Source organism: Notamacropus eugenii, chromosome 5, assembly GCF_028372415.1.
Source record: "Notamacropus eugenii isolate mMacEug1 chromosome 5, mMacEug1.pri_v2, whole genome shotgun sequence".
Lineage (NCBI taxonomy): Eukaryota > Metazoa > Chordata > Mammalia > Diprotodontia > Macropodidae > Notamacropus > Notamacropus eugenii.
In genome coordinates, this window is record NC_092876.1 from 34958539 (window position 1) to 35244541 (window position 286003).

At 44.9% G+C, this 286003-nt stretch overlaps 9 protein-coding genes and 1 long non-coding RNA gene across 13 annotated transcripts in view; 3 read left to right on the forward strand and 7 right to left on the reverse strand.

Moving 5' to 3' along the window:
* Positions 1-5844: 5844 nt before the first annotated feature.
* Positions 5845-13794, reverse strand: ANKRD65 (ankyrin repeat domain 65). Of its 3 annotated transcripts, none has more exons than XM_072608507.1 (5): positions 13418-13794; positions 13100-13262; positions 12306-12511; positions 10236-10785; positions 5845-7307 (listed from the first exon to the last, which is right to left on the reverse strand). In XM_072608507.1, exons 2-5 carry the CDS (start codon positions 13160-13162, stop codon positions 6840-6842), a joined length of 1287 nt encoding a protein of 428 aa, XP_072464608.1. In that variant the 5' UTR covers positions 13163-13262; positions 13418-13794; the 3' UTR covers positions 5845-6839. The 3 variants fall into 3 exon arrangements, with proteins under 3 accessions (XP_072464608.1, XP_072464610.1, XP_072464609.1); XM_072608509.1 differs by lacking the exon at positions 13418-13794 and having other exon boundaries at positions 5845-6710; positions 7077-7307; positions 13100-13379; XM_072608508.1 differs by lacking the exon at positions 13418-13794 and having other exon boundaries at positions 5845-6710; positions 6816-7307; positions 13100-13379.
* A 9028-nt stretch (positions 13795-22822) lies between these two features.
* Positions 22823-26268, reverse strand: LOC140504022 (uncharacterized). Its single transcript, XR_011966942.1, has 2 exons — positions 26182-26268; positions 22823-24584 (listed from the first exon to the last, which is right to left on the reverse strand). It is a non-coding gene; the product is annotated as an uncharacterized lncRNA (long non-coding RNA).
* On the forward strand, positions 25685-31224 carry TMEM278 (transmembrane protein 278). The gene is made up of 2 exons (XM_072608511.1): positions 25685-26387; positions 28466-31224. The coding sequence occupies exons 1-2, from the start codon at positions 26118-26120 to the stop codon at positions 28781-28783; spliced, it is 588 nt and encodes a 195-aa protein (XP_072464612.1). The 5' UTR covers positions 25685-26117; the 3' UTR covers positions 28784-31224.
* A 27240-nt stretch (positions 31225-58464) lies between these two features.
* On the forward strand, positions 58465-73057 carry VWA1 (von Willebrand factor A domain containing 1). Its single transcript, XM_072608513.1, has 6 exons — positions 58465-58832; positions 62328-62891; positions 67851-68129; positions 68442-68714; positions 70909-71178; positions 71612-73057. Exons 1-6 carry the CDS (start codon positions 58763-58765, stop codon positions 71641-71643), a joined length of 1488 nt encoding a protein of 495 aa, XP_072464614.1. The 5' UTR covers positions 58465-58762; the 3' UTR covers positions 71644-73057.
* A 5773-nt stretch (positions 73058-78830) lies between these two features.
* On the reverse strand, positions 78831-90032 carry LOC140504026 (uncharacterized). Of its 2 annotated transcripts, none has more exons than XM_072608514.1 (5): positions 89592-90032; positions 85127-85263; positions 82875-83778; positions 81572-81745; positions 78831-79350 (listed from the first exon to the last, which is right to left on the reverse strand). In XM_072608514.1, exons 1-5 carry the CDS (start codon positions 89663-89665, stop codon positions 79167-79169), a joined length of 1473 nt encoding a protein of 490 aa, XP_072464615.1. In that variant the 5' UTR covers positions 89666-90032; the 3' UTR covers positions 78831-79166. The 2 variants fall into 2 exon arrangements, with proteins under 2 accessions (XP_072464615.1, XP_072464616.1); XM_072608515.1 differs by lacking the exon at positions 89592-90032 and adding an exon at positions 89121-89365.
* On the forward strand, positions 90003-150269 carry ATAD3A (ATPase family AAA domain containing 3A). Its single transcript, XM_072608512.1, has 16 exons — positions 90003-90338; positions 96527-96603; positions 97224-97325; positions 99679-99738; positions 101848-101917; positions 104293-104458; positions 104949-105018; positions 124186-124341; positions 124692-124748; positions 125480-125605; positions 127016-127140; positions 128985-129036; positions 131238-131308; positions 133764-133931; positions 135077-135185; positions 149924-150269. The coding sequence occupies exons 1-16, from the start codon at positions 90131-90133 to the stop codon at positions 150098-150100; spliced, it is 1794 nt and encodes a 597-aa protein (XP_072464613.1). The 5' UTR covers positions 90003-90130; the 3' UTR covers positions 150101-150269.
* Positions 150270-155084: 4815 nt separating this feature from the next.
* Positions 155085-165359, reverse strand: TMEM240 (transmembrane protein 240). Its single transcript, XM_072608518.1, has 4 exons — positions 165254-165359; positions 164460-164566; positions 156699-156907; positions 155085-155323 (listed from the first exon to the last, which is right to left on the reverse strand). The coding sequence occupies exons 1-4, from the start codon at positions 165302-165304 to the stop codon at positions 155175-155177; spliced, it is 516 nt and encodes a 171-aa protein (XP_072464619.1). The 5' UTR covers positions 165305-165359; the 3' UTR covers positions 155085-155174.
* Positions 165360-167725: 2366 nt separating this feature from the next.
* Positions 167726-212669, reverse strand: SSU72 (SSU72 homolog, RNA polymerase II CTD phosphatase). Its single transcript, XM_072608516.1, has 5 exons — positions 212321-212669; positions 196850-196993; positions 172997-173136; positions 171379-171497; positions 167726-169199 (listed from the first exon to the last, which is right to left on the reverse strand). The coding sequence occupies exons 1-5, from the start codon at positions 212398-212400 to the stop codon at positions 169098-169100; spliced, it is 585 nt and encodes a 194-aa protein (XP_072464617.1). The 5' UTR covers positions 212401-212669; the 3' UTR covers positions 167726-169097.
* Positions 212670-270615: 57946 nt separating this feature from the next.
* FNDC10 (fibronectin type III domain containing 10) lies at positions 270616-275833 on the reverse strand. Its single transcript, XM_072608519.1, has one exon. The coding sequence runs from the start codon at positions 275395-275397 to the stop codon at positions 274621-274623; it is 777 nt and encodes a 258-aa protein (XP_072464620.1). The 5' UTR covers positions 275398-275833; the 3' UTR covers positions 270616-274620.
* A 4260-nt stretch (positions 275834-280093) lies between these two features.
* The window catches only part of LOC140504031 (uncharacterized), a 19128-nt gene continuing 13218 nt past the window's right edge, over positions 280094-286003 (reverse strand). The window contains 6 exon segments of the mRNA XM_072608520.1: positions 280094-281503; positions 282122-282187; positions 282281-282436; positions 282540-282607; positions 284895-285067; positions 285964-286003. The exon segment at positions 285964-286003 is cut by the window's right edge and continues 28 nt beyond it. Of these exon segments, the coding sequence (XP_072464621.1) occupies positions 281423-281503; positions 282122-282187; positions 282281-282436; positions 282540-282607; positions 284895-285067; positions 285964-286003 (584 nt within the window). The 3' untranslated portion in view covers positions 280094-281422.

The following is a 286003-nucleotide window of genomic DNA, read 5'->3' on the forward strand; positions in this document are numbered from 1 at the left end:
CTCGGAGGAGGAAGTCCATTTGAGGGAGGGTCCGATGGCTTTTATTGGTTGGTTGTTGTCTTTCGTTGTGGAAGAAGACCAAAATGACATCACCATCATAAAGTGGAATTTCAGTGTGTCCAACTGTGGCTGATCAGACCAACACGAGCTTGGAATGCTCTACTACAGGATGGGCACAGATTTTTTGGGGTGGAATTTTTGTGGGTGGATATCCCAAATTTGCACATCCTGCATCTATTTTGTACTGTCTCAATTCTGCTTTGCTCAAAGAGCACAGTACCCTTTCTAATGTGGGCACACCATGCTGAGCAGTCCTGTACCAGTGTCTCCCATGTTGCACAGTCAAATCCAAAGTTCTTGAGAGAGACCTTGAGAGTGTCCTTGTATCGCTTCTTCTGGCCACCATATGATCATCTGCCCCATGAGAGTTCTCCATAAAATAGTCTTTTTGGCAAGTGTACATTTTACATTTGAACAACATAGCCAAGACATTGGAGTTGCACTCTCTGAAGCATAGTTTGAATACTTGGCAGTTCAGCTTGAGCAAGGACTTCAGTGTTTGGTACCTTATCCTGCCAGGTGATCCTCAGAATCTTCCTAAGACAGTTCAAATGGAAGCGATTCAGTTTCCCAGCATGGCGCTGGTAGACTGTCCATGTTTCACAGGCATATAACAATGAGGTCAGCACAATGGCTCTGTAGACCTTCAGTTTGGTAATCAGTCTAATACCTCTTCTCTCCCAAACTTTTCTTCGGAACCTCCCAAACACTGAGCTACCTCTGACAATGCATGCGTCAACTTCATGAAGGTAGAAGGGCTTTACAATTGTGGCAGAAAAAAAACCTGAGAAAATTCACCCCCATCAGCCCCCATTCTCCTCCCCTCCTCATTCATCATAAAGATGAGCATCTTTAAACTCAACTAAATAGGTCCTCGGTTGTATTGCTGGCATGTTGCTGGGCCTTTAGTGGAAGTCTATCCAATCTAGGGAGGAAGAGAAAGTGAGGCTGGTGACCTGCACAGCCCTCCCTCCCTCAAAACAAAGTCAAGTGCCAGTCGTGTCATTATTTCTCTGATGGCACAGTCTTCTTCAAAAAGGAAGGACAGACACAAAAATCCAACCTAGGGCTTCTGCCTTGGAGAACTCAGAGACATTAGAAGCGTGCTTTAAGTAGTTGTATAGTTATAATAGGTCACATTTCTACAGGAGACAGTAATTCTGGTCCTACTCAATCTAACATGACTCTGAACTGCTAAATCTGACTGTCTTTTCTCGGCTCAGCTCTTCCTTGATTTCTCTGTAGCTAATGACACTATTGAACACCCCTTTCTCCCGGATACTGTCTTGCTTTGTTGTTTGTGATACCGTTTTCTCCTGATCTCCTCCCTGGTGATGGGGGTGAAGGGAGTTGCAGAGGAGCACGGTCTCTGGAGTTGGGGGTTCTCAGTACAAATCTCACCTCTCTTACCTTCCGCTCCTCCTATTCCTTCTCCTCTTCCTCTGTCCACATGAGGAGTCATATGTGGGTGCTCTGTCCAAAGGAATATACATTGTGATCACTTATACTTCACAAAATATCTTGAAGTTTAGGAGCTATATGTTTTTCTTCTCTACTTATTGGGTTGTGTTTTTGTTTTTTCAAAAAACTGGGACAATTTACTCTTTTGTCTCATGTGGTTTTCATTTTTGATTTCTTGAAATATAGCTCTGGAAAAGCAGGCTTTGAGAAAGCCCATTGGGATTCAAATAGAGCTACTTCACTATGCTATGCTGTCAAACCCAAATCACTCTGGCTCTCACTGATTGACCAAATAATAGGTCCCAGCCCAAGCCTCACTTGCTCATTGTTTGGGTTTTGATGGCTCAGATTGAGTGTAAACAGCAATTGTGTCTGTTCTGGCCAGAAACTCCTAGGGTCTTCCCCTCCTAGACTGATTCATTTGTGAAGACAAACTAAGGCATCTTTTACTTCAATTCTTACCTAGCCTTTAATCACTGAGTGAGTGTTGTTTCAGACAGACCTGGGAAAGACCTTAACTTAAAAAGGCCAAGGTCTCCCACTGCATCCTGGCCATCTCCAGTTGTTCTGTCCTATGTCTTACCCAGGAACCCAGATGACTAGAGGAGAGGATGAGGCTGATGATGACTGTGCACAGCCCTGCTTCACTTAAATCCAGTTCACTTGCAAGTCATCCATCACCCTCCTGATATCACTGGTCCTCTTTAAGAACAAACAATAAACCAAACCTCTGATACTCAATATCTGTGGGATATTTCATCTCCCTAGGCCTCAGTTTCCTCATCTGTAAAATTAGAAAGTTGAGATTGATGGCCTGTGAGGTCCCATGAAGCTCTATAGTGACAATCCTGCCTGTCTTACTGTTTCCTCAGTATCCTTTGCTGGATTTTGGGTCCATCTCCTAACTGTGTGTGTGTGTGTGTGTGTGTGTGTGTGTCCCAAAGTTCTGTTCTAGGGCCTCTTCTCTTCCTGTTTCCTCTATCCTTGATTTCATTAGCACTTATGGGCTCAAGTATCATTTCTTGGAGACTTCTGATTCTGTGGGTCCTGCCTGTGAGATGTTCCCTGAGCACTTGAAACTCAGCTTGTCTAAAATAGAATTAATTCTCTTGTTTTTTAAACCACTCCTCATCCAAACTTCACTATTTAGGTCCACCCCATTCTTCCGGTTACTCTGTCTTACAACCTTGAAATCATCTTTAAGTCTTTCCTTTCCCTCCCCCCATCACATCAATCACATCCTATCAGTTGCCAAGTCTTATCAGTGCTACCTTCACATCTCTTTCTTCCATTCCCATCTCTCTCTGTTCATACATACTCCCCAAGCTCAGGTCCCCTTTGCTTCTCACCTAGACTATGGCAGTAGCTTTCTAACAGGACTCCTTGCTCCTGGTCTCTTTCATTCATTAGTCACACAGCTGCCAAAATGATCTTGCTAAGGCACAAGTCTGTCTGTGTAAAGACAATCTTAACTTTCAAGATGGATGGACCTTAGACCTTTTGCCTTTGACACATTAAGAGAGACTTACCCATGGTCATAGCATTGGCAACAATACTGGAATTTGAACCAGGGTTCTCAGAGTGCCTCCCTGAGGCCATAAAGGATACAATACGAGCCCTTCAGCTGGCATTGGAAGCCCCCACCCTCCCATCCCGGACACCCTTCCAATTATTCCCTTTACATACTTCTGATTCATGCCCCATTCTTTCTGTCTCTTTGGACAGCCTGCCTCTGAATCCCTGCCTTCCTTGGAGGCTTGGCTCACACACCACCTCCCTAAACAAAGCCTTTCCTCAGCCCTCTCTTAGTTGGCACTTTACTAGAATGTACTCAATGTACTAGAATTCGAGATCCTTCATTCTTTGAGTTCCATTCTTTGCCAGTGCCTGGAACAAAACAGGTTCTTAAGAAATGCTACTTTTAGTTGATTCATTGTTTCCTTCCTCTCCAAATTATCTTGCTACTTGTTTACTTGTGGCATTCACTTAATAAATCGTTATTGCATTGAGTTTGTTGAGGTTTAGGGGTGCTGAGACCCTGAAACAGCGACATGTGGGTCTCCAATGAATTTATCCAAGCCTTCTTTCAGCCAAAGACATGGTTTGTAAGAACACAGGTCAGATGGGTGTGATCCTAAAAATCCATCATATTGACCAGACTCTTAAGGAATCTGAGCATTTGTGATGTTTGTATTGACAAGTAGGACAGATTGAATCTGAGAGATTTAATGGGGGGCAAGATGGACCCTATATGCAGAAAGACTGTGGGAAGGATCTAGGAGTGGCCAAGTAGTCTAGGGTGACTGGGAGGTAACAAAGACCCCCAAAGGGCTTGTTGGTGCCCCAGGTGAACACCAGGAACCTGGGTGAAGTGGAAGGGTCTAAATGATGGTCTAGGGTGGGGCCAGGTACAGACAACAAGCACTGGACTGGGTTAGAGATAGCAGAGAATTGGAGATTGGGCATGGGGCCAACAATTAATGGGCAGTTAATTAACTGGGAAGGGCCAATTAAATGCCAGCTGCTTCCCTGGAACTAGTAGGTACTTAATAAATGTTGATTAATTGATTGATTGATTTCTGGAGATACAAATACAAGTAATCAGGACAGTCCCTACCCTCAAGGAGCTTACATTCTAAGAGAGGAGTGTTTTGGTAGTGTTCCTTGTTCTATCATTTTTCAGAACTAGGGGTAGAAAGCTGGGTTGGGGGCAGGGAGAGGGGCAAGTCCAACAAGACCCAATAACTCGAGGATGGCGGACGTGGGACTTAGCTTAGTGGGTTTGATCAAGGACTTGATGTGGTGAATTCACCCCAGTCCTAAGCCCAGAGTCCTAGGACAGGACGGGTGAAATGCTTCACAATCACCAGGCCCATGGACCATATTTTACCATTTACAAAGCGCTCTCTTTAGTCTTTACTCTGTGAAAGAAGCAGTGATGGCTGAAGCAGAAGGTGGCAGCTGCTGCAGCTGAGCCTGCCCCTCCCAGGGAATTTTCTTTCAAGGCTGTGGAGGAAGAGACAATATTTTGGGGATTTCATTTCCACTCAGGGAAAAATGAACAAGAGGAGTCCTCCAGAACCTGACTGCTGTGGAAATCCTAACTAAGGGATATTTGCAAAGAAATCCAAGTAACCTTTACTTGTTACTTGTCTTTTTAATATTAAAAAAATTATATAATTGTGTTCCTTCATAATCCTACATATTTTATTGTATGCATTTAAAAACATGATTCTGAGAAGAGACCCATGGGCTTCACCAGACAGCCTTGGGGATACATGATGCAAGAAAAACCCCAAACCTTTAAATCCCCTACTAGAAATGGTTTATAATTCCAAGCAAAGTCATCATCTTCAAGCCTGCATGTAGTAGTGTTTAGAGCACTGGGCTCGGGTCAGGAAGCCCTGGGTTCAAATCAGACACTTAAAATTTGTTTGATCCTGGGCAAGTCACCATCTCTCCTGGCCTTAATTTCCTCATCTATAAAAACGAAAGGGTTGGACTCTGACCTCTTTCTTTTGAGCTCTTCCAGCTCTCCATCTGTGATCCCATCATCCCATGTTATATTTGTAATATGCATAGTGCCATGCCTGGCGCACAGTAGGCACTTAATATAAATGTCTGTTCTCCCTTTCCTTCCCAATGAGCAAGATGATGGAACAGTAAAGATTCACAGCAGAGATCTATTTACATAGTCTGATAAATGTCATGGTGTGCTAGAAGCTTACTGCTTCCTGGGGGACCTGGAAGATGAAGACATTTATCATACCAGGGGCTGTTTGAAAAGAGCTCATGATTTTTAACTGGGTTTCTTTAAGTCATTAAAAGCAAATCCCTGAAGTTGTATAGAGGGAGACATTCTGAACTGTTATTCCACACAGATTAGGTGTGAAGGAGTAAATGGCAATTCTGAACGGAGGAGATTGTGTGAAACAGGAGGGTAGAGTGAAGTGAGAGTTGATTAGTGCTTTGGAAGAGACCTGGGTGTGCTTTCTGCCTTATAAACACTTCTATATCTCTTGTACTATCACATTCCTCCCTGGATGTCAGCCATTAAAACTGTAGTTAATATGCAAACTTTATTACATCTGGCAATACTCTGCTTGGCTAAAGGAATCACAGAGATCAGCAAGGAAGAAATATAAAGAAAGTTACTGATACAGGCTGTTAGAGATATCTATCTATCTTAATTTTAAAAAATTAAAGAAAAATCCCTCTTCCATAAGTTTACCCATTTTAAGAAAAAAAAAACAGAATTTCTAGGATCAAGATCAGGGATTACATATAGAAATGGGAAGTCCAAGAGGCAAAGCAGAGGATCAATTAGTCAATCAAAAAGCATTTATTTACTTTGTCACAAACTTTTCCAGAGGGCAGTGGGTAGAGTGCTTGTCCTGGAGTCAGGAAACCTGAGTTCAAATCCTGCCTCAGCTGTGTGACCCCGGACAAGTCACTTGACCCTGTTTACCTCGGTTTCCTCATCTGTAAAATGAGCTGGAAAAGGAAATAGCAAACCACTCCAGTGGCTTTGCCAAGGAAAGTCCAAATGGGGTCACAAAGAGTGAGATATGACTGAACAACTTTGGAATCATGACTTTGACTGGCCTTAGCAGCTATGTGACCTTGGACAAGTCATTTTACTTCTGTCTGCCTCAGTTTCCTCAGCCATAAAATGGTGATAATCATGGCACCTACTTCACGGGGTTGTGAGGATCAAATGAGATGACACATATAGTGTTTTGCAAGCTTTAAAGAGTTATACAAATGCTGGCTATCCTTGCTATTAGGTAAATCTCAAAAGATTTATCTCAGAGCTGGACAGACCATGAGGCCAAATGTCCAGGGCCTTGGTTCACTGCTGCTCCATTTCTCTCAGGAAAAGGTAAACATGGCAAGTAGGATGGGCCTGTCCATCTTACTTTCAAATATTTCCAAATCCCCACCTTCGCTTGTTCCAGAGGGTCACCCAACCTTGAAAACACTCATTTCTTTGGGGTGCCAGTAAAAACAACATAGCTCACATTTTGTATATCACCATACGGTTTACTCTCCTCATAGTAATGCTGTTAGGTGAAGGAAGTGTTATTCCAATTTTACAGATGAGTACCCAGGCTTAGATGCCAACGCTATTCACCATCCATGTGATCTTGAACAAATTCCTGTACTCTTGTGGGTCTCAGTTTCCTCCTCTGTAAAAAAAAGAAAATAAGAGAGACAGTTGGATCAGTAATGTCCAAGGGCCCTCCCAGAAGTCCTGTGATCCTAAGGTCCTAAGCCAGCCAGTAGCATAGTACCACTCAAAGCTCTGGTTTGGAGATCTACATGAGGGGTCCTGAGCCCTGCCCAGCCTTGCATCTCTCCTCTTGGTCTTTCTGAAGGGAACAGAGAGTCTTGAGAGGACTGCCTGGAGCAGCAAGGTCTTCTGCAGTCTCCAGCCACTGTGTCTGCAGGCTGGGGCTAGCACCCCACCTTAGTAAAAGTTCTGCCATAGAGCAATGACCCTTCTCAACGGCCAAGTGCAAAGGGGTCTTGTGGAGCCAACCAGCAGCATTGACCTCTGCTCCCTGGTCCAGGAGGTAGCTAGCAACTGTAGTGTTCCCTCCCAAGGCTGCATGGTGCAGGGGCGTGAGATGTAGTCCGTCTTGGGTGTCCACCAGAGCTCCTCTCTCCACCAGTAGTTGGACCACAGGAAGGTGGCCAGCAGCAGCTGCCCGGTGAAGGGGAGAGCGGCCATGTTGGTCTGGAAGGTCCCCATCAGCACCATGGTCCAAGAGCAGTTTTACTACCTGGGAACAGGAAGGAGACTGCTTGGCTTGGTTGGAAAGCATAGAAGGATAAGGGCTATTCTTTCTGAACTCCATTTCAGCTTGTTAAATTCCAGGGAGACCATCACCCAGCAGCTTCATCTTTCTCAAGACCCACTGGCCTGGTCTGTGAGAGCCCCAATATCTTCTCAGATCAACCTGCTCCTTAAAGCAACCCCTGCAAAAATGAGAACTTTGTAGAGTCCTATTCTTTCCAGGCCTAAACTAGAGAAAGGAGGAGGCAGGAGACCAGGGTGTAAATCGTGACTCACCTTTGACCATTTGTATGACCCTGGATAAGTCTCTGAGCCTCAGTCTCTAAGGTGCCTGCTGGCTCTAAATCCTGCATTCCTTTCTGGATTCCTCCAGCCCACACAGCTCCCTTCTGCCTTTGGACACCTGAAACCAATTACTCAGCCTTTAGTCACATCCTGCCTGGTATTATCTCAGCTGTTTTACCTGACTCCCAACTTACCAAACTGGGACCTCTCCCAGGGTGGGGACTGGCTCACAGAGAAGATAATGATGGTGACAGGAAGGTTGGTGGTGATGGTTTATGTTCCTCTAATACGTTAATGTTTACAAAATTAATTCAACTTCACAAGCACCCATTCCTTGTATGGCCCTGTGGTACATTTGAGGAAAGGTGGTACAAAGACAAGACAATCCCTGCCCTAAAGAAGCTTCCATTCACTAGGGGAAAGTCCTCAGACAACTGTCCTAGAAGGTAGGTTGGACAAGTGTTACCACTATTATGGAGATGAGGAAACTGAGAGAAGAAACGGACCCTCTGATGGCCCCTTGCCTTTCCAGGCTTATCTTCTACTCCTTTCTTATACACACTGTTTGCCTGCCAACTGGACTCTGGTTGCCAACAAGTCCTATACTCTCCTGCCTCCATGTCTATGTTTGTACAGTTCCCTCTGCCTGGTAGGCCATCCCTTCTCCTTTTCTTCTGACCTTTGCTGCTAAATTCCTGTCTATCCTTTCAACTTCACCTCAAGAACTTTCTTGGAAGCCTTCCTTAGTCGCCTTGTCAGTAATGATTTTCACATAATTATTAGGTAATATACATAATACATAATGAGATATTTGTTTCATATATATAGATAGATACATAAATATAGATATATTTAATTTCCTCCCTCTCCACCCCACAACCGTGGCAGGAGATGTCAACTTTGTATCTGCTTCACTGCCTATTGCAGGAAATCCTTAATTAATGTTTATTGAAAGATTTACCTGAAGTTACATTGTCAGGTTGAAGTCTTGAGGATCTGGTTTCCTGACTACAACATTGGTGCTCTCTCTCCATCATATTACATTTACTTATTTTTCTTTGCCTCCTTAAAGGGGCCATCCCCTCACTACTTCTTAAACAGGCGTATTCACTGAATAGGTGTTACCTCACCTAAGTGAGTACCAAATAGGCCTTGGCCTAAAGAGGCCAAGGTCTCCCATTGTATCCTAGGCCATCTCCAGTCATCCTGATGAATATCAGGTCACTGGACCCAGATGGCTCTGGAGAAGTGAGGCTGGTGACCTACACAGCCCTTCCTCACTCAAAACAAAGTCAAGTGCAAGTTGTGTCATTATTTCTCTGATGGCATGGTCTTCTTCAGCAACGAAGGACAACCTGGAACACCCTCCTGTCCCTCCCCAGATATGAATAGCACAGGTCTAAGCACACAGAGGTATGAAGGATAGTGAGGAGAAAAAGACTCTGCTCCTTTTACCTTGGGAGGTGACAAGGAAATCATTCTAACTAAATCCTTAGGACCTTAAAATGGTACTGTGTGAGGAGGTGTCCTGTTTACAGACATCCTACTCTGACTGACCCACCCCACCTTCCCCAGGCCTGGAAGACTCTCTGAAATCACCTTCACTTCTTTTAAGCCTCAGTTCACATGTCCACTCCTACATGATGGTTTAACTGGTGCCCTCAATAGCTAGTAACTTCCTGCCCAAGATTTCCTTGTAGCTACTTATATGAGAACATATTGTTCCCCCCAGCAGAATTTGATCTCTTTGGCGGACAGGGACCTATTCATTTTTGTCTTTGAATCTGGGAACATCAAGTGCCTGGTACACAGTAGGTACTTAATAAGTATTTCAGATTTTCTGATTCCCCCTGGACCTTAGGGCAGAGACCCTATTCCTCCTCCCCCACCCCTATCCTAGGACAGATAACCCAGTCCACAAGGTCATCTGCATATACAGCATCCATGACCCTTGGAGAAGTCTCTTAATCCTTCATTACCCCACACCCTGTTATCCCCAAGCTGGGTAAACTTTTTAGCAAATAATTAAATGGACACATCTTCCTAGGTGCAATGTCCATGAACTCCAGCTGCGCTTTCAAGACCCTCAATGTGCCTAACTCATTTCTTCTGCTCCCCTTGTCTCCACTGGCTCAGGGACCTCTCCCCATCTACTCCCCATCTCATGAACCTCTCCTTGGCATAAGATCATAGCATTCCTAGCTAGAAAGGCCCTTAGAGATGACCTATTCCAAACCCTTAATTTCTGGGAATGTTTAGAGAAGGAAGATGATTTATCTGAAGTCACATGGGTAGCATTAGAGCCAGGGTTCAGTGCTAGGTCTTCTGACTCAAGGCAGAATCCTTTGTTTTTGCTCTGCCATTCAAATACCTTTCTCTAGACTATGACTCCAGAAAGCCAAATGAGATGGAAGGGGGAGAAGAGAGTCAGTATCTCCTCTATCCACCTCACCACCTGATTTCTAGCAATACCACTGCCTCCTTATTATTGGTCCAGTAGTTCACTACTACCATTAGCTCGTGACTACATAAAAAGCCCCTAAGGGGCTCTTTTGGTTGGAAGAATTGGGCCCAAGATGTTTGTTCCTTCCCCTCATCAAAGAAAAGAGCATGTCAGGAGAAGCCCCACCTCCTGGTCCCCCAGGTCTGAGGCAATGGTGAGGGCTGTTGCCCCTGTGCTGTCTTGGGCATTGACATCTGCTCCCTGGATCAGAAGGAACTGCAACGTCTCCCTTCTCCCAGTCCCTGCTGCCACATGCACAGGGCAGGGGCCTCCTGAACAGCTGATGTCCAGCGAGATGCTCTGACAGCTCAGAAGTTCTACCACAGGAAGCTGGTTCCCTGCAGCTGCCCAGTGCAATGCTGTCCACCCGTGAATATCTTCACTGGCAGCGTCCAGACCATGGGCGAGCAGTCGCTGGACCAACAGCGAGTGTCCCACGGCGGCTGCCCAGTGCAGTGGTGTGAGGCCCCGCCGACTCCTGGCTGAAGCTGGAGCCCCTCGCTGCAAAAGCAGCTCAGCTACCTGGCTCTGCCCCTGCCACACAGCCCAGTGCAGAGGAGTGACCAGTTCCTCGTCTGCTGCATCTACTGCAGCCCCATGCTGCACCAGGAACCGGATCAGAGGGATATGGCCACTCACCACTGCATGATGGAGCAGGGTCCGGCCTGCTGGATCCCTGGAGGAAGAATTATAACTAAGGTAGTGAATTATCCCCTAGATCCTCTGGGCCCCTCCCCTAAACCTGAGCCACAGGAAAGCATCTGAAGTCTCAGGCCCTGCTTCTTACTCTTTCTCCTTCATCCCTTCCCGTCTTCCAGCATATATGTGGGCAGAGGTAGTGAATCTAGGGTGTGTGGGAATTTTGGAAAATGATTTGCCATCTCTGACATCTGCAGAAGCAGACCCATTGTCCCCTCATTCTCCTCTGATCCCCTCCTAACCCCCAACCTTGCTCACCCTTTATTCACTTTCCCTCCCTCCCTTCCTTCTTTCTTTATTTCCTCCTTCCTTTCCTTTCCTTCCTTCCTTCCTTCTTTCTTTCCTTTCTTTTTTCCTTCCTTCCTTCTTCCTTTCTTCCTTCCATCCTTCCTAGACTCAGAACTGGAAGAGGTCTCAGAAACCATTTGTACCTTTTGTTGGTATAGGGCTCCACTCTACAACAAAATGTGTTCAGAGAATGTAAATTGATCCAGTTGGGCTCAAGCACCTTGAGGAGTCATGGGAGATGGGTCTGGGGAAAGGGGGGGTATCTCTGAGGCCAAAGCCTAGGAAGCAACATGCATGTTGAAGGCAGGGGCTGAGTCACAAGCCCCTTCCTGATGGATGCACCATTATATGTAGGCAGATGGGCAGCCATGATGAAAGGGAAAGAGCCTTCATTTTTAAGCATTTATTAAGTGCTGACTGTGTGCAGATACTGTGCTCATTATGGGAGAGATGTAGATTCTGAGATGTTTGTCATCACTTCATGACTGAATCAGGTACACTGGATATGAACTTCAGAGGCTACCTGGAGATCTAGTCCCAGTGCTACCTCTCAAGACAGACTCAAAGATTGTCCACTGGGAAGTTTTGCCTGGTTAATTTTTAACCTCTCTATCCCCAGAGCCCTGAGGGAAAGGAGATATTTTCCCCTGGAGAACAAACTAATATTAGCCCAAAACAAATACAATTGTTCAATGTGGGCCATTTGTGGGGTTTTTGATTCAGAGTATGAACATTCATATGTGTATGATATAGTAGAGAGGGGGTTAATAGCTCACATTTCTAGAATATCTCACCTGCATTTATCTCACTTGATAGTAGGTGATTAAGAAATATTGGGTAATTGCTGGATGACTCTTGGTAACAGCCTTGAATAGTACATAGGAGGGATATTAATACTGTCCACATTTTGTAGATGAGAGAACAGAGAGGTTGGGACTTGTCCCAAGTCACAGAGCTGATAAGTGGCAAACAGATCAGGACTTGATATGTAGGGAGATTTCTTCTGCTCCTCTGGCTGCCTAGAGCTGCCATGTGACCCTATATGGGATATGATACATCTTGGTGTGGTGTTGTGTGTTGAGTGTGCATCATGTGGATAGGTGTGCTACATTCATTTCTGCTTCACAGAAAGTCAAGCCCAAAGGGAAGCCTGAGCCCAAAGCCTCCATGCTGGGGTGCTGGGCGTAGGACTCTGATGGGGCTGCTCACCTCTCATTGATACAGGCCCCCTGCCTCAGCAACTGCTTCATCAGGCCCAACTGGCCTCTCCATATGGCCCCGATCACTTGACCTTGGCCCCAGTCCTTTGGGGCAGGAAGGAGGCTCAGAGGCCACTCTTCCTCCTGAGCCCTTTCATCCCCCATCTCCAGATCCATCCAGTGCCTGCCCAGCTCAGCCTCCAATTCTCTCTGCTCCTAGAATGAGGACACACAACAGCTGAGGTTTCAACGAGGGGTAGCATAAAGAATTCTATAGTCAGAGGTCACCACCTGACCCCCAAACCCACCTATGTATCAATCAACAAGTATTTATTAAGGGCCCACTGTGTGCTGGACACTGTGTTAGGCATTTAAGATATGGGGACAAAGAATGAAGGTTCCAACCTGGTACCTTTGTCTCCAGTCAGAAACTGACCCCAACCCACTCCCAGACTGACTCCCTAAACCCACCCCGGACTGTGCCTCAACTTCAGTCCCAAACTAAACCCTAATCTTGACTAAAGACTTGGTTTTGTCTCAGCCCAACATGGAGCTCTGGCCCTGTTCTCACTCTGATCCCTAACCCTGACTCTAGTCTAGTCATCTCATCAGTGGAACTAGACAAAGAAGAGACCAGATGCAGTCAACCACCCTTACCAAAGGAAAAACTTTGAGAGAATAGAAATGGAGCCCAAGGCCCACAGGGACCTAACTCTCCAAACTGGGGGGTGGGTGGGGGTTCTGTTGTCTCAACACTTTCCACACTAACCGCTCCCCCTCCCCCCTTGGGCTGGTTGCTGTCACCCTGCAAGGCTGAAGAGCCCACAGCTGGGAGCTTCTCATCCCTGGTTGACTTTCCCTCTCCATGGGCAGTCCCAACGTTGTTCCAGGTTGTCTACGGACGGTCCTTCCTCCTGGCCCCAAGGTTCCTGGGCAGGGCTGAGATTCCCTGGAGTTGCGAAGATGCCTGTGAAAAGTCAGAGCTAGGGAGCTGAGGGCCAGGACCAGAGCACACTGTAGGTAATAGCAGGGAGGTGAGGAGAGTCACTTGGGGCTGGAGATCTTACACTTTCCCTCCCTCCCCCACTCCACCCCACCCCACCCTAGTGCCTTGTTGTTTACCTGACAACAGGAGGGAGTCCCCCAGGGTGATCCTGACAACCAGCTCTCCTGCTGCCTTGGGTCAGGACTTAACCCACAGACAGACCAGACTCCTTTAGGAACAATAACAGGAAGGGTGTTGTGGCAGTCACCATGACAAGCAGGGACATGCTAGTCCAGCTTCTTATTTCCCCAGGGTGCCCACTCCTCCCCACTACTCCCTTAAGGAGGATTAAGCTTCACCCTCTGATCCTAGCCAGTCTGGCCTGGCTCGGCCTCTTCTCTCCCTCTGCCTAAGCTTCCCAGTACTCCAAGGGGGTGGGGGAAGGGACTTGTAACTTTGAAACTGTCCTATCCCCCAGCTCAGGAGTCTCCAGACACAGCATCCAGCATCTCCCCTCCCACCACTATCAACAGCGTTCTAGGCTCCCAAGGGGCTCTGTGTGATTTCCTGTTGTTAGATCATAGGTAATAAGAGCAGCTTGTGCAAACAAGAACAACTGGCTTGTTTAATTTTAATTTAAAGCTTATTTTTAAAAAATTCTATTGATATCTCATTTTTAGAAGCAGTACAGCGTCATAGAAAGCTGTCCTGAAGTCAGAAAGACCTGGGTTCGAGTCCCACCTGACACAAGCTAGTTATGTCAGGCCAGATCTCTCAGTCCCTTCATGTAGGTAGCTGTGGTCCGACATCACTAAATGGAATTTCTTAGACCAATGAATTCACGGGCCCAGTGACTGTCCTTCTATCTACATTTTTCTATCACTTTCATTTCTGAGTATATCCCTCCCTCCTCCCCCAAGTAGTGAGCCATATTTTGGAACAAAGATTTTTAAAGAGAAACAGGATAGAAAAAAATCAGTTCAGCAGATCTAATCAATCTCTCAGTTATACAGCACATGCAGGACTCCATACCCATAGTCCCCCACCCCTGCAAAGAGATAATTTCGCAGTTCATAAAGCTATATCTTAGGGAAGTCAGGGCATGTATCAGTATATCCATTTTATTTATGGGGAAACTGAGGCTCTGACTTATCTAGGGTCTCCAAGAGCAGGGTTTTAAACCCCAATTGCCTGATCCCTGGTCCAGGACCCATCACTTCATAGCTTGTCCTGGTTCTGTGGCCATTTCTTTCCTTAAAGATAGGATCTGAGCTGGAAATAACCTCAGAGGTTATCAAATTTGACTCCCTCCTTGTACAGATGCAAAAACTAAGGCGCCAGAGAGGGTAGCTATGTCACCCAAGGTCATACAGGAGTGAGCAATAGCCAGGATTTGAACCCAAGTTCTCTGACTTAAAAACCAGCACCATACTTCCTCCCACTGGCATAGCTGGGCCTCCATCTCTCATCTGCTCCCATGGATTTGATTATCAGCTCTTTCTAATATTTTATTTTTTAATTAAACATAAAACAATTTTTGACATTCATTTAAAAAATTTTGAAGACTCATGAAGGAAAATGCTAACCATATCCAGAGAAAGGACTTTGCAGTCTGAATGCAGATGGAAGCAGACTATTTGCTCCCCTTTCTTTTGGATGTTTTGTCTCTTCTTTCTCATGGTTCCTCCTATTAGTTCTAATTCTTCTTTACATCATGACTAATGTGAAAATATATTTAATATGGATGTATAAGTAGAGCCTATATCAGATTGCATGCCATCTTGGGGAGGGTGAGAAAATTTAAAACTCAAAAACTTATGGAAGTGATTGTTGAAAACTAAAAATAAATTAATTAATTATAAATTCTATATATTAATTATATAAAATTAATTACAATTATATATGTAATATATTACATATAATTAATTATAATATTGATTATTTAAAAAATCTTTGAGTTCTAAATTCTCTCTCTCCCTCTCTCCTCTCCCTCCTCGTTGAGAAGGATGTACAGTCATGAAAACCATCAGCTCTCTCTATATGACTCCTAAGTCTATATATCCAACCATCATCTCTCTCCTGGGCTCCATTCCCAAGCCACCGGTTCCCTGTTCAACATTACCTAGATGTACCACAGACATCTCAAACACAACTGGTCCAAAGTGGAACTCCTGTCCTGTGCCCTTTTTCCTCCTACACACACACACACACACTCACATATTCCAACCCCCCTTACTTCCTCACTTCCCTGTTTCTGTCATGGGTACCATTATCGATTCATTCTCTCAAGATCAGCACAGCAAGATCATCTTTGGCTCTTCACTCTCTTATCCTCCACAGGTAATCAATTGCCAACTCAACCTCCATGACATCTCTGACATCCATACATGGCCACCACCCTACTTCAGAACCTTGTCATGTCTCATCCAAACTATTGGTACTCCCTGCCCCCCCCCCAATCTCCCCTCTCTTTAACGAGTCCTCCACAGAAGCCAAACTGAAAGGACTGAAGCAAATATCTTCCTCAAGAAGTCTCAATGGCTCCCTAGTGCCACCAAGGTAAAAATGTAAATGGTTTTGTCATTTAAAGTTCTTCCCAATATGGTATGAACCTGTTTTTCTAGACTAATTTCATATTATCCCCCCTCATGTTCTCTTTATCCCAGCCAACCTGTTCTGCTCCATCTTCCCCTTACCCAACATTCCATCGCCTCTCTCTGCTCTTTTGCACCATCTCCTTAGGAGACTCAGCTCAGGTGCTGAGTCTCAGAACCTTTGCTGCTCCCCAGCCCCCAGATTGATGCTGCACTTCCTTTGCCTGAAATTGTTGTTTGTTTATTACATTGAGGGGTTTTTATGTTTGCTGACCTGTGTACGTGTTTCCATGCATTAAAATGCTAACTTCTCGAGGTCACGGATAGTTTCATTTCATTCCTCTGCGTGTGCAGCAATGCCTGGAAACTAGGCTCTTGTTGAACTGACTGGACTGGTTCTTTCTACAACTGGCTAGAATCCTGCACCTAAAATGTGCTGGGGATCTCCATCCCCCAGAGGCAGCCAGGTGGCGCCACAGTGCACAGAGCGCACGGATCTAGAGGCTGGAAGACCTGAGTTCAAACCCAGCCTCGGTACACTCACTATCTGTGTGACTCTGGCCAACTCATTTAACCTCTGCTTGCCTCAGTTTCCTCAACTGTAAATAAGAATAACACTAGCCCCTCACCTCCCCCATTATTGTGAGGAAAGTGTTTAACACAGTGCCTGACTCTGTAGGCAATATATAAATGTTTATTTCCTGCCCCCCCCTCTCCTGCCATCCCAGGACAGGATTGAAATGAGGCAGTGTGGTATGGTGGATTCAGATGACCGGAGTTTGAATTTCAGCTCTGCAATCTACTCCCTGCAGGACAAGAAGCCTCTTGATTCCCATCTCTGAGCCTCAGTTCTAAAAATGAGGGGATTGTATTCAATGATTTTAAAGGTTCCAGCCCTGAATCCTTAGGTTTTGTCAATGGCTCCTTTCTTTTGAATACCCTTTCCTTCCTTGGATTTACTGATGTTAATCTTTCTTAGTTCAGCCCCTACATATCTGACCATCCCCTTAGCTGGTAAGTGTGTACATCCCCCAAGGCTCTGTCCAGGGAGCATTTTTCTCTATATACGCTCTCTCTTACTGATTTCATCAGCTCCCGTGAGTCCAATGATCATTTCTACGTAGATGATTCTATACATGTGTGTGTATATATATGTGTGTGTGTGTGTATTTGTACATATGTACATATACACACATACATATATGTGTACATATACACACATATCCAGCCCCAATCTCTCTCCTGAACAACCCTAATCCCCCGTGGCCACCTGCCTGTTGGGCGTCTCCATCTGTATGTGCTATGGACATCTCAAATGCCCCTGCAGCCTCTCCCTCTGATTGACTGGTTCTTCCCAGAACCTTCATTTTAAAGAAGAAGCCTGAGCCAGCCATGTCTTCACTCCCCTCCAGGCCACACTCCTGACTCTCATGGACTTTCTCTTCAGTACCCCCTAGAGAACCTTCATCTCTTTCCTGCTTCCCCTTTTCCTGTTTTCTTGTAAGCTCTGTGAGGACAGAGACCACCTTTCTTTCTGCTTGTACTTCTATCCCCAACACTTACACATAGTAAGAGATTAGTAAATGCTTCTTTACTTGACTTGACTAACAACATATACAAAACAGAATTCATTATATGTCTCCCAGAATATATCTTTCCCCCAAACTTCTCTATTTCTGTAAAGTTCCTCATGATGCCTCCCTTCATTCAGTTTCTCTATCTTGGTCATCCTTGACTCTTTCTTCTTTCTCACATCCAATCAGTTGCCCAAACCAGCTAATTCTACCTTCACAACACCTCTAGCATATGTACTCATGACCTCTGGGCCAATTCAGGCCTTCTTCATCTCTCCTCTAGATAATTACAATACCTTCCTAATCTATTTCCAGTCTCTTCTTTCTTCAACCCATCCTCTATGTAGCTTCCAAATTGATATCCATAAACCCTTGGGCTAATTGTATCACTCCTCCACTCAAAACACTTTAGTGGCTACCTGTTGTTGCCCTTAGGATAAATACAAAATCCTCAGCTAGACATTTGAAGTCCTCTATAATATGGCTCTCACCTACCTTTCCAGTTTTATTTCAATATCACTACCTTTCATACATCCCCCATTCCAATCAGAATGGCCTGTTAGCTGTTCCCTACTATATATATTTGTCCTCCCATCTCTGGGCCTTTGCACAGTCTGTATCCCCTAACTGGAACGTATTCCCTCTTCTTCTTTACTTTCTAGAATCTTTAACTTCCTTCAAATCATAGCTCAGGGGCCATTTTTTGTCAAAAGCCATTTCTGATGCCTCTTAGAAATTTGCTACTTTGCATATGCTTTTTATTTGCTTATCTTGTACATTCAGTTCCTCTCCTCCCCTTTCAGCAACACAATGATCCAAGACAGTTCTGATGAACTTATGAAAAATGCTATCCACCTTCATCAAAAGAACTGATGGAGTCTGAATGCAGATTGAGACATACTTTTCAAAAAAGTTATTTTTTCTTGTTTGTTTGGTTTTGATCTGTGTGTTCCCCCCTCACCCACAACATGGCTGATATATCTGCACATATATTACCCATATCAAATTGCTTACTTTCTCTGGGAGAGAGGAAAGTAGTGAGCAAGGGAAGGAAGGAAAGAATTTTTAAAAAAAAGAATGCTAAAAGTTATCTTGACATGTAATTAGAAAGAAAAATAATAAATATTTAAAAAAAGAAAATGGCCTCCCTTGTGACCTTCTGGCCAATTCTGTTCTGCTTTTTGGAGGGACAGAGGAACTGTTGTGTTTGTCTTTTGTCCTTGAAGAAGACCATGACATTAAGATGATGACATGACTTGTAGTTGACTTTGATTTGAGTGAGGGAGGGCTGTGCAAGGTCTCCAACCTCACTTTCTTCTCCTGAGCCATGGGTCCAGTGACCTGATATTCATCAAGATGACTCACAAGAGTTAAGAGACAATCAGACCCTCAGACCCAAAGCTCAACTTTTAGAACCTCAGACTCAATGTTCATGTCATCGGTCAGAGTCTACTCCAATTAACTGGGGGCATTTCATACTACTTAAAAAAGGAAATGAATAAAATTACCACAAAAGGCTGTACCCCTGGTCTAGTCTCTCTAAAACACTTCCCAAGACAGAGGGGCCACAGCTACAGCACAACCTTGCCCAAGTAAGATAACAGGTGTGGTTCTGTATACTTACGCTAGGTGGCGATGCAACTTTGGAGAGCAAAGAAAGTTGGGGTTGAGGAATTCCTTTCAATTCATCACCTGGGATTTTTTTTAAAAGAAAACATTTTATCATGCCTATTATCTCTACCACACAGTTTTTTTGGCCCTCTCTAGACCAGTGTCCTTCCTGACAATAAGAACTAATTAAGCTAAAACACAGGATTCTGTCCTGATGGTCAAGGAGTGGGGAGAGGGGGGAGGACACCCTCACCCTCCATTGAGGGAAGAGATACATTTCATTATCTCTTTTCTGGAATCTTCACCATTTTTTCATTATTCAGAGTTTTGATTGCTTTCAGCAATCATTTCTCTTAGAACGTTTTAATCACTGTTTCTGTGCTCCATCTGGTTCTACTTACTTCTCAGAGCATCAGTTCATACATGTCTTCCAAATTTCCCTGAACTCCTCGTGTTCCTCATTTCTTACTGCCCAATAAACAAGTCATTGTCTTCATCTCCAACAGCTTTTTCAAACATTCCCTCAATTGATAGAGACCCACTTTGTCTCCAGGATCTCTGGTACAAGAGAGGGTTGCTATATGTGTTTTGGCTTATGAAACCCTGCTCCTACCCAAGCAGGGCAGAGGAGGGATGGACAGGAGCTGCTTATGGAGGGGAACAAGGCTCCTGAATGGCAGAGAAAATGCTGAGCTCAGTTTTGCATTGGGCAGGGCAAGAGCCTTCTTGACTTGGCTCTAGAGCTTCTTTCAGAGCAATTGGTGGACATGGGACACTCCAGGGAGGAAAGAGAAAAAGACTCTGGAAGAGCAGACGAGCAAGGAGCCCCTCCCTGTCTCTGGACTTTCCTGAGTTTCTAGAGACTGCCAGAAGGGACCGCCCTGGATGAGATGGATTCCATCGTTGTCTCTCCTTGTTTGAGCTCAGTCATTCTTGTATATTCTTGGTCTATTCTAACAATCCTGATAATTTGTCCAGTTTCTGATTGCTTGAATAAATGGTTTTACTCATCATTTGCTGTTTGTGATGGATGGACTTTTGGGTAACTATTGTTTGGTGGGAAGGGGATAAGCTGGTCAGTATAAGCCAAGGGCTAGCCTCCCCTTTAAGTGAGACCAAGGAAGCAGTTTTCCTTCTGAACTCAGACTCATATACCCCTAGACCAGAGAGATAGCTATTTGAGATTTGGCAGGTGGGTATAATTTGTCCCTGATACCCCTCTCTGTGACTATTGAAAAGTGCCTTCTTCAGATGGAGAGGGCCTGCCTAAGCCTGTCCTCTTTCCTCCCACCCCCACTCTTGCCCCAGCTAGCATCCTGGCAGGGTAGGCACTATGCATTGCCTGCATCCTTTCCACAGAAATGGACCAGAGATAGAAAGGTGATAGAATACACTGCTTAGACTACCCAGATAGCTGCTTGCTAACTAGGTACAGAACATCAGCCTTCTGATGGTGGGGGAGGGGGGTTAATGTGTTGTTAATGACAGGAATTCACATATTTACTCTTACCAAAGATGAATTTCAGAGGCAATTTCCACTGACTCATTTTCCACATAAAGGAGCTGAGGCTGAGGGAGATAACTCACCTGAGCTCATACCAAGGGTAAGCATCAAAGGTAGAATTTGAACCCAGGGCCTCTGACTCTTGAGATAGTACATGTTTCATTGTACCATGCTGCTTCCCCTTTCCCCTCCTCCTGTGTCTTCCACACCCATACATTTGGGGAACTAGCAAGCTTTATGAAGTCAGGACTGCCCTTGAATCACCTGGATTTAATCTTTAAAAGTGCTCCATCCACTTTTGATGTGTTGTTTCTTGACTTTATAATTCCAGGCACCTCCCCTCTAGCCCTAAGGAGGAAGCACGGGGGACCTGAAGAGCCTCAGTGGAAGACTGGGTTTTTGTCTGAGGCTTCCTGTCTTCCTCCTCCCTCTTTGCCTAGACGAGGATCTTGTGAGCTACTGAGGATTCTGAGCATCTTGGGCTGGCTGTGAGCATCCTAGCAGCCTCTCCAGGACGGACAGGATCTTCACCAGGAGGCAAGGACAGTCCAGACTCCATAAAGAAAGGCAGATGGAGCCAGCACAGAAGGTCCACCATCCCCAAGGGCAATATTGATAGTGGATTTTTGAGAAAATGGACTGACCGCAATTTATGCTACATTTATTGTTGTGATTTATTATATCTATTTATATTACATTTTAATGTTTTGTTTATTATCTATATTTACATATTTTATTTATGGCTTTATTATTTACATAATTTGTGCATTTATTTATATCATATATTGAAAAATATTTATTTATATAATCTATAAAATATATTTATTATATTTCTTTCTCTCTCTATGTGACTCTGAATGAACTGAACATCTTTACCCAATCAAAACAAATCAGTCCGGTAATTTCTCTTTATCCTAACAAAGCACTTAGTAGGAGCTTAACAAATGCTAAGTAACTGACTGATAAAGGAGATACTGAGAAAATCTGGGTGGTTAAGTGGATAGAGTTTGGGGCCTATAATCAGGAAGACCTGAGTTCAAATCCTGCCTCAGACATTTTCTACCTATGTGACCCTGGGCAAGTCACTTAACCTCTGTTGGCCTTAGTCTACCAGGGAAGTGGCAAGCCACTCCAGTATCTTTGGCAAGAAAACCTGCTACAATTGGGCTCACTACTTCTGAGATAATTTCTGAGGTGGTGACAAAGGGGCAAGTCTGCGAAATGACCAAAGACATTACTGAGAAAAGTATAAAAATTGTAAACAAATACTCTTGTAGCAGCTAGGCTGACAAACTGGCCAGATTGGAGGTAAAGTGGAAGGAGCAGATGAAAATCACTGAGGATGTGAAACTTCGCCTCGAGGAAGTGAAGAACCAGCATAGAGTTCAGTTGGTACAGAGAGATCAAGAAATAAATGATGTGACCTCACATTTGGAAACTCTCACAAGGGAGAAAGAAGAGCTTAAAAAGAGACTTGAATATCAAGCCAAGAGAGTCATGAAGGTCAGAGTTCCTGGCAAACCCTAGTGAGTGGCACCCCAAAGAGAGCAAAGTGGTCCTGTGCCTTCAGTGCCAAATAGGAAACTAGTTCTGCAGTTTGGAAATCCCTCTGCAACCAGGACACCAGATGGAGCTTTTTACCCAGATGAAGTCCAAAGGCCACTGTAGGAATGTTCTTTTGGGAATTGGAAGTCAAAGTAGTCTGTAGCCAGACTGCTCAAAACTTTAGTCAACCTCATGGTTTAGAAGACCCTGAAGACAGCGATGATGATGATGAGAATGCCTTACTGTTCCAGAACCTCCAAGGCAGCTTTTGCATGCTAATAGGACCAGCTCTTGCTTTTATTACAGCTTTGAGAAGTGTCTTCTGTAAATTAATGTTCTCTCTCAACTATGATCCAAGCAAGTTTGAAGAATGGGTCGAAAATCATTGGAAGGTGTGTCCCATGTGCAGCAAACAGTTCCCACCAGACTATTCCCAGCAGAGGTTCAGAAGGCACGTTCAGTCCCACTTTTACGAGAATGTTTTAAATTTTGACTAGAATGCCATTTTTATTATTCCAGTTTACCGTTAAAAAAAGATCCCCTCCAGCAGCTAAAACACATCTGATAGAACATCTACTACAGTTTTCTGGCCACTTTATGTTACACATTACCTATGTACAATGCAATAGAATTAGGGTCAGGATCTATATTTGGCTTATCAGCAAATAGCAATTTAACCTCTGTTTCTTTCACTTGCTTTAAGAAAAGAAATTCTTTGTGTGTATGTACCTTTATTTATTTTCTAATTGTGAACATTGTATCAATAAAAGATATAGGATTATTTTAATGTAACAAAAAAAATTTATGGTAGTAAGCTACTTAACAGACTGATAACAAGTTTCTATTGAATAGGTGACTGAGCATGATTAAATATTATGTAATAAAAATATTTCTGATATCAAACTTGCATGGTAATTATTTGGACAACTTTCAGAAAATGATATAGTTTATCATATAAACATACAGTTTTTTAATCCTCTTTAGAAGTTTAGGCAGGCAGATTTCAGAAAAACTTGGGAAGACTTATATGAACTGACGCTAAGTGAACTGAGCAGAACCGGAACATCGTACACAGTAACAGCAACATTGTGTGATGATCAACTGTTATAGACTTAGCTCTTCTCAGCAATACAGTGATCCAAGTCTCATGATGGAAAATGCTATCCACATCCAGAGAAAGAGCTACGGAGTCCGAATGCAGATTGAAGCATATTATTGTCTCTTTATTTTTTTTTCTTTCTACTGGTTTTCCCCTTTTGTTCTGATTTTTTTTCATAATATAGTGAATGTGGAAATATGTTTAATATGATTGTACATGTGTAGCCTATGTCAGATTTCATGTAGTCTGGGGAGAGGGGAGGGAAAGGAGGGAGGTAATTTGGGGGGAACTCAAAATCTTATAAAAGTGAGTGTTGAAAATTAATAATAAATAAATACATTAAAAAAATAAATTTAGATGCATGTCTGATAAGATTACGTGATTGCAATGTGGTAAATACCTCTTTGAGTTTGCAAAATGTTTGCCTTAGAATTAATCTAAGAAAGTACATCTTGCTTTAATCCACTATTTTTAGGAATAGAAATTATTTAATTACATTTTTTTGCAGTCAGAACCCTGTTGGGGTTAATGAATTAATAATTAATTTAATAATGGGAGAAGGTAGGATAAGTATAAAGGTAGGTATCAATCAAGGAAGAATATGTTAGGTGGCTGAAGGAAAGAGGAGGTCTGAGTCTCCCTTGAAGAGGGGGGACTGGGAGGGTCCTGACAGATCGGAATGAGCCTGGGTTGGACACTGGGAGGAGAGAGCTGCTTGGAGGTGAAGAAGCATCTCCAGTGAGACCCAGGATGTGGACCCTGAATTTCTCAGCCCGCAAATGAGCGAATCCTGATGCCTCATGAGCTTCTCACACCTATGCCCCATCTACTCTCCAGCAGCAGAAACTCCCAGAGGGACAGGTACCAGAGACAGAGGTCTGAGCAGGGCTGGAGAGGTACACTAGGAAGGAAGACCTTGGGAGGCCCAGTCTCATAATCCATTCTGGCAGACTGGCAGTTTGTGTTCTCTCTGCCCCTTTGTTGAAATATCAAGGTCTCCAGCGTCATACCTACCCACCTTCCATCCCTCTAGAATTTACCCATTCTTTGTCTCCTATTCTTAGTATTCCAGGGCTCTGGCCACCACTCTCCCTTTCATGCTCTCCCCCTTAAACCCTCCCCACACCATGTCAAACTGGGCAACATCTTTCCCTTCCCCCAGTCATGGCCCAAGATGCCACACACACACACACACACACACACACACACACGTCACTCCGTTTCCATCTCCCCCCAACTTCTTACCACTCATCTTCACTGTTGCAATAGCCTCTAAATAGCTTTTCTTACCTAGGCTGGCCTGTCTCCTTTTAAATACATCTTTCATGCAGCTGCCAAAATTATTTTCCCAAGGCACACGTCTGACCATGTTCCTTCCTTGGGAAACAAGCGAAAAAACAAAAAGAAAAACAAAGCAGACTTTTAAATGGCTCCCCATTACCTCCAGGATGAAATATTCACTCTTTAGGCTGGAACACACTTCCCAAGAATTCCCAACTTCTAGGACACAGGGGACTCCTCTCTCCTTCAAACCTCACTTAGTCATGGGACTGGGCTTGGGGAGACATAATCAGGAGGGTATAAAATAGAATGAGACCCCTGCGGGGGGGAGAACATATATTCCCTGCCCTCTCCAGAACAGTTCATGATTGGTTTTTTCCCTTAATTTCGGTCTTCCGGGTCTTGAAATGGACAGCTGGGTGGTACAGTGGATAGAGCATTGGACCTGGAGTCAGGAATCAAATCCAGCCTCAGACACTTACTAACTGTGTGACCCTGGGCAAGTCACTTCACCCTGATGGCCTCTGTTTCCTTATCTATAAAATGAGCTGGAGAAGGAAATAGCAAACTACTGTAGTATCTTTGCCAAGAAAACCCTAAATGGGGTCCCAGAGTGTCAGATATGACTGGAAAATGACTGAACCACATGGAACCTTTAAGAACAAATTCTTCCAAAAATGTTGCAAAATTATAAAAATGAAGTTTAACCAAAGAAAATATAGAAAACTCCTGCTTCTTTGCAGAAGTGGGGGATCCATGGATGTTGACCTTGTGCATATTGTCAGATTTCTTTTCATAAGTTAATGAGCTTTGATGTTTTTTTTCTTTTAAAAATTTATTTGTTCTTTGGGATGACTGTCTGGAGAGGGGAGGAGGGTGGATAAAGGGAGACATTTAACAATGTAAAAAAATCAATAAAAATGTATTTTAAAAAGGTGATTTTAGGGTCCCCTCTTTGCTGGAAAGGCTAGAGGGTCCTAGAATGGAATTGGGGGATGTTAGCCTCTTCCCAAAGGTAGGATGGTTTCCACTCTGCCCCTATAGCTGACTAGCAGAGGCAGTGAGAGACTTGAGGCATTGGCATCTGTGGACATGGGGTGAGGGAAGGAATTGTGGGCAGTGAGGAGGGAAGTCTGGTGGGGGGGAGGTCAGAACGAAGCACTGCCTTTAGAAGCATCACAATGAGCTGAGACAGCCTTTATCTTTGAGCTCCAAGCAGCCCTGGCTCTGCCTGCCTTGGATGAGGGGGACAAAGTGCTTGGGGGAGAGGGCAATGCTCCATGTGGAGACAGCAGAGAGCTCTTTGACCTGCAGATGATTGATCCTCATATCCCTAGGCTGGAACCTGAGCCTGGACCCCTCCAAGATGAACAGAGCAGTCTGGAGAGACAGCTGAGAGCTAAGGAATTGAAAGGGCTACGGAACGTCTGCCTTCAGGGACAGGACAGAAACTAAGACCCCAGAGAAAAATAGTTAGACTCTAGACTGCCTTCCTTCTCAGTACTTCAGCTGGAGGTAGGGGCATGCCCCAAAGAGAGCCAGTGAGTCAAAGCCACAAGGACTGAGGGGGCTGCAAGATCCACCCAAATTGTCTTCCTGCCTTCTGAAGACAGTGCCAGGGTCCACAGGATGTCTGATGCTGAGTTGGAGGCAGAAGTGGAGGATGGGGTGTCGGACACTACACCCATGTTACCTGGGTCCCGCTCACTGCGCCTGAAAGTTCCCCATCTTCACCCTGAGCCCCTGGGTCCTGCTGGGCGCTGCCTCTGGGCAATGATGCTGGCCGCTGCCAACCTGACCCTCCTCCTTCTCCACCTGCTGCTGCCCATTGCTGTGTTCTCTCTGGCACTACTCCCATCAGCTGCTGTGGTCTACCTGGGCTTCCACTGTCACTCCAGGGTGAGCTACAGACTGGAGAAAAAGGGGGGGAAGGTAGAGGAAGTCAAGGCCAGGATGGTGGGGGAGGGGTGGATAGACCTGAATTGGGTTCAGAGGTTGGCCCCAGAGGTTAGGGATTTAGAAGTGTTGGGGCCCAGGGAATGAAGGAGCTGGACTCTAGGAAAAGTAGGAGGGAGAAGTCTGAGATCTGATAAGGAGGGACCCCAGAGTCAAGGGTGGCAAACTGAAGGATGAGGACAATTTGACCCTGGGTCTTCTGGGATGGGGGTGGGTGGGTCTGAAAGCCCTAGAAAACTGGGGGATGGGTAACCAGAGATCCAAGGGCTCTCAAGGAGAGAGGGTGGGGGTAGTCTGGATTGTGATCTGGTCAGGGCAGCACCAACTTCGAAGACACCCAGCCCTAGGTTCTGGGGACTCTGGAATAAAAGGCAGGTATGCAGGACCTTGACACTTCTGGGGTTCAGGATTTGGAAACTGCCATAGCCTCATGGGAGGCCTCACAAAGGGGCTGCTTTTTTACTCTAAGGTTTAGGTAAGAGCAGGATAGGCCAAGGTGTCCTACCACTACTGCTTCCACCATTGAACCCTTCCAGAGAGACTGAGCTCCAAAGAGTTAAGAGCAGGCGGAGGTTTCATGAGGACTTTTGTCTCTGTGGGGTGAAAGACCTATTGTTTGGCATGAGGCTGGGAGGGAGAACCAGCTCTCTGCCCTCCCCTATTCTGGAGGACCTTCCCTCCTGGTACCAGGGAACACCAGATGGCAAAAGGCTAGGGCCTCCACAAGGGTTTAGGGAGCCAAAGATTGTCCTAGTCAGTGTGTATATGTGTGCTCGACTGTGTAAGTGTGTGTGTGTGTGTGTGTGTGTGTGTGTGTGTGTGTGTGTGTGTGTGTGTGTGTATGTGTGAGTGTGTGTATGTATGGGGGAGGTGTACTGTTGTTTAGCTGTTTTAGTTGGATTGGACTCTGTGGGGGGAGTAAAGTATTTGTTACCCTGCAGTTAATCAGTAAGTACCAAGCACCTACTATGTGCCTGGCTCTCTGTCTTCAGGTCCTGGAGATAAAAAGACAAAACACTGAATTGGGCCCTGCCCTCAGGGAGTTTACAGTGTCTAAGGGAAAACAACCTGGCTTCCAGTCTCCTATTTTCCCCTTTTCCTCTTCTCCTACCCTCTAACTGGGCAGCACCCTTCTCCCTTCCTCTTCCAGACAAGCAAATGCAAGGTAGGCACAAGGCAGATACTGACATACAAGGAGACGGGAGAGAGTATAATAAAAATAATAGATACCATTTATCCAGTGTTTGCTCTGTGCCAGGAATTGTGCTAAGTGCTTTGCTAACATGCTCGGATTTGATCTTCACACCAGCCCTGGGAGGTAGGTGCTGGTATGATTCCCATTTTACACATGAGCAAACTGAGGCAAACAGGTGAAGTAACTTGCCCAGGGTCACACAGACAGTAAGTGTCTGAAGTCACATCTGAACTCAGGTCTTCTCAGCTCTGGTCCTGGAGCTCTGTCCACTGTGCCACGTAGCTGGGGTAACTTCTCACCCCAAAATGTAATGATGAGATCTGCGACTAGATGGGGGAGGGGAAAGCTTGAAGGGGAGCGAGGGAGGAAGCTGGGGGGAAGGGGAGAGCTAATCTGCCTAGTAGTCAGAGAAGCAGATAAGGGAGAAGACTGAAATTAAAGAGGAAAAAGATATGGAGGAGCAGTTAAAGGCAGGTGGATCATGCAGTGGGAGGGTCTCCCCTCTCCTCTACCCTGCTCCTTTTGCAGCCAGAGGAGCAAATGCTGGGGAGAGGCTGGGGAGAGGTGGTGGTGATGGTGGTGAACTGAATAGGAGGGGATCCGGGGATTTCAAGGATAGACAGGGTTGGGAAACACTTCAGGACGGGGGCAGAGAGGTCCCAGGAAATCCCAACCCAGACCAGAAAGGTCTAAGAAAGAGGGGAAGGGTGCTGTGTATGTACCCCACCTTCCTCCCGCAGTGGAGGGTGCTGCATCTGGGCTCCATCCCCCCCACAGTGGAGCAGGGTGATGAGTCTGTACCCCACCTCCTTCCCTCCCTTTCCAGGTGCTGCGCTCAGAGTCCCGCCCGTGTCGGGCCCTGCTGGACGACCGCAGCTCATCTGCGCTCATTGTCCTGGGCTTCCTGACGCTGCCCCCTCTGCTGGTGCTGGCCTCAGCGGCCTATGGCCGTCTGATCCACCGTCTGTGCCCACTGCTGCCTCTGCCACCACCTCCCTGGGCCGCAGCCTGCGCCCGAGGCTCCTCAGCCAAGCCCCAAGGCAGTTGCCTAGAAACCCAGAGAAGTTGCTTAGAAAACCAGGGGAGTTGCTTGGAAACCCAGGGCAGGTGGGAGGGCGACAGGCAAGCCCGGGATTGGGTGTGAGTGACGTCATGATCAAAGAGCCTCAGCTCCAGATCAACACTCTGTGCCTCAAGTTTCTGAACACCCCACTCCAGGTCATCCCAGCTACCCACACCTCAGTCCCCCACGGTGGGATCTCAAAGTCATCTCTCATTCTCCTCTCCGAGATAGTGGAGGCCTCCATTTCCACTCCACCTCAAACCCTATGCCCTGCTCTCTGGAACTTTTAAGGACCTTCATCTCCCTGTTCAAGGGTACCTAGAACCTTTCCTCTCTAGAAGGGACTGAGTCCATAATCCAAGCCTTCCCCTGACCAGAAGTACCCAGTGTCAAACCTCAATACAAATGTTCCCTACTGAAAATCCTGAGATTTCCTACCCCTCTCCTGAGGGGACCCAAAGCCCCCTGCTTCCCAGGAAGGTGCCACGTACTTGAGAACCTCAGGAGGTCCAGTAGCCTTGCCCTTGAGGGAATCTCAACTGCTGATGACCTTGCCCCCATCTCCCTCATCAACTCATTCCTCAGAGATTCGCTACAACCCCAAAGTCACCTCTACTCCCCCAGGTTTCCTGGAGCAACTCTATCTTCAGCAGACCCAAGACACCCCTGCCCACTCAGCCCCAGAGTCAGCCCCTCCAGCCCAGCCTATCCACGTCCCCTTCCAGATCCCCAAACCATCAGTTCAGGAGGCATGCTTGGGACATAGATCCCATGCCATCCTGGAAAGGATTGGAAAGGACCCAATGAAGCACCTTTGTTTGTCCCTCAGGAACCTTTCCTTCAGCAGCATCCCCCACCCGCCTTTCTATTGTCTGCTAGGAGAGCCAATAACATTAGTGCTTCAGGCCCAACCTTGTGTTCTGGGTGGAGTAGGGGATGGGGAGAACTGGGCCTCCTGGAGGCATTGGGGGGGATGGGCAGGCAGGGAGGGGCATTCACCTCTACCTGATTCCAGATTCCCCACCCCCACCCCACGTCCCACCTTCAAACAGAGAAGGAAGGATTCAGATGAGATTTTGCTGATTCCTCTGCCTCCAACCCCAGCTCAGCTTCTAGTGCTCACTCCTTTCTCTAATAACTTTGTGTTTATGCATTTTGGGACAGTAAAATGGAAGCTTTTGGAACAGAAGGACTGTTTACTCCTTATATCTGTACCCCATCTCCTAAAATGTGTTATCTACAAACCACCTAGCCCAGTGCCTAGTACATAGGAAATAGGGGGAAGGGAGAAAGGCGACAAGCATTTACCTAATGCTTGCTATGTACCATGTGTTATGTGTTATAAAGGTATTTCAGAAAGGCTAGCACCTCTGGTGTGAGAGCTGCCAAATCCTTTTCATGGCTGCCTACCCATCTTTGGTGTCCACGTGATTCACTCATCTCTCACCCAAGGCTCCAAGAAGCTGAAGCATGTGCAGTGGCCACACCCTGGTTAATTGTCTTGGCAGAAGGGCTAAACCAGGTTAGGGGTAACTGATGGGTCCATACCCAACAGTGAGTTAAGGGGATGTCTACTCAAACAAAGCATGTGAACACTTCCCCTGTCAGAATGAGTGGATGAAAACAATTTGTTCTAACAGCAAGGAAGGTGGCTGAAACAGGTGCTGTGGAGTGCCTAGAGCTTGGGCAGATATGAAAGACGCCAAGGTCATCCATTGCATCCTGGGCCATCACCAGTCATCCTGACATTTATCCTGACACTGGACTTCAAGGACTCTGGAAGAGAGAGTGAGGCGATGACTCACTTAAATCTAATTCATACTCCAGTCAACATCACCCCATGGTGTCATTACCCTATTTGAAAATGCAGGACAAATACCAACTCTGTGTAGGACACTGTGCTGAATGGTTTGTTGATATTAGGCATCTCATTTAATTCTCACAATAGCCCTATGAGGTGGATGCTGTTATTACGTCCATTTTACAGTTGAAGAAACTGAGGCCAATAATGGTTAAGTGACTTCCCTGGCATTTCTTAAATACTTCTTTGGTTCAGATCATTGTCCGATTACTGCTTTTGTGGCTTTGGGAAATTTCCTTAACCTCCCTAGGCTTCAGGTTTGTCATCTATAAAAAGGGAAAGGGATGACTAGAGGATCTCCATGGTCCCTTCCAGGTACTGAACAAGAACCCTGTGAATTCAAGGGACTATCAAACCAATTGAGTAAATGCTTCAGAGCCTCTTGGAGCAGGAAGGGGCCTCAGAGACCACCTAGGCTAACAAGGACCTAAGCAAGGTCTCCTCTACCTCCTCCCCTGACAAGTGGCCATCCAGTTGCAACTTGAGGACCTCCAGGGAAGCGGAGCCTAGCACCTCTGGAGATAGGCCACTCCACTTTTAACCATTTCTCATTGTGAGGCAGTTTCTTCTGACTTGGAGCAGAAACCTTCTCTAGTTTCCAACTGATTCTAGTGTTGTCCTCTGCAGAACCAATCTAATCCCTCTTAAGAAAATGTCTAGATTGTGGCAGATGGCAAGATCACCTGGGGGTGGGGGGTGAGAGGAGTGGCAAAGGGATCAAGAGAAATGATATCTGTGGTTTCATTTGTATAGGGAACTCCCTCTATGAACACTCCCTCAATCAATACACCAGTGTGGGGTACTGGAAAGAACCGACCTCAACTGGAATCAGGAAGACTCAGGTTCCAATTCCATCTCAGCTGGGTGCCACTCTGGGCTTCGGTATCTTCAACTATAACATAAGGGGCATGACCTCAGTGATGTCTAGGGCTCCTTCCAGCTCTCAATCTGTGATCCTATATGGTTTGGCAACTGAAAAGTGACTTATCCTAGGTCACTCAGGCCATATGCAAAAAAGTCATCACCTGAACCCAGATCTTCCCAGCTTCTAGAACAGTGCTTCACCCACTATACCACACTCCCTCTCAGCTAAGAACACAAAAGGGAATGATGGCAGAATTTCTGTGTCCAAGAGGAGGGAGTAGGAAGGAAAAGAACAGGAATTTATTAAACACCTACTATGTGTCAAGTGCTTTTCAAAAAATCCATTTGATCCTCACAATAATCCTGCAAGATAAGTGCTATTATTCTCATTTTCCTTTTGAGAAAACTGAGACAGACAGAAATTAAGTGATTTTTCTCAGGGTCACAGAGTTAATGAGTGTCTGAAGCCATATTTAAACATGTCTTCCTGACTCCACTCCCAACATTCTATCTGCTGTGTCCTCTAGCTGCCTCATGAGACGCCATGCACATCCAAAATTACTGAATGACAAAGAAGGAAAAACAGAACAAGTAGAAAATCCCTAGGAAACACTGGAGGAGGGACAGATTAGTTTGTCCCACCTCCACCACCCCCGACAATTAACCATAGGAATTCGGGGAATTCCTGGAAGTGGTGGCTCGGAGGGAGAGAGATTTCTTCTGGAAGGCAGACTACTGAAGTGAAAATTGTGCTGAAAGTGGAGCTGAGTTCAAATTCCAGCTCTGCCAATACCTGAGTGACCTTGGACGGGGGAAACCTCAGTTTCCTCATCTGTAAAATGAGGGGATTGGATTGGATTCTCTCTTAAGTCCCTTCTAGCTTTAATAATAATAGCTAACGTTTATCTAGCACTTACTAGGTGCCAGCAATTTACAGACTTTATCTCATTTGAGAGTTACAACAACCTAGGCAGGAAGGTGCTTTAGAACCAGAATGGAACATACATGAGAAGTGGGAGCCTGTTTCAGACATTGTGAAACAGTGTGAATAAAGGCAGGAGAATGGAAATTCAGAGCTATCCAGCTTGGGGGGCTGTTGGGGTGTAAGCTCAGTTTTCACGTGGACAGTCTCGGGCAGGTAAAAGTGAGGACCTCTAAACCTCAGAGTTCTCATGAGGCCCCCCAGGGAACAGCTGGGGATTGAGGCGTGAAACACCAGCTATCTCGTGCATTTCCACCTCTTCTCAGTGGGAAACTTGCTGGGGAGAGCATCCCACCCTTGAGATTGGTCCGTGGTCTGAGCACACCTGTTGTTAATTAGCTAGGGGCTGAGAGCACGCATGGTATTCATGTGCAAACTATGCGGCAGGAGAGCTTAAGTAGGGACAGGAAAGCCTGAAGGCCCTCTTCTGGCTGTGGGGTCCCCTTTGGGGGTCCCTCCCTGCTCTTCTTGCTGCGGGGCCCTTGGAGGGAAGAGGGTCCCTCCCCTCTTCCACTCCCATCCTCTTGCTGTATGATCCTTGCCCCTTGGGAGGAGGAGGATTCCTCTCTGGGGAAGAATTCACCCTGCATATGGATACGTAACTAAGACCCTGAATAAAGCCTAACCCTTGTTTGACTCTGGAAAGTCTCTTCTCTCAATACGTTTATCCGATTGGCCACCGAAGACCAGTGAAAAGGTAAGAAGACTTGGGTAGCTCATCGGCCTCTAAGCCGAACACGGGGCAATCGATAATACCCCAGGAGAGGAAGAGTGGGAGGTAAGGAAGAACATTGAGACAATCGGATGCCAGATCGTGGGAAAGCCTTGAATGTCAGAGGCAAGAGTTTCCATGGAATGCCACTGAAGGTTTTTGGCAGAGGGAACAGTTAATTAAGGGAGATTACACTGGCCTCTTTGCTATTCCTAGAAAAGACACTCCATCTCTTGGCTCTGGACATCTTCATTGGCTATCTCCCATGCTCGGGATGCTTTCTCTCCCCATCTCCGTCTCCTGGCTTCTGTGGTTTCCTTGAAGTCCCAACTAGAATCTCACCTTTTGTAAGACACCTTTCCCAATCCCCATTAATACAAGTGCCTTCCCTCCGCTGATTATCTCCTAGTTATCCTGTATATGTCTTGTTTGTTCACAATTATTTGCATGTTCTCTTCCCCATTAAACTGTGAGCTTCTTCAGGGCAGGGACTGTCTTTGGCCTTTCATTGTATCCCTAGAGTTTATCAGAGTGCCTGGCATACAGTCAGGACTTAATACATGCTGCCTGGCTGATTGACTGGAGGGGAGGCTGGAAGCAGAGAAAATAGGGAAGGGGTTATTGCAACATTTCAGGTGAGAAGTGATGAGAGCCTTCACTAGAATGGTAGCCATCGACAGAGTTTATAGAGGCTGGAACGACAAGTCTTGGGATTAATTAGATTAGTGGAGGGGGCGGGACGGAGGGAAGAGTCCAGATGATGCCAAAATAGCACAAGCCTGGGGATAATGGGGCCACCGAGGCTGAGGAGTCTCCCGGAAGATAAATCATCCTCGAGAGTCTTAATCCCTAGTTTTCAGAAGATAAACTGGCGGCCCAAAACTGAGGGAGGGGAAAAAATAGGATAAACAAGCGAATAAAGATGGATTCCTGAGCCCTCCAACCTCCAGAAGGCCAGGTCTTCCTACCCAGACTGACCAGAAGATGGCGCCTGAAGTAGTGAAGGTGGCTATTTCCTGGGCTCTCCCCAAGAGGGGACTTCTGAGTTTACCTAGGATTCATAGGATGACTCAGAACCCATCTGGTCCAACAGCCTCATTTTACAGATGGGGATACTGAGGTCCAGGGATGTTAAGTGACTTGTCTAAGACCATACAGGTAATGGGGAGCAGAGGTTGAATCTGAACTCAGATCCTTTGACCCTAAATTCAATGCTCTTTCCAGGGTAGGGGGATTTACAGCTCTTCTGTTACATGCACATAGGATGGACCCCGGTATTCTAGAGTCCTTTGACTTTAAATGCCCGACATGAAGATGTGGGCAATAATTGAACCTGTATAACCTATATCCTACACCTGGGAGGAGGGGTGGAGGTGAGAGAGGGAGAGAGAAAATTTGCAACTCAAAAAATTTTTAAATGAATGTTAAAAATTGTCTTTATATGTAATGGGAAAAATAAAATGTTGTGCAGAATAGAAAAAAGATGCATGCAAAATGCCATAAATGAGCTGATGTGGCTCTGTGCTGGGGAGAGAGTGAATGGTGGAAACTCAGGCATCAGAAGTTTGGTATCAAGAGGGCCTTCCCATCGCCTCTGAGCTGCTGCTCTGATGTCCCACAGACAGGCTGTTTCTGATCCCCATCCTCATCGCTCAGCACAGACCAAGATGGTCCCCACAGCAGATGAACCCTCCTGATTCTCCCTCTGTCCCTGACCCCTCTCTTTATTTCTCCCCGGACCACCCTCTCACCGCTTCAATCTCCACCTGATCTCTCCCTGTGTCCCCTGTCTCTGCTCTGTCTGTCTTGTCTCTTCCGTCCTGGCTTTGTGCCTTGTCTCTCCTCTTCTCTCATGTCTCCCTCTCTCCTACCTTTTCTTTTCCCCTACTTACACCCCACTGTCTCCGTCTCATTCCTGCCCTTCCTTCTGCTCCCCTCCTCTGTGAGCCCCCTTTTCTGCCTCATCTGTGCCGTATCCAGAGTTCAGCGCAGGGCCTGGCTCATGGGAGTCACTTCATAATGCTGACTGGTTGATTGATACCTCTCCTCTATCCTCCTCATCTCTGCCCTGTATTCCCCTTATATGACCCCTCACTTTGTCTTTTCTTCCCACCCCAATCTCTGTCTCTAGGCAGGAAGAAGGGGAAAATAAATAAATAAATAAGAACACTTTCAACCACTAGCATTTCTATAGTGCTTTTTCTTGACCAAGCAATCAGCGTTGAGTGACTTGCCCAGGGTCACACGAGTAGTGTCAAGTGGATTTGAACTCAGGTTCTCCTGACTCCAGGGCATTTGCTCTATGCACTGCTTCACCTAGCTGCCCCGATGCTGTACTTTAAATTGTATTTTATACACATGATCTCACTTGGTCCTCATAATAACCCTGTAAGGTAGCTATTATTATCTTGTTTTATAGATAGCAAACCTGAAAGTGAGATACCTGCCCAGGGTGACATGGCTAGTAAGTGACTGGGGGAAGATTTGAACTTGGGACTTCCTGACTCCAAGTCCAGTACTTGTTGCCCTCCAGGGGAATCATAAGCTCATTACTTACAGCTGAAAAGGACCTCAGAGAACTCTCGTTTTGTAGATGAAGAAACAAAGTCTCTGGAAAGAGAAGCAACCTACCGCAGGTCACAGAGATAAAGTCAGAGAGGCTGGAAACCAGCCTCAGATTATCAGTATGGTGCCCTTTCCACTGAACCACCCTGCCTCTTAAATATTTTCAACTATGATTTCCCAAGCTTGCCCTCCCTTTAATCCTGCCCAGCATATGTGACAGCCCTCAGGCTCTCAATGACTACAAGGAAAGGCCAAAGAAGCAAACCCAGGGGACCAGTGAAGCCTTTGGCTCTGGCCTGGGCTGGCCTCAGGCTCAGCAAAACAACAGCTGGGGCCAGAGGGTGGAGGAGGGACCGAGGGGATTAGGAGAGCCAAGCTTCCCCAGCCCTGGCAGAGGCCAGACTCCCCTTTGCATCTCCCCTCCCCACTTTAGTCCAAAATCACAGTGAAGAGAAATCGAACATCTGGGCCTAAGGGAATCCACACTTGACTTCAGCCCACAGCAACGGTCTTGTTAGCAGTAGCACCAGCATGGGAAGCATAGAGGGGGCGGAAGGGGGCTGGAGGGGAGCCACTGCTGCAGGAGGATTTCCCAGGGCTGAAACGGCCCTCCTCAACTACCATTGTTTCCCTAATATCTGCTGGCCTCCTACAAGCCTAGGGTAAGGAAGGATGCCTTGCCCCACCCACCCCTAGGACCATCAGAGAGGCCTGAATCAAGGGAAAGGGAATTGTAGGAGGCAGGGGTAAGGGAGTCGTCGAGACCAGAAGCTGGGAGAGGAGGGCAAAGTTCACAAGTTTGAAGACAGGGGTGTAGAAAGAGGAGCAGGGGGTAAGGAGGTGATGGGCGGGGGAGGGGGGGTGGCTACCCTGTCAGGGATATAGGAATAGGAATCAGCAGGCAGTCTGGAACAACACCTTAAGGGAGGAGTGAGGCTGAGAGGAGGCTGGAGGAAGGAGGGAGCAGTAGGGAGAGGACAGAGTGTCCTTGGGACAGGAACAGAGCCTGCTGAGGGGACAGAAGGAGGGCAGAGGAGGGAGCACAGCTGACCAAGCAAAAGGAACAGCACAGAACTGACTGGAAGGGAGAAGAGGAAGAGGGATGGGACTGAAAGCCTCAGGCTACCTCCCAGCAGCCCCTCTTGGCCACTCTCTTGAGTCTAGCACATACAATCTATAAGAGGGGTTCACTCCCTCCTGTTCTCCTCAAGATAGAGTCCTTAGATGAGAACCACACTTCGAGGAGTCTCAGGGTTCCTATCCTCCATCAACCTTCTCTCCCTGCTCCAAGAGCCCCATTTCTCTTAGGATACAGGGAGAGGTGGGTGGCCCCTTCTCTCCCTTGGAGATCCCAGCCAAAGAGCTGGAATGTGCTTAACGGGTTTAATTGGCTGGCATCTGTTGCCTTATGAGCTGTGCATATGGGGAAGGGGTGTCTGGGCTTGTGGCTGAGGCAGGATGAGGGTTGCCCAAGGTATGTGCCTCACCCAAGGTGGGAGGGAAAATAGGAAAAGAGAGTAGGGTGGGGAAAGTGATGGGTATTTTGGGGTCCCAGACAAGACTGGATTCCCAATTGTCCCTATACTCACTACCTGCTGTGATATATGTGCATATCCACGTACATGTGGATATTTACACGCACGTGCATATTTACATATATACATGCATATATGCACACATGTGTGTTTTATGTATTCCTCAACCTATATCTCCCTTTCTAATCTGCCACCCCCATCAAGAAGGTCTCATGGTAAACATGATTTTCATTTCACAGATGGGGAAATAGAGGCCCTGTAGGACATATCCATGAGGATCCAAACCTAGGAATTTCCCTCTGCAGTGCTAGGGGAACCTGAAGAGAAGAGAAGGTGGAGGGGGTGCTAATGCCAAGAGCTAAGGGTGCATTGAGGGAATGGGGAAGGGGGGAGAGGGAGGAGGAAGGAAAGACAGAAATAGTGGACTCTCCATATCCAGTTGTCCCAAGTGGAGCTGGGGGCGGAAGGGGGAGTCCAAGACATCTCCAAAGGCCCGGAAATCTCACTGTAATTTCAGGGGGCGGCAGTCCTTCTGCAGCATCCCTTTCCTGAAGAAAGCTGGCTGGAAAACAGAAATTCCCCCCCCCTCCAAGACCCACCTCCCCAGCCCACATCCTGCCTGGGGAGGTCCATGTTGCAGTGACCGGGGGCTCACCTCCTCTTTTCCGGAGAAGTCCTTTTGAAAGGGAAAGAAGACAAGAGTTGCTGGGTCAGAGATTGGGTCACTCATCACAGGAGGAAGCACATGGTTGTCTATGTATTTGGGCTTGTGGACATGTGTTCCTCTTCCCTGGGACTCTGAGTGGAAGGGACCAGAATACAAGATATCTGAGTTGGAAGGGATTTCAGGGACCAATCAAACCCAAGAATAACCTCTATGATGTTTCAGACAAATTGTCACCTGGCTTCCATTCCCTCCAATGACAGGGAACTCACTACCTTGGAGGCATTCAATTCTAGATAACTCCTCATGGTTAGGAGATTAGATAGACGATAGATGATAGATAGATAGAAAGATAGATAGATAGATAGATAGATAGATAGATAGACAGATAGATAAACAGATGATTGATGGATAAGGATAGATAATTGATAGAAAGATAATAGATAGATGATAGACAGACAGACATAGATAAATAAATAGATAGATGATTGATAGATGATAGAGATAGATAGATAGACAGATAAATAGGTGATTAACTGATAGATAAATCAATTTCCACCAGTGGACCAGCAAATATTTAACAACTGGTTCTTTGAAGAAAAGTAGATATACATGACATGATCTTAACTTTAATCTTTAACTTTTAACTTTAATTAACATTTTCTCCATCACTTTCTGAAGTCTTGACAGTCAACAGAACAATTAATCAACCTTTCAAGGTATAAATTCTCACACTGAAAATTTAACAATCAGATCTCAATAGCAGACTCTAGCGTGTTCCAGTTTTCTACCTGCTAGCTCCTAGTTTTGCACTCTGGAGCCAAGCAAAATACATCTGATCTCTCCTTTATAGAAAAATAGCCTGGACTCCTAGCCCTTGGTCCTAGGACTTGGCTAGCTGACAGCCCAGCATCTCTTTTATATAAATAAAACTAGGATGGGGGTGGGGGAAAAGAAGTATATAATTGGGGCCTGGCACTAAGATTTGTCTGAAAAAGATCTGGAGATCTGAGAGGATATAGTGTGATATGGCAACCAAGAAAGCTAATGAGATCTTAGGGTCTGTTGAGAAAATCCAATACTAGAGAGGTGAAAATCCTCCCATCTTCCATCCCTGTCAAATCAAGTCTGTGTTCACTTCTGGGTAGCACATTTTATGAACTCCATTGATAAGCTGGAGCCCATCCAACAAAGGATGACCAAAATGTTGAAGGTATTCAAGATGGTGCCTAGCATAGCAGGAATAATGGTGAGCCTGGGAAGGCTTAAATGAACTGATGCAGAGTGAAGTGAGCAAAACCAGGTGAACGATCTCTACAATAACAACGCTGTAAAAGAAAACAGCTTTGAAAGACTTAACTCTAATGGATGCAATGACCAGGATTCCAGAGGACCAATGACCCACCTCCTGACAGAGAGGTGAAAGGCTGAAGAACACACACATTTTGGGATATGGCCAACGAGGAAATTTTGTTTTGTTTCACTATGTTATTGGCTACAGGGATTTTTTTTTTCTTTTTCTACTCAAGGGAAATGGGAGGAAGAAGAGGTTAGGGATAAGATTTTGGAAGAAAGACAAGAAAAAAGAGAGCTGTTGAAACACTTCTATTTAATGTGTATAATAGAAGGAATGGGCATCTAGGTGACACAGTGAATCGTCCCCCAGATCTGCAACTGGGGAGGAGAATGGGTATCTTAGAAAATAGATAACTCAGCTTTGCCCCCTCACTTTTGAAGCCTGAACACTGCACTGGAAGCCTGGTCATTGATGTTTGGACAATCTGGTAAGGGAGGAGGCAGTGCCAGATCTCTCAGGGCTGAGTTCTATAAGTCTATAAGTAAGTTGAGGCAAAAGTTACTGGACCGCTGGGTGGCACAGTGGGTAGAGTGTCAGGCCTGGAGTCAGGAAGACTCATCTCAAGTTCAAATCTGGCCTTAGTCACTTACTAACTATGTGACCCTGGGCAAGTCACTTGACTCTGCCTCAGTTTCCTCATCTGTAAAATAAGCTGGAACAGGTAATGGCCAAACCACTCCAGTATCTCTGCTGAGAAAATCCCAGATGGGGTCACAAAGAGTCAGACATGTCTGAAAGGACTGAACAATAACAAAAATAAAGGGAATTGTAGACTAGCAGGACAGTTTTAAAAGTGACATGTTGAATTGATTAGGCACTTCAACAAAAAGCCAGCTGTATGTAATGAAGACCTAGACAATTTAACAGATGATCTTCTTGTCCTAAGATGCGAATGTCTGCTAAATTTGGAATTTAAAAATAAAATTCTAAAAAATAATTATTCTAAGTAAAGTTTTACGTTCAGAAGATAAACCAGACAGCAGCTATGAAACCAACATGTTGAAATTATATACATACATGCATACACACACATACATATCTTCTTGAGGAAAGTGACATATATATTACACATGGACATACATATGCATATGATAAGCTTCACATAATAGAACTTAACATTGTATGCCCAATTCTCTCTATTTTTCTATGTATATGAAAATGCTGAGGTTTGTCAAGTACAGAAGAAGACATGAATAAGCTAGCCTGCTGGCCCTTCCTTATATCCAACGATCCATTTCCAACCAGCTTCCATGCCCATATCATTGGACCCTCTTTCCTTGGAATGCACAGCTAACTTCCTCCTAGACCTAGCTTAGATGTCTTTCCTAACTTCCCCTCACCCCACCAAGTTGTTAATACTATCTCCTTCTTGAAATTATTTTGTATACTCATTGTATATGCTCATTGATGTACATGTTCTAGATGAGCTCTTGCTTCACTTTGGAATCTATACCCCTAGCATGGTGCCAGGCACATAGTAGACCATGTAGAGACATATATTCCAAAATTATGTATGTTATATAATTATACATAATTGGATTGAATAAATGTATATGAGGTTTGATGGGAAAAGACATTCCTCTTGATATCTCAAGTGTCAGTGGGACAGGGTGGTGAGGGTAGAGGGCAGGTGGGATCCCCATGGAGTTGCCTTGAAGAAAGTTGTCCGTTACTAGGGGCCTTGGGCAAGTTCCTTTCCCTCTCAGTGCCTCAGTTTCTTCTTCTCTTAGATGAGGGGCTTGGACTCAGTGATCTCTCAGGTCCCCTCCAACTCTCATCCTTTGACCCAAAGGGGAGCTGATGCCAAGTCTGGGAGCCTCTAAGGACAAAAGTAGAAATCCTTCTCCCCACCATCAGTCTCCTTCCACTCAAGTTTCCAGCCAATGATTCCCTTTTATGCTGTGCACATTCAAATGGTTTCAGTCTGGATGACTCTTGTACCTTTGCTGCTGTTCAGTCATTGTTCAACTCCTCATGACCCCATTTGGGGTTTTCTTGGCAAAGATATTAGAGTGGTTTGCCATTTCCTTCTCCAGTTCACTTTACAGATGAAGAAACTGAGGCAAATAGAGTCAAGTGATCTGTCCAGGGTCACATAGCTAGGAAGTGTCTGAGGCCAGATTTGAACTGGAGAAGATGAGTCTTCCTGACTCCAGGCCTGACAGTCCATCCACTGGGTCACCCAGTTGCCCTGTAACTTTAGCCTCAACCAGACTTATACAACTCAGCCCTGAGAGATCTGGCACTGCCTCCTCTCTTACCAGATTGTCCAAACATCAATGACCAGGCTTCCAGCCCAGTGTTTAGGCTTCAAAAGTGAGAAGGCAAAGCTGAGTTATCTCCTTTCCGGGACACCCACTCCCCTCCCCAGTTCCAGGCCCGGAGGAGGAATTCTTCTCCAAGCTGGCACCCTGCCCTACTCCACCCTCCACCCCCACCTCCACACACAAGTCTATTCTTTCTCACACTCTGGACCATAACTGGGGGATCTCCAGCAGTAAAATTGCTTAGGGGTATCCAGTCCCTTGTCCTTCTCCTAAATATCATTTATTGGCTCCCTCCTCTCCCCAGACACCCAGGTCCAGAGACATCATTAGGACCCTGCTCTGAGACCCAAATCTGTACTGCTGGCTGTGGTGTGTGGAGGGTTCCCAGGGTTTGGGCAGAGAAGAGCCAGATCCCCAGAATCAGCGGTCCAGGGTCTCTTCTGGGCCTTGAGGAAGCAGCTAAAATCAGGGAAACTCAGCCCATCCCTGACTTTCCTCCCAAGCCAGCTTCACTCAGGATCTCTCCTGGTCCTTCCTGCCCTGGGCAGAAGGGTGGAGGGGTCAGGGAAGGACGCCAACATATCCAGCAAATTCTCTGGTGTTCCTTGGCTATATGGGTCCCAGTGAATCCTCCAGAGGGCCTTTGTGAGATGTCGCAGAGGAGTCCCAGCCCCCAATCCTCAGCCCCCAGCTGAGGTTTCACATAAACATGTTCTGGGAAGTCGTTTTCCAGGGGGCAGCTGCAGCTTTTGGCTGCAGTGATGTGTGTGCGCATAGAGGGTGAGGGGTGACATCATAGTAGGGGCGGACGGGGGCAGACTGCATGCTTGTCAGGACCTCATCCTAGTTGGAGAAGCTTAGAAACCTTGTTTACTCTCCCCTTTCCACCTGCTTCTCAGGGAAGTCCCAGCTCTCCTCAGAATTCCAGCCACCAAGTCTTTGGCTGCATTCCCCAAGTCTGGGTCAGTCCCACCTGCCCCTTTCCTCTTTGTCTGGAAAGGTTCATTTGTATGTCATTTGAATATATTTGCATATCCTTGGGTTCATATCCAGACTTCTTATAGCTGTGTGGTCTCTGGCATAATCGAATAACCTTTCTGTGCCCCCACTAAAAGGGGACATCCCAATTCTCTACGACTATAAGTCATAGAGCATGTACTGAGCTGCACTGGTGAAGAGAATTTCTTCACTAGCCCAGTTCCCCACTCAGATGAAATCAGCCTTCAGTAGACTATCCTATCCCCCTACCCCTTAAACGCGGCAGCAAGCTCTGGTCCTGGTCAGAGTCAGCTCCTGTGTGTCAGCTTACTGCTGTGTTGTCTTCATGAGCCTTGGTTTCCTTATCTGTAAAATGAGAAGGGTGGGCTACAGGACCTGTAGCTATGAGTTGAAGGATCTGCCCCTCACTCTTTCCCACCTCCAAAGCAGCCTCTCCCTAGAACCCAACCTGACAAAGCCCAGCAATGGAGAGGCACAGGGAGGGGGGCCCTTACCCTCAGTGCCCAAAGCCCAGCCTTCCAACAGGTACTGGCTCCTCCCATCCCCTTCCCTCCTCCCAACCCCACCAGCTCCAGGAATGTGGTCGGGGCACAGGGGGATGTCAGACTCCAGCTGGGCCCCTGGGAAGGGGAGCACGAGGTGGGAGAAGGAGGAGATGGGCAGGGCAGGACAGGGAGGAAAGATGACGTCAAGGCTGGGTTATGGCTACCCGATGCTCCCTGTGAGGCCAACTGTAGAGAGCTGGGGCTGAGGCATCTCCTCTGGCAGTCTTTGGCTGTTTATATCTACCTCCCTGCTCTTTAGGGCTCTCCCTCCCTTCCCGGGGAAAGCCATTAATCCTGGGTGCTGAGACTGCTTTATCTTCACCACTCCCAGGACTGGCAGCCCCCTGGCTCTCCTGGGGCCCTCGGGCCAGAAAGAAGAGGAGTTTATATGCAGGTGGTAATGGTTTTGTGCCAAATCCTGGCCATCTGGCACAGAACTCCAGAGCTCCCTGGGAGATTCAGGTCGAGTGCCCCAAGTCCCTACTTCTGCCTCTCTGCTCTCTCTCTGTCTTGACCCCTCCCTCTTTCTCTCCTCATATCTCCCTCTCTTTTTTCTCTCTCCCTTTCTCTCCCCTCCCCCTCTCTTTCTTCTCTTTCTATCTCTTCCTCCTCCCTCTCTTTCTCTCTCTCTCCTCACCCTTCTCTCTCTTTCCTCCTCCTTCCTTTCTCTCTCTTTCTCTCTCTCTTTCCTTCTCTCTTTCCTCTCTCTCCTCTCTCTCTCTCTCTCTCTCTTTCTCTCTCTCTCTCTCTCTCTCTCTCTCTCTGTCTCTGTCTCTCTCTCTCTTTCTCTCTCTCCCCAAGACTTTCAGTCTATTTTTGAGATGGAGAAACCACAAATCTTTCCCCAGTAGACGATCAGGGTCCCAGTCCCAGTCCAGCAGAAGAGCAGGCATGGTGGTTTGATCTCAGGTCCCCTTACGGTAACTCTTCTGCCTTCTCATCTTCACTGTCCTGAGTCACACCAGGCCTCTTGTTGATTCCCAGAAGTTATGCACAGTCTAGGTATTCCCTTGGCACACTCTGGCTTCTTGGGGGATGCTGACAGGTCAGCTATAGGGGGAGGAGAAAGGTCACAACTTGAGCTAAGTCCAGAGCCCTCCCATCCAGGGCCTGCACCAGGGTTTGAATGGGTAGGAAAGTGGTCAACTGTCCTTTGCCTGGCCCTGAAGTTATACCTTAGCAACCCTCACTGCCCTTCCCTTGGTTGGGTGGGAGCTGACTTCAAAGGAGAGGAGGGAGCAACTGGGGCGAACTGATTCCTCCCAAAGCTTCTGTCTTCCCACCTGGGAATTAGGGTGGAGGCTGAGGATAGGGGGAGGAGGCCCAGGCCTTTTTACCCAGAACTCAAGATTTAGTGAATTTAAGATCAGAGTCCCTGAGGTCAAATCTCAGATCTGCCTTTACTCCTTGTTTGGCCTTGGGTGTATCACCTAACTTCCCTGTGCCTTGGTTTCCTTTAAATGAGGCTTGAAGCAGGGACAAACTTCTTAACAATTAAAGCTGTCCATAAGTTCAGTAGCCTGCCTGGAGGCATAGGTGGGGGGCTCCTGCTCCTTCGAGGTCTCCAAGCAAAGGCTGGAGGGCCACTTGTTGATAAGCTAGAGTGGGGCTTTCTCTTGTGAATGGTTTGGACCAAAGGGCTACTGTGGTCCCTGCCAGCTCTCATATCTTGTGATTCTCTGGTTGGGAGAGGGCTGGTAAACAAGGCACAGTTGGAGGGGTGGGGAAACTAAAGCCAGGTCATAGGTCAGAGGTCAGAGGAGTTGCTCTTTTCCCTCTACTCAAACATGATGCCAGGAGCTAGGAACAAAAGTCTCTTTTTCCTGTAAAACTGGGTGGGATTTATCCCACTGGGAGCTGACAAGGCTGGTGATGGAATGAGAGCTATTCCCTCAGCTCACTGCCTCTGTGCCCTGGCGCCCCCGCGGCCTGTGTCCATCCAAGGGACCAAGAAGGCACGAGGGCAGCTGGAGATGTGGCCACATGGGGATCCCCACGAGGCAGGTGACCCAAAGGTCTGCCAGTGTCTGGGTCCTGAGGGGTCAGACTGTCTGAACAATAGGCAACAGGATGGAAGAGAAAATAAGGTCAGGTGAGGAAGGATCAGGGTGCTGTGAAAAGGATGCTGGACTGAGAATCCGAGAGACTTGGTGAGAATCCCATCTCTACCACTTTCTACCTGTGTGACCTTGGACAAGTCTTTTGACTTTGAGACTCACTTTCTTTTTCTGGGTTGAACCTAAGAAATTATGAAGGACAGTGTAAGCCCTGGCCAGATCAGGAAGGGGGGAGTGGGGCTGGGTCAAGGGTTGAACAATAACGTTGGGGGTAAAATTTAAAGGGCTTTGGGGATTTTTAGTAAGAAAACCTGAGAGACTCAGACCCTACACCCACTCCAAGGAAGTGGATGAGCTTGGGAGAAAATAGGCCAGAGAGAGACAAAAGAGCTAAGACGAGGCAAATTACTCAGCTCCGGAATCTTGGTAAGGGACAGATAATATCTAAATTGGGGAAGATGAGCTGTGACAGGAAGCACTATGGTCCAGGGGAAAGATCTCTGGCTCTCAATTAAGAGGGTCTGGGTTCAGATCTTGCCTCTGATCATTACTTGTTTTATGGCCTTGGCCAGGTCATGTTACTATTCTATGCCTCAGTTTCCCCATCTGTAAAACTAAGGGGTTGAACCAGGTCATCTCTAAAGTCCCTTCCATCTCTATGTCTATGATCTTATGACTTCTGGTAAATCGCTTAACATCCTTGGACCTCAGCTTCTGACCTTTCAGGTCTGTGAGCCATTGATTTATGATTCTATCACCTTAATGCAGGAGCCAAGGGACCAGAGGTTGAAAGAATCAGGTGATTTCCAGGACAGTAGTATCCCCCTAAAGTGAAAGAGCCATGAGATCTAGGTAGGAAATGGTCAGACTTCTTAGGGAACCTTGTAGTTTAATACTGAGGCAGGATGAGGAAATAGTGAGGCCTGATACCCCAGGGTCCCCACCAGTTTGTCCTAGAGGAGGGTTGTCAGATAAGCCTAGCCAGCTGAGATGAGGGTCCAGTGGCCAAGCCTTGGGACCCCCATCTCCAAGCTGCCCAGGTGCTTCTCCACTAATAACAGGGTTGATCTAGACACAGGGAACATAGATTTAGAACTTGGAAGAGACATCAGAGAGAAGGGGAAGGAACCAAAGTGACCGAATCAGAGCAGTAAATGCTCCAGGGTGACCCCAGACTTGAGTCACTACAGATGAGAAGAGGATTAGTCTCATGAAAGGGCTCAGATATGTGAGGAGGTGGTCATGAATCATGCTGCCTGCCAGAACCCCATGGAATGGGGAGGAGGGGTCTGTCCTCTCAGCTCCCTGGTGGGGGAGGGAGCACAGAAGATAACTATCTGTCACTGCCTCTCCATCTGTCAAATTATTTTTGTATGTCTTTGTGTGTCTTTCATATGTGAGACTTTTCTTAGCCAAGTAAAGAGGTTCCCAGATTGAGCTAGGTGAGTTGTGAAGTGAGAGCACTAGACTTGGACATGGGAAGACCTGATCCTGGGCGAGTCTCTCCACCTCTGTTTCCTCCTCTGTAAAATAGGGATAATTATAGCACTGGTCTCGTGGAGTCATTTTGAGGTGACAATGAGAAAATATATGTATAGTGCATCGCAATCCTAAGGGCACCATCAAAATACTGGCTTTTATTATTGTAATATTAAAAGATTTTCTGTCTCTAGGGACTAAGTGCCTAGCCCTCACACTAACCCTCTTCCCAGAGCCCTGGCTAGCTCTCCCACTTCATTTTCCTAGCTTCATTTTATTCAACCAAGATTTATTAATCCCTTACATGGTGCAAAGCACAAGTTTAGGTAATGAGGAGGAGGCTTCTCCTAGAGGTGAAGCCTGACATCTTTCCCACCCCCACCCCACCCCTACTTCTGTTGAGGGCACCACAATCTTTCTAGTCAATCAGATTTACAACCTAGAAGTTATTACTGTTTCCTCACTCACTTCTGTCCCCTATATCTAGTCAGATTTTGGGGGTGGGGTGGGGAGAGAGCAGTCCTAGAGAGACACTATGCTCTCCTTCAGCACAATAGCTTTATAGGTTGGGTAGAAATATTGATGGGGGGGAGAAGGAGCATGCCTAGATAGTAGCAGTTAATCTGAAAAAGATCTGGGGGCTTCAGTGGACCACAAGATCAATCTAAATAACCAAATAAATACATGTGAAAATAATATGTTGTCTCCCTTTGATAAATTTGATCTTAAACTGAATTTTTGAAAAACCACATACAGTGTCCCTAGGACTAGGGACAGGTTCGTTCAACCACGCTTGAACAGTTCTGGGTACCACTTTTTTTAAAAGGACATTGATTAGCTGGAGAACATCCAAGGGAGGATAAATTGGAGGCTGAACAGTCTTGAAATCATGTCACATGAGGATTACTTGAAAGAATTAGAGATATTTAGCCTAGGGAAAAAATGTCCTATGAATTTGTTGTTGAGTTGTTTCAGTTATGTCCAAACCTCTGTGACCTCATTTGGGGTTTTCTTGGCAGAGATACCGGAGTGATTTGCCATTTCCTCCCCCAGCTCATTTTACAGATGAGGAAACTGAGGCAAACAGGGTTAAATTAACTTGCCCACGTGGGCCCTATGCACTATGACACTCCCTAGATGCCTCATCTTAAGAGTTACAACTGTTCTGAAGGGGAATGGGCTGCTTCAGGTGGTCTTCAAGTAAGAGTTGGATGACCATCCTTTGAGTATTTTTTCAGCTATGGGTTGTAGAAATGTGGTAGGGAGGAATTCCTGGTTGGAATAATAAATCCCTTAATTAACAGAATGTGTATTAAGTGCCTACTATGTGCTAAAGATACAAAAAGAAATCTAAAAGTTCTTGCCCTCAAGCTTACATTCTGGGGTGGGGGGAGGGCAGGGAATAGTGCACACATATATGAGTATATAGGGCAGCTAAGTGATGCAGTGGATACAGCAATGGGCCTGGAGTTGGAAGGACCCGAGTTCAAATCCAGCCTCAGACACTTCCTAGCTGTGTGACCCTGGCCAGGTCACTTAACCCTGTTTGCCTCAGTTTTGTCATCTGTAAAATCAGTTGGACAAGGAAATGGCAAACCCCTCCAGCATCTTTGCCAAGAGAGCCCCAAATGGAGTCATGGAGAGTCAGAAATAACTGAACAACAGTAAAATGGGTATTGAAGTCTATATAACACTACAAAGTAGTTCAGTATTGGGAAAGTTGGGGGATCAGGAAAGGTTTCACACAGAAGGTAGAACTTAGATGGAATTTTGGAGGAAACTGAAAAATTCACCCTTTCCTCCTTGATACAGTCTTCTCTAGGTTTTCAGGATCCCTGCTCTCCGGGTTCTCCTACCTCTTTGTCTCCTTTGCTGGATCCTCATGCAGGTGATCCACCCTCTGACCATAGGTGTCCCTTGGTGCTCTGTCCTGGGCCCTCTCTCTCTGTCTCCCTCTCCCTTTCCTCCTCCCTCCTCCTCCTCCTTCTTCTTCTTCTTCTTCTCTCTCTCTGTCTCTGTTTCTGTCTGTCTGTCTGTCTCTGTCTCTCTCTCTGTCTCTGTCTCTCTCTCTCTCTCCCCCCTCCCTTCCATTCCTTTCCCCTCCTCTCTTGTCTTCACTTATTTTCTCTTCTCTTTTTATGCTGCTTCATTTGGTGATCTCATCAGTTCCCATGGATTTAATTACCACTTCTTTGCTGATGATTCTTAAATCCACCCCAATCCCTCTGCTGACCTCCAATCTCACATCTTCAAACGAATGTCCTATGGACATTTGAAACTCAACATGTCCATAACCAAACTCATTAACTTTCCCTTAACCCCCTTCCTTATTATGGTAGAAGGTATCACCCTCCTGCCATCCCTCAGGCTCATACCCCAGGAGTCACCCTGGACTCCTCACTATCTCTCATCCCCCATATCCAAGCTTTTGCAAAAGGCTATCTATTTCACCTTTGTAACATTTCTCAAATATGCCCCCTTCTCTCCTCTGACACCACCCCCACCACCCTTTCTGGTCTTTATCATTCCCTGCCTGGATTATTGTAATAGCTACTGGTGGGTCTGCTTGTCTCAAGTCTCTTCCCCTGCAATGCATCCTCCATTCAGCCACCAAAGGGATTTTTCCTAAAGCACAGGTTTGACCGTGACACTCCCCTACTCAATAAACTCCTGTGGCTCCCTGCTGCTTCCAGGATCAAATATAAAATCTTCTGTCTGGCATTCAAAGCCCTTCATATACCAACCCCTCCTACTTTTCCAGCCTCATTACACTTTATCCCTCAACACAAACTTCACTCCAGTGGCACTGACTCCCTTGCTGTTCCGCAAATAAGACACTCCATCTCTCCTTTCAGCTCTTGCCTCTGGGCATTCTCTCTGGCTATCCTCCCTGCCTGGAAGGCTCTTCCTCCTCAACTTCACCCACTGACTTCCCTAGCTCCCTTTAAATCCCAGCTAAAATTCTTTTTGTTACTGGAAGCCTTTCCCAACCCCTCTACATTCTAGCAGATCCCCTCTTTTCATTATTTCCTATTTATCTTGTCTATAGCTTTCTTTGTATCTATTTGTTTGCATGCTGTTCCCCTCATTAGTCTATAAGCTCCTTGAGGGCAGAGATTGTCTTTTGTCTCTTTTTGTGTCCCCAGTGCTTAGTATAGCACCTGGCATATAGTAGGCACTTAATAAATGTTTATTAATTGAGTCCCGAGAGGTGAAGGTGAGGAGGAAATATATACTAGGCATGGGGGCCAGCCTGGGCAAAGGCTTGGAGGTAGGAGCTACAGGGTCATTATATGAGGAGAGCAAGACCAGTTGGGTTGAATCATAGAATGAAAAATGGGAATAATATGTAATAAGACTGGAAAGGTAAGTAGGGACCAGGGTATGAAAAACTTTAAAAGCTAACATGGGAGTTCAGATTTGCTCAGAGAGGTACTAGATGTCCAAGGGATTGTGGGCTGGATGCCTTTGAGGCCCCTCCCAAATCTGAAATCCTCTGATTGTTCCCCAGGAAGGCTGATCTGGGACAACAGGGGCTCAGGGTGGGTGTGGGGGGGGATTTGAGGACAAGGAGACAAGGGAGTCGCTGTGACACTGGGGACCGTGGGGAGGGACACCCATCAGAGAGGACATTGTAGGCAGCGAAGGTCCCCTCCGGCCAGTGCTGCACACATAAGCCCCCTACTTTGCCTTCACCACCACATATGCCCTTAAGGGGAGAATTTTTGCTGAATGAATGTATTTGGTAAAGACCACAGTCGATTGTTCAGTGTCCCTGGGTAAAGGATAATATCTGAAACTTTACAAATTACAAAGTGCCATCACATACATTCTCCCTGGCTTATTCTCCCAATAGCCTCAGGGGAGGCAGGAAACCCATTCTTAACGAATGCTCCTTTATAAAGGGTGACTCAGATAAGGGACTTTTCCAAAGATTGCACAGCAAGACAATCAAGACAATGGCAGAACCTGAACTGAACCCCCACCTCCCCCCACCCCGGCTCTTGCTGCTCAGTAAATGTGTGAAATCATTCTGAAGCAAGAAAAAATCTATACTAACAGTTTGAAGATTTTTGGTTTGTTTTTTTTTTTCGCCAGACACACGATTTCATTAGAGTTATAGGGGAACTTCTGGTGTGAAAATTCTCTCCTCTAACACAGATCAGCCAATCAACCATCAGTAACTTAAGACTTGGCCGGAGTCATACAGCCAGGACCTGTCAAAGGCAGGATTTGAACCTGTGGCTTCCTGATTCCTAGACTAGTACTCTATCTACTAGACTAGGTTAGGCTGCTCTCCAGAGGGGATTATTATTATTTTGAAATAATGCCAAGTGAGGGGGATTAGGCCAAGAGATCTAAAAAGCACATTTCATCATTAAGGTTCCATGATTTTCTTTTTTTAATTTATTTTTTAAAATTCTTTTTATTTATTTTTAATTAGAGGCAATTGGGGTTCAAATGGCTTGCCTAGGGTGACCTAGCCAGTAAGTATCTGAGGCTAGATTTGAACTCAGCTCTCCTTGACTCCAGGGTCAGCACTCTAACCACTGCACCACCTAGCTATGCCTTTTTCCTTCTTTTTAAATTGTTCATATCCTTTATTCTTACAGTAAACTTTCCATTGTAACAAGGAAGATTTTAAAATGCTATCCAGCAAAACTAACCAACAGATCAGCCAAGTCTGGCAGTACAGAGTATCCCAAACATTTTAGTGAAACATCACTCAAACTTTTGGGATGCCCTGTACATGCAACGCTTCCCAGCCTTGAATCGTCTCTGGCCTCATCTCTGCTTCTTAGATGCCTGGCTTTCTGCCATCTCTTACAGGATGCCTTTCCTGATTTCCCCAGTCCTTAATAATCTCTCCTTGCCTCCCTCGCTCTTCATACAATCATTTCTATACTTATTTGTCCTTTGTTCTCAAAAAGGACCATGACATCATGGAGGGGATGCTGTGACATGCAAGTGAAGTGGATTTAAGTGAGGGAGGACTATGCAAAGTCACCGGTCTCACTTTTCCTCTGGAGCCATCTGGGTCCAATGGCCAAATATACATAGGGATGAGTGGAGATGACCCCCTCAGTACTTACCTATTTACATGGTCTATGCCCTCAATAGAATGTAAGCTACCTTTGTACTCCCAAGTCTGACTGTATCCTTGGCACATAGTACTTGCTCAGTCAGTGTTTGGTGAATTGGCAGAAGCTGTGAGGGGAATTGAAGATCCTCCCACCCACCTCCAAAAATGGATCAAACTAAGGAAAGAGTAGGGAGGCCACCAGGGACGTTTGGAAAAAGAGAATGAAGGTCCAGAAGAGCCCTATTTTTAGATGGCATGTTTGCTGTGTGCCCAGTGCTGTGGGCAGGGTATGGTGCTGGGCACTCAGTGGGGTACAATGTCTAAGACATCACCAAAGCATGACTCAAGGGTAGCTTAGCTGGCTCCCAGCCAGAGAGAGAAGAGGGAGGGATGGGCACCTGTGAGGGGCAGGCTGAGGAGCCTACCCTCTCAGGGGATCAGAGAGCAGCCAGTTCTAGGGACTGGGTCCTTCTCTATCTCAGCTCTCAGAGCGTCTTCCCTTCCCATTCTGCTCACCTCAAAGCTTGGGATGGTGGGGTGGTAATGAAGGGGAGTGTCTCCTCAGAGGAGACTTAGTCACTGAGACTAGCTCATTTTTTCCATGAAGGGACGGAAACAGCTTGTCAGAACTGAGGTGTGACTGTAACTGCCCGGGCCAGACTGAGTGAGGGCCTGGTGGAGGGTGGGGCTGGGCAAGAGCCCAGAGTTGGGGAGAGGGAGCCTGAACTAGGCTACCACCTGGCAAAGACAAGGATGGGGTGAGGCGTGGGGAAAGAGAGCCAAGGGTTTTGACCGGAGAGATGCCAAAGACAGGTGAAAGTGAGGAGGCCCCTGGAATGGGGGTCCCTGTGCCCTGGCAGTGGAGAAATCAGGCCTAGGGGATGGGGATCAGGACTGGGAATGGCCAAGAGGGGAGACCCCTCAAAGTGAAAGAAACCCTTAGAACTGGAAGGGGCCTCAGACCAGCTAGTCCAAACTTCTCCTTTTACAGATGAGGAAATTCAGAGATGGAAAATGGATTTGCCAAACGTCACAAGGCTGGGTAAATGGCAGCATTGGGAAGGGAATGTGTCTCCAGCCCTTGCTAAGGGTTTTTGGTCTTTAAAAGAATGTAAGTTCCCTGAAGGCAGAGGTGATTTCCATTTTTGTCTTTCTACCCCCAAAGGTGAACATGATGACCGGCATATCACACTTAGTAAAATGCTTGTTGAAAGCTTGGCCCAATGGAGAGATATGAGACCTTCCCCTCTCCCTGGAGCCAAGCTGAGCTTCACAGAATCCCCAAACTTCAAAGAGCTGAAACAAAATACTAGTCCAGCTTATATTTGACCAGGAATTCCCTTTAAATATCCCCATCAAGTTCTCATCCAGTCTTTCATGGACAGACTAGGTAGGAACCCGCCACCTCCCAAGACAGCTCAATCCTACTTCTGAGTAGCTGTAGCTATTGGGCGCTTTCCCCTAACATCCAGCCTAAATTTGCTACTGTTGCATATAAACAAGATATTTAGAGCTGGAAAGGATCCTACAAGTCAACTAGTTCATCTGGTACATTTTGCAAATGGGAAAACTGAGACCAAATGTGGAAAGAATGGCGTATCCATGGAAGTAAGGAGCAGAACTAGGAAGAGTCCACCCATTACTCTTAACTGTTCTATAAGACCAAATAGAATGAGGAATCCTAGTTAGCAGACAGCCCTTCAAATACTTGAACCCATTGTCATGTTTCCAATAGACAGTTTTTCAACAAGGGAACTTTCCTAGTTCCTTCAGCTGATCCAAATATGGTATGATCTGAAGGTTCCTCATCATCTTAGTTTCCCCCCTCTGGGTACTTGCCAGCTCATTCTTGGAAGCCAGGAGAGTTTAGGGGTTCTTGGGGAGTGGCCAGAGACACAACCCCTCCTCACCCCTGAGGTTCCTGCTGCTCCTTGAGGCCTGTGTACCCATTCTGTCCTGCCAGGGTAGGTTTTTGGAACTCTCTTCCTAATCCTTGTCTAAGCTTCCATAGCCTCAGACTGACAAGTCCAATTTGGGGGACTGAGACAAGTCGAGCTTAAGGGCACCAGCAAGGTGTCTTGGGAAAGTCCTCACCCAGAATTCATTTTAAACCAGCTTCGGGGTGTCACTCCCCAACTTGACCCCAGGCATGCCTCCCCCCACCCCATAAGTCCTAGCCCTGCCCTCCCTACCCCTCTCCTAGGTGACTGAGCTAAGAAGCGGGGGTGAGTCGAAATGCAGGCTTTTCTGGGATCTTCATTGCCTCTAAAGAGGCAGCCTCTGGCCATGACCTTGGTCCTGGCTCCGACCCCCCACTGCTCTTTCCCCTCCATTTAGGGTGGATGTGGCACAGACAGGAAGCACCTGGGGCGGAGGGAGGAGTGGGGAGAGAGAACCAAGATCCTCAGCGGTGCAGCTCAGCCAAGCCCCCTGGGAACACGGGAGTCGCCAGGATTCCCGGCACGGAGTCCCGCCAGTTCCTGGCTTTAGCTCCTCTGGCCGACGTTCTTGGATTCCCTAGTGGGAGATTTCCCTTTTTAGGCAAAGTCAGACTCTCTCCTCCCTCCTCCATCCCCATCCGCTCTCACCTGCCAGGAAAAGAAGGAAGGAAAAGCCCTAGAGCAGCGTCCCCTCCCCACTCCCCACCTCCAGCCCCCACCCCGCACTGTCTTCCAGACTTCCCCGAACGCCCCCCTCCATGCATAGTCCTACTGTACGTCCTCCCTGGGCAATGGGGGAGGGCCGATCGGGGCTTCTGCCCGCCCCTTCCTAGGTGTCCTTTGGGGCCAGGATTGCCGAAGCAGAGACTTAGCCGGCCTGCATTCCCATCTCTACCTCTCGCCTTCCCTGCTCCCAGGCAATCAATTCATCAATCAATCGTAGGATCATAGATTTCAATTTAGAAGGCCTCCGAAGGCCCTGAGCACACCTCCCTTCTCCCCCCATTTTAAAGATGAGGAAACTGAGATTGAGTGGAATAAATAATTTGCTCAAGGTTACAAATAGTGTATGTGACAAAAGCCGGATGTAAACGCAGGTCCTCTAACTTCAAAGCCAGTGAATGGTCTTTTCAAGGTGCCACAATGTCTCTAAGGCACTAAGTGTCTATTAAAAGTTCCAGACACTGATGTGTACTGGGAATGCAAAAAGAAATCTGAAAAAGTCCCTGCCCTCCGGGAGCTTAATTCCTTTGGGAAGCACTCAGAAGGAGATAGAAAATACAGTAAATTCAAAGTAGTGGAGGTGAGGGGAGGGCATTAGATGCTAGGGAAATAACGTGGCAGTGCTTGAGCTGACCTGGAAAGGAAATTCTAAGGGATTCTAAGAGGGATGCTAAGGGGCATCAGTGAGAAGGGAGGGCATTCCAAGCAGGGGACCCAGCCTGGGCAAAGGCACAGAGTCAGGCCTGGAACATCAAGTTAAAGGAACAGCAGAGACGTTTGGCTAGGCCGTCCAGTTTATGAAAGAGAGTAATATGTAACAAGCTTGGAAAGATTGGTTGAAGCCAGAATGTAAAGAGCTTTATATACCAAAAAGAGGAGATTGATTTTAGAGGTTGTAAAGCTGCCATGGAAACTTCTTGAGGAGGGGGTCTCTCATTCTTTTCATTTCTTTATATTTGTGGGTGTCTCTGAGTGGGTCTCCAGTGACTCCACACGTCTACCTCCAGCTGCTTTGGTCTTCTGGTTTCTTTCTTTTAGAAAATTTTCGATGGTCTTTTGTTTTTCAAAGAGAATCGATGACGTTCATGGTGTTTTATCAGCGTTCTAAAGTCTTTCACAATGTTTTCCTCCAGATTGTCATTATCACAGTATAAATTGTACTGGTTTTTTCTCACTTCACTTGCATCAGATCACAGAGCTCCTCCCAATTTCCTCTGAAACTGTTCATTTTGTCATTTCTTATGGAACAGTAATATTCTATTATATTCATATTACTCCAAATCTGTCAAGTCACTCCCCAATAGGACAGCCCCTTCATTTCCCATTTGGGGCAACCACAAAAAATGCTGCTATAAATATTTTTTTTACATATTTCTTTGATTTCTTTGATATGTAGCCTCCTAATGGGACATTGGGTTCAAAGGGTATGAAGAGTTTGTTAACTTTCTGAGCATAGTTCCAAGCTTCTTTCCAGAATGACTGGGCCAGTTCACTGCTCTATCAACAGAGCATCGGTGTACCTGTTGTCCCACAGCCCCACTAACATCTGTCATTTTCCTCTCATCACTTTTGCCAGTCCGGGGGATGTGAGATGGACCTCAGAGTTGCTTTAATTTGCATTTCTCTAATTATTCGTGATTCAGAGCATTTTTCCTGTGATCTTTGATAACTTGAATTTCTTCCTTTGAAAACTCCTTGTTAATTTCCTTTGACCATATATTCCTTGGGGAAACGACTCTTAACCTTCTCTATTGGAATCAGGTCTTTCTGTATCTTGAATATGAAACCTTTATTAGAGAAATTTGCTGCAAAGATGTTTCACCTTTACTTCTTTCTCTTCTAAATTTAACTGCATTCAGTTTGTGCAAAAATTTTTAAGTTTTATGCAGTCAAAATTGTCCATTTTATCCTATGTGATTCCTTGTTTAGTCATGAACTTTTTCCATCTCTGTAGATCTGAAAGTTAAGTTGTTCTTTGCTCCTTTAATTTGTGTATGATTTGACTTTTTATATCTAGGTCATGTAACCATTTGGGACTTTTCTCGGTGCATAATGTGAGATATTGGTCTAGAAAATTTATTTAAAGCATATGCACACATGTACATGTGTATATACATATATACACACATACACACAAAGTAAATACTAATTAAATATTTGTGAGGCACTAGCATCTGAGAGAAGGGGATAGGAAGGTCTCAGAGAACTGAGCAGTAGCCAGAATTGTACAAAAAGTCATTCAGATTTGATAGTATTGCCCAGAACTTATACTCTGTTAGTATAGCTTTCTTTTTAAAAAAGAAATTATTTACTTTTAGTTTTCAATATTCACTTCTGTAAGATTTTGAGTTCCAAACTTTCTCCCCCTACTCCCCTCTGATATAGGCTCTACATCTAATACAGCTTTCAGTCAATCAATCAAACATTTATTAAGCATCTACTATGTGCCAGGCACTTTGCTAATCACTATGTCCTAGGCTTGTTTTGACTCTAGGAAGAGGCATCAGAGCAATACTTTAGGGGAGGTTTTTGTTGTTGTTTAGTTGTGTCTGACTCTTCTTGACCCTATTTGGAATTTTCTTGGCAGAGATACTAGAATAGCTTGCCATTCACTTCTCCAGCTCATCTTACAGATGAGGAACTGAGGCCAACAGGGTTAAGTGACTTACCCAGGGTCACATAGGCAGAGTTTGAACTTGAATCTCCTGACTCTAGGTTTGGTGCTCTATCCACTGAGCCATCTCTCTACCAGGGGAATGCTACTTATCTGTAGAATGCAGGTAATGAACCTCTACCAATCAATTAACAAGCATTGATTAAGTATTTATTATGTGCCAGGTGTTAATGGCTGGGGATACAAAATAAAAGGTAAGCCCTGTCCCCCACACCCAGAAAACTCCCCAACATGCTGCCCCCTCACAGCATGAGCATGCCCATGGAAGGCAGGATGAGGAGAGACACTGGAAGCACCATAAGTAGCCATGCTATCAAGTGACAAGCAGGTTGGATTGGAAGTAGGGAGACCTGGGTTAGAATCCTGCTTCATGGAAGCCTCAGCTTCCTCACCTGTAAAATGGGAATAATAACACTTACAACTGCCCAACTCAGAGAGCTATAGTGTCATAGAAATGGAAATTATTATAGAAATGAGCTATTAGAATAATACATCTCCTGCCCTTCTTTACAGAGGTGGGAAGCTATGAGTCTGGAATACTGTATATAACTGTTGGATTCAGTTAGTTGGCTAGTGTTGCTAAACTTTTTTTTTTTAATTGTTACAAGGTGTGACTCTCTAAGTGGTGGAGAGGGAAGGGATATGTTGTGAAGTAAAGGTGAGGTTTAAAAAAAGTAAAAGATGAAACGAACTATTTCCAGCCCTGGGAGCAGAGTAAGAGAGTCCCCAGTGACAGGCTCCAACGCTGTTCCAACTCCTCCAGGGACCTTTGCCCCATTGCCTTGTAAGGGTTCCAGAGTTGGAGAATCTTCCCCCCAGGGATCAGTCCTCTCTGTTGGGAGCTCTGCCCTGCCCAAGATTTCTCTTCTCTCTTGGGAATCTCCAATTCTGAATCCCTAGAGCGGAGGGTCAGAGGGAAGCTTCCCTAGTTTCCGGAGGGGAGGGATGAATGGATGGATGGATGGATGGACATCTGCCACGGCATGGCCCCTCACTCTCCAGACAACTGCAGGGCAGGGGCAGGAGCTCAAGCCCAGGCGAGAACTGGCAATGGCCGGGCCCAGGATTTTAGCAACCCAGGGGGAGGAGAAGAGCACGTGGTCCGGTGGCCGAGCCTGCAGCCAGTCTTTTCCAGGGTATTTCCCGCTCCGAGCTCCTGTTTTTGGCTGGCCCAAAGTCTCTCAGAGCCAAAGGGGGCCCGTGGGGAGGGGGCGGAATCCACGAGGAGATCCCTTGGGCGGGTGAGGGGGCTGTGCCTCCCAAACCGCACTCATACCTCGGAGAGAGGTGAAGTGCGCGCTCCGCGGGGTATATCCGATGGATATGTCGGTGTCTGTGCGTTGGTCTGTCGGAGGGTGGGCAGGGGAAGCACTGCTGGGCGGGGCCGGGAGAGACAGGAGAGGGAGGGAGGAGGGGCGAGTCGTGAGCCCCGTCTCCTAAAGTGACTGCCGCCCCGCCCCCTTCCCCCTCCACCTCCCACCGCCACCTCCTGGCAGGGAGATTGGGCCAAGGAGGCGAGGAGGCGGCAGGAGTGGGGCTAGGAGAGCAGCAAGGCCAGGAGGAGGAGGCTCAGGCACTCGGGCTGCCCAGGACCCAGCCCCAGCCCCAGCGGCAGCAGCGCCAGCGCCAGCGCGCGAGGGCAGGGCAAGGGCTGGGGGGCCCTGCTATGCGCGGCCCCCGCCCCTCTGGTCCCCAGCTCAAGTCCCGAGCCCGTAGAGATTTGGGGTAGAGGCTTCAGGCGGCGGCGGCCGTTATGATTGTCTGGGCGGCCCTGGGCCTCCTCTGCCTGCGGCTGGCTTTGGGGCAGAGCATACCTGAGCCAGGTGAGTATGTGAGCCTGAGACTGGGGTGGTGGGGTGCGGGTAGATTGGCATAAAAGGCTTGGGGTGTGCATCATTCCGAGTGAGAGTAGATGGGGAGGTGTGGACGCGGCACGGGAAAACCTTCTCCTGTGCTCTTTCCTTAGTCTCCTTCCAAAGCCGGGTTACTTCCTACCCCCCAAGGCTGAAAGATGTTGGGCTGGGGGTACATTGAGTGTCACCGAGCTGTCAATAGGGAGTCTATTCACCTGGGTCTTCCTGGCACCAGAATGGCCCCTCTCCGACCCGGGATTGAACGGTTAGACCTTCTCCCCCATCCCGAGAGAGGCTTCCAGATGTAATGTTCCTTCACCCCAGGCCAGCTGTGGGCTCCGCTCTCCTTTTCAGGTCCTCTCTCCCTGCTGCCTTCGGGCTCAGGCAGGGACAATCACGGGAAATCATACACCAATAGGGTTCCGAAGCCTAGCTCTGGGTCATCCATCCTCCGACCCGAACAGAGGGTGTCCTGTCATCTCTCCCAGAGAAACTGCCTGGCTTTCTCCTCTTTCTCTTAGTCTCGGAAACTCCCTCCTGTTTTCTTAACCCTTCCTTCCTGACCTGTCTTGGCACTAACTTTGTCAATTTGTCTCCTCTTTTGGAAGTGACTGTTTCTGTTTCTCTGTTTCTGCTTCTCTCTCCAACTCCAGATCTCTCTTTTTATCTCCAGTCTGGTTTTTCACAACCTGGTGCTGAGAGGCCCTCAGGGCAGGGAACGGAGCCTGGGAGGGGCTGAGGAGAAGGCTGGTTGGAGGGTCCCCTCCCACACCCTGAACCACCTGCACCACTGGGCCCAGGGCCCAGGCTGGTAGCAAGAATGAATGTGTGTCTATGCTAGACTTGTGGTTCTGGAGGTGGGTAAGGGAAACAGTCTGGGGGACCTAGAAGAAAACTGTTCTGCCTTGTTTTTCCCATTTGTGGAATGGGCACACACCCAATAGCAGGGTCTGCTAGAAGGATTCTGGATGTGTGGGTAACTGATTTGGAGCCATGTGTAGTACAATCCTGTCATTTTACAGATGGGGAAACTGAGGCCCAGAGAGATGTGATTGGTTCAAAGATCATTCAGGTAGCAGGTAGCAAAGATAGGATTTGACCCCAGGCCCCCTATTCCATTTTGGTCATTGTCTCTGCTGAGCTGCCTGCTGTTGCAGAGGGCTCTCCATATTTGTTGTTCATTCATTTCAGCCATGTCCAACTCTTGGTGACCCCATTTGGGACTTTCTTGGCAAAGACCCTGGAGTGATTTGCCTTTCCCCTCTCCAGCTCATTTTTACAGATGAGGAAACTGAGGCAAACAGGGTTAAGTGACTTGCCTAGGGTCACATAGCTAGTGTCTGAGGCCAGATTTGAACTCTGGAAGATGAGTCTTCCTGACTCCGCTCCACCTATCCACCGTGCCACCTAGTTGCCCCATCTCCCTATTTAGCAGTGGGAAATTGACGCCCATTGAGGAACAGATCTCAGGCTGAAACTATAGTCAGTTTGGAACAAAGCCTGAATTAAAGCCCAGGTGTTCTGAATTTCAGCCCTCTGGTCACATGTTCATTTGGAGGAAAGCAAACCCACTTTTGGGAGTTACTCACCTCAGAAACAGAAGGATAGCATGGTATTCCAGAATTTGCCAATGATATCTCTTCTCAAAGTTTAGGGGTCCCTCCCCCACATTTTTAGGTTCTCTGAACCTGTCTTGGCCTTATCTCCATGGGAATGAGCCCTCAGATATTAGGCCTGATTCTTCAAAGCTTCCCCCATCCCCGTTTTGCTTGGTTGGTTTGGGTCAAGCTGATTCTCTGTGATCTGGCCTGTGAGGAGTTCCCTTCTTGCCGGTGCCTGCCTGGCATTCGGGGCTCAGCCTAGGCTAGAGCTTTAGGAGAAAGAGTGATTGTCCTCTGGGCCCTGGGAGCCGGCAGTTACTTCAATGCAGCTTTTCTTAGGGGAAAGAAAAGGAGTGGAGAGGGGGATGCCCTACCGGAGAGGTGAAAGGCTGACCTTGTCCTGCTCAAGCCCTAGCTAAGGGCCCCTTTAAAAATTGCAGCCTTCCCTGGCCACAGGCTACACCAGAAGGGAGTGGAGCAGAGTGCTAAGGGGATGCTAGTGTCTTCTTTGAAGTCCTTCCAAGACCCATTGCACTGAAGAAGGAAGGCCTGGGGTCAATGAAGCTAAGCAGGAGGAAGGGGTTACTGGGGCTCCCCCCCAAACTTGTGCTATGTAGAGCTGGCTGAACACAGGCCTCTAGTGTTCTGTGGGGGTTCAAGGCCCCTGTGGCTGCCTCCCCTCGCCCCAGCATGGCGGCCTGTCTGAGCTGGGAGGGGCTTCAGAGACCAGCTGGGCACACGCCATGGCTTTGAAGAGACTGAGCGGGGAAGGAAAGGGGAGACTGGGCTAAAGGACACAGTATCGGGGTATTCACCAGGCAGCCCACAAGGGCACATGGTCATCTCAGTCAAACCTTTCTGTCCCCAAGGCTGGGGCAGCCTCCATCATGGGTCAAACCGAAGACTTCCTGAGCCACACCAGAATGCAGTTACCCAAGGACACCAGGGCCATGTAGCCCTAGAAAGACCTCAGCAGACTGTCTGTCTGTCACCTGGGAGGGCCTCAGCTTCCCCTTCTCCCACCTCCTCCATTTCATCATTTCCTCTTCAGCTTCTTTCTCCCCACTATTCTCTCTCATACCCTCTCTCTCCATCTCCCCTCTTCCCCTACTCCTTCTTTCTTTTCACCCCCACCTCTCTTTTTCTTTCTCCTCTCTCCCATTCCCTTCCTCCTTCCTTTCTCAAGTGCTCCCTCTCTCCCTTCACTCCCCCTCACATGTCTTCTTTCTCCTGTTCCTTTTCCTCTTCCAACTTCTCTTCCCCCACTCCCCTTCTATTTCCCCTCTCCTTCCCATTCTCTCCTTCTCTCCCCCCTCTCTCCCTTTATGCCTTCTCTCTTCCCCCTCCCCCTATCTTTCTCTCCCTTCCTCTTTTCTCTCCTTTCCCTATCTCCTCCCTTTCCTCCTTCCTTTCTCTCTTCTTCCAGGTCTCTTTCCCTCTCCCCTTCTCTTCTTTCCCTCTCTCCTCTGTTCGTCTCCTATCTCCCTCTTCCCCTCTCTCTCCCCTCCTCTTTACCTCTCTTCCTCCCTCTCTCCTCCTCTCTCTTCCTCTCCTCTCTCCCTCTTCCTCTCTCTCTCCCCATCTCCTCCTCCCTCTCTCTCCTCCTCTTTCTCTACTTCCCTCTCTCTTTCCCTCTCCTCTTTCTTCCTCTCCTCTCTCCCTCTTTCCCTCTCTCTCCTGTCTTCTTCCCTCCCTCTGTCTTTGTCTCCCCTCTAACCCTACTTCCCAAGGTTGTTGTAAGGATCAAATGAGATAACCTGTGTGTATAAAGCTTTGCAAACTTAAGCTGCAAACATATACATGCTAACTATGAGTTTTTGTTATTCTGTTACTGACCCCTTCTCTGCCCCCCTTTTTCCGTCAGGCCCTGCCACGCATACCCAAGCTGCTCAGGGTGACCTCCTCTTTTTGCTGGACAGCTCATCTAGTGTCTCCTACTACGAATTCTCTCGGGTGAAGGAGTTTGTGGGGCAGTTGGTCCAGCTGCTGCCCTTGGACTCAGGGGCTGTACAAACCAGCATGGTGCATGTGGGCAGTAAGCCTGCAGTCGAATTCCCCTTTGACCAGCATCGCTCAGGGGCTGCTGCCCAGGAGGCCATCCGGGCCGCCAAGCAGCTGATGGGGGACACCAACACTGGGCTGGCCCTGGCCCTGGCCAAGGAGCAGCTGTTCACCACTAAAGCAGGCGCTCGGCCTGGGGTGCGCAAGGTGCTGGTGTGGGTGACCGATGGAGGCTCGAGTGATGATGCACAGGCCCCCATGCAGGCACTCAAGGACCTGGGGGTGACCGTCTTCATCATCAGCACTGGCCGAGGCAACTTCCTAGACCTCTCTGCTGCCGCCTCCCAACCCCCTGAGAAGCACCTGCGCTTTGTGGATGTGGATGACTTACAAATTATCGTCCCTGAGCTACGAGGCTCCATCCTCGGTAGGCCCTTAGTCCCAGGGAACCCTCTTATGAGCAGAAAGAGTGAGAGTCTGAGGTTAGACTTCAGGCAGAACTTCCTGAAAGGACTGAGGGAACATCATTCCTTTATTCATACAAACACTTTTTAAGTTCCCACTACTTTTTTATTTCTAAATTTTCATTTCTACTTATATTAAGGCAATCGGGGTTAAATGAGTTGCTCAGGGTCACACAGCTAGTAAGTGTCTGAGGCAAGATTTGAACTCAAGACTTTCCCATGCTCTATCTACTGCACCACCACCTACTACTTTCAAGGTACCTAGAAAGACAAAAATGAACAATCCCTGCTCTCAAGAAGCTTCGTTTCTGCTCGGGTTGCAGTGGGATAAGTATACAGTATAGAGATGACTAAATAAATCCAAGGTAATTTGAGATCAATTGCAGGATTACAGATTGACAGCTTTAGAAGTTTTCTGGGTCAATTCCTTCATTTTACAGATGAGGAAACTGAGACCCAGAGAGTTCAAACAAATATTGTTCCTTGGACTCTAAATTCAGCACTCTTCCCAGGGAGGGTGAGGAATAAGGAACAGACTTTGAGTAAATTGTGCCAACTAAAATGTAGATTAAGGGAAGATGAAATTCTAAGAAGCAGAGGTGAGGAAGGAAATTAATTTCAGGCATAGGGAATAGCTGAGCAAAGGTGCGGAGGTGGGATATAGTAGGCCAGTTCCACTGGAATGTTGTATGCATGGAAAAGAGTGATATGGAATAAGTCTTCCAAGGCAGGTTGGACTCAGAGGAGGACATTCAGCTCCACTTTCTATTATATCCTAGAGGCAGTAGGTTTTGGAGCAGGGGAATAAAATGGTTGTTCTACTTTCTGAAGATTACTTTGGCAGATGTTTGGAGGAAGGATTGAAGAGGTGAGCGAGGGGCAGCAGGGTCACCCATCAGGAAGCCATTAGCATCCTGCCCTCCTATGCCTCATTATGGGGCCACAGGGGTCCTTTATGCTGAGGAGGTGTCAGGCATAAGGCCAGGGATAATGGTGCAGTCAGTGATCCCATCATCCTTGACTCTCCCCTTTCCTTCATCCCTGGTAGCGAATCCCTTGTTGTTCCTTCCTCCCTATTCTCTTTTCCCCTTGTCCCCTCCCCAACATTATCATCACCCTAGTTCACCTTTTACCTGTTATAGTAACAACCTGGTCATCTCTCTGCCACACATCTCTCCCTTCTCCTCCCAGCCACTAAAGTGTCATTCTGAAGTCTCAGGTTTAATCATGTCACTCCCCCGCCTTCATAAACTCCAGTGGTTCCCTATTTCCTCTAGGACCAAATAACAAACTTCTTTCAAAACAAAGTCAAGTGCAGGTCATGTCATCATCTCTCTGATATCATGGTCTTCTTTGAAAACAAATGACACACACGATAACAAAATAAACAACAAAGGTCTTTCACTAACTGGTCCCAACCTACCTTTACAAAGCCTTATCATACATTAATCCCCTTCATATACTCTACTTACTGTCCAACCAAAAAAAAAAAAATGGAATGCCATGTATCATCTCCCATCTCCATGCCTTTGCACAGGCTGTCCCTTTTGCCAGGCATGTACTTGCTCCTTACCTCTGCATCTTAGAATACTTGATTTCCTTCAAAACTTAGCTCATGTACCCTTTCTCCTCCATGAGACCTTTCCTGATCCCACCCAGCTGGTAGTGGCCCTCCCCCATCACCTTGTATTGACTTTATACGTACTAACCTGTGTGAGTGTTGCTCCCTGAGAGAATACAAAATTTTTGCAGGCAGGGACTGTTTTAGTTTTGGATTTGTATTTCTAGTGTCCAGTGACATGCCTGGAGGGTCGTAGGCACTTGTGATAAACCCTCGGCAGCAGGCTGGTCGCTGGTTGAAAAATCTGGGGAATCACAGCAATTTTAGGTGATTTTACCTAGTGGGCTGGAGTGGATCCTTCATCATCTGGATTAGCAAAGGGAGGGCCCCAATGATGAGATCACAAGCCTTGGAAGTAGGGGTGGAGCACAGTGTTGAGGGAGGGGGGTATGCTCCCGCGAGCATGTATGTGCTTGTGTGTGTGTATATGGGTGTGTGTGTGTGTGTGTGTGTGTGTGTGTGTGTGTGTGTGGTATATTTTTTCAGGAGAACAGGACATTTAGATAAGATTACAGTCCCTACCCTCAGAGGGCTCACAGCAAAGGCAGTGGTAGCAGACATCACTTTCATGATTATTGCTTTAGACAAAGCAATGAATGAGGCACCCTTAGAGCAAGGTTGTTTCTGACGGGAAATCAAGGAAGGCTTCCTGAGGGAGGTACTCTTCATTTTGGGCTTTAGAGGAAGGGTAGAAATCCAGCAGGGTAACAGAGGGAGGCAGGGCATTCCGAGCTTGGGGACCGGAGTGTGCAGGTACAGCTACAAAAGAATCAGGGCACGTCTGGAGGGGAGGGAGGGCTGCTAAGCCAGCTGGACTGAGGCATAGAGTATGAAGGCAGTGATGTGAAAGGAGGTGAACCCTTAGGCAGGGTCTTTAGGAGCTGGAACTTTGCTCAACAGGCAAGAGAGAGCCATCGAAGGTGGTTGAGCTCAGGAGCACTATGACCAGATGTACCCTGGAAGGGAGATTTTCCAGAAGAATGATTCTTTTTATGTAGTGCTTAACTTGAAGATCTCAAAAGCACTTTACATGGGTTGTTCCATTTGAGAATCAGGGTTCTGGCAGAGAGAAAGGCTTTAGAACTAGAAGGAATCACAGAAGTCATTAAGTCATAGGATTGTAGTGCTCTAAGTTCATCATTTCGGAGATGAAAGGGCCCATCAACTTAGCTTCCTCATTTGACAGATGAGCAAACAGACTGAATGCTAGACTTTCCTGGACATAGGTGTATGGGAAGGAGAAGGGAGACATATCAGACTGAGTCACTGCTCTTGGGAACTTAGTTTGATTGGAGATACGAGACTCACTTTTGATTCCCCTCTGAGCTCAGAGGAGGGAGACATGAGAGGAGTGTCTTGGGGTGGGCAGGGTGACCTTCATGGAAGAGGTGAACAACATTGAATTGGACCTTGAAGGATCAGGAGAGAAGGGAAATGAAAGCTGTCCAGAGCCAGCAAGGGCCAGAGGCGAGGAGTGGGAGGGTGTGGGTCATAACAAGGGGATCTGACTGAAATTAACCACTCACAGTAGGGTCTCTGGGTAGGGAGATGGAATAGGCCTTGGGACTTCATGGGAGGACCCTGGGTTTTATTATTTCGGCAGTGGGGAGCTATAGAAGGTTTAGGGGTGGGGATTGCCATGCTCTGAGTCTTTGGAGATGAGGAAGATTATTCTTGTGAGGTGGTTTGGAGGAGCGATTAGGGCTGATGCAATAGCTCAGGAGAGGAGTAATGAGGGCAAGCACTAGTGAGTTGGCATCTGTACCTTCTTCTCCCCCCTCCCCCCCACCCCAAAGGAGGGGCTGGGGCTGGGGAGGGGAGCTGCCCAGCAGGTGGGCTGGGGCCCTGGCATTCTTTGAGCCAGCCCAGGCCAGCTGTGGCTGCAGAAACATGCCAGAAACCAGAGGATTCTTATGTCCTCTCTCTGGGTTAATCATTGGCCTCCGTGCAGTGGGGAAAGGAGGTGGGTCATGTGCTGGAGACTGGAGAGGCCAGAGAGGGCTGCTCCTTAAGAATGCATGTCAGGGAGGATCTCACAGTGGGAGCAGGAGAAGTGGGGTGGCACAGCTGAGGACAAGGAGTTCCTTCTCCTGTTTCAGGAGGTGGTAGTCAAAGCCTCTGTCTGCAAGGTGGTGGGGCCTTGGGGTGGGGCCATGGCACAGGCTCCCTCTGGCCCATGCCTCTCCTCTGAACTATTGCATCAGCTCTAACTGATCCTTCAAGCTATCCTGTAGGACTCATTTTCCTTATATACCAAAGACTCTGAGTTTGTCCATCTTCTGCCCCAACCTTCCATAGTTCCCCACTGCCCACATGTAAAACTCAAGTCAGGGCTGAGGGGAGCTGGGAACCTGAATCTCTCATTCCCTAGGGGAGGGAGGAGGAATATGTCCCAACTCCAGGCTACCAAGTCCTGCCTGAATCCTTTGCCCATTCTCTGGGAGAGAGCCCAAGGGCCCCAGCCTGAGATTCTTGGGGCCCAGCCAGACTAAGCAGTAGGACGGTTGCCAGGACAGAGCTAGGATGAGTCAGAGGTCCAATCTAGCTCAGCTCACTGGGGAGGCATCATGGTAAGGTGGAAAGAACACGGGCTCCAAAGTCACAGGACCTGGGTTCAGGTCCCATCTCTGGTGCTTAGTACCCTTGGGACCTTGGGCCTAGCAGTTAACTTCTTAGGGGTCAATTTCCTCCCCTGTAACATGTAAGGGTTAAACCAGCCCCCCTCCAGGCTTCAGGTTTGGAGGGGTAAGGTGAGGGCTGGTTCTAGCAGCATCCTTATCACCACCTCCATGGTACAGATGAAGAAACAGCCCTCAGGAGGAGAATTTGGCTCCAGAGTCATATGTACTCAGACCTCAGGGCTTGAGCCTTACCAGGAAGAGGGATCTCCAAGCCTGTATTGAGTGAACTAGACAGGGAAGGGAGGGAAGGGTGAGATAAAACTGCCTCCTGCCCACTAAAAACTAAAGAAACAAAAGCTCTCAGGCTTTGCAAACTGTATAAATGCCTTCTGTAGATGCTGGTGTACATCTGAATGAGCCAAATCCAATTTGTGGGCCCTTCCCCCCAGGGTCATCATGGGATAGGAGATGAAAACGATGAAGTGTTTAGTTACTGAGCTTCCTAATGGGGGTGAGGAGGGGGAAAGAGAAGACACGGGGGCTTAGAGCAGAGGAAACAAGGGGGTTTGGGAGGTAGGAGGGGGTAGGGAGGAGTGGTTACAGTCAGAAAAAGAAACTAGCCCATGTGGGTATGCCTCACCCCTCATATCTCTCTTGTCTCTCCTCTTTTGCATGACCAGAGGCCATGCGGCCCCAGGGGCTTCACGCCACTGAGGTCACATCCCATAGCTTCCGCCTGGTGTGGCCACCGCTGCTGTCCGGTGACTCTGGCTACTACCTGTTGGAGGTGACGCCCAGTGCTGACCCCCACGCCAAGCAGAGTCGTCACTTGCTTGCAAACGAGACCAGTTGGCTCTGGGATGGCCTGAAACCCAGTACCACCTACAAGGTGGTCTTGGTGCCTGAGTCCAACCTTCACTACCTGGCCCCACAGACTACCCAAGTCACTACTCTGGAAGGTGAGACTCCTGGGGAGAATTACGGGAGGAAGAAGGAGAGCTGGGGGGTCATAGAAGTGGATGTCCCCATTCCAGAGGATGTAGAAAGAAGAAGGGATCTGGTGAGGCAGAGAGAACACCCCTACCCAAGGAAGAGTAGAGAGGGCAGTGTGGAGACCCCCCAGAGCAGAAGAATTAGGAGACAAGGAAAGGAATTCTTCCCTCAGATAGAATGAAGGGAGGCCTGGAAAGGAATCCCAAATTGGGAAAGGGAGGGTATGAGACTTCAGGCTATGGCCCCCCCCACACACACACATTTCTTGTGCCCTGCAGAGGAGGTCAGCCCAGCCCGGATCCTCATTTCCCACTCAAAGTCTCACGGCTTTCACGTGAGCTGGGCCCCGACACCTGTGGGTGTGCTCCGGTACGAGGTCCTGTATGGACCCCTGCCTGGGGGTGAGGCCCGGCTCCTCGAGGTGCCTGCCACGGAGAACAGCACCACGCTGGACAATCTGTCGCCCAACACCACCTACCTGGTCACCGTGGTTGCCATCTATCAGTCTGGCCGAGAGAAAGCCTTGTCAGCTAAGGCTTGCACACAAGAAGGTGAGGAGGGTCTAGCAGAGGATGGGTCAGTGGGGCATCCTCCCACAGACCAAGGTGGACAAGTGTCCAGGGGCTGGGAGCAGACCTACAAGGCAGGGCTGGCCACAAACATCTATCCAGTGCCCCCTTAAGGTGACAATGGAGAAAAGTCTGGCCTTGGGGATGGGAAGGCCTGGGTTCAAATCCTGCCCCAGTACCATCCTGGCTGTGTGTGGTTAGACTACCCACTTGACCTCTCAGGGCCCCAATTCTCTAAGACTCTAGGAATTCCTCACCCATTCCAAAAAGGATGGAATCACAGGTCTGAAGGTGTTCTGTGCCAGAGACAGCATAAGAGAGTAGAGAGAACTGGTCAGGAGGCACGAGACTTGAGTCTGAGTCTTTAACCAACGCTCAAAATCATAGCTTATAAAATGTCAGGAGGAGGAAACTAAGACTCCGATAGAAATGACTTGTCCAAGGACACAAAGCTTGGGAGAGGGCTTTGAATCCATCTTTGGAGAGAGGACACCAGACTGAAGATCAGTATGATCTGAATTCAAATCCAAACTCAGACACTAGATGTGTAATGCCAGGCAAGTCACTTAACCTCTCTGGGCCTCAATTTTCCCATCTGCAAAATGGGAAAAGGCAAGGCAGCAAGCATTTACTAAGGACATACACTGCACCCAGCCCTGTGTTGAATGCAGGGCAAAGACAGAGACAGTCCCTGCCCTCTAGAAGTACATTCTAATGAGGGGGAAGGGAGCAGAAATGGAAGGGGTGGAGGAAGGGATAGCCCAAGCTGAGAAGGCAGCATGCAGGCTGGGGCAGAGTAGCAGGTGGGAAAAGGCCTGTTGGTGGGGGCTTCTCCCCCAAATAGAACCCCCCGAAGGAGTTCACCAATGGGACCAGGGGCTCTAGGAGTGGAGGGATATTCCAGGATGAGAAGACAGCTGGGGTGAAGTCTAGAGAGCCAGAAACCGAGCTTTTATTGTTAGTTTATTAATTTTTATTAATGGCTACTAGATTTATAATTATTTATTTACATAATTATATGCTTATAATTTATAATAATTATATGTTACATATATAATTATTTATAATAATTTTATTATGGACTATTTCTCTGAGCAGGCATTCCTGCCTTGGATGGGAGGAGGAGCTAATCCATCTTAATGCCCACCCCCAACTCAGAGTCAAAGAAAACTCATCAATTCCATGAGTTGAGAGGGGAAATTCTTAGAATATTAAGATTCTGTGACAAGAGGCCAGCCCCTCTTAAAAAACAGGAGATCATATATCAAATTCCTTACCATCTCAGGGAAGGGGAAGGTGAGGAAAGGAGGGAACTCCCCCTACACAGTCCCTTAGGCAACCATATTGTTTCACCAACTCATAGTTTGGGAAACTTTCAGGTGGGCAGGTAATGTGTTCAGGATGATTTCCCTGGGAAACATTCCTCCTTTCTGATATCGCTCTATAGTCCTTGGCTCTAGGAGGTGATGGAGATCATTCTTTGGTTCTCCCTTCCTGCTGCCCTTTCTGAAATTTCCTTGGTAGAAAGTCCTAGTCTCAGAGCTCCTTCTGTGCCTGCTCCCTGTCCCTATTCTCCTCCCACTGATTTTAGCCTAAGTGAGACTGTGTCATTAATGTGATCCAGTCTGGGAGCTGGGTTAGAGAGGCTGGAAAGAATGTATCAGGAGATAGTGAGCTCCCTGTCACTAGAGGTATTTGAGCAGAACTTGTAGATGCAGAGTGGATTCCTCATATTGATAAAGGTTGGGTTTGATGACCTCTCAGGTTTCTCCTGACTCAGGTGATCTGCATGTCTTGGAAAGTTGGGGGTGAGAATGGGATCTTTGGAGGCTACATTTCAGCCCATCTTCTCTAAGTTTTGTCCTTCCAATACAGCATTTTACATGTAATGAGTGCTTAATGAAGGGCCATCATCACCCAGTGGGTCAAAATTAGCATCAGGAAGACTTTCCTTCAAGCCTGCCTCAGACATTTTGTGGAACTGGGACTCAGAGCTGGTCATAATCTCTCTGTGCCTTAGTTTTCTGATGTTTAAAATGAAGGTGTCAGATGGGATGACCTTAAAAGTCCCTCCTGTACTCATGGGACACCCCTTAGTGTCCCTGTCCCTTCTATGCCAGGCTCTCCATCCCTTAGGATTCTGCTGACGTCAGCCCTTTCTCTGCCCTGAGGCCAGTGGCCTCCAAGATTGGGCGCCTCTACTTTCAGAGCTTGGGCCCTAGCACTGTGAAGGCCTCATGGGACTCAGCAGAGGGCGATGTCCAGGGCTACCAGGTACGGTGCCGGCGGCAGGTGGGGCCTCCGTCCCTTCTCAGCGTGGCACCACAGACCCACAGCGTCATCCTCACAGGCCTGGCTGCTGGCACCAGCAACCATGTGTGTGTGACACCTATCTACCAAAGCCATGCTGGGCCTCAGCGCTGCCAGACTGTCCACATGCACCCTGGTGAGTGGTGGAGACAACAGCTGCAGAGAACACAAGCCTGAGTTTGGAATTGGGATTCCATTGATAGTCAGAAGAGAGGAAGTGGGGGGGGGGAGAATCCCTGAGGGCTGGAGGAGTCAGGGAACACAGGCTTTGTGGAGAAGGTGTGGCCTTATAGGATGGTTAAGGTTTAGGCACGTGGAAAGTGGAAGGGACAATGGGAAGGAGTATATCCTGTGAAGGGGTCCAGAGAGGGGCCTGGCTGAAGGGGAGAGATCTGGGGCCTTGGCACAGTAGGAGGGCTTGTGGGGGGTTAGGAGAACTTCCAGTCTATGGACTAGAGATGGCCCCTTTCTGCTGACTGAGGGTCTGCAGGGTCTTGATATATATATATATATCAAATGGAACTTTTCAAAAATGGATTTGGGACAATGTTTTCTGTCTTTCTTTTCAGTCACGCCAGCTCCTGAGTATAGACCCACTTAGCCGTGCCCCAAGAAGCCCTTAGTCCTGAATAACAGGAGAGCTGAGCCTTTCCATCAGAAACAGACCAGAGGGGAAAGCGCTGAGCCAAAGAGATTGGGGAGAGAAGACAGAATCTCTGTGGCCAGTTGATCCCTCTGAGCCCCATCAGTGGTTTCCCGTCCCCTGCAGGGTGCTTACATCCAGTGGGTCAGCAGTCAGCTTAGGTGGTCCTTAAGGACTTGGGTCCAAAGCCTGACAGACTGATGGCTCAGCCATGGGCCCTAGGCTCACTCTCTTCTCTCTTGTACTAACACATATGTTGATGACCTGCCCAAAGTGAAGAGTTGAGGAGATGGGGAAGGTATTGGCCTGAGACCTTGTCTCTATTTTCCTAGGCCTGGTTTCCCTAGAAGATAAAGGGGGATGGGGATTGTGACTGAAGTCTTGGTTGGGAAAACTGAACAGGACTGACCATGGATATAGAATGTAGGCAGATGAGGGATACTGGGATGACCTCTGCCCTCTCAAATTTGCCCCCTCCTAATCCTAAAGGTTTTCCCCCAACATGAGATTTCTCCTCAGGATTCTATCCATTCCTTTCCTTGCCATGGGGCAGAGCCTTTTCCTTAAGTGCAGATTTCCTCCCCATCTCCAGTAAGGGGTCTCCAGGAGGTCATGACCACCCAAGGGTGCAAGGATTGCATCAGATCTTTCTCCAAGGTGAAGAGCAGCCAAGGAGAGAGCACTAGGAAGGGTCCATGTTTAAGGCAGAAAATACATCTTTATTTTTAAATTTAAAACATACAATTCTTCTCTGAGTTGCTGTAGCTGGTCACCTGGTCCTTAGGTGACCAAGACAGATTCTGTCAATAGGTCTGTACTTGACCTGAGCTCCATGCCAGAGCTCCAGGTCACCTCTGTGCCAAGCAAGATGGAGGAGAAATTCTGTTCAACTCAGCCAATGTTAAGTATCTGTCACCACAGGGGAAGCAAAATGTATGAGTCCCTTCCCTTAAGGACCTTACATTCTTCTAGTTGGTGGAAGGGTCTACTGGTGGAGTAAAAATCAAGATAATTGCAAGCCACTTTGTCCAAGTGCCCCAGGGTGGGGCCAGTGGGAGATGGCTGTATTTTTCATGTTCTGCCCTGCCCCTCCCTACAAGGGGTTCTGGTTCCTCTTGCACACTGCTGCTTCCCTGTTCTAGTATTAGTTCCTCCTTCTGGTAGAGTGGGGGTGGCCCTGGGGTACTTCTAATGCCCAAGCTCATGCTAAGTAGGGTTCCAAAGGGAGAACCCTGTGTGGTCAGTGGATGTCGTGTTCACCTACTGATTTTTGCATAGGCTATCCTGATCTAACTGAATGCTTTGTTTTTCCTTTGTTTCCCCATTAATGTAACAGACTTTTAAATGACAATAAATTAAGCCTACACACAGAGTGGTTTTCTTTTCAAATGTTTCTCCTTTGGTCTTTGGTACAAAGTCATAGACAGATGATGCAACTTAAAAAATAAAACAACAGATCTGTTTGCTGGAGCAGCCCAATTTCCAGACTGATGTGGGGCAGGGGGAGGATATCGAGGAGAACCTTTGTCCCCAGTTATATCAAGAGAAGTTTGCATGGTGTGCTAGAAAGAGAAACTGTCCAAATCTTGGCTCTACTACTTTCTACTCCCTATGTAATCCCTGGCTGTTCAATTCCCACTTTCCAGTCTGCTTCTTCATCTGAAAAATGTCCCTGCCAATTCTAAATGCAAAATTCTTCCCTCCTCTGTTCATTTTCATGAAACTGGCCAAACTATTCACCACTTATTAAAGACGGCTTTGTGTCATACTCTGCTGGGTGCTCCATAGAAGGTCAGAGCTTGGAAGGGGCCTCTGAGTCCACCCCAGAATCCCCTCAACACCATCCCCAGCAAGTGGTCCATCAGGCTCCACTTGATGACTTGGAGAGAGGGGCACCCCTTGCTCTCCTGTCTACCTCTAATAACTAACATCCAGCGACCATCTGTCTTTCCCTACCTTTTCACTCCTGGCTCCCCACTGTACTCTCAGGGGCTGAGCAGAACTAGGGCCCTCCCTCTTCATTACAGTTACCTTCCTTTGGACCCTTGAAGGTTAAATAAGACAGCCCTGGGGTAGTGGGAGGACCACTGGCCTTGGAGTTGTCCCATAGAAGACCTGAGTTCTGATACTTACCAACCCTGGTGATCCTGGCTTAATATCAGAGCTAGTTTCCTTCTCAAGAAAATGAGGATGACTTTCGTTTCTTTGTATACCCAGCATTTAGCATAGTGCCTGGCATATAGTTGGCATATAACGTATGTTGATTTGAAAAAAATTACCTCAGAGAGTGACTGTGAAGCAAGAGATTTGTAAATTTTAATGCATATTAGAAATGGGAAAATGGTATAGTGGTTAGAGTTCTGAACTTTTGAGTCAGGCAGACCTGGATTTAAATCTTGCCTCAGACCTTTAATCGCTTAATCTCTTTTGGTCTCAGTTTCCTCATCTATAAAATGGAGAGGTTGGTCTGCAGGAAGGCAGGAGAAAGGGGATAGGAGAGGGAAGATAACAGAAGGGACAGCAAATTGGGGAAAGGGATAATCAGAAGCAAACACTATTGTGGGAGGACAGGTCAAGGGAGAGAATGGAATAAATGGAGGGCAGGATAGGACAGAGGGAGATGTGGTTAGTCTTTTACAACATAACTGTCATGGAAATGTTTTGCATGGCTGCACATATATGACCTGTATCAAATTGTTGGCTTTCTCAATGAGAGTGGGTGGGGAGAGAGGAAAGGAGAGAATATAGAAATTAAAGCTTTAATAATGTTAAAAATCATTTTTGCATGCAACCGGGAAATAAAATGTACAGGCAAGGGGGTATAGAAATCTATTTTGCCCTACAAGAAAATAGAGGGGAGGAGGATGGGAGAAGGGGGGAGTAAAAGAAGGGAGGACAGACTGGAGGAAGGGGTGGATGGGGTGCATGCTGTCCTGGGGTGGGGTGTGGAGAAAGATGGGAAGAAAATTTTGAATTCAAATACTTATGGAAGTGAATGTTTAAAACTCAAAAATAAACAAATTATATATTTAAAAAATAAAAAATGCTTTCAACCTAAAAAAATTTTTTTTTAAATTTTAAAAGGAGGGATTGGGTTTGATGGTGTTGGATTTCCCCTCCATTTCCAAATCTCAGAATCTATGAAGTGCAATCCATGGTCCTAACATTCAGGGAGCTCACAGTCATATTACTTAGCAAGTGAATTAGAAGCAAAAATAAGCGCCTACTATGTGCCAAGTGCTGGGATACAAATAGAAAAAGAGATGGTCCCTGCCCTGGAGGAGTTTACATTCTGGGGTAGACTACCCATGTAGGGGATGGTTGGGAATGGGGGAGCAAGAGGCAAATGGTTGTGTTGTTTAACATCCTGACTCTGGGAGGCTGATGAAAAAACTGCTTTCATGTGTTTAGGGCAAGCCCTCCTGCCCAAACAGTTTACCTAGAAATGTCTTAATTAAAAGCATATTTTTAGAAAGCAGTTTTACCCATGACCTCACAACTAGCGCAAATATTTGTGCCAACAGCAGGATTGTCAATGAGTAACTTGTCCCGTCATCCTTAGTGGGCTCCATTGACAGGAAGCCCACTCCCTCCAAGGCAGCCCCAAACATCTTTGGCTCACTCTCCTGGGCATAAAGATTTTCCTTACTTGCAACCTGAAATCTGATTCTCTCTACTTTATTCCACTGACCTGGCCCTCACATCTCCCTACCACCACGATTCTGGAACCATGATCTAATCTACTCTGCCACTGCCCGGGGAAGGAGTGTGTCAAGCCCCTCCCTTTGGGTCACCACTCACCATCCCTGTAAACACCCTTGGCCATCCCTCCACTGTGTGTGTACAGCTTCTCCCCTTCTAGAATGGAAGCTCTTTAAAGGACTGGTGCCATCTTTGTTTTTTGTATTTGTATCCCTGGCATTTGGCACAGTGCCTGACATATAGTTTGTTAAATGCTTTTTCATCCATCCATCTATTCTTTGTTCCTAATTTTGCTCCCAGGATAAAAAAAAAAAAACAACCCAAAATAAGACTGCTATCAAATTACAACCCTTCAAATCTCTGAAGATAGCTATCATGTCATCACTTTCTACTTCCAACCATTCATCCTTTAGCTTGATCTTAATTCATTCTATTGTTTGAAATGCCCTAGCCTCTTCTCAGCTCTAATTCCTGATTTATATAGCTTTGCTATATGAAAAAAAAAACAAAAAGCATTTGCAGAAGGAAGGTAAATAGCCACCTGGCCCATTTTAGGGACTATGGAGGTAGATTTCATGGGCCACAGTATTGAAACAAGACAAATCAATTCCATAAATGTTTATTAAAGGTGTCTTGTGTGAAAGGCTCCATGGGGAATAAATATGGTGTTCCATGGGAACACCGAGCAAGCTGCCTATTCACGAGGTAGAAGGTGGAAATCTTGTCTCCTACTAGCTTTCCTGCCCACAAAATGACAGGCAATGAGCATTCACAATGAGAATGAGAAGATTGGAGGAAATAACCTTGCAAAAATCTAAAGCCCTAGCAAGCTATGGCAACAATGATGACAACTCATAGAGAAGAAACATCTGCAGAGTTTGCTGAGTAGCCTGAAAGATGAGCCCCACCCCCACCCCGGCCAACGGAACCCCACCTAGCCCAGAGAGAGGCAAAGCAGAGCTGCCCTGATCCAGCTTCTACCCCTTTCATAAGCTGGTCCTAGGTGAAGAAAGCATGAACTCAATGTACAATCAGCAGGGTGGGGCCTTCTGCAGAGCATTCCAGGGTCCTGGGTCAGAGGCTGCAGTGAATTGGGAGAAGACCTTTGAGATGAGCCCGGCCCAGCCCCTCCCATGGAGCCCTGAGCACCTACAGTACAATGGACCTCTCTGGCCTCAGTTCCTCATCCATAAAACAGGAGGGATGAGCTGAAGGGTTAATGCTTATATGGTGCTTCTATCCACCATTTCATTTTACGTTTAACCTCATTTGATTGCTGGGATCCTTTCTAGCTTGAAATCTATGATTCTATGACCCAGATATCACCTAAAGACAGCCTAAAGGAAGCCTACATGGCTATAGAAAACATGTATATATCTATTTGTGTGTGTGAATGTGTATACACACATGTGCATGTATGTGTATGTATACATACATGTATGTGTACACATGTTACTGTTATTTAGTAATTTTTCAGTCATGTCCAGCTCTTGGTGATCCCATCTGGAGTTTTCTCAGTAGAGATACTGGAGCAGTTTGCCATTTTCTTCTCCAGCTCATTTTACAGATGAGGAAACTGAGGCAAATGTGGTTATGTGACTTTCCCAGGGTCACACACCTAGTGTCTGAGGTTTGATCTGGAGGAAGAGGAGTGTGACTCCAGGTCTGGAGCTCTACTCATTGCACCACCTAGTTAGCGTACACACACACACACACACACACACACACACACACTACTTGTAAGATATATTTATATACATACAATGGGTGTGCTGCTAGCTGAGTGTTAGATTTTGCAGTATGAACATCTGACCCCTGGCAAACCCTACAAATCAGGGCTTTTTTTTGTTTTGATTATCTGACTTGATAGTGTTAGAGAAAACATTACCGGTACAAATTACACTTACCTCTCTGACCCCAGGGGCTTTTAAGTATACACTTGCTGATGGCATAGCTGGGGCCTCGGCATGCAGTTCTGCCCCATGTAGTACACTACACCCAAAGACATGGGTGAAAACCCAAGTATTGTATATAGGCATGAATGTGCACATGTATATTTTATCTATGTCATTAGACCATAAGCTCCTTAAGAGCAAGGGCCGTCTTCTGCCTTTTTGTATCCCTAGTGCACAGTGCCTAGCACATAGTAGGCACTCAATGTTAACTGACTGATTTTTTTGTATAGTATGAGTGTGTATAAAATCTTGGTGTTTTCTTATTGTCCTTTGGCCCCGAGCTGCCTCTCCACCTCTCTGTCTCTATCCCTCTCTGTCTCTCTGCCCTTCTCTCAATCTCTGTTTCTCTGTCTCTCTGTCTGTTTCTCTGTCTCTCTGTCTGTTTCTCTCTCTCTCCACTCCCAGTCAGAGGAGAGGGCACCGCTTAGGGACAATGACAGCGAGAGGCAGCTGTTTCCCTCACTATGGTTCAGCAGGTATAGGGGCTGTGACCTCCCTTAAAGCCCAACGGCTCAGTAGGTCAAAGCCCTTGGCAAACAGGACTAAAAACTCTCCTTTGCCAAGCCAGCAGCATCAAGCAGGCTGCTGGGACGGAGCTGGGGCTGCACCGCCCCCTCCTGGCCACAGAGCACCTGACTCACTTCCCACCCTGCCTGAAGCTTCTACAGTCAGTCTAGTCTGTTTGATCCTGGTGCACAACACTGTCATTCGGGGGGAAATTGGCCCCCTGGCATTGCCCCCTTGGGGATGCTGTGTTCTGAGCTGCCAGCTAATGATCACACGAAAGCTCCTCAATAAAAATAGGTGTATCTTATGATGTCTGATCAAAGACAGGAGCATTCAATGGGATTTTGTTAATCAGTCCCAACATGATTGTCCTGCCTCCCCAAATACCTAGCTTTTGACTCAACCAAACATTTCAATAACAAACTTAATTCAGCTGTCTAAATGTTAGGGGGAAAAATCACATAATGGGGCCGATCTGTTTGCTTCTGATGTCTCCCCTGGACAGTTAATTAGGCACAATAAAGATACTTTAAAAAACCCCAAAGCACTGGGAAGTGCTGGGTACCTTCAAACACTATCGACCAGAACTTTTTATTTCATCTCGTTTGTAATGTGGCCAACACTGACACCAGCAGCTCCTGTCCCAGGCTTTGCAGGTTAGCATCCTTCCTCCCTCCTTTGATTGTTTAAATATTAACTTACTCTTCAAAGCCCAATTCCACCACTACCGATACTTAGTTCAGGGAGACTTCCGTGATCCCTATCCCCCCAAGTCAGGGCTGGCAACAACCTTCTTCCATGGACTCTTGGGGGCACTCATCTTGTAATATTGTATATTCCAGTTCTCTCTGTTTATCTTATCCCCTAGAAGAGGCTGTGAGCTCCCTGAATGTCATGTATAGAGCCCCACCTGGTATTTGTTTTACTGAACTGAATGAGAACAAGGGTTGTGTTAGCTAAACTTTGCATCTCACTTGGCAGTTGGTGATGGTAGGGATTTAATAAGTGCACTTTGAGAAAGTGAATGAATCGACGAATATCTCTCCAGAGGAAGCCAACCCTTCTCTGCTCAGTTTTAGCAGTGAGGAGAGAAGAGAGAGAAAAGAGAGAGAGAAGCCCACGTCTTGTTTTGACTCCACGTTTCTCTATTCCAAGATGGGACCTTCCAGTCTTTGTCCAATCAGTAAGCAGAGCTATCTCTTCCACTTTCAAATGAAGGCTCCTTTAGGGTTTGGGATCTCTATTCCACAAGGCTAGAGAACCCTGGAGAATTCTAAGGCTTCAGCCTATAGCTTCATTAGCCTTCCAATCCCGTCACTAATGATCCTGCCGAGTGAAAAAGGAATCCAGATGAGTAGGCCTGGAGTCCTCGTTAAACTCCTTGGCCTTGGAAGCCAATTCCTGTGTGGAGTCACAGAGGAATGGTGAGTCCTGGCTCCTCCTCAGCAAGGCAATATGTTTGTGGGCTTCATAATGGAACTGGGAGCTTTTCATTTCGTACCTGAAAATAAGGAACAGCTGTATTGGCCCGCAGAGCCGTGACACAGCACAGGTGGCTGGACTCTGAGCAGGGACCCCCAGGATGTCAAGAATGAAGGGCTGTCCAGGGGTAGATTGAGGGCAGCAGTGGAGCCAGAGTGAGGGGTGTCCCATCCAGGGCTTACCTGTTCATCCCACATTAGACACTCTTTTAAAACGGCTTACTGTAAGGGGATAACGGGGGCAGGGGGCAGTTGTCTAAACTAAACAGTTGTCTAGTTCTATAAACTCACCGTTTTAATTGATAAAAGGGACTCTACTGAGTGGCTCTGAGTACAATGAGCTTGCTCAGCCTCCCAGAATTTGCTATGCAGTGCTATTACTTGTATCCAGTTGATTCTTTGTCCAGAGCATGGGGGGCCCAATGAGACGATGATGACAGGTGCTTGGAATGTGCCCCTCCCCCTTTATCCAGGGGCCCAGAGCTGAGAGCTCATAGCATCTGTCTCTGGGGCATGTGTCTAGTCAGCAAAAGGCCAGGGCATCAGATCTGCTGAAATAACGAAGGCTCGGGTGTGAGTTTATTAGATTTGATCTCTGCCCCAGACCATCCTGCATCTGGAAGCAGAGCTGCAGACGTCTTCCAGACACTCACTCTGAGCCCTTGGAAGCAAAGTATTCACTCAAGGTATTAGGGTGGGATTATATGTTCCCATGTTGTCATAGGGCAGCCAGCAGGCTGGGCACTCCCCTGGGTTTCTAATGGCACGTAAAATCAGGAGTGTGACCAGCCATGTGTGCGGTCCATCACAACAGGGGCCAACCTGGTGCAGATATTTTATGTGGGGCTTCCTCCTTTGGGGAATGAACGGTTTCTGTAGAAACAGACTAACAAACACTGTCAAAATTCTCCTAGAACAAACACCCCAGTGTCTGACTTTGGGCTACGGGGCAGCTGGGAAACAAAACAGAACATAATGCATCTGAAATAACAGCCCACTTGGAATAGGGACAGCATTTCTCCTCAGGAGCAGAATGCCTTAGTTTAGTTAAACTTTGAGCCTCATGTGCAGCTCCCAGTTCCCTAGTTCAGTGTCCCTCCATTTTTTTATGGGCTATGTAATTTTTTTTCCCAAGCAGAGACTACTCTGTCTCTGCCTTTCTGACACTTAGATCTTTGCCTATTAGACAGGGTTGCCTAGTAGCATCCTGTTATTGGGCATAAAGGAAGAAACTCAAGGTAAGACCAGGTAGATCCCAGCTCATAGATTGAAGGCTTGGAGGTTGAAAGACCTCTAGTGGCTTGTAAATTGGAGGTGGGGATGGAAAGATAGGCAACAGAGGAAGATCAAAGAGACCACCTCCCAGGCTGCAGAAAGGAGCTAGCCAAACAGGCCTGTGGACCAGCCCAACAAAAGTGCCATTCTGGGTCAGGGAATGGGAAATGGAACCAGCTGGTATCTCAAGAAATCTCAGGACTGAACTTTGTCTACAACAAGGCTGACAGTGGGGGTGGGAGGTGGTGCACAGCACAGCTGCCATGAGCTGCCATCTTCCTTCTGGCTTTACATTGGCATGAATCCTAGGTAGGCCCAGGAGCCATCAAGGCCCCTCATTCTTGAGCAGAGGCAGAAAACTGGCTACCACTATGTCTGCATGGGCTGGAAGTCTTCATATTGATGATGAGGTCTTTAAAAAATATTATTCACCACTTAGAGAATTTAACTTGGCTACTGCTGAGGGTGTTTGATGCTGCTGGTGGGGGTTGTCCCTGGTGTGGCCAGCCCAGAGATGCCCTGTGCTGTCAGGTTGGCTCACAGACAGCAGACCCATGGCTTGTCTGTCCCTAAGTCTAGACTTCAAAGTTCTCCAGACTGGAAGAACTTGCTGGAGTTTGAGGTCTCCTGGCAGAGCCTTTGAAACGCCCCCCAATCCCTCCCACCCCCCGTTCCCTCCATACCAAGGCGAGGCTGAAGAAGAGAGCTTCAGTAGCTGTCCTTCACTCCTCCTTGAAAATGAAGATGCAACCCGCTAGTTACCTGGAGCACTTTAAAAATGTGGGTTAAAGAGGACCCACAATACAGACCCTTTTCCAATTCTAATAGGAGAAACAAGAGGAGGTCCAACAGAATTCCTAAGGAAAGGGGAGTAACCAAGAGCATCCTGCACCTACGCCTGAGCATCGTGGGGGATACAGGAATGGCCTGGGCATGACCTCCTTCCCAGGGCACCTCAGTACTTACCATTTGGACCTGGGGCCACGGATGTGTTCCAGTTCCTGCTGCCTCTTCAGCTCCAATACCCACTCTTCCTCTGCCCGAAGGTGCTGCAAACGGAGTTGTGTCAAGGCTTTCTGGATGGGGGCCATGGTCCCCAGGGACTGATGCACACGGCCTTCTTCAAGGGTCTGGAAGAACCTGTAATGCACAGACTTGGGGTCCTAAGCTGTCATGGTAGCCCTTTCATTTCACCCCATTTCTGGCCCTGGACCACTACAACCACTCTCCAAGTTTCCCTTGTCCCCTCTGACTTTACTAGCCAAGACATCACTTGTCAAACAAATGGTGTGTTAGTGACTGGCCTTAGGCATGGGTACCTACCTGAACTGTACCACCCTCTTGCCACTGGGCTGTAGTAGGTGCCCAATAAATAGTTGCTAAATTACTGAAATGAGCATTTTAAATCTTGTGCTTTTTTTTTTAAAGAAAAGACTATTATCCTTTTTTTTTCTTAACACAACAGCCATTTCTCACAAATACCAAGCAACCAGAAACCTGTTTCGCATGACTACACCTGCATAACCTATATCAAATTGCTTGCTGTATCAGGGAGGGATTTAGAACTCAAAAAAAAAAAAAAGATGTTAAAAATTGCTTTTACATATAGCTGGGGAAAAAAACCAAACTATTATTCAAACCATCACAAACCACCTCCCCTCATATGAAACATATTCCTCAAATAAGAATTTAAGGAGTGCTAATGCAACTACTAACTGGGAGGTGATGGCTCATCTGGGGCTGCTGGAAAGAGCCTATCAGTGCTGTTGCAGCATCCCAGCGAAGCGGTTCCAGGCCCTGTGTCTTTGAAAGCCACAACTGGCCAATGGAACAGACCCCCTTAGAGATGGAAATTGTGACTTGGGCACAAAGAGACACCTTCATTTCACCATTACCCCACAAAGTGGCAACTTGTGGAGTAAATACTTGGTGAAAGTGTGCCCTGAGAATGACGCTTTCTCTGAAAGGTGCAGATACAACCCCTGGCTAAGTCTGAAGTTTATGGGAAAAATCCCACCCATATGACAGGAAGAGCTGGGGCCAGCACACAGGACTTGGTGACTGGTAGACCAAGGTTGGAATCCTGCCTCAGATTCTAACTGTATGAGCCTGGGCAAATCCCTTCCCCTGAGCCCATTTTCTCTCATCTTACAGATGGGGAATAATACCAGCATTTACCTCCCAGGATTGCTATATGTCTCCAACGAGTTATTAACTATAAAGCAGGGTCTGCAAACTGGAAAGGGTGTAGCCCTATTCTAATCGTTACCTTTTGTTCATCTCCTGAACCAGGGGGGAGGAGATTCCAGGCACAGGCAGGCAATAAGGGCTCCAGGAGTGGCCCAGGGCTTCTTCCTCCTGGGTTTCAGGGGGCATGCAGGTCTGGCGGGCAGCCCAGGCTCCAGGCTTACAAGTTCGAGATCGAGATGGTCTGGTCAGAACTGTTTTCTTTCTGCTCCCCCCGGGTCGGATGAGCTGAGGGGGAGGTTGTGCACAAGCATTGGCTCTGGCTGAGGTGGGTCTCCAGATGGGCCTAGGGGACTGGGAGTGAGACCGGACCCATCTCGTCCTTTTGGAAGCAGGGGAGAAAGAATGGGATCGGGTGAAAGAAAGAGACCTGCCTCTAGGTACCCCTGGAGAGCTGCCTCTCCTCTGGGGAGAGCAGGACCTCACCGGGGTCTTAGGAGGCAGCAAAGACTTTACACCAATCACATGAGGTGCCCCTAGTTTAGGGGGGAAGGACTGTGCAGGGGATCCATCCATCACCAAGGCCAGAGATGGTAGACAGCTACTCATGGGCACCTCACTTCCAAGAAGGCCTGCTCTGTAGTAGCCTGGAGCTAGCGACCTCACTGGAAGGCCTGAAGTCCTAAGGTGTGAGCTGTTTTCCAACGGTCTGGACAAGAGCTGGGGGCTCAGACACTGTCCCCAGTCCATGGGCACCTTCAGCAGGGCTTCCCTCTCCCCCAGGGGAGATGGGCTCCATTGATCTTCAGACCACAGAGACTGACTAGGACTCCAGAGGTCAGCGGCATCCGAACCAGACACATCTGCAGTGTCAGAGTCAAGACTCAGGCTGGGGGCCAAGCGTGGGCGCACTTGGACCTTCAGCTTCTGTAGACTTTCTTCTAGGTCATCAATCGTGGGACTGTCCTTCTGAGAAGACAAATCAGCTGCACAATTGGAGAAGGAAGATACAATCTAAGATCTTGCATATCACAGGGTTTCATGTCATTCAGTTACCAGACTTGTGACAGGACCTTTTGTCATCTCCACCCAGATCCCAGGCTTTCCTAGTAATGGTGACTGCAAAGGAGCGAGGACCTCTAGGGCACTCTCCAAGTGGAGAACAACTCTAAAGTGTGAAGAGACAAACAGGACTATAAGCCCTGCGTAAGGAACCTGGTCAGTGCATTCATGTCATGTTAGACAGGAGAAGAGGTAGGACTTTACTATGTATCAGAGGGCAGCCTGGGCAGCCTTAGCTCTGAAAGCAAAATCCTAAACATCTTACTCTGTAACAAGCAGAGTACGATAACATGAAATTAAAGGAAACGATCATTTAAAAATTTAAGCAAGTTATTTTATGCGTTAGATAAGGTGGGGGGGGTTATATCCACTAAATGGCACTCTGACTTGGTTCCATGCCCCCCCAGTCCTTGGGAAGTTCATCTATGTTCATACTTGTAGTTCCACCCTAAGGCCCAGCCCTGTGTGTGCTGACCAAATGAGTGCAAGCCATCCCACTTAGGTCTTCATACCTACTGCCTGACCTCAGACAGCCGGCAGTCTGCTCAAGCCCCTCAGCTGTGGGCACAGCAGTCAAACCACAGAACCATTCCTTCTGGAATGGGCCCTGCTCTCCATCCCCTTGCCCTGCCCTGAGGATCACCTCAGATGCCTCCCCCATGTGCCAGCTCTCTCTCCCTCTCCCTGTCCCTCTTCTTCCTCTTTCTCCCTCCTCCCTTTTTCTCCCTCCTCTTCTCTCTCTCCCTCTTTTCCCTTTCTCTCTCCTCCTCTTTTCTTTCTCCTTCCTCTTTCTCTCTTCCTCCTTCTCTCCCTTTCTCTCCCTCCCTTCTTTCTCCTTTTTCTCTCTCCCTCCTCCTTCTCTCTCCCTTCCCTCCCTCTCTTCTCTCCTTTCCTTGTCTTTTCCCTCTCTCCCTCTTTTCTTTCTCCTTCCCTCTCTCTTTCCCTCCTCTTTTCCTTCTCTCCCTCTCTCTTTTCTCTCTTCCCTTCTTTCTTTTTCTCCCTTTCTTTCTTTCTCTCTTTCTCCCTCTCTCCTTCTTCAGATTTCTTATTGCACCTTTTTGGGACCTTTCCTTTTGCACTTGTATCATTTTCCCTTGCAATATTGTTACTCCTTTGCCCTCCCCTAATCAGATTGTAGGCTCCCTGAGAGCAGAACCTATGCTCCTGATGCTGCCCCAGCAACAGCCTATGGTGGGCAAACATTCCATTTTAGGGATAAGGACTTGGCTCCTGCCATGTAACCTGGTGAGGCCTGGGCCCACTCATCCTTACCCATTTCTTCCTCTTGAGTCCATGAAGTGTTTTCCAGGCTGCCCGAAGATGCCTGACTCTTGGCTAATTCATGAGCATTATGATGTTGGCCAAGGGCAGTTTTCTGAGTATTACTGAGAAATTCATTTCGTTTCTCTCTTCATAAAACACAATACACACAAAAGTAATTATCAGAGAAAGTCAAGCATTTCCTCCCTTTTGTTCTTTCTCTTGGTATCCCTCTTACATTCAGGCTTAAAATCATCCCCAATTGGATTTCTGTTCTGTTTTAACTGAATGGAGAATATTCTAGGTGTTTTCGAGGATGACCAAGAAGGGGCAGTAGATAAACTACGATAAACTATGATAAACTAGGCCCCCTATTAGGGGCCTAATTAGAGCTATGGGGATAGCCTCACTGGTAGCCACCGGGGAAATCCTCAGTTCTAGAAGCCCCTGGAGTTCTTTGCCTCTGGGCCTGTTCGTTTTTCTCTTCTTTTGGTTCACCTGCTTCTCCTAGTTGATAGCCCTACAGTTCCTTCGAGAGAGGAAACATTCTTACAAGGTACCCTAAGGGTTATAGGTGGTATAGTAGATAGAGTGCCAGGCCAGGAGTCAGGAAGACTCATCTTCCTGAATTCAAATCCAGCCTTAGACACATATTAGTCACTTCATCCTGTTTGCCTCAGTTTCTTCATCTGTAAAATGAGCTGGAGAAGGAAATGGGAAATCACTCCAGTATCTCTGCCAAGAAAACCTCAAATGGGGTCATGGAGAGTCACATGTGACTGAAAAACAACTGAAAGGCTTCGTGGGAAATTTAGCTGCCTTCTTTCAACCCTGGCTACCTTGATGCTCATATTGGTACATTCAGTTCCCTTCTCAAAAGACTTTTCTCTCATCCTCTGGAGTCAAGGCAAAAACATAGCTAGGTGATGATGTTGCATTTTTGTTGGCATCTTAAGGGAAAGTCCATGCCCTCTGCCTATCCCCAAGGAAGGTTGTCCAGGTGGTTTTCTCAAGGAATGATGAGAAATAGCACTTCTGGAGTCAAATGTGTAGTTTGTTCTCCCAGACCAAAGAAATCTTCTCACCTCAAACCCATAACCTCCATGCACTCTTTCAGCTACAGGAAAAAGGGTTATTTATTTGTGAAAATTAAAAAAAAAGGGGGGGGAATAAAATTACCTTTGTTTGTTTGGGGGAAGAAAGAAAGGGTAAGAAAGTCTGGCTAAGGTCCTGGAATATTTTACCTGTCAATGGATGCTTGGGAGTTGGGGAGACACTATTGCAAGGCACATACCCCACTTAGGATTGGCCTCAGGAACTTCATAACTGACTCTCACACTTCCCCAAAACTCCTGTTCCAAAAAGTTGTCTCTTCTTCTTCTTCTTCTTCTTCTTCTTCTTCTTCTTCTTCTTCCACCTCCTCCTCCTCCTCCTTCTTCTTCCTCTTCTTCTCCTTCCTCTTCTTCTTTTCCTTCTTCTTCTTCTTCTGTAGAAAACCTCAGCTCCAGCTTCTTTTCTGTCCTATACCTATGCCTCCAAACTCTGTAGAGTGTCTGCCACTTTGCTGATGAAAAGGTCATCCTTTTCACCAAAGCCATCCCCTCTGATTCTGTCTTTGATCTTCTTACCTCCAGCCTCCTCCTGGACCAATCCCTGTGATCATAGCCCAGCCTCCATAAATCTTCCATTTCTCTCCAGTTCTGGTCTCCTTCCGTCCTTTCTACAAACATGTCCACGGCTCACTGATACATAAAAAACCTTCACTTAAGTCTAGTACCCCCTCAAGCAATGGGCCTATTTCTTTCTTCCCTTTCATACTCCTCTATACTTCTTGGTTCCAATTCCTCTATTCCCATTTACTTCTCAGCCTCTGGAAATCTGGCTTCTGGTCAGACTATTCAACTGATGCTTCTCTCCTCAAGGTCACTAACAGTCTAATTGCTACATCACATGGCATTTTCTCAGTCCTCATCCTTTTTGACCTCCTCACAGCATCAGACACTGCTGGCTACCCCTTCCTCCTGCCTATACACCCTCCTCTGCCTGGGTTTTCTTGACAATTCTATCTCTTGCTTCTCCTCCTACTTGTCCTAGGGCTCTCTGTCCTGGGCCCTATTCTCTTTTATCTCCATACCTTCTCTCTTGTTGATCTCATCATCTCTGGGTTCAATTGTTTTTATTATGCCCCAATAAATCAACCAACAAGGTTGGTGTTGTTGGTGGGATGTTTTTTGTTTGTCTTTTTTTTTAATTCATTCATTTTCACTCACGTTCTACTCTACGTGTCCTCATTTGAGGTTTTCTTGGCAAAGATACCAGAGTGATTTGTCATTTCCTTCTTCAGATCACTTTACAGATGAAGAAACTCAGGAAAACAGAGTTAAGTGACTTGTCCAGGGTCACACAGCCAATTAAGTGTCTGAGGCTAGATCTGAATTCTTGAAGATGAGTCCTCCTGACTCCAGGCCCCCAGTCTATGCACTATGGTGCCTCTTCACCGTCCCTAAGTATTTATTAAGCCACACAGACCATTTGGCTGGGCTGATAAAGAGCTATCTTCAGTCCTGGGTTTAAGTTCTGACTGCCACATTCCAGCTGTGAGACTCTGCAATTTTCATAACCTCCCAGTGCCCCCAAGCAACTTCAAGAATCTAAGGGGTAGAGCAGGTGAAAATCTGCATTGGTAGAGGGAGTTTGCTTATTGAGTTCTTTACCCTCAAATCATCACAGGTCTACTCCTATGTATCAGTCACCAGGCTAGGCAATAAGGACACAAGCCCCAAATGAAACAATCCCTGTCTCGAGTAATTTACATTCTATCATGGAGAGACAACATGGATACATAGAAGTACATAAAAGAAAGACTACTCGGGGGAGGTGAGATGAGAAGAGTGGCCCAAGAAAGGCCAGTAGGAGGTTGTTTTTGAGTTTTGCTTTGGAGGACATAAGGGATTCTATGAGGTGGCTATGAGGAGGAAAAGTCCCAGGTCTATCTATCAAACTCTCATCACTCGCCTGAACTCTAGTACCCTATCAACAACTGCCTGCTTAGACATCTCCATCTGGATGTCCCATCGACATTTCAAATTTGACCCATTCAAAATAGAACATGCTATTTCCCCTTTGAGACCCACAATTCTTTCAAACTTCTTGGCATCATCCTCAACTCATCCTTTCCTTTTCTTCCCCTTCCCCTTCCACCCCAACCAGGGTCTAACCATTTGTCAAAAATCGTGTCAATTCCATCTCCACAACGTATATGGTATCCCTCCCCTTCTCTCTATTCTCCCAGTCACCAACCTCAATAAGGTTTAAATCACCTCTTACTTGGATCACATCCATCCTACAATCCAATAAACATTCATTACAAATGCCTGACTGGACTCCTGTCTAGCAATCTTTTCCTTTTCCAACCCATCTTGCACGCAATTGGCAAACAAAAAACAAAAAAAAACAAAAAAAAAAACCAACCCCTAAATCAAAAGTTTGACCATGTTACTTCCCCTACTCAAGAATCTTTGGTGATTCCCCCTTGTTTTTCAGATAAAATACAAAATCCTCAGCTTGATATTTAAAGTCTCTCACAATGTACCTTCAGCCTGCTTTTCCAGGCACTGAACATTACTCAACTTCATTTACAATATGTTCCAGACAAACTGCTCTCTTTGACGCTGGTATTCTATCTCCTACCTCCATACCTTTGTAGAGGCTCATCCCTATGCTTAGTATGGCCTCCCTTTTCATTTTATCATGGTGATGTCATTTTGGTCCTCTTCGAAGACGAAGGACAACAACCAACCAGCCAACCATGGCCTCCTCTCTCCCCTTCTCCTCTTAGGATCCCTGGTTTCTTTCCAGGTTAAGTAAATTCACCTCCCCGGTCTTTAAAGCATTCCTCCAGAATCAGGGGTGGGGAACCTCCAGACTCTACTACTGTCTCCCTCTTCCCCATGGAAATCACTTGGTATATCTTTTGGACCTTTCTTGTATATACATAGTTACTTACATGTATCTCCCCACTTGAGTGAAGGCAGGGCAATTTCTGCCTTTCTTTGTATCCTCAGCACTTAGCACAGTTACTGTCTGGCACACCATTGGCACTAAACACTTGTTTAATTGTATCCTCCCCAGTAGAATATAAGCCCCGTGAGGGCAGAGACTATTTCGGTTTTGTCTTGCACCCCTAGAAACTAGCACGGCCACTGCATATCTTAGGCACTTAATAAATGCTTGTTGAATCAGTGAATGAAGGCTCAGCTCGGGGTCCACCTCTTATAGGAAGCCTTCCCTGGTGCCCTCGGTTGCTAGTGCTCCAGACCCTGATTCTCTGGGTGACTCTGAGTACCCTGGTTCCACTCCCTGGGCCTCAGTTTCCCCTTCGGTGCAATGAGGAAAGTGGGGTGGATGGGGCTCAGTGATCTCCCCAGTATTTTCCCAGCTCGGGCCGTCTCCGGTTCCTCCTGCCGCTCGCACTCACCGGAGTGGGGCCCGGTGCCCGCGCAGCACGAAGCTCAGGGGCTCCGGGGGTACCGGCTTCTTAGGCGCCGCCATGGCCTGAACACCGCCCGGCGTCCCCTAGCAACGGGGCACCGCTCTGCGTTGCTAGGCGGAAGTGACGACACGGGCACGGGCCCTCTTTCCGGCCCGTCACGCCCTTGACCGTTCCCTCTCGGCCTCCGTTGCCGGCGACTCCGACGACCTCGCTCAGCCCCGCCCCGACCACCTTTCCCCCGGAGTCGGGGCAGCCAATGGGTTGCGGCGAGACCGAGTCTCGCTGGCCGGCGAAGGAGGCGGGGCTGTACGCGAGGGAGGAGTCATGCGTGCCCGCAGCCAATCCGAAGGTAGAACGTCCCTTAACGTGAGGTTCGGGGCGCACGTTCTCCTAGCGCCCGCCCCCCGAGGGGACGGGTTTCTTTTTCTGCGCTTGCGCCTTGGGCGCAGCGTGACGGCTCGCGCCGCGTGTGCAGGCGCCTCAGCTCGGTGGGCTCGCGTGGGGGGCTCGGGGTTGGCCCCGCCATGTCGTGGCTCTTTGGTGTCAACAGGGGTCCCAAGGGCGAGAGTCCGGGGTCCGTGCTGCCCCTGCCGCCCACGATAGGAGGAGACGGCGGCGGAGACCGGGCGGGAGGCGGCGGGGACCGACCCACGCCCAAGGACAAATGGAGCAACTTCGACCCCACGGGCCTGGAGCGCGCGGCCAAGGCGGCGCGGGAGCTCGAGCACTCGCGTGAGTGGGTCACCCCGGGGTCATTTCTCCCATTCCCGGCCTCGCAGACCTGGAAACGCGAGCCCCTCCCCCTCCCCCTTGCCCTGCTTCGTGGGGAAACTGAGGCTAGGGCCTTCCCACGTCTAAGATTTCTCCTTTGAGGGAATGGGAAGCCTGACTCGTCCCCGCCTGTGGGCCCCTGCCACGCCACCACGTGGGGCCGCTGGGACCCTGTGGGAGCGAGTAGAAAGTGTGGATTTGGACCTGGAGGCAGGACGCTGCCCTTTGACCCCCGTGACCTTAGGCCTGCCCCCTCGCCCCCTCCCCCGGCCTCATTTCTGCCATGGTCCCTTTGATCTATGGGCAGTGCCTGAAGGTGGAGGGGAGAGGGGAAATGATGCCCACTTGTCACCTCCCAGGACACCTTAGGGTTAAGTATTCCTCAGTATGGGATTCTTTGAGCGCCTTCTGTGCGCAAAGCATTGTGCTAAGGCGTTGGGGATGCAAAGAAAGGCGAAAAAATAAAACAAGCACCCTGAGTTCAAAGGGCTCACAACTATACAAAAGTCTTGGTCAGGGTACATTGGAGGTGATCCATGTAGGAAAGGCCTTAGAGGTAAGGAAGATTGGGAAAGGCTTCCTGTAGGAGGTGAGGCTTGGTTTGGGGCTTGAAGGAAGCCAGGAAGGAGAGAGTTCCAGGTATGGGGGACAGCCAGAGAAAATGCCCAATGGTGGGAGGGGAGGTGTTTTGTGTGAGAAACAGCAGGGAGGCCAGTGCCGCTGGATCACCAACTACATGGTAGGGAAGGGGATTGTGTAAGGCATGAGAAAGGTGGGAAGGGGATAGGTTGTGAGACCCTTTAATAAATGCCAAACAGGGTGTAATAATTGATATAGAAGCAATAGGGAGCCAGAAGTTGATCAAATGGGAGAGGAGGATTGGGGGTAGAGATCAGACCTGAGCATTTGGGAGATCATTTTCACAGCTGAGTGGAGGATTAACTGGAGTGGAAAGAGATAGACTGAAGGTAGAACATCTATTGCAGTAGTCCATGAGTGAGGTGATGAGGATCTGCACCAGGATGGTAGCAGTGTCAGAGGACAGAGGGGGCATATTTCAGCAATATTATCAAAGTAGAATTGACAGGACTTGGCAGCAAGAGATTGGATATAAGAGGAAGGGAATGAGCCAAGGTCCACATCTAGGTTTTGAGACTAAGTATCTGGGAAGATGCTGGTACTCTTGACAGTAACAGAAAAATTGGGATGAGGGCAGGGGCTTGTGGGAGGAAATATCAAGTTCAAGATATATTTAGGAAGTTTGGGAGACATCTATTTAGAGGTTTCCTATGAGCAGCTGGAGGTGTGAGACCAGAAGTCAGGGCTGGACAAATAGATCGTCCGCCTGTAAATGAACATGAACCTGTATGAGCTGATGAGATTAAGCAAAAGAGTCTGACAGTAGACCATGCTTCAAATCTCAGTTTTGACATACTGCATGTTTGCCTGCTGACTTGGGGAAGGGAAAGGGGCCGTGCGGGGCATGGTCAGAACCAAGAGGAAGAACAGAGGGAAGGGAAGGAGGGATAGCCATGTAGGGACTGGACAAGGACATGGAAGGTAGATGATGAATGACAGACACACAGTACCCAGGTGCTGACAGACAGAGGTAGACAGAGGAGGGCTAAGGTCTCTGTACTAGTAGAGGTGGTCTCTACCCATGTCCATTCTTCTGCTTTCTCTTGGAGGATTTTTTTTTTTCCTTTTAGGATTTCTTGGTGGAGTAGTGAGATGCTGCAGAGTACAGACCTGGGGCAGGAGCAAAGAGAGCACATAGTACTATACAGTTAAGATTGATATATTTTTTTTTGAATGCAGGTTTTTTTCAGAATTCTTTACATAAAGTCAAATTTGCATGATGCAAATTTACATAGAGTGAGAACTGTCTGTATAGAGGGAGAAGAGAATGCAGGCCAGAGCATTAGAGGAGCCCCGCTGTGAATATCTAGCATTTCTTTATCATTTCCTCTCCCTAGGGATGCGAAAAGAAGGCATTGAACTGAGTTGTCTTTAAGGGTAGGATTCTTTTGCCATTGGCTTATCTTCATTTTTAATAACCTACCCTGCTTTAAGTTCTGGAGATCTTTGGAAAGAATGGTCACTGGACTGGGTTGATGAGGATGGCCACTTGCTGGAGGTGCTGTCTCCACCTATCTTTACTAAACAGAACTGCAGAGTAACATTAAAGCAGGAAAGAACCTTGTCCCCTCATTTTACACTTGGGAAAACAATGTTCAAGGTCATACCACTGCTTTCGGAGCCAGGACTGAACCCTTCTCCTTGAACATTGGTGATGAAAGCAAAATATTTTCATGACTCAAGCAAAGCGACGAGTATCTGTTTTGGCCATCGATTGTCAGTATGAGTAAATGCAGGACATTCCTACCAACTCCTAAGTTCCTTTCTCCTCCTAGTGACCCAAGTAATGCCGGGAATAGGATGCCTTGGCAACAGGATAGCTTGTTACAGCTCCCCTGTAATTGTCTGTGTATGTGTATTCGCTAGACTTTGAGTTCCATTAGGACAGGGACCTTGTCTTTCTTCTTTTCCCTAACTAATGTGGGCCCTTATACTCTAAACACTTGGTGGTTGATGATCATGTTATCTTTTCCCACCACCCATCAACCAAACTCATTTCCACTCCATGCGCAACCCAGACTGGGATAAGTAAGGATTGCGTGATGGCTTGGTAGTGAAGTTATTCAGGCATGTCTTTCTGCTGTTGCTTTCACTGGTTCTTCCCAACCCCTAAAATGTGTGTTTTGTAGAGTTCTCTCCTCTTCTGTCTTCTCTGTTCTTACTCCTTGTAGGGTATGTTATGGTGGGGATTTCTTTTGTGGATGGGTTGGACTAGAAGGCCTCTTAGTCGGTCCCTTTCAGCTTTTGGATTCTGTGATCATTTGGTGACTTTATCCATTTCCTCTCTTCATCTGTCACTTGTAAAGGTGACTCTCCAGGCTTATATGCCTATAGTTTTGCTCTTAACCTGTCTGCCTCAGTTTCCATAGTTGTAAAATGGAAATCATTCTAGCATCTGTCTCATCAGGCTGTTGTGAGGAACAACTGAGATAATACCTGCACAGTACGTAGTGCCTGGCACATAGTAGGGGCTTCATAAACACTTATTCCCTCTCCTTCGTGTCTCTACCACATTCTAGATTAGTACTTCCAACTAGTTGCTGAATGTCTTCACTAGTAGGATCATGGCGTCACAGATTTGGGTCTGGGAAGGGATCTTAAAGGTCACCTGGTCTTAGCTTTCATTTTACAAATGAGGGAACTGAGACCCAGAGACCCATTACCTTGCCCAAGGATAGACATAGTGAGTAGTGCTGGGAATTGGAGCCATCCTCTCAGATTTCATTCTTCTTTATCCTGCTGGTGCTGCCCTCACCATCACCTTCAATTCCCCATGTGCCCCGTTTCCTTGTGGCATCTCTCTGATAATGCTGCCATTATCATTTTTTCAAGCCAGATTAAATGGCATTTCCACTGGGTATTTGAAAAGGCTCATTGATTCTTCTTTCTCTGCACAGCTTCTTGCGAGGTGTCCACTCCATTCCTTGCTGGAGCTTGCCTCTCCAGAGGCCTCCCTGCATCCTTTCCTGTTTGTTCCACATTCCACTGCCAGTCAGTCACCAGTCGTTGATTAAGCACCTACTATGTGCCAGTCACAGGTGCTGGGGCTACAAAGACAAAAAAAGAGAAAGCATCCCAGTTCCAAGGAGTTCTCATTCTGGGGGGCGGGGGGAGCGGGGAAGGAGTAAAGGGGAGAGAGAGAGAGAGAGAGAGTGTGTGTGTCTGTGTACCTAGAGGGAGGGTACTGGCAGTTGGGAGACGTTAGGTTATGTTACTTCCTCAGAAATTTTCATTTATTCCCTGATTATTCTTTGATCTCAGCCTGGCATTCAAGGTCCTTCACTCTGTAGCCAGCTTGGCCTCCTCCTTAAGCCAACAGCCTCAAACTTAGAGAGAAACGAACCCTGTGAAGAGCATATTGACTTAGAAAACCACCAATTAACACCATTTTGTTTTATTGTACTTTTATTTACTTTGTTAAACATCCTGAGGACATCCCTGCAGTGCTCAGAGGCCTTCACCTGAAGCCAAAGCCAAGTCTTCTCCTTTTTCCTTTCTCACCCAGCACTTTGGCTTCTGTCAATCCCATCACTGAGTCCCCCCTCTCTCCCCCTTGACCCTATCATTCAAGACCCAGTGGATAGAGCACTGGCCCTGGAAGATTCATCTTCCTAAGTTCAAATCCAGCCTTAAATATTTACTGACTGTCTGACTCTGAGCAAGTCATTTATCCCTGTTGGCCTCAGTTTCCTCATCTGTAAAATGAGCTGAAGAAGGAAATGGCAAATCACTCCAGTATCTTTGCCAAGAAAACCCCAAATAGGGTCACAGAGATTTGGACATGACTGAAACGGTTCTATAATAACATCGACTATCGATTTATTTTTCCATGTTGGCCATGTTTCTTTGTAGCATTTTCCACAGGTCTCCCTGGGACTCCAGGTGTCAGTTGTCTGGCCAGGGTACAGGTAAACCTGTGGCCTAGGATCAGAAGTCATAGAGTGAACCTATGACCCCTTCACTAACCCCCCTGAACCATCCATGATTAACTGGTGTCAAACCTGTGTAGAGCTATATGTCATCCCTCTTTTGCATGGCTCCTCTCACTTGTTTCTTCTAGACTTTGAATTTTATTCTTTGGCTTTGGTTAGCTTTGATTAGATTTGAGCAGATAGGGATGCTGATATTGAGGACCATGTTTTCCCATCTCTTCAATGATTTGTCCTTTGGAGAAAGTTTGATTGTTGTACAGTCCCAGGGAGGTCAGCATGCCTTCCCATTACCTCTGTGGCTGGACCAGCAGAGATGGCTGTGAAGCATCCTCTTGGATAATGACCAGACCTTCCCTCTGTGACTGGTGTCCATTCATGTGTGATGTGCTCCTCCTTGGAGAAGGCTTGCTTTAGCTGGCAAGGCCAATCTTGAGTCTTTCTGCTTTTAGCTTCCGAGCCTCACTGGAGCCGGATTCTTGGTACTGGGCAGCCGTGGCTCCAGCTCTCTCTTTTCTGGGGCATGTTTTTATCCAGAGCATTGTTTCTAGGGCATTTGTTAGGAGATAACTGTTTGTGAAGCAGGTGAATTTCAAAGCCATCTATAAATGTCAGTTGTTACAATGAAGCACTTTTTTGCAGCCACTTGTTATAGTATCTCTTTTCATTTGGGTGACTGGTTGACCAGAATTTCTGGTCAAATAATCCTGCCTCATGCAGGGGATAAGAACTCAGTCCTGAGAATTCTTAACTTGATATATTCATTTTTAATCCACTAAAGACAAACTCTGCTGACTTCTCCTTTAGTCCCTTGGTGTTGTGGCCCTAGCCCCTAGGCCAGGCTCTGTTGCATTACTCTGCAGCTCAGCCAGACTACAGGCCCCCTGTCTCTTTACATTGGCCATCCAGTGCTTTTCACTAACTCCTCTTCTCCTCCAAGTGTCTCCTGAGCACCCTAGCTGCTTCTGCCCTCCCTTCCAAAACTGCCTTCAGTGTCTTCAATATGTAAACTCTCGCTAGAATGCCAACTCCCTGAAGGTTGTTCCATTTTTGTCTCTCTATCCCGGATACAATGACCTGCACATAGTAGGTGCTTAGTAAATGCTTGCTGATTGATTGTTAGACACTTTTTATGTAATTGGACATTATAAACTTAGAATCTTTATATTCCTGAAGGGAACCACAGTTCAGTAGGCATTTGTTAAGTGCTTATTTAAATGTTCTGAGAGATGCAAAATAAATTCACACAGGAATTGCCTGTTTCTGTGGGTAGAAGAAGTGAATGGAGGTGGGGGTTCATCTAGACCTTGTCAAATGAATAAGATGAGGATGGACAGAAAGAAAGGCCAGAGGACTGACTAAAGGAGGAAGAAACTGTGTGAGCAAAGGTCTGGAGAGAGACAGGAGTGCGCGCATGTGTGTGTCTGTGTCTGTGTGTGTGTGTAGCAGAGCCCCTCGGGAGAGACCCACATCAGCAGTATGGCATGCCAAACAAAGAGAAACATGGGGGACTCTTACAATGGGCTAGGATTCTTCGGTGACACAAATTCTCTCTGAGTGTTTGTCTCCATTGCCCTGTAGGACATGCCAAGGAAGCACTCAGTCTGGCACAGATGCAGGAGCAGACTTTGCAGCTGGAGCAGCAGTCAAAGGTTAAAGTAAGTTGTCTGATTTCTTGTTCATGTCTCTCATTAGATGTTGTGATTTCCAGCTTTACTGCATTTTAGCCCATGATTGAAGAAGAGGAGAAAAAGAAGGTTGAGGTGGACCACAGCTGGCAAATTTTGGTGTCTTGAAGTTGACTTTACTTGGCTTGATAGGTGAAGGGCTTGGCCAGGTATAGATATACACAGTCATAAGGCCTAGGCTTTGTGTACAAGGCCAGGCAGCCTCCAGCCCAGTACAGCCTCAGATGTTCATCTAATAACATTCAGTTCCCCAAACAGTATAGCAGCATTCCAAAACATGAGGTTAGGGACCTAGAAGTGCTAGTTTGCTTTTTTTAATGTGTTTCACGGCTTCTTACAGTATCTGTTTTTGTTTCTGTGTCTTTTTATGCCTGTCTTTAATGGAGTGTGTATATGCGTCTGGACATCAGTGGGCTTCCTCAGGAGCAGCAGAACGCTCCTGGGTCTTTGAGGCACTTTTTGCTCACAGGCAGCTGTTCCAGAGGGAGCTGGACCTAAAGGGATACCTCATGGAGAGCACTCATAGCTTGGTTTTCCCCATAGCCCTGGCTGCAGATGTGTTCACTTCCTGACTGTTATCCTTCTTAAAGGAATACGAAGCTGCTGTGGAGCAGCTGAAGAACGAGCAGGTTCGGATACAAGCGGAAGAGAGAAGGAAGACGCTAAATGAGGAAACGAGACAGCATCAGGCAGTAAGAACCTTGGCGTTGTTGGGGGGGAGCTGCCAGTGTTGGGTGTTGGCAGAGGGAGTGTGATGGTTGTGAAGGCTATTGAAAAGATAGTACTCATTCCAGGTCGTTACACCTAAAACTTGTTGTATAGTCTCGTGATTATCTTGAAATATGGGAGGTGTGACTGATTCACATAAAGGATCAGTGTCCCTGGTAATTCTGGGGGGTCTTTCTGAAGACTTCCCTTCCGTAATCAAAAGTGCTGAAATGGCTTTATCGCTTTATTTATTCATTTATTAAATTGCTGTCATCCCGTTCTAAACTCTTCTTAGTTCTCATCGTCCCCTTCCATCATCTGACCCTCTGAATGCTCCTAGACAGTCATCTCTGTCCTTCCCAGTTCCTACCATAGAGTTGGCCAGGGCTCTGGCCTGCTTTCCAGTCCCATACCTCTTTGCAGTCAGAACCTGTACTTTGACCTCTTCCTCCTCCTTCACAAATGGCACCAGGAAAAACTGCACTACATACTGTGCTGCTGTGTCTTCCTGTCAACCAGGCCAGCCTTTGATGCACCAACCCATGATAGCAACTGTTCCCTTCCCATGGTGGCTGTTTCTTCCAGGCCTCCACAGTACCTCCCCCCACACTCTGCATGGAGCTCTCGGCCTTACCCTTTACTGAGCACACAGAGCTAGTCAGCCAGCTCTCCATCTTCTCCCCTTCTCTATACCTACCAGTCCCTTCACCGCATCCCTTGTTCTTTCCTCCTCTGCTTCAGTCTGATGAGGAAGTGGCCTTTCTCCTACCAAAGTCCAGCTCCTTCACATGTCCTTGGTCATCTACCAAACCAACCCACAGCTCCCTACTCCATCCCTCCCAGACCCTCCTATCCTTGAAAGCTCTTGGCCTTTGAGTTTTTTTTCCTTTTCACAGCCAATCTCTGAAAAGAAAAGCTATCTGCACTCCCTGCCTCAACTTCCTCTCCTGTCTTTGGCCTTTTGTAGTCTGGCTTTCCACCTTGTCTTTCAGCAAATTGCTCTTTTCAAAATTATCAGTTATCTCCTTTGTTTATTTTTGACCTGGACTTGTGATTTCATTGGTAGAGGAAATTCCTGATGAAGAAACTTCCTCACCAGTGCAGATGAGAGCTGGGAGGTGAGGGAGTTGGCTCAACTTTCATAGCCAGTGTGTATCCGACTCACTGGAGGTTTTACTGTACTTACTGCTGCCCTACCTTCAGGGACTTAGCTACCAAATCTAATACTGTTCTCTCAGTTCTCCTTTTTGACTTCTCTGTTGTGCCTGACTCTGGTGATTGTCTTCTCTGGATGCTTCCTCCCAAGAGAGAACTCTTGGGTCCCTTCCTACCCTCTGAGTGTGCCCCAAAGCTCCATCCTGGGCACTCTTCTCTCTCCGCTTTCTCAGTGGGTGGCTTCATCACCACCAGTGATTTAATGATCCAGTGCAGAGAATTCCCCAAGACTACTCTCTCTCCTGATTTCCATTTACTGGATGTCAGCAGACAGGACAGACTCAAGTAGTCAGTGCTGTCCATGTGGTTTCCCTGTCCAGATCTCCTGTCAGACCGTGTCAGCAGCCCTACTCCAACTCCATTCATCTCTGGGACTCAAGATAACCCCCTTCTTTGACCTTTCCAGCCTCCTCATGCATTCCTGCCCCTCTGCTGCCCGTGCTCTGGCGTTTCCCTGCTCAGGTGACTTGTATCTCTGTCTCCAGGCCTTTCTTTGCACAGACTCCTCCAAGCCAGGAATGCCAGTGATCCTGTTTCCTTCAAAGTCACTGTGAGATCTTTCTGATTGCCCCAGCCTATGGTGCCCTGCCCTCCACTCCAACCCCCCCCAAAACCATTGCATTTCTTTTGTATATTCTTCTATATGTATATTTTTCCTGTGATAGGATGTAAGCTCTTTGAGGGCCTGGAAGGTTTCTTTTTTGTCTCTGTATTGCAGCACCTGTGTGTCTGGCGTGTAGTTAGTATTTAATAAATGCTTATTGATCAATGGAATTGTAGCTCCTCTATGAATTTCTTTTTAATTCATTATTTAAATCAGTGCATCAAGGTACCTGCTGTTTTATTTTGTGGGTTTGGAAATTTCTTCTCTGGAGCTAGATCCCAGCCCATTTATAATTTAAAGTCCTTGAGATTTGCTGGAACGCTGACCTCAAAGCTTAGTATTACTTGTAGAAGGTACAGTAACAGTGGTTGGGCAGTCACAGAAATACTCTCTCTAAGAGCTGTGGGCTTGTGATGACTTCAGCTACATTTGGGGCCAAACCCCGAGGCCTCCAGCTCTCGGGCCTCCTTTCTATCCGCTTGGGCCCTCCATCTGATTTCCTCCTTTTCTCTTTACAGAGAGCCCAGTATCAGGACAAGTTGGCTCGGCAGCGCTATGATGACCAGCTCAGACAGCAGGTGAGCAGCGTCAGAGAGCAAGACAGACTGATCTGTCTTGTGGCTGCCCGACACCAGTGAGGGGGGCTGTTGTTTCTTGTGAACTTTAGGGGAGAGAATCAGAAATTTTTGTTGTTGTTCAACTACAGGTTTTTCCCGTGTTTTTTGTTTTTATGGATATTTTCTCTGTCTTACATCACCGTAGTATCCAGTGTGTTTATCCCTTTCCCCAAGAGTTCTCCCGTATGACAGAGCGGTTTTTTAGAGGCAAAAGAATCGGCACAACTGAACACTCACAGTGTAGAGCACCTGCGGACCTCCCACCTCCGTGAAGGAGGCTAGGTTGGGGCACCTTCTCGTAGAACAAATAAGCCCTGCTTGATCTTGATGATTTTGTTAAATTTGCGTTTGACCTTTGGACACATCATTGTTCTTTCAACAGACGTTGTTGTGGTTACTGTGTATGTTTTCTTGGCTCTGCATCTGTTTCTCTGTATTCCCATGGAGCACATCGGTATTCTGTTACATTCAAATGCCACTTTTTATTTAACCATTCCCCAATTGATGGGTACTTACTTTGTTTCCAGTTCTCAGCTATCAAAAAAAGTTCTGCTCTGAATATTTTGAAATGTATGGGGATGAGACGTAGGATTTCTAAGAGATGGTGATGTGCTTTGCTGAGGATATCTGTTAAGAGCCTAAGGATTGCTTTCAGTGCCCCTGTGCTCATGGTCCCCTCCTGTCCCCTGGAATCTATTCACTGGGAAGCTGAGCTGTCATCCAGATTCTCTGCCTCAGACCAGCTGGTGGGTCAGCCCTGGCTCTGGAGGCCTTGGAAATTTGGAGCCGTCGGAATCAGTTGTTTGTCTGTCAGCTTTGAAAAACAGCTGGGACCTGGGGTCAAGATTCGTTAGGGGAAGGTGACAGCTCAGCCTGTGTCTAAATAAGATAAGTGCTGATCACCAAAGAAAGCGTTAGAAGTGTTTAGTCAGTAACAGTGTTCCAGCTTTGCTGCAGAGTAGCTGGTCTTTGACCAGCGTGAGTACAACCTTGCCCCCTGACTGTGTGCCCCTCACCATCCAGGCTTAGAGGGGCCTGGGTCCCGCCACCTGGGGGATGTGGAGGGGCACCCCTGCATGCCATCCTGGGGCACTGCAAGGAGACTCAGGTGGAGAAGGCTCCCTTTCCTCAGGAGTGAGGGGCTTGTGCTCTTACCTCTTGGAGCTCATACTCTCACCTCCGTCTCTAACTTTCCTAGTTCTGCAAGTGACCTTTGAAAATTCATCTTCTTTGTGTTCTGTTCTTCAATTTTAATTGTGGGGAGAACAGTTCAGAAAGTTGAATGTTTCGGAAAGTAGTATCAGTTCTGAAATCACCCTCTTCTGGAAAAAGGCCTTCTCAAGAGTGTGTGCATGTTTGCACACCTCATTGGGAGCTGGTATTCCATTCTGGACTCACACAGTTCTACTGCAGGGCATTTTGATGAGGGTGGGGCTGTGGGACACCAAATGAAGGTGTGAGGCCTTGCTCCCAGCAACCACAGCTGATGGTATAGTCTTCCCAACTGTGCTTGCCAAGTGGGGAATAGTCAGAGGTGCTGATTCTGAGTCCTAGAGTTAATACTGTGTCACTGAACTCAGTTTGCCGTGCAAATCCCTGGTCTTGTGTTTCCCATGGCTTGTTGAATGAAGATGGAAGGAAGCTCTGAGCCAGCTGGCGCTTTGAAGTGTAACTAGAGAAGGTGTTTGACCTCAGGAGGTACTTGTATCCCTGCCTTCCTGGAAAGCAGAAAAACCTCTGGGAATTACAAATGGGAGCTTCTCACTGCAGTGGCTTCTGAGCTGGAGGACACCAGCCACGCAAGGGGCTAGGCTTGCAACCCTCCTGCTGCCAGAGCCTTTGTAGCACAGCCCTGCCCAGCTTTCGTTTCATTTTCACCTTTGGTCTTTGGTGGGGTATGGTCTTATTCTGTCATCCCTGGTCTGACTGCCTTGCTCCCTTTTCTAACATGTGTGTGATCTGTGACCAGAGACCCTCTGCAGCATCCTACTGACCCATAGGCCCCCTCTTCACAGAATGGTCACCTTGAAAACTTCACCTCCTCTGCCTCATTTGTGTTTTTCCCGCCAGCAACTTCTCAATGAAGAAAACTTGAGGAAACAGGAGGAGTCTGTGCAGAAGCAAGAGGCGATTCGGAGAGGTAAGGCCAGCCGAACGGGTGCCAGGCAGAAGCTGAGAACCAGTGTGCGCTTCCACAAGAGTCGTGAAGAGGGTCTAGACTCTCAGGAAAGAGGAGGGAGGGTTTGGATTGAAGAGTGTCGGTTGGGTTGGCTCAGCTCTGCTAACTTCTGTGTTACAAGGGAGGATTCTGTGGGCACTGAGAGAAATGCAAAAGACCAGCAAGAAAATGCTTTAAAGATGGACCCCAGAAAACAGAGTTGAGAAGGGGAGGGAAGCAGCGGCTTTATCACTTCTGCTGTGATTAATTCAGTGGCTGCTTTTTAAACGTAATCCTCTAGAGGAGCTCACGATTACACACAGACAGTGAGGTGTTTGTGCAGGGTGGATTTCATAATTAAACAGAACATTGTAAAATAATGTAGATGAAGACACTTGACAGCATCCTCCTGATCAGGTGGGAATGAGGGAATTGCAGAGGCGTTCAAGGCCTCAGGCGTAACCATTGCCGTGGCTGGCGCTTGTGTTTGGGGGTGTCCAACCCCCAAAGTCAGTCTCCTCATCTGTAAAATGGAGAATTGTTCTAGACCATCTCCAGAGCTCCTCCCTCTGCATCTGGGAGCCTGTCTAAACCCTGGAAGCCAGACCCGGCACCCACCACAGAGGTGCCTGGGTGGGAGGCCTTAAGAGAGTCTGCCGTGCTTTGGCTTCTCTTTGTTCCTGTGGCTTTAATGGCCTTTCACAGAGCAGTTTTGGGCAGGTTTGTTGGCATTTTGTGTTACAATAAGCAGCATCAACGAGGATCCTGAAAATGTAAGAGAGAGCATTGTGGGGGGTTTTTATGTCACCGCCATTGCTGGTGTGCTTTTGGTCAGTGGCCATCCACTGCTTAGTTTTGCGTCCCTGCCAAGAGTGTCACCATGAACATGTGCACATCTAGGGATTGATGTTCTTTGGGTAGGTTTCTTCTCTCCTGCCCACTGGTCAGAAGGTGTGAACGTGAGGGACATGTGACAGAATGGCCAGCCCAGTTCAGGGCTCCCCTAGCAGCATGTTGGCCCCGGGCTGACCATTGCCATCTCTGATCAACCTTGCCAGTTCAGTGGCTGTGGGGTGAAACCTGAGTTCTTACCTGCATCTCTCATTGGTGATTCAAAATCTTTTATTTTCTTTGGTTGTTGATAGTTTGCATTTCTTTTGAAGACCATATTCTTTGACCATTTTTGGAGAATGACTTGGTTTTATACTGAGGGATCCCAAAAATCTTAGTGCGGTTTTAAACTTAATAACTTTAAAAGTATGCATGCCAGAAACATGCAAAAAATATTATTTGAAAGTTTAAGTGTCTTTTATCCTTAGTACAATAATTAGTGCTTTAGTTTTGAGAACGTTTACTACTGCATTTTAGTTTTAACAAGACAGGGCACCTTGTCATCTTGTATTGTGAGTGCAACAGTTTCTGGACCACAGTTTCTCAGACAGGTGGATCATTAAAGGAGGTCCTTTGGCTTGGTCTCCTCAGGCCCCTGATCTCTCTCCATTAGACCTGTTCTTGTAGGGTCCCATCAGAACTGTTCTTCATGCATCGAAACTTTGTTCTTATGATCTTAAGGCTAGGATGGCAAAGAATCCTTGCAATAACCCTCAGAAGCCAGCAAGAGGTTTTCACAAAGTCTGAAAGTAAACTAGTCATTATATATAGCAGGAGATGGTGGTTATATTGAATTTTAATAAGGAAGACAGATGGATACGCGACATTCAGGGAATCAAGGTGTTGGAGAAATTACACCTTCCAAGGAGTTTGGAAATTTCTGAAGAAGAAAATCAAGATCTAGCAACCAGTCTCAAACAATGGGCCACGTGTCTCAAATGCTTGGCCTTATAATCTGTGATGATTTATAATTGCCCTGGAAAGGCTAACTTTACACTAACTAGAATGCCTTAAGGACCTCACAGGAGGGACATGTCCCTGCTGTTCATTCATCCCCTCACAGCCTTGCTGGAGAATGACAAAAGGAAGTCAAGGCTTAATATTTTAAAATTTTACTTACTTTTAAAACATAGGCATTTTTTAAATAAGTGCTTTTTAGAAGCAACAAGATGCAATTTTTTCTTTCCTTCCCCCGCAATTGACAGCTTTATTATTTTTTTCTACCTGCATTGATTTTGACAATATGAAAACTTGTATTATTTAAAAATTTTTTCTTCCATTTTTATGATTGTCTCTGTCTCATTTGATTAAAAATTCCACCTCACCCCCAACTATAGTTCTGAAAGGGACTTATTTCTGTTTTCCTTTAATTTGACTTTTTAACTCCACCCTCAACTGTGTTTTTGACAGAAGTATAAATCTGGAAGGAAATATCACTTGTTTCACCTTTTCTTTTCATTCAAAAGCCACCGTGGAACGGGAAATGGAACTGCGGCATAAGAATGAGATGCTGCGTATAGAAGCAGAGACCCGTGCTCGAGCCAGAGCAGAGAGAGAGAACGCAGACATCATCAGGGAGCAGATCCGCTTAAAAGCCGCCGAGCACCGCCAGACTATTCTGGAATCCCTCAAGTACGTGTGAAGTCGTGATGGGCCTACAGTGCCCTTCACCATGCTCCCACTGGGGGCTGCTCTCAGGAGGAGGGAGGGCCTGTCTTTCCCAGGACAGAGGCAAAGAAATCAGGCTTTATTTGAAAATGCTTAAATTCATCCCTCTTCCTAAAAGTAAATCCCCTTGGGACGTTAGCCTGCCATTTCTGATTTTGCATTACTGTTCGTTTTTAATTGTGTGATCAGTTAGTTGTGCGTTTGCAGCCTTCAGGTTCTGGTGGTGGTAGGCTCTGCACCTAGATGTTGGAATAATAATTCCTAATCTTCTGCCTTGGCTTGGGAATCTGTGGATTCCTTGGTAGTTCCTGTGATTGACAGGATGGTCCTTGAGGATTCAGAAGAATCTCCCCAGTCCTTCAAGCTGTGTTCATCCTCTTGACCCCCTTTTCTCCAAACACACTCTATACACCTGTTTTCCTCCTGGTTATGTTACTGCTTTTCCCCTCCACAGGACAGCTGGTACTCTGTTTGGTGAAGGATTTCGGGCCTTTGTAACAGACTGGGACAAAGTTACAGCTACGGTAAACATCAATATTAAGTATTCTCCAGGACTGAGATTCCCCATGGAAATTCTAGGTGAATTGCATTTGGAGAGCTTCTGGCCCTGGACAGGCCGAAGTCAGTTGCTGTTGTTACTGCTGCATTTCTCATTGCCAAACTGAGGCCCGGCCTTGACTTCCTTTTATCATTCTCCAGCAAGGCTGTGAGGGGATGAATGAACAGCAGGGACATGTCCCTCCTGTGCTGTCCTTAAGGCATTCTAGTTAGTGTAAAGTTAGCCTTTCCAGGGCAGTTATAAATAATCACACATTATTAAGGCCAGGCATTTGAGACACGTGGCCCATTCTTTGAGAGTGGTTGCTAGATCTTGATTTTCTTCTTTAGAAATTTCCAGACTCTTTGGAAGGTGTAATTTCCCCAACACCTTGATTCCTTGAATGTTGCTTCTCCATCTGTCTCTATACAGAACTCAGCTGAAAACTTGAGAATTGAAGAAAAAGATTAGAGTTGGAATCCAAAAATGATTTTCCACAAGCCTTCCCTTCAGACTCATGGAAGAGCCTGTGTCCTCTTACTTTAAGTCTGCGTGGACAGACAGCACACCCAGTGCTCGGCCTGGCATAGCTCAAAGGCATGAGATCTGGGGGAGATGGCATTGCTTGAGATAAACTCCAGAGGGGGGCAGGAAGTAACAGCTGGCATTGGGAGGAAAAACCCAGAAAACTAAAAAGGCAGCAGCTGAAAGACCTTGGAGAGCTGGAGGGAGGGGCTAGTGTGGGAGCCAGGAGTGTGATCTCTGAGGGCACTGCGGTGGGATTGACCATGGGGTGATGGGACGGTCCAAGCTGGGACCTTATCCTGGATGTGGAAACAGGCCTAGGAAGGCAGGCAGGTGACTGGAGATGATATTGGGTCCTCAGTCAGAGACCAGGCTGTGTTCTGTGTCCTCTGGCTGAGAAAGCATTGTGCATGTGATCCAATTTCTAAATGGAGGAGGATCCGTGAGGGTGATGGGTAAATGAGAGGTCGCTGTATTCATTTTCCTCTCAAGTCTGTTCTCTTGGCTGTTCCCCCGTTTTGCTGGTTATGCTGATCAGAGAATCTTTGGTCCTTCCAGGCTTATGGAAGTAGCATATGCTGTGAGTCTTAACTAAAGAGACTTGCAAAAAGTTGTTTATGATTGATTTTTCTTTTTTAAAGTAAAAATGCCTTGTGTCTCGGTAGGACTTCCCCTGAGCCCTCTGGGCTGACAAGTGTAGTTAATCCAAACAGCCAACACTGTGACTGCCCGACCAGTGATGCCGTGATCTATATCTTATCTATACCATACCATGTGGTGTACTTTCCAGAAAAAAGGAGATTAGTCCTTCCTTGTTTATTGGCTTTCATTTGGTGCTTTCATGGGCTTGCTTTTGTTGGCCGTGTTTGGTAGTAGGTAGGGTAGGTGCCAAAAATCTGTATTGGGCCTCAACTACCATAAATTGATGGTCTAAGAAATATATATAAATAACCAAAATTAAATCATCCTAGTGTACAAGATGAACAAGACCAATTATTACCAACCGGTAGAGCTATTTCCCATCTTTAAAATCTTGGAGAATAATTTACCTGTGAACCCAAGGCATATTTTTTGAAGTTATGTTAGGGAAACTTTTGAAAATAATACTCTGTAACAGACTGTACCTTCATGGTCACGGAATTCTTATCATATGCAGAGAATACAAGATCATTGATAGGAAAGCATTTGTCTCCTCATTAAAGAGGTGGGACTCTGCACTCACTGAAGACACAGCAAACTTATTGAATGACAAAACAACCGAGAGTGTTGCTAAATCCTTCATTAGATTAGCATCTAGTGAGGAATGAGACAGTGTTTGTCTAAATGGAAGAGGAAATTATGCAGCAGGATCAAGTCCTGGAACTTTACAGACCCATCACAAAGTCACAGTACTCTCAGGATGCCTTTTGTGTAGATGGACAGTTGGATGCCCAGCCAACAGAGCAGTCCATCAATAACTGTCTTGCACAGACATTGAGGAGAGACAATGGGCTAGAATGAGAATGAGAAGAGGAGAGGATCCTTGGCGGCCCTCCATGCTGCTCCCGAAAGAAAAGGTGCCTCTTTTTAACACTAGTGTTCCATGGCAGTCCTGCATGGCCCTGTCCTGAAATGCCATCTCTGAAGAGGCCAGTGGAGAGACAGATAAGGAATGTACATCTATAGTATCCTATTACCAAAGACAAATTAACTTGTAAAAAGTGGCATACTGCCACAGAGACAAGTAGCCAGAAAAGGTAGGCAAGGATAATAGATGGACAGTCTTACTGTACCACTGCACCAGTTAAAATCAGGAGAAGGGAAGGAGCGTGTGCCCACCCTTCATTGGGGAGATCACAGGCCCATTGAGGCATCCTGGTGGGCAGGGGACCCTGTCCTTCCAGAGGCTAGGCCAGTGGGATCCCAACTCCAACAGGCCCAGCTCAGCTCCAGAGCTTGGAGGATGAGGCCAGGGCAGGCTGCTGTCTTTTTTCTAGAGACCAGCCAGGATAAAGTCACGTAGGTTCATTACGTAAAGGGTAGTTAAGAAAGGATGAACATTTTCAGTCAGCAGTTCATGAGGAGTTGTGATCTGCAGTCCTACTGAAGCAACACAAGTCCTTGAAGTGCCCTAGTCTGATAGAGGATCCCATAGAGCTCAGGTCTAGCGATTCCTGCTGCCATCAGCTTAGGCTGAGCAACAGAGAGATGTCTAGTGCCCAGGGTGTTCTGATCATGGCATTTCAAAGGCTGGCCAGTGTATATCCCCACAAGAATCTCTTCTCCTCTTTCCCCAGCAAGGAATCATTGAGCTGCTGCTTCAAGGCCTGTGTTGAGGGGAGGACACGCTGCCTTCTCAAGGCAGCCTTGTCAGTGTTTGGCCAGCACTAGTCAGTAAGTTTGCTGACCAAGGCTGAACCTGCCTCAGCCTGCTGCTCCTAGTCTGGCCTTTTAGAGCCCAGCTCAGCTTTTGAATGGATAAAATACACAGCATTTCACTTCTGTTGAAATACAATTATCTAGAATGGTTAAGAATCCCTGGGCCCTGCTTGCAAGGCAGTAGAGTGTGAAGGCTTGGGCCAGGTTCTACTACTTGGAGCTGAGTGGCTGGCCAGCCCCAGGCAGCTTCTGGTTAACTGTGGGCCCTTCTTTCAGTCCTTGCCTGTGGGAAGCAGAGATCAAAGTTGAGTGTTGCTCCTATCATCTCTCCTTTCCTCTGGGTTGAGCCCGCCCTGGCCAGTGCCATGGCCCAGAGAGCCCCTTTTGTTGCCCATGGCATTTATTGCCTAGCTCAGCTCATTTTAAGTCTTAGCCCTTCTCTTGGATTTGTTCTCTGTTACTTGCTCTTGCTTCCATCGTTGCTTCGTCTTTGGGTGTATTTACATCTCTATACAGGTCTTGTTTTTCTTCCTTAATAAAAAGTTTTATTTACAGCCTCAGAACTTTCATCCTTTAGAAAAGGAATTCTTAACCTAGAGTCCATGAACTTGTTTTAATATTCTTGGACATTTGATTACCTAACATAATAACATTTTCATCTGTGATCCTATGTATTTTATTTTATGCATTTAAAAACATGATTCTGAGACAGGGCCTAAAGACTTCTCCACAATATCCGACAGTTCCAGGAACCAAAAAAGGATTAAGATGTCCTGCTTTAGGTCTCTGCATCCGTCCTGGCAATATAGAGTGCATGTCAGGCTGTGCTCTGCTTGACTTTATCACTCATTCTGAGATCTTAGGATTATAGATTTAAATCTAGAGAGACCTTAGAAGTCAATTCCATCCCTTTCTTTTTCTAGGGAAGGAGACTGAATCCCTGAGAGGTGAAGTGACTTATCTGAAGTCATCTGTCTCGCAAGTGGCAGAGCCAGGATTCCAGCTTGGGCCCCTTGCTTGCAGGCCTCACTTCCCTTCACGTACTGCTCTCTGTTAGCCTGGTCCCATTACCTCCTCTGTGGTTCCCAGGAGGGCTGTTTCAGCAGGCACTTTTCTTGCTTTTTTTGTTTTACTATTTTATTTTTTTCCCGATTACATGTAAGAACAATTTTTAACATTCATTTTTTTAAAATTTAAAGCTTCTAACTCTTAAGATTTAGTTAGCTTTACAAGACTTTCTCTGTTCCCTTGTGCATGATTGGTCACCAGATTCACAAAGATAGAATGGCTGCCCATTCTGACACACCTTGGGAGGTTCGGGGGCTTGGATGCAGATTGTCTGAGAGCCCCAGTTATTCCCAGGTGCCACTCCGGCATCCTGGAGCAGTCACTCCTCTCCTCTTTCCTAGATCTTGCCTCACAGGCACCTGAGAATCTGCCCCACTGGCCATTGCCTGGAAGCCAAAAATCTGCTTCCTCTGCGATCATACAATTCCTTCCTTGGGGGAGAGCTGCAAGCTTGTTTCTTAAAACAAAGGGTTCCTTTGCCCTTTTGCTCCTCTAACTTTCCAGGTCAGGTATCTTTTCTCTCCCCCACCCCTACCCCATTTCTTTTTTTTTTTTTCTTGATTTTTCACTTTGAAGCCCTTAAAGTGTGATGTTGTAGATAGAGGGCTGCATCCAGGTCAGAAAGACCTGGATTCAAATCTTGCCTCACACAGTTAACTCTGTGACCCCTGGGCAAGACACAGCCTCCCTCAGCCTCAGTTTCCTCATTTTCCTCAACTGTAAAGTTCAGAAAATAATAAGCCGTTCCTTACCAGACTTGTTGTGAGGATCAGATGGGATAATAGGTAGCAAGCACTTTGCAAGCCTTAAGGTTCTGTGGCATTGTTAGCCATTCCATTTTTGTTTAAAGCAGACATTCTCAAACTTATTTGGTGGGCCACCCCTTTTAAAAAAAAAAAATTTACTCAGTGCCCCCTCTGGAAGTCTACTGTCTTTAACTCTTAACATTTTTTAAAATTTGTGTCATTTCAAAAAAATAGAAATTTCTTAAATGATGCATCTTAAACTTAATAATTTGTTGTAAATTGGTGGGTTCTTTACTTACCTGAAATTTTGATGATGCAGTATTGCATCATGTAACTGTATTGTATTGTTAAGAAGTCATTACATGCACATGTTCCTGCCAATACATGTTAGACTTCCCGACAGTTTCCAACACTCTCACCTTCCAACACTTGCTTGTTAAGACCTGTTGGCAGACTTGACCACTGATTGATTATAACTTATATTTTGTGTGTTTATTTGGAAAATACACTATGACTTTAACTCTGTTACACAATAGTTGTCAACATGTATGAAAGGTTTTTCAAAATTTTCTTCTCTTTTGCTTCCACTGTTCTCTTATTTTTATTCAACACCCTCCTAATTGCACCCAAGTACTACTGCAGCACTGCCCTACGGGGCAGTATTATCCACTTTGGGACCCTGTGGTTTAAAAAAATGAGTCATTGCCCCTTAGCCCCTGGAGAGGATAGAAGTGGCTGTACCTGGAGGCCTTTTAGCCCATTCTCTAGGAAGCAGATCAGCCTGTACTTTGTATATAGACTTGTCAGTGTTTTCTTTGCTTAAGGACTGGGTTGTGGCAAACACTCTGTGAGTGATGTCAGCTCTAAATTTTCCTCTCTTATCTCTTTGGCACTTTCTCTCTCACTCTCTCCATGTAAACAGACGTCATAATATAAAGCTATTGGGTTAATCCAGAAAAGACCCAAAGCCACTAACTGATGTTTGTAGTGATCCAATAAGCCCCTGTGAGCTCTGGCTCTTATTAGTTCAGTTATCCCTGTTTGACACGGGGGATGTAGAGTGGATGGAAGGTACAACTCATCTTGTCATTTCACTCAGCAGAGGAGTACAGGGGGATAGAGCTCCATCATCAATCCAATGGATCTATGAAGTCAGTGCAAGTTGTAGCCATCCTTGGCTGCCTGTCCTGTCTCACCTTTGTGTCTGCCGGGGCCTTCCTTTCTTTCTCCTTATGTTACAAGGATTCTAGAGGAGCATGTGGGCCGTCCATCAACTAGCCCCTGTTCTCACCCCTTGGCTGGCCCATCTCCTTGATGAAATCCATGGTTTCTGCTCTTTTTGTTAGGTATAGCAGCCACGTACCTCTGCCGTGTGCCTCTCCATTGACTTCTGAATGATATCCATTTTTATTCTTCAGAAACTAGTGTTACACAGTTCACAGTAATAGCAGTTAGCAAGCATTTAGTACCTTCATACTGTGTGCCACGTACTGAGCATTAGAGAGACAAAAAGGAGACCATCTCTGCCCTCAAGAAGCTAACAATCTGGGGGGTTAGGATGTATACTTAAGTGAGTACGAGATTAAAAATGTGTGGTCTGCCTTAGCTGCTGGGGATGTCAAAAGAAGCTTCATACAGAAGATGGGTCAATTGAGCAGTTTAGAAGAGGTTTCTGAGAGACAGAGGTGAGATACAAGGCCATTCTAGGCATGGGTAAAGTCCAGGGGTGAGCAGTGAAACATCTGTGTGAAATAACTGGGCTATGGTGTGTGAGAAGGGGAGGTGATGATGAGTTAGCCTGAAAGATAGGTCGAGGCAAGGTCAGCTTAGATTTGATCCTACAGGTGATAGTTTATTGAGTAGGGGAATAACATCACATCTGCCCCTTGGGAATACAATAGTAGAATTGGTATTGACAAGAAAGGCTTTTGTTTCAGGAAGAGTTTGAGGTTATTCTTAGAACTCGTGCATTCTCCTTATCCTGTTTCCTTCAGAACCCAGCTCATTCATCCACTGTGTCAGTCCCAGGTGTATCCACTTGAGGATCAGCTCCCGAGGAAGGTGCATTCTTGAGCCTCTGGACTTTTCCTGTGGAGTGTTATGACTGTGCTGTGGTTGTGGCAGAACCTCTGGGGGACCCTCTGGCCCCAGCTTGGATCTGCAGTAGAAGTCTGGAAGTCCTCCATCTCCCTATTTTCTGCCTCTAAGAATGATTGGTCATTGAACAAAGTTATCTCCGTTAGAACTTTCAAAGAAATTTGCATAGCTTTGATTTATGCATGGGCCAAACCTTACTGGAGGGGCACCTTTAAGGTGGTGTCTTGCTTTACCAAAATGCTTGTTGATAGTCAGTGAACATGATCTACTATGACCATCACTGAAGATGCCCTCAGGGTCCAGGCCAGTGATTTTCATAAAAAATTTATATAGATGGAAAAGTAGGCAGGCATACAGGCCAACACTGGTGAAGTTTCCTGCAGTTGCTCTTCTTCTTACACCTTTGGTAGTTTCCCCTCTCTCAGTTTCCTTGTGAATTGATGTGAATTCCTTGTTTACCTTTCTGTAAAGTTTCATCACGGCGAGATGGCCAGACACCCTGTGGAATGTTTCTTGTGACCTTTCAGCCTTTTACTGTGACTTCATTCAGGCTCATGGTTTGATTTATGATAAAAATGTCGAGATGGATGCTCTAGTTCTGTGTCCATTTGTTAGCCAAGGATCTTGCTTTTATAGTACCAATAACTAAGTTGTGGTTCAAGGTAGTTGAAGTAATAGCCTGATTCTCTGCACCTGCCACCCTCTTACACAGGCTTCTGCCACATCACTGCAGAAGCAGTAAAGGACTGAGGGCCCATAGGTACCTTTACTCAACTGTGACGTACTACAGCTACAGACTTCATCCCCACATGGCCGCCCTTCATTGATGAATCTCTTTGTTCTTTCTGGAGGAAAGCCAGCTCAGCTGTTGCCCCCTAGGCAGCTGTCTAAAGCAGAGGATCTTAACTTTGTGTCATGGACCCCCCCCCAGCAGGTGGTCCATGAGGAACCTATGTACCCCAGCTCAGAATCATATTTGTAATTAATTGAAGGAAATGCCCAATCTCAGTGAGAGGTTAATAGGACAGAATGGCTAGTCTGTATGTAGCACTTTGAGACTTGCCAAGCTCTTACCGGTATTCTCATTTGATTCTCATAACCACCCTAGAGGGAGGTGCTATTAGTCTTCCCATTTTACAGATGATAAAACTGAGGCACACAGTGTTAAAATCACTCGGCCAGGGTCATGCAACTGATAAACATTTGAGGCTAAATTTGAATTCGGGTCTTTGTAACTTTAGGTCTGGTACCATCTCAGTAGTAAAAACTGAACTGGCATTTTTTTTCCCCTTCCAAGTTTCCAGAGCCCTGGGAGGCCTGGGTTAAGAACTGCTGCCCTACAGAAGAATTGCTGCTTGTGAGATTCAGGTATAACTAGAGCTTCCCTGTATGGCCAGACTAAAGAAGCTCTCCCAAAATAAAAAGTCTCCATTGGCAAAAACCAACTTTTCTCCCATATTTGTTCATTTGCATCTTTCTTGGTTATTGTGAGAGTTATTTTTGTTGGATGCTAGGCCTTTCTTCGTTTGAAATGTTTATCGTACAAATAAGGAAAGTGCACAGCATGTTTCCTTGTTATGTTTTGCACCATAAAAAAATAAAGGGAGGAGAAATTGATACTTTATTTGGGTCTAGTGGAGCAGGGACAAAAGTGCTACAGCAGGGGTTTCTGGAAATTCAGAGTAAACTGAGAGGAGAAGTCACAGGAGCCACCTCTGAGGGGGAACCTAAATTTAGCCCTTTCTTTACCGTGGTTTGCCCCCAGCTTACACCACCAAGGGAGAATACTTGCTTTTTGGAATGACTGTCCCTCCTAATGCCAAGACCATACATGAGGTGTACAGATCTCAGCAGCTTATATCAGTAGGAGCTTGAGAGCCTGGAAGGCTGCTAATCTGTTATATTTGCATTTGATCTTGAGATTCGAGCCTTTGGGTATGTCCAGACCCCCAAACCTTTCTCAGTGCAAGTGAAATAATTTCATAGACTTGGAAGGGCTGCCTTCCATTCATTGGGCTGGTTCTTGTGAAGAAATCAGAGGCATGAAGCTCTGGGACAGATGGAGGCAGTTGGTCATAGAGGCCCAAGAGAGTCTGGGGTGGTGTGGACACAGCTTTTGAAATAATTAACCTCTGTAGCGGGGTTTCCTTAACTGCACCCTGTCAACTTGCTCTGTTCATAATTCTGTTCCAGTAGAATTGATCTCCTTCAGAATCCTGTGTATTTTTTATTATGCATTTTAAAAGCATTTTTCTAAGGAGGCTTCACCAGACTATCCCAGGGACCCAGGAAGCAGAGAAGGGGGATTCTATTGTCTGTGTTCTGCCTTAAATCTCTTACAAATCCAGGGCCTCCTTTAAACTTGTTGGGGTGAATAGTAAGTCCTCTCTGGGATACAAGATCATTTGGTATCAATCACATCATTTCTGTCCCCATTATCCTCACTAACCAACCTTTTTTTTCTTTAAAAAATGAGTTCCTTTGGTGCACCTGCCCTTTGTTGAGTCTTTTGGGCCTCTATAGAAATATCAGAAAATATACTCTCCATCTGGAATCTATCTGTCTAATGGCCCATGACAGCATCTGGGGACAGGGTGCTACATCCATTCAAACGAGAGACTCTCTTCCCAGGAGATCCCTATTGGGCTGAGGTGAGTTGGCCATTCACCTCAGAGTGGAAGTGAGGAGACCCCTTTTCCCTGACTATAGCTCCTTCTGGCTAGGTTAGAGGGGCAAGCAGGTGGTCAGGCAACCTGTCCTCGAGGGCTCAGGTGATTAATTGTAGACCATGAAAACTAACTCTAGGCCTCTGGCCTGTCTAAAGCAGGTGGTCCTTCGTCACTGAAAGGATCTTAGCTCAGGGATTCCACTGATAGGCAAGGACTGTGAAGCTTCTAATTCGGTGGCTCAGGAAGTTTCTGAATGGTCACTGTCTGCCTGGAAACCACAAATTCCCTGTCGCTTTGTTTTAGAAATAGTCCTGTCCTTGTGCTTCCAAAGGGAGACCCTGGCTCATTGGGCAGAACTCCTCACAGACTCCCAGGGCACCCCCTGCCACCATCACCACCCATTGTGAAATTCTCTGCATCTGGCCAGCCTGAGGCTTGTAGTGTATAGCCTGGTTCAGAAACAGCCCTTCTGTTTTGGCTCCTCATGATGGCAGCCTCTTTCCTCCTTGAGGATTCTGGTGGGGCTACTTCACAACATGTGGCCTTTGAAAGGGAGGGCTCCAGGGTGAGAGGAGTTCCACCCATAGGTCCTGTCCGTGGAGTTCCCATAGGATTTGCTTCCATAGGATTTGCTTCACAGTGGTACACAAATTCTAATTGTGCCCTCATACGTGTACAGTCTTGTTCTTAAGTCAGACACATCACATTAAAAAAAAAAAAAGATTTGTGCAGATCCTAGTTTCAGTTGAAAGGGACCTCAGTCTATTCCAGAGTCCCTGGCAGAGCCCCTCATACAGAAGTCTGGCGAGTGGTTAGCCAGCTTCTTTCCTAAGATCTAGACTGAGAGAGAGCCCACCGTTTCCCAGAGAACCATGTTCTGTTGTTTGTGTCACTCTCATGTTTAGGCTTCAAGTCTCAGTTCGCATTAGTGGCCCTGGCTTTGCCATCTGGGGAAAAACAGAGCAGAACTCATCTCTCTTCCATTTGTATTTCAATAAAAAGTTGTTACAATATACTTGGTCAAGGCTTGGACTATTAACAGTGATTTTGTACCAAATTCATCTGCTATGAAACCCAGAAATTCCTGCTTTCCTTATCATAGATAGCTCATTGATCCTCTCTCACAGCTAGGAGAGGGGACAAATGCTTCCCCAGGAAAAATACAGTGTGGAGAGGTGATATGATAGATAGTTTGCCTGCATATAAGTAGCTGAGCAGAATTCAGTCTTGTTTTATAGAGGGCAAGCTTATTCACAGGACAGTCATTGATCCAGCCTTGGTTTCTCCTTTGAGGCCAGACCACATTGGGTAGAGGGGCTGGCCCTGAGCCCTGGAAAGCTGCCTTAGAGGTCCAGAAGGACTTTCCAGGCAGACCTCCAGTACATGTGCCTGTAGGTAACCAGGAGGTGTGCTGAATTACCTTTGTTGAGTTTTGTCACCAAAGGGTTGGCTGTCCCTGGTGGTTAGTATAACAGCTCACTCCATGACCTTAGGGCATGGGTGGAGGAAGGACTTGTTGAACAATGAGTCCTTGTGGATTTAAAGACTGGAGAGAAAGATGGATAGATGTGAAGGCTACTACAGAGTGGAGTCAGGAAGACCTGAGTTCAGATCCTGCCTTAGGCACTTAGTTGTATGTCCCTGGGCACATTGTTTGAACTCTTCAGCCTGTTCTCTTCATCTATAAAATGGCGCTGTCAATAGCTGTCAGTCTCCCAACGTTGTTGTGAAAATCAAGGGGAAAGAGCTATTTACTGTGTGTGTGCATGTACACACTCACACCCTTTACCTTCGCCTTTTTCTGCTTCAGCATTAGAGGCTTCATGAATGTCTACCTCAGCTCTGTATGGCCTTCCTCCTTCTTTGCCCATGACTTCTGAAGCAGTAAATAAAATATGTTGGCAATTCTGCGTCTCCCTCTACTCTCCAGAGTCATAAAACAGCTCTCCCTCATGGTTATATAGTCTTAACAAGACCTCAGTTTCCTCTGTAAAATGGGGAGTTGGACTCAGTGGCTTCTGAGGTCCTTTGCAGCTCCAGTTCTGTGATCTCAATTACTTTATGGACAGTGGTCTGTAAGTCTGTCTTGAAGACACTGATGATCTCCGGTTTTGCTGTGCCATCAGAGGCGGGACTCCTCTAGTCTTCCTAGAGGCTTGATTGGTGCTTGCAAGTGCTCCTCCATTGACACAGTCCAGGGCCACTTTTGTGAATCCCCTTGCCTTGGATAAGGCTGATGTGACAGCTCCCGGTGATGGGCCCTGGGCAGTCCAGCCATGTGGTCCAGGACCTTGTGGGCTGAGGAGCATGGTCTGTGCCCTGGTTCCTGAGCACCTGCATATGGCAGGGGCTGGCTTCACCTGGGAAACGGACAAATAGGACAGTGATTTGGAAAACTCCAGTTTTCCATCAGTTGTGCTTCCACTGTCTACTAAATGTTTAATTTGCTCCTAATAAATTCTTGTGCCACATGGATACTGTCTTTAAATTACAGGGGCTTGTGTGAGTCTGCAGGCCCTCTGGTGGAGAGAGCCTGAAGAGGTATCCAGGAGGTATCCAGGCTGCTCAGCAATCTGGGAAATTTGCTCTCACCATTTTTTCTTTTATATATATACATATATGTATATGTATATATATATATATTTTCTCAATTACATGGAAAATTTTTTAACATTCCTTTTTTAAAAACTTGAGTTCCAAATTCTCTCCCTCTTTTCCTCCCCTCCGCCCACATTGAGAAGGCAAGCAGTTTGATATAGGTTATACATGTGCCGTCATACAAAAGTAACTACCCTTAAATCCTAATGGAGTGACTCCCCTCTTGGCTTGCTTTGTGCCCCCTGAAGTGGCGGGGGCAGGGCTCTGCTACTTCCCTGTTAGAATAGTGTGGTGGTGAGATTGAAATGATGAACTCTTGGGAATGGAGCCGGCCAGATGCCAAGCCCCCTCTTTGATGCTGAATGCTGCTCCATTGGGAGAGACCCAGTGTAGTGATGTCCAGTAAGAACAGCAGCTGTAGGCAGGAATGATTACTTTAAAAATTAGCTTTTCATTTAAGTCTTTACTATGAAGGATCATCTTTTGACCTGGAGAGCTCAGCCTTTTGCCCCTGTCCTTCCTGTGCCACACTGGAAGCTCCATAGTTCTTTTTTAAATTGCCTTTAGTAGGATTGAAGGCACAGTTCCTCATTTTGTTCTTCCAGGATCCACCTTCCGTTCATCAGCTGGGCAAAAAACAGGAGATGCAAAAAAAGAAGAAAAAAACAGGTCTAATTCTCAAGAAATCCCCATTCTAAAGAGGAGATGGCATTCGGTGGGGGGGGGGGGGGGGCACACCCTCCACCAGAGGGAGACAGGAAAGGGCCAAGCGATGAAGGCTCCTGCAGAATGGGAGAGTCTAGCTGACTCTAGCCAAGTCTGGCAGGAAGCCAGTTGGTGAAGTGCAGAAGGGGGACCATTCCAGCCCTGGAGGAGAGCCAAGGGAGGACCTTCCAAGCTGAGAGGTGGGAGGGCAGGCTGACAAGGTGGTCCCCCAGGCTGGCACACAGTCTTCCCAAGGCCTCCTGCTGGTTTGGCCTGTCAGGGCCTGGAGTCACCTCCACTTAGTGACTTGCTAATTATATATTTTCTACATAAATCCAACAAGAGAGGTGATGCTTTAACTAAGCGGCATCCTGTTCCTAATGCTGAGAGCCAATGTTAGGGACTTAGGTTGGCTTTATGCAGAAAGTTACACTGCTGTTGAGTCGTTCATTTTCTCCATTCAGAGGTAAGTGCACATTTCCCCTAAAGAGTATTTCAGGGATGTGGAGTTGGCTCTTGCTGGCTCTGGAGAGCTGGTTGTTAGTCTCTGTGAGCATTTACATGTTAGAAATTGGCAAACGCCACAGATCAGAGCTCAGTTTATTGTTTTATTGGTTGTTGTTAGCCATTTACCAGCACACAGCTTGGAGTATTTTATTTTTATTTGGATTGTATCGCAGGGATCTGGAGTCAGTCACACTCTGACGTGCTGATACCTGTGATGAATGCATAAGGTCTTATTAGCAAGTGACTTTTTCTTTCACCATAAAAACAGAACACTTTTATAAATGTCTGTTTTTCTCTTCTGCTGCTAATAAAGACTTGAAATGAGTTGATTCTCATTAATTATACCCTTTGGATAAAGTATAAATTATATTAATTTTATTGGCATCTAAAGAGTTTTTATGTCTTGTCCAGCTTGTGCTTGTATCCTTCAGGAATGTTTGTGGTTCTTGGGCCTTGTGAAGATAATCATTCGTTCTGATTCTGCTTTTACATGTGCAGAATTGAGAGAAGGTGCTGCCTTTTCATCCTTTTAGCTTATCACTTTGACACTTTGAGGAGTTAAAATATTTTCTGGTTACTAAGCTAGTGAGAAAAGTAATGACTCAGCAGCCCATCACACCTGAAACGGCAAGGTAGCTGGGAAAAGACAAGTGACAGAGATGTCAGGCTTCTTTAAGGAAAGAGCGCTCAGCTCCCACATCCACACCCTCCTCTTCAGTCTCCCACACCTTCCTTTGGAAAGAACTAGCTGACTCTCTCTCTCTCTCTCTCTCTCTCTCTCTCTCTCCTTCCCCCTCCCTCCCTCTCTTGCTCCCTCCATCCCTCCATTCCTCCCTTCCTCCTCCTTCTTCCTTCCCTTCCTCCTCCTCCTACTTTTTACAAGTCTAGGGTCTCAGACATTCCTAACAAACAATTCATTATGATCACCCAAAGCCACAATTGGATCTGAACCTTGACTGTTTCTTTTGAGTATCCTAGACGGTCCAGTTGAGTTTTTAGCTTACTTTCACTAAGATGTCCTATTCAGCCCGCTCACACTTATGTGCCTTGTAGAAATAGCATAAGGCTCTCAGGAAGAAACTGGCCTAGGAGATACCTCCCGATTGTTCTCCTCCCTCTTTCTGCTTTTCATTCACAGTACTTTCTTTAGTGGGATACTTGTTGGTGTCAGATGAAAAATTCCAAGGCTGCCAGCCCTGAGAGATTTCACTTGGAATGTTTCCTTGGGTTTCCACCCAAATAGATGTTTTTTTAGGGGGGTGAGGGTGTGATGCTGTGATGATTGTGTGTGTTTTAGGGCCCTGCACTCCCCTGTGTTCAGGACTGGGTTCGAACTACACCTCTGTGTGCCCCCTCCATCCCCCAGAAGGTTTTGTGCTGTTTCTGTCTGAGTGACTGTGACTGCCTGAGCACCTGCTTCAGCAGGTTCTGGGAGTGTGGGCAGATAGAACCTACACGCTGGGTGGTGGGCTGACCCCAAAAGGATCTCAACCTGCTAAATCTAGCAGCAGGCTGAGGCTGATGGGGTAAAGTTCAGTATAAAAAAAAATGACCTTGGAAAGAATAAGCTGGGGGGAGGGCAGGGATACAGGACAGTTCTTTGAAAAGCTCAAGGGGTTCAGGGCACTTTGAGCCCAGTGGGACTTGGTGGTGGGATGTAGCAGCCAGAATGTGAATGTGGCATTGGGCTGCTTTCAGACAGGTCGGGCTTCCAGGAATGGGGAGGCAGGCAGGGAAGCCTGCCCTCCTCAGAGCTCAGCTGGGGGATTAGAAGCACAGGTGAAGGAACAGCATTGATAAGCTGGAGAGTGGCCAGAATAGAACTGTCCAGGGTGTTGCGGGGGTCTTGTCTTTCATTCAGTAAACATTTACTAAGGGCCTGCAATGGGATAGGTGCTATGCTGAGTGCAGGGTCCAAGAAGGATGTGTAGAAAGACAGTCCCTCCCCTCCAGGCACAAACTATCTAATGGGGTAAAACAGCACAAAAAGGAGGCTGGAAAGGAGGGGAAAGACCCACCAGGGGGTCCCTGGCCAGGGTCGCGTTGTTCTGGGACATTGGCACCAAGCAGAAGCACAGATAGAACATGGAGAGTGGCCCAGAGGCCACTGAAACTGAGAAACTGAGTCCATTTAGCCTGGTGAGAAGACAAGTCAGGAGGACATGAGAGGAGTGTTCAGGTAGTGGGAGAAGAATTAGAATTGTCCCATGTGTGCTCAGAGGGCAGAGCTAGGAGCTGTGCTTAAGAAGAAGGGGTCCGGAGCGTAGAGGACAGATTCTCCATCCTTGGAGGTCTTTAGGCAGAGGCTGGACAGCCACTTATCTGGAACGTGATAGTTGGGGGAGAGAGTCTCCCCCTTCTGTATTGGCCATGGGAAGATGGATTTCAAACCATCTCTCAGGGAACCTCCATGGATGAGTTTCAAAATAAATGCCTTCGTGGCTAATAGGCCTCTCAAAGTATCAAAAATAAGTCATTTTCTCCAGGATTGTACACAGTAAGTTCATCCACAGCCTAGAACAGGTTAACAGCCTCTGTCCCTGCCCTCTCTGCTGAGCCAGCTGACTGGGAAACACAGTGGCTGATCCATGGGCCCTGCTAGCATGGGGGGCATGAGCACTGTCAGATGTGGGGCAGCAGCGTGTAGTGAGCTCATCGTCTGTTGGAGAAAGGAGAATCTATCTTTATTCCCTTGGCATTTTAAACCTGAAAGGGAACATTTTGAGAAATGTTGCTATTAACTATTCTGTTGGGGGGGGGGGGAGGCAGGTGGTGTTATTGAAGTAGTTGACCAGGCTTTAGGCCTGGGAATGAAGGGAATGAGGAAGTTGGGTGCTCAGTGGTTAGAGCCCTGGGCCTAAAGTCAGGAAAACCTGAGTTCAAATCCAACCTTAGACATTTTTAGCTATGTTGACCCTGGGCAAGTCACTTAACCCTGTTTGCCTCAGTTTCCTCATCTGTAAAATGAACTGCAGAAGAAAATAAGAAAGCACTCCAGTATTTTTGCCAAGAAAACCCCAAATGGGGTCAACAGGTAGTTGGACACAGCTGAACGACTGAGCAACAGCAGTGATGGGAAATGCTGTAACTGTTGTCATGAAGTAAAATTATCAAAGTTGAGAAACTGTCTGTTCGTTACTTGTTTCTGATTTTTAGTACATGTTCCTGTGTGCCAGGATGGGGGCTGGATCAGTTGTGACTGGTTGGATCTCTACAGTTTTGTGATTGTATTTTAATTTTTTTCTGACTGTCATGTGTGTGATGTGCCTTTAATTTTTTTTTATTTTTTAATTTTCTTTAATAAATTTATTTTCAGTTTTCAACATTCTCTTCCACAAAATTTTGAATTTCAAATATTCTCCCCATTTCCCCCCACCCCAAGACAGCATGTATTCTGATTTCCCTTCTTCCAATATGCCCTCCCTTCTATCACTCCCCACTCCCCCCATCCCCTTCCCTTCTATTTTCTTGTAGGGTAAGATAGATTTCTATACCCATTGCCTGTATATCTTATTTCCTAGTTGGATGTAAAAACAACCTCTAGCATTCATTTTTAAAACTTTGAGTCCCACATTCTCCCTTCCTCCCTCCCCACCCACCCTCATTGAGAATGCAAGCAATTTGATATAGGTGATACATGTGTGGTTGTGCAAAAGACTTCCATAGCAGTCATGTTGTGAAAGACTAACTATATTTCTCTCTATCTTGTCCTGCCCTCCATTTATTCAGTTCTCTCCTTTGACCTGTCCCTCTGCAAAAGTGTTTGCTTCAGATCACCCCTTCCCCCAATCTGCCATCTCTTCTATTATCCCCCCTCTCTTACCTTCCCTTCTGCTTTCCTGTAGGGTAAGATAAACTTCCATACTCAATTGACTGTGTGTGTGATTCCCTTCTGAAGCCAAATCTGATGAAAGTAAGGCTCACTTATTCCCTCTCACCTTCCCCCTTTCCCCCTCCATTATAAAAGCTCTTTTTTGCATCTTTTATGTAAGATGATTAACTATATTCTACCTTTCCCTTTCTCTTTCTCCTTAATAAATTTCTCTTAACCCTTAATTTTCTTTTTTAGATATCATCTCTTCATATTCAGCTCACCCTGTGTCATCTGTCCCATATGTATGTGTGAGAAGATACATATATATATTAATGTAACATGTATGTATACATATATATATGTATATATATTCCCTACTGTCCTAATACTGAGAAAGGTCTCATGAGTTACAAGTATCTTTCCATGTAGGAACGTAAACCGTTCAACTTTTCCCTTATGGTTTCTCTTTCCTGTTTACTTTTTCATGCTTCTTTTGATTCTTGTATTTGAAAGTAAAATTTCCTGTCCAGCTCTGGTCTTTTCAACAAGAATGCTTAGAACTCCTCTTATTTCGTCAGAGTTCCATTTTTTTCCCCTGAAGTATTTTACTCAGTTTTGCTGGGTAGATGATTCTTGGTTTTAATCCTAGCTCCTTTGACCTCTGGAATATCATATTCCAAGCCCTCTGATCCCTTAGTGTAGAAGCTGCTAAATACTGTGTTATCCTGATTGTGTTTCCACAGTACTTGAATTGCTTCTTTCTGGCTGCTTGTAATATTTTCTTCTTGACCTGGGAACTCTGGAATTTGGCTACTGTATCCCTAGGAGTTTTCCTTTTGGGATCTCTTTCAGGAGGTGATTGGTGGATTCTTTCCATTTCTATTTTACCCTCTGGCTCTAGAACATCTGGACAGTTTTCCTTGATAATTTCTTGAAAGATGATGTTCAGGCTCTTTTTTTGATCATGACTTTCAGGTAGTCCAATAATTTTTAAATTCTCTCTCCTGGAGCCATTTTCCAGGTCAGTTGTTTTTCCAGTGAGGTACTTCATACGTTCTTCTGGGAAGGTAGATGGTGGCTGCTCAGGTAGTCACTTCATGTGTTTGATGGGAGGAAATTGGGTTTCTCTCACTTTTTTGATTTTGGTGCTTTTACCTTTACCAGCTGTTTGCAGGCTATTTCAGAATGAGCTAATAGTACCTCATGATCTAGAAACAAATTCCTTATTTCTGCCATTTCAGTTCTTTCTCCGTTCCCCTGCTTTGAGAAACTTAGCTGTAGCATTCATGAAATAGTGTGGTATTCTTCTGCCTGTATAGTGTGTGGACGCAGCATGGAGGAGACTTTCCCTGCCGTGGGTGTTTTCAAGACGCTCTTTGCCAGTCATTGCTTCCCTGTGTCCACATGCCTTGTAACACAAGCTCAAAAAGTCATAAGGGCTGTGATGTTTTCTTCTCACTTACGATTGAGGGTCTCTGTCAGGCCTGGGTTAAATGATAATTAATCCTTCCTGTCCTGAGATCCCCAGCCTGGCTTGTTTTCCAGCCTAAAGGTGCAGTGCAGGCTGGCCCTTGTAGCTTTGTACTGGGCCTGCTTCTAAACCTAATTCCTTCAGCAGTCCCATAAAGTTCTGATAGAGATTCACAGAACGCTTGTCTGAGCATCTAGCCAGGGTGGTGTGTAGAGGGCCTAAGGATGGTTCGTTTTATTGAGTTCAGTCTTGTGACTGATAGCATTATGAATAGGCAAGGTTCAAGCCAAGTTTATTAAAGGCAAATGAAATTGGGGTCAATTAATAGGTAGAGTCTGAGGTGCCTTTCCTCTTCCTTCATCCTTTTGGGTTTTATTCTGTCCTCCCTGGCTAAAAGAACAGGTAAGATTCTATCTTGAAGAGAAATTTTTACCATATTTTCTTACCATATTTTTAATATTTTTTCACATGAAAATGTCTAAAGGGCCAAAAAGTAATCCTAGGTTTTCCTGCATTTGGCATTACTGCAGGTTCTGCGAGGAGAGGGATGTTGGCACAGTGTGATAACCTTGTCTTCTCCCCGTTATTTTCGCAGGTGGCTGGATTGACGCTACTAGCCGCTGGCATTTACACAGCTAAGAATGCTACAGCGGTTGCTGGCCGCTACATTGAAGCCCGCCTAGGAAAGCCCTCCTTGGTAAGAGAAACCTCGAGAATTACCGTGTTGGAGGCCTTGAAGCATCCGATTAAGGTAAGCCATCCCTGGGCCTTCCTGCCTCTCACTAACCCCCTTTCCCCCCACCCCCAATATCCCCTTTGTGTTCAGCTTTAGCAGTGTGGGTGGAATCAAATGCAGTTCATGATGTTGCCCTATGGATCAGTCCTTCCCAAAACTCCTCACAGAGCTCTCCTCATATGCTTCTTTGTTGTGAGCTCCAGCTTTCCAAGTAACCCCCTTAGCTATAGAATAAGATCATGGCTTTGTAGCTTTGATGGAGGCAGAGGCAGTGGTGAGGTTCCCACACACTTGCAGCTCTTTGATTGCTAGCCTTCCATGAATGTCCTGAGCGTGGATCTCCAAACCTGCTGCTCTCTCCACAGGTGGGCAGGCGTCTGGCTAGTAAGCCTCTGGATGCTCTGGAAGGAGTTGTTCTCAGTGTAAGTAATGACGTGGGCCAAGTGCTGTTTTTCTTGCTACTTGAAGCTCTGAACAGGCCTTTTTTTTCTGCTTTATAAATATTCTAGGTCTTCTCATACTAATGATTCCAGACTTCACTCTGTTTGAATTATTTTTTCCTCTACTCCAAAAGACATAGTGAAAATCCAGTAGCTGTGTTTCTTTGAGATTTAACCACCCTTCTCTGCTGATTTATTTATTTAGCTATGACCTTTAATGTTCATAATCTGTTAAATATTAGCTTTTTGGCCACAGTTTAGTGAGCTGTCCAATAGTTAAAACCAATATTTCTGCAACTTCCAAGACAGAAAGGAAACCCTTCAGACAGTGGTCCCTAATCTGTGCACCCAGCCATCAGTGTTCTTTCCCTTTTCTTGTTTTTCAGGCCCCTAGCTTATTAATGCTGCTTAGCTGTAGTTTATTTTGTGGATCACAAAACCACAACTGGTCACTGAGCCTTGTAGAGAGAAGATAATCTATAAATTGAAAGAACAGGACATTCCCACCTTCCCATGGAATTGTCTGTCTGTAAGACAAAAGGCCATACAGGATGGAGATTCAGGATGGGCTTCAGTTCCGGGCCGACAGCTTGCCCTCGGCCAGCTCACTAGTCTGGGATTGAGTTGAACCAGCTCCCTCCCTGCTTCCACTGCCTTGGAAAGCAAGAGGGTGGGACTTGTCCCTGAATGGTTTCTTTGTCATCCTTCTGCAGCCAAAACTGGAGGAGCGGGTCAGGGACATTGCCATAGCAACAAGGAACACCAAAAAGAACAAGAGCTTGTACAGGAATATCCTCATGTATGGACCCCCCGGCACGGGGAAAACACTCTTTGCCAAGGTAAGAACGCAAAGCTGTTGAGATCCTGGCACACCAGAAGCCCCACAGGGCAGGGCACATGTAATGTCAGCGTTGGAGACCAGAGCTCAGCCACCGCAGTTCAGCTCAGCTTTTGTCCCAGGGGAAGGGGAGGGGAGAGGACAGAGCCCTTGGTGTTGTGGGAGGGGCTTGAGCTAGGACCTCCCTTCAGACCAGATGGTGCCACCTTCAGATGCGATCTTCTGCCCTGTGATTGACTAACTCCGAAACATCAAGATACCAGTCCATAGTCTTCTGACCAGGCTTTAGTAACTGGAACTATGCTGGGGATGTGCTCCAGGCTTTTGCTCTGTGACTGGATGGGACGACTGGCTCCGAGGTCCAAGGTGTCATGGCAGGGTTATGGGGGACAGGAATGAAGACATGTTTTGATGGACTCTTCCAGGTGTCCTCTAGTTCCCTACCTCAGTGCCCCTTACATCATCCACTGAGCACTTGGAAGGGAAATGATCCCTCGAGTTGGATGGAATTCTCCCATCTGCTTGCAAAGTGTTGAGAAAGATTCTCATTTCCAGCTTTGTTGGTGTCATTTGACTCATGGTCAGCTATCTTGTTACTCTTCACTTTATACATCCAATATTTATCTGAATTCACCTTATCTCTAGAAGTGGTAGAAGTGGCTTAAGTTGGTCCTCATGTTTAAAAACTCCTAACAATCAGAATGGTAGAGGAAGACTGAATCCATGAGTGATGGTTTGTTCTGGTGCTAGGCTTTTCTTACCTGATTTTCTTGAAAATGGTGACTAAAACTGGCATTTAGATTTATACAACTACTGTAACAGAGGTAGTTTGAGAGGCTTATCAGAAACTTACATTTAGCCTTTGTGAATTAAAACCCTCATTTGATGAGGACAGAACCTCAAAACTAGTGTTTCAGAAAATAAAGGAAGTTCAGAAAATTTTTCCCTGAGGAAATGAGGAGGGTGCCCCTGTTGAGAAAGTCGTGCAGGCTCAAAGACCTCTTGAGGGCTTCATTCTGGTAACCATCTTTGCCACTTCATAGACTGCAAGCAAGAGAATTTAAATTCTGTGAGCAAAGCAGAAGGAAAATGTTTTTGTGTGTTTTGTTATTAAACGACTTCCAATAAGAGGTGATGTCTGAGTTTCTGGTGGTGGATCAGCAGAAAAAAATGAAAACTTAATAAGTAAAAACATGTTTTCTTTTGAAGGGTGGCTATATATATCTTATTACAAAGGGAAGGAGTGATTACTAGTTATTTTAAAACTTCAGGGCCTCACTCTTCTTCCATTTCTCTTCATCTGTATCCTAGAAAAGTCTTTACTAATTCTTTCACCTGTCACATCAGCACGTGCATATATTTTGAAGCAGTCAGTGTCTAATGCTCCCTCTCCTTCTGGTCTTTCCTGTAGAAGTTAGCCATGCATTCGGGTATGGACTATGCCATCATGACTGGTGGTGATGTCGCCCCCATGGGGCGAGAAGGGGTGACTGCCATGCACAAGGTCTTTGACTGGGCCAACACCAGCCGCAGAGGGTGAGTGGATGAGCCCTTAGGGGCTTCGGGTGGGAAGGAAGCAACTCGCCTTATGAGTGTGCTCCCCTTTGGCATTCATTTGACAGATGAGCTGTGGGCTCTACAACACACATCTTTTTTCTAAACACAAGTGGCTTTAATTGTTCACTACTCACTGCATCCTCTGTAGAACCAAGCTTGTACCTGGATTTCTAGGGGTACTCCAACTGGCTCCCTGAGGCTGCCTCCTCCTGGGAAGGGGAAGCTTAGAGCCATATGGATGGGAGAGATTTTTGTGGTGGGTGCCCATCTCCCTGTCCACACCATGCAGAAAGAAACTTCAGCTCAGCCTGACTCTTCTTATTCTGTCTGTATAGTTTCTAGACATTGTGAAAAAAAAAAAAAACATTTAATTGGTGACTTATGTATGTTCTGATTGGTTCTGACAGACACTTTCTTCTGGTGTCCTTATCAATACTTGATCGGATTTCATCATGAGAGCTTTTCAGAAGATGTAACTTAAGAATATTGGAAACTGGGGCATCTAGGTGGTGCAGTGGGTAGAGCACTGGTCCAGGAATCAGGAGGACCTGAGTTCCAGTCTGGCCTCAGATACCTGATACACACTAGCTATGTGGCCCTGGGCCAACCACTCAGTCCCTCACACACACAGGATAAATGTTGAAAACTTAGAAAGTAAGTCTCCTACTCCCTCTGCCCTCTTTTTTCAGGCAAGGAATCTTAATCAATTAGGTATTAGTATTACCCGTTTATCCTAGGAAGTGAGGGTAGGTACAGTTTTTAGGTGTGTAGACCTTAAGAGAAATGAGTCCTGTTGTGTTTAGTAACTCAGTAGGGCCCCTGGTCTCAAGGCTTCAGTGGATTCATGATTTCTCAGCTGTGGTTGCTTCTGCCACTGGCAGAGATCTTACTAGAGAGCCTTCTTGAGTGAGCTAAAAAATGACCAATTTTAGGGCCAGCTTTTGCTGGTGCTGCAGTCTGTGCCCAGACACTCCCACGCTTGAAGCCTTGAATGGCCTACCCGACACCGTGCCACCTCATACTTGGCTAGGCTGGCCTTGGAGAGCCAGAGTTTACTCTGCACCGGGGTGGCATTGGGGTGGAAGGGGCACAAACACTCCAGCCTGTGGCCCACACTGCAGTATCATCAGTCTCCAGGAATTCGGGGTCTTCCTTTGTCACTAAGTCCTGCATTACTCACTGTCTGGTTCTCACATCCATTAGATAGGGAACCTGCGAGAAAGCACAAGATCAGTTTTCCATAGATTATTCACATGCTTTCTATTTAACCTCTTTTTTATGTTATAATTCCCTTGTTCTACTTTGACTTGGTGACACAAAGGATTTTTTGCTGTTCATGAGTCTAGACACTGAGTTCTTTCTAATTTGGTTCAAGTCACTCAGACCTCTTCATTTTATAAAGTAAAAACTGTTGGTCATGAAGGACTCTCCATTGAAAATGAGGTAATTAGAGATGCGTGTCAAGTGCTATTTGGTGCCAGACTCCTTGAGTGCTAGAAGTGAAATCAATATTAAAATCCCGTGCCTGGCTTAAGAAGATGTGTTTCATTGTCCCCTAATAAAGGCACATTAAGGACCTGTTGTGCTCTTTACGTGTCTACTGGTGAAGGATAATGACATGCCATAAGAAGTTCAAAATCCTCCTGTCCTCTCACAGGAAAAACTTTCTGGTTCCTAGCAAGTGTGTCTTCTTGTCCAGAGAATCCCTAGGACACACCATGCTAAGACCCTGTGACCCCGTGACCCCAGCACATTTGGCTTCTGCCCAGAAACACAAAGCTGCTTTTCCCCCACGTTCTTCATCTTTATTTTCTACTTTATAGCCTTTTGCTATTTGTTGATGAAGCAGACGCCTTCCTGAGAAAGCGAGCGACAGTGAGTATTTTTTTTCCATTCAACTTTTAAAAAATTTTCAGTTCCAAATTCTTTTCCTTCCCTCCCTCACCCACTCACTGAGAAGGAAAGAAACACTAAGCCCGTACACATATGTATAAATTTCCACATTCGCCATATTGAGGGGAGAGGGGAACAAGAGGAGAACAAAACCGTGCTTCAGCATAAGTCCATCAGTGCTTTAAGCAGAGAACACCTTGCAGCGTGCGTCCTTGGACTTGTGGACCAGAGTTCCTGAGTCTTTCACACTTGGTTATCTTTAGAATAACATACTGGCTGCATAGACTGTTCTCCTGGTTCTGATCCCTTCACTGTGCATCAGTTCATACAAGTCTTCCAGGGGATTTCTCAGAAACCATCCCTTGTATAATTTCTCACAGCACAGCCACATAGCATAGATTCTCCAGCCATGCCCTCAGTTTCCAATTCTTTGCCACCACAAAAAGGGCTGCTCTAGATAGTTTGGTACATCTAGGGTCCTTTTCCCTTTCCTTTGACCTCTTTGGAGTAGAGTTGGTGGCTGTATCACTGGGTCCACAGGCATGCAGCAGGTCAGTCTCGTTCTCTACAACACCTGTTACTGCCTGTCACACAGTTCATCACTCAGCTGTTGTCTTTTTATTTACCTTGACTAGGTTGCCTCAGCGGGTTAACAGACAGATGAACACTTCTTGGTCAGATAGTAGAAGTCAAGAAAAGAAAAATTCACTTTGGGCATTTGATTAGATTGATTTATGTTGTAATTTGGGTATTCTTTTCCATCTCACTCTGATGAGTCCCTTTTTGACTTATTTTATGTATCCGGAAGGGATTTTATCATGCACAATGTCTTTGGGCATATAATTACCCTACCCTGAGTCAATAGATTTTGGTTTTAACCCCCCCAAGCTATGCATTATATCTACATCACGGAATTTGTGTTTTTAAAAAAACTCTGCAAAAAATATAACTATCAAGATATTTTTTATTAGATATATCTAAAATAAAAAAATTAGAGAATTATATATAGGTTTCTCATTAATATGAGTGCAACAAAAATATACCCTTTGCCCATTGTTTGACCCAGTTCAGGAGATTGGAACAACAGCAATAATGCAAAAAAAAAGAAGAGAAATTAAAGGCATCAACATGGACAAAGAGATAAAACTATCAGTACTTTCTGATGAAGGATGGTACCGTGGTTTTCTTAGAAAGCTCTATAGAATCAATAAGGAAACTAATTGAGAGCATTAATAACTCAATAAAATTACAGGATGAAAGATTACCCTTTAAAAAGTGGCATTTCTATATGTCAATAACAAAATCAAGGAGGAAATAATAGAAAAAAATCTCATTCGAAAGGACTACAACCTGCATAGAACATCTAGGAGTCAGCCTACCAAGGCCCACACAAGACTTGGATTGATGCACATTATCAGATACTTTTGGAAGAAATCAAAAATAGCTCAGATAACTGAGTGATCAGTGTTCATGTCCATGCCAAAATGACACCAAATTAATTTGTGGGTTCGAGTGCCATTCTGTTTATACAAAGGGATACTGTCAAGTGAGACAAAATAATGGAATTTTATTTGGAAGAACAAAAGACCCAGAATCTTAAGGGAAAAATGAAAAGTAGGAATGAAAGGGGGCTCTCACTTGCAGACATCAAGTTTTATTAGAAAGCAGGAGTATCAAGATTGTTTGACACTGGTTAAAAATGGAACACGAGAAAGAAGCAGAAACAGCTGAACCCAATAACCTCAGTCTTCAGGAAATGTGAGAACAGAAAGATTTACCAAGACTGGAGAGCAGTTTGTCAGAAACCTTTGCCTCGCTCCTCCTGGTCCTGCCCTCTGGGAACCCACAGACCCATTGAGTTCCCCCAGGATGGCCCTTGCAGTACAGAGGGGTCACCATATTGGGGGTCAGGTTCCCGACCTGCAGGTCTTAACGACCATGTAGTTTGGTTGTTCTTGTATTGATGTGTGTGTGTGTGAGACTTCTACCTTTCATATGAGCTCTCTGTGCAGCAGGGTCAATTTCTGATTAGTGACCACCTTCTTCCTTTTTTCATTGGTCTTTGAGGGATAGGCTTTCAGGGGTTCCCACCAGTATAAAGTCATCATTAGTGACATTTTTAGGATTTGTCACCTTTCCCACATCCTGTGTGGCTGACAGCTGTCTGCACGTCCTCTTTGTAGGAGAAGATAAGTGAAGACTTGCGGGCAACGTTGAATGCCTTCCTTCATCGGACGGGCCAACACAGCAACAAGTAAGGACATACAGTGGGGTGGCAGGGCTGTCTCCCTCATGCCGTGCCCATTGTTTGTGTTTTGATCCAATGATGGGTTTGTGTCATCCAGAGAAAATCTCTCTGCCTCTGCTGTGAGACTCAAAGTTAATTGGCCTGACAAGGAATTGTATACACTCACACTCATTCACATACATATACTCACTAACACAGACACATTCACTCATTTACACTCATACTCATTCATACATATACACTAACATAAACTCACACTCTTTCACACACATACACATATACTCACTAACACACCACACACATTCACTCACACATACACACCTCTACTTTGTTCACATGAAACCTCTTCCAGGGCCATGATGTTTTGTGTTTAGGTTGACAGTCCTCCAGGCTAATGTATTAGTCAAGTAAGCCTTGTTCACTAACAAGTGGAGCCCCCACCCCTGGTTCTCCTTTAATCAAAAGGACTCGACTTCCCTTCTCACGGGCTTTTAGGACCAAAGACAAGCAATCTGTGGGAAAAGACTCATTTTAATTTCGTCTGATTTCACTCAGTGTGCCAGCTGTCCCACTAGGTGTGATCAGTGCCTTCCTGCTTATGGGGGGATTGTAGCTTTTTCCCTCTCCAACCCTGTGATATCCTTTCCTTGGCATTTGTATATTTGATTCAGCTCTATGATGGCTCTTGCTGTGTGATCTGTCCACCAAGTGTATACCTGTGAGCAGTCATGAAATTCAGAGTGAATTGGAGAGATGTCTCTGTTTGCTGGGAATGACTGGGCCCCAGGAGGGGTATGGGCAGTCGGGTTCAGGTGCTTGCCTGCTACGGGAGCTAATGCTCACTTCCTTAGGAGGACTAGCATAGACCAGCCTCTCCATTTGGTCCTTCCTAGAGACAGTCTTTTCCCAGGAATTAAAAGTGCATTCTGGCTTAGCCAGTACTGCTTCAAGACTGCATTCATTGCTCTCAGAACACCCTAGCCACATCACATGGAAACAGGAATCATGTCCTTGGAGCTGATCCCTAATGATAAAAGAATGGCTGATGACAAGATACTCAAAGTTAATGTCAGAAGCCTGTGAGGTGATCTCTACTGCCCTGGAGGCACAGCAGAGACTGGTTAGAGCTAACGTGTTAATAAGAAGGCATAGCCAGAAAGGAGTAATGCTGCATTTTGTCTTTACAAAAGTGAGAGTGTCTCCCGTTCCTGTGAATTAAGCTACATTTGAAGTTTCTCAGAGAGTTCTGGAGAGATAAATCCCTGCTTTCTGTATCCTGGATGTCATGGCTTAGTACCCCCTGGTACTTGTCCAGCAGGTGGCACCTAGTGACAGACTGGCCAGGACCTTTAGGTTTGAGAAGTCTCATTGGCTTCTTGGTCCAGGGTCCCATGATTGGGAGAGGCTCAGTGAGGCTTCACCGAGAGGCATTTCAGAAGTGTCTGTACCCCTTGCCTGTCCAGGCTTGTGTCGCCCTGGCATGGAATCCTCTTGTCAGTTGCATGTACGGCTCTGACAACTTCACGGAAGTTTTAATCTCTCTTCTGGTGTCTGAGATCTCAGGTAAAGGCAAAACCACAATTTTGACTCTCAGAATCCCTGAAAAGAACTCCTGGGGAAAATCCATAGGAAGTTACCATATGATTCAGGGAGACTGGCCCAAAGCCACATCTGCAGTTTGTCACCTGCCTGTAGTCACTTGTGTCCTATGGTGCTCTGCTTTTCCTTATGGGAAAATCTTCCTTATTAGAAGTTTTTCCTGGGAATCAAAGCTGTCAACAAAAGCTTTCAAGGGAAACCTGTGGAGGTGAAGGTTCTAAAGCTGGGGGCTGCTTGAAGTTCAGTGATTCCAGGGTCTGGGATTTCATCAGAGTGGGCCACGTTCTTCTGCAGTGCCAGATTGAAACATTCTTTTCTGCGATGAAATTGGCCTTGGTAGGCCTGGCTGTTGGGCTAAATGGCTGTGTGGTTCTATCCAGCAGAGAACACAGGCCTACAGGGGGTGGTGGTGGAGGGCTGCAAGAATTTCATCTGCCTCCTTGAAGCTTAGTTTAAACAGATGGTGAAGGAGCTCTAGTGTATCGCAATAGCTGCTGTGAAAAGACTAATCCAAAGAGAAAGGCTTCATTAAATTGGTAACATTCAGATCATATGGAAGAGAGAGCTGGGAGGGAGGGAGATGCAAGCAGAAAGAGACCCTGCTGGGAGGGGCAGTGATGGGGAGAGATCCCTCTGCCTGTGCCGGTGGGAGAAACACATTGGCCTCCTCCCCCATTTGGGGTCATCGCAGTAGGTAACAAGCTTTAGAGACTTGCGGGGAAATGGGAGTTTTTGTCCAGATGGGATACCCAGCCAAATGAGAAGTAACCCTTTTAGTTCCGGTGGTTTGGAGCTTGGGACTATTTGCAGCCCCGCTGAAGACACCCACGTGACTGCGGTCCTCTTTGGCTTGTCCTGATAGGTTTATGCTGGTCTTGGCAAGTAACCAACCCGAGCAGTTTGACTGGGCCATCAATGACCGAATAGACGAAATGGTCAACTTTGACCTGCCTCAGCTTCCAGAACGGGAGCGCCTGGTGAGGATGTACTTCGACAAGTATGTTCTGAAGCCGGCCACGGAAGGGAAGCAGTAAGTGTCTGGAGGGACAGAGAGTGCGAGTCTCCCCCCTCCCAGGTACCATGTGGACTTTGGCTCCCAGCATCCCTCAGCACAGCCCTCACTGTCCCAGTTCTCCCAGACGTTTAGGCAGAAGTCTTTGTTCACCCCAAAACAAAGCCAGTTTGAAAAGACCTTCAGAACAGAGGGTGGTGCATGTTGTGCTCCTCTCAGCCAAGCCGTTCAGTTCTCTTGGGGCTCCCCTGTGGCAGAGGGTGTGGTTGGAGGTCTCAGGGTTGCCGCATTTCTTTCCTGCACCAGTTTTGTTCAGGGGACATTTGGCAGAATGCATCTGTGATGCCCATAAACATTGGATGAACTAGTGATCTCAAAGTATCCCTCCCTCCATGGGCAGGGCTCAAATCAAGGAAGGAGCTGAGAATTAGGTCTCCTCAGCTCTAGGGAGCAGAGAGGGGAGGGCATCCCCAGCCCCCTATATGACTCCTCGATGTCTGAGGCCCATCGGATCCTTTCTGGAGGAACTGCGCTTCAGGTGCCCCCAACCCTGCCTGCAGGGAGAAGAACCTGTGGGACAAGGGACCTTCCTGCTGAGGAATATTACCAGCCTTTCTTTGTGTCCTGGTTTTCAGGAATATTTGTTTCCAGCCTTAGGTGAATAGCAATGATTTCATTTCAAGTTCCCATTTTTTCCCTTGACCTGAATTGGAATTTGCCTGTCATGTTCATTTTCCTTCCCAGTCGCTGCTGTCCTACCCCAGAAGGCTCAGGCACAGCTGGTCCATTAAACTGGGAGACCCTTGGGGGCACAGACTGTGATTTTGCCTTTCTTTGGCTCTCCAATGGCTCGACATTGGACAGTGTCTGGCACATAATAGGCACTTAACAAATGCATGTTGACTGACTGACCACTATACCACTGGGACTTGATACAAAGTGCCCTGTAGCCAGTACAGCGATGGGCACTGGTGCTGGTGTCCAAGGACTTGGGTTCAGATTCTGCCACCAGCATACATGTGCCTAAGTCTCCACGTCTGTAAGCTCCAAGGAGGTTGTAGTAGATGGCCTCTTAGGTCTCTTCCCACCCTAGCTCTGGTTTCTGAGTGGCAGCTGCTCCCCAGAGGGCCCCAGAACCCACACACTGACTCTTTTCTCCTCAGGCGCCTGAAGCTGGCCCAGTTTGACTATGGGAAGAAATGTTCAGAAATCGCCAGGTTGACTGAAGGCATGTCCGGGCGGGAGATCTCACAGCTCGCCATTGCCTGGCAGGTGAGTGAGGAGGGCACCACTGACCAGGGCCCTGACTCTTCTCCAGAACCGTTCCCTTCTGCTTCTGGAACCATTCTCAGTTGCTTCACATAGTGGCAATGCTGTGCTCAGCCGTGGTCTTTTCCTAACACTGTGTTGTGTATTCAAGGCTCTCACAGCACCAGCTTCAAAAAGCAAAGATGTGCCACTTGTGCTGAACCCAAGAAATTTCTGTCTACTCTTAAATGGAGGTGACGGGGTGAATGGGCAGCCAGGCTTTTTGGCTCAGAGAGGGAAGGAGATCTTTAGTAAATGTGTCCTATTGGTATCTGCAAAGGAGAAATGAGGAAGTTTTGAGAGGGTGCTCCATCTCATTATCCATCCTGCTGACTCGAATGTGGCTGAATTCTGTACAAAGTCTGCCATGTCCTAGGTCAGGCAGGGTACCTGAAGGCAGCCCTGTTAAGTCCACCCACCAGAATACTGTGAATGGCCAGGATCTTTGAGCAGGAAGAAATCTCCCTGAGAGGGCCCAAACAGACCAGAGAGAAAAGGAGAATCAGTCCCTGCCCCCACCCCAGAATGGTTCTGTTTTTAAGCCAGCCCTGATAAAGCCCTGCATGCGTAAGAGAATGCCTCAGCCCCTGCTTCTGTGGCCAGGAGCCCCTGCCTCTACCTTCCTGTGACCTCAGAAGCCTTGAAATGATGGCTCAGGGAAGGGGTGCTTTGGTGCTGGCGCCTTTGTTCCAATCTGGGTTCCAGTCCCAGGCACTCTCCCCCAAGCCCATAACCTCTAAGGACCCCTGAACTTGGAATATGGGATGTTCAGACTAGGGAGCCAAACAGGAAAGTTTGTCCCCTGGGTTGACCCACAGGGGCACACCCACTTTGGGACCTGTGGCTAGTTGGGATGTCCTTGATCCAAGGCTAGGCTTGGCAGAAAAGTCTCCTGTCGGATCTCTCCTCACTTCATTTTTGGAGGTGTATCAGTTTATAAGTGACATCCTGCCACTTAGCCAACTTAACTTGGACGTCCTTCATAGACTGGGGAGGGTTGGGGCTGGCATTGAATAAACCCTCCCAGAGGGGTCCCCTTCTGCTCTTCAGGCCCTGATGCTCAAGCTCTCTCACTCCCCTCAGCTCTGCTTTACAGGCGAGATGCTGTCAAACTGTCGTTTTTCTGCCTGTGACTTGAGTTTTATCTATGAATATTTGCAGCTAGGGCTAGAAGCAGCTGCCTCTCCAGCCTCTTAGCACTGTTCACATCAGGGTAAATGAAACTGCTTTTCATCCTTTATGGAAGTCCTAAGAGAGCTCCTAGTCTGTTCCCAGTAGCTTCACTACCTTGGAATTACTGAGTTTGCCTCTGAACCTGAGTTCCAATACCACCAAAAATCCCTGTCTCTATTTCCTTGCCTGTCACCCCCCAAGATGTGTGTACGAGGTGACCTTTGAGGTCTCTTCCAACTCTAGCTCTGGGTCCTGAGTTCATAGGCTCCACCCACTGCCTGAAATTTCATTGGTGGGGGGGGAGATTCATTCCCTTTGTTGCTGTGTGTCTTTAACAAGCAGTTAGGGATTTGATGTCATAACCAGAATTTCCTCAGACCTGTTAGGTCTAGGCTCTCAAAGGTGACACCAGCCTTTGTTGAGAGAAACCTTTGAGGTGAGAGCGTGAATGGGGAGGCTTACCTCCAATGTACAAGACACCTGTACGAGGAATCTGTGAGATTAGACTTGGACTCTTTTGGCCTGCTCATTGGTTGTGTGGGTAAATGCAGCCCCCAGAGCATCTCCGAAAAGCCATCAGGGCTTTGCCTGGCTATCAGACTGTCTTTGGGCTCTCATTTCTGTGGCTGGCTGATTTGTCCATGTAGTGCCCGGGCCCTGCTATTGAGAAAAACTCATGTGTCTACGATGTGGAGCTGGACTTCCTTCCGGGGCCCCCAACTTCACTGTCTGCAGACCTTTCCACAGCTGGCATTCTGGGTGATGTGGGGTATGGCCCCCACATGTGGCTGCTTCCCTTCCTAGACATATCTTACCACGACGAGGTACACAGTCTGCTTTGGGTGGCTTCTTTATTCCAGCCTCCAAAGGACTTGGTTCCTTAAAATAGGATCTGGCAGGACCTCCAGTATGTGTGCTGTGTGTCTTCCCTGCCTGCTGGCCTGAGGTTTCTGCAGGCTCCAGTTGGGCAACATCATAAGGGAGGACTGCATTTTTCATGTAAGCCAGTCAGTGACCTGTTGGTGTGATAGGGTGCTGCAGGATCATGTCTTAGTCTGGTTGTCCTCTTGACAGGATCCACATTGAGCCCTGGTTGTCTGGTGGCAGGATCTTTTTTGGTAAATGCCTTTTCCAAGAATTGATTCAAAACTCCCCAGAATAAGCTCTCGAGCGGTGCCTTCCCTGGTCCAGCTGCAGAATGTTCACAGAGTATCTGTGTGTGTGAAAGGACAAGTGTCCAAGCCCGCCCTCCAGACGTGAATGCTGAGGAGCACAATGCTGCGTCCTGTCTGCTGGGTGATTCATCTCCTCCTGAGACTTCGTGGATACTTACATGCTGGCTCAGAAAACTGAGCTAAGAAAATCCAAGCTGAAAGGGACTTGAAAGGTCTCCAGACCCTTCATCTTACAGATTTGCCAGGACCAGACAAAAAAGATATTTCCCAAGCACCATAGGCTCAAATTGGGAGAGGCTTTAATGAGCAGTTAGTGTTTGAGTTAGTGTTAAAGAAATGCATTCTAATTCAGGGGCTGAGGTGGGAGACGGCAGGCATAGTTAGTAATGTGAGCAAAGGGCACAAGGGAAAGGAGCAGGGAAAGCCCTCAGGGAGGGGCCCCCACAGAGCTGCCCAAGCTGGCTGAAACAGAATGAAGTCACAAGCTAAGCCCAGACCTGGAATCCCAGGCAGAGAGATGAGTCTGAACTTGATTCTTGAGACAGACCAAATGTTCTGGTAGCAGCAAGAACAGTGGTTTGGAAGCAGGACAGAATTTGTGCAGTAGCTGCTTCCACAACTGATCGCCGCCATAAATAGCCTCAGGTAGCTGGGGCCGGGGAACCTGCACCTCTGGGCAGGCTTGTGCTCAGTCCCACCTGGGCACACTTTTCTTATGCCAAATATTGGAGAGCACTTAGATACAATAGGGCAGGGGTGGGGCAACTTACAGCCTCAAGGTCCCATGTGGCTCTCTAGGTCCTCAGGCACAGCCCTTTGACTTAATTCAAACTTCACAGAATATATCCCCTTAATAAAAGGATTTGTTCTGTAAAACTTGGACATGGACAATAGGAGAGAAAATATGATACTTTAAGGCTTTCTCTTTCTAAGTGGTTATAGATCAGCGAAGCCAAACTGCTGGGCCCGCTTTGTAAGGTCCCCAGCCCCCCATTCTGAGCAGATGTCCTCATGGCCTGGAGTAGCCTGGCCTGGGTCATCTTCAAGAGAGTTGTGCTGTGTGCCAGTGCATTTATTGCTTGCAGTAGGAAAAGTCTGTTGTATATCCAATTAATGTCTTCTATTTTGGTAACTGTTTTTTTAGACGTACTCTATTTGCTCTTGAGCTGAGATGTGAGCATAGATTGCCATTCTTGGCTGTCTGCACATCATTTTAATAGTGGATTTGCATTCTGTCGTTTTAAAAATTGTGTTCACTCAGGGGCTGATTTGCTTTGTCTCCTCTAGATTTATACCTTCACCAGAAGGGAGAGCCACGAAAGGGAATGAACGTCCCTTGGGCTGCCTTCCTGATTTGCCTCTCCCTCTGCGATCTTCCTTTGGAGAAGCTGCGTCTGAACTGATGTGCAGGGAGGGCAGAGGGCCTTGTTGGTCTGATTGAGAACACCCCAGGGTGATGGTGGTGATCTGGGAGGGGGTCTCCTAGGAATAAGGAGACTGAGCCTCCCTGGAGGGAAGGAGACTCTGTCCCACTCCTGTCACACCTGGCTGTGACCCTGGGCAATGGGAGCATGGCCCCAGCTGGCATCAGCTGCTTCTCACTAGCTCTTCCCCACATGTACAAGTGTAATCTTGCACTTAGTTAGTGCATAGCCTGAGAGAAGAGCTCGTGTATCTCTGGGGGGAATCCGGAGGCTTTGCTTGTTGGGGGACCTGGAGCCAGTCAGTTATTTGCCCTGTGCCTGCATTTCCCCTTCTATAAAACAACAGTGATAATAGTTAGCATTTATATTGTGCATTAAGTTGTGCAGAGTGTTTTCTATCCATTCCCTCATTTAGTCTGAGGTGGGTGCTGGGTTTTTGTGGGTTTTTTTTCATTTTACAGAGAAGGAAACAGGTCCGGTGACTTGTCCAAGATCACATAGGTAGTACTGTCTGAGACGGAACTTGGACTCGGGGCTTCTGACCCTAAGTCCAGCCCACTCTGCTGTCTATATGGGTCAGCACTGGCTCCCTCTTAGGTCACACATGTCTATTAGCTTGGGAGACTCTTCAAGACAGAAATGACAGAACCAGCTTCAGTCACCATAACACCAAACTAGGCCAAGGGGCTTTTTCACAGTGATAGAGTCTCATGGGCTCAGCTGATTATCAGATGTGCCTGTGGCCCCTTTTCTGACCAAAGTAGCTTAGTCTGAAATGTACACCCTCAAACAGAAGGGGCGATGAGGTTGCTGAGCAGAGACCAGACCTCCCAGCTCTGCCACTCTCAGTGACCTTTGGGACTTTGGCAAGCCCCTTCCTGCCTTCTGCCCCACTTTCCTTCTCTTGGGAAGGCATCAGACTAAATGACACTCTGCTTCCCTGCCACCTCTCATTCTGACCCAGAGAGACCAGGGATGGCAGGCTGCCCCCCACATGCCTTGTCTGCTAGAAGATTGCCCCTCAGCTAACCCTGAGAGAAAAGCATGGTTTTAAGAAACCTCCAGCAGGTGGGAGTTTCTAGTGTCTCTTTGAATCTGACTTGGTCTGGTACTGTTATTTTGGACCTAAGACAAGGATTGGTCACCCAGAGATGGAGAGGCTGGAGAGGTGTGAGTTCTCTGGGTCTCCCTTTTTTCCTTCCTTCCGCCATTCCGTTGTCCTCCAGCTATATCTGAGGCCTCCTTCTCAGCTTCCAGCAAAACCCTTCAGACATGGGTGGCAGAGGCGGGGAACCAGGTCTGTTCTCTCTCTGAGCTCTGCCCACCCCCACCTCCATTATGCCTTTGTGAGCCTGGGAAGGAAGGTGCTGCAGGCAGAGGCTTTGAAGGATTTCTCTTGCTTTCCAATTAAGCTTATGAAAATAGTATTGAAATGCTGGGAAGGGCAAGACCCTTTTCTTTTGCAAATTGTAGAAAATTGCTTTGTGGAGCAGTAAGGATGGGATTGTTTCTCCTGAGTAAATGCCATTTTCAGAACATGATCATTTCCTTTAACCAGCTCAGCCAGGGTTCCCTGAGACTTGTTTTCTGTGCCCTTATTCTCTCCTCTGACCCAGGCAAGTAGGCCCCTGCCGTGGCTGCTGCTCACGGGGCTCCAGCCCACCAAGCTCCTTGGGGGCAGAGCAGTGGTTGTGACTGAGTCTCACTGGTAATCTCTCACCCATGTCAAAAAGGACAGCTTCTTCTCCCCATCCTTCCCACCCCCCTTTTTGCCTCTGCAGCCTCTGGCTTCATCCTCTCATTGAGTCTCCTTGGCTGTCCTGAAGATCATCTTGTGCTTAGCTGAATACCCTGAAGGATTTTGGGTGGGAAGGGGGAGGAGTGGAAATTTGGTTGCTAGGTGACGGGTCCTATCTAGTTCTGCATCTGGGGGAGCTGTTTGAGGTGAGCACAGTGAAAATGTAAACCAAATTCAAGGAGTTTAGGGCTGCCAGTTCAGAGTTGTGCTGGCCTCTCATGGCCATGGTCTGGTGTGTGATCAGGTGTGAATCAACTTTGTGAAGATGTCTTCTTTCTGCTGGGGTTTTCTTGCCATTCTGTGGAGGCCCATCACTAGCCAGGTGATTCAGGCTTACCCATTGCCATTCAGCCTCAGCCACAGAAGCTTGGCATGGTTTCCATCCACCTAGTATCCGTTTTCTTTTCAGAAATCCATAAAAATAGCTATGATGCACTCAATTGATTTTACTCTTTCACAGATTTAAGCCCTGGCCTTGTCCATGTTTGCCTTTTTTTTCCTTTCCCATATTTGCTTGAAGCCCTTTCAGATTTCTTCTGGTTTTCCATCCGTGTTCTTCCTGGGTGCTCTCACGGGGTGGGCAGCTCTTCCTTAACCTTGTTCCCATTATGTCTGGGGAATTAGTAGAGGCAGGACCAGGCTGTGGCCTCAGTGCTTGTATTTGGTCAGGTGGTGTAGGCCTGCTACAAGGGGATGATATCTTAGCCATTTCTTCCATATTTATGTATGCAGTTGATTAAGTCACGGGCCCCTTCCCGGCTCTGTTGTTTGTAGCATAGGACTGTGTGAAATGTCTTTGAATAAGGGATCCTTCAGATTTGTAAGCTATAAAATACAGATGGGGTTTGACTAGGCCCAGACTTTCCATCATAGATGTAGTAAATTGGCCATGGCCATTGGGCCTTCCAGACTGACGGGGCTGTTCAGATCTGGATCAGCACATAAACTGACATATTGTAAACAGTCACCAAAATTGCAAAGAAGAGCAAACATTTTCAGATTCGTCCATTAACAAATAGTAGCTGACACTTTTAATCAATCGGTAAACATTTATTAAGCACCTACTGCATATCAGAGATGCACAGGGCTCTACATGTTATCCTCATCTGAGCCTCACAACAATGTCTGAACTAATCTTAAAGCTTTAGAGAGGTGATAGCTCATGTTTGTACTTGTCTGGGGTCTGTGCTGGACATACCCTTTCTCCATGGGAACACACTAAACTAAGTCTTCGATGGAGACAGCAGAACATTATTCTGTATTTAAAAAGGCAGCAGCCTTGGGGCAAGCTCCTTGAGCAGATGGATAGGTTCATCTGAAAACTGATAGATGGGCCCCAAGGAGTCTGATTTAAGGCTAGGAAAATAAGAATTTCAGGGTATTACAGGAAAATGATAGAGAATAGGGAACTTGGCCACTGTAAAGGCTGATATTTAGACCTATTTTTGAGTTCAAATTAAAAATTGCTTTTTTATTAAACTATTAACTCAAACAGATTTAGGATTTTTTTTAAATGAACTTTTCAGGTTTGAGGTCTGAACTGGGATTTGGTCTGCCAGTTCTGCACATGGTCCATAACCTAAGTCTCTTTCTCTTAGTTCTTAGAACTATTTCTTGTTCTTTATCAGTCCAGGTTTCAGACTTGAGTATCATTGCTTTGGGGACTGATCTCCAGCCTTCTTTGGGGCTTAGTTTCTTCATAAGAGGGGCTGGGTTGAATGATTGCCCAGGTGCCTTTCTACCTTGGGCATTCTGTGACTGATTCTGTGGCAGCCACTTACGCTTGAATCCTCCTTACTGTATCTAGCTGGAATTCCATATCTCAAAGGATATGGATTGCTCACTATAGCTATGGCTTCTATATCAACACCTCACACAGCATATGTCCTTTGGACAGTAGCTGGGAGAGAGGGGCATTAGCAGTATCTTTGTGTGTGCAGGATGGAATTTGTGTGGTCTTTTCCTCAACAGTCGCACTCCAGCTCTAGCCCTTAGCCCTAGGGGCACAGCACCAGGATGGCCATGGATGTAGGTTTGCCCAGTGTTGTGGGTCTCCTGTTAACATGAACTGATTCTGGGAGATGTCAGTTAGTGGGCTACAGTTAACTAAACCTCCTTGAGAGGACAGGTGTGCTAGTCTTCTAAGGGGGCTGTATTTACATCCAAAGCCAGGCCTAGAGTTCTGGAACCAGCTCCTTACATATGTCTGCTTCCCAAAAAAGCAGGGCATGGCTGTGGGTACAGCAGGAATAGCAAAGAAGGTGGGAGTGGAGAGAATTATTTATATGCTGGCAGATAAATTTAGAATAGTATGCTGCTGTCTCCATCGAAGACTTAGTTTAGTGTGTTCCCACGGAGAGAGAAAGGGTACATCCAGCACAGACCCCAAATGATGCTCCCAACAAACCTCAGCACAATGTAAAACATGTCTGGTGGCCAACTGTGTTCACCTTCTTCAGAGCAAGATCTGCTCTCTTGGTTAGAGGTTTTCCTTTTCCACTAAAATGTCACTATCCTCAGTTTTGTGACTTCTGTCCTAATTTGTACACAAGCTACAGACTCAAGTGTCCTCAGGAACAAATCCTGAAGAGTTACAAAGAACACCCATGACCTACTTTGTCACTCAGGCCAACCCTGTGCTTTCCATACCATGGGAGGCTTCTCATCATTTGTGGGCAGACCTGAACATGGATGCCCTCCCCCAAACACATGGCTTTCACTTGGAAAGTGGTTGCTGTCAGTACATGAACCCTCCAAAATGAAAAGGGTCTAAGTGTGATGGAAGATAAATCAGAAACCTTCCTATAGTCACAGTTCTCTCCTAGTGGTCACATCTGGTGATTCACATAGACACAAAGGGTACTGCCAGAGGGAATCTAGAAAATATTGCTAAAGATGATAAAGTCTTGGGAAAGTCACTGAAGACGTCCAGCGCACAGATAGTGTTTCCATAATGTTTGCCATTGGAAGGCAAGAGCTTCAGGAGAGACAAGAAGATTGCAAAGCAACCAACTTAGTGAAGAAGAATGGTTTCTGAGAATAGGTTTTGGATTTCTGGACCAAAGCTTCAAACGTAGGAATAAGACACTCTCGTGGCCAGAGGTGGAGGACACCTAACAGTATCTGGTGCGAAGATAGTTGCTTAGAGTCTTGTACAGCAAATCCAGATGTTTGCTTTTTTTTCTCAAATATTTTATTTTTTTTCCAAACACGTAAAAAAAATTTTGACGTTTGTTTTTTAAAATTTTGAGTTCCAAATTCTCTTTCTCCCTCCCCTCCACCCCGTCATTGATTTGATATAGGTTATACGTGTGCAGCCGTGCAAAACAGGTTTCCGTATTAGTCCTATTGTGAAAGAAAATACATAAAAACAATACAAGGTCAAAAGAAGTCTGCTTTGGTCTGCATTCAGACTACATGGGTGTGAAGAACATTTGTCATCATGAGTTCTTCAGAATTGTCTTGGATGATTCACAGTTGGTCATCAGACGGTGTTGCTATTACTGCGTACAGTGTTCTGATTCTTCGTCAGTTCATGTAAGTCTTTTCAGGTTTTTCTAAAAGCATCCTTCATTTCTTACAGCACAATAGTATCCTTTCACAATCATATACCACAGCCATTCCCCAGTTGATGAGCATCCCCACATTTTCCAGTTCTCTGCCACCACAAAAAGCTGCTGTATTTTTGCACATATAAGTTCTTTTCTTTGTTTTAATCTTTTTAGGATACAGACCTACTAATGCTATTGCTGGCTTACAGGGTATACACAGTTTAATGGTCCTTTGGGTATGGTTCCAGAGTGCTCTCCAGAGTGGCTGGCTCAGGTCACAACTCCACCAACAGTGTATCAGTGTCCCAATTTTCCCACATCTCCTTCCACATTTGTCATTTTTCTTTTCTGTTATATTAGCTCATCTGATAAGTGTGAGGTGTTACCTCAGTTGTTTTAATTTGCATTTCTCCCTAAGCACTAGTGATTTAAACATTTTTTCAGACGATTAAAGATGCCTGTTTGTATCCTTTAACCATTTATCAATTGGAGAGTGATTTATATTCCTATGAATTTGACCCATTTCTCTTTATATTTGAGAAAAAAGGCCTTTATCAGAGAAACTTGCTGTAAATTTTTCTCCCAGTTTTCCGCTTTCCTTCTAGCCTTGGTTTTATTTGTGCAAAACCTTTTTTAATTTAATTTAATCAAAATTACTCATTTTATAGCCTGTAATGATCTCTATTTCTTGTTTAGTCAAATCTTCCCATATCCATAGATCTGACAGATGAACTGTTCCGTGCTTCCCTGATCTGCATGTGGTGTCACCCTTTATGTCTAAATCACGTACCCATTTTGACCTAAACCTGGTGCATGACGTGAAATGTTGGTCCGTTTCTAGTTTCTGCCAGTTGCTTTCCAGTTTTCCCAGTACTTTTGTCTTTTTATTTATCAAATAGCAGACTTCTATTGTCCATTTACATGTATTGTGCACCCGATCTTTTCCATTGATCTGCTACTCAGTCTCTTAGCCAGTACTAAATTGTTTTGATGATTACTTCTTTGTAATAGTTTGGGATCTGACATGGCTGAGCTACCTTCCTTCACATTTTTTTGATTGATTTCCTTGATGTTTTTAACCATTTGTTCTTCCAGGTGAATTTCGTTATTTTTTTCTAGCTCTGTAAAATAATTTTTTGGTAATTTGGTGTGGCACTAAATAAATTAATTTAGGTAGAATTGTCATTTTTATTACATTTTTTATTATATTGACCTAGCCTAGAGCAGTTAATAATTTTCCAGTTGTTTAGATCTGACTTTATTTCTGTGAAAAGTGTTTTCTAATTGTGTTCATATAGTTTCTGAGTTTGTCTTGGCAGGTAGATTCCCAAGCAGATGCATAAATATTATATATTATAAATATATTTATATAATGAGTTATTTTCAATGGAATTTCTCTTTCTGTTGCTGCTGGATGGTATTGTGTAGAAATGCTAATAAGTTGTGTGGGATTTTTTAATGTTCTTCAACTTTGGCAAAGTTACTAATTATTTCAACTTGGTTTTTAGTTGATTCTCTAGAAATTCAAGGGAATTTAAGCTCGTAAAAAACAAGAGGTGTTATGGGGGGGTGGGGCAGAGACAGGAAGACAAATAACAGATTTCCAAAGATTGTCAGGAAGCTTGAAATCGAAAAAGGGTTTTGTGGCGCTTTGTGGGGACCAGAGCCCTGATTGAGGTGAATGGGACAGTAGCATTACCTGTGAGAAAGCGGAGCCATTCAGCCCTCAGTTCTGCTTCTCAAACACCAAATAGCCACTCAGGAGAAACAGGGAGAGTCATAGAGCTGTCCTTGGTGCTTAGTGAATTCAGACACCATTGGAGAAAGGCAGGCGGGCCACGTTTCTAAAAAGAAAGACAGATAGGCGTGGGCATTTGGCTTCAGGTCCTGGTCAAAGTTTGCAGACATGTTGAAGATGGAGCCGTGGTTTCAGAGAGCTGGCAGGATGGGGGCGGGAGCTCATCGAAAGCCTGGCCTGGTTCCCTCAGGCTGGTAGGCCAGCAAGGGCTGTGGGTATCATTTACGCAGAGGGGAGCAAAGCAGTCATAGTTTTCTAGTGCTGTTCTTATAGCAGATATGGAGAGGTGTGGGCTAGATAGTGGTGCTCATCAAGTCAGTTCATTAAGTGTCTGCTGTGTGTCAAGCACTGTGATTAGTGCTGGCGATATAAATAAGAAAAAAACAAGTCCCTATCCTCAGGAGGCTTATAGTGTAAAAGAAGGGAGCGGGGAGGGGGCCTGGACCAGGGATGGCCTTTGGAGTCAAAACCAAGTAGAGCCGCTGATGAAAATGGAGAGCATTAGTCATATTCAAACTTGTTGAATGCGCTGACTCGGCGAGTAGTCACCTTGGAAGGAAATCTCTGGGAGCCTTTGCACTGTGACTTAGATAAGGCATGAGGGCAGTTATCAAACCTGCAGATCACACAGAATTAGCCCAGTGGGGGATGGGGCCCAGAAAGCTCCACACAAGCTAGAACATAAAAATGTGATCCAGTGAGATCACATACAAAATCTCATTTTTATTCAAAACAAGCTGCTTCCCAAGCCTGAGGTGGGGGGAGCTTGGCTAAATGGCGTTCATCTGAAAAAGATCTGGGGATTTTAGCAGACTGCATGTTCCATATGACTCCACCTAGTGATTTGACCTCCTGGAAGCTCTTTGAAGAGACCCAGGACTGGGTGGGGAAAGCTTGTTCTGTTGCCTGGTCAGGCCACAACTAGGCACCTTTCCTTGTTGGGGGCACCATCATTTTAGAAAGGTCTCTTTCCCCCTTCTGTGCAGTCTAGGGGCTGCTGCCTGCCAGGGTCACACTGCCTTAGGCCAACACTGGCCTGTGGGAAGGCATGCCCTCATCACTCTGGGCTCAGGCTGAGCCTTTTGGGGTGTTGGTGTGTGAGGGCTCTGGGGGGCCAAAGTCAAATCTTGATCTCCCTGCTATGAACCCTGTGACCCTGGGCAAGTCACTTCTTCACCTGAGAAGTGAGGGGGGGACCACCTACTTCCCAAGGTGTCGCTGAGCATCAGAGCGCTCACACAAGGCTGCCAGCATTTAGATCACCATGAGCTTTGCCCTGCGTCATAGGCATCATCTTGTTTGGTCTCTGTAATAACCTTGCGAAGTGAGCGTTATCATCGTCATCTCTGTTTTATCAATGAGGAAACAGCTAAGAGGCTGAGTGATTTATTGGTGGTTGTTTGGCCATTAAGTATGTGGGGCAGGATTTGAACTCAGATCTTTTGGATGCCAAATCCAGCCCACTTTGGTTGTTTTTCTCAATCCTAGAAAAGAAAAGGCATAAACAATAGCTTCCCCATCCCTCCCTGAGCCGGTGTCACATGACACTGAAAATGGGGGGGAGGTGGCACTGCGGGGCTCAAATATGGGACCTTAGACCTTCTGCCAACCAGAGAAGTATGTTATTGGTGGTTATTTTTATGTGACCTGTGACCTGCATGAGAATCCCTAAGTGTTGGGGGTTTCACATTTTATTTTTTTATTTATTCCTCCTTTGCCTCATTGTGGCACAGAGGGGACAGTGCAGGCTCCATGGCCAGGCGGGTCCCAGCAGTGACCTTGTTGCAGGCGTGGGGGTTGGAGACACTTCCCATCCAGCCTAGAAGGATGCCATTGCTCCTGTCCCATTCCCACCCCATCCCCAGTCTGGGGACTCCGGACGAACCTCAGAGATCATCCAGTCCAAGACTTTCTGATTTTTCAGATAATTGAGACCAGAAAAGAGGGGTGGACTGGCCCCAGATCACACAGGAAGCGAGTGGCTCCCAAGAGCCAGGATTGGAACCTGAGTCAGAATCTGGCTGTGTCCAGGATGCTCACTTTCCATTCATCTCCTGACACCTAGAAGAACAGTTAGGGTCACAAAATTGGTTTTCTTAAACTGGTTTTAAAAAAAAAAAAGTAATGTGACCTTGAATGGAGGGGTCAGCTCATGGGCCTCATGCCCATGTCAGTGTGAAGGCCCCAGCCCTGTGGGTCGGGGCTCGCTGCCAGGGGACTGAGGCCACTTCCTCCAGTCCTTTTGCCCCTCTTTTCACAGTTGGGGAGCCCCCAGGAAGATTCTTTGGAGGGATGAGCACCTTCTCCTTCACCCCACCCCTGCCAGCTACTGGCCTCCCCTTCTGGAAGTAAAAATTAATTTGCTTCCAAATCGCCCGAAGGCCAATTGTGAATTCCTCCATTTGACAGCACCCTCCATTATGAGGCAGGTGAGAGAGATTGGTTAGAAATATCTACATGAAAGGAGAAGATTCTGCCTCCTAAACGGCGGGAGCTGCTCCCAGCGGGCCAGGCGCCTTCCCCATTTGCTTTCTTGACAGCTCAGGCCCTGAGCTTTCTATTTTTAGAAGGTCATTGAGAAAATCAGCAGCATGTGAACCACACAAAATTGCTGGGACTTCCACAATTGAATTTATGGGCATTGCGGGCCCAGGGAGCAACCACGCACTGCTGTGTCCCTGAATCTACGTGTGTGCTTCTGGCACGTGGGGCCCAAGACCCAGGGAAGCCACTAGCCTTGCCTCCCTTGGGAATGAGGCTGCTCCGTGGCCCTAAGGGGAGAGAGACCATCTGCTTTGAACCCCACCAGACCGGTGGAATTTAGAGCCCAGCTAGGAAGCCTCTTCCTGGCCAACTGAAGGGTGTGAGGCTGGCCTCGGGCCTCTCAGCCCTCTGCAGAATGAGGGGTGGGGGCCGTGAATATTCATGAGATGCCGTATCCCCTTTTGGGCTGGTAGAGCTCATTAGCTAGCACAGGCTCAAGGATGCCTGCGTGCAAGGCTCCTCCTGGTTCCTCTGCAGTCAAGACGACAAGCCCGTGGCCCTGGAGCTGGGTCTCAATTAAGAGAGTGTGGCAGCTGGGTGCTACTTTCCTTTCGCTAGCTGGGCTGGCCTGGGGATTAGTGCCCACCCAGGTTCCTCACTGCAGAGCTGGTGTCACCCTAAAGGCCTCTTGTTCCCCTAAGCTCAACAGGCCCCTTCTGAAGCCTGCTTTGCATTCACGAGTCATGTCCAGGTGGACTCTGAGCCTTCTGCCTGGGACCAGGGCCCCCAAAGTCTCTCTGAGCACCCCCTGTAAGTCCCCTGGAAACCTAGTGTGTGTCTTGTGCCAAGTTTCCAGATACTTTGCTCTGCTCCTGACGAGGTGATCAGGGGCTTTGCTTCCTCTTGCAGAACTGTACTTCCTTGAATTTTCATGACATTGGGGACAGCAGGAGCTTCACATCATGGGAGGCCCTTCTGGTGAACTGGAGGAGCTGGAATCTAGCCATGCTTGGCCCACCCTCCACCCACTGGCCTCAAGGGGCTTAGGGCGACTGCCTGACCCCTGCCGGGGCCTTTCCAATGTCTTCCAGGACCACAGTTCCCAGTTAGGAGGAAGCAGGGGCCTTGGGCTGTGGGCCCCTTGTGGTCTGTAAAAGCCTGTAAGGGTTTGAGTGGCTGAATGGGGTGACTCCGGGGTGAGGCCTGCAGAGGCCTCTGAGCTGTATGGTGATTAGCCAAGAGCATGGCAGAGATAGTAGTCTGGTCACTTCTCATCCCCAGTCCTTCTCTCTCCTCCAGGCCTTAGCCTACGCCTCAGAGGACGGCGTCCTCACAGAGGCCATGATGGACACCCGGGTGAAGGACGCCATCCAGCAGCACCAGCAGAAGATGGAGTGGCTGAAAACGGAGAGGATGGAGGGCAGCAAGAGCCAGCCTCTCCCTCTCTCTCTCTTCAAGGAGAGCCCACTTATGTAAGGGCAGGAGCCCCCCTCAGGACATAGGAAAAGAGAGGTCTGTAGAAGGGCAAATCATGTGTCCAGGTCGGAGCTGGGACCTGCAGGGCTGAGCCTGCGGTCATCCTCCCCAAGACCCCCAGGCGGGAGGTGATGACAAGAGCCACAATAAAGGATTTAGCATGAGCCGACCTGTGCTCCTCTGTGCGGAGGTCTTTCTGTCAAGTGCCAAAGCTGAAATCTTATCAGCCCAAGAGCCATGTGCCAGCTGTGCCCATGGGTCTCCAGCAAATGCCAAGTTCTGCAACTCAGTTCACAGATGTGCCCAGCTGAGGAAGGACGATCCAGATGGCTCAGCCCTCTCCTTTGATGGGTGACATGGTGCCCACAGGTTCACTAATTCTGCAAAGATTAAAACCCAGCTCTCTTTCTCTTGTCCTAAACATTGAGGTGACATGAGGTGCCCAGGGGAATCCTGGTCCTATAAATGCCTCTTGGAGCCTCCAGGGCTGGGCACCTGCCTTCAGATTGCTTCAGAGAGAGGAGGCCTTTGTTGCTGGGGCTGGGGGGAGACCAGAAAGGCCCCCCACAGTCCCTCAGGCTGCTCTCTTCCCTACCTACTGTTACCCCAGAGGTCTTATCTCCCCAGAAAGGTAAGGATCCCTGACTGGAACTGAGAGCCTGGTACCCCCACTATCCGGCTCCCTTTCCGTGCCACTCATCACCTCATGGGCCTCCCTGTGGGTTCCTTTTTTACTGGGGCTAACAGCTTATTTACCCATAGTATGAACAAGCCTGACTTAGGGCTAGAAACCACCCCCCTCCTGGCCAAATGCTCCAAAGTCCAAGCTGGCTCTGAGGCTGAGAGAGACAAATGACCCCCAAGGTTTGAAGATGGAAGAACCCCTGATTATGGCCCCCCAAGTTTCCAGTCTTTACTGCCCACAGTCAAGGAGCTGAGCTGGACTCTGCCCACTCTTTCTGGGGCAACTTGCCAAGTTGGGGGAGGCAGGGACCCAATAATCCTGGGCCAACTGGAGATGCTGGACTAGATAAATGACCTTCAAGGTGTTTTTGTGATTGCTGTGATGTTCATTTTCTAAGTTCTGAATGTGTGTGATCCAGCTTAGATGGGCCCCCAGAACCAGACCTCCATCCAGGGAAAGGAAAAGGCATTGGTCAGTGTTGGGCTGGGCCCAGAACTGAGGCTTCTTGTCCTTCCCTCTCCCAGGGCTGTAGCCTTTCTCATTCCCCTGCCCTGGGCAGTATGCATCAATGACTCACAGTGCAAATGAAAGCCAAGGTTCCCCCCACTCTGACCTGTACTTCCCCAAATGGGTCATCCCAAGGTTACCTGAAAATCAACAGAGAAGATTCCTGGGCCTAGTCCCTCCTGTGGATGTTGATCTGACTGAAACGGGCCTCTCTTGGGCCCTCAGTGTCCAGTTCTCAGGCTGGTGACACCCCTGCCTTTTATTCCTCCAGGTTGGGGGCTTGGCTGGGCAGGGAGGGACAACATGCTACTAAGCCAGGTGGCCTGTCAGACTCAGCAGGAGGGATCAAGGGTATGGGTGTAAAAAGAACCTGATCCTTCTACCTAGAAACCCACCTTGAGTGTCTAGGTGTGGTAAATATACCAAGTAAAGTAGCTGGGAAAAGATGGTAGTGCCTACCTACCACTTACCTAGGACTGGGTCCAAGCTGAATGAAGACAAGAGGACCCCTGGCTTGGCCTCAGACCTGCCCCAGCCCCTTTGGCCTCATGGGCTTGTGCATCGGGCCAGATATGGTGTTTGAACCCGGGTCTTGTGTCCTTTCTACCCCTCCCCATGCCACCAGGCCACCACAAGGGAACTTTTTAGGGACAGCATTTAGCTATGGAGGAAGAAAGCATCCCAAACCCAGCTCAATCATCCAGAAGTATAACATGGCTAACCTGAGAAGCATTCCTCTGGGGGGAGGCAGAAGGGTGAGTCTTTGCTTTGTTCTCTGTCTGTGGCAAAAAACAGGTTCCCAGGGCCCTAAGTGGTTTCCAAGGCTCCCAGTCCATCCCGCCATCCCGTGCTTCAGAAGGATGTGCCTCAAGCACACAGTTATTTAGCCTCTACTGGGAGCTCACTACCCCTCAAGGTAACCCTTACACTCAAAGCTACCTCTGTGCTCCAGGGCCAAGCAAAACAGGTCTCATTCACAGCCATCACTTACCCTGAATCTTCTGCAAGAGAAATAAACACCCCCAATTCTTCTATGTGATCTTCGCATTTACCTGATCTCAAGGCCCTTCCCTAGGCAGATAGCCTTCTGGATACCTTGAAGTTCACCAAATCTTGCCTAAAATATGGTGCACCCAGAACCTAAGCACAGTACTCTGTGAACTCTTGGAACCTGACTAGGACAGAATACAGGTTCTGGACTAACACCTTCAGTTGGGGAGCATAGACCTTGAGGTCAGGGACACCTGAATTCAAATCCAGCCTCAGACACTTGCTAACTGGGTGACCCTGATCAAATCACTTCTGTCTGCCTCAGTTTCCCTATCTATAATGTGGGAATAATAGTACCTACTTCCCAGTAGGTGTGAGAATTAAATAAGATCTTATTAAGTATTTTGCAAATCTAATGGTTCTGGAAACTAACTAGCTTTAGTTAGCATTACTTGGGGGAACTGTCCCATCATCCTGTGGACAGAATTCATCCGTTTCCCCTCTCCCCCAATTGCTTTCTGTCAAAATGCTGCCTAGCCCTGTCTGCTCCTGTACCCATCCTATCCTTGTGAAATGATTTTTTGAACCCAAGGGTAAGACTTTACATTTATTCCTATTTGATTTCATCTTCTCAGATCTGGCCCAGTGGTCTATCTGAACAAGGCCTTTTCCAACACACCAGGCCAATATCACGTCATTAAAACAACTAAATCCTGCGAGATGAGAGCCAGCCAACCAGAGCAGAGCTCCCTGCCAACCGTAGTCCTGGGTCTACAGGAAGCGAAAGAAGAGGCAGACTCAGGACATGCCCCAAACATTTTTACTGACTGAGGCAACCAGGCCCAGGGAGAGGGAGGGATGAAGTCATGGTGAGCAGGCTGGTGGAGGTGATCACAGTGAAAGGCCAAGGGGGCCTGAGGCAGCTCTGGTCTGGGCCTACACTAAAAAGCCTTGAGATGAGGGGATTGGGAGTAGACAGGGACTCTCCACTTCCATAGGACCAGAATCAAGTTATTCAGGCACCCAGAAGAACTCTATTTTGCTGATGACAAAGGGGGAGAAGGCCAGTCCTCGAGCCTCTCCCTTACCTGTGCATACTCCATACAGACCCCATCAGGTCATGTGCCCATGCTTCATACATGTGATCACATATAGTTCACACATGCACAGATTGGCATCATGCATTCACCCCAACCTACTTGGTTTCCTCCCAGAGAAACTTCCAAGAACGGTCCCTGGGATTCCTACACTCCCTGCCCTCATCACTCTCCATTGCCTCAGGCCTATGACCCTCACCTCCCATGCACCTGCCCCTGGTGATATACTGAGTGACCCCTTGTCCAAGCTCGGGCCCTGAGGCTTACAGGACCTATCTTCCACACCTCTGCCTCCTCTGCACACCCCATCCCTACATCCTTCCTCCTGCCTGGACAGGGGGTCTTCCTACAGACGAGGGTCCTCATCCTCTCTGAGGCCCTGACACCTTCCCCTGGGAGTCAGCTCCCCAAACAGCCTGACAAATGAACACAGACAGATGTGGACAGGAAAAACACAGACACCGGCCATTAAAAAAAAATAACAGATGTGATCCCAGACAAAGAAACTGAGCAGAAATAGAATTAAACCAGTGGATGGAATGGACCAGAGGCTGATCCCACTTAGTGGGCAACCCCCAGGGCCCTGAGGGGTTAAGAAGAGCTGGACCAAGTCCAGAGTCAGAATGGAAGGTCCGGGGATGAGGATGGGGACTGACCAGAAACAGAAACAACCAGGTACTCCTAAAACCATAGGGGGACTGAGTTGTCTCAGGCCCCCTCTTCCCTGTTAGGGTTTCTTCCCTCTCCCCTCTCCATCTACCCAGCACCCTGGAGTCAGTTTTTAAAAACCTAAACACCATGAATCACCCATATCCATTCTAGACACACACACACACACACACACACACAGACACACACACACACAGACACACACACACACACACACACACACACACACACACACACACACACACACACACACACACACACACACCCCTCCCCTGCCAGGGGTCCAAAGTCACCCAACTGCCACCCCACCCTGTCTGGGTAGCACCTTCCTTCCAAGAGCTCTAAGCACTTAAGGGAAGTTGCTTGATGGTGCAACTTTGCTACCCCTCCCCTCTCCACCCCTTCCCTCTCCACCCCTCCAGTGTTTCTTCCGGGATGTTCAAGTGTGGCACTCCGCTCCTAGCTTGGGAAACTGAGGCACAACATAGCAAAACAGCCTGGGAGTCCCAGATGAAAGAGAGGGACCCCACCCCAGTTCATATCCTACCCTATCTCTCTCATGAGGCATCCCCCCCTCCCCAATTTTCTTCTTCCCTGGCCTTTCCTTGACCTACAGTCAGATGACCCCCCCCTCAGCACAGGCCCTAGGGGAACTCCATCCCATCCCCTCCCACCCCAAACCCTATGCCCCTAAAAAAAAGAGAAAAGACACAGCACCTTCTTCTGGAAGCCCCACCCAAGTGCAGGATGACCACCCAGGCTACCCAGGCAGCAGACACCCTGGGCCCAGGGGCCAGGAGAGGGCTGGGGCCCTAGAGAGGTGCTGTCCAGGGTCTGAGGGGCTGGGTTGTATAGCCCCCCTGGGGTGGGGGAAGGGTTTATAAGCAAAGATCCTTCTTACATATGTACAGAGGTCCAGTGCTGGGGCCCAAGCAGGCCCGGGTCAGGACCAGGCTGGCTTCTGGTCCACATAGGGTGGGCATGGTTAGCTGTAGGTCCATAGAGCTTGGCCCCAGGCTCCCCAGGAGTATAGCCATAGACACTGGGCAATGTCCACCCTGTGGTCCAATGGTCTGTTCATGTGTCCCAAGTCCCTCCATGGGCTTAACCAAGCCAAGGCAGGAGCTCAGAGGTGCCGGGGGCTAGGGTGGCCATTGTGATAAAGCTTCTGTTTGATGTGCACCATGTTTCCTGTGGGCTCCTCATATGGCCGGTGGGGTCGTTTCCGGAAGTCCTTCAGACTACAAAATTTGGGGAGCCAGGACCATGAGTTGTCTGCAGGAGGGCAAGGAGAAGGAAGGGGAAAGGGAGGAAGAGAGTCAAACAAATGTAACAATCCAGAGAATGCAATGTAACAATCCAGAGAATGCAATGTAACAATCCAGAGAATATAATGTAACAACGCAGAGAATACAATGTAACAATCCAAAGAATGCAATGTAACAACCTAAGCTCCTGGAGGGAAGGGGTCCTTTCATGTTTGTTTTTGTATCACACAGTAAGTACTTAGTGAACAGATCCAACAGATTGGATTCACAAGTGCCAATTTGGACTCAGTCCCTGGAGCCAAGGTCCAAACTCTACCATGTCTGTGCCATATTTCTAGTGAAGAACCCACCAGAGTTGATCAGGCCACAGGATACACCATTAGACTATGAGCTTTCTGAGAGCAGGCACAGGTGTTTAGGGTTTTTTCCCCCTTTCTTCACATAGTAGGTGTTTAATAAATGCTAGTTAACTATCTGATCCCCTTGGGGATGCTAGAGAATGAGAATAGCTAAGTTCCATTCTGGAGTCAAGCCTGGGTACAAACAGTCTCTCCCACTGAGGGAGGGGGAAGGGGCCACATCTTAGAGCCAGAGACACCAATGAGAAGAAAGACCTCCAGCCCCGGAAGAAGCCCATGTCTGTCCCCATGATTGCCTCAGTTTCCTTGTTTGCTAAGTCTCAAGTCTCCAACCCTCAAGTCTCCTGAGTCTGTCTCCTCGGATTTTTAGTCTTTTGGTCCCTCAGTCTCGTGACATGGTTGAAAGCTAACTTTTGCAAACATTTCCTGTTGCTCCTGCTACATTTGCCATTCTAACCAGACTAGTCTGCTCTCCATTTCCTACCTCCATGGCTTTGTACCCACCCACTGTCACCCACATCCAAGGCCTGGAATGCATTCCCTCCCTCACCCCCACCTCTTCGAAGCCTTTCCCTTCTATCAGTCTTCCCTGATTCACCCACCTACCCACCAAGGTAAAAATGGTCCCTCCCTCCTCAGATGATCTTGAACTTAGCTATTGGAATTCTGTAACCTCCAGTAGAAGCTAAGTTTCTTGTATAATAGATCTAAAGCTGGGACAGTCCTTGGAGGTCATCTGGGGCCAACCTCATTTTACAGATGAACAGAGTCCCAGAGTCAAACACAGCAAATAACATGGCTGAGGTTGAAATCCAGGTCCTTCTCTGGATTCTAACAGGTTTCCATTCTGGGTTTTATTTTCATTGCCCCCCACCCCCACCATGGTGGCTCAAACACAGGAGCTGCTTAATAAGAGCTTGTTGTGCTGACCTCAATTTGTTCCCGAGGCCCCCCAGCCCCACCTGCTTCAGCAGCTCATCCCCAGAGTGCTCCAGCCCCTCCTCAGTCCAGCTCAGTGCTCACCAAAGCGGCGACTGGCCCTCCAGGCCCGCACGGCACAGTGCAGGACCCCATCCATCCACACCAGGAACCAGCTGATACAGAATCCCAGCAGCAACCCCAGCATCAGGTCAATCTCCTGCTTGGTCACGTTGTCTGTCACAAAGTAGTTCTCTGAGGAGTCGACCACAGACTGGTCCCCGTCGTAGGGGATCACGTAGTGAATGTGGTGCCTGAGGACAGTGGTGGGGACAAGAGCCACAATGAGGGATAATGGGACAGTATGAGGGGCTGCCCACTCCCCAATGATGGCCTGATAGGGGTGCCCCAGAATCCAAGATGGGGTTTGGGAACAAGGGCCTCATTAGGGGAGGGGCTGCATCACACCAGAACTCCTCAGTCCCCCTCTCTCCCTGACAAGAGCAAAGGAGAAGGCAGAACAGTTTTTCAGCCACCAGGAATGCCTTACTGTTATCTCCCCAAAGAATTGAGATCCTACCCTTCAGTACAGAGGCACCCACCTCCTGCCCATGCAGACACCTTCCCCAGTGCAGAGACTTCCACAGTGGAGAGATGCTCCCTTCAGTACAGAGACCCCTAAACACAGAGACCTCCCATGGCAGGGACCTCCTCACACCAGAGACCCCTCATCACAGAGATCCTCTAGACTCAGCTAAGAGGTCCCTTTTTCTGGTAACCCTAACTGCTAGAGTCTTCACCTCCTATCCACTTGACAGATCTATGCATAGTCTTCCCCCTTAGATAGGGACCTCCTAACAAGAGCAAATACCAAGTTTTTGTCTGTGTATCCTCACTACTTAGCATGGTGCCTGACACGAAGAATCAAGAAATGCTCGTTGACTTACTATTCAACAGAGAAACCCTCTTCCAACCTAGGGTGCTTCCAAGGGAGACATTCCCAGCAGATACCACTCAGGCCTAAGCCCCCTTAGCACGAGCTCTTCATGGCACAAAGGCCCCTCCTTACTCAGTAGGACTTCTACCAGCTTGGAAAACCTTGGGACAGCAAGAGAGCCCTACTGTTCCCTTGGAACACTTGGGGCCACCACCAGGACTGCATTGGGAGGCAAGGAGAGAAGCAGCCTCTGCTACTACTGTCCTCACTCCCACTCCAGTCCCTCTCTCCTTGAGCCCATCACTGAGCATTCAGGATTCTCAGACCTTTGAATAATCAAGCCCAAGAAACATCCAAATATTGATACCAACAAATGATGCTGAAGGAAGGGATGGGGAAACAGATGCCACGGCTGAGGGAGGGGAAAGAAGGAAGCTGGGCCCGTGGTACAGACACACACATATACACCCAAACACAGCTCCACAATACCATAGCACAGACACACAAAGAATTACATAGTCTCAAAAGCAAAATTGCCCACTGATTCAGAAAGATAATAGATGCACTCAGAGCCAACACAGTCCTGTGTTGACCATGCAGGGAAGGTCTGGGGGGGTAAGTTGAGCCATGGAGTCTCACACACACACACACACACACACACATACACACACACACACACACCATTACAGATACACACACACAATGAGAGGCTGACATCCACAGTCACCCCGAGTCACCCAGGTGCCAGGCACGGTCCCATGGAGTGACTGCAGGCTTTGGGAGGGGGACTAGGGAGCCAGAGAGGAGCCATCAGGCTTCAGGGGAATTCTCAGAGCCACACACCAGCTCTGAGTCATCTCCCAGCCGAGCCTTTGCTCTGCAACCACCTAGGACTGGAGTCAAGAGACAAGATGTATGACGGTGACACAGAGGACCAATGAGAAAAAAGAGCAAAGAGGAACCAGGACATGGAGCCAAAGGTAGCTCTCCAAGTGATCCGCTCAGACACTCCTGGAAGCCATGGTCCCTCTCCACACCCTCAGGGCCAGAGGCAGTCACATCCCCACCTCTTCCCAAGCCATGGCATCCAGGCAGACGGTGCTGCCAGGCTCCCTGGGCCTACAGGCATCTGTCCTGTTCTCTCATCTCCTGTGGTCCCCTCGACAAGTCAGCACTTCCTCCATCATCTCTTAGCCTCTTATCTGGTCTCTGTGCCTGAAGGCTCTCCCCTCTATAATCCAACCTCTCCTCCAGGAAGGACCAAGGGGACCTTTGCAAAAGGCCAGCTGCCCATCACCCCTGCGATAAAATGAAAACATCCTCAGCCTGCCCTTGAGCCCTCCAAAATCCTGTCCTGCCGAGTGACCACTGCTCACAAGCCTTCCATTCTAGCCAGGCAAGCCTCCTACACATGGGGGACTCCATCATCTCCTTTCCTGTCTTTACATAGGCTCTTCCCCAAGACTGTAAGCAGTGCCTTCTTCACCTCTGATTAAGGGACTTACTATCCACCTCCATGGGGCAGGGGAAAGACTTTGACTGGATCAGAGGGCCCAAGTTCAAATCCTATCTCTGTGTATCCTCAAATCCTCACTTGAGCTCTCTGAGCCTCTTGAGTTTCCTCATATGTACAATGAGAGGGTTGGTCTAGATGACCTCTGAGGTCCCTTTCTCAAGCCTAGCTCAGCTGTCCTCTCTCATGCAAGGCCTTTCCCTATCCTGTCAAATACATGTAGTGATCTCTTGAACTTTCTTTAGACTGTAATTCTTTCTCCCTCTCTCCGTATCTCCATAACTACCAGCGGCAGCTTGTTGGGAAATGCAGAGAGCCCTGGGCCTGGAGTCAGGAGGACCTGAGTTCAAGTCTAGCCTCAGACACTAAGTAGCTGTGTGACCCTGGGCAAATCACTTAACGCTATTTGCCTCACTTTCCTCTTCAGTAAAATAAGGATGATAATAATGTCTAGATGGGACCAGGAGCAAATGAGATATTTTAAAAGCACCTGGCACATGTTTCCATCCATCCTGTCCTCTAAGATCCAGCCTTCTCTACAAAGCCCTGATGACTTCAGCAAGAACTAACCCTTCTACAGCCCTCATGGGCTCAGAGAGGGAGGAGGTTTTCAGTCCAACCTCTAGCCCTATGCAGGAATCTCTTCTCAAGTATGGGGAGGGGGAGGGGATATACCAAGCCGCTTCCTGAATACCCCAGAGAAGGATAACACATTCCATCCTGAGACAGCTCCTTCCACTTTAGTCTCAACAACTTTCATCCATTGCTGGGTGGTGCAATGGATAGAGCATGAAGGACCTGAGTTCAAAACTAGCCTCACACACTTCCTAGCTGTGTGACCCTGGGCAAGTCACTTAACCCTGATTGCCTGAAAAACAAAACAAAACAAAAATCAAACAACTTTCACTCATTGCTGGGTGGTGCAATGGATCCTCTTAAAGTCAGGAGGACCTGAGTTCAAATCCAGACTCAGACACTTCCTAGCTTTGTGACCCTGGGCAAGTCACTTAACCTTGAATGCCTAAAAAAAAAAAACAACCCAAAAAACCAAACAACTTTCACCCATGCTGCCTGCCTGCCCTCTAGGCCAAGCAGGATTAAGCTAACCCTTCCTCCATGTAGCAGCCTTGCAAATACTGGAAAACACCGATCATGTAGCCCCTCTCCCCAAGTCTGACCACCCAATGCCTTCCCCACATCCACCTGTGTCCCAAACCCAGCTTCTCAGTAGCCTTTCTCCCACATGGCCCCAGAGCACTGGAGGAGACCTGGCCGAGGCTGAAGCCAGCAGCAGCACAGCCTCCTCAGCCCTGAGACTCATACTTTTCTTATTGGCCATCTTGTCAACTGTTGATTCCTAGTGACTCATCAGCCACCCAAACCATCAGAATTCTTCCCATGGCAATGAGAAGGGAGCTAAAATCGGTCATCTCAGGGGTCCCTTCTAACTGTGGACTTCTTTGAATCTGATCATGAGAATCCACATTTCTCTAGAAGCTGAGGGCTTTCAAAGTCCTGTCCTTTACCATGGGTACCCAGGCAATGTCAGGAGAGGTAGGGGGAGGTCCCAGATGCAGCGGGTGGCCCCCCTGGGGAGTGCTGACAGGAATAGACAGCCCCCACCAAGCCTTTTCTTCTCCATGTTAAGCACCCACAGTTTCTTCAACTGAGCATCATCGGTCTTGGCCTCCAGGCCCCTCACAATCCTGGCAGACCTTTTTGGACACATTGCAGCTTTTCCTTCATGAAGTACAGCCCCCCCTACTAGGAACACAGTCCTCCAGAGGTAGTCTCCTTTGTTCTGGATGCTATTTGTTTCAATGCAGATTGAGATCGTGTGTGTGTGTGTGTGTGTGTGTGTGTGTGTGTGTGTGTGTGTGTGTGTGTGTGTGTGTGCCTGCTTTGTGATACTCAGCTTGGCTTGGAGTTGACTAAAAAAAAAACCCCAAATCCCAAATCTTTCTCCTCTCCATAAACTACTGCTGGACCCACCTTCCCTCAGTTTCTACATATGAAGTTGATTGTTTGAATCCAAATATATGACTTTACACTTATCCCTAGGAAATTTTGTCTTCTTAGATTCCAGCCCATTTCCATCCCAACCTACCCAGAACTTTTGGACTCAGTACCTAAGATCCCAAGATGAAAGAAATCACCTTGGAGGTGGTCTCTCCATGCTTATTTCACAGATGAACCGATGGAGCCCCCAGAAGGTCATGTGTCTTGTTCAAAGTCACACAGATAGTGAGCCACAAAGACAGAAAATGGAAATCAGGTCCTTTGGCTCCAAATCCAACACAGTCTACTACACCATGCCCAATTTTGTACCATTTGAAAATCTACACCTTAATTCCAAGCATTGACTAGAGCTAAGGTCAGACCCCCTCCTCAAATCTCCCCTCTCAACTGCAAAAAGAATACCAACTACACCTCCAGACTGAGATCTGAGCCATTAACCAACAACCTTTGTTTTAGGTTATTCAGACCAACTGTATGGTCATCCAACTCACATCCCACCACTGTGTCCACAGAAATTCCTTCTTGTGGGGGGAGTCAGCTTTCAAATGAGATTGTGAATACCTATTAGACATCTCCTTGACCCCCAGAGTTGAATCCCCAACATATGTGAATTAACTTTTGTCAAATGGTAAAAAAATGCAAGGAACCTTTGATGAAATGTAATAGAGAACACCAAGGTGCCCCCTAGGCATGACCGTGATAGGGAGAAAGCAAAGAATTGGATCTTACTAGGAAATATAAAGATGGGTTGTTTGTTTGTTTTTTCAAATAGCAAATAGAAAGAAGGAAGGACAGGACTGGGGATGAGCCAAGAAGGATGAGAATGGGGAAGCAGATGCCTCATAACCTCTACTCCCGGAGGTCACTCCTAGCACCCAGCCCAGCCTTTCCCCCTTTCCATGCTGGGAGGCCTGACCTTGTCTGTTTGTCTCCGGAGAGGTGAGTGGGCATATCCCATTGGTTTTATCCCAGGAGCTCATACTAATTGCCTACCCAGCCAGGGGCCAAAGTCACAGATGCTAGAGGCTAGGATGTATCAGCCTATATGACCATATGCACACAGCATGATTAGTCTGATCCCCACTGAAATCAGACAACCAAATGGAAGGAGAACGGGTGGGTTATCTTCCCATGATCACCGACTCTGCTTTTTGTCCAGGAGCATATGCGCAGGAGGGAGTTTGCCATAGGGCCTTTCCTCAAGGGGAGTGAAGAACTCAGACCTGGACCACCATGCCGCACCAACATATGTGAGTCAAGATGAAATGGGAACAGTCCCACAATTCTCCTGGTGCCTCAGACTGGAAATGTATAGACCATGACAAACTTAGCACCTGTATCAAACTGGGCCTTAATTCCTAGTCAATCCTTCATTGCCACTATCCCAAAGGTCCCCACCTTGGAACAGGCCCTCATCACCTCTTCTCCTCTCCATCCCTTAACATGCCAATCAGTCAGCTTCCTAATATCCAGTTCTCACCATGTCACTCTGCTCAAAAAACAGGAGAGATGTCAAACCTCTCAAGTCACCATTCAAGGAAGACCTTCCAAAATCTAGTACCACGATGTGGTACACCCCTTCCAGACCCATCTCCCTCTGCTGCCATCCATCTAGCCAACTAAGATCCCCCAAGAGTCCTCAAAGCATCTCCCACCCTCACTCCACCCATTGCCCATGGAATGCCCGCCTCTTCTCTCCACTTGGTTCAATCCTGTACCTCTTTCAGGGGCTAGCCTCCAGTTCTCCCTCTTCCATGAAGCTCCCCTGATGTCTCAGGAACAAGTGAAGGTGCTAAGGGGACAAAGCATTTTATGGTAACCTTCTCTCTGTGTCCAAGTCTCATGGTCCCATCCAGACAGTAAGTTCCCGGAGGGCAGGGCTGAATCCCTGGCCTTTCTGTCTGTTCATAAGGCACTGACATAGTCATCACAAGGTGACCATACCATCACAGGATCACCAGTTTAGAGCGGGGAGAGGCCTCAGCAGAAATTTAGACCCAACACTCTTATTTTATAGATGAAGAAATCAAGGCTGAGAAAGAGCAAGGCACCCAAGAATAGTTGTAATGACTATGAGGATGGTCAAATGCCCAAAGTGTCTGAGACTAAGGGTCTGAACACCATCAGCATCACCTCCTTGCTAGCCTGGGGGATGCCTGGTCAACTGTCCACCTTTATCCCAACCTTAGGAGACCAGTAGACCTGAGTTGGTGGTGTCAGGGGCACAGGGCAGAGTTACTTTCCAGTGACTCAGTAACCCCATGAGAACACTGGTCTTCAGGTCAAAAACAATGAATAACTGGCAACCAATCCCCAACTGTCAGTAACTGACCACCAGAGTAAATTGTAATTAACCAGAGATTCCATGAAACATAATTCATAGCCAGTAACCAAGAAGCGATTTATTGTGACTATCTGTCAAGCACCAATAACCAACACCTAACAGGCTTGTCTGTCTGTCCTGGATCCTTCTGCCTTAGAATCCTGCTCTCCAACATATCCTTCGTGCCCCAGGGTCCTCTGTGCCAGCCTGGCCAGGTCCTTGCTTCAGCCCAAGTGCCTCCAAGATGCTCCTTGAATACATATCAGATCATGTGTTCTGGCCACCCAGGGCCATCCTGGGAGGCTGAGATTGGCCTTTAAGCCCTCTACAAGTCCTTAGGCAAACTTCAAAAGAAGGTATTGGGCCTTAACAGCCCAATGAAAGCCTGGAAACAGCTTTCCTGGCTTGGATAAAATGATCCTGATATAGTAGAACAAGAGGGTAACTTGCTGACTCTATAGGACCAACTATATTTTAGTTAAGCCCCTTTAAGGAACTGTTGGGGGGGGAGGGGAATCTCCCCTCCTCCAACTAGGTAAATTCTCTGTGGATTCTCCCAGGGTCTAGGTCACATTTCCTCCTGCAGGTTCATCCTCCTCTCCCCTCCCCTTAAGTACTCAGGCCAGAATCTTTAACTCTGGACAATCAGATCTGCCCCCTAGGCTCTTACCCCACCTTGACCCTGAAAAGTGCTATAGGCTGAAGGAAGCCCCCTTCCTTTGTGGGTTTCCACACTCACCCCCAGAACCAGTTTCAGCCTGCCTGCTGACGCCAGAAACTGGGCAGCCCAGACCACCTGGACCTAGCATCTCTGCCCACCAGTGTCTTGCCTGAGGGTCTGTGCCACTGGGTTTCGGTGGGGTGTGTTGTGTGTCAGTGACTATCACTGTATATGTTTGCTTGTGTCTGTCGATATTGTGCTGTGCATGGATTGGGGTGTTCATGTGTCCGGACGCCCCGGGGCCCTGCCTGGGGCCGAGCCTGGTCCGGGCAGAGAGCAGAGGGAGGCTAGCGGGCAGGGACCGGGGGCAGAAGGCAGGGAGGGGCGGCTGAGCAGCCCCCGCCGGGACTTACCTCCCACAGTTGCAGTGACAGACGCGGTCCTCGCCCCGCAGGTGCGGGAGGATGTAGTTGTGGAATCTGTCCAGCAGCGCGTTCATATCCATCAAGCAGGCGATGGCCTGAAAGAGCCCCGAGCCCCCCGCCCCCCGCCGGCCGGCCCGTCAGCGCCCCCGACGCCCGCGGCCTCCGCTTCCCGGCCTCGCTCCCTCTCTCCCTTCCTCCCGGGGACGAGGGACCGCGGGCTCCAGACCCGCCGAGGGGCGGCCGCGGCCACGGGCCCTGCGCAGAGCCAGAGGCTCCCAGAGACCCAGGGAGAGAGAGACAGACAGACAGAGAGACAGACAGAGAGAGACACCTGGAGAGACAGCCAGGGCCAGGGCCCGGCGCGCGCGCACACACAGCTCAGGGCGCACACACACACACACACACACACACACACACACACACACACACACACACACACACACACACACACACACACACACACACACACACACACACACACACGTACAGAAGCACAGGCACACACACACACACGCACACCCCGAGGCAGGCAGGCAGGCAGGCAGGAAGACAGAGAGAAGACACGCAGGGGAGCGGGGAGCGCGCCAGGAACAGCGGGCCGGCCACAAGGCCCGGGTGCTCGCAGGCGCAGAGACAGGCAGCCAGGTAGCCAGCAGGGGACACGCAGGGGCAGAGGACAGGGGCTCCCGGTCGCCCGCAGGGGCAGCCACCCCCGGGCCCCCCACCCACCTCTTCCCCGCGCCCCGCGCCCCGCACCCCTGCTCCCCTCTCCGCGCGCTCACCATCACTACCGACGCCCCCAGAATCATGAAGATCATCGTGTTTGCGCTCATGGGCAGCCCGCAGGGCCGGCCCGGGCCGGAGCCCCCCGCGCCCACCCCCGCCCCCGCCCCCACGCCGCGGCGGGGGGAGCCCCGCAGAGGTCAGAGCCTCCGCCGCCGCCGCCGCGGACGCCCTCGCGGTGCCTCTGCGTCGTCCGCGGCCGTGGCGCCGGCAGTGTGAGTGAGTGTGACAGGGTGAGCGTGTGCCTGCCTCTGTGTGCCCGTGTGAGTGTGTGTGTGTGTGTGTGTGTGTGTGTGTGCGTGTGTGCGCGCGCGAGTGTGAGTGTGTGCCCGTGTGTGCCCGGGTGCGTGTGTGTGTGCCCGGCCCGCGCCGCAATCCCGCCGCCCGGGGGGGAGGAGGGCCGGGCTGCGGGGAGGGGGCTCCCGCCTCCGGGCCCGCCAGCTGTTCAGGGCCTCTTCCCCCTGGCCCGGGCAGCGGCCCGCAGCCACCGCCGCGCCCCGCCCCCTCCCCCAAATCTGCACTCGGGCCGGCCGAGGGAACAGAGTGCGCCAAGTGAAGTGCCCTAGCCCGCGCCCGCGAACCGCCCCCGGGGGCCTGGGGAGGGCCTGGAGGGGGGAGGGGGACGAGAGTCCGGGAGCAGCCTGGACTTGGGCGGTAGGGGGGAATCCCCTGGAGCCGAATACGAGTCAGTCCAGAGAGGAGAGGAGGCCCGCGAAGGGAAGCCAGAGGTGAGGCGGCGGGCTGGAGGGCCGCAGGACCCCCTCTCTATTCCCGCACATCCCAGGCCCACCCCCGTGCGGTGAGCTCACAGTCCCTGCTACCATCTTCTCTGGTCCAACACTTCCCACCGCTACCCGGTTCCCCCCTCCCGGGGTTTGGTTGCTGCCGCAGGAATGTGGGAGGTGGGGTGAAGCAGTCCCGCAGTCCGACCCTGGGTGCTCCCTCCTGGCCGACGGAGACGCCTCGGTAGATCAGAAGTTAACTGCTCATAGGGAGGGTCCCAGCACTAATTGTCAGGCTAATTTCCAGTCCCTGGAGAAGGGCCCGTTTCTTAGGGAGCAGGAGGACACCTGCTTTCTGTCCTTTGCCAAGGAGGGGAGTGACCTGGTTTCTTGGTCCCAAGCAGCATCTCGGGGGAGAAGGGCGATGTTATGCCCTCAGCACCTTGCCTGGGCTGTGACTTTCCCTACAGCTACCGGCCTCCACCCCACAATCCAGATAACTTCACTGGGCCATCCAGGACTTTGGACATACTCGTAAAGGACCCCTGCAAAGCACTCCTTCCTGCGCACTCCCACCCTCCACCCCATCATATGGCTGGAGTCTTAGCCTGGAATTCTGCAAAGGAGACGTCAGAAGTAGGACTTGGGGCGGGGGAAAGGAGCTCTTTTAAAGGGGCAGGAGGGAAAAGGCTGTTATTCCCAACAGGAATCGATCGATTCCCCCCTCTCTCCTTCCAGACCCAGGAGTCACCAGCATGGTTCTTTCGTCTTCATACCCTCCGGGATCCAAGGCTAAAAGGAAGCCCAATCGCCTAGTTCTCATTTTACAGATGTCCAGAAAAGGGAACTGTCCAGCCTTAGTAGTGAACCTAGGTTGTAAATCTGACTGCAAATCCAACATGCCTTCTACTTCGGAGCGTATTCACTGGTTTCTTCTCTCATAACCTCAAACCTCGGGGGCCCACCAAAGCCAATATTTCTTCCCAGCTTTTCCTTTGGGGACCAATTAAACGTCACAACTCTCTCCTTAGACGCATCCCAAACATTCCCCAGCCTTTCCTTGTCTGAGAGCAGAGGAGATCCAGCCTCAGAAGCATTAAAGAGCCGGACTGTGCTCAAAAAAAAAAACAAAAAAACCAAAACTGCTTGGGGGTGAAGAGGAATCTTTGGAGAAGTGATGGAAGCTGTAGAACAGCAAAAGGGAGTTAAGTATATATTCCAGATGGACATGATGCACTAGTTTACAAAGCACTCTCCCCACTACCTGCCTGGAAGCTAGATGATACAAGTAGGATTCATCCCATTTTATAGATGAGGAAAACTAAGGTTCAAAAAAAGAGGAGTGGCTCACAGTGGTGGTATTCAAACTGAAGGAAGCCAGCAGAAGGTGCAGTGGCAGGAAATGGAAATGGCACCAAGAGGTAGAAGGGCTTGGAGATGCTGGACTGGCAGAGGGAGGGGGAGGGAAATGCCATCAGAACAAATATATGTGGAGCCCACCTTTCAGAGGAATAGCCAGGGCTGATCGAGGGGGGAAAGCCAAGAGGGCAGACTAGAGAAGCCACCCCCACCAGGCAAGGTCAGTGTCAGCTGGCCACCCCAAAGGGGTCTGCACTGTCATCTCACTTTAGACTAACCCAAAAAAATTAAGATTCTCTTCTTACCCCAAATCCTAAAACAGCTAGAAATGCCAGACAAGGTACTCCTTGTGGCTTAAAAGTGCTTACATAAAAAAAAAAAAGTCACATGTTTATTATTTATTTAATTTATTAAGTCAGGAATTTATTACCTCAAGAGGTAACACAGGCTGACACTATAGACAGGAAAATAGGTGAACTTGTGTTTGACAGATCCAGCAAGGGTTATTAAGGAAGACCAGGTGTTCTGAGGCCCCAACCTAGGCCTCTGGGAGGTTGATGCCAAAGACATGAGTGCCATCTAACCTCTTCCCTCCAGGGCTCTTCAGCAAACTGCTTCTCATTCTCTTCTGCAGGCTTTGGAAAAATTAGGGAGTCAGACCCCATCACTGACCAGACCCGACTGGGTAGAGCACCAGGGCTTTTGGATCCAGGCCATCTTCCTAACCTGTGTGGTTTCATAAATTCTCCCACTCCATCATCCAACATGAGGGGAGCATCTTTGTGGCTCCGAGCAGCAAATAGGCTACATACAAAAAAAGTGAAGAGACCTGCAGCCAGAATGAAGTAACAGGTACTGTCGCTGTCCATGGTGCTGAGGAAGCTTCTGTGGAACAGGGACCTCACCTGAATCGAAGATGGCCCTTCCTGCTGGGAAGATTTTCTTAAGAGTGATAAAACAAGGAACCCTTCTGAGAACTTGCTAACTTTTTTTCTTAAATCTAATAAAAAACAAAACCAACCACAACAAGGTTTGCTCAGAGTCTGTGCTGAACTCCCTAGTGCACCAAGCCCAGATTTATCCAACAGCAACATCAGCAACATTTGAGCGAAGACGCGGCTATCCTGAGGAGAGTCAGGGTTCCTGGGGATGTCTGTGAGCCAACCAAGGCCAGTCAGAATGGTGGCTCTGCGGCTGCACCCCTACTCACTGGCGAATTTCCTTTTTCAGAACTGACCCTGAATCCAGGCTTTCCATCAACAACCTCCCTTTAGTGCAACATGACTGGATCCAGGTTCAGAAAAGGCAGAGGACAGCGCCAAGTTCATACCTCGTAATACACACTCCACTGTTTCATTCAGGTCTTTGAATGCTCCAGCCAATTACAGTAAAGAAAAATGCACAACTAAAGAAGTGAATAAGCTGGGGAAAAATACAATATAAACAATTTTTTTCATTTAAAGAAAAAAAATCATCATTATAATTAATATCCCACTTATAAGAAAAAGTGGGATAGAAAAAAAACTTGATTTTTTTTATATGGCCTTTATGTATCTCTCTTCTCATTTTATATGTACAATTTATTTGGGTAATACTGCCTCCTACTGGCAGAATACCTGAAAGTAAAAACAAACACCATGAAGGAAAAAAGTATTAACAAAGAAAGATTCGAAGGTGGTCTTCAGGGAGAGTAGGGAATAGTCAGAAAACTTGACCCACATGCTTCAATTCAGCTCCTAGGCCTGGGAAACCAGGGCAGGCATCAGTAAAAGCAGACCGTGTGGAGGAAAGTCCTGCTGCTTTTCTCCTCAAATTCCTGTAACAGCTCATCAATCTCATTCTCCATGTCTTCTGTGTGTTGTATCTAAAGAAAAGAAGAAAGAAACAAAGGCACAGGTGCCATCTTTAGGAAGAAGCTGGAGACAGGGGGCAGGCACGGAGTTTTGGGATCATGACTTCAGGCCTCAAAGCAGAAGGAGATGTGGGGGCTGGGACCTGAGTTTGGTCAGTCTCCCTTGGGCAAGAGTGTAACAGATGGGCTCTGACCCAGCCTAGACTAACTAACACCACCTCAGGCTGCCCAACTGGAGGTCAACAAGGAATGATCCAAGTTTTTTCTTACGCACCTGGATCCTTCTTCTAAATGCATAGGGGGAAAGTCTTAACCATTCCAATGATGCACCTCAGGATGCTCCTCAGGATTCCTTTTCCACTGAGGAAGGAGACAGATGTGAAGCAGACCACAGACTCTATGAGTGCTGGTACACAACTCCTCTGGGAGCTGGTAAATCCCTTGAAAGCTATACTTCTATCTGATGGGAAGGTACACAATCCTCCCATCAGAAGCAAAATTGACCAGCTCAATGGTGTAATCTACTGTCTCCAAATATTAAATGGACATCATTTCCTGACCACTATTCAGCTAAGACACTGAAAACCTGATTCAAAATCAGGAGGGTACCAGCTTCAGGGCGACGAGGGCCATGCATATGGCCAACCTGGAGGCCACAAGCAGCAACCAGGGCCAGAGGGATACTAAGCCAGCTCTTCCATTGATCAAAAACTGATTATGCAACGGTTCCTGAAAAGTGTCAACTTGACAGGGCTTAACACATGTGCAGAAAGACCAAGGAAATGACTATCTCCTTCCTCATCCTGTCCCCTTTCAATACTTTCAATACATATCAATACTCCAGTTTTGCTTTCTAGGATCTTCTGTATAACAGACTACAACGGGAAGTTTTAAGTCTCTGGAACAAAGTACCATAAATAGTATGAAGATGAATACTTGCTATGGCCCAGACTGGCTCATGTCACTCTAGAAAATCTTGTGATATCCTCTTTTAAGACAAATATCTGTACCCTATCAGAAACCTCCAATGTCCCTTTAAGAATCTGCTTCCATGGAGATGACCAGAAGTAAGGAGGCCCACACTGCTTTAACATCCAACCCAAGTGTGTGGGCAAGAAATACTTGATCCAGAAACACAGTAGAAAAGGAAAAAAGGGTCTTTTTAAAATAGCAGCCTCTTCAACTGTTCAGGGGAAAAGACATGGCTAGGACAGGCAGAAGACATCATTTCTTCTGCTTCACGATTCCAAAGAGTTTACAGAGCTGCAGATAAACATGACAAAGCTTCCACTGTTCCCGAATTGATAAGGAACTTGCTTTAGTTCAGGCAAACCCTTAGTGGGTTTCTACTCTTGATGGGTTTCTGTCTCTACAGATGCCTTGTGAAAACTAATTTCTTACAGAAAGTCAGAAGCTGAGAGAGGTTCCATGGAATTGTGACATCATGACATAATGGCTGGCCCTGGATGCAGAAATGGCCTGCCTTCAAGTCAAGCCTCTAACATATCAGATAGCTGTGTGATCCTGGGCAAGTCACTTAACTCCAAGTGGCCCCAAAGCAACTCCTTAAGACTATAAGAAACAGGTAAGCTGTCCATCTGAATTAGTGAAGGAATTCTCCATACTAGAAGTTCCCTATGCCAGTGAAATCACAGATGTGGACAAAAATGAAAAATAAATGAACATGCTAATTGCTCTTCTGGGTGTTAGTTCATTATGAAAGCTCAACTACAAAAAACAAATTCTTAAATCTGAACACTGATCTGGTCTTTTAACTTTCTTGGGCAAACATTTGTACAGGGAGGAACAATTTCCTGGTTTTCCAGGAAAAAACACGAAGACCTATTAATGACTTGGTCTCAAACTCTACTCCAAGTACAATCCTAGAGAGCAGATATGTGAAGCATTAATATGCAAGTGTAGATTTTATTTTTAATATTCTTATGATTTGTGCTCATTACAAGGTCTCTAAAATCAATGTGCACATGAAACTGTTTAAAGTATAAAATGTCCTCTGTCCACTAAACTGTCTCTTGTTCTGCTGGAGGTCCTGTCCTAAAGCCATTCTGCACCTAGCATGCTGTGTGCACACAGGGGGTCCTCAAGTCAGGCCAGCCCAAGATGAATGAACCTCTTAGAAATGTGGATGAGAAGAAGGCTCTGGGAAATGCAGCACCCAAAGGACACTTACACACTGACAGAGCTCACAAATGAGGAAGGCTCCCAGGGTGGCTTCCTCGTGGTTGTCCTGAATGTCCACATTAATCACGTGCACCGGCTGGCAGGTCTCTTGCTCTCTGGAATTTAAATCTAATTGGGAACACAGTGACAGAAGTGTTAGAAAACAGGAAAGGTTAGAAAAATGCACATTCTCCAATGACAAAGAGGAGCTCAGTGTCCTGTTGGCACAAATCGGCCTGCAGGCTCTCCCACACCAGGGCTTCATGCCTTACAAGGGAGTCCTCCTGCCCCTAAGCCAAGCTTCACGTGGGAGCTTCCTCTCTCACCAGACAAACTCTGCTTCTGGAGGAGTCCAGCTCCTGGCTCAGGCCATGCCCATAAAACTCCTTTCCCTAAATGGTTGAGGATGTACTAAGGATTGGGGGGGACTCGGGAAACTCCATATGCTTCCTCCAAAATCAGAAGCACAAGCTTCTCTCAGATACAGTGCTATACACATGCAGCTAAGGTGCCACTACACCATGGTACAGCAAGGATAAAGGAGTTCCATCTCTCAAATACTAAATTTTACTGTTGACTCACTAAGTTTCTGAAGATGATTTAATTCTCACATCACTTATCCATACCACAGGACCCATCTCCTTAAAAACCAGAACTGGAAGTTTTTTGGATGACGTAAAAGAACACTCTTGATGGGTCAAGACTGTGCTCAGCCCCAATTTAGACCTAGCCATTTTTGTATTCTCTAGGAGGAAGTGAGCTCATTTGAAGCAAGGTTGTTAAATGCCCAAACAATGCATTTCGGTTCAATGTGCCAAGTAAATACACACTCCCAATTAGATCTAGTGGTATCAAAGAAAATATTTCCCAATCTCTGGACTTAAATTTCTATACTTATAAAATGGGCTGGCCTGGTCCAGATAATCTGAGGTCCTTCCCTCCCAGCTCCAACTGTCATTGAGTTTCTGACACTCCATCATTCAGGCCTTGGTTTTTCTTCCTCCTCCTTTCTCACTCTGAACTTTTTCCTTTCAGTCTTTGACATTCATTTCTATCTGGCAATAAGGACAGTAAGGCTTAGGTTGGGAAGAGGAAAAAACCACTGACTGAAATGAGAGCTGAGGGTTATGTGGGGATTCCATTTGGTCAAAGAAGCCCTGGCTGGCATCATTGGTTCATGCAGGCTGGAGTTCTGTTACCAACCACTTGGCCACCTTTCATCATTCTTTCTCTTCCTGTAGCACAACCACCAACAGGCCTACAGGATTTAGCACTAGGAATGGTGAAATCTCATCCTTAGAACTTGGGATGGAGGCAGACAAACTACAAGAGATCTCAAAGCCGCCTCTCTGGAACCAAGAGCATCTCTCCTTGCTATGACTGGGAGCTGGTTTGTGACAACACAGAGAAAATGCAGCAAACTGACAAAATAGGAAAGTAGAGCAGAGAATAAATAAAACATATTGGTCTTTCAAACAGTCAAAGGAACCAACAAGGTCAATGTTTTTTATTTTTTCCTTTCTGCTGGGATTGTTGAATATTCTTCTTCCTTGGGTTCTACTAGTTCTTCTAACCAAGAACATATCAAATAAATGATTTGTGAAGCAAAAGTTAATCAATATTCTTACCTTCTACTACCTGGTCATAGACTCTCTCTTCACAGGTGAGGATGAGATCAAACAAATCTTTACAGTTCTGGAATCTTTCTGGCCGGGGCTTGATTCTCTTATTTCTGTCCAGCATGTGCAAAATACCATTCTGTGTATACCTACGTGACTGGAGTTAAGGAACTCAGAAGGAACACTTTTTCCTCCCCCTTCCCCTTTGCTCATCAGTCAAGAACAATCTCTCCAACCACGAGCCCCAAGTCACACTTCATCGGAAACTTTTCCATGCTTTCCCTTCCCAGCTATTAATCCTGGGGGTGTCTGAGATGACTTCAAGGAAAACAACAACTGGTTTGAAAGCCAGCTTCCTGATGTGGACACACCTGAGGCAGCAGGTCATAACAGAATGAGCACTGGGTTTGAAAACCAGGTCTGGCACTGACTTCCTATGTGACAATGAGGGGATCCCTTTCCCCTTCAATATCTTCCCAGTAAAATGAGGGGACTGGATTCAGTGGGCCCTGGCTTCCTTCCAGGCATGATCTTATAGCAGCCATGTCACCTTGCTGCAAAGTTCTTTCCTAATTAAAATTCTCCCATACCTTTGCCTGGTCATTAATGGAAAGAGTAAAAAATGTAGGCAATAATAAGAATCCTGGGTTTACATCCTGCCTTCAGACACTTGACTAGCTGTGTGACCACAGTAAGTAAGTAAATAGGCTAACATTTCAGAGACTCAAATGGGGGTAATGATGGCCATATATCTAAAAAGGTTGTTATGAGGAAAACATTCTGAAAACCAAGCATGAGACATCGGTGAATCATTATGAGTATGAAGAATTCTTTGGCTCACCCAGGAAACATTCCTCAGAATGCAGGGGTGGTTCTCTGCCTCACTGCCTTGTCCTTTCCCATTCTGGATTGGAAGAAACCCATCCATCCTCCCATGGAAGGAAAGTCCAGTAAACCGATATTGGTTTCAAAGGACATCACCTCTGAATGATTATTACAGGACATTCTAAGAGGAAAGTCCAAACAAGCTTTGTCACAAGAGGGAAACTAGAAATTCCTATCATCAATCAACATTTTGCCTTTCTGAAATACTATTCCTATCTGACTTCAGAAGTACTACCGCCAGTGTGTGCTGCACGGCCATCTGAAGCAACTTTGGGTGCGTCCCCTGGCACACAACCTAGATCCCACAACCTCTTTTGCAGAAAGTACACAGACCTAGTTTCTCTAACCCGAAGCGTCTTGTCTTGGCTAAATGCTTTTTCTTCCTCCATTGAAACTTTTAGGAGCCAATGCATAATAGGAGAATGCATAGGAGAAAAGTGGCCCAATTCCTAAGTGTACATAGTAGGCATTTCACATTTGCTGAAATGAATACCTGAAAACTGGATTCCAAATAATCAGTAAATTAAAAGCATCAGTGAATGTTTAGGGAACTATTTCATTCGTAGAGAAGATTTAAAAGGTAAAATGTTAATGCCACCCAGGGAGGAGAGGCAGCAGAGACAAGGTACAGTGAAGGATTCAGTTAAGGACAAAATTTGAGAGCAAACAGAATGTGAAAATATCAAGAAGCTAGATGAAAGATTAAAACACAGGGCAATTTTTAACCAAAGGTACACACCGTTTCCTGAAGCTTCTCATGAAGTCTATGAAAGCAAGAGCTCTTATTCTTTAGTTATTAAGAGTATAAGTTATAAGGAACTTAGGAATGCCTGGGAGTGGGGGGTCCAAGTCAAGAAAAGCAACTTCATCAAGCATCTGCCTTGAAGTGACTACCTAAGCCACTTAAGACATGCTTTATAAACATGAATTACCAGGATGATAATAAGGAAACATCTCCAGGGTTGGAGAAGCTAATTTACATTTCACCTCTTCTGCCATTTTCCTTTGCAATGAATACAGCTTCTGGAAAATGAGGAATTAGTGGGAATTTAATATCCTCTATTTAAGTCCCTTTTAAAGTTACAAGTTCATCATTAATTCTGCTTTTGACAAAGAGATTGTATTTGTTTAGGAAAAGTAACAGTTCCTTCCTCCTGAATATCAGGTGTCATTAAAAGCTATACTAATTTGTTAAAATTAACCCAGACTGATATTGAATCAAATTTCCATATTCTAGGATAGTGGACAAACTGGCTTTTGAAATAAACTTATGCCCTCGTGGTCAGATGAAGAAATTTCAGTTTTATCAAAATAGCATCAGTCTCAGAAATTGAATTCTACAGCACAGTGTATGTGGAGAAGGTTGGAATTTGTTTTTGTTGGTTGGGAGGGAAGGGGACAGTCACAAGGTGGTGTTTTTGCTTTAGCCATCTCTGACTCCCAGCCAAACAGTTAAATCTGCTGTCTCTTAACAGCCTCTGGAGCTAGGTTTCCCAAACCCAAGAGACTCAGATCCCTCTACTGAAGCAAATGCTTGCTTCTGTCCTCAGGTATTTGCCTGGAAAGCAGTTTGGTTCACATTCCCACCCAGACCCTGGCTCTACAAGGAGACATTCAAACACAGCAGGTTCAAGGGAACTGTGGTCCTCACAAGACACTAGCTTAGAAGAATCAATTTGGTTTGGGTCCCAAAGCTACACCAGATCACCTCCTCCTGATACCTTTAACATCCCCCCCTCCCCTCCCTGCCCCCAAAAATCCCTTTAACAGCAGCAATGACAAATTATTTCTTGGTTTCAGTTTTGTAAGCTTTCTTATTCCACTCCTCTTCTCAGAGATATATAGTATCTATTAAGTTAGTTCAATATTTTTAGGATGTCTTGACACCCTTTTAGAAAGAATGTGGAATATTATAGAACCAGGACTAGAGATGACCAATTTCACTCACTGGTATAGGTTCATGACCTTGCTTTTCCCTTTATAAATTTTAAAAAGAGTTTTTAAAGTTCTTACATAAGGTGGAAACTGCACATTGAGGCAAGCTGCAAATCTAAAGCCAGGCCAGGTAAATGCATGCTACTCTATTCTCCCAAGGGGAGATAAACTTACTAAGAAAAAGAGGAAAAAATATCAGCTTTCACATGCAAAATTCAAACTAAATCATGCCTGGCCACCAGGGTGGCACACTTTGGGATAGAGTTAGTAGTCATTTCGGTCCTGTCCAAGGCTCTAAAACTGAATAAATTCATCAGTTAAAAAGGAATCAAACCCAAAGCAATGGTCTAAGCAATATTTTGCCCAACTGAAACAGGCACCTTTTAAGCCAGGGCTGACTTTTACTGACCCATGTATACACTGCCACTAACCAAAGCATATAATTACCTAAAAGGAGGCCACTAGGGAGTAACACCATTGTAATTGAGACCTGGAATAAATCAGTCCTTTCGATATCTCTTCTAGTATCATTTCTCCCTCATTAGATTCCCAATAGTTTGGAAATAATATGCAGTGACAGATATTTTTAAGTTCTAAGAAAAGTCAATTAAAAAAAAAATTGGTGAATCATGTAATTAAGAAAGAAAATTTGTGGTTTTATAATTCAAAGAGGAGGCCCAGTTAGTTTGTGTCCATAATATGGACACAAAGATTAATGGGTTCTTAGGACTACCTTCTGAGCAAGCACTAAAGGCATTTTGGTTTTTTAAGTAGGTCAGGAGCACCAGAGTCCTAAAAGAGTTAGGAGCCTAATGGCCATTAAGAATATGCCCTCCTAATCCACCCCACCAACTCCACATACAACCCTTCCCCCTCCCCCAACACACCAATTTAAATTGAATTTAAAACTCACCAATTGGATTTCTAGAGACACAGAAAATTAACATTTCAGTCTGTCTCTCTCCCATTTCGAACCACAAAGGGACCCAATAAAAATATAGGATGTGAAGGAAGAGAAGGAATATTAGGAAAATTTGGCAATATAAAAATAAATTTTCTTTTTATTAAAAGGTAAGCTTAATTTGCAATGGAACTTCTGCTTCGGTGATGAGGTACATAAAAGGATGGTACAGAAATACAAGTTAGGCACAGGGCAGAAAGCTTTCAATTTCAATTCAGAGCTCACATTTTCAGTAGCCTAAAATACATCTTCTGAATACCAAGATTCAGACAAACCCTAAGTTTAAGGCCAGCTTCAAAGAAAGGTGGGGACTGGGGTGGTTATATTAGCATGGATGTCGTTTTGTATAGCAGTGTGATAAATAAAAAATTTCAAGGAAGACTTCCAAGGAAAGGAGAGGGAACCTCCTCCCAGATCCTACAGAAGACAGACTCAGAGACCAAACTACTAAAGTTCTAATAAATCTTGACTCTAACATTGGCTGGCAGTGTGACTAGAGAGAAGTCACTAAATTTTACTCAACCCTAGCTTCCTTATCAGTAAAACAGGAATAACAATCTGGAACCTCACAAAGTTGTTAAGTTGAAAAGACAATGATTTTTTTTTTTAAAGGCAAAGTAATGCAAGGACACTCAAGTGTCTTACCATGGTTTTTAAAAATTTTGAAATCAGGAGACAGACACCTCTACATACCTTCCTTTCTGGAAATTTGATAGCAAAATAACTGAATTTTACAGCCCTAAAAGGTTTGGGCATGTCACAAGGAGCCAAATTAAAATTCAAGTACAGTTTTCAGTTATTCAAAAACATTTTATTCAATGATACCAAGAATAACAGAGCAGCATGCAACAAAAAAGACCCTTGGGGCAAGGAACTGCAGAATATACCAAGGTTAAAAAAAAAACCCACAAAAGTCGAGCCTCCAGGGCAAACCATCCAGTACCAGTATCTGGGTAGGGTTCTAAAGGCCTACCCTGGAGTTCTAAAATCTTCACAGCACCACTAGGGGTCTGAGAACCTTCTTGCTTTCACCAACATAAATTTACAGTGTCAAAGGTCCAGAAAAAAAAGGAGCAAAAAGGAAGAGGACATCCCTAATCTGGAAAACATTTTAAGCCCATGAAACCTAAATTGGACCCATCCTGAGTGATATCAGAAAAAAAAGCAGACACCTCCTTCAAGGATCAAAGTCCAACAGAATGGAGGAATCACATAGCATCATATCATGAGTCTTTAGTCAATCACTTTTTAAAAAACCAAAATTTTTATAACCATCTACCTAAAGAAAAGTGGACTTGATTGAAGTGTTACCGAATTCACTATTGCACCAAAAGGGAGTGAATTATTTTATTCTGGTCAGAGGAATACAAATGGGTTGTCATGTTGTACAGTTCCTAGGTTCCACAGGAGCAAAGTATTTTGTTGGTGTGAGACATGGGCATAACAAGACAAGGGGAAAAAAACAGACACATGAGAAGGGATGGATCCTGGCCAGGTGAGGTGTCTAGGACGCAATGTGAATGGGAGGACAGAAAGAGAGAAGCATTGGCTTCTCCGGTCTATATTTCTTTTTATTTTGTCACTGAATGTGCACCTGGCTGTTTATCCCTGTACTTGCCTGCCGTGAGATTTACTGATGAACTCCAAGCACCTCAACCGTACAACCGTACACTAGCCTAGACTAAGAGCCTGTCTCCAATTTGGATTGGTCTAACCTAGGGCTGGACAATCACAGCTCATTAACAAGATCTGACCATGTATAATCCTCAGAATGAAAAATGCAAATTCTCACTCAGGAGTTAAAAATAAACTAGATTATCTGAGAAATCAACAGTTAAAGTCAAATGAATTAAATTTGTTTAGTAGCAAATTAGGAAATAGAGGCAAGGAGGAAGAAATGGGGCAGAGGAAGGTCAGCTCTCCTGGGAGGACAGAATATGAAAAGACGTTTGAGAACCACACAGCAGGGGCATCTGGACAAAGCAGCTTCAGCCTCTTCCCTGGTTCCTCAGTTATTTTTTCTGTTGCTCACTGTCACGGCCTTCCTAATGAACTATTCCTCATGGAGATTTTAGCTGAAGGCCAGCTACCAGGATGCAATTAACTAGAAAGGAACCAACTTAACCCCTATGCAAGAGGCCTTGTTATCCTTGGCTGGTTATGAGAAGGAAACAATGTCCCCAACGAAAGCCTCTGGCCTTCCCAGGAAATCACATGCTATTTTTTTTACCAAACAGCGTAGCCCACAGAACAGGTGATGCAACTACAGGTCACTTGTATTTATCCTGATTAGCTCCATCCCAAACCCCTGGGATGAGACTTCAGTGCTAAAACACAAAGGAAATCTAATACTTGAAACATGTGACCGCATCATGTTGCCCCAATTCAGAACAGAAGGCAAGTGGCCAGTCATTGAAACAGAACACAAGGGACCATCCCCAGCCTCAGAATACAGTTGAAGGGGATAAGCCTACTCTGTTTCCACTGTGGGTTCCTGTGATTAGGCACAGAATGACTGAAAATTCTGGAATGGTTTCTATCACTTAGGAAGAATGGTAAACTGAGGCTACCTCTCACCATATACCTGAGGGTTCAGACCCCAAAAAGAACTGTATTCCATGGTTGAACAGAAGCCTGGTTACCATATTTTGAGGCTTTAGCCCTTATGAGATACATCTGCTAGCCATCAGTCAGTATAAATTATTAAGCTTTAGTTCACTCTTTTTAAAAAAATTTGATCACTAGAGTTTAAGACAGAAGTTGCACAAATATCAAAAAATGGCTACTGGAAAAAAAAATCCCAAAACTAATTACTAGCCAATAATTACTTTTAAAGCGGAATAGTCACAGAAGACCTGTGGTAATAAAGGCCCTGAAATCTGACCTGTAAGAGAGCAGTTCCTATGGAGGATGATAAACATCAGACACCATACTGTCTGGGGCTACAACGGTCACTGTGTACATAAAAACATCTTTTTGCTAGCAAAATGTCATCCCCTTTAGCCACTCCTGGCTTGTGTGTCTCAAGGGTTTTTACACAATAAGCATCTTGTGTTCTTTAGCAAAAGTATGTGAAAAGAGATGGCGCCCACTCTTTCCTGGCCCCTTTTCCTACAATCCCAAACTGCTCATTTTGGGGCATGCTCTGCTTCTTAATCTGTGCAGCTGTAGTAAAAAGGAGATTTTTGTTCAATAGTCTGCAATAATCTAACCCAGTCATGTGGGAAAAAAATAATAAGATTCACTACACATCGATTTGGCCATCATTCCTCTGCTTAAAAATTTTTAGTGGCTTTCTGCTGCCAAGCAAAATCCCAATTGCTCTGCTTGGCACTCAGTGCTTTCCATGGTATTACAAATCTCTGGAGGCTTCCCTGCCCCAATCCCCTACACCAATGCCACCCCAAAGTGAAGTGTCATCCCCCTTCCATCTTTGCTGAGGAATGCCTTTCTTCCACCCCCTTGGCCAGAATCCCTAAGCAGCCTTGGAAGCCCAATCCAAAGGCTGCCATCTCCTTCTTTCATATACCTCGTTCTCCAGATCCAGTCCCTCCAGCTAACTTTCACCTGTTATATCACCAAGTCCTTTGTAACTTTAACCCCCCTAAACTGGGCCATAAGCATGAGACTATGGGTTGTAAATTAGCTAAGACTCTAAGAACAGGGCTTGGTATATGATAATTTCTGCACAGTGGATGCTGAATGTTCATTAAATGTATCTATGTAAATACTTGATTAAAAGAACATTTACTTCTGATTGGACAGCAAAGAACTATAGATTTGTTGCTGGGAAGGGACCCCTAAGGGGTTCTAGTCCAATCTGCTAAATTCACTTATGAGGAAAGTGAGGTTAAAGAAATCAAGTGATTTGCTTGAAGTTATTCAAATAGTAAGCAATGGAAGAAAGATTTTTAACACAAGACTTCTGCCTCCAAATGTATGTACAGGTCTTCACCTTACACCAGTTATTCAATGTTGACCCTAGGTGGTACCCACACAAAGGGCAGTTTTTGAGGCCTTCAGGGTGCTTTTAAAATTGCTAAAACCTTTGACATGACTTTCCCAAAAGTGATAGTACAACTCTTAGGCATAACTACTCTAAGGGGCACTTTCTGGAGAGAAAGAAAACTAAAGAACTGATCATTTGTGGCAAACAACCTCCACAAAAAATCACAGTCTCAAAGTGATGGTGATGTGCTTTTGATTAACTATCTTGCTTTGATTCCCAAGTTTCAGTTGGATACAAAACGCATTTTCCCTGCCAAAAACTGGTACCTCAAGCTCATCCCCAGAGACTGTCACTTGAGTGAATTTAGGTCAGTCCACAGAGACAGGGATGAAAAGAGCCCCTCCCAAAAAGAAAATAGTCTTGACAAGTAGCAGTCACTCATCTTGGTACTTTAAAGACTGGCAAAGAATAGAGAATTTTCAAAAAAATCAAAGGGATTTGGGGAACATTGCAGAGGCCAGTGAAGTCATTCTGAATAAACAAATCTCAAAGGTTGAGGGTCTTTGTGCTGGTATAACAATGACCCTGTCCTCATGAATGAAAATCATGGGGTAATTGTGCAAGCTAAAAGAAAAATCATCTAAGGAATCCATGCTAAGGAAGATATGGACAGGGAGAAGACACAGAAACGAGCCAAAGGACTTAAAAGACAGCGTACAAAAAGACCTACAGATTTTATCAATGCTATGATTCTATTTTATGTGTGAAATAAAGCAAAACTCTATTGCAGAGTAAAACAGGGTTATCAGTGAAAAAGTCTGCCCTGAACAAGGATGTTTATAGCTACATGAAGATGTTTGGGCCCAGAGAGAGTTAAAGAACAAGGTGCTCAGGACTGGAGTACCAACCCAGATAAGCCAGGGAGTCCAGAAAGGAAAATTCATGGTGCTTTGTGGCCTGCTGACCCTTCCATCTGGCAAGTCAAGTCATCTCCACACCTCCAAGTTAGAGATGCAAGTCAGTCCAATGACACATCTGCCACACAAAAGAATGTACTCATGTGGACTCAGTGTTGACTCTTGAACACAAGAAGAAAAACTCTGCCTCTCTCCTGATAAAAAATATTAGCAAAGGCACATGCCATCCCTCTCTCCATCCCCATCTAGGACCAGGCTCAAAAAGATACTCACAAAGCCTCAGGCTATGCCACACAGCTCCTGCCCCTCTGTCCCAGGGTTGCCTCACTGATGGCGCTGGACTGTTGGCCCATGCTTCAGGCTGGGGCCACCTTTCACCTCCCCATCCTTCCTCCCAGAACAGCAACAAAGCTGCCCTGAGCTCTCACTGCGCCCATCCCAACTGAAGTCAGCCCAATGTATTTCCTGCGTACTCTGGGTTACAAAACAACTGTTGGAGAAAAGAGATTAATAAACAGCTCATGACTCCTAATAATGCAGAAAACGTCATCAGTTGAAATTAGACAAAGCAAAGGCAACTGAAGAAATAATGAAGAGTGGAACCTAGAATGTCAAATAGTCTTGAGGTAAAAGTAAGTAGAGATTGTGTTAGGTACGTAAATGAGACAGGTACCAAATGGTGACTAAAGGATGAGCAAAGTACAGAGCTTCCAGAAGTGGGGGATAAGAGATTAACCTACACAGAGTTACCAGTGGTCTTTTTTATTGGTCAAGTGTTTTATAAGAACACTTCCCAGTTGATACATGTACAAAAGTCCTGTGAAACTTGGAAAATGCAAGCGTTCACCCAACATGCAGAGAGAATCACTCAACCCTGCCAGGAAAACAGCTCTAACATAGTATACTGTGCTGCTCAGCAAAGAGTACCCAGGAATTACCCACACTGCCCAGTTGAGGCTCCAGGAGTTTCCTCCATTTGATATCTCAGATATTAACACAGGAAGCCTCCAAGAGTGTGGAGGGAGGGTTAAATTGGCTTGGTATCACTCACCTTACCTGAAACTTGGCTTAGTCTGTCTAATCTTTTCCCAAACACATTCCTCCACTCTACAAGGTTTCCTTAATGTGTATTATCAAGTTTAAAAAAAAATGTATTACTAAATTTCCCATAGGGAAGAATCTTAAAATAGTGTTATTATCAATACAAGGTAACACTGATGGTTAAGCCAGTCTAAAGCTATAAGGGCTGGCCATCAACTGGCTATTGTGGCACAGGTCCAAAAGATCATATATGCTTATAGAAAGGTCCTGGTATCTTAAGTCTTCCTCCTCTTCCTCAGTACAATGACCAGACTACATTGAGTTTATTTCATATGAAATTTGGAAATTTTATGTGATTCCTACTTTATTTTCCTGGGGCCTACCTATGGTTATAGTGGTAACTGGTTAAGAACTATTAATACTGTTTAATAAAAACATAAAAGGTCACCAAACTAACAAAAACTCATTTTAGAAGTCTCATCAGAGGTGGGGAACCTGCAGCTTCAAGGCCACAAGTGGCCCTTTGACTGATTCCAAAGTCCGCAGAACAAATCCCCTTAATAAAAGGATTGTTATAAAACTTGGACTCAGGTCGAAAGGCTGCACCCCAAGGACCTACAGGGCCACATGTGGCCTTGAGGCTGCAGGTTTCCCACCCCTGCAGTCTAAATGATAAGATAGCATTTCTTCAAAGCATCAAATTGTTCTATACTCTGATGGTGCCCTGGGTTTAACTGAAGCATTCCCACTGTCCTTTAAAATGAGACAGGGTCAAAGTGAATCAATAGTAAGGTGTACTTGGGTGCCTGAAAGTCACTGATCTAAAGTAGTGTGAAACAGGTACCAACATGTGAAGGGGAGATATCCTCCTTAAACATCATTCCAGGAGAGCTCAATGAAATAAAGACTCAGATACCCTCTAGGGACCTGGAACCCAGGGGTTGATCTATTTTCACTTGAAAAATTGTTACAAAAACAACTGTAAAAGCTTAAAAATCACTATTTCCTGAGTACTGTATGGTCTTATTAAAAACAAAACAATATATACCCCAAACCCAGGAGATTCAAACCACATAGAGAAAAGATTTTTTCAATGGTTTGGTAAAACTGAAAATGCTCACCTGATGATTCACAAACATAACCTTTCCCCTTTTCTTTGTTGAGGATTCACAACTTCAGATAATCAAGGATTGGAATTCTATTCACTCCATGGGGATTCTTTAAGAGAGCCCTATAAACTAAACTGCCTTATGTCAGAAAGAAAGTGACTGGGTATTTTAATAAAATAGACACAAAATGTCACATATATTCAGAGTTGATCTTTCAAACTCCCTGGGAGGCTTAAGGTATTCAAGATAATACAGCACAATATTAAGATTTGCTTTCCTTGATGAAATTAATTTGATCAGCAATTACATGTCTTTAGGCTACCAAATGATTTATTACAAGACCATCCTTACACATTATACTGGCTCAGCAGTGTACCACACCGGCCATAGGGAAAAATAAGGGAATGCTGCAAAAGAGTAGAAGAAAGAAAATTCCCTGGAAGGTGATAGGAGATATTCCCCTCCAAAAGGTCAGCTGTTTTTACTACTACCTAATCTAAAAAAGAATGAGAAGTGGGAAATAATTTGTAAACAGAGGATTTTTTAGTTGATGTATGTTTTTAAAAAATTGCCCAGGCTTCCAAAAATATAATTCCTTAGAATTCTGTAAGAGATCAAATAGTGGCACAAAATTGGGCTACCTCATTCATGTCAGTTAATTCATTCAACATTAAGAGTAGCACAGATCTTACACAAAGTCAATCAAAATTCACCATAATTGCTCTAATGTAACTGCTATAGGCAGTGACCCCATGTTGACTTAAGAAATCCTCCATGATCATGTATGTCCTCAGTAAATTTGGTTTTATTAGAGCAGAACAGAATCTTCCAGCTCCTAAGAGCCACCATGACTCCCAACTCATATTTACTTTAAAATATGCTTGCTGTTTTTCAGGTTGCTCAGACTGCTTATCCTAAACCACCAGGCCAACCCTTAGAAACAGTGATTGCTAATGCCTCGGAAACCTCAGGTGCTACCTGGCACCACAGAAGCCCAAGGAAAGAATGCAGGGGAAGAAGGACAGGAAAAAATCCCTCTGGAGCCAGAGGATCCAGGTCCAAATCCATGTCCCAAAAGTCATGTTGCCCAAGTCATTCAATGTCTGCTGGCTTGGGGTTTTTTAATTTGTAAAGTGAGTGGACAGTATACTTACTCTCAGTTCTAGATCTGAGCTTAAGAAAATGTACTATCACCACAGGTCCAACAGCTGCTCTGAAGTACAAATCAACTATGAAAAGGGAGTGCAAACACAATCCCCAAACTACTTCCAGAACAGCTAAATAGTATTAGATCAAGAAGCAACTAATAAGAACCCAAACTGGCCAAAACAAACAAAAAAGGGCTCAGAGGACAGACCACTGCACCTGGAGTCAGGAAGACAGCTGTGACCCTGTGTATCATTTAAGCTGGCTTCATTTTAGTTTCCTCTTCTATAAAATGGGTATAGGGCTACCTACCTTCCAGGCTGGCTGCAAGGCCCAAATAAGTATTCCTAATGTATGCTTCAAGTCTTAAAGCATTACATACATTTAAAATTTAGAAAGTGCTCTGTAAACCTTAAAGTGCTGCATAAATAACTTTCATTTTCCAAGTTTGTGATAATAATAATAAAGACAACAGTAGAGATCACCATGCCAGGGGAGTCTGCTTAGCAGCAGGGGCTGTACAATACAACCTTTAAAGGGCATCTCCTACACTATGATACTGAAGCAGCAGTGGCTCCTGTTTTCCCAAGAGTTAAATTGTATTCATGTTAATCATTCATGCCCTCACCTGTTCATCCTTGTGACACATTTGGGAGCCTACTGGTGAGGGGTGAAAGTACAACCTGTGATCAGGGAACAAAACCAAATACATCCTCAGTACCTGTGGCTTTTGACATCCAGTTTTGATATTAATCACTACACAGAAGCCAGAACTTATTCTAGTGAAATATGTGAATTCAAAAAAATTTTAGGTTCACAATAATAATAGGTAATAATTTGTGAGTCACAACAGCTAAAGATTAAGTTAAATGCAGTACTGGGGCTATACTGCAATACACATGTATATAGGCACAGTACTGAAGATTTTCATACCAAAAGTTCAATTCTGAAAGGACTTCTGAATATCTCTTAAGTTTCTGTGCAAAGACAGAAAGCAGTATCAATTTTAAAGGAAATAGTCCTCTCTAATCTCTCTAGTGTCAAATGAGAAGAGATATAATCTTTTAATCTGATACAAGGATTCAACACCATTACTTCCTTGCAGTTTACTTGATTAAAAAAAAACAAAACCCTTAAATCTCTACATAACTCAGCAGCTAGTATACAAGTTAAAGTATTGCCAAGGGTATGGCCCAGAACCTACCTAAAATAAGACCATAAGATTTAAAAACAGAAGGAAGCTCTCTAAAATAGAGTATCTAATTCAATCCCTCATTTCCTCAAAAGGAAACCTGAAGGCTAGAGACCTTGGTTAACTGCCTATGGGCAAAGAGGTCAGCAAAGTCTGAATTGATTCTGACAAGAAATCCAGGGCTCCTATCACTAAGTCATGCAGAAAATACACACACTCCCACTCTTAAATTATTCATGCTTTAAATATATTTGTCTATAGAGATTACAAATTATTGAGGACCATCCGTCAAGTCTAGTAAAATTACTGTACTTAGGGTCTCTTCATTGATTTTTAAAAAACTAAAGCATGAATTTTCAAAGGCTAGCCATTGCAATATAAATGAGGCTTGATTCTAGGTGTTTTGAATAGAAAGCACTCAACAACTTTAATAGGTTAACAAATGAAATTCATTTATCTACACAGCGAGCAAAATAAGCTGGTTGGTTCTTGAGCAAGAATATGAAATCTTTGGAGCAGCTCCTATGTAAGAGTTGGATTTATTTTGGGGTCTCAATAGCTAGATCTGTGTTGCATTTCACAAACTATCTCTCATTCCCCACGTAGAATACCTGTGTGCCATCATTCTATTATGAAATTAAGTGAAGGATGACTGTAGCTATTGCACTAGATAGAAAAGGTCATACAAACTAAAAAAATAAGCTTTTTCTCATGTCAAGTGTGGCTGTGAGCATGGACCTGAGCTTTGAAAGCTAGATGGTCCTGTTACCTGCAACTTTGGCTGCTGAAATTCTTTTAAAAAAGCAAGATTGTTTCAAATTCCCAAACCTAACCTGTTTTCGAATTAATCATTTATTAGGTAACTTAGCAGGCCAGAAGTTATCTGAAAAATATGCTATTGGCTTGGGCATTTGCTTTTCAGCGATATAAGAGTTATTTTTTTTTAAAATAGTAAGTGTACCCAAGAAAAACAAGATAACCCAATGAAGTGGGACTTGTCATTTTCTTTAAAAAAAAAAAAAAATTACGTGATTGTTCCAAGGGATGGAAAGGATAGTAAAAGCAAGGGATTGAAAACCACCCCCCCCAATACGGGAGCATTTGATACGGAATATTGCCTGAAATAAATAAGCTGTCAGCTAGGTGTGGGGATTGTATACATACACAATCCATTTTCATTGCAACGTCACTTGTTGCAAAGGTGCTTGATGATGTGCACTGCATAAAACAAGGTACCACAATGGAACGAGTTTAGTAGATACCTGTGAATCCTTTTGTCAGAGGTCTCAGAATAGAAAAGCCAACAAACTGTCCATGTCTCAATAAGATGTAGTATATGATGTGTAACAAAGGCACACTGGGTATACAAAACAGTGATAGTGTAAATCAAAGCCTTATGTAGTACCCTATACTGGCTTTACTATTACGAATAAACAAGGAAAAAAAGATTCTTACCACTTATTTCTATCAATGTCAATATATCCTAATAGTGGCAAAAACGCACCATCAGGTGACATCATCTGGGAGAAAAAAAAATAAAAAACTGTGCTAAGACGAAGCTTCTTGCAATAGACAACTTAAAAACTTATTAAATTCAACTCTTATGGGAGAAAAGGACTTTCAAATGAAGTGTAGCCTAAGAAGTAAGAATCTGGAGCCAGCCATACACAGGGACAGTCTATGTTGAGGCAGTTGTCCCACTCTGTGACTGCTGGGTGGCCTGAGCCAGAGGTGCCAAGGGAGGAGTCCCAATGTTGTTCTCCATATGGGATGAAAAAAGGCAACCAACACGACCCCTTCACTTCTCAGGGTCTCTCTAACGCTCACTAACCATAAAACTGTTCAAATGTCATGAATTGAGATGAGGGCCCCTCAGGGGAGTGGAAAACCAAAAGGTACAGTGGAGCTTTCAGCTGGCTACCAACACATGACAAACCAACAAGTACAAAGAAAAGGGATAAAAAAATGTCACCAACAAAATGTATGACTGAAAAAAAGATGGGCTGGTCCCATGGTGGGAATGAGGGAAAAATCAACAGATGGCAGCCATCGTCAACTAGTTACCCAAAAAGTTTCAACACAACTCAAAAGAAGAAAAGTGCTAGGCCAGCTGCCTGACTGCAAGGACACCCATATTAATGAGGTCACAGATATACTGGGGCATTATTATTACTGGGACAAGTTACAAAATAGCCACAGCAAATATGCTGCAAACATCATAAACATTGCTGCAATTTAACCCCACTGGAAATATGGTTGTAAAAAGATTTTTGAGATACAGATGCCACTGACATCCTTTGTTCAGATCATTATAACCAAGGAATCACATGAGGCATAGCAACAGCACAGGTGTCCTACTAAAAGCTCATGCTAGCTCATGTGCACATTTGCCTCATAAATTGCCAAGGACACATGGTATTAGTCCATGGAATTGGTATATGGGGCATTTAAATTTTTCTTTTTTAAAAAGTGCCTAGAAAGTTTACAGTCATTTACTTACAACATAACAAGTATTGTAGATGGAGATGTGAAAAACAATGTACTGACACAGAACCAAAAAGGTATAGTTGTCTTCAAGTTGTAATGCAAATATCCAGAGGGGTAAAAACCAGAGCTGAGCTCCAAGCCATTCTTTCAAGCAAAGTGGTGACAGTAATTACATAAATTCCTAGTCAACATACATGTAGCTTATCACTAGAATAAAAACAGGATTATCAAGGCAAGGGTAGTCTTTGATCCAACGGTGCTAAAATGATGAGAGGTTCCGTGGCCCCTCCAAGGTGTTTTTTTAGGGGCAACATTTATTTTGTCTGCTAAATGGAACTAGCCACCTTTCTAATCTTGGTAATTTCTAGAGGCATTGATCTAGGAAAGGATCTAACAACTTAATAAAATTGGCTCTGAGTTACTAAAAGGACCAAATGGATAAAGAACACCCCAAAATGGAGTGCTTCAGTGCTTTGTCCCAGCGAAGAACTGAACCCTGGTAGCTTTGAATTTTCTGTCTGTTCATTACTCAGAGTGGGATGCTGGGTGTCCTACTTTAAGAGAAAAAAAAACACTAAAGCCTGAGTCAGCTAAATGACCAACCTATCAATGTCCTAGGAATACAATCCACCTTTCATGCCCAACAGGACCATTAACAGTCTCACCCAAATCTGATGTTTTTCAGAGATGACATCAAAGGCAGCTGCAAGAGGAATTTGCAATTTGGCAAAATAAGAGAATTGTCAATTTGCTAACTTGTATGAATTCTGTAATTAGAACTGGTCTCTTCTTCAAGGTATTAGTTAATGTGCCCCAAAGCATCTGGAAAGGTCTGTGTAAATTAGCTAACACTACTCCCTATTATAATCAAATAGTTTGAGTACCAACTAATCACCAAATGACAGAAATCTGCAGATCTACTAACCCACTTATTTGGCAAATTAAAGCCAAAATTATACTTTCTAAATACTAAAAACAAAAAACCCTAACACTTGAGAGTATAATATGAAAAAAGTATTATACATTTACTATTGAGTCTAATTTAAAAACATGTTCATTTGTAAAGCTGAGTAACTCCCTTCTCAAAACAGAAGATAACCATATAAAGAGATGGGGAAAGACTAATTGGTTCAAGATATGGTGAAGAAGACTAGGGAATAAACGAAGCAGAAATATGCAATCAAAGGAGTATCATGGAACTTGGCAACAGAATATCATTCGTGCTTTTAAAATACTAGAAAAATTGCAGAGTATGACTAAAAGGATGGAAGGCAGAAGCTCTAAGGGAATGCTGAGTCAGTGGAGCGTGGCTCAAAGAAGAGGATTATGATGTGATTCAGGAAGCTTGAGTCATTTCAAGCTTCACGATGAACAATGAGAATGACAGGATGATCACTAACCATCTCTATAGAAGAAGCCTAACAATACTAAACAAGTTACTAACCAGAGTTGTAGAATGTTACTAGTGGTTCTTACAAGTTTATACTCGGGCAGTGTTATGTATTCAGCTTGGAACCTGGAATCTAAACCTTAAAGATGCATTCCCCCTCCTATCGTTGAAGAACATACTTTCTTATCTTGTCCTTTTCTTCCTCCACTCCAGATTAAGGTGTTGTCTGCTGAGGTAGTGAGAAGAAATAAGAAATAAGCCCAACAACCCAAGTCCACACACCCTTAAATAGTGAAATCAGCCTTGGTGTCAGACAAGGGATAATGAAGTGCCTCCCTCCTATCAAGGTGCTTCACTCTGGAGTTGAAAGGAAATAGTCAGATAACGTGTATCATCCTTAAAGTTGTTACATGAAAGGGTTTGGTAGGAGAGGCAGCAGAATCAAGAAGAAAGTACAGTATTGTTAAAAAAGAAAAAAAAGGCAACAAAATCTAACTTGGAGAGTGGAAAGTAAATTCAAAGGACTATCTATCCAGAGATAATAAACTCTATAAGGTGGGCCACCTGCAAACTTGTATGCTTTGCCTCTATCCAGTCATTTAATGTGAGTTTATGAGATTATTTTTATGTAGTTTTGTTAGGTCACCTTAATTTCTAACGAGTTAAGCTTCTCAAACCCTATATTCATTAGAAATCACATTATCTGTGAAGTTATGGACAATTTTTTTTCTTTAAAACATAATCTAAGTGTTTTATATTTCAAAATGTAACACTTTTGTGATTACTCATTATTTGAAAGTCTAGTAACCTGTTTTAATGTTTTAAATGGTTATCGAAACACTACTTTTTGTTTTCAAAGGGGCACTGGGGCCACTTAGAAAAAATTTATTTTAAAAGAATGTATGTTCTATTAAAGAGGTGTCAAAACCAGTAGCCCCCTTGGTTTAGTGCCCCAGTTCTATCTGAAATTAACACCATTGGTCTAGACGCCCAGGTACTGCCTCCCTAAGCACCTAACCTAACAGAGGAAACTGTCTTCATTTTCAGCAATTCAGCACTGGCTATCATATCCTAACATTCACTTCTCTCCCCCTCCCCCCAACTTGACCAATGAGATGGCCAAGTCTTATCTATTCTGCTCACTATAACCATTCTGTTTACTACAACATAAAGGAAAAAAGAGCACTGGACTAGGATTCCTAGTCCCTGCTCTGACACTCACCATCCGACCCTAGGAAAGCCCTTTACTCCTTCATATTTTTTCTTCATCCGTAAATAGGAGTAATTCCTGCCCACCTCAGAGTTGAGGCTCAAATGAGATGTATGTGAGATTTAGTTGAAGATGTTACAAATGCCATGTCAATGTTTCCCAAGTTCACATTTGTTAGAAGCAGGGGGAGTAGTGGGATATAGAGCTGGCCTCCATGACAGAGATGATCTGGGTTCAAAACCCTGAATCCAACCCAAATGGGCCGTGTGACCCTTGGCAAGTCACTTAACATCTCAGTGCTCTAGGCAACTCTCTAAGGCTTTAAGTTGCAGATTATTTGGACCAGCAATGGGAGTATGGGGAACTCATGCCCACAGGAGTTCCACATACCAGGGAAATCACAGGTCCAAGCCCCATCCTTAGCAAATGGCAGCATTATTTTTATTAGTAATTCATTATTAAGACTTCATGGCTTACAAAGTATTTTCCATCCAGGAGCCCAAGGTATTATGAGGATTATCATCACCCACATTTTAGAGAAGCCGATTCAGGGGCTGAGAGGAAATGGCTTGGTTTTGGCTGCCCAGTCAATTTAAACAGCATGCGCTACCCCCATCTCTGAATTTCCAGGGCACAGCAGAATCACTCATCTACTTAATCCCAACTTCCTCTAGTCAATGCCTTTAAGAAGGGAGAAGGCTTCATAAACTCTTACCCTCAGCTCAGTTAAAGGTGTTGGCCCAAAAACACTTCACCAACTATCTCCTGGATGACCAGATGCTGCTGAACTTGGCAGTTCTCCCATGGATAATCCACTGCCTCCCCCCTAAGCTCCATAGTTGTAAATTATTTTTCTCCCACTTACTTGAAATTGGCTGTTAACTGATAATGTTGCAAGTATTCAAGGTTGCTCTTTACATGTATTTGGATAGTGAACAAGTACTAGGGAACCATCTGGAACAGCAAATTTTAACTCTATAGACTAAAAATTAATGAACATTTGTTGTTCTCATTGGGATCTGGTAAAGAACCTCATCTCTACAAGTTATGAAAACATCTAAGGTGAAGCAAGAAGGAAAAAAGGGCAAAGAAAACTCAAGAATTTAAAGTTAATTCTACTAATTTTAAAAAGTGAACATTTCCACTTCATGCAATTAAGGAGAAATTGTCCTTATGGGAATCTAGAGTAGCGCCATCTCTCACTCTCTGGACAAGCACTTAGCTGATTTTAAATGTGACAAATGAGGGTCAACACTTTCAGTTCTTAAGAGCCAATCTGAAATGTTTCCACAGTAGGGAAAAATAATTTTAAACTGTAACTCAATGGCTCATTCCAGTGACAAAATAATGTGGTATACAATCAGGACCACAGAGGACACCTGGTATGGTGGGACTCATTTTGGACCTGCATTCCAATCGAACAGTGTGTTCCTGTGCAAGTCATTTAACCTCCGAGCCTCAGTTTCCTCACCTGGAAAATGGTCTCTTTTCAAGTTCTAAACCTACAATTCTGAGATCTGTGTGGGGACAGGGCACTGAGCCTCTCTAAACCTGTTCTGTCATTTGTAAAATGAAAATGGCATTTACTTTTGTAGGTTATATTGTGAATCAAATTAGTGTACAATTGCAAAGTACCATATAAATGTCAATTTATTTCTTCAGCAGGTTAAGTCTTTTAACCCACAAAACCTCATCTTCTAAATAAAGAACCCTATCCTGTCCACCTCTCCCAATCCTAAAATGGGACTTCAAGGGGAAGGGATATATTTGAAAATGAAGGTAACATAAAAGCTAAAGCTTATTGTTTAATATCAATAGAAAACACTATACTTATGGAAAATGGGTATTATTTGAAAATGAATACAAATACCAAAGGTATCATTTAAAAATTAGAAAAAAAACTTCATTTTGGAGCTATCAGATCTCAATTCTTTAGGTCTAAACTGTCCCTATAAAGCCAAAGTTAGAATTTTCTAGAACAGGCATTAAGTTAAATGCCTAGTGTTAAAATTGATTCAGTTTCTCCTATGTCTACGTCAATTTCCTCCTGAAACAGATCCTTCAAGTAAAATTACAGTATGAGTCATGGAAAAGATGTTTCTGATAAATCTAGAAGGGTAAACTAAGGAGTTCTTTTCCACTAACCCCAGGACATTACTTTTATACATACTGCACTGTCTTTGCTTCTGGATGCTCTATGTCAGCTTCCTCTGAGGAAGGTAACTGGGCACCTGATGCTTCATTCAGTGGAATGTTTGGTTGGATCTTTTTCCTCCCACTAATCCTGTGTTTAAATATCTTAGTTAAAAAAAAATACACCACCTTGAAATCCCTCATCTTACTTGGCCCATTTAATTTTCCTTCCCCTTTAAAATTTAAAAACAGGGGGAGGGGAAGGAGGGGTTGCAGCATTGTCCCAATCACGCAGTGAATCACATGTGCAGTGAGTCTGTTAGTTTCATATCTGGGAAGCCTCTTTGGTTGAGCCACCCGTCTTAGCAACTGACAGGAGATGGAGTTGTAACACACCTCGCCATTCCTAATCCAGGTCTGGTCTTGGGTTTTTGCTTTGGTTTACCTCGGCTGCTTCCCCCATGCCACCTCAGACTGATGTCCACCTCTGCAGCATCTCACCAAGGGCTGGAATGAATTCTTTTCGAAGAGATGTCTCTTGCTTGACTAGGTCAAAGGACGTACTTTAGAGTGGTTTAGTCAAAAACCTCTCACCAAATACTGAAAGCAATGTCTGTCAAGCCCAGTCTTGCCCCTTTCCTCCTACCCCTCCCACACCCACCTAAGAGAAAAGAAACCCCACTTCCAAAGAAAAGTGAATCAAAGGACACATTCCTAAGCACAAAGAAGATCCAGACAGTGATAGCAGCACTCCTAGGACATAAGGAAACTAATGTGACCCATCTCTTCATCTACTGTGGAGAGTCCAGGCTCCCAACAAAGGCCAAAGTTGTGACAATGTTCCAGTCCTTCGGATCACTAATCATTCTCATCATCCTATCACTCATAGAAGGATAGAACTTCAGAGTTGGAAGGGACCTTAGAGAAAGTAAATCCAAAATCCCTTCCCCTCTTTTAGACAGATGAGGAAACTGAGGCCCAGAGAGGGAGAAAGAACTTTATCAGTGGTCACCCAGCTAATCCAACTCCCTCTCCCTGTTTATAGATGAGGAAACTATGCCCCAAAGAAAGGACTTGCCAGTGGTCACATGGCTAAAGTTAGTACCAGTCCACTTCCTGCTTTGCATGTGTGGTCCTATCTTGTTCCTCTGTGACACTTTTGTTCCTCACCTCCTTATAGGAAGGCCTGACCTATCAGGAACTCACTTTCACAGGATCTCAAATTGGAAAAGCTCTATGCTCGTTTCTTCTTGGTCACCAAGCACTTTCCCCTTGGGACAGCATAAGAGGGTACCTCAGAACTGGAGAACTCTCCATTAGGGTCATCATAAAGCAGCAAATCCTCTTCCTCCCACCCAAATGTGACTATTACAAAACTAAGCTTTGGCCTTTAAAAAAAAAAACTGTATTGATTCAAATATAAGTCAAGGAATTTTTATTTGATAAGGAATAGCAACTTTTTTCTTCCAAAATTAAGTTTAAATACTAGAAGAGAGGATTCGATTTATATATATTTGGAACAATACAGTGCTTTATAATGAATACTAGCAGCACAAACCACTGTTGTGATTGTTGCCCATTTCTAACACTGATAGGAGGCATCAAGTTTAAAAATCTGGTGTCCATTTCATAAAAAGGTGGAATATTAAGATGAGCTTATTGCCACAGAATATCAACTACTAACGCCTGCAGCTGAGGCAAGAGCTCAGAGTTTATGAACCTTTTCCCCAAAATAAAATTCTAAAATAAAGTTTTACAGCTAATGCCATCTATCATGCTAAAGGGATATAGTAAGACCAGAATGGGCACAGGTGTATGTATTATTCACAACTAATCAGCCAACTATAGTTAGTTACTAAGATGAAGAAATATGGCAAATAGAATGCTGCTTCTCAGTTACAGGACAAGTGATGACTTGAAGACACGCCTCTCTTGCCCCAAGGATATTGGATAGTGCAGAGTGTGTGAATTCAATGATGACCATGCTCAAGATGCCAAGTTTCAAAAAGGAGTTACCACCACACGGTTGTACAGCCTCATGTCAAAGATTGATTTTCCTCTTGCCATTGCATAATGGGAACACCAAGTTATGTAGGGTAACCCATGTGGATGTTGTCAACATAATATCAGAACTATTTACGTGGCACTGGTGAATGAGCTATCTGTGTTATCTTTAAAAAAAATAACAAAGCTACCCCCACCCCAAAAAAAACAAATAAGGGAAGGGAAGGTAGGTAGAGAGAGAAGAGGACACGATGCAACAAACCCCAAGATCTTGCGTTGCTCCAATCTAACACTTTAGCTAGAACGACCTTCAGGGACATACTCTCACAGCCACCTAAATAACCTACGTATAAGTAGAAAACATTTTTAATTCACCCAAAGGTGGCAATAGCTCTCATGTTGAAAGATGACAATTTTTGTATTTGCATATTTGTATTAGTTTTAGCTACATTTCTCCCTAACTTTGGGCCTTATCTCTTCAACATGGCTCATAAAATCAAGGAAGTGAGGTAACAGACAAAGATGGGACATGGATGACTTTATGAGTCAAAATGTGTGAATACTACAGGTCAAATATTAAGACAACTAAATCTTCATGCCATATTCAGGAAATCTTTTAAAACCCATTTTTTAGCTTTCACATGAACTGAAAAGTACTGTATCTGGTCAAATCCAATCTTCTATTCACAGAAAGCTCTCAATGAAACAATTTCTACCAATAGTTGGCTTCTAAACATGCCAAATTTGGCCCTCTGCCTCTGCTCCTCCTGTGTACTATATATACACAGCTATGCAAAAACACTATCTATAAGGTTAGGGAAGAAGGGTAGGGGTAGGATGGACCTGTGATTTCATCAGTGTGGCCAGCTCCCAGGGTAGAAACCTCTGCCACCAAAGCAGATCCACAAACTTATCTATAACTTAGCTGGAGAGACTTGCCTGGGGCAATAAGAGGTTAAGTGACTTGCCCATGGTCACAAATCCAGGATGTGTTAAGAGGCAGGATTTAAGTCAATGATCCATTATGTCCTGCTGCCTCCCAGCTACATATCAACCAATAATATAAACAAAAATAATGTGAAAAGCATTTCTATTTTCTTCACCTAGGTAATCTACTCAGTTTAATATCATGCCTAAACTTCAGGCTTTACTAAAGTAATTATGATTTTAAGTTTTTTTCATGTCAGTAATCCTCAATGTATCCTTTCCCAGGACTGGATTTCACACTGGGAAAATCCAGCAAAGCACCAAGAAATGATTAAGGTATGACTTGGAGTTTTAAGAATTAAATATATTACTCTGCTTAAAAAAAAGGGGGTGGGGATTGGACTGCATGCACTTGTAGTAAGGTATAAAATGAGTACTAAGTCCTCCCTTTTTATGTAGAATACCTCCCTACAAACTTAAGGTCAAGCTAAGGCATATTCCATATGCTAAATAATGAATTACACCTTCCAAAGATGACCACATTGGGATTTTTAAAAGGGTATTCCACTGGGATACAGTTCTTTGTCTTTCCTAAGAAGATCATTGTACATCTGATCATATGTTGTTTTGAAATCATAAACATTCGGCTTGTCTGGTGCTGGTCCTGGAAGTTTCACATGAGTTCCTGTTCCAAAGGATCTGACACTGAATCCTCGTTTGCTGAAAGACACAATAAGAAGAAAAGATATTAATTAGGTTAGCTCTCATTCAAAATTCCATTAGTCTGGATGGGGGAAGTGATGTTGAGGGAGGAAAATGTTAGTGTACTTGCCTAAAGAAAGTTTTTGTCCCAGTTCTTAATCCCTTCTATTTTAAAAATAAAATAATGCTCAATATTAGTTATGAAAGATGTCATACATTTTAAAATATCAAGGTGAAAATATTCAAAAAGACAAAAGAGTTTTTATTCAACCATCATGAGGTCATTTCCTTCATGAAAAATCTAAACAATACCTCCAAAGTTAAGAGTCCCTACTCCCTAAAAAGACTCACTTTATTTCACAACCTGTCTTCCCACACTCTAAACCACTTCTGAAACACTAAGGCTTTCTTTGAAACTGCTACACTAAAAGGTCTTATAGTCAGGGGACAACTTTTTTTAAAAACACATAAGTATAATTAAACAAATGTTGTAGAATTATCATGTATACGATCATATAAAATAATTATACTCTGGGAGGATATCTAGATATTATTCCTCTTACCATGCCCTTCATGTTAAGACCAATACAGAAATTCTGAATTTTTAAAAACTTGAAGTTTTACAAACTTTCACACCATAACCCATTTTAAATTTTACTACCACCACCAGGAAAATCTCGTGTGTGTGTGTGTGTGTGTGTGTGTGTGTGTGTGAATGAGTGTGACAAAGGGAGAGAGCTATGTTGAATTTTAAACCTGTTTCTTTTATTGCTGCCTTTAATTGACCAACCCTATTGTCAGAGCCCTTCATGTACTGTGGGCTCATCCTTTTATTACATAGCCTCACTCAGCTTCCTTTCCAGTTTAATAACAATTACAATAGAACTATAAGCAAAATGGCAGCAAAGCCAATGACTACTGCTTACTCTTTTCACAACCAAAAGATTTAAAGGCTATCGCAGATAACAAAACATGCTGAGTCAGCAAAAGCAGTGAAATGCTGCTTCAGAAGCTGATTACTCTTTTGAAAAGTTCTCTCACTTTCTCACTTCATTAAGGTTTCTAAAATTTTTGATCCTGGAGTTCACATAGTTCAATAATTTGATGCTACCTTGCGCATAGGAATTTAATATTCGCCACCTGACCTTGGAATACCCGTTCAAATTACTATTAAATTTAAATTACTATAAATTTTAATACCAAAAATTTTAGCTTGATTACACCCCAGAAATTGATATTAGCAAAACTGAAGTTCCAAAAGGTCTTAGATGCTAGTCAACAGTGCCTATCAGCAATGTACTTCTAATCTTCCCTCATTTTACAGGAGCAATGCTAGGTCTAAGGAGGTAAAAGTACTTGCCAAAGGCCATCAAATCCCACCCTCCTACGAATAAGCAAAAGATGAAGAAACAGTAAGGCTCTTATTAAGGTTCTGAAAATCATTCTAATACTAGTCAAGAACCTGGCATGGGCCAACAACAACCCTCTAATACCACCTATTTTGGATAAAGAATTTGTTTACTTGAAACTCACAATTCTTAAGAGCATCTTATTCCCTTTCCCCAGTTTCTATTTCTTCCTCCCTTGAAATTGATTTCTCACCGTAAGTAGTTCTTATCTGCTATCAATCAGCTGCTTTTTTTTTGGTTCAGGATTCAAATGAATTTGATTAAAAACTTGGTCTCTGAGGTTAGATAAAGTAGTACTTTCCAGACAAAAGGAAAACCACATGCTCAAACTCCCCTCCCCCATGCAAAATAATGCAAAACTGTCCAGGAGTCTACACTGGGGAACAGTGCCAAATCTGTGACAAAGAGCACACTTCAGCTCTGAAGACCACACACACACACACACACACACACACAAAAATCCGTTAACACAAAATTAAAAAGGATTTTTTTCCTATGTTAGTCATAAATCTAAGTCCAACTTTAAAATGGGGCTGGAATTATGAACACAGGCCTCATGTCAATGTGCAAAGTCTACTTGTATACTGACATGGTCTACAAGACTGTGGCCAACCTGCAGCCCAAGAGAGTGCTTTACTGAAAAGTTGCCTAGAGAACTTTTTTTGTAAATAAAATTCCATCTTTCCAACTACATTGCATTAGAAATGATTACAACCACAGATTATACTTCAGAGACAAGTGATTTACAAAAAAATATTAATGTCTATATGAAAACAGCAGTGTGGTATAATTCAAAATGTTGGAATGCTGGCTTTTGCTCTGTTATTTTCTGTTCTACTTCCTTCTATCCATAAATAATTTTAACCCACAGGACTTGCCAGAAAATATTTGTTTCACTTTAAATTTAGTCACCTCTCTTCCTTTCAAAACTCACATTGTACAAGGCCTCTCCCAAAGTTGCCAGATAAGGACATCCTCAACTAATTTCTAGTAGCTCTCAACTCTTTCTCACTAACTTTACAACTCCCAAAATACTTCTGGGTTAACAATCTATGCTACCCTTAATGTGGTAGGAACTTCTGGGAAATGGCAATTTGGAGAAGAGAGAAATCTTCCAATTCCACATTAAGCTGTTTTAAAACAACCTAATTCTGCACAGAACAGCAAATCAATCAATCATGCTCATAACCAAAGCAGTAATACAACATGACCCTAGAGTATCTCCATGGCATTTTATATATTCTCAGTCAAGAAGTAATTTGGGGAACACTATTAGTCATTTTAAACCACCACCACAACCAAAGGTCTTCCCATTTCCCTTTCTGGCATTTCCTTATAGCGTGGTCAAAGGGCACACATGTGCAGTGCATGTTTTGTATTCAAAACCAAGGCTGCAGTGAAGTTGCAGGATGCAACAGGGACAGGCACTGCCAGAAACACCTCAGATTCAAGTTTGATTTTTAATTAATTTTTGGTCATTGTCAATTTTTTGCACAGCTTTTCATCATTAAAGTGTTGAGACAATAAGATCTTAAATGAGCAAGAGTTCTCATTTTAAAATTTGGTTCAAGTGCCATGTCATAAGACACTCACCTACCAAAACTAATAATGCAGTCAGAATCATACCTTCTTCTTAACTGTTAACTAGAAACTTTTTACATTCCCTTTCTTTCCCCACCTAACACACCCAAACTCACAGGAAATGAATGGTCTTTTTTTCCCCAGAATTTAACTGCCCTTCTCTTACATATTTGTCACATTTCATTTCATTATTACAGCTCATCTGTCAGTGTTTCACCTGTCCTTGCGGAGTACTTGAGTTTAGGGACCATGCCTTTAACTTTAATTTAGGAGGGAAGACTCTGTTAACTTGCTACTATGTAGAAGGTACTTTTAATACAGATTTGTCAAACAGAAAGTTACGTTTCCAGATCTTTTCAGGAATAAATGCAAAAAAAAAATCCCATAAACAAATGCCTGACGGAAGTGATGATTTGATTCAAGATTTAAGTTCCTAATGTGGAACTGTGGTTGATGTGTGGGATCCAAAAACAAAATTGATAACCCTTGCAATCAAAGTTAGCATGGAATGCAGTGCATTCCAGGCTTAGCTTGCGCTTAGACAGGAAAAAGGGAGGTGACAAGTCAAGCACAGTAAACAGCAAGACAACCAGTTTGGCTAGGACACAATGTGGAGAATAACTGCAGTAAACCTGGATGCAGGGGTGGGGTGCGGTGTTTAAGATTGTGATAGCTAAAGAGACAACAGCAATGACTTTGCATTTGGATTTTAGAGGCAAGAAGTAACAAATGGAATCTGTGCTTTAGGGACTATATCAATCTGACAGCTAGGTAGAGCTGGGGTGGATTGAAGGTAGGGAGAACTATGAGGAGGTAAGAGGCGATAATATGGATATGAACCATGTGAGTGGGGACAGAGGAAAGCTATACAATGTCATATAGTCAAAGATGAAGTCAGTTAACCTATGAAACTATTCAAAACATAGCATAATTAATTCTACTAACTAAATGCTACATATTCCTATAGGTAATTTGTAAGGCAAAGAAGTCATTGCCCGGAGGTCAATGATCAGTACGTGGCTTCAGTAATCCATATCACTGAGGTAGAGGGCCAGTCCAAATAATTACACCACAAGAAAGAATTGCAACTGTTACTATCCAATGATATTTCAGACAGTAAGATGGGGTATACTGTGAAGGCACCAACTAGTAGACCAGAAGTAGAGAACCTGCAGCCTTAAGGTCACATGTGGCCCTCTAGGTCTTCAAGTGCAACCTTTTGATGAATCCAAAGCTCAAAGAACAAATCCCCTTCATAAAAGGATTTGTTCTGTAAAACTCAGACTCAATCAAAAGACAGCACCCAAGGACTCAGAAGGCCACAAGTTGCCTGATGATTTCCCACCCCTGAACTAAACAAACCATCCAAAGGACAGTAATTATGTGTTTGATCTTCATTAGAACTGTAATCTTTATGTCCATCTTTACCTTCAGAAGCTTCCAATCTAAATGGAAATTTTAACTTCATGTATAAACATTCCAGAGAATAAGCATACATTAAATCAATTCTAAACTATCCAGTACTACAGTCCCTGACTCTTATCTTACACTGCCTTGATGATAGAATGGGGAGGAAGGGATTGCTTCAGCAACTTGTCCTGCCTATGTTACTTACCTCTCAGCGGTGAGTACAAGGCCTTCTAAAAGCAGACAAAAACTTGTTTTAAAAAATAAATATACAACTGAGTGAACATTTAATTCTCTTTCTCTGGATGGAAGGGGGAAGAACAAGGCAAGGAAGGATATGAGAAGCAGCTGATTCTAATATCTGAAAGAGGAAGGAAATTATAGGCTGACTAGGAAAGGGCACTCAAGGACTAAGTCCCCTAGAAGGCTAAAGGTTGTACCGTGAGAACAGAGGATGTTATCTGGTTTGAATGAAGGTTTTGTGATCAAATCCTAAAGCCAAAGAAGCGATCTAGGATAACCTATGATAACCTTACACCATCTATCTCACTACTTACCTCCCATGTTCTATCTGAATAATACAGAAACTAACAGTATTCTAGGGACACTGGTGAATTATCATCAATACTTGTGAACTACACACCTGTGACCCCCACACAATCTCTTTCCAATAATGGCTGTGTGTGTGTGTGTGTGTGTGTGTGTGTTACAATTTTGGGTTTTTTTGGAGGGGGGAAGGCAAGGCAATTGGGGTTAAGTGACTTGCCCAAGGTCACACAGCTAGTAAGTATGTCAAGTGTCTGAGGTCCCAGTTTGAACTCAGGTCCTCCTGACTCCAGGGCTAATGCTCTTCTCCCTGCACCATCTAGCTGGCCCTTAGTGTTACAATTCTTGGGCAGGGGGGCTGGTAGCCAGAGCAGATTTTAGTGAACCTACCTGGTTTTCTTTAGCTTCAAACTAAAAATGATTCTGTTTCTGGAGTCATGCACGGGTGGTCATCAAAATATAGAGAAGTTATTAAAAGTTTTTTGTATGAAGTATGCCATTACAGTTCTAATAAAATACCTACAAACAAGGTGTACAATGACCACAAACTGGCAATACCCTTTGTTTAAATGTAATATTCAATTTTTAAGGATCTGACAAGTCAGTCCAAAGTAAATTAAAATTCCAACAATGCAATGCAACAGTCATCTATTAAATGCCAATCCTATAGCCTAGCACTGCGTTAGGCACAGGTACTGCAAATATGAATGGAAAAGCTAAAATTGGTCCATAACTATTAGAACATGTCATATGCACTGGAAATGAGATATGAGGAATTAAAGGGCCGAAGGACTTTTCAGCTGAGAGGTATAGGAAAAGTTTCTGAGAGGAGGTTGGCTCTATTTGACTTTCTACTAGAAGGATTTCAACAATACTTAGGATGAGTGGGTAGCTACAAAAGGGAGGAGGGAAAAGAGTGGGATGAGTGTGAAGAACAATTAGAATAAGAAAAATGAATATAATAATTAGTCCTAGAAAATGATCTTAGTAATAATTTGCTTATATTGTCACCAGTTGTTCTATTTATGACTTGAGCAGTCATCAATGAAGTTTGGTTTTTATGTTATTGAGAAACTGGATTGGCAGAGAAAATGTTACTTGGGGTGTATCTTTAGCTGTCCTCCTGGAAGGTGGGGTGCAAAAAGGGCACTAGTGTGAAAGTTGGATTGTAGTCAGATTCCAAAGTTGTTTAATGCCATGTCTAAGAAAAAAGACTTCATGACAACTTTGGAACATTGTGCAGGATGGAAAAGGGGACAACTGGACACAAACATGAAACTACAAAGGACCTTAAAAGTCTAGCTCAATACTCTCAATTTGTAGATGGAAACTAGAAAGAGCAAGAAAAGTATTTAAATGGATAAAGGTCATCCAAATTTGAAATTAGGATGAGTCTAGTCATCTATGTTCCACACACCTGGTTTCAGTATATATTACATGTGGAATGAGTTTTTTCAAAAGTTTAATATTTCATTTTATATAAAAGATGCAAGAGGTGTAAATCATTTTCCTCCCCAATCTGAAAGACTTTAAATGTACCAAAAAAGGTTTTGGAAAGGTCTCAAGCCAGTCTTTTAGAATCCTTATGAGAAAATATGAACAGAATTCCTCAGGGTAAGAAACAAAGATAGGTTCCTAATCTGTGCAAACAGAAGGAATATGCACATAGAGATCTGGTCGGTAATACAACATCAGGGAGGGGAGGGGTGCTACTAAAGGAATTTTGCACAGCTGAGGTGTCAAAAGACAAACACCTCTCCAGTATACCTGAAACAGATAAAAATATCACTGAGGAATAGCTGACAAGTTTAATAAAAATGATACAGCACAAAAGAATGTTATTATGAGGTTTTCCAGGTCAATATGCAGCCACAGGGATCCTTATAACACCAGTTTCTACTTGATTTTGTACACCCCTGGTATACAGGATCCTAAAAGATAATCAAAATCAATTTCTTAAAACAAAACAAAAAAACTTAAAAACCTTAAGAGTTGCTTTTTCACAGATCAGGTTTGCTTAAAGCTAAGTACATGTGAAGTAACATCCAAGATTCAGGTAGAAATTTGTCAAATTTGTCAGTCTGTAAGCAGAAACCAACAAATCATGAAAAACCCTGCATTTCCTCAACTCAAAACCAACTGATTTGCTTTCTAAAACAGCCTACAGCTGTGCATATTTAGAAAACCATAAATGACCATTATCCAGGTTTTATTCTTTTTATTTATCTTGTTAGACATTTCCTAATTCCTAATAAGGACTTGTTTACTAAAAATATTTGCATTTTATAATTTTCACTTACTGAAATGTTGGTAACATAAATTTTTAAAAAAGCATTCATAATTCCTATTTCACAAAACCCTGTAAAGAAAAATATGGGACAACAAAATATTTACACCATTAAGAACACTCCCATTTTGTGTGTTAAGTGTATATGTGTATTTATGACTCCACCCAATAATTAGAAAACCAATTCTACCAAGATAAGACAATTCTACTCGTCATCAGTACTGGATATTCTGAAAAGATTAAGTCATGATATGGTATAAGAATCTGTTCATTTTAATAATTTGGTTATTTAAAAAACCTTACCAATAAAACCACAGAAGGTATCCTTTATTTTGTGCTCTGGGATGTGAAACTATTTTGTTTTTACCTCTTTAACCCAATTTTCCAGTAATAAAATAGCTAATCAGCATTTGCTGGAAGATAAGCCTCCTATCTCATACAATGATGCAAATTATATGACAGCATGTGCTATTTGTCATTTATAAAGAACAACTGAGCATTATGACATTCCTGATGGCTGGAGAAATATAAAAGGGCAAAGATTTCATATCAAACCATTTCCTCTAGCCAAACACTAATTGCAATTACTAAGTTGACTAAACAAGTCAACTGACATGACCGCATTTAAGATGGAAAGAATATTCATCCTGGGAAATACAACTACTTTTATTTCAAAAATTTTTATAAAAGTCAAATGGTTTAAAACCTAGGCTCTGCCTTCTTGCTCCCCCCTCCCACACCCACCTCTTTCTTTGTATACATGAGGTAAACTCTGGATGGCATCATCTAAAAATCAGACTTTTCCCATGTGTTGTTTTGATAAACTATTGTTTTCTCTTTTTCTGTTTTAAGGAATGACTCCCTGGGAGGGAAAGGTTATATACTGGAACTGTAGGTAATACAAAAATATTCAGAAAAGTTAAACTTTAAAATTCATTCAGTAAAGTTTATTTTAAAATTGTAGCATTAAGATCAGAATTTTAACTATGTTAATCTTCGTGGAGGTTTTAACTAGGTGATTTCACAATCCCAGAGAACAAAAAGGCTTAAATCTTTTGCAAATATCTATGAATAAGAATTTTAACACTACAGTTGCTGTTTAACAAAGCACAATTTGAAAAAAGGTACCTAAGTAAAACTTGGCCCTTCCAAATCAGCTGCCATTATCACCCACAACTATAAGCACCTTAGAAAACCAATTTAGAAAGTGCTTTGACACACAGCTCCCATTTTGCCAAGTTTTAACAGGACCAAAGGAACATCTGTGAGCAAATCTGTACTAACAGAAGGGTCAAGGCGGGATCCCTTTCTCTGGTAAGGCTTTCAGTAAGTAATTATTAATTAGCACGGTGCAGCAGAACTGAGGTACTTAACCTAGAGTCAAGAACCTAGACTGGAATATGGCCTTTGTCATCAGCCAGCCCTGAGGTGACACTTTGAGTAAGTTCCTTAACTTTGGTCCTCTTCCTCCAGAACCCAAGGGGGCTGACCAAGATTACCTCGAAATCTATGACCTTTTGAATCCACTATAACCCAAATAAAATGTATATTACCTAGTTTACTGATTAATCTTGCCTCCCCAGCCAAGTTAGGTTTTTAGTTTGAAACTAGACTTCATTTCACATACAGTTCATCTTTGTCCTCAAAATATTATCATTACTAATAAACGAATATTCTCAATTATTCAAATTAAGACAGACCATATACTGAAGAAAATATCCCAGGTCATTACAAATGCAAAAATATTTTCATTTTCCCCATCTTTTGGGAAAAAAATTACTTAAAAATTCAGAGTTTAATAATAATCCCTGTAGAAAGGGATTCAGTACTGAAAAGTCAAATTAATTGGCTCCAAAGGGAGGATTTTCATCCACCAAGGACAACACAGAAAATGAGTTTCTAAGGATACAGGTCACACCCCAATGAATTCTTAAAAGAATTTCATCTACACCTGGACTTGGTCTCTGAATCAATTTAACCCCCAAATGCAAATATTCAACAAAGAAGAATGCCTTCTATGTGTGCAGGGCACTGGTAGGCACTGGAGTTACAAAGATTAAAATATAGTCCCTGCCCTCAAATAACTTACTAGGGGAGGAAGAAGGAAGAGAGGAACAAATCTATAACCTAATCACAGGTAGAAAAACCAAAGTGCATAAATGAGAGCAATCAAGTATAAGTGTTAGCTTAGAAGTCAATTACCAGCTGGCACCCCAGCTAGGACCCAGAGGATTTCAAACTAGCTCCAGATGTCAGAGACCTTCCAGACACGGGAGAGGCCAATCCAATAAACAGCTGAGGCTTGGAGAAGGCAGACAGTGTGAATTTGAAATAGCTGAAAAGGTGGGCCAAAGCAAGAAGCCACACGGAAGAGGTCTTTATGAATCAACAAGTGTGTCATGTTGAGGTTCAAGGCTAGATGCATTTGTTGACAGCTAAGGGGGAGGGGAATCTCTATTCAGACTCCTCTCATATTTTTTTTTGTTTTTTTTTTCCTCTTGTATTTTTAATAGAAACTAAGATTATATTCCAGAAGAGATATGATGCATGCACAGTAATTACATTTCCAACTGCTACTTGCTTGGTAAGACTGAAGGACAACCAATCTCCTAAATCCATAAACTCAATACTTTTCCTGTATATTGGGTGCTAGGGATACAGCATCTGAACTCAAGGTACTTCTAATCTACTGGGAGAAAGCAGGCCCCGAAGGTGTGATGGGCAATCAAATTAGGATCTTTTGCTGGTTTTGTTTTAATATAATCAAGTGCCTCTAATTGTGTCTTGCCTTCATCTATCAAGAATCTTTCCAAGGAGTAAAAGTACAGAAACAAAGAGTTTCTTTAACTAGAAACAGTATATATATTTGTATTGTTAATTATTTTAATATGAGTAAAGATCTTCCCCACCCATTAATGGGCCTGTCCATTAAGGGGAGTTTGATTATGGAAGATTTGTGGGAAGGACCAAGTCTTTGTTAATGAGGGCTGGTTCTCCAGGGTTGTGATACCCTCGGGCTCTAAAAAAGATATAAATGCTCTGAGTTGAGGTTTTAATTTGGGGCTCAGTTTTTGGTAAGGTTTTGAGTGCCAGATGAGGGCTCTTGGAAGCTGCTAGGGAGCGGGCTGGGCCCCATGACCCTCCCCCTTGGAAACCCAGATGTTGTGGTGATTCCCTCTCTGGTAACTATGGTCATAGTTGAGGTCCAATTGTCTGTTGAATTCAGGCATAGGAAGCCACGTCTGTTGATCTTTTGATTTCGCTGTATTTTCTTTGAAGTTCAAGATGCTGTCTCCCCTGAACTAACTGAATGATGTATATACTTGGTTAAAGGAATGGTACATATGCTTGATTAAAGTAACTGTTAACCCCTCAAAAGATGCCTTTCCTTTTATGAATGCAGATCTAAGAACCTGTGACAGCTAGTCCCCTGTGTATGTTAGAGTGCTTACTGATAAACCAGGTTAAGAAAAAAAAATATGAGATAACAAAGTAACTTCATTCTGGAGTAAAAAAGGCCTGAGCAAAGACTAAGAGGCAGGAAATGGTATGTTTTGTCCAGAGAAATGGGAAGAGGCCTAGTCAGCAGGACACAGGCTCCATGAGAGACTGGCCTGAAACCAACAGCCTAGAAAAAAGGTGGGGGCCAGACACCCAAAGGCTATATAAATGCCAGTGCCAGGAGACCCAAAGTTCTCTGACTTTGTCCTCTAAAGAACACAATTCGAAATATGTCCTGTACAATACCATTCTTAATTACTACTTTAAAATATTTAAAGCACTCTCCAAATATAGGACACTCAAACATTTAAGTAATTACATTCTTGTGTCTAAAATTACACCAGCTAAGCTAGATAAAATCAACTTCAAATTTATGGATATGATTATTGGCTACCAGTCTGAATTTTTATTTTAAGCATTTTCCTCCTGAATTTTTGGGAGGATGAAGTGAAACTACCCTCTAAATTCTTTTTCTTAACTGTTTTTATCTGTTAAAAGGAGCATGTGTGTATCTCCCCAGAAAAGGCTATTTAAAAAAGGCATCAAATTGCACTCATTTTAAATTTCATAATGTAGACCCAAAGAACAAGTTAATAATACAGAATGTTACCATGCCTTACATAACTCCACTTTGTTATTACAGCACAGTGCTCTATAAAAACCCTAAATAACCTGTGTTACTTTAAAAAAGAAATTAAAAAAATAAAACTTTTGGTGGAATCTAGACATATATAATGTGCATACACAAAACACCCACCCCACCACACATATACATGCATACACATATGAAACTCCATGCTGCTCCCTTACAGAACTGGGAGAGCAAATGCCTTTGAAGGAAAGGTTAAAAGTATTAGTAAATATGAAATATTTAGTATTCTTGTCTTTTATATTACAAGGTTCATTTTAGACAGCCTTTAATTGGAAAATGTTAATTTTAAGTTAAGTTTCAAATTATATCATATATTGGGAAAAAGGAAGTGCAATCACTTTAACTAGGTTCTTCCAAACACACAGATGGCTATTTAGACAGTCTAGTCGAAGGTTCAACTTTGAGGCCACAATGTGGCCAGTTTGGGCCTCTGACTGAACCCAAACTTCACAGAACAAATGCCCTTGATAAAAAGTATTTGTTCTGTAAGATTTGAACTCAGTCAAAAGGACCTACAGAAAACCACATGTGGCCTTCAGGCCCTCAGGTTCCCCACCCCGATTTAGTCAAAGAAAAGATATTTGACACTGTGATCACTTGTGATAATCGTTTATAGGATTAAGTCTTAATGTCTTAAACCCAAACACATATATGATGCCCTCCCCTAAATGAAGTCTATAGGTTCTGACTCACTTAAATGTAGTAACTGTACAAACTTTGGGATCACAGCTGAGTGTGACAACTCTTGTGATTTTTTACATCTACTTGTTAATTTCAAAATATCCTGCTGAAATTCTCCCCTTGCCCTAAAATTAATAAAAAATAGATTTTATGCAGAACACAGATGAGATACTGCAATGTCAAATTTCTTTTCTGGAGACTATAAAAATTATCTTTTTTTTAAAAAAAGAAATGACAACGTATCCTACAGGTGAAATAATTTTGGAAACTTCCAACACAAAAAGCACCTAAGGCTCAATTTATTCCAGGGATAAAAGAGGGGCATCCCCCCCCCCATTAGAACATATACTTAATACAAATGGGCCAAAGGGTCAATTAATGTTGATTGCAACTACGGAAGAATTAACTAAATCCTAGCAAACTGCCTAAAAGCACAGCACAGATTTGCCTAGGGACACAACTAGAATCTGCCTAATAGACTCACACACCCAGCTCCTCAGCCCAGTCAGCACCCATTCTCTAATGCCTCTTTTCAGGTAAATAAAAAGTATGTTTTCAATCCTATGTTGCTATTACTAGGTGATTCTCTCAGGTTCTTTCCAGATCTAATACTGTGGGGAAAAATGGGATCAATGCCAAAATCTCATTAGCGATAGAGTATCCAATTTATTTTGGAAAGTGGTTTTTGAAGCAGTAATATTTTTTTTCAAAAAGATACAGCAGACAAAGTACAGAGGACTTTGATGATAGTTCCTGACAAAAAGATCTGGACTTAAAACCTGTCTTTGAAACAGCTGGCAGAACGGGTCAATTAAGTGGTTTAACCTCTAGTACCCCACAAGCAACTGTTAGCACTAAGTTACAGAGTAGTCCATCTGGACGGCTACATGAGGGAGGGAATTTCCTTTCTCATACTCATGAAACCACAGGTCCAAACACTGCTAAAAATATTTGCAAAATGAAACTGCACCAAACCTGTATTCAACTTTTACTAAAAACATGCAGCACCTGGGTCATGAGATAGACTTAAACTAAATGTTATAAATATAATATTTCTGCCAGTAATTATCACTAGATAGATATCCCACAGTTGGAAAAGAATAAAATGACAACTTTACTTTGTATAAGGGACCTGAAAATGTGAGTTACATATAAAATTTTACAAAAGAATATTTAAGAAAGCTATTTAAATTCAGACTTGTTATTGCGGGCCTTTGTTTTTATATGCAATCCTTTATACCATCTGGCCACAGCCTGCCTTTTCCCAAACTTTTTTCACGACTCCCTTTTCCTTCACTAGACTCCAGCCAAAGTGACTCACTCAACTCTTCTCCTAAAATGGCATTCAACTTTCCACCTGAGTCCCACCCCAAGAACCATTGGATTCCCTTCTCATCTCCAGTCCTCAGAATGCCCAGTTCTATCAAAGATTCTGTGTGTGCAGACTTTTCTGATCTATCTCCTTAGTGGTCAGCACTCTCCAGCTCTCTCCTAGGTTAACCTGAGTGCGCCCTTCCCACAACAGAATCCAGGTAAGGTCAGGTCTATTTTCTAGTAGTCTTTATATCCCAGGTTCGATGATTTGAGTGCTGAATAAGTCCTGAACCCAAGACTTATAAAAACAAAAAGTCAGTTCTGAATCCACCATGCTCACTTGTTTTGGGTTGGTTGTGGGGGATTTTGGTGTTCATTCTAGTAAACAACTAGTAAATCCAAGTCTTTACTAATGCAGACATGAAATCTTTCTGAGTGCAATTGTTAAACCTAGAAAGCTGCCTTCCTAACATGACTTCTAATCTACTTTTCCAGTATTCTTACTTTACACCCCCCTTCCCACTTCCCCCAATTTGAATCCAAGGACACCAGTTCTCCTGGCTTTTCTGGGCCCACCCTAACCTTGGAATTCTCTCCATCTCCATTCACCTGCCCCTACCAGGCGCTTCAAGTCCCAGTTAAAATCCCATCTTCTATGAAGAGCCTTTCCCAATCCGCCTTAAAGTCTGCTACCTCACTGACCCTCAGGGATAAAATGATTTGCCCAGGGTCCGTGAATAGGCATTTAACTACGGCTCATTTAAAAAAAAATAGTGATATTACCTTGGATCAATACAATTTTCAGGGTAATCCTATAACGCTTTAAATGCATTTAAAAACATCAGTCTAAGAAACAGTCCAGGGCAATAATGAATAAAATGTGAGCATTTAAGCACTTACTGTGTGAACGACACAGTGGGCAAATCCAAAGAGGCAGAACTTGGCCTAAAAGTCAGTAAGTATTAATGTGAGTAAGCACTTACTAAGTGCAGTACTGAGCACTCGGGATAAACACCAGGAAACTGGTACTGCTTGCCCTCGCTTACATTCTCACGAACCTAGATCCCCAGACTCCAAGGAACCATTTTCAGACTTCCTAACAAGAATCTGGCCAGCCCCACCCCTATTTAAAAACCAAACCAACACGAACAAAAAAAAACAAAACCCAACCAACCCTCCTTAGATAGAAATAGGAAAGGCTTCCTCCAAGTCCCGGCTAAAACCTCTCACCTCCCTCCCCTCCCGTGTGGATGTTTTTCCTCGGCTAATTATCCCCATTGTGTTTGGAGTTCAGCTTGTGGATGGATAATGGTGGGGGAGGTCTTTCCCCGCCCCGGATCGGCGAGACCCTCTTAGTTGTCTTTTCGGGGGGCCCTCGGGGCAGTGCGTCCTTCCCCATTTCTCCCGTCTTATCGCGGGTGCGTGGCAGCAACAGGCGGGCGCCCCGGTGCCCTTTCTTGGCATCCCCGGGGCTCGGCCCGGCGCCTGGCACACTGGAAGCGCTTTAACAAGGTTTATTACCAGGCTGACGCGGAGGCAGAGAACACAAGGTGCGGCCCTGCCCGGGCCTCCTCCCACCCGCCCGTCTAGACCCCGGTCTGGGGGGAGGGGGCCGGGGACAGTCTCCGGGAGCTCAAGGCGGCCCCCGATGGACGACGCCCCCTGGGCCGTGCTCTTCCGAAGGAAGAAGATCCAGGGTTTCGGAGACAAATGGAGCCGCGGGGGCCGGCGCGGCTGGAGGGAGGCCGGGGAGGAGGCCGGGAAGGAGGCCGGAAGGGCCAGGTCGGTGAGTCCCCCGCCCCCCACCCTCACTCCCCCCTCACCCCCCCGCGCTGCTGGGGGCGGAGGAGGAGGGGGCCATTTTCCGCGGCCCGGCAGGCATGCGGCCCCCGAGGCCTGTTGGCGCGGGGGTGGGGGGCGGCGGTTGGTTCCGGGGACGGGCCGGGGCGGAGGCCCTGCAGGGCTACCTGAGGATGTTGTGCGCCTCCATGCTCCGGTTCTGGTTACTCGAGCACACCACGGCCACTCGCAGCGGCGATGACGGCATGATGGCTGTGGCGGCGACGACAAGGGGATGCCGCCGGCAGTGAGGGCCTCGCGCGTCTCTCCCGTTCCGGGAACCGGCGGACGTCGCGACAGCAGCCGCCTCAGATCAGCGCGAGCAAAATGGCGGCAGCGCCCGCGGCCAGCCCGACCCAAGCGACGCGGCGACGTAGGGGACGTCGGGGGGGGAAGACGCCGACGGCGGTGACGTCACGCGCCGAGGCGTGACGCTAGTGCGTGGCTCAACTCTGAGCGAGGGGGTTGGAGGGAAACGAGGCCTTGCGCAAGCGCAACGGAGACTAAGAGCACGCTCCGCCCTCCGCCGCTCCCCCTTCCCCTGAGATGGGCGCCGCTTCTCGGCGCCTCCGCCCACACCCCAACCCCCTCCGCCCCGCCCCCAGGCTTCGCCTCCGGCTTCCGGTGAGGCCCTCCTTCTTCCTCTGGCTCCGCCTTCTCCTCCTCCACCACCAGTACCACCTCCACCAACACTTCTTCTTCCGGCCCCCACCTCCCCCGCCCTCGGCGGCTGCCGGGTCTTGACTTCGAAACCTCCTCGGACCTTTCTAGTCCTTTTGGGAAAAGTTTGGGGCCTAACGTCCGGCCGCAGCGTCCGGCTCCACCTCGGCCTCGGGGCGGACTGAGGCGCTTAGGCCGGGCTCGCGCGTCTTGTCCTGCGTGGAGGTGACATCACAACGGCCCGCGGCGGGGCCGGGGACAAGAGCGATTGTGAGGCCCTGTGGGCCTGGGCTTGGGAGCCCCCTCGAGGGCCCCGACCCCTAGTGTGCCCCTCTTTGTGTCCTCAGAGCGACCGGCACAAAGTAGGCGCTTAATGAATGCCTCTCCGGATGGGGGGGGAGCTGAGCTTGGACGTTTCTGAACAGGCTCCCGGCCCCTTCGAAAGGGGGCCCCCGACATTTGTCAGGAAGACAATGTGGCAGGGGGACCCCTGGGCCGAACCCCGGGAATGCATCCAGTCAATAATCATCCATTAGAGACCGCCAGTGGTGTACACGGAGAGGCCCCACGTCCTGGGTCTGAGTTCGAGATCCTTTTCCTGACCTCGTTCTCCCAGGGGAACTAGGTCAGCTGGCGGGCACCCCCACTGTGCGCAGAGCCAGTGGGACCCTGAGATCCTCAGACCTGTCTCACTGGGTGTCAGGTTTCTAGTAAGTTACAGTTAATGGATGAAGTCATTGGGACGAAATTAGATAATCAGAAGGCCTGGCTGCAGGTGGACTCCACCAATCAGGAGACAGACAGCCGCCTTCGGGAAACTGCAGGTTTTTGATGAAGTAGCCAAGAAAATGACCTGGAGTCATGTGGAGAAGGCTTTTCTGCGCTGGGCTTGCTTAATGAGCCTCATGCATATAAGCAGGCACATCACCCCACGCATAAGTTTCCCTCTATTTTCTGATCATGGGTCCTATGTTTGGGAGGGGGATCACGCTAAGTGCAGTTAGGAAATGGTCCTGATGCTCTGTCTTGAACTAATGATACATATATAGCTCATCTCCCTTCTGTGTTTGGTACCCCCTCCTCCTGAAAAGAGGGTGGGGGCCCACTTTGGCCACAGTATTCAATTCCTCTGAACTCTGCTGTGATAAAGTTTCCTTGATACCTTTTTAGTGTCAAGAGCGTTTCTAACATGGGGGAAGGGAGACCTTGAGCCATTCCAGACCTAGCCAGGTCTAAGTAAGAAACCCTCCAGGGCTTCTGACTCACATCCTCCTTCCACCCCTTTTTATCCCAGGGATCTCCCACCTCTATCCCAGGCCTTGAAAACCTGTTTTCTCTGGGTCAAGATAAACCCAGACCAGTGCTTGTGCAAGAAAATATTCCCAGTTGGATCCTCAGAAAAGCTTAGTAGGGGCTGACTTTGTTAGGTTTTCTGCCTCACCCAATCCATATTTATGCCTTGAGGAGTAATTACTATGGTAGGGCCTTTTTACAGATGTTATGTCCTTTGATTTTCACAACAACCCTGGGAGGTGTTAGTATCTCCATTATAGACTGAGGAAACTGAGGCAGAGGTTAAAACAAGGCTGGATTTGAACTTGGGTCTTCCTGACTCCAAGCTCAGCAGGCTATAGGTTGCTGGCCAGCTGCTTCTGTAGGTATTATGGGGAACACAGAGAAGTATCTGCCTGGGGGGGAGGCTAATCCAAACAGGAGATAAGGAAGACCCAGTTGCAGGTCCTTTAGGATCAAGCCTAAGGAATCTTGGAGACCAGAGATTGCAGAAAGGTGGACTGGAGTGGGTATTGAACTGAGCCAATAGAAATGTATGTGGTAGGTGGCCCCTTCACAGCCTTCTAGTGTGGAGTTGGAGGAGCTGAAGAGACACTTTTCTGGTAGTATCACCCAAGTTAGAGAGGCTGATAGAACTGCCTATCTGACACCTGGTCAGATCCAGAGGCCCATGCCCAGTGCCACCCAGCTAGCTCACTAATGAACAAATCTGATCCATTTTTGGAACATCTTTCATTTTAAAAATTAAATATAATATTTAGAGAGTGTGTGGGATGGCTCAGGTCCCTACATAAATCAATTACTCAGAGGCCTCTCAAAGTGATGACAGAAAAGAGTTTTATTCGATTCTCGAGAATCTGGACAATCCCACAGCAGTTCACCTGGAGTAGGAAAGCCGAAGACAAAAATCAGGACTGTGATTTATAAACCCTAACGCAAGTCCCTCCTCCCCGCCACTGACCATTATCCTCATTAGCTGAGGATATGGTCTTACATTCTAGACACGAAATCTAACCAATCCCTTTGAAATGAAGACATCGAGGAATTACGCAAGTTTTGTCCAATCATTGAGACCCCAGTACACCACACAGTTTTATACCTTATATGGAACTATTCTATTCCAAAAACACTGCAGCCCCGAGCCTCCAGGCCCCACCTCACCCTTGGGAGAAAACCACAATCTGAGGAATCTTCACCAAGTCTATCCCACTCAATCCCTCCTCTTATTTTATCAGCCTGAAGACTTCTCACGGATGTTTTAACCAAAGTTCTGTAACATAATCTCACACTGTCTATTAATCTCCTCATCCCAATCAGGATCATTCATGTCTCTTGTCTCCACAGGTCCTGTTTGGTTTAAACAATGTTCACCTGGAACTGATTCGGACAAAGACCATTGGTGTTTCTCTTGGCTTGTCCAGCATCTTGTTCCATCATGTACTACAGATCTATTACTTAAGATCCAGACTGGACTCAGCGGTACTGCTACCCATGGCCATTGGCTTAACCGCTGAGATCCCCCACAAATCCAACAGTCAGATACCTCAAAGGTGTCCGCAATGGTCTGAATTAGGGCCAGGAAACTATTTTCAAGAGGGGGGTTGATAACTGGGGCCTGGTGTCCCAGGGTATTACATTTTGGTTGCATTGTTCCCACGGTTTGTCGAGTCCACACAGCCTTAATAAAAGAGTCCTGTTTAGATATTGTGGTAGTTGCCTCAGGACAATTGCTGAACAGAGAATCCTGTTAATAACAAACAATAGTAATCCTAGTATAGTTCCCCAAATAACAAAGCTTATAATGAATTTATACAGAGGCCTCATTGACTATCCCTGTTCACTTATACTTTAGACGGATCTTTAGTTCATTTGATGGGTCAGGATCTGCAGTCCACTCCTTCGGGGCATCCACGGGTCCTTTTACCCTGGTATGGTGAGTCCAACCTCGTTCCTGGGTTCTTACAGCTGTGTCTGAAGTCAGGAGAACCTGGTAGGGACCTTCCCAGCTCGGAGTCAACTTCTCCTCCTTCCACACCCGGATCAGGACCCAGTCGCCAGGGTTAAACTTGTGCACCACAAAACCTCACGGGGGAGTCTGAGCAATAAGTCCCTTAAGTCGTAATTCATACAAATGTTTCATCAAAGCAAATACATATTCCCTTACAAATCTATCCTTGTTATCAACAATTGGATCCCAGTTTCCTTCCTGTATTCCCGGGTAGGGATGCCCATATAGAAGCTCATAAGGAGATAGGCCTACATCTCTGCGAGGTTTTGTTCTAATCCTTAAGAGAGCTAATGGTAAGCATTTAGTCCATGGTAATTGTGTTTCTAAGGCTAGTCTAGTTAGTTGTTTCTTAATTTCCTGATTCATTCTTTCTACTTTGCCTGAGGAAGGAGGATGCCAGGGAGTGTGAAACTCCCAAGTAATCTCCAGTGCTTTTATTAATGACTGCAAAACCTTGGCAGTAAAGTGAGTGCCTTGGTCCGAATCTATCCTCTCCACCATGCCATACCGTGGAATTATCTGTTCCAATAATATCTTACTAACTGAGGAGGCAGTAGCTCATGATAAGGGAAAGGCTTCTACCCATGAGGTCAGGTGATCTACTATGACTAGCAGGTATTTGAGACTGCCCACTGATGGTAGTTCGGTGAAGTCCACCTGAATGCTTTGGAAGGGTCTGTATCCCGGGGGCCTGCCCCCTTTGGGGGGGGTGGCGTTGAGCAGTCTTATTCGTCCTTCGACAAATCAGACAACCCTCCACCAATTGTCTGGCCAGTGTGTATAAGCCCGGTGACACAAACTTGGTCAATACAGCATCACACAGGTTTTGGACATCCCAATGACTACCTTGATGTAGGTATTGCAAGACTCGTCTCATCCCTGCCTTGGTCAGTACCTCACGGCCATCCGGGAGAAACCAGCGCCCTCCTTCTGTCTCCTTGGCTCCCAAGTCTTGAGCCTTTTTCTTCTCTTCCTGAGTATAGGATGGGGAGGGGAGATTGGGAGGCAAAGTAGGAATTAATACCAACATTGCAGTCTGTCCAGGTTCCTTTTCCCCAGCCTTCCTCGCTTCCTCATCAGCAAGGCGATTACCTCTAGCCTCAAAGGTATTCCCTATTTGATGTCCTTTCACATGCACAATAGCAATTGCTTTGGGCAACAGTAAACTACTCAATACTTTAGTCAGTAGGGTGGTATGAGCTAGTTCCTTTCCCTTACTATTTACCATTCCTCTTTCTTCCCAAATTTTTCCAAAAACATGTGCTACTCCCCAAACATACTTAAGAGTCTGTATATATAGATCCTTCTTTCCCTTCTAATAATTTTAAAGCTTGATGCAAAGCATACAGTTCACAAGTTTGTGCTGACCAAGTCTTAGGTAAGCTACTAGCTTGTACTAGAGAACTTCTATCTCCATCTATTATGGCATACCCATTCTGTCTCTTTCCTTCTATCACCCGGGAGGACCCATCTATAAACCAATTCACTCCCTCAAAGGGGATTCTTGTAAATCCTCCCGCACTTTTGCCTGATAATCCAAACAGCAGTGTTCCAAATTTACAGGCTCCTCAGGTGAGGCTGACAGAAAACTAGCTGGATTAAGGTTATGGTCTTGGGACAGTATTAAATCATCCTTTTCTAATAATATGGCCTCATACTTTAAAATTCTTGAATCTGTCAGCCATCTCCCAGCTCTCTGGTTTAAGATAGATCGCACCTGATGAGGTACACTCACAATCAAACAGCCTCCAAAAGTGATTTTTCTACTTTCTTCTACTCGGAGGGCAGTGGCTGCCACAGCCTGTATGCAAGTTGGCCATCCTTTTCCAAATTCTGTGTGTTCTCACACACTCTTCAAATGGAGCTTTAATACTGACAAAGTGTGTCTCCAAGCATGAAGCTTGAGAGTTATTAACTAATAGCAATAATTATAAATGAAAGTAAACAACTTTAAAATTTTAAATGCAATAACCTTCCATAACTTTGTCTACTGGCTTCCCAATCATGCTAAACATTTTCTGAATTGGTATGGGGGAATAGATAGTTCAAGGTTCAACTTACCCATATTCCTCCCCTCCTCTTATTTTTCCTTTTTCCATACCTAAATCCAATCAATAAATACCTCTTCACATTCTTTCCCTTATGAATCCTTCCCTTCATCTATCTTCCTTTTATATGAATATGGGAAGAAAGCAAAGTTGACTGACACATTAGCAAATTACAGGGGGGCAGTCCCCTTGTCATAAGTACAGATACAGAGATTTAAATTAATGAACTGTCCAGTTAGAGGTTCCATCTCATACAGCAGTCTGGGGAGAAATATCATCTTATGCAATTTTTGATCTGGATGCTCCTTCAAACAGTCGTCAGCACAGCATCTCAGCATCTTCTTTTCTTTATCTTCTTGTAGAAATCCAGATGTCCACTCTCCTACAGAATTGAACTTCATACCATCTTAGATTACCAATCCTATCATTCTTACAAAAATTGAAATTGAAACTTTGACAAATTGTCATTTTTTTTTTTAAAGAAAAATAAGAAATTCACATTAAAATGCAGCTTCTACATTTCACAGCAAGTCATTATTCATTCCCTCATTAGGAAGATGAGATTTCACTAAGGAGTCAACACCAGGCTCCAGTACTTACATAAATACAATAAATAATCATTTTCAACACAGTGCACATCACATCATAAAACAATTCCAACTTCTGATCATGTGATGCTTCTTTTAAAGCATTTACAATATAGTCTACAAACCATTTTTCATTTAGCATTAACCAACTAGGACAAAATAATAACTATGCATGCTAGCCTCACAAGCCCTTAACCTAATCATCTCCACACCATTACTAAGAATTAGAGGACCCTAACTTATTGTTGTTGTTCTAAAGTCCTAAACCTGTTAGCTCAATGTTAGACTTAACCTCAGATGTTCCCCTACCAACAATCTATTATTCAACAGATCTGGTATTATTACTTACAAAACTTCTGATTTTAGGAATTTGCCACTAAGAGTAGGGACATTGCAGGGAAACATCTCCCTTACTTCACGTCAGTTCCAGGCAGGAGTAGGTTGTCAACTGGCATTCAGCCAGGCTTCAAGTCTGCCAGGTGTCAGTGGGGAAATTGAGTCAGGAGAATCCTACCTCAGCCCAGACTGAACAGTCGCTCTCCCGACCTTCCCATGAGATCACCTTTTTGCAGTTCATACCAGCATCTCACAGGCTTATTGGCATCATGGATCAGTGGCTCAGACCACCTCTCTTGCTATCCACACCTGGAGTTAGACTCAGAAGAACAGTCAGTTAATAGTCCCACAAAAATCTTAAAATAGCAAGCTCCAATAATCAGTTTCAGACATGACTAATTTCACATTGGCCAAGGAACATCTTTGAAGCAGGTCTAAGTAGCCTACATGCCTTTCTATACATGTTCTAGTTCCTGATTGAATAACAATCATAAGTCATTGCTCTAATAGATTTATATCTGTTTCCCAAACTACTTTATCCCTTTCTAACCCTGCTCAATCTAAAAGAATGAGCTACACATGTGATAAGTTCAAACACTAACTTGAATTTTTATGTTCATGTAATGAATTCAAATCAAAACAATCATTTAACTTTTAATGCCAAATATTACCAGAGGCTACCTACCTCTAAGAAAATTAGACTGAAATTCTTTCCCCAAACTGAAGATGCCTCTGATTTAGTCTCAGTAATTAATTCAGTTAATTGTTTTAATACTAATTGCTTTTACATCATTTTGTAACCTGTAAAGATCTCACTCCAAGTTGGGACCTTTGTCCATTACCCCCAAAAGTTTTAGTCCCATTTGTCTAAAGGCCTTGGAAAACCTCACCTTGAAAACTCCTTGGTTTTCCATGTGAACCGGCTCTCCTAAGGTCCACTCTATCGCTATACCCAAGTCTATTCTACTTCCCACTCTTAATTCTATCAGTCCAAATCTCCAGTTTACTGGCCACTCCCATCAAGACCATTCCTGGAGCTCCCAGACCACCTGCCCCCCCCCCTTTTTTTATAAGGGATTCCTTTCCTTGAATCCCCCTGTAAATAAAATACAATTACAGCTAACTTTGAATCCCAATTTTGTTCTGTGTAACAATGATACAATATCTATTTATTCTCATTAGATTTAGAAAGAATGTCCCCAGGGATTTTATTTACTTCTTAGATCTTAAATTTGCCCTAAAGAGCCAATCACTGAAGATCATTTCTTATACATTTTCAAATTCTCACCAAAGCAAGTTCTATATACAATCTCCTCAGCTGCTGGGGCTGTACGTGTTACTAGCCTGAGGACTGCTTCTTTCCCCCACATATTCACACAGTGTACCAGCTTTAGGTTTTAGCATTAGAATTACAAATGGCAAACATAATTTTGTAAGTGGTAACAAATTGTTTTAGCTATGAACCCGAACAATAAATTTCAGATGACATCAATTGTATTTTCATATCCTATTAAAGAAACTAAATTCTTCCCACTTTTGTAACTTACAAATACGAATTGGATAGGTAGGCCTTTCAAAAACCCATACGAAAGATTTTACAAAGTATTTCTTAATACAGCAAATATTTCCTCTCTTATGAACAGTTTACAATTTATCACAATCCCCTTGAAACTAATTGACAGAAATCGCAAGACCTAAACCCACAGCCTTTTCACATTTGCCCATAAACTTTCTTTTACAAAAATAACTTTAGAGTAAATGCTTGATTCATGGCAAAAACAATTTTAGCTAAAATTTCCTTTTCAACAACAGAAATAAACTTTTAACATAATACATGCTCAGATGAAACAGGCTTGAAAATCACACCTATATATATACCCGTACATTTTTAAAGCATTCTCATTTTCTTAATAAGAATGCTACAACAAGAAAACTCTTACAAAAAAAAAAAAACAATTCATAACAACTCTTTTTAACCAATTCACAAACTAGCTTAACAATGCAATTTCTAATACAATATTTAGATGGATTACCTAAAAATTTAAACTTATTTAAGTTTACTTAAAACTTAAAAGAAGCCATTAACCTATTCAGCTCTTTTTATAACCAAATGTAAGTTTCAAATTATCAAATTTCTATCACATCTTTTTAAAACCCCAATCTATATGTAATAAATTACAAAATTTAAAATCGTGTAACAGTTACATTAGATTAATGTTGCATCTAACAAATACCTATCCTTTTGTTAATGGAGCTAACATTTTTGGTAGAAATGCTGCTGGGTGTCTCTGCCCTCCTCTTATTTGTGCCATGATTCCCAAGGCCACCCCTTTCTGGCCCTCCCACTCTGCAAAGAAAAAGAAAAACCTAAACTTATTATCTTTTTACTTTAAATACATTGTCTGGCATCAAATATATTGATCTAATTAAACCTAAATCCAAAACTCTCAGCTCTAAGTTGCTTACTTGAGATTTTTTTACTTTCTAATCTTCTGCTTACTTCCACCAAACTTTAATAAATTCTAACCTATCTGAAGCATTAAATTAAGAATGACACATTTCACCTATTCACAATTCCAAACACAACCAGAATGAATTCACTTAACTTTCTGTTATTTCCCATTACTAAAATTTCTTCTTTTGGGTGAGGCAGGAAATGGTTAATTGGTTGCTAGCATGCCTCTTAGGTCTGAGGGAAAAAGAATTTTTTTTTTTTTTCCTTTCTCTCCCTCCTTGTCCCTCCGCCCCTCTGAAACTAGTCTGGAGGGGTTGAAGAAAGGGAGTAACAGGAATTTCAAGGACAGTTCAGCTCAGCCTTTCTGCTCTTGCTGGCTGGCTGGCTAAATTTACAACCTTATCAGATAAAAACAGAGACACACAGACTTTCATTCACACAGAAATACCAACACAACATATACAGACAAAACATTTAACAGAATAGAATAGGACATATAGGTTTAAATTTTTGTCACACCCAGTCCTCGGAGGAACCATATTTGGGCCAGATTGTGCCTCCTCCTCCAATGTCTTTTCACCCCATATGAAACAACAGTACTTAATCATCTTCTTCTACATTCTTTTCTCTATAATTTTGGTAATTCATGCCAATTTTGTAATCGGTTTCCCAAGGGACTATTTACCGGTATTTCTTCCTGACTCCACTCCGAAGCTCTATTCCTGGACTGCTTTTGTCCCATTTTGGTCGAGGGTTGTCGCCAACACCTCCGAGTCTGAGACTCAACAAATTATGCTAGCTCCCTTGCTAGCTTCTCTTGCTGGCTCCTTTGGTCGAGGGTTGTCGCCAACACCTCCGAGTCTGAGACTCAACAAATTATGCTAGCTCCCTTGCTAGCTTCTCTTGCCAGCTCTCAGGTGAGGGTCGCCCATCACCAACAGTCACCCAGCAAACGTTTTTGGGGGGGCCCTTCACCCTGGGGTCCGGCAGTCCACTAATTTGGTTGGGAGTCGTCACCTTCTCCCCGAGTCTATCTAAGACTCAACGAATTGACCCCCAGACCCCCCCCGCGCTTACCGCTGGGTCGTATACGCGTACAAGTTGCCTGACTGCAAACTTCAACACCAACCGGTTGGCATTTTTACACACTTCACAGCTTCGGAGTCTTTGGAGTCCTTATCTCTATTCTTTTCTGTCTTCACTGAGTTCCTCTGCTTCAGGTCGTTACCTTGCAGAGAGGGAGGCCCGGCAGCTCCTTTCAAGGACAATGGGGAAATCTCCCCACGGGCGCCCAAGTCCTTGGACTGAGCTGTCAGCCGTCTCTCAGAAAGGTCACAGATCCCGGACGAGCCCCCAAACTGTGTGGGATGGCTCAGGTCCCTACATAAATCAATTACTCAGAGGCCTCTCAAAGTGATGACAGAAAAGAGTTTTATTCGATTCTCGAGAATCTGGACAATCCCACAGCAGTTCACCTGGAGTAGGAAAGCCGAAGACAAAAATCAGGACTGTGATTTATAAACCCTAACGCAAGTCCCTCCTCCCCCCCACTGACCATTATCCTCATTAGCTGAGGATATGGTCTTACATTCTAGACACGAAATCTAACCAATCCCTTTGAAATGAAGACATCGAGGAATTACGCAAGTTTTGTCCAATCATTGAGACCCCAGTACACCACACAGTTTTATACCTTATATGGAACTATTCTATTCCAAAAACACTGCAGCCCCGAGCCTCCAGGCCCCACCTCACCCTTGGGAGAAAACCACAATCTGAGGAGTCTTCACCAAGTCTATCCCACTCAAGAGGTAGAATGCACAGATAGGTCCTAGAAAATGACAAAGTCCTTCTTCTGGCACATATACTAGCTATGTGACGCTTACTGAGCAAGTCATACACTTGGTATTCTAGGTAACTGTAGGGGAATGAGTTGAAATTCTCTTTAAAGTAGAGAAGATTGTTGTTATTTTTGAGTCATTTCAGATGTCTGACTCTTCATGACCCTACTGGAGTGGTTTGCCATTTCCTCCTCCAGCTTATTTTATAGATGTGAGAGATGATCTCTGAGGATCTCTCTCAGGAGTGAAGCCTCTTCAAGGGGTTAATTGTTTCTTGTCTTGTTGAAGCATTTGCAGCAGGTTGACCTTGTAGAAGAAATGTTTCAACATATTCTGTACTTTCCCAGACTACTCCCTATATTTTCCTGACTACCCCCTTTACTTTCCCAGACCACCCTCTGTATTTTCCCAGCCTTCCGCCCCCCCCCCTTTGTTTTTAGGCACATAGCAGGGAGGAAGAACACCTCCCCCCCCCTTTTTTTTTAGGGCTAATGTGTAAAAACTGTCTTTGTTCTCTGTTGCTGAGGTAGACTGCCTGGAATAGATTGTACCCCCAGGGCTTGCACTAATGAGCCCTAAGGAAGGGAGCTAGGGAGGGGGGATTCAGCTAGGACCTATATAATCTGCTGAGCTAAACACAGCTCCACTCTCTTCAGTTGGTGCCATCTTTCTGGCACTCTGAGGGAGCCCAAAGTCAATAAATGAAGTATTCTTTTTGCTAATATCTCTGAGTCTCTGATTCATTGACAAGGGTCTCTGTACCCCACACATAGATGAGGAAACTGAAGCAAAGGGGGTTAAGTAACTTGCCCAGGGTCACACAGCTAGGAAGTGTCGGAGGCTAGATTTGAACTCAGGTATTCTGACTCCAAGACCAGTGCTTTATCTACTTTGCCACACAGCTGCCCTAGAGAAGATTACACAGGGGGAATTCACACTAATAAAATCAGAGGACTGAACCAACTTTCTACAAATTAAATATAGAAGCCTTTACTATTGTAAGGACAGGGTTGAAACCACCCATTGGTGGTGCCTTAACTAGGGACCTTTTTTTTTTTTTTAATTGAATCAAACAATCAAAACAGGGTACTGAACAGGACCTGTACATCTGCATGACTCAATCAAAGCCATTGGGTAAGAGAACAGACACTTTGTATAAGAGAAGCTGTCTGGGAAGTCAATCAGTAAACATTTATTTTTGTTGTTCAGCCATTTCAGTCATGAAACTGAGGCAAACAGTGTTAAGTAACTTGACTTGTCCAGGGTCACACAGCTAGTAAGTGTCTGAGGCCAGATTTGAACTCAGAAGAGGAGTGTTCCTACCTGGACTATTGCAGTAGCTGCTGGTGGCTCTCCCTTCCTCAAGTCTGTCCCCACTCCAATCTATTCCATTTAGCCACTAAAGCAATTTTCTTAAAGTGCAGATCCAATTGTGTCTCACACACACACACACACACACACACACACACACACACACACACACACACACACCTCCAGTAGGTCCCTATTGCCTTCAGAAGCAAATACAAAATGCTGATTGAGATGCCTTAGCTAATAAGTAGCAAAGTGGGATTCAAGTTCAGTTCTTGTTCCTTCCAATTCCATATTCTGGGGCAACAGACTCAAGTCAGAATTAGTAAATTTCAACAGAAGAATAAATATTAAAGGTAGAAATATTTAGACATATCAATCAATAGCAGATAGACCAGTAGTTTTGCACCTTAATGACTGTTGAAAACTTTTCAAATTTACTATTATGAAATCATAGTAGCTCATCATGAAATCTTAACAACATCTTTTCAGGATAAGAAAAAATTAAGTCAGATCATGTTTTCAAGTACTCTAAATATGGGAGACCCAAAGAGAGTAACATATTCTAAGTTATCAATTCGTTCCACCAAATATGTATTGAACATCTGTTATGTGCAAGGAATTGTGCGGGACATATAGATATTTCCCCTACCTTCAAAGAGTGTATGTTCTGGGAATAGTTGGGAACAGGAAGAAAAATACAAATGATGGAATATGACATTGAAAATAGTAGAAAAGAAAAAGTACTATTTGATTAACTTGTAAATGTAGACAAAGTTGTAGATTAGACCTTGTCTTTTTTTGTTCCCTAGCCAGTATTTAAAGTAAATAATAATGTAGCTGAGGACAAAATTACTTTATCATCATTCCTAGATGGAGTTGAAGAATATTGTTGTTGGGTGTCGTTTACATCCTTATTAAAGATGTTAAAGGAAAAGAATAAGGAGACTATCTATGTGAAAAAATAAAAACATCTTTTATAATGCTAAATTAGTCATTGTAAAGTACATTGAAAACTGGAAACAGATTAGGAGAATAAAATATCTCCAGCAACATAAATTCATATTAAAATGTATTAGATTCTCTTTTTCAGTTACGATTCCTTGTATAACTTTTTATGTTAAGTTTCCACATATCTTCCAGTATATGTCACTATACCTATAGAAAAGCAGGTAGCTCAGTGATATTTTGCCATCATGGGTAGTGAGTAAAAATTTGTTATTTTGGAGGCCTCTATGGAGTATATTAACATTTAGAGGTTTTAATGCCATAATCTGACCTCATGTTCTGGGTTTTTATCTTGAGAAGATTCAGCAGAGATATTGTGTCATGTTTATAATGATTCCTTAATCACAAGCTTCTAAATAGTTAGCAGTAGTGAATAAGTCAGCAGAATTCATACTTTGCCTGAAGCATATTTATACCTGCATGCTGCTATTTACTACTTCTGATCTTTTCTACATTTAGGCAATCTCATCAATTCAACGGTTTTTACTCAGTATTTGCAATGGGAAAGGCTCTTTCAGATTCTAGGGTTAAAAGAAAAAAAGGCAAGAGAAGAAAAAAGTCAGTTCCTGTCCTTAAAGAGTTTTCATTCCACAGGGATGATACAAAATGTAACCTGATAAGCAAATTAAAAAGTAATATTCAAATTTATAGAAAATAATTTCAAGTGGGAAGAAATGCTACCAACTTGGAGGAGGGGTAGATTTGGGATCAGGAAAGACTTTTTGTGGAAGGAAATGCTTGAGCTGCACTTTGAAGAGATTTAGGAATTCCAAGTGACTAATATGAGTGGAAAATGCATCCATAAATTAAAGTATTAATAAAAATGAAACTATGTACATAAAATAAAGCATATATATAATTTACCCATAATCAAAAGGGTAAACAAAATGCTCTGTTTGGCATTCAAAGCCCTTCATGACCTGGCCCCCTCCTACCTTTCTTTTTAACATACTCTTCCACTCAGTGACATTGACCTCCTGACTTTTCAGAAAATAAGACACTCCATCTCTCAGTTCTGGCATTTTCTCTGGTTGTCTCCCTTGTCTGGAACACTTTCTCTCCTCTACTCATCAGCCTGACCTTCCTGGCTTCCTTTCAGTTCCAATTAAAATCTCATCTTCTTCTAGAAATCTTCCTTCACCCCTTTTAATCCCCAGTGAATTATTTCCCATTCTGTATATAGGTTGCTTTGTATATATTTGGATGTTGTCTCCCCTATTAGATTGTTAGTTCCTTGAGGACTGTCTTTTGTCTCTTTTTCTATCTCCAGCTCTTAGCACACAGCCTGCCTAGCACATAGCAAATATTTATTGATTAAGAAATGTTTAATGACTGACTGATTACAGCTATCAGGAGAGGAAAGGAATTTACAGTTGAGACAAGTGAAAGTAAAGATTAATATTTCAAATTGTGCTTATAATATTCATATTTCAAAGATAACTGAAGAAGGATATGGCAACAGATCTGGTTTAACAAAATGCACCAACAAGAGAAGAGCCTATGAAAATCCTTCTAGCACTCACCCCTCCCCAAGTTTCTTATTCCCATGGAAATAATTAAAAGTCAGGAAAATCTTAGCTGGGTACGAGACTTTTCCTCATAATTAAAGTAAACAAGCTAGACCCAAAATAATAATGGAGGAAACAAATCAAAAATTCTCACAATAGTATTATAGATACTGATTGGTTATTATCCTTCGTTCTCAGAGAGGACCAAAATGACATCACCGTATTGGAGTCAAGGGCCAGAGTGACTGACTGTGGCTAATCAGATGAGTATGACCTTGGAAGGCACCACCACAGGTCGGGCATAAATAGTCCACAAGAACATTTAGAGGGGAGGTGTCTCTAAATTTGAATATCTTACTTTCAAGCTACTACAATTCTGCTTTGCTTATAGAGCACAGCACTTTTTTTGATGCAGGCAGAACATGTTGGCAGTCCTGTACCAACATCTCCCATGTCATGCCATCGATTCCAAAGTTCTTCAGAGGGACCTTGAGAGTGTCCTTGTATCACTTTTTCAGACCTCCATGTGAGCTCTTGTCTTGTGTCAGTTCTCTGTAAAATAGTCTCCTAGGCAAGTGTACATTTGGCATTTGAACAACTTGGCCAGCCCGTTGGAGATTTGCGCTCTGCAGGAGAGTTTGAACACTTGGTAGTTTAGCTCATGAAAGGACCTTAATGTCTGCTACCTTATTTTTCCAGGTAATCTTCAGAATCTTCCTAAGACAGTTCAAATGGATATTGTCCAGTTTTCACAGGCATACAACAATGAGATCAGCACAATGGCTCTGTCGAACTTCAGTTTACTAGGCAGCCTAATACCTCTTCTCTCCTACACTTTCCTTAAGAGCCTCCCAAACACTGAGCTCTGGCAATCTGTGCATCATTCTCATCATCTATGTGTACATTCCTGAAAAGTATACTACTAAGATAAGGGAACTTATCCATAGTATTCAAAACTTCTCCATTTGCTGGAACTGATAGTTCCACATATGGATGGTGCAGTGCTGGCCAGTGGATAACCTGTTTTCTTGGTGTTATTAGACCAAAATTAGTAGAAGAGGCAGAGAGCCAATCCATAACTCAGCCTCAGAGGCTGGATTAATGCTACAATATAATCTGTTGTCTCGTCACTCAAATGTTTCCAATGAACTGAATTTTGCCTCATGAATCAGCTACGACAAGACCAGAAATTAACTAGAGACAGATATAAATGTAAAGTTAGACAGAGAACCCCACCTCTGCCTGGATATTTCCAATTTTTCCTAATGAGGCATAGAGCAATTGTGACTAAAACTCCGAACTTTTTTTTTTTACTACAGATATGTAATATTTTTTCCCCTAATTACATGTTAAAACAATTTTTAAACATTTGTTTCTTTTTTTAAAGTTTTAAGTTCCAAATTCAGTCCCTACTTCCTCTCCCCCGTCCCTCAGAGGGAAAGCAACCAGATATAGGTTATACATATATTACATGGGCAATTATGTAAACTATTTTCATATTAGTCATTTTGTACAAGAACAAAAAAAATAAAAAGAAAAAGAATGAAAGAAAGTGAAAAATATGCTTGTGTCTGTATTCAAACAATATAAATTCTTTCTCTGGAGGTGGATAGTATGCTTCATCATTAGTCTTTTGGGATTGTCTTGGATCCTTGTATTGCTGAGAATAGCTAAGTCATTCACAGTTCTTCATCAAACAATATTGCTGTTCCTATGTACAATGTTCCCCTGGTTCTGTTCGCTTCACTATGCATCAGTTTATTTAAGTCTTTCCAGGTTTTTCTGGATTCTTCCTGCTTGTCATTTCTTATAATACAATAATATTCCATTACAATCACATACCACAGCTTGTTTAGCTGTTCCACAATTGATGGACATCCCTTTGATTTCTAATTCTTAGCCATCACAAAGAGAGGTGCTATAAATATTTTTGTGCAAATAGGTCTTTTTCCCCCTTTTTTTTTTTTTTGTGGTTATCTTTGGGACATAGACCTGGCAGTAGTTTTGCTGGATCAAAGGGTATGTAGTATTATATCATTTTAGGCATATGAACTTGGAACTTTTCAGCTAAAATAAACATCTTAACATGAAGAGAAGGAAATCTAGGGGACTTTAACGGCCATTAAAATGAGGTAATTATTGTAACAGGGTCTTCATTACACTGTGTGTGTGATAGACAACCAGCCTTTTGAGTCAAGAAGACCTGCATTAAAATCCTGCCTCTGATACTAACTATGTGACCTTGGCTGAGTAAATGTGACTCCATAAAACTAATGAACAATTAATCGACAAACCTATAATTACTGTGTGTCAGGCACTGTGACAAGAACTAGATTTACAAAGACAAAAAATGAAACAATCCTTGTTCTCAAGGAGTTTACATTGTAACTGAGGAGACAAAATGTTGATGTATTTACATACCCATGTAAAGTGTATGCGCTGTGATAAGAGAATTTGTGGTTCATGTTTGTTACTGTCTTTTACTTAAGATGAGTAGGGTCATGTTAACTAGACAGAATCTGCAAAATCAGGCTGAGACATCAATTCTAGCCCCTGGGTTAACTGGTTAGTTGTTTTGTTCATTTGCCTGCAGATTTACAGTTTGAGATGTCATCTATAGGTGGGTGTTTCCTGGCTAGTTTCTTATTTTACTTAAGATAGATCTTTCCCTTTTTCTACCTGTTCTTTGATCATGATGATCAGGTAAAACATCATCTTCCCTTTTTGAAATTCCATTGTAGCCATACTGCTACTATAGCCATAACCTATATAAGGTTGCTGAAATTGTTGCTGAAGACTCACTGTATATGACCATGCTCTGAGCATAATAAAGTGGTTGTTAATCCTATCTCTGTGTCATTGATTATATAATAGGCAGCAGTACCTATTAGTGAATCGTCAGACATTTTTTTGTCACAGCATAATAAAATAAATTCCAGCTAGAAAAGTGAGGGCACTAGCAGTTGGGAAGATCAGAGAGGTTTCCTGTAGAAGATGGTGCTTCACTTGTGTCTCAAGGTGAAGGATTCTATGAGGCAGAGGGGAGTAAGGAAGGAGTGCATAGGTATGCGGTTCATCTGGGCAAAGATGCAGAAATGGGAGATAGAGTGCGTTTGTAAGAAAGAAGAGAGAAAGATGGTTTGGTTAGTATAGAGGAGGTGGATGAACCTTTGTGACGTGAGTTTGGGGAAAGCATCTTTTCCTCAGAAAAATTAGCCTCTGATACCAAGGAAACTGACTTCCAGGCTTATATAGAGATCCTCAGGCTACATTTTTGTCTTCTCACTGGCATTAGCCAGAGGAAGGAAACTGATCATTGTATCTTGAAGGAAGACTCCACTATTTTGGAGAGCTGTTAGAACAAACCTGACCTTAAGCAACTCCCCTGACCCCAGGGCTTGCACATTTCCCGTATATTACATTCTGCAATAGAATGTTATAGATTGACTGTATGTTAATTGAGTGATTGATGTTCTTAGCTAACCATAAAAACTGTAAAAACTCAATCTGTAATCTAAAAACTGAGGCATTAGCCCAAGTGGTCTTCCTGGGTGCCCTAATACATTACTTTCTACCTGGCTATTTATTTCTTGACACCCAAATGTCAAGTGCAGTCCTTAAAGTGGGTGAGATTTTCCTTGGACTCTCAAGCTCAAGCTGGAAACCTTATATAACACTAGACTGAAGAGTATAGGAAAAGGAAAAAGGTACCATAAGGCTAGAAAGATAGACTGGTCTCTCAAAACCAATCAGAGATTATATTTTACACTTGTGTTTGTCCTTCATTGCTGAAGAAGACTGTGCCATCAGAGAAATGATGACATGACTTGCGCTTGACTTTGATTTGAGTGAAGGAGGATTGTGCAGGTCACCAGCCTCACTTCTCCTCCAGAGCCATCATCAAGATGACTGGAGATGACTCAGGATGCACTGGGAGACCGTGGGGTCTTTAGGCCAAGGTCTTTGTAGGTACTCACTTAGGGTGAGGCAAATCCCATGCATTGAATAGGCCTGTTTAACAAGTAGCCAGGGCATGGCCCCTTTAATGAGGTCAGGAAAACAAAGACATCAGGCTGGGTGGGAAACAGTAACAGTTGGAGAGGAGAGGGGAGGGGAGGGGAGAGGAGGTACCCAGCGAGCATTCAGCCAGCGTCATCTACTCACAGGATCACGTTTGTCCTTTGTTGCCGAAGAAGACCGTGCACTAGAGGCAATAGGGACCTGCTCTTAAAAAAACTACTTGGATTAAATTAGGGAAGGAGAACACTTGAGGGGGGGTAGCATTGCCGGTGAGAAGTGATGAAGGACTCAATTCCAATGGTGACCACACCAGTAGAAGGAATGAGCTGGATAGGAGAGAAATGTTGTGGAGGTACAGATGACAAGATTTAGAGATTGAGTAGGTATGAGGGGTGAGAGAAGGTGAGGGTTTGACTAAATCATAAATCCTTCCTGTGTGTTTATGAACATAATATTCCCCATGATGTCCCTGGAGAAGTTTCCTTAGCCCTGTGAAGAATAGAAAAGGGATTTCAACTCTTTGCTAAAGGACGTGGGCAGCCCTGTGTGTCTCCCCGTGAATAGAGGGGGCTGTCTTCAAGCAGATTGCCAGTGGGCCAGGAAAACTATCCTACTTAACAGATCTTAAACAGAGTGATTCTACCTTCTGGTCCTAGCTCTTCTTCCTCTTTTTCGAATGTGTGGCTTGGAATTTCCTCTGGGGCTTCCTTTGATCATGGCAGGAGTACCTGCTCCCCCTACCCTAGCAGCAGCAATGTCATTAAACATCACATACTGGCTTGAACCTGGACCTCAAGGTCCCACCTTCCTCCTTGTCTGAGCATGGGTCCAGGTCATCTCCAGTCGTCCTGATCTGCTTCTGACTACTGGACCCAGATGGTTCCAGAGAAGAAAGTGAAGCTAGCGACTTTTCACAGCCCTCCCTCACTTTAATCCAATTCACTTGCTGATGTCATGGTCCTTTTCAAGAAGAAAGGACCAACCACAGCATGGGTCCTGAAATGGATTGTTCCAGTTTGGGAAGTAACCTTGTGAGTTTGAGATGTCAGGAATTCTTAAGGAATTTTTGCAACTCTGTTCTCGGAGAGGTTGATTGACCATGATTATGGGGATTTTTTATTTTTCTTTTATAATTGGGACTTAATGCCATTCCTTCTGTAATATTAATGACACCCTATTAAAACCTGTCCCATGGAATGCAAAAATTTACTTAGTAAATTAAACATTCCTTAGATAAGAAGTCAGAAGAAGAATCTCAGCTCTCCCTGGCTTCTTGGCAACTTGGACATGTAAATTCTCCACCTCAATCAGACTATTTGTGAATCTTCTAAATGTAGATTAAAAAATCTATAACCTGACTTTGTTATTGTTTTGCAATCATGTCTGACTCTGTGACTCCATCTGGGGTTTTGTTGGCAGAGATACTGGACTGGTTTGCCATTTCCTCCTCCAGCTCATTTTACAGATGGGGAAACTGAGGCAAACAAGGTTAAGTGACTTGCTCAGGATCACACAGCCAATAAATGTCTGAGACCAGATTTGAACTTAGGTCTTCTTGACTCCAGGATGAGTGCTCTATCTTCTATGCTACTTACCCACCCCATTCCTCTCCCAACCTGACTTAGTTTACCTATAGAGTTTATTTGATGAAGATTTTTTTTTCCTTAGGGGATATACAAGATTATTACTGTTTAAGTTTATTCAGCTTTTATGACACTGAAGGAAGTGTAGGGTTATGAATCTATTTTCTCTTTAACTTTTATGCCCTTAAGAGAAATGTACAAGATTGTAATATGTAAATGAATTATTTCTTTATTATTCTGCCTCAATTTTACCTATGAGAAACCTTGTTGTTCTTTGTCCTTTGTTCTAGAAAAAGAACAAAAATACCTTGCTAGCATCCTAATGATGGTTCAGGTTTTCTCTGAGGCCTGAACCTATGCTGGAGCATACTAATAAAACCTAAGTTTTTAACTTCTTTAATTTCTGCATTGTGGTAAATCTATATTTGGCAGTGGTTATCCACAGCATGAACTCGGAGGGGAGAGAGTTCTCCCATAAAATCCCTGAGAGGAGGATGAGCCTGAGCCACACCTTGACTTATCAGAGGATATAAATCATGGGGGAGTTAATGGGAAGCCACTATGGTCAAAATGAAATGGTTATTCAACAATCATATAAAATATGCCATATTCTACTATTTTACATAAGAACTTCCTGGGAGAGCACTTTGGGAGCTGTCTTCATCAATGAGTCCTTATAAATCCTTTATGTTTTAACCATTTCTTTATGTAGAGGAAATATCTAACTATCTAGGCATGATCTAGTTAAGTGGCTTTCTACTCACTTTTGGGGAGCCCTGAGTCAAGTCTAAGTGGACTCTGGAGTAAAAGGAGCCAGAAATAGTAAGAAGACTCCTGTCTTTAGAGGCCAGCATGTCTCAGGTCTGAACCAGATCCAGAGCTGATTCCAGAGGGAACTCCCAAATCCCCTCTAGGCCAACCCAGGTCTATTGTTATACTATCATTAAGACCAAGCACAGAATTCTTATTTTTAACACAGTTGATAAATCTAAGCAAATGCTGAAATCATCCTGTATGTGTGTCTTAATGTAAGAGTGGTCTCCTCAAGTGTCTTTAGCTAAAGTTCTCACTCTGGAGAGACTAAAAGATAAAGGCACTGAAATGTGCAAACGCGAAATGGATATATACACTAGCTATCCATCTATCTGTCTGTTTGTGTTTATATATGTGTATGTATATATATATATATGTTCTATAAATATATGTATATTTATATATGTGCATATATATATATGTATATATATACATATATACATATATATGTCCTAGAGTTAGAAGTTCTATTATGGCATATGAAGAATCAGTGAGACAATGAAATTAGCCTTTAGCACAGTGACTGCTTTCATATATTTGATCCCTACCCACTCAACTAAGTAAAATTTCTCTAAGGAGTGTGGGAGGTGAAATTGACTGAACTGAAACTTATCATCTTAAACCTGGAGTTCTTAACTTTTTTTTTTTAATGTCATGGGCTCCTCTGGTGAAGCTTATGGACCCCTTCTCCATTTTTATATGCATAAAATAAAATACATAGGATTGATCAAGTCTAGACAAATCAGCATTTATTAAGTGGCAGCTACTAGGTGTCAGGTACTGTGCTAACCACTGAAAATAAGAAAAGCAAAAAACCAGTCCCTGGTCTCAAGAAGCTCACAGTCCAAGGGAGAATAAAACATGCCAACCACTCAGTATATATGTCAAGATGTAGACAGGTAAATTATAAATGATCACAGAGGGAAGGCATTAGCACAGCAATGAGACTTGAGGGAAGCCAGGAGGTGGAAATGATGAGGGAGAAAGTTACGGTAATGGGGGAAAGGCAATGAAAATGCCTAGAGTCAGAGATGGTGTGTGGCATGAGAGGAACATCAAGGAGGCCAGTGTCACTGTTTACATGGAAGAGAGAGTAAGGTGTGAAAAGACTGGAAAGGGAAGGGAGGGCCAGATTATGAAGGTGTTTAAAATGGTGTGTGTGTGTGTGTGTGTGTGTGTGTGTGTGTGATCACAAAGGAAAATCAGAGGTTAGTGGAAATAAAGATTTAATTTTTTTTCCTCTTTAAATTCAAGGCTCCCCTGAAATCTATCATTGTATGTATTCCTACACCAGAAAATTATTAATAGCAAATGTAAAATTAACTGCCACCATCTCTCAATCCTCCTAGTAATGTCCTTGCATTCCCATCCTTCAGATGACGTCACTCAAGTTGGACTGAGCCACACTTCAGATCCCCACCCTAGAACCTTTCCTTGGAAACAAAGGCAGCTTAAGCCAAATAGCAGCCCTGATGTCCTTACTCCTTCTGCTGGGATCATAACATGAAGGGCAAACCAGCCAGAATTAGGCAGTTTCCCTAGCTCAGATTGCCATAAGTGGCTGGCATCTCATGACCAGGCCTTGCTATGTCATACTGATGGGATACCTGGGAACCTCCTTCACCTCTCCTTTTATCTTCCCACTTAATCTGGCCTTTCATTTAACCTAGCCTGGCACTTCATTGTGGGTTGGTTACCTCTGGATGGCCCCACCTGCTTTCCACCTAAGCCCTACATTGTCTGATACTTCCCAATTGCCTCCAGCTGTTTCCCATCCTGGATTACACTACTAGTTACCCCAGTCCCATCAAGATCCTCTTTAGACCCTCCTCCTAGACTACTAGACCACCTCAAGATCTTTCCCACAGTCTTTCTGTATATAAGTTCCATCTCACTTCCATGAAGACAAACAGATTCCATCTATCTCCGATCATATCTGGTCTGCTTGTTAGTACAAGTGTTACAAATGCTTAGGCTCCTTAAGAGTCAACCCAATATGGCGCATCTTTAATAAGCTGTTTTACTACTGTTGAAAGGAGGCTTGAGTTGAATTCATTCAAGCAGGACCCGACGTGTTGGTATTTTGGGGTCCCCAGCACCCCAAAACTCAACAATACTACCTCTTCGCCCTCTCCTTAAAGTATAAAAACCTTTTTCATGGGTTTCTACATGGGGAAAATCCATTATGCTCTACACTCATGGGGATAATTCCAGGAACTCACCCCTTCTGAAACATGTTACTAAGTTTTGAGGTACCACTCTATAGAATTTATTTTAAGGAAAAAATATGGATTAAATTTTAGAAAAGTTTTAAAAGCAATTGACAAGATTGTTTGCTTTATTGCTCTAGGGCAGTGAAGGAAAGCTAGTTGGCAGAAATCCCGAAATAAAGAAGATGACAAGTGCAGGTGGAAGCCTCCCCTTCTAAGAAGGACTCTTTAATATGCTGGATCAAAGGCATATCTTTTTTTTTTTTTAATTTTAATTTTAATTTTTTTTATTTTGTAATGTTTAACAATCACTGCCATACAATTGCGATTTTATCCCTCCCCACCTACTCCCCACTACCCCCCTCCCTCCCCACGACTGCATACAATTCTGTATAGATTCTACATATACTTTCCTATTGAGTATATTTTCACTATAGTCATGTTATGTAGTCAGACTAAGATAAATGAAAGAAATCGTATAACAAATCAGAACATGATACACAAACACATACACATACACAAACATGATCTGCTACAATATGTGAGTGACTTCCATATTTCTCTCTCTGAGTGTGGCGGGCATTTTGTCTTGAGATCCTCCATTGGGATTTTTTTTTTTTTTGGTAAGAAGTTCTTGTGTTATTACAAAAATCTAAGTCTACCAGAAAAAACTCTCACACACTGTGGTTGTTGCTGTGCATAAAGTTCTCCTGGTTCTGCTCCTTTCACTCAGCATCAGGTCATATAAGTCCTTCCAGGCCTCTCTGAAGTCTTCTTGTTCATCATTTCTTATGGCACAATAGTACTCCATTACATTCATATACCATAATTTATTCAGCCATTCCCCAATTGATGGACATCCCCTTGACTTCCAGTTTTTGGCAACTACATAGAGTGCTGCTATAAATATTTTTGTACATGTGGGACCCTTTCCCATTTTTATGATCTCTTGGGGATATAGTCCTAGTAGCGATATTGCTGGGTCAAAGGGTATGCACATTTTTGTAGAAAGGCATATCTTATATACAAAAAAACCACAAATGGGCTGGACCGTGGCATAATCATTTTTAAATCTTGAATTACTCTTTTCACGATTGGCATTTCTTGGAACAATACAGGAGTTCTTGGGTCCTGTGGGAACAGTGATTGTCTCAAGTCTTGGGGGTCACAATTACTCTGTCCAGAGTTCTGGGACAGGAACAGGAGAGCTATACCTGGCATTTACAAGGATTGTGAATTACAAGTTACGAGTTATAAGTTACAAGTTAGAGGGATTGTGAATATGTGATGGATGGTCCTGAGAAATGGGGGGAGCTAAATCCCTCAGTGAATACCTAGTGCTAGTCCCTGTAATACACTTTGCTAGAGGGTGAAGTCATTCTAGAGCGCAAAGGATTTTTGTTATGCCAAGCTTATGCCACAACCTTCTCAGCTCTGGGAAACAGGGTATACCCAAAATAATGCTGACAATTTAATTCAGGACTTGTCATTAATAGTAGCAGTGATGGGATCCATCAAAGATTATATCTTACATGTTGCTCAGGAGTGAGCTTTTGGTATCAGGATGGGTCCCTTATGCCCAGTTGTGCCCTATTAGACCAGTAAGGACATAATCACACTTGAATCTGGACTCCTGTCCTTTCAGGTTGAGTTGGCTCTTTAATTAAGAATTGGTAAAAAAAAAAAAAAAATACCCATGGGCAATCAATTTGGGGTCTACTTTACCTGGCTTCCCAAAAGGGACTGCAGTCAGTCAAATAGCTTTTGAAACATGATTTGGATACTTGCAGGTTTTTGGAACATTGGCAGACATTGACAAATTTGATCCCTGATATTGCTGGCCCCAGTAGGGTTCATTTTTATAGACATAAAATTAGCTACTTAAAAATGTCCCTTGATAAGGCAAGGTCAAAAATCAAATCCCTTGAATAGGATTCATTTGACCAATGACTATTAGAAGCTATTAAGAGGGAAGCAAAATCTAACAAAATCATCACTCCAAGAAAACATTTAAAAATTTTCAAAATTGAAAAATCTAAAGTATTTCTCCTCCAGGAAAGATTAGGCCAATTGGAGTCTCAAAAGAAAATGGAAACCAAAATAAAGTCTCTCAGGCAAAGTGAATGACCTGAGGGAGATAGTCAAGAACTCCTAATAATTCTAACATATATGTAATATATGGATCCCAGAATTTGACCTAAAAAAAAAAATTTCTTCTGTACATTCTAAGTTATTTTTAAGGAAGCTGTAGCCTGTTGTCTGTCTTTGTGGTGTGTTAAGTATAATGTCATTTTGTCATATCATCTATGTTTAAAATCAAACTGACCTTTTCCTGAAGCCACTATCACACACCTTGGAATGTTTTCTGTTTCTTTGTCCATTAACTTGTCAGTTTCTTTGTGGTTTTTTTCTGTGATTGTGTAGCTCTAGGAGCCTGTGAAATGTAATTCTCTGAAGTTAACCACTCTGGTAAACTCAGCCTTCAAAAAGATCTTTCCTTTCCCTTTACTTTCCTGAACTGGTCAAGTTTGGAAATGTAAAGACTGGATTGACAAAAGAAAAGTAAGCTTTTAAATAAATGTTAGAAATGTTAATTGTATATTGGGAGTTTTGCAAATTAAGGTGATGAAGTAGGCATCAATTTAGGAAAAGCTTTTGAATTGGTATGTATTTTGAACTTAGAAATTTTTGCTGTAAATTATTTAAGACTCCTACTCATTTTTATAACAGATTCAGATTTGTTATTTCATAGCTAAGAAGAAAGGAAACCTCCATATGTAGCCCCCCCCTTCTTGTGTCCTGTACCTTTAATTTTTAATCTTAATTGAGATTAATAACCTCCCATCCATCCTAAGCTACTTGGAGAGAGTTTCAGCTAAATTTAAGTTAAATTGAAAGATTTACTAAAAATGTCTTCCCTTTGTTCAACCAAGTTAATGTCATTTTTATTAGACGAAACAAACCTTTCTTGCCTTCTGATCTCTCCACCTGAAGAAGTAAAGTTTTTTGGGGGGAGGGGAAAGGGGGCAATTGGGGTTAAGTGACTCAAGTAGAGATTTTCCAAATTGAGATTTTCTGCAAGAAAAACAATTGAGGCAGCGCTCTGAGCCAATGACACATTATTGAAGGGGTCATGACCCTTCTAATGAAGTGGACCTCATATCTTCCTCACAATCTCAGATGCCCATTTCTTCCAGGGCCTTAGTTTTTAAAAGTGTTTGTGAGTAGTTGTAACTGTTGCACAGGAGACCCAATTGGCTAGTTCCAGTTGGCTAATCTTCCTTCCTTCCTTCCTTCCTTCCTTCCTTCCTTCCTTCCTTCCTTCCTTCTCCCTCTGTTCACATGAGGAATCATACCCTTGCATGTGGGTACTCTGCCCAAAGGAATATAAATTTTGACAGTTTAAACCTTGCAAGATATTTTGGGGTTTGGGGGCTGTTTTTTTTTTCTCTTTCCTACTTATTGACTCTATCAAATTTTTTTTCTGAAAAACTGGGACAATTAACTCTTCTATCCCATTTAGTTTCATTTATGATTTCTTGAAATAAGAGCCCTGGAAAATTAGGGTTTGATAAAGTCCACTGGGATTCAAATGGAGCTACTTGACTATGGCTTATACCCAAATCACTTCGGCTCTCACTGATTGGCCAATAATAGGTCCCAACCCAAACTTCACTTGGTCATTGTTTGGGCTTTGAAGGCTCAGAGTGAATGTAAATAGCAATTATTTCTGTTCAGGCCAGAAATCCTAAGAAGGGTCTTTCCCTTCCAGATTGATTTTTTTTTTTTTTGAGTAGGCAAACTAGGCTATCTTTTGCCTCACTTCTTACCTAGCCTTAAGTCACTGAATCGCTGAAGTAGTGTTGCCTCCAACAAATTGAGACCTGGGAAAAACCTTAGCTTAAAAAGGTGTCATCTGGGGCCATCTCCAGTCATTCTGACCTGTGTCTTGCCACTGAACTCAGATGGCTCTGGAGGAGAGAGTGAGGCTCATGAACAGTGCTTCCTTACTTAAATCTAATTAACTTCCAAGTCAAGACATCACCCTCCTGATGTCTTTGATCCTCTTGGAGAAGTAAGGATGAACAACAATTCATACAGGGACAATACAGGTGGAGTAGGCCAAAATTACAGACTCTGATTTGTGGATAGACCTTGCCCTCGACCTTCTAGTAGGATCTACACAAAATAAAGAATTCCATCGATTGACAAATGGACTAGTGAGCAGACCTTAACAGCCTCATCTTGACTTTCCAGGAGGTCCTACCAAAGTCGATGAACAGACTCTTAGATTTGGGCTGATAGGTGGGTGTCAAAACATCTACATGGGTGGACAGGCAAATCTGTTAGTCCTTCACAGAAATATAAGAACTTAGAAAATTCCCAATGGACTTGAGGCAAAATGCCTTTTACTTCCAGAGAAAGAACTATGGAATTAGATTGCAGAATGAAGCAGACCATTTTTTCTTATGTTTTGTTTTATGGTTTCTCCCATTCATTTTAATTCTTCTATGTAACATAACTAAGGTGAAAATGTATTTAATAAGAATGAATGTGTAGAACCTATGTAAGATTACATGCCGTCTAGAGGAGGAAGTGAGGAGGGAGGGGGAAATGAGGAGGAGGGAGGGGAAAAAATCTAAGATATATGGAAGTGATTGTAGAAAACTGAACACAAATAGCATAATTTAAAATTTAAAAAAAAAAAAGACAGGCAAGCAATCTGGCAAGCAGGGTTATTCACTGGCCAAATGCTCATAGTCATCTCCCCATGTTGGGCAGTGAGGGATGACAAGGGACAGAGGAGTAACAAAAATAGCTGGGGGGGTGGCTTTCCACATAATTGAGTCACCTCTGCTACACTGGGCTCAGTCGCCATAACAAGGAACAACAAGGATAGAGGTCCTCTAGTTCAGGACTTCTTAAAGTTTTTCTACTTGAGACCCCTTCAGTACTTCTTAAACCCCATATGATGTCTGGACCCACAGTTTAAGAAGTGCTGCTTTACAAGTAAGAGAAGTATAGCAAAAATTGGGAAGAGAAATGAGAGTGAAGTGAGAAAATCATGAAAAACGAGACAATTGCTTGCTAAAGGAGACTCCAAAAAATGCTGAGGAAAACAACACTTCAAAAAATAGACTAACTCAAATGGCAAAAGAGATCCAAAAAGTCAATGAGGAGAAGAGTGCCTGAAAAAGCAGAACTGGTCAGATGGAAAAGGAGATCCAAAAGCTCACTGAAGAAAATAATTCCTTAAAGATTAGACTGGAGCAGATGAAAGCTAATGACTTTATGAAAAATCAAGAAATTATAAAACAAAATAAAAGGAATGAAAAAAATCACAGACAATGTGAAATATCTCATTGGATAAACAACTGACCTGGAAAATAGGTCCAGGAGAGACAATTTAAAAATCATAGGACTGCCTTAAAGCCATGATCAAAAAAAGAGCCTAGACATCATCTTTCATGAAATTATCAAGAAAAATTGCCCTGATATTCTAGAACCAGAGAGTAAAATAAATCTTGAAAGAATCCACTGATCACCTCTTGAAAGAGATCCCAAAAGGAAAACTCCTAGGAATATTGTAGCCAAATTCCAGAGCTCCCAGGTCAAGGAGAAAATATTGCAAGCAGTCAGAAAGAAACAATTTGAGTACTGTGGAAATACAATCAGGATGACACAAGATCTAGCAGCTTCTACCTTAAGAAATCCCAAGACTTGGAATATGATATTCCAGAAGTCAAAGGAGCTAGGATTAAAACCAAGAATCACCTACCCAGCAAAACTGAGTATAATACTTCAGGGGAAAAAATGGTCATTCAATGAAATAGAAGACTTTCAAGCATTCTTGATGAAATGACCAGAGCTGAATAGAAAATCTGACTTTCAAACACAAGAATCAAGAGAAGCATGAAAAGGTAAACAAGAAAGAGAAATCACAAGAGACTTACTAAAGTTGAACTGGAAAGATCATATTTGTAACTCTTGAGACTTTTCTCAGTATTTGTGTAGTTGGAGGGATTATATACATATAGACAGAGGGTACATGGTGAATTGAAAAGGAAGGGATGATATCTCAAGAAATAAAATTAAGGGGTGAGAGAGGAATATATTGGGTGGAGAAAGGGAGAAATGGAATGGGGCAAATTATCTCTCATAAAAGAGGCAAGAAAAAGTTTTTTCAATGGAGGGGAAAAGGGGGGATGTGAGAGGGAAAAAGTGAAGCTTACTCTCATCACATTTGGCTTAAGGAGGGAATAACATGCACACTAAATTTGGTATGAAAATCTGTTTTACACTACAGGAAAGTAGGGAAGAAGGGGATAAGTGGGCTGTTGGGGGGGATGATAGAAAGGAAGGCAAGTGGGAAGAGGGGTTAATTAGAAGTAAACACTTTTGGGGAGGGACAAGATCCAAAGAGATAATAGAATAAATGGAAGGCAGGATAGGATGGAGGGAAATATAATTAGTCTTTCACAACATGACTTTTATGGAAGTCTTTTGCATAACTACACATGTATAACCTATATTGAATTGCTTGCCTTCTCAGTGGGGATGGGTGGGGAGGGAGGAAGGGAGAGAAGTTGGAACTCAGTGCTTTAAAAACAAATGTTAAAAACTGTTTTTACATGGAACTGGGAAATAAGATATACAGGCAATAGGATAGAAAATCTATCTTGTCCTACAAGAAAATAGGGGAGCTAGAGATAAGGGAAGGGAAGAGTGTGATAGAAAGGGGGACAGATTTGGGGAAGGGGTAATCAGAATGCATGGTGTCTTGGAGTGGGGGAGGGGAGAGAAGAGGAGAAAATTTGGAACTCAAAATCTTGGGAAAATGAATGTTGAAAACATAAATAAATTAATTTTTTAAAAAAGAAGCACTGCTTTAGCTTCCTATGATTAAGCAAGTGAACTTATAATGTGCACTTGACAGATTTGAGGCCTACTATCAAAACTTATAATCACTATCCCTATGGAATCATATAAAACTGATTAATACTGATTGGAGTAACAGAGGCCCAATTAATCATCTACCACACTTCCCTAGGATCACCTTGCTAGTAAGTGTCTGAGGCCAGATTTGGACTTAGGTCTTCCTGACTCCAGGGAAATATGTTCAAAATTGCAAAAATAAGTTTTTGTCCCTTAAGATACTTTGATCCATGATTTTTCTATAGCATCCTTAAATGCAAGCACTTTAGAATTTTATCAATTTATGTTTAAACTGTTTGTTATCATTGTAAAAGCTGTTTATGTAAAATTTTTGTAAGAATTAAAAAAATACAACTCTCTTAACTTGTGAATTACAAAGTATTAACTCTTCAGATTCTGAAAAGTGCAGAGTAAGCAAATAGAAAAGAGAGAGTACATATGATTTGCTGCTTTGAATTGATCTCTGTAGGCAACATAACATCTTTCTCTTTAATTGGGCAATCAAACCTTTTGTAAGCTGTCAGTGAGGTTAGGAGAAGCCACGACCCCACTCTTGTGTTTCACCGTGAACATAAACCACTTCATGCCTGCTGAAAGTTTTTGTAATTACCAAGAACATCTTAATGGTTTCTTCTTTAAAAAAGGATTTGTCCAACAAACTTCTTCAGTGACTAGGAGAAGGTTGTATAAATTCTATCTCCTTTTTGAAAGAATGAGAGATGTTTGGAGCTATTTGATCTCCCAGAGGATGCCTGAGTCCCAGCTAATCAAACAATAGGTCATAATTGTGATAGGTAAATTAACAAAGAAAATCACCTGGGTGAAAATGAATTTGACACCTTGAGAAAAATGAACATGAGCTTGTGTTGAGCATGTGCTCAAGTTATGATGGATATTAAAAAAATGAAGCAAGTTGAGAAGGCATGAGGAAGTTTAACTTTAAATAGAAAGAGTGAGAGAAAGCCAATAGAGAAAGTGATAGGTTAGGAGAAATATGACAAGTAATAAGTTCCTAAGTGTGATAATTAGGATAGATTCGTATCACTCTGAAAATCTTTGGCAATGAATTAGTTGGAAATAGTGACTCTGATCATATGAAATGGTTAGAATAAATAGCCCTTGTGCAAAGTATAATAGTAAATAATTGAAATTATAAATTGAAATTCTGTATGATACCATTTGGAAAATAGATTCGAGTGCAATTGATTTTATTCTGGTCTCATTTTAAGCAAAATGTGTCTCTCTTAGAATTTATTATATGGTTCAGGAAACTTCTCAGTTATGTGTTTTTAAACCAAGTTACCTCAGTTATTTAATATGCAATGTATATAAGCAAAATGCCTAATATTAATTTGATAGTTCACTGTATTAGAAATATTATTAGAAAAGTGTATGTGTCTGATTCTTTTGAGTTATGAATTTAATTGTTAAAAGATTGATGTAAATATGTTTAAAAAACTTTTTAGAAGTATGGAAGATATGTGGTTTTCCCCCTTTTGTTCTGATTCTTCTTTCACGTCACTAATGTAGAAATATGTGTAATATACACGTATGTATCTGTATATCAGCTTGCAGGTCATCTTGAGGAGGGAAGAGGGGGAGGAGAGGGAAAATTTATAAATCAAAAATCTTATAAAAATGAATGTTGAAAATGAAAAATTAATTAAAATTTTAAAAGAAATATAGAAGATAGGAATAATCATTTTCTATGAAGAAAAAGAAACATTGGCATAACAAGGACCCCCTAGGATGTCTAGTGGTTTGACCACTCTAACAAGAGAGATGATTCCCTTTGGTGGAGGCAGCAACTAATTAGACTTATGCTTATCAGTACAAGCAATCTATCTATCCGTCAAAGGCATGCAATATTACTTTCTATTATCTATTAGACATTATGAACATTAACTCCATTAAGAACAAACCACCACTCTGATTTCTTAAGACTCCCCAGTAAGTATATCTCCTTCCATATTTCTTGTTCCATCATGTCTATTTGGAGTTTTCTTGGCAAAGATTCACCATTTTCTTGCCCAGCTCATTTTACAGATGAGAAAACTGAGGCAAACAGGGTTAAGTGACTTGCTCAGAGTCACACAGCCAGTAAGTTTCTGAGGTCAGATGTGAACTCAGGTCTTCCTGATTTCAGGCTCAGTACTGTATCCACTATGCTGCCTAGCTTTCTCTCCCCCTCCCAACTCCCCCCCCCCATACTTAATGACACACAAGATTCCCTCTCTGCCTGGAAGACTTTTGTGTCCTTCTGAGGTGATTGCCCCACAAATTGCCATTTTAATGCTGCCCTCAGGAGAACACAGAGATGCTTGAATATCAACCAGGGGCGGGGCTCTAAAACCAGCCTCAGTGGAGACCCAGGATCAGGCTGAACCCATCTCCAATGAATTTTTTCTAGTTCTAGTTCTAGGCCTTAGCTGATGTAATCAGACCAAGTTCTGACTGATTGATTACCTAAGTTTATAGTAAAAGAATGAGCCAAAGCTAACATAATTAGCAAGAGTCTGTCAATTGTTTACTCAATTTGGGGTACTCAGTACCCCAAGAATGCAGCAACAGGGCCAGCCTTGATCTTTTCTCTAGAAGGAACTCGTATCATTAGCTGTTTTCCAAATCCAGGGAATACATGTCATTAATAGTTGTTTCCCAAATCTGGGGGACATCCACACATCCTTAGCAATTGTTTACTAAATTTGGGAGACATACGTCATTAGTGGTTGCTTACCAAACCCTTTGCCTTTTGCTCCTTTCAATTTCGATTTCCCTGCTCTTTTGTAGTGGTGGCCACTAAACTGCGTATGATCCTAAATGGGGCTCCATGGTAGGTGAATTCTTTCTGGCTGCTTGCAGTACTTTTCCTTTGACCTGGAAGCTCTGGATTTGGGCTATGATGTTTCTGGGAGTTTTCCTTTTATGCTTTCTTTCAGGAGGTGGCTAGTGGAATCTTTTTATTTCCGTTCTGCCTTCTGGTTCTCAGAGATCTGGGCGGTTTTCTTTCAAGATTTCTTTAAATAGCATGTCTAAGCTCTTTTTAATTCATAGCTTTCCGATAGTTCAGTGAGTCTGAAATTGTTTCTCCTCGATGTCTTTTCCAGGTCAATTGTTTTTGCTCTAGGATATCTTACATTTTCTTCTATGCTTTCAGTCTCTTGACTTTGTTTTTGTAAGTACACTTTTGGGATATTTTCTGTTTCTTGCATCACTACAGTTATCTCAAGTATTCCTCCCCCTCCTCCTCCAAGAGAACCATCCTATATGCCAAATAGTACTTTGTTTTAGAGAGAAAAAAGATCGACACCACTGGTCCTTACATTAGAAAACTCCCAAGTGAAGGCTGAAAACTTAAAATAAATAAATAATGTTTAAAAAAGAAACCTCCCAAATGTGCAATTTATAACACCTGTGGACCTCCTCCCTCCACAAAAGGATAGGTTAGGGACATCTTAACTTTGTTTTAATATTTCTTGTTGCTTCATGGATTCATTGACTTCTATTTATTCCATTCTAATTCTCAAGGAGTTTGTTTGCATAGGCAGGTTTGTTACCTCTTGCATCGAATGGTTAATTCCTCTTCCAATTTTTTCTTCTGTAGCTCTCATTTCTTTTCAATTTTTAAAAAAATGCTCTCATTCCATTTATTGAAAACATTTTTTATTGCTTCATCTTTTCTAGGCATTCTAATTGCATTTATGTCCCAAAGCTCTGTCTTTCTCTGAGGCATTGCTTGGTCCTTCCTTCTGCATTTGTGTCTTAAATTTTTCAAACACCATAATAAGCTTATTATGTCGGGATTTTTTATTTTCATTTCTTGCCCATCCTTCCAACCTACTTCCTGATTTTAGACTTGATATTAGGGCTAGGTTCTGCTGCGTGTCTGGAGGAAACGTTTGGGCTGGTCCTGTTACTGTTTTCTTGGAGTACTGAGTGTCGTTATCAAAGATAACGTAGGGATGAGCAAACTTTTAGCGCTCCCAAAGTTGTCTGATCAAGGGAAAAGTCTGATTGTTGCCCCTATTCCTAAGTTCTGCAAGTTCCTGACTTAGGTATGGTTCTGAGTAACAGAAGAATGCTACTGGACTCTGCCAGTCATCTGGAAAGCTTGCTGGTTCGCAGTCATAGAATTGTTGGCTCCCCTTTGGTCTGGACTTCCTGCTTTGGCTCTCCCTCTGCAGGTTAAGCTAGAACTAAGGCTGTGCTCCTCCTGGGTCTGAGGCACACCACTGCTGCAATTGGCTTCTGAACTAGCTCCTTTTTCAGTACATTGTCCATATGCTTCCTAAATGGGAATACTATCTCTGTCATGGGCTTCCTTCTCAGTCTGTCCTGGATCTGTGTCCTGGGACTGGGTGGTGGGCACCAAAGCTGCTAGTTGGCACCTATTCCTGAACTCCATACGTGATGCTTGTGCAGGACCTCTCTTGCTTTGGTGTATAGCCTTTCCTTGGGCACTGGAGTGCTCTTTGTGCAATGCTCTTGCCTCTGAACCCATCCCTGTATTTCTAAACACCTTAATCTGTATCCCTATGTTGTGCTGGGCTGGACAAATGACTCTCTGTGGTTTTTTTCTCAATTTCCCTGTCAAGATTGTCTTGGTTTTCTAGATCTGTTTGGAGGTGCTTTGCAGAGGAGAGTACTGTTTCCTCAAGGGCCATCTTTTAACACCAATATTCTTCTGCCAGGATCAAATGGCAGCTATGAGTCATGAAGTCTTATAGTTCCTAAAGAATTGAAATGAAAATTTACCTAAAGGGTAATGGCTAGGCTCATAGTGGTTGAAATAAAAGGAGGGTATGGGTGTTACCAGAGAAATATGCCAGTGAAAAGGATGGGGACAGACTGCAAGACATTACAAACAAGGACTCACCATGAAGGGAAAGGAGGAGAAGGGTGTCATCAAAGAAATGTACCAGTGAAAAGGATGGGCTGCTCACATGGCAGAGAGTGAGAGATAATTGATACTCCCTTTCATTTGACAGATGGGGAAACTGAAGCCCTGAGAGGGGAAGGGACATCTCCAAGATCCAAGGACCACAGACGTAGAACTGGAAGGGAACTCAGAGGTCATCTAGGCCACACAGGTAAATAAACATCCAGTTCAGGATTCAGACCCACATTCTCTGACTCCAAATTCAGTCCTCTTTCCACTATACTACAATGAACCTGAAGGATTATTTTCTCATTATGAATGACAAAGTTGAACAGAAGGAGAGGACTTCTTTGATGTGACCTCCCCCGTGCCTGCAGCTTGCTCTGAGGCGGCTACTCTTCTAGCGCGAAAATTGCTTGTTACAGCTCTGCTCAGGACTCATTGTTACCTTTCTGGACCCTAGACTTTTATTCTTATAGCTCAAGATCACATTCACATTTTTTTGTAAGCAACCTTGTCACATATCATGATGCTGACTCATATTTTATTTGAGGTCAAGAGAACCCCTAAGTCTTTTCCATTTAAACTCTGATCTGGTCAGGTCTTCCCCATCTGGCAGCTGGGTAAACTATTTTTTGTATCCAAACAGGGACGTTATATTTATTCCAAGGGAGTTTTATCTACTTTAATTTCTACATATCATTTCAGACTTTTGAAAACTTTTCACATATCAATTCTGCCATACCATGCAGTGATAGTTGCCTCAGAAGCCCCTGAGATTCCCTCAACACGTTCAAAACTTATTTTTCTATCCATCCGTTATTAAGTCAATTTTCCCCTGAGAGGGGTCCCACTGAAACCCCAATTTACCACTAGAGGGCAGCAGTGTCTTTCTAACCATCCAACAATCCATTTACTGTTCCTGAGAATAACACCAGTGGCATCCTGGCTTCCTCATCTGCTAGCTGTCAACAGTTGTGCAAATTCAGCCTGCTACCATTTTACAGCCAGTCCTATAGAGCTTCTCTAGGGTATGAAATAGGTCAGTTCTAAAAGCCCATGGGGTTCCCTTCTTAGCATCAGTGAAGCAGTGCAGTCCTGTGGATCTGGACTCAGATGACCAGAATTCATATTCCACCACTGACCCTTAGTACCTGTGTGACCTTGACCAAGATCAGACACTTGCTTTCCCTCTCAGCTTCCTACAGATGGAGATCCAGGATCCTATGATTCCTCCAAAGTCTGTCTGTCTGTCGATCTCTCTCTTTCCTTTCTCTTTCTCTCTTTCTTTCTGTCTCCTTACACGCACATGCACACAGATACACAGACACACACACACACACACACACACACACAGAGTCAAAGGCCTTTATCCCTTCTGCGTTCCCAAGGTTCCTTGACTTCAAAGACAGTCATTACAATGACAAATTCCTTGTGTCTTTAACTCCCTAAAATCATCATTCAGGACCTTTCCTTCCTTCCTCAGGAATATTCTCCCCACACCATGGTCCTGTTCAAAAACAGTCAGGTGAGGGGCAGATGCATGCACACAGGGCCCTGACTTCAGCTCTCAAGGTGGCCAGGGTTAACGATGGATCTTGTCACTGTCACCAAGAATGTCCCTGCTCAGCACTAGCTCTTCTAGCCGATTGATCTGGAAGTTGTTCTAGTCCTTTCATCTTTGTTCCCAGTGGCTGGACCAGGGGAGGGCAGGGTGGCAGACACCAGACTTTGGAGAGACATAGAACAGTTCCACTAGTACCCAAAGTACTCAGCACTTCCAGAAGGGAACTCCTAATGTTCTCCCTCCCCTTAATCTCCCCAATTCTAATGCCTCCACACAACCCAAGCACTCATCCTTGGAGTTATCTGTTATCTTGTTTGTACATAGGTGTTTGTACTGTCTGGTCTCCTTCCTTGAGGGAGGGTAGGGACTGCCTTTTGTCTTTCACTGTATGGCCAGTGAGGAGGGAGGGGAGTATATGGGGAGGAAAAGGGAGCTTTTCTGGGCCTGGGAAGGAGCCACCTTCCGGGAGGGTATTGTCCTTTCACCACCCCCAACTGGAAGGGGAGAGCACATTTCAGGAAGAACACTGGATGGCAAGTCCACAGAACCAGTGTCTCCTGGGCAAGTCAAAGTTACCTGGTAGTGATTGTGTGTGTATTTTTTATTTACTTCTATGTGTCCATGAACTTTAGTCCTGGGAGAAGGCAAGTTTCTGGAGGCAGGGACTATTTTGTTCTTTATACCTGCAGCAACTAGCACAGGGCTAAGCACATGCAAAGTTCCCAATAAGTGTTTGTTGATTGAGTTTTCTGGCCTCAGTTTCTCTAGTTGTGAAATGGGGAGACTGATTTAAATTTATTCATTTTCATATACCTCGTACAACGTTACCCCAAAAGAAGGTTGGGACTGAACATGATAAGTCAGTGAAGACTTCTCATGGACCTAAGTCTAAAGTAAAGCAGACATAAGTTCTGAGTTTCAATTTATCAAAATCATATGATATGGGGAAACTTGAAGTTGCGAAACCATCTGTTGCCCCTCTCCCCAGTTTCACTGACTCCCATTTCCTTATTTCTGAAAATAAGACTGCTCACTCAGGCTCTTGACCAAAAGGATAAGGGGGTTTTGTGGTTTTCTGCTATATAATCTTGCATCTGCTTCTGTAAAATGCTTCCCCTCCTCCAATCTGCTTGGAGGAGGGTGAAGTCCAGTCCTTGCAAAGAACCGAATAAAGGACTTTCTGTTTATACTTTGAGATGCCTCTGAGTAGTCAATTTGAGTAGGGATCTCACCATCCCACACAGTTCTTAGGGGCTCGGTCTGGGATCATGTGACTTCCCAGAGAGATGGTCAGTGCTTGGGTTCAGGGACAGGCACCCACTGAGAGATTTTCTCCAACGGTCCTTGAAACTGAGCACAGGACCTCACTCTCTGTGAAGTAACAACCAGAAGCAGAGAAACTCAGTAGAAGCAGAAGGTATAGGGACTCTGAAACTCTGAAGCTCTGAAGGAATTGAAATGCCGACCCACTGGCATTTGTGGTTGTGGTTTGTGGTTGTCAGTCAGGTAACTTACGCGCACACAACCTGCAGGTAAGCACTCATGGGTCTAGGGGTCAGTTTCGAGGGTCTTAGACTCGCGAAGATCAGTGACGGCTTCTGACCAAATTAGTGAAATGGGGATCCCAGGGGAAAGGACCCTCTGAGAATACCCCTGGGTCACTGTTGGTGGGTAGGTGTGGGAGACCTGCACCATGGACTGGTTCAAGGAACGATCCAGTGAGTCTTAGATACAAGATGTCTAGACTTGGAGGTGACTGCAAGGCAGCCCTCATGCAAAATAGGGAAGGAGCAGTCCAAACCCCGTGTTTCAGTACAGAGTCAGAGTATGCCGGTATATAGTCCCTTGGGAAATAGATTACAAAATTGAAATGAGGTACTGAAATGCAAAGGAAAAGGTAAAATGAAAATGATTAAGTATTGTTGTTTTGTATGGGGTGAAAAAGATATCGGAAGAGGCAGGATCTGGCCAAAGCATCGATCCTCCGAGAATTCAATAGCCTGGAGGAAGTCACCTAGATAGGATTCTTTTGAGTTGATAAAGCAGAACAGAAGTCTTGTGGGGGACGCCCTCCTAGACTCTTTAACTCAGCACCTGAGAGGATGAGGAAAACAAAATTCAAAACTGGGTGAAAATGGTTTGTTAAATGTTTTGTCTGTTTGTGTTGTGTGTGAATGAAGTCTGGTTCTGTGGTTTGTGTCTGTCTTCTCTGCCACTTTGTGCGGCAGCTGGCTGCTAAGAGTAGGAAGGCTGAGGGGAGCTTGTCTCCCCCTCTCAGACTAAAAGAAAGGCAGGCTAACCAGCATCTCATTCACTTCCTGTCTTACCCACAATGAGACATGAACTGGAAAGCCTTTCCATTCGTTTATGAATGCAGACGAGGCCTGACTCAAAAAAAAAAAAAAAAAAGAGGGCAGAAATTTTTCTTGCAAAGAGCAAAAGTGTTTGATTATAAAAGATGTTTATCATTAGTGATTACAAAATTCAGGTTTGATATGATTTCGAGTTAAAATTTGTCCTGACAGAACAATAAGCAGCATCAGAAAATGCTCTTCCTGTCAGGATTAGGTAGAAAATTATATTGTTATCTGGCATTTATGATTGTGAAGAGTATCTGTTAGGTATAATATTAATTGAATGCAATTGCTATATGAATTGAGGTTTTAAAAATGATAGAAATTTGATGAAAATACTAGTGTGCACTACATAATGGTAATGTTAACTTCTTTGCTTTAAGCTAGAAGGGGGATTCTAGTGCAGAAAGTTACAGTTAGAGATGTGAAGGAACTAGACAATCTGAGTAATGGGACTGAGAGATCTGAGAAGAGAGAAAGAAAAATCACTTAACTTAATTGAATATAATTAACAGCTCAATCAAATTTAAGATGACTTTATCTGAGCAGGGTAATACGACTATGCCCACATGGTAAGGTTATTGTGCAAAGTGATGTGGAGATGCATTCAAAAGAATGGGAAATGATTTATTTAAAGTTTTAAGTAAACTTAAATAATTTAAATTTTTAAGTAAATCTAAATGTTATATTAGAAATGACATTGTTAATTAAAATTGGTTTTTGCTATAAATCAAGCATATTTGCAAAAATATGTAAAAAAGGACACTAATGGCCAAATGTGAAAAGGCCTTGGTTTTAGGTCTTGTAATTGTTGCCAATTAGGTTCATGAGGGTTTTGTGACAAATTGTAAATTGATCTTAAAAGAAGAAAATATTTGTTGTATGAATCTTTTGTATGATTTTTTTGAAAGGCCTGCCTACCAAATTTATATTTGTAAGCTGTTATAAAAACTTCAGGTTTTATGGGGGATTTGGAAGATAAGGGACAAGAAAATGGAAACCAGAAACTTTAAGACAAAAAGCCTCCTGGCCCCACACCCCCTTTCCTTCAGAAATACAGTCATTACAGAAGGACTTCTTAAAATCTAATCTGAAATGGAGATGCTCAGAGAAGAGATGTTAACTTTCTATTGTAAAAAGAGAGGAGTTGGCCCCATCCCCACCCAGGGGCAGCTAAGATTTAGGAAAGTCTAAAATGATCACCCAAGTAGTGTGGCTCTTCACTTTGTTAAAGTTGTAATCTCTATATAAAATGTAAGCTGTATATGGAGTTTCTGAACCAGAAATTCGTTTAAGGTGATAAACTCTAGTGATTGGCTTTTAGGACAAATTTAAAATTTAAGATGTGAGTCCTGGTAAAATTTTTGATTAGTGAAACTTATTATCTAAGGTACAAACCTCAGGGGACAGTTGTTTCCTCAGCCTGGGATGGAATCCTTCTGGCTCAGTTTCCCCATTGTTTTCCTTTGAAAAGGAACACTCCTTTTAAAGTTTCCCACTTGGCTATTTCTGAGTCTGGCTATAAGGTGGAGATGAAACCACAGTATAAATGAGATGTTGTTTACAATTGAGTTGTGTCTTATCCACAGAGGGACTGAGGAAGGAGACCAGGGTGGCCCAGGGGGTCTAGGGATTCCCAGCATGGTCTTGATGGAAGTGGCCAGTAACCTGGAAATTTGGATTAAGAGTGAGAAATAGAACAGAGATTTCAGCCTAGTAATAAAGTGGGCCTCAGGCGAGCCAGTTCACGTGGGGAAAACCAAGGAGTTTTCAGGACCTTTTTAGACAAATGTGACTAAAACCCTTTGGGAATAATGGACAAAGATCCCAACTTGGGAATAAAGTCTTAATCTGTTACAAAGACCAATTGGGTAAATACTATTGACTGAATTAATTATTGAGACTGAGACTAAATCAGAGACACCTTTAGTTTTGGGAAAAGAATTCCAGTCCAAGTTCCTTAGAGGCAGGTAACCTCTGGTAAAATTTGACATTGACGGAAAAGTTAAATGTTTCTGTTTGATGTGAATTCATTTTATGAACCTAAGTTGAAGTTAGTGTTTGAACTTATCATATGTGTAGCTCCTTCTTTTAGATTGAGTAAGGTTAGGAAGGGACAGAGTAGTCTGGGAAGCAGATATAAAACTATTAGAGCAATAACCTAAGGTTTTAATGGTAAATTTAATTTTATGATTGTTATTTAATCAGGAAACAGAATATGTATAGAAAGGCATGTAAGCCACCTAAGACTTGCTTTAAAAGATGTTCCTTGGCCAATGTGAAATTACAGTCATATCTGAAACCTGATTATTGGAACTTGCTATTTTCAGATTTTATGGAACTATGAACTGACTGTTCTTCTGAGTCTAACTGCAGGTATGGATAGCAAGAAAAGTGGACTGAGCCTCCGATCCATGATGCCAGTAAGGCTGTGAGATGCTGGTATGAACTGCAAAAACATGATTTCATGGGAAGGATGGGAGAGCGGCTGTTCAGCCTGGGCTGAGGTAGGATTCTCCTGACTCAATTTCCCCACTGATACCTGGCATACTTTAAGCCTGGCTGAAGGTCAGTTGACAATCTGCTCCTGCCTGGAGTTGACATGAAGTTAGGGCTGCAATGTCCCTACTCTTAGTAGCAATTTCCTGTAATCAAAGGTTTTGTAACCAGGTCTATTAAATTATAGATCACTGGTAGGGCAACATCTGAGGTTAAGTCTAAAATTAAGCTATTAGGATTAGGACTTTAGACCAATGACAATAAGTTAGGGTTCCTTAATTCTTGGTGATAGTGTGGAGACAATCAGGTTTGTGAGGTTAGCATACATAGTCATTATTATTTTTGTCTCAGATGGTTAATGTTCAAAGAAAAATGGTTTGTGATCCGTATTGTAAATGCTTTAGAAGAAGCGTCACATGACCAGAAGTTGGAATTGTTTTATAATGTGATACGTACTGTGTTAAAAATGATTATATATTGTATTTATGTTATTGCCTCCTTTGTGAAATCTCATCTTCCTGATGGAGGAATGTAAAATGTAAAAAACTGGATTCTAATGTGAATTTCTTGAACATGACAATTGGCCAAAGTTCCAATTTTGATTTTGTAAGAGTGATAAGTGTACAAAGCTTAGGAATGGTCATCTAAAATGGTATTAAGGTCAGTTTTGTATGCGAGTGGACATCTGGATTTCTTCAAGAAGATAAAGGAAAGAAGATGCTGAGATGCTGTGCTGAAGATGGCCTGAAGGAGCATCCAAACCAGAAAACTGCATCAGATAATGTTCCTCCCCAGACTGCTATATGGGGTGAAACCCCTGAATGGATAATTCATTGATCTGCCTTTGTATTTTGAATCTCTGTATCTGTACTTATAACAAGGGGACTGCCCCCTTGTAATTTGTCAGTGCTTCAGTCAACTTTGCTCCCTCCCTATATTCATAGAAAGGGGGATAGATGAAGGGAAGAATTCATGAGGGAAAGAATGTGAGGAGGTATTTATTAACTGGATTTAGGTGTGGAAACAGAAATTTTAGAGATTGCTCATGTTCCCCTCCAAACTTGGTTTTCTCCTTTCAATACATCCTAGTGGTCGTGGTTTGGGGGTAGCTGGTGGAAACAAATACTGTGGTCTATGCTCATTGCATTAAGCGGCATTATTCTTTTACTTGTCTGCCTGCCTTGCATGATGTAATTAATTACCAGAATAGTGCAGTATATCATATCAAAAATGATTATTATCAAGACTAACATGATGATTCTGAATGAACAAGGGTGGATCCCTGTGAATGTGGAGGAAGGGGATGAGCTAGTGGACAAAGATAATTCCCTGGTTGAGCAAATAAATATACCAGGAATGGTGTGAGAAGTCTTCAAAGGAATAAAAATAAAAGGAAGGATTGAATGTGATAAGTCAGTTAAGACTTCTCAGGGACCTAAGTCTAAAGTAAAGCAGACATAAGGCCTGAGTTTCAATTTATCAAAATCATATGATATGGGGAAACTTGAAGTTGCGAAACCATCTGTTGCCCCTCTCCCCAGTTTCACTGACTCCCATTTCCTTATTTCTGAAAATAAGACTGCTCACTCAGGCTCTTGACCAAAAGGGTAAGGGGGGTTTTGTGGTTTTCTGATATATAATCTTGCATCTGCTTCTGTAAAATGCTTGCCCTCTTCCAATCTTCTTGGAGGAGGGTGAAGTCCAGTCCTTGCAAGAACCGAATAAAGGACTTTCTGTTTATACTTTGAGATGCCTCTGAGTAGTCAATTTGAGTAGGGGTCTCGCCATCCCACACAGGACCATTTTGACTTTGGCTTATGTATCACCTGGTCTAGCACAATGCCTAGAATGTTTTGGGTTTTTTTTGCTCCTAACCTGTGATTTCATTGGTATAAGGACTGCTATACCAATCCCAACACCAAAATACATCTCCCAGAGAGGTGTATCTCTCCTGTATTTGTCTCAGACTTAATGTAACAAAAATAGAACTTTCCCCGCCCCAGTCTTTCCCTTCTGATGGAAGCATCTCCATCCACAGGCTTACTGGTAAATGTTTAACAAGCAGCATGGTGGGGGGTAGGGGTGGGGGAGTAAGTATATGAAGGATTCACTTTTAACTTTTAATAAGCATTACTAACACTTTCTCCATCACTTTCTCAAGTCTAGACAATTAATCGTACAACCAATCAAGTCCTGATTTGTATAGTGTGTCCTGGTTTCCAAGATGTGAATGCTTAAACTAAAAATTTAACAATCAGCTGGCTCCAGCACATCTCTCTAGTAACCCAGGTTTCCAGCCTCAGAGTCATCATGTACTCTTCCCCCTCTCTCAGCTCTCACATTCAACCAGGCCCTTTCAATCCTGATTGCAATAACTTCCTAATTAATTGATTTCTGCTCTCTCCCCTCTCCATCCCAGTCCTCCACACAATAGTAATAAATGTGTACGCATACATATATGTGTATGTATATATGTGTGTTTATTCCAAAAACAGAGATCTGACCACATCATGCCCTCCCTCAAAAATTTCATTGACTCCCTCTTGCTTCTAGGATAAAATGTCAAGTCACCAGCTTGGTGTCTATCCAGTATGGCTACTCTATAGTTTTATTGTTTAAGACAATTGCTAGTAGACAGTGAGAGCTTATGACTTGCAGATGATAACACACCTATTATTGTGTCATGGGCAGAACTTGAACCCAGGTCTTTTTTGCTTTATGACTGGCATAGCCAGGAGCCATGCTGCCTCTCTAAACCTGATAAAGAGCCCATCATAAATTTTAAAAATCTAGCATTAAATAAATAGATATAAAAATCTTGATGAAAGATGTAATGAACAGAGTACTGAATTTGGAGTTAGAAAGACCTGAGTGCAAATCTTGCCTCTGACACTTACTAGCTCTGGGACTCTGGGCAAGTCATTTAATTTCTCTGAGCCTCACTTTCCTCATCCATAATTGTATCTTCCTCATAGAGTTGTCATGAGAAGCCAATGAGACAGTATATTTAAAGTGCTCTAAATGCCATAGAAACATTAGGTATTATTATTTGTTGATGCTAATTAGAATCTAATGGAGCCAGAACACCAGAAATCTTCTCCTAACCCTTTACAAATGAGGAAACTGAGGCCCAAAAGGCTAACATGACTTGCCCAAAGTCACACAGGCAGAGTAGATAAGTAGCAGCTAGATGGTACAGGAGGAGGTAGAGCACTGGACCTGGAGTCAAGACCAGAGTTCAAATCCTACCTCAGACACTTAGCAGTTGTGTGTCCCTGGGCAAGTCACTTAACCTCTACCTACCTCTGGTCCCTCGTGTAAAAAGAAGACAATAATAGCAACTACCTCCTAGGGTTTTTGTGAGGATAAAATGAGATAATACCTCTAACGTTCTTTGCAAACTTTAAAGTGTTATGTAAATGCTAGAAAAAAAGGATCAGGGCTGGGATCTGAAGGGGAGGGAAGGGAAATCCTTCTACTAGAGGCAGTGTGGAATAGGGGATACCGAGTCAGCCTTGAAGCCCAGAATACCAAGGTTCAAGTTTTTCTTCTGATATTAACTGCGTGACTGAGAAAGTCTGGGAACGTCCCAGTGCTCCAGACAACTTTCTAAGACTGGAAGTGACAAAGAGACTGATTTGCTTTGGAAGGGGGATATTCTTCATTGAGGAGTTCCCTAGACCAATGAAAGCACCAATCTGTCCCCTTTTCCTAAAATGGCTGAGTTTAACAGTCAATAACTATTAACTGGCTCACTTAGGAGGCTGGACTTGCCCCCAGGGAACTGTTGGTCTAATGAGGGAGGTGGAGTGGGGTTTGGGAGGGGAGCAAACAATGACTTGTACCATTTATGCAAATCACTAGCAGTCCAGGTTCTTAAGGTAAGAGGACGGCCCCGGAAGATGGTTTCCAAGGGCTCTGGCAGCTCTAATTCAGGGCTTGTTTGAGGTCTAGATCCTGACATTCAGAAGGAGACCAAAGACATCATGGTCCATTCTTCTCCTCTGTCATGACGAGGGCTCTCTGCCAGTGGCTCCCCTCCTCCCCCACTAGGACATGGAGGACAAAGGCAGTCATTTCTGGCACTGATACAGCACTGGCAGGAGCCTCATGAAAGTGAGAAAGGTGAGAGCAGCTGTGGCGAACCCGGGGCTGGGCAGCTGCAAGAATGCCAGAGGCTCAGTGAGGGGATGAAAGCCATGAGGGAGTGGGGCTGAGTGAGAGGATGGGGGCTCAATGCAAGTGGGAGGTCTGTGACTAGGTGCTCTATGAGGGGGGTGGAGGCTCAGGGAATGGGACAGGGTGCTGACTGAAGAAGTCAGGAGAACCCAATGAATGGCACATCCAGTGAAAAAGACAGGAGTACAAAGAGGAAATGGGAGTTCAGTGAGGGGGATGGGACTTCAGAGAGGGCAAAGGGAGTTCAGAGGGGGAGAAGTGAGGCTCAGGAAAGGGGTGAAGGTTCAGTAAAGTAGACCGTGTGCTGAGCAACTGAGGAAAAAGGATTAGATGAGTGAGACAGGATATTCAAAGAAGGGCATAGGGGCTTCGTGAGGGGGCTAGGTGTTCAGTAATGGCAAGAAGGTTTCAATGAGGAGGATAGAATTTCACTGAATAGGATAGTATTCTGAATAAGGTAGGGATAAAGGCTCAGTGAATAGGATGACCTGCTGAGAGGCGGAGAGGGAAAGACTCAATGAATGAGAGAGGAATGCGGGTCCAGTGACTGGGACACTAGGCTAAGTGAGTGGAGGAGTGCTCAAATTGAGGAGGAGGGAAGAAAGGGTCCTTGTGGTGAGGAAGCAAGAGTAAGAACCTTCCAGATGGCCACAGGAGCTACTTTATGTATGCTATACATATATAGCATATAAGCATATATATCTATCTATAGTATATATATACTATATATATGCTACGTATAGATATAGATACGTATCTATATCTATATCTATACATACACACACTTTATATAGCTACTTTATAAAGACAGTGACCAGGGTTATTCTGGGATCCCTTCCAGAGGGAGACAATCTCTTGACAGCTAATGCTAAACTTCTGCTGGGTGTGAATAGTTTTGGAGGAGCCCTGTCATGGTGGGGCACAGCCAGCTCCATCACCTTTACTCTAGGACTGTCTTCAACTCCCTACATCTGCCTGGGGCATTGTGAGGGCTAGGGGGAACAGGTCCTCAAGTCCCAGAAAGGGAGGCCAGGACCAGGGCCTCATGTACTGGAAGCTTCTGAAGGACTTTTGACCAGCTTGGGAGAGGCAGTCTGGTATGGAGGCATGTGAAATGGCACAACAGGTGGTAAAGGGCCCTCAATCTGGAAGTAGAAGGGAGTTGGGCTTAGATCTTGCCATGAATCTTGTGTGACCCTGGGCAAGTCATTTGTTTTCTCTCTCAATTTCCTCATCACTAAAATAAGGATAATACCTGTAGTCCTTCCCTCATAAGGTTATTGGGATCAGATAAGATAATACATATAAACATCATGTAAATTGTAAAACATAAGGCACCAAGTGTCAGTATATGAGGCAGCATTATGTAATGTAGTGGTTCCCATTGGGTTCCCCATGATGGTGCACATTAAAAATTCTTGAATGGGGCCTTAAGCAGCAAATAATTGCCCAATTAAGTTACAAATACATGTTTCCTGTGTGAGAACAAGCATGTAGATGTTTGAAACATAAAGGTCATATATGCAAAGACTTTGGTGTTCTTGAAGAGATTACATTAAACTATGACCACTTTTAACTAAGTGAAACATGTCCTTGCAATTTCTCAACCTCTCATCAAATTGTTTCCAAATCTCCACAAGGGACTAGCATTCAGGCACAGACTGATTCCCAACAGATGGTCAGACTCATGCATATACCTTCATTTATATTCTATACGCTGTACCAGAGTAGCTCCCTCATTCCTCTCTGTTACCCTCTGATCATAGTAACCATTTGGTCAACATGTTATGAACATTTGCATTCTTTCAGCACAAATGTCAGGTGGTGTGAAACTATGGTTTCTGGCCACACATATTACAAGTTATTTTGCAACCATCACGGACCACTATACACATTTTGCTGAAATAAGCCTTAATGTTGCCCCTTTGTCTAGTATTGACGCTGTTTTCCTGTTTAAACTTATCCTCTGCTTACGTTGTTATGTGGATTTTCAAATGAAATGGTTGGCAACCCTGGTAATCATTCAGTAGAGTTTCTGTGAAAATGTAGCTGGTGTCCTGATGGTAGAGAAGAAGAAGGTCACTTGTGAAGAGTCTCTTTCCTTACAGAGGTTAGTTTATATATATAAACATTGTTTTAAAATGAAGCAGTCTATGAAGTTGAGCTTTAGGTAATTATAATTATAATTTAATAAGGAACTTATAAGTCAATATATATTTTATGTTGTAAAGAGCTATTCGTTTTCATCGATTGATCAAGTAGCTAAAAATAAAAAAAATTAATTTCCATTTCTCATCATGAGGGCTTGTAAAATTCTTCTACCATTTCCTACAACATAGTCATGTGAAGAAACATTTTCACTTTATTCTTGTGTTAAATCAAAATACAGAAATAAAGCAGAATCAGATTGAAGATCTGTGTTTGATGCTGAGCCAAATATTGCAAACCTTTGTTAAAATAAAAAAGTCCAACATGGAAATCTAGTTTATGTATGATTATTATATTAGGTTGAACATCTTCCCACTTGTAACTCATTTCATTAACAATGTCATATATCTATTCAACAAAAATTTTAAAGTAAGGAAATTTACTATGAAATCTGACAGCTAATAGTGAGCATGTTAAGTCTTGCTGGATTACTTTTAGTCCTTATAGAATGTACTACATAAAATATTGATAATTTTTTATGACTAGAGTTTTATACTTTCATATTTAGAATTTTTACAATTAGAGGTAGAAAAAATGTTATATTTTGTAATTATGATTATATAATGTATATTTTCATTTGGAGTTTTTGTGTGCAAAAGTTATGAAGTTATAGAAACCACCTAATGAATAAATCTAAAAAAAAACCCACTGTGGATAGTACATTAAATTACCCTGGGAGTTCAAAACACATTTTTTTGTTATTGTAAGGGATTTGCAGAACAAAAAATATCAGGAACCACTGATATAGAGGAAAGATCCTGGGTTCAAATATTGCTTCTGACTCCTCCCACCTGTGTGTCACTAGGTAATTCACTTAAACTCTCTGGGCCTCAGTTTCCTCAACTATAAAATGAAAGAACTGGGCTAGATGGTCTATAAGTGACCATCAGATGGTCCTCTTTTAACTCTAAATTGTTTAGGATTATGGGGACATTGGAAATGCTACCTGATCCTTCCTTTCAGAGGTCCAACAGCCCTTCCTCCCACCTCCTTAATCTTCATTCAGGAACCTGCCTCCCATTTTTCATCTCTCTCTGTCTCTGTCTGTCTCTATCTCTGTCTCTGTCTCTGTCTTTCTCTCTCTGTCTCTGTCTCTCTCTGTCTCTCTGTCTCTGTCTCTCTCCGTGTCACTTCCTTATCTTGGAGGACAGTAGTATCAGAACAGAATATCTATGCCTGACTTTCATTTCAGAGTCAGAGAACTCACTAGGCTCTGAAACACCATCTCAATTCAGAGTTCCCAGGAGGGATTCAGGAAACAAATGCCTGGAAGAGTGCTACCTTTGCTCCACCTTTTACTGGGAGAGTGAGTGACTAAAGTCAAAACTTCAAAGCTTCACACACACCGCAAGGGCCATAATAGGATTGTATATTGTATAAATAAACTAAACAGGTTGGCTACATTCAAGGATTTACATCATAACCTTTGCTGCCAATTGGACTTTTAACTTTCTTTAATTCAATACAATGGCTAATACCAACCGGCATTCCTGGACTGTCTGATTGCTGGCCAGGGTCCATCATCAAGAACTATCAGAATAGCTTTACACAGGAATTTTGCAAACATGGCAGTGGACTATATCAACAGAAGAGCATTTGAAAGGACTATCTGAGAAAAGACTATGAGCCTATGGCTTCTGACTCCAGGCCCAGTGCTCTATCTACTGAGCCACCAGCTACCTCCTATATAAATATTGGCTGTTATCATTTATATTTTATTATACATGTATAATATATAATAATATATTTGTGTAATATAATAATATTAAACTTATATATTCATATATAATATATTTATATTATAAGAATTTATAATATATAATATATTAAATTATATGTTTATATATTATTATTTCTACGAAGTGTCCCAAAAGTGTTTTTAATTAATTTATTTATATTTGTTTTCAACATTCACTTTTATAAGATTTTGAATTCCAAATTATTTTCTGTCTTCCTCCTCCCCTCCCTCCTCCCCAAGATGGCAAGCAATCTGATATAGGTTACATATGTACAATCATATTAAACATCTTTCCACATTAGTCATGTTGTGAAAGAAGATAAGAAATACAGGGGAAAAACCATGAGAAAGAAAAAAACAAGAAAGAGAGAAAACAGTATGCTTTGATCTGCATTCAGGCTCCATTGTTTTTTCCCTGGATGTAGATGGCATTTTCCATCTTGAGTCTTTTAGAGTTGTCTTAGATCACTGTATTCCCGAGAAGAGCTAAGTTGGTCATAGTTGATCATCGAACAATGTTACTGTTACTAAGTACAGTGTTCTCACCTCAGTCAGCATCAGTTCACATAAGTGACTTCCAGGTTTTTCTGAAGTTCCCCTGTTCATCATTTCTTATAGCACAATAGTATTCCATTACATTCATATACCACAACTTGTTCAGCCACTCCCCAGTTGATGGACATCCCTTCAATTTCCAATTCTTGGCTACCACTAAAAGAGCTGTTAGAAATGCTTATGTACATGTGGGTCCTTTTCCCGGTTTTTTATGATCTCTTTGGGATACAGACCTAGATGTGGTATTAGTCCCAAAAGTCTTGATGCAGCTTTAAGCTTTAATAGTAGCATTCTTCTTTTCTCTAGTATTTTATTTTTCTCCTATTTCATGTAAAAAACAATTTTCAACATTTGTTTTTAAAATTGAGTTCCATATTCTCTCCCATCCCCTTTATTGGGAAGGCAAGCAATTTGACATATGTTATACATGTGTAGTCATGCAAAACATATTATTAATCATAATAATAGCAAGCAATTATATAGAGCTCTAAGGTTTGCAAAGTGCTTTACATCTATTACTTCATCTGATTGTCAAAACCACCTTGGAAGGTAAATGCTATTATTATCCCCATTTTGCAGATGAGTAGATTAAGGCTAAGACACCAGGCAGCTTGTGTAGGGACATACAGTTAAGTAAGTGTCTGGGGCAGGATTAGAACTTGGGTCTCCCTGACTTCATCTCCAGCTTTCTATCCATTGCGCCCACTGGCAGCCTTGTTACAAGGCTAAATTTATGCTGTGTGCATAAGAATCAATCAGTCAGCCAGCAAGCACCTAATATGTGCTAGGCATTGTGATAAGCACTAGGGAGACAAAACAAACAAGTAAACAAACATGGTCTGTCCTCACAAGGAGCTCAGATTCTAATGAGAAAGACAACAAAAAAATCCCTATACGCACAAAATATATACTGTGTAAATGAAAAGTAATCTCAGGGGGATTGATTGGTACTGTCCATTTTATAATAGAATGTTCTTATAGGATTCCCTTGACACTGATTCTTGAGATGGATGGACTAAATGAGTTTGTGATATAGTCTCTCAGCCTGTTTCCTCATCTGTAAAATGGTGATAATAATAGTACCTTCCTCACAGGTTGTGAAGATCAAATTAGACAACGTATAGAAAGTACTCTGCACACTCTGACGTGCTTTGGAAGGTGTCCCAAATGTCTTAGTGCAATTTGAAGTCATTAAAGCTTATTAACCTAAATAATGTTTCTTAAGCTATTAAAGCTTAAAGTTGCACCAAGATTTTGGGGAAACTTTGTATAAATAATAATAGCCAATATTTATATAGGATGCAGCTGGTGGCTCAGTGGATAGAGCACTGGGCCTAGAGTCAGGAAGACCTGAGTTCAAATCCAGCCTCAGACACTTGTCGGGTATGTGACCCTGAACAAGTCATGTCACCCCATTTGCCTTAATCCACTGGAAAAGGAAATGGCAAGAAAACCCCAAGGACAGCATTGGTGTGCCATGGGCCACAAGGATTAGGAAGAGTTGGACACAACTGGACAACTCAAGAAGAGCATTTATATAGCACTTACTATATGTCTGGCACTGTGCGAAGTACTTTACGGTGATTATCTCATTTTTACCTCACAACAATGAATGCTGACACACACCTATACGTGTGTATGCACACATTATATGTATATATAAATTTATATATAATTGTATATAAATACATTTGTTTACATATGCATCTCTTCAAGTTTACATATGCATCTTCTTCAAAAACTTGGGATTCAAAGGCAAGTATGCTCATTACTTTCAATCAGAAACCTAAGTAAAAGTGATGACCTGAGACAAAGTAAAAAGTACCTTAGCTTCTGTGTTACATATTCACTAGTTGGCAGTCTGGAACACATACACACACACACACACACACACACACACACACACGCACACATACACACACTCTCTCTCTCTCTCTCTCTCTCTCTCTCTCTCTTTCTCTCTCTCTCTCTCTTTCTCTCTCTCTCTCTCTTTTTCTCTCTTCCCCTCTCCACATCCTTCTTTCAAGGTTCAGCTCAAGTGCCCCACCCCTCCCTCAAAAGCCCTCTCTTAATTCCTCAGTCTCTCTCCTGAGGTCCAGCTCTACATCACTGGATGTCCCATGAACTCAACATGTTTAAAACAGAATTCATTGTCTTTTTCCCCTAAAACTATCCCCTCTTTTGCATTTCCCTATTCTGGTGGAAGGTGCTACATTCCTTCCAGTCTCCTGGGTTTACAACCACAGTTGCAAACTTGACTTACCACTATCCCTTAACCTGCATCCATTCAGCTGCCAAATCTCACCATTTCTACCTTTATAATATATCTTACATCTAATTACTTATATCCAATTACACCTAGTTTGGGTCTTCATCACCAATAGCCTTTTTTTTAAAATGGATATTTTTTAAAAATAGATTTTATTGATATCTTTTGTTCCTATATCACCTAAATTATATCCTCCTTCTTCCCCTTTCAGAGGTACCTGTTATAACAAAGCATTTTTAGGATAAAAAGGAAGAAGAAGAGAAAACAAATTAGCAAAACTAATCAATACATTGAAAAAGTTGATGACGTGTTACAATTGCCTTTTAAGCAGTCTCCCTACTTTGTCCCTTCCCCATTCTAATCTGTTATCTACATAGCTGCCAAAGTGATTTTCTCTAATGTCTGCCTATCTCATTTCCCTATTCAGTACATTCCAGTGGCCTCCTGTTGCCCCCAGTAGAAAACATCAAATGTTTCTGCTTTAATTTTCAAATCCCAACCTGACACCAGCCTACCTTTCCAGCCTCATTAGAAATATACAGTCTTTTCCCTATATACTATATTTCAATCAAACATGGCTTCCTGCTGTTCCTCCAACATGACTCTCCATCAATGCCTGTGCCTTTGAACTGGCTGTTCTGCCTGGAAGGCACCCCTCCTCACTTTATCCTTAACTTCCTTCACCACTTGGCTCAAGTGACAACTTTAACATGAAACCTCTTCTGATCTCATCTATTAGTGCCCTCCTTCAAAACTATCTTACATTTATTCTATGTGTATCTTAGTGACAGATTATATTCACTCAGCAAATGCCTTGAGAGGAGGCTATATATACATATATATGTATATTTTTTTTTTGTCTTTTTTTCCCCTAACACTTAGCACAATGTAATAATCAGGATAGAAATAAATGCTTCTCAACTGGTGTATTGATTTCCCCAGGTGGTAGTGTTCATCTTGTCCTGATCCTGAAAATAATTCATATTTACTTATCTCTGTGCTCCTCTCCACAATGAAATGTAAGCTTTTTGGAGACAGGAAATATATCAATTTTATCTTTGTCTCCAAAGTTCCAGGCAAAGAGTAGATACTCAAGAAATCCTTGTTGAATTGAAATGAACCTTATTAATGGGGTACAGTAAAAACAACATCTTCCATTTACTTGTGGATGTAGTCGACAAATCGAGGTCAAAAGAGGAGCAGTACTTTTTGTGGTGGCTAAGAATTCTAAGTCAAGGGGATGCCCATCAATTGGGGAATGACTAAACAAGCTGTGATATATGATGGTCGTATTATTGTGTTGTAAGAAAGGACAAACAGGATGATTTCAGAAACACCTGAAAGACTTACATGAACTGATGCAAAATGAAGTGAGCAGAACCAGGAGAATGTTGTACACAGCAACTCCAATATTATCAGTGAAGAACTGTGAATGACTTAGCTATTCTCAGCAATGCAATGATCCAAGACAATCCCAAAGGACTAATGATGAAGCATACTATCCACCTCCAGAGAAAGAATTTATATTGTTTGAATACAGACTGAAGCATGCTATTTTTCTCTTTTATTCTTTTATTATTGTATGAAACAACTAATATGAAAATATTTTACATGTTTTCACATGTATGACCTATATCTGATTGGTTACCATCTCAGGGAGGGGGGAGGAGATAGAATTGGGAACTCAAAACTTAAAAAACAAACGTTAAAAATTGTTTTAACATGTAATTAGGGGAAAATAAAATATTGTATGTTAATAAAAAAAGAGGAGCAGTAGCCCATTTCATAATAATAATAGAGAGCATTTTATAGCACTTTAAGGGTGAAAAAGGATATCTATATATAGTATATGTATATATATATATATATATATATATATACACACATGTATAGCTCTCTCTATATGTGTCTCTCTCTGTCTCTGTCTCTCTGTCTCTGTCTCTCTGTCTCTCTGTTTCTGTATAATTTGACTTGTAAGTCAATAGGGGAAGTGGGAGGAGAGCCCAGGAACCCTTGCCTTTACCAGTTGTTTCAGATTCAGTCCAGAGTAAATATGTTCAAAGGAAATAGGGTTTAAGGGGAAATGGTTGGAGAATCCCTGGATTTCTTCCAAGTGCCACTTCCTGAATGAAGTCTTTCCCACCATATATCTTATTCTATATCCCAAGCTATGCTGAAGTTTGTTAAATAGTAATTGTTTCTCTTTTACCTTGGAATCCTGATGGCCTTCCCCTCTCAGTTTGATTTTTTTTTTTTTAATTAAAAGGGCCATCCCAACTATTTAAAGAAGCCTATTCACTGAATGGCTGTATCTCACTCAAAGGGAAAATGTGATAAGACTTTAGCCTGAAGGGCCAGGGTCTCACATTGCATCCTGGGCCATCTCTAGTCATCCTGATGAATATTAGGCCACTGGACCCAGATGGCTCAGGAGAAGACAGTGACGTTGGTGACCCTGCACAGCCCTCCCTCACTCAAATCAAAGTCAGCTTCAAGTCATATCATCATCTTGATGTCATGGTCCTCTTCGAGAATGAAGGACAAGCACAACAACAAATTTTCAGTGCCTCAGAAATCGACAAATACTAGAAATCAGGGTGTAACTTGTTGTTTTGTTGATTATGTAGACTTAAATGATGCAAAAAATGGTATTTTTAAAGGACAGATTAAACTTAAAAGTGTATCCTGCATACATCCTACCTACCCCTCCATTTCCACAGTTGTTTAACATTTATCAGCACCCCACTGTAATATACCCAGGGCAGTTAGGGGGTGCCATAGTGAATAGAACTCTGAGCCTGGACTCAGGAAGACTTGAGTTCAAACCCAACCTCAGACAGTTACTAGCTGTGTGACCCTGAGCAAGTCCCGTAGCCCTGTTTACCTCAGTTTCCTCACTTATAAAATGAGCTGGAGAAGGAAATGGCAAACCACTGTAGTATCTTTACCAAGAAAACCCCAAATGGGGTCATGAGGAGTCAGACCCAACTGAAAAACAACAATAAAAAGTAATATGCTTGTATGCATACATATATATTGAAGCAATTCCCAGGCTTAGAATCAGGACTATGTGAGTTCAAATCCTGCTTCAGACACTTTCTAATCAACAGATCATGGCTAAGTCACAAATACTTTCAACTTCAATTTCTTCATCTGTAAAGGGGAGCCAATGATAGCACGTACTCCACAAGGCTGTTTGGGAGATAAAATGAGAATACGCATAAAGTGTCTTGCAAACATTAAAGTGCTATATAAATGTTATCTATCATTATTACATATATATTACCCTTGACAGGATGTAAATTTCTTTACAGAAACTGACCATCACCGTACCTCCCTTTGGTACAGAGTCTGTTTTTGCTTTTCTTTGTATCCCCATTGCTTAGCACATAGTAGGTGCTTCATAAATGCTTTTTGACTTGCCTGGTTCACTTTTAGTACCTAGCACCATTCTAGGTATAGGAGGTACTTATTGAATATTTGTTGATTGGCTGGTTGGTGTAGCACAGATCAGCCTGGTGCTCAATTCATTTAAACATTGGTTAAGTGCTTGCTGGCTACAGGACTCTGTGCTTTCCTACTCTCTCTCCCTTGTTTTTTTACCCTAGGACTAGGTAATGTTAAAGTCAAGCCAGGCCCACCTCAGTCCATCCCCCACCCCCATCCCTTGCCACATCTGCTGATTTTGGACCATTCCCTAATCATCTGGGCAGAAAGCCAGACTGTCCTGAAAATGTCAGTGTCTCTTCTGCTCCCCTCCCTCCCTCCACCCCTTGTAATTTATCTGCCACTTGCCAGGGATGAGTAATTCCCCTGCCTGGCTAGGCCCTTTAGCAGAAGGATAGGGAGAAAAAGAAGGAGAGAGACCCAGAGGGTAGCTGGGGATATATACCAGCTTCACCCCCATAGGCCACCTGTGCTTGCATGCTTGGATGGACTTGCTCTCTACCAGGCCTTGGTGGCTGCCACTGATTCTCTCAAATGTGAGGGGTTGGATTCAATGACTTCTCAGGTCCCTGCTAGCTCTAAAGTTATGATCCTATGAACCTTTTGAACAAAGAAGCTGTTCATTTCTCTGCCTTGTCCATCCCTTTCTTATTCCTGAATTCTGGTTAATTAAAACTTTATCTCTCTTATTCACATTTACAGCTTGCTTACATCTCTGCTGTCTTATCATGGAATGGTAGAAAAATGACATTCAGGATTGGAAGGGACCTTATAGTTCATTTAGTCCAACCTATACTTAGTACAATTAAGTGCATATCCATGGTCACACAGCTAGTAAATACAGGAGCCCAGACCATAGATAATTAAAATTCTTGCTTTCTCCTGTCTGCACCATGCTTTTTTTTTCTTCTGCAGGGCTGTCCTAATTAAAGGTGAGAGGCAGTCTGCCAGAGAAAGACAAGACCCTAAAGAAGTAAACATTTTAGAGATGGAAAGGGCAATGGAGATCACTCTCATTTTATAAGGGGAAAAATTAATGCTCAAAAGAAGTTATGACAACCCCGTATGTAGGTCGTACAATCTAGGAATAGTAAATGGTAGAAGTGGGATTTAAACCCCAGATCCTCATGACCAATAGCATTTTCATTAGTCAAGGAATTCATGTGGTTAATCCTAACCAGTATTGATCACATCCCCTACCCAATTTCCCTAATCTGTTGAGGGACATCTTCTGGCTCCTGAGGTCATCCCATCTTCTCCAGGGGCTTGGACTACTGACAAGAAAGGTAGAATGATTGCAGCTTGGACCCAGGCACTAACAGCACCTATATATCCTTTCTATAGTATTTTGACATTAATTCAAATAATTAATAACAAAATGGTTAAAAAGTGAAGCTACCAGATGTTGGACTCCTTCCCCACTATGGTAGCACTCCATGCTGGGTTAGTGCCACATCCAATCCAACCCTGACACTCATTCCTCAAGGTAGCCGTATTCCTCCATGAGACAATGTCCCAGGGTCTCCTCTGGCCCTGTCAACTGAATTTAAAGTAAAAGTTAATTTGAGAGCGTGTTTGGTGCTGTTTGCCCTGAGTGCCAAAATTGCTATTGTGGTTCTGGCCTGGACCCCACCTGTTCCCATTTGTTATAATGAGAAGAAAAGGGACTGAGCCAGCCTTCTCAAGGGCTGTGGTTGGCAAGGACAGAGCATGGCTGAAGGCCTTATAATACTCTGAGCAGTTTCCAATCGGTCAGCACCAAGGACAGGGCTAAAGCCTGCCTGACACATTTCTGGGCTGTCTCGGACCTGCCCTAGGCTTCAGTCTGCAGCTTGTGGGAAGGCCAGGTGGGGTGCCGGGGACCCACCTCCCTCTTCCATTCTGGGAGCCCTTAATTGCTGCCTTTCCTTCTCCAGCACGCTCATATGGGTCATTAGAGAGACATTCGGTTTATTTCCAGCTGCAGCAGGCGCTGAGCTGTCTGTCCTCCCCCAGCCCCCCTCAATGCCACCAAGCAGAACTGCCTGGCCCTGCACCCAGCCCAGATTTCAGTTTGGATCCCCAGAGGCCTCGTTCTCCCTGAATGAGTCTATTGGGTTGGCAAGTAAGGTGGAGGGCAGAAGAGCACATATGCAGCTGGAACCAATACTCAGAACTGAGAACATGAGTTTATTTGCAGACTGGCTCAATGTGGACAAGAGCAGTGGACCTCTCACCCCCCCAATCCCTCCCAGCAAACCTGGAGAGGTCCCAAAGTCCACAGAGAAGGGAGACCATTCCCAGGAAATCACATTTTCCTCCCTCCACCACTCCCCTACCAGAGTGCTGCAGTTACACACAGACACTAGACAGGCTGGACACATGGACACAGTGCAAAGCAGGAGTGGGAGTAAACCCCAATACCAAGGTTACTGATGGGCAGACATTGCCCCTTGGGAGAGCAAGGGTGGGAAGGAAAGAAGCTGTCCTTGTTCACACTTCCCATTAACAACAGCCCTGGAGGGCAGGCAGTCCTATTTCACAGATGGGGAAGCTGAGGCACAGAACATCTAAAAAAGAGCTAGGGAGAAAGGGGAATCCTCTCTTGGGCTGAATTGTCCTTCCAAATCAACCCAAATATACCATCCCCTAATAAATATGTATCCCACCCCCAGTATTTACACAGCAATTTTTCTGCAATCTATCCAGACAGGAAAACAAAGATCATTTCCAGTAACAAACATTACACAAGTATATGATATAGCCACTTCTGTGGTGGTAGAGCAGTCAGCAAGGAAGAGGTAGGGAGTGAATCTCTAGATAAGGAGGAGGTTGAAGTCTTCTGCCTTCTTCCCCTCTCCCTCAATGGAGGAAAGAGGGAATGGGGCCAGACAAGTCGATCAACAATGACTTATGACCTGTTGACCAATTCCCCTCGAACCTTAACGCTTAGACCAAGCACTTATATGGTACACTTGGCAGCACAGGGTAGGCCAAAAGATTCCCCTGAGAGTTGGATTCAGGGATAAGGTTTGTCTAAGATGCTGAAGGACACCAGAGAAGCCAGAATCCCCATGGCTCCCCTGTCCACGTATACTGGCTCCCCTGTCCACATATACTACCTCCCCAAAGACAAGAGAATTACTTTCTCAGATGTTTTTCTTCCACTCTTCTACAACCTACAGCCTCCTGGGTCCCTCTTTGCCCTACAAGCAACTGTTGTGTTGGGGATACCCCTGGCTAATTCATGTTCCTGGCATTTAAGGGTTCAAATGACTTCTTGGACAAATCCCATACTCCAACGATCCAGGCCCTACTGTAAATCACGGGCAGATGTTTTGGGTTTCAATGTCCAGTTGTCATCTGCTAGCTGAGCCTCAGAATGGAGCCCTTAAGTTCAGCTGGTGGCAGCATTGACCATAGCTGTAGAGTTATTTAAAGCTACTTCTAACCAGCAGTGATGTGGGAATTGGCTCTTCCCCTGAATCCACAGACTGAGCTTTTCTTTCTGTCTGTTCTCTAGATCTTAAGTCACCCCTGTACTGTCCAGATGATCAGAAGGGCTGTGGGCTCCCTCCTTAGCAACCAGCTCCAATCCCTAGCTGGGAAATACCAGCAACAAGATATTCACGGCTAGGGGAAAACACAAAGCTAGAGAAGATGTAGCCATCTGTCTCTCTCAACAGGCCTTCAAACCTCTGGGGAAAATTTATCCAGAAGCAACTTTAGTCCGGAAGGTGGTCAATCATCACACTTCCTAGTGGCAGGGGAGAGGAAAAGCAGAAAGAGGGATGGAAGGTAGACGACCACAGTGTATGTGTTTGGGGAAACAGGACAAGGAAATGCTAATAATCCTACCAGGCAAGATCTGATTGGGAAAAGGGAGGAGGTGAGGAAGAAGAGACATGCAGCAACCAGACTGAGACACACACACACACACACACACACACACACACACACACACACACACACAGCATAACCTGCCAGTCCCAGGAAGCCAAAGCTAGCTAGATCATAGATCTATAGACTTAGAGATGGAACAGACTTTGTAGGTCAGCTACCCTCATTCTTCTCAGTGTACAGATAAGGAATGGAATCCCCAGGATATGAAGTGACTTGCCCAAAGTCACATGGCCAGGGATTTGAACCCAGATTCTACAGCTCCAAATCCACTGTTCTTTACTAGTCTAGCCAAAAGCAAAGGCCATCAGGGTTAACTGGCTCCTAACACAAGTCAACACAGCTCCTGGAGCGACCCGACTCCTAACATGGACAAATGGGCGGGTCTCCACCGGGTAAACTTTCCACCCTAAGGCACGAGATAGTAGGTATTGGAGTGATGCAGCTAAGAGCCCAAGCTCGCTACAGGCTGGGTGTGGGTAAGGGATGAAAGGGCAAAGGCTGGGCTGAATTACCTCCTAGATCACCCCCTGGGACAAGTCACTGGATTCATCCAAGAGGCTGCAATGGGGATTGTTCAGATGAGCAACTAGAAAAAGCCTCTTCCCTTCCCACACGCCTTCCCCTTGTCAAGGAAGTCCTTCAGTCCACCCTCCCACTCATCACGCCTGCTTTCCCCCTAGCAAACAAGAAATTGGTCCACACAGGCACTTGGTGTGAGCCCCTCCTTCCCACACTGCGGCTCTTGGGCTCAATCTTTTATAATGGACATGGGCAATAACCAGTTGGGTGGGTTGTGAAGCAACTTTTGGCTCAAAACTGTTCTCCCTGAAAGGGGAGAAAGCATCTGCCCTTCTCACTCCTGGAACAAGCTCACAGACCAATCTCTCAGCCACTCCCTATTATCCCTGGGAAGCATATTTTAGGTGCAAGAAGCCAGTTCCGGTCCAAGGATGGCGAACTCTGGGGATGGTCTTTCAACAGGCTTTCAAACCTGTAGGGGAAATTGACCAAAAGCAGACATAACACAGAAGGCAGGAGGGGAATCCTTTCCTTATAAAATTCACTCGGGCTACCTGACCCTGCCCTCTAGGCGATGGATTTTTTTCTCTCTCCCCCCTCCTCCTCAGATGGCACAGCTTTAATTTTGAAAATTCAAATGAATTTCGGTTTGTGATTCTCAAAGGCTAAACCAAGAGGGCTCCAGAGATATTACCCAGCCAGATGTTTGGTAGTCTGTGGATTAGGTGACGCAAAGAGACTTTAGAGAAATGATCACTTGGGAAGGGAAGGGTGGGAATGGGCAAGGATTTGAAGCAGCTCAGAAGGGGCATTTCTAACGTGGTGGTGAGTGATGAGAAGAGGAGAGGTCTCAGAGGGAATAAATACATCTTGTCTCTAGAGCTCAATCTGAGGGCTGTGTGCTGGTGCTGACTAGCCTAAGACTCCGGAACCCCTACCCACACATTTGAGGGTAAACTAAGTCTCCTTATTTGGCCTCTAACTTTGAAAATGCCAAGGAGGTACTGTGGGCCCTCCTCTCCCTTCCCCTGAGGGGCAGGTTCCCCTCGATCCCAAATACTGCCCTGGAAACTGCAGTCCAGGCCTGAAATGTGGTCAAAATCACTGAACACTGATGGAAAAGAAAGGGCCAGTGGGGAAACGATTGGTGTTTTCAAAGTTCCCTGAAACCCAGCTCACATGGCCCTCCAGTCCGGGGCAGTGTCACTTGGGGCTAAGGGAAAAGAGGCAGGGCTTGCCTCTTCAGACTTCCCATCAAGCCCTTCCAGGTCCCAGGATAGTGTGCACCCCACCTTCCAATGCACTAACCCCACTTCTGGGGACTGGAGTGGAAGAAGCTGGGTCAGAGACCTGAGGCAGGGTAGGGGTGCATGTGACTAGAGAGATTTGGGGGAGGGGAGAGGGGCTTGATTTAGGTTCAAACAAATGCATTCCCGCTCCCAGAAACCAGAATGCTTTCTGGGCCTTAGGCTTTCCCTGCTCAGCTCTCTGCTAATCCCCTTCCCATATCACCCAGTCCAGTCCAGTTCAGTCCCATGGGGGGGGAGACGGGACTCAAGGCTAAGTCTGAGGAAGAGCAGAAGGGTGAGTCCCGGCTTTCCCCCCACTTCAGGGGCCAAGTGCAATCAAAGTCTCTGCCCACCTGCCTGGCAGGATGTTTGGGCCTGGGTTCGCTGTCCCCAGGGCAGCTGCCACAGGACCCCGTGGTCAAGCCTTCAGGGCTGTCTCCGGCCCCTGGGGCGCCCGAAAGCAGGGTGCATGAGATTCTCCGTGATGTAGGCCACCAGCAGACAAATGATAACGAGCATGACGCATATGGAGCCCCCGACGGCCGTCATGGCGATGACGATATCCCTCATGCCAGCCGGCTCGGCCGCGAACTCCACGCATTCGGCGGGCGGCGGCGGCGGCGGCGTCGGGGACGGTGCAGCGCCCGGAGGGGAGGGCTCCCGACGAGGCCGGCGCAGCAGCGGCTGCAGGCACAGGCGGTAGCGCACGCTGTCGTGCACGTCGGGGACCAGGTAGTCGCGACAAGAGGCGCCGAGCTGCACGCGGTCACACTGGAAGCGGGTGTAGCTGCCGTCCCAGGAGCAGTTGAGCGCGAAGCCCCGCAGCTCGCGGGCTGGCGCGGCGGGAGGCGGGCGCCACTGCAGCAGGACGCTGCTGTTGCGGAGCACGTTGGCCACCAGCGTGCGCCCCGCCGAGCGGTAAGCCTTGCACAGGCGCTGCTGGCAGCGGAAATCGGGCTCCGGGCTGCGGAAGCACAGGCGGCCAGTGCCGGCCTCCTGGCCTTCGCTCAGCACCTTGTAGGGACACCACGGGGGGTCTGGGCCGGGCTCCGCCTCGGGCTCGGGGCTGGGCGGCGGTGGCACAGGTGGCACAGGGTCGCCGCAGACGTGGGGCCGCGGGGCCAGGAGCAGCAGCAGTAGCAGTGGCGGCAGGAGCCGCCGCCACAGCCAGGGCCAAGGCACGCGCCGGTGGGGCGCGCTCATCGCTGCTGGGGGCTCAGCGGGAGGCGGGGGACCCCCGGGGCGGCGGCGCCTCGTGCCCTGGGCCAAGGTCACGAGGGCGGCGGTGGCCGCAGCAGTGACAGCGACAGCTGGCGCTGGGGCAGCCGCAGCAACTCCAGTCTCGGGGCCCGGGTCGGTGGCAGCAGCTTCGGTACCCCCGGGGCATCTCCCAAGCGGGAGGATGGGGGGACTCCGCTCAGTCAGTGCCCCGGCTCCCACGGTCCTGCATCCGCAGCGGAGTGGTCGTCTTGCTCTCCCCGCGCTCCGCTCCGCTCGCTGCGGCTGCGGCGGCCAGCCGGCTCCCTCCTCCCCGCGTCTCCGCCCCCCGTCGCCGCCACAGCCTGGGAGGCAAGCGCGTTGGCGAGGAGCGGACAGACCGCTGAGCCCGTCCCGCGCCCCCTCCCCTCTCCTGCACTCCCTTCCCCTTCCCTCCCCTCCCCTCCCCTCCTCTCTTCTCCCTTCCACTAGCCTCTTCTCCCTTCCCTTAGTCTCCCCCTTTCTTCTCTTCTATCCCCTAGCCGGCCTTCCCCGCCCCCGCCAGCGCCCAGTGCGGGATCCCGAGCCGCGCCGCCGCGGTGGGGGCGGAGCCTACATTAACCCTCGCCTCGACGTTGCCTTGTCCCTTGGGGAGAGGGAGAAGAGAGAGACCTGGAAAGGGCCACCTCGGGAGGTCGACGAGGGTCTCCTCGCCTGCCCAGCAGTTTTCACTCTCTCTGTATCCCTGGGAAAGGTTGACAATTGCAGGGAGGGTCCCCAGTGTGTTTTCCTCAGGTAAAATGGTGGGGGTTAACTGATCACATTATTAAGGGCCTACTATGTGCTGAGTACTGGGATTGGATTTGGGATTTTTTGGTACAAAGGGTGAGGAACTCCCTCTCCCTTTCCCCATCCCCCTTAATGCTAGTGACTCCCCTCCCCCGTTTTCTCCAGTTTGTCCTACTTCTAGCTATCTGTCCATAATTATTTACATATCTTCCCTTCCCCTCCATCAGTCTGTTAACTCCTTGAGAGCAAGGCCCGGATTTTATGTTGTTGCTTTTCCCCCTCTTTCCTTTCTTTATATCCCTCTGTGCTCCAGTCGTCCTGAGGAATATCAGGTCACTGAATTCAGATGGCTCTGGAGGAGAAGTGAGGCTGGTGACCTTGCACAGCCCTCCCTCACTCAAAACAAAGTCAAGTGCAAGTCATATCATCATTTCTCCGATGGCATGGTCTTCTTCGGCAACGAAGGACAAACATGATGATCCCTCTGTGCTTAACACAGTTCCTGGTACACAGCAGGTACTTAATGAATACTTGTTGACACAGGTCAGCAACTTACAGAGAATTGCCTAAAGGACTGACATGAAATAGTTACTGCCTTCTGGAAGCTTACAAGGTGTAGGAGAAATAACATGTACACACATTGATACAGAACACAAAGGAAAGGGGAGGAGGGGAAGAGGCTGCTTGTCAAAGGCAATGTTTAACTGAACCTTGAAGGAAACAAGGCCTTCAAAGAGTTGGAGATGAGGAGGGAGGGTGTCTCAGGCACGGAAGACCACCTGCAGGGAGGCAGATGTGGGAGATGGAAAATGAACTGGTCACCAGTGACTGAGGTTTGAAGGAAACTAGACAGCTTTACACACAGTTTCATCTGGGTCTCAAATCACTTCTGTGAGTTAGAGAGACAGTCATCCCCATTTGACAGATAAGGCAACTGAGGCATAGAGAGGTGAACTGACTTGCCCAAGGTCACACCACTAGGAAGCAGAATTTGAACTCAGAACTTCCTGACTCCAAGTCCAGCAGCACAGATATTGCCTAACTGACACTAGCTGTGTGACTGTGGGCATGACCTTTCCTTTTCAGAACCTCATCTGTAAAATGAGGTGTTCCTGGGGGATGGATAGAGCTCCAAGCCCTTTCCCAGTTCCAACCTTTTATGACTAATACTAAAATTTTATGACTGGATTATTATCCCCCAGAGAGGCAGAAGTAGAGTAATATGAGAAGAAAGTTGGCCTCCAGCATTCCTCAGGCTAAGGAAGACATGAGTGACGCTGATCCATACTGGCTGTGTGATCCGGGCTACTCACAATCTCTCCTGAACTGATTCTCTAGCTTCTGTACCACACAGCCTCTCACATGGTTCCCCTCCAAAAATGGCATTTTGACCCAGCTGGATAATCAAGCTTGTCCTGCCTCCTTAACCCCCATGCCTTCTCACTGGCTGTTTCTAACACCCAGCATGTGTGCGTGGCGGGGGGGGGGGGGGGGGGGGGGGGCTCTCTCCTCATTGCTTAGAGCCCCAGGTCAGGTGTCACTTCTTTTCTTGAAGGCTCTCCCTATCCCCTCACTTGTCAGTTTTCTCTCCCTCAGAATCCTTTGCATTTTCTTAAACATGTATGTAAGACTGTACATCTCTTTCTGGAGAATGGAAGCCCTTTGAGGGCAGGGATTGTCTTCTTGTTATCTTTGTATAACCTGGACATGTTGGTTGAGTTGTATTTCCATTACGCTGCATTTTCTTCATCTAGAGAAACTTCCCAAAGGTTGGTGATATAATGTGATGGGTGGAGCAGGGGAGGGTGAGTGAACCAGTATCTATCCCCAAGAGCAGGAGTTAAACCATTGTGTTCTGGGAAGGAAGCAACCAGCCATCTGGGGAGGGGGCAAATGGGTTCTTTCAGGTCCTGCCTCCTCCAAGAAGTCTTCCCTGATTGCACTAGCCCACTGTGATCTCCTTCCCCTGTGAACTCAAAATCATGAGGTCCCAGGGTATCAGAACTAGAAACAGTGCAATTCGACTCATTTTGCAGATAGGCAAAACTGAGGATCCACTCAAAGTAACCTATCCAAGGTCACATAGTGAGGAACAGAGCTGGATCCAAAATTCAGGTCTCTAGACTCCAAGCCTGGAGGTTCCAAACTACCCTTTATAACTAGCTCATTCACCATGCTCAGCCTTGTGACTGGCATCTCAGGCACTGTTAGCTCTGAAGTGTGATCGCAGTCCCCAAACCCCTACTAAACTGTGATTGTCCTTCAAGGTTCCCACCACCCCATCCGTCATGCCTTTAAAAATGCTCCCAGTTCTTACACCTCTTTTCCTTCTCAAATTGTCCCACAGCATCTTGATCTTTTATCTGGGTACATGTTTGATCTCTCTAGTAAAATGTAAGCTCTCTGAGGGCAGGGAGTTTTTTCCTTTGTATCCCCAGCCCATAGTATAGTTTCTGGCACTCAATAGGCACTTAATGAATGCTTATTGACTACAATTTGTTGGACTGACCCTTACCACAAGTGGCTTATTTGTATCCTCCATAGGACCTAGAATAAGGTATTGTAAGGTACTCAGGAAACACTAAATTAATGAATGAATGAATGAACCAAGCAGCCAGCCAGTGTTGAGAAGCATCTGCAAAGTCCTTTGAGTTCTCTAGAGAGAGCTCCACTGTTTGAATCATCTCAGCCTTGGTCCCCATCCAAGAAGGTTAAACCCACTCCCACCATCTCTGCAGTACTGCCGCACATGGATTTGGCAGAGCTTTGAGGTGGGACCCTTAAAGTCCCTGAGAAGGAAGTGACTCTCTCCCTCAGATGCTGATAAACTTCTTAGTTTCTCAAAGCAGAGGCTTGCAGGGGTCAGGATAGGGGTGAAATGTGAGCTCCTCTTATGGGTCCACACTCCTTCCATCTCCCCCAGTGCTCAGGGAATCTCTGGGGAGGCTTCACAGTCAGAGCAGGTTGGCTTCTACAACTTGGAGAAGAGGACCTTGGCAGGAAAATGTGTCCAAAATAGAGTTCTAGGGTCAACTGGGTCAATCCCAGGAGGCTAGACATCGTAGTTTTAGAGCCCTGTGGCTTTCTCCTCCAGTAAAGCACCCAGAGAGGGAAATGACCTCAGTCTGCCTTGGAGACCTGTAACAGGACAGAGGACTTTCCCTTATATAAATATCATTGTTATTATTACTGGGGACTCATGGGGAAATGAACCCAACTTCCGTTCCAGAAGGATCCTAGGATCAATCTATTCACTTCACAGAAGCATCAGAGAAGGATTTGGGGGATGATTACTGGATCAGAGATCCCATGCTGAAAGGGCCCTTAGAGGTCATCTAATTTAGTACAGAGGAGGAAACTGAGGCTTGGAGAATTTGTATTACTTACCCAAGGTCACACAAGTGGGCACTAGAGATGGAATCTGAACCAAGGTCCTTTGACTTCATATTCCTTACACCACAGTGGCTCATGGGTCCCCCCCCACTTTGCTGCTTTGTGTGAGCTAAGGGTAGGAAAAGCTCTGGGCAGCCTGGGGAGGGTGGAGAGTGACTGTAACTAAGCAGGCTGGGCACACCATCCATTCAATACAACTGCCATATTGTTGACCTCAAACTTTTGTCCCACTCTCTTATTGGGAGAAAAGTTCTATTGAGAGAACAGTTCTGTTATACGGAAAACACACACACAGACACACACAGACAGACAGACACATACACACACATACACACACACACACACACACACACACACACACACACACACACTATGGTTTACAAACAAGGATAATTCCTATATTTTTTCTTTTCCCGAGAAAAACTCTGAACCTCCTAGTGATGGTGGAGACCAAGCATGGCATTTGTGCCCATGTCACAGGGCCTCGTGTCTCCTCCCAGCAATACCTAAAGACAGTGAATTTAACTCAAAATTTTATTTTATTTTCTGTGTGTACAAAATGGATATTAAGGCTTGACTATACATTATGTACAGAGAAGCTCTGGACCACCTTGCTTCAGAATGTCCCAAGTCAGGGCTGAGCCTCCATCCAAGGCCTGATCCTTTACCCTACCAGGCCTTGGCCACAGAGAATCTAGCTAAAGGTCTAACACTCCCACCTAAGGTCTGACTCTATCTTGCTGGGCTCCTGGGGGTGGGAAGAATGACAGTCTACCCCCTGGATTCCAATGCCCAGAAAGTGATTGGAGGGGAGGGATGTCATGGAAGGGAAATGGGGAAACATTCAGGAGCCCCCTTGGTCTCCCTTTTAGCCCCTAGAACTAAACCAGGGTCTGGTTCCCAGGTTGTCACCTCCAGCATCCACTGGAGTTCTGGATTTGTCTCGGTCACAGACCTCAGACTTGGCCCTGTAGGGCTCTGTCTATTCCAGCTAGGGCTTCAATGAACTTGGTTGGCAGAGGAAAGAAGCCCCTTTCCCCATGTTTCATGTGTGTATTCAGTAGTCAGTCAGTCATTCTGTATGTCTCTTGCTCCTGGTCTGAAGATAAGGCTGACCAGCTGGAAATTAAAATCATCACTCTCCCCTCAACAGCTCCTGGTTTTCAGCGCAACCTCATCTCCAAAGGGGCCAGAGTCATGGCCCCACTGCCCTATTTTACTTCTGAAAGAAGCCTTTGACTTTGAGGCCCTGAGCAGTCCAAATCCCAACATTAGGGACTTGTGGGATGTGGGTGGGTAGTGGGTCAGAGAGCTGATATCTGAGGAAGGGTGAGATCAAGGGTGATGCCCAGGGCCACAAGTACCTCTCTCCTAGCTCAGCTCCTCTCTTTAAAGGCTGTATGGCCCACACAGCCTCAGACTGTTCTGGAGAAGTAAGTAAGGAATGTAGAATAATCCCCAAGGTTGTGCTGAGGCAAGAGGACAAAGAGGGGATGGCCCAGAGTGTGTGGTAGGATAGGAGGGCTGGAAGAGGGGGTACCCAAGAGTGTGTGCTGGGGCAGGAAGTGGGGTACCCCAGGGTATGTGCTGGGGCAGGAGGTGGGGTACCCCAGGGTGTATGCTGTGGCAGGAGGTGGGGTACCCCAGGGTGTGTGCTGGGGCTGGAGGGTGGGAAGAGGGGGTAGTTCAGAGTGTGCACTACAGCAGGAGGGCAGAGGGAAGGTGGAGGAGACTCCCTTCTTCCCACATGGAAACCTGGGCTCTGACCCTTCCATGCTCTCTCTGACCTCCAGGGGTCCCTTCAGGAGAACAGGAAGCATAGGGGCTCAGGAGAAGGGGGAGGGTCAGGTCAGTAGTAACTGTCTTTCTGGCCAGGGGCCTCTGGGTGACCCTTGGTCTCAGGTACCAGCTCCAGGTCAGGGTTCTCATCCTAAGGGAGAGGAGGGATACACAGACATCAGTGGGGATGGTGGAAAAAGTGAAGAATTTCATCAGAGGACCTGGGTTCAAATCCAGGCTCTGCCACTTAGAATCCCAGACTCCAAGATCTGGGCCTGGCAGGGGGGTCAGAGGTTATCTCTTCCAACCTCCTCATGTTACAGGTGAGGCAGAGAGGCCAAGTGATTTGCCAAAGGTCACAGGAAACATCAGAGGACAAACTTGAACTCAAGCCCTCTGACTCCAATGCTGGTGTGTAACCTGGAGGTCACTAGACCTCTTGGGCCTCAGTTGCTTTCTCTGTAAAATGAAAGGGTCAGACCAAGTGAACCCTAGAATTATAGTTTTGGCTTGTATTTGTACACCAACACAGCACAGGGCCGAGCATATTGTAAGTGACTAATAAATTCTGGTTTCCATCTTTCCTCATGAAGCTAAGGAGAAAGACCAGCGCCTTTCTCCTCGTCGCTGGTCATGACCCCTAGACCTCTGGCTCCAGAGAAAGGTTGAGGAGGGAAGGACATCTCACAGCCCATCATCATTCCAACCACTGGCCTATCTGGGACCCCCAGACCAAGGCCCTCAATGCCCTCATTCTTTCAGGTCTTACCAGTCCCTGGTCATCCTGGTAGTCACTCAGTAGCTCGGTGCCAGTCCTGTGGGGTCCTGCTACAGCCTGTGGTCCCAAAGTCATGAGATTGGGCTTCAGAGAGCCTCAGCCTCTCAATCAAAGTAGCTGGTGCCCACCTCCCTCTACCCCAGCCTTCACCTCCTTCATCATTCGGCCTTGCTCATGGGGCTTCTGAGCTCGCTGGGGTCTTAGGGCCCCCTCTTCCAACCTTGGCTGCTCTACCTCTGCCTCTTCAAACTCATCCTCACCCTGGTTGTTGGGATCATGGGCAGGGTCTGCAAGGGTGTCAGGCCCCTGGAGAGAGAAGCAAAAGTGGGCAGGGCCTTCCAGGGGTCACCCCAGGCTCCTCTCACCGCCCCCCCCCCAGGCACTCACACCCCTGGGATCCTGTACTCACCACTGGGCCCTGGGCCTCTGGCTCCTTCCTGGGCTGTATGTTTTCTTCTTGATCAATCATGCCGGCATCTGGGGGGAAGGCAGAGGGATCAGTCCCACTACCTTAACTGGGGGGTAGGGGTATGCTACCCAGCTAAAGGCCCCAGTCCACACATTCAATGCCCAGAAAAGGAGTCAGAGTATGAAGGGAATAATGCCAACTCCCCTTAGTTATCCATCATGTTAGGGGCCCAGCCATAAAGAACACCATTCAATTCAGGGCTCCAATCCTTTAACAAATGTGGCTGACTTTTTAATGGGCCTTGGATGAAGTCAAGGGGTAGGGGTGGAGGGCTGAGGAAGAATCTCTGACCAGGAATGCCTGGCCAATCCAGCTTCTCTCTTATATTTCTAAACCATCTTTCTACCCAGTAGATTTGTTTTTTTTCTAGTTCATGCCACCTTCCTGCTCAGAAAGCATCAGCGACCCCCTAGCACATCTAGGATAAAATATAACTCTTTAGTCTGGCATTCAGAGTCCTTCACAAACTGCCGGCACCTGGATCATCTGCATTATTCTTCCAATGTTATCTCCTCAGAGAGAGAACAGAAGCTCCTTGAGGGCAGGAACTTTTTATCTTTGCAAGCCTAGTGTCTAGCAAAGTGCTGGATACAGCTAGCTAGCATTTACTTATATAGTACTCTAAGCAAAGAACTTTATATATGGTAACTCCTTGGATTCTCACAATCCTGTGAGGTAAGAGTTATTATCCCCATTTTCACATGAGTAAACTAAGGCAGAGAATAGCTAAGTGACTTGCCCAGGGTCACACAGCTAATAAGTATTTAAGGCAGGATTTGAATTCAGGTCTTCCTGCCTCCAAGCCCTATTCTCTATCTACTACAACGTCTAGCTGCCTGGTATACAGCTGGTACTTGGTGACTAATCATAAGACCTCTCCAGACTGAACTCTCTTACGCTCTTTGCTGAAATGACCCTGGGTGTTCTTGGTGTTCCTTGAATGTGAATCTTAATTTCCCACCTATATTTCTTTGAACTCAGGCTGTTCCCCTCACTTGGAATGTCCTCCCTCCTCACCTCAGCCTTGTAGAGTCCCTCATTTCCTTCAGAGCCCAGGTGCCATGTCGCCTGAGCTCCCCAATTGGTGGTGATCTCTATCACCTTCCAAATTACTTCACACCCTTCTATATTTGGTATCTCCTTATCAAGGTACCTGTTCTTCCCTCCAGCAGAATAGAAGCTCTTTGAGGGCAGGAGTTATTTCACATTTACATCCCTAGTGCCTAGCACATAGCAGGTGCTTAGTAAGTACTTAATAAGTACTTGCCTTGAAGTGAAAGATAGTCTCATCAGAGCAATCCTATAAAAGTAACCTCCAGGTTGGTTTCTATGATTCCCTTCGGCTGCTTCAAGAAAAGGATGAAAGGGATTATGGGAAGGACAAGAGTTTGAGCCTGAAGAGCCTTCTCCTTGCCCCAAAGGCTAGTAACAATGTATCCTGACATGTAATAGTGTGTCCCAACTTACAATAATATCTCCTGGACATTGTACACAGTAACAGCAGCATCGTACAATGATCATCTACATAACTGACTTAGCTCTTCTTAGCACTACAATGATTAAAGACAACTCCTAAAGACTCATGATGGAAAATGTCCTCCACGTCCAGAGAAGGAGGTACGGAGTCTGAATGCAGATCAAAGCTAACTATTTTCTCTTCCTTTGTTTTTTTTCCCATAGTTTTTTCCTATTGGTCTGTTTCTTCTTTTACAACATCACTAATGTGGAAATGTTTAACATGATTGCACACGTATAAACTGGATCAGATTGGGGGGGGAAGGAGAAAAACTTGAAACTCAAAATCTTAAAACAATGAATACTGAAAACTATCTTTACATGTAATTGGAAAAAATAAAATACTATTTACATTAAAAAAAATCTCCTGGCATGTAACTATGTCTCCTGACTTGCAACAATGTATCCCCTGATGCCAACCAATTTGCCTCACAGTGTCATAAAGTATCCCAATCCATAACAATGTATGTCTCCCACTAGTGATGTGTGTTCCCTTCAGCAAAGGGCTCAGGACAGAACCATGAGGGCCTTTATTCCATTTAGCCAAGGGGAGGAAACAAGGCCATCTGGCCCCAAAGAAGCTGAGCACCAGGGGTCGTTGATTCATAGGACAGAGTTGGCAGGGACCTTGGAGACCCATCTGCTCTAATCCTCTCATTCTGCAGATGAGGAAGTCAAAGGACCCCAGGGACAGAGAAGAGACTTGCCCAGTCTCACCCACAGGAAGGGCCAGGGCCCTGTACCCTGCTGCCACACTGGGCCTGGGGCTGGCACACTTACCCATCTCTAGCTCCTCCTCATCAGGTGCTGCTCTTTTGTTGGGTACTGGGCGGTCTACGCCTTCTGCTGGGTTGGTGGGTGGAAGAGGCTGGTCCTGCCCCTGGGGCTGACTGCTCGGGAGATACTGTTGGCTCTTCTCTTGGGCATTCACTTTGTTGATGATATCTTGCCAGCTGGGGGACGGCAAAGGGGGATAGGGCTAGGTCTCAGGGAGGGCTCAACAGTTAGAGATCTACTAATAGCACCTATTCTAGCATTGTAAAGTTTGCAGGCAAACCTGTAGGCAGGAACTAGTTTATCATTCCCTATCTTGCTGAGACTTCGGGAGGATATTTGCCCATGATCATGGAGTTAAAATGACACCTGACCTCAGGTTTTGCTGACCGCCTCTCCATTCATCACTATCTCCACTATGTCAGAGTCCCAACAGCAGCATTTCCCAATCACTTTTTGGGTAGGTGACTCCCTTGGTATATATTGACTAAAACTACAAATACTAATCCAAGAGCCCTGAGATGTAGCCCAGATGGAGGATGGGGAAAAGCCTTCGGGGTTTTGAGCTGGTGGTGACCTTTGAGCTCTTCTAGTCCCACCCCCTCATTTTCCAGATGAGTAAACTGAGGTCCCCCAGGATTCAAATCTAGGTTCTTTGCTTCCAAATCTAGCCCTGAGAACTGGGGAGAAAACAAGAACAAATTTAAGCCAACACATATTAAAAAATTGCCATGTGTGATAAACATTTTGGACATAAGTATATTTACTACATAATAGGAGAAAATAAATCTCAACATTTTCTCCTGGAAAGAGCCCCCAGTTCTGCCTTATATGGATCTTTTGGAAACCACTCCAACACTGAAGGACCAAGCTGTTTAGACACTACAGCTAGCACCCAAGTCTTCTGTGAAAGATGGCAGAAATTCTGGAACTTGGCACCAGGAGGGACTTCTCAATTGCTGGGGGTCAGGTCTACCAAAGGTAGCTGGGGGGAGATGCTCACCCCTTTGGCCCCGTTTCCCTCTTCTCCCCCCACCTCTAGCCCCAGCCCAGACACCCACCTCTGCATCTGTACCTGTGGGCTACCAGGGGCTGAGAAGGCTTGGGGCTCTCTG

What these genes read in the sequence shown, in the direction of transcription:
- ANKRD65 (XM_072608507.1), bottom strand. Translation starts at nt 13,162, where the DNA reads ATGGAGAGGGAAAGTCAACCAGGGATGAGAAGCTCCCAGCTGTGGGCT. An exon ending in GGGGCCTGTATCAATGAGAG is followed by an intron (nt 10,786 to 12,305) that starts GTGAGCAGCCCC and finishes TTCTTCCTCCAG; the next exon opens with GGATCCAGCAGGCCGGACCC. An exon ending in CAGACCTGGGGGACCAGGAG is followed by an intron (nt 7,308 to 10,235) that starts GTGGGGCTTCTC and finishes TCCTGTTCCCAG; the next exon opens with GTAGTAAAACTGCTCTTGGA.
- TMEM278 (XM_072608511.1), top strand. Translation starts at nt 26,118, where the DNA reads ATGTCTGATGCTGAGTTGGAGGCAGAAGTGGAGGATGGGGTGTCGGAC. An exon ending in GCTTCCACTGTCACTCCAGG is followed by an intron (nt 26,388 to 28,465) that starts GTGAGCTACAGA and finishes CTCCCTTTCCAG; the next exon opens with GTGCTGCGCTCAGAGTCCCG.
- VWA1 (XM_072608513.1), top strand. Translation starts at nt 58,763, where the DNA reads ATGATTGTCTGGGCGGCCCTGGGCCTCCTCTGCCTGCGGCTGGCTTTG. An exon ending in GCAGAGCATACCTGAGCCAG is followed by an intron (nt 58,833 to 62,327) that starts GTGAGTATGTGA and finishes TTTTTCCGTCAG; the next exon opens with GCCCTGCCACGCATACCCAA. An exon ending in CCAAGTCACTACTCTGGAAG is followed by an intron (nt 68,130 to 68,441) that starts GTGAGACTCCTG and finishes TGTGCCCTGCAG; the next exon opens with AGGAGGTCAGCCCAGCCCGG.
- LOC140504026 (XM_072608515.1), bottom strand. Translation starts at nt 89,209, where the DNA reads ATGGTGTGCCAGACAGTAACTGTGCTAAGTGCTGAGGATACAAAGAAA. An exon ending in ACTCAAGTGGGGAGATACAT is followed by an intron (nt 85,264 to 89,120) that starts GTAAGTAACTAT and finishes TGTTTTATGAAG; the next exon opens with AGAGAAACGAAATGAATTTC. An exon ending in GACTCAAGAGGAAGAAATGG is followed by an intron (nt 83,779 to 85,126) that starts GTAAGGATGAGT and finishes CCAATTGTGCAG; the next exon opens with CTGATTTGTCTTCTCAGAAG.
- ATAD3A (XM_072608512.1), top strand. Translation starts at nt 90,131, where the DNA reads ATGTCGTGGCTCTTTGGTGTCAACAGGGGTCCCAAGGGCGAGAGTCCG. An exon ending in GGAAAACACTCTTTGCCAAG is followed by an intron (nt 125,606 to 127,015) that starts GTAAGAACGCAA and finishes TCTTTCCTGTAG; the next exon opens with AAGTTAGCCATGCATTCGGG. An exon ending in TCCTGAGAAAGCGAGCGACA is followed by an intron (nt 129,037 to 131,237) that starts GTGAGTATTTTT and finishes TCCTCTTTGTAG; the next exon opens with GAGAAGATAAGTGAAGACTT.
- TMEM240 (XM_072608518.1), bottom strand. Translation starts at nt 165,304, where the DNA reads ATGAGCGCAAACACGATGATCTTCATGATTCTGGGGGCGTCGGTAGTG. An exon ending in TGTCACTGCAACTGTGGGAG is followed by an intron (nt 156,908 to 164,459) that starts GTAAGTCCCGGC and finishes CACTGTCCTCAG; the next exon opens with GCACCACATTCACTACGTGA. An exon ending in GAGGGCCAGTCGCCGCTTTG is followed by an intron (nt 155,324 to 156,698) that starts GTGAGCACTGAG and finishes GCCCTCCTGCAG; the next exon opens with ACAACTCATGGTCCTGGCTC.
- SSU72 (XM_072608516.1), bottom strand. Translation starts at nt 212,400, where the DNA reads ATGCCGTCATCGCCGCTGCGAGTGGCCGTGGTGTGCTCGAGTAACCAG. An exon ending in CTTAGGAAAGACAAAGAACT is followed by an intron (nt 173,137 to 196,849) that starts GTATCCCAGTGG and finishes CCAGTCACGTAG; the next exon opens with GTATACACAGAATGGTATTT. An exon ending in TTTGTGAGCTCTGTCAGTGT is followed by an intron (nt 169,200 to 171,378) that starts GTAAGTGTCCTT and finishes TCTTTTCTTTAG; the next exon opens with ATACAACACACAGAAGACAT.
- FNDC10 (XM_072608519.1), bottom strand. Translation starts at nt 275,397, where the DNA reads ATGAGCGCGCCCCACCGGCGCGTGCCTTGGCCCTGGCTGTGGCGGCGG.